Source organism: Sminthopsis crassicaudata, chromosome 1 (assembly GCF_048593235.1).
Source record: "Sminthopsis crassicaudata isolate SCR6 chromosome 1, ASM4859323v1, whole genome shotgun sequence".
NCBI classification, from domain to species: Eukaryota; Metazoa; Chordata; class Mammalia; order Dasyuromorphia; family Dasyuridae; genus Sminthopsis; species Sminthopsis crassicaudata.
The window spans coordinates 491,069,298-491,357,655 of NC_133617.1; the positions used below are offsets into that span (position 1 = coordinate 491,069,298).

Here is a 288,358-nt window from a genome sequence, read left to right on the forward strand (position 1 = left end):
AAGTGTAAGGAGAAAGAGCAGGAGGGGGGATAGTACTGACAAAGCAGCTGAAAGGCATGGAGAGTTGGGCAAGAAAGGAGTTAAGTAAGTACAGCACTGATGAATTTAAGGGGTGTGGTGCTTCTCATTTTCACAGTTCAGTTTCACTTCTGCCTACACCAAAGCAGGCATTGTTAGGGCATTTCCCATCTCCGGACCCTCCTCCCTCAATTTCACCTTCTTGGGCAGAGGGAGGAAGAGAAGTGGGAGGAGCAGTGACACTATCAGCACCACCCATGAAGCAGCTTTGTCCACCCCCTATAACAAGATTACAAAAGGCATTAGTTAAAGCTAAAGAGGAAGGATAGGATACATCTGATTTGAGAATAGAAGCATACCCTGTGATTGAAGAGTTTGACTTTTCGGGTCAAGAAAGAAGAAGATAGAATCCTTTTAATCTGGAAATTATCAAAGATCTGAAAAAGACTTGTATTCTTTATGGAGCTACATCATCTTACATTAAGATTTTATTAGAGAATTTGCCATATGGAATTTTAACTCCTAGCGATTAGAAATCTATAGCAAAGACATGTTTAGAACCTGGACAAAATATATTGTGGCTTTCTGAGTATAGTGAACTCTGTAGAATACAAGCCCAATAAAATAGGCAAGCTGGAGTTTACATACCAGTCACCTTTGATCAACTAGCAGGTTTAGGTCTTTATTCATGCACTTTATCACAGATTAATTACCCTATAGCAGCATATGAGCAAATTGCTTCTGCTGCTGTCAAAGCATGGAACATCCTCCCAGGAAGACAAGATAGAGGGAAAGCCTTCAAGAAAATAGTAAAAGGTCCAAATGAACCCTTTGCTGATTTTGTGGGATGTCTGAAGACAGCTGTCATACAACTATTGATGAAACAGCAAGTGAAATTATGATAAGACAACTTGCTAGAGAAAATGCTAATGAGGTTTGCAGAAGGATTATACTAGGACTACACAAGGATACTTCTTTAGAGGAGATCATAAGACTCTGTGCCACAGTGAGCACAAATACTTTTTATAACCAGGCTATGATACAGACTTTTCAAGATCTGAACATGGAAAGAAAGGGTCCCCTTTTGGCAAGGGACTTCCAGAGAGACTTGTTGATGCTTTCAATGCTGTAAAGTAGGGCATCTGAAAGCTCAATGTAGGCAAAAAAGATAAAGTGAAAAAACAGAGTAGAAGAACAAGACCTAAAATCTCATGTCCAAAATGCAACAAAGGCTTTCATTGGGCATCAGAATATAGATTGACTCAGGAAAATGGGAATTGGGGCTTGGCTCCAGGGCCCCAGGCAAAAACCATTTGGGGCATGATGACAGCCAATGTTACACTCAGAGAGTCTCTAGGAGTTCAATACTCCAACATGATCAATCATCCAAAAAGTAACCTGATGGGAGAAAGGGATTACAATTGGGGAAAATAGAGTTGTATGCAGCTGGGACTACTGAGATCTCCCCCTGGAGAGGTGAAATTTGTCCCTGGTCTGGCCTATAGATCCTTTGCCTCCATACACAGTAGGCTTGACCATTTCACCTCCTAAGAGTACTTACAAAAAAGTGTTTATTCATACACTGACTTGGGAAACTGGGGAATGTGTGGCTAATGTCCCAGTCACTAATACAAGTAGACAATGTGTGACATCATCCAGGAGAAATAGTAGCATCAAGGTTACTGATTCACAGTCCTGATAGGCAATTTGGTGATATTTATCTTACTCAGTTAGGATTACAAATGAGTACTTTGGATTTTTAGGCAGGATTGCTGTTGAAGGCCTGCCTGCACTCTCACCTGTTCCCATTCAAAGGAAAACTGTTATACAAGTGTGAGTAGAACAGAGGCCCTTAGCAGTGATAAAAGAGAAGTCAGGGAGGACTTGACCACCTGTGTTCTAAAACAAAAGCAAGCGGGAGATATAGAAGACCAGTACTCTGGAAAAATATACTTGAAAAATATACTTGTTTACTCAGTGTGATTGATGAGATAATGGTTCTCTAGTTTACATATACTTAGTACTTAGTATGGTGATGTAATGGTTCTACAATTGACACATGCTCAGTGTGCTGTAGTGATGTAATTGTACTAAGGTATATAAAGGCTGAGAGGACTTGAAATAGGGAGACTTGAGTGAGAGAAGGAGTGGGCTCCAGCTGAACTCCAGACTCCAAACTCTATCCCTGATCATGCTCTAGGTGACTCTCCTGCAAAAACCAAGGGCCATCCAGAGACCAGTGAGAAAGCTAGCCTGGATATTACAAGAGTCATCTTTTCCCACTTAACAGAATCAAAGAAAAGGTCAGCATCCTCTAGTGGAGACACAATTTTAAAAACTTCGTAGTTTTTTTTTTTTCCAATTACATGTGAACATAATTTTCAGCATTCATCTTTATAAGATTTTGAGTTCCAAAATTTTTCCCTTTTTTTCTCCTTTCTTCCCTCCTCCTTCCCCAAGATAGCAAGATTATATACACATATTATGAAAGAAGACTTAGAATAGAAAAAAAAAACCATAAAACAAACAAACAAACAAAAATTTCAATGAAAATAGTATGCTTCAATCTGTATTCAGACTCCATAGTTCTTTCTCTGAATATGGATGACATTTTCATTATCAGTCCCTTGGAATTGTCTTGATTATTGTATAGCTGAGAAAAGCTATCATAGTTGATCATTACATAATGGTGCTGTTATTGTGTACAATATTCTTTTGGTTCTACTCATTTTACTCAACATCAATTCATGCAAGTCTTTCCAGGTCTTTCTGAAATTTGTCTGCTCATCATTCCTATATAACAATAGTATTCCATTGCATTTATACACCACAACTTATTCAGTCATTCCCCAGTTGATAGACATACCAATTCTTTGCCACCAAAAAGAGAACAGTTATAAATATTTTTATATATGTGAGTCTTTTTCTTTTTTTATTTTTTTTCATGATCTCTTTGGGATACAGACACAGTAGTGACATTTCTGGATCAAAGGGTATGCAAAGTTTTATAGGCCTTTGGGCATACTTCCAAATTATTCTCCAGAATGACTGGATCAGTTCACAACTCCAACAATATATCACTGTTCCAATTTTCCCACATCTCCTACAACATTTATTATTTTCCTTTTCTGTCATATTAGTCAATCTGATAGGTGTGAAGTAGTACCTCAGAATTGTTTTAATTTGCATTTTTCTAATCAATAGATTTAAACCATTTTTTCATATGACTATAGATAGCTTTGGTTTTTTCATCTGAAAAACTCCCTGTTCATATCTTTGACCATTTATCAATGGAGGGATAAATTGTATTCTTATAAATTTGATTTTAGAAATGAGGCCTTTATTAGAAACACTGGCTGTAAAAATTGTTCCTCATCTTTCTTTTTTCCTTCTAATATAAGTTGGAGGCCCAATTTTTTAAGGAATTAATAATATAGATGCACCAAATTTCAGATAAAGATAGAAACTAATAACTATCACTGTAGTGGAGATAAGAAGTAAGGAGGGATTAGGAAAATGAATTCTGTTCAAGCTGAGAAATTGGATGTCAAACATTCTTCCTGCCAAGCAAGAAATAAAAGGAGCCATAGGAAAGAGGCCACAGGGACAAAAAACTTTAGAAAAAGAAAGTGGGAAGAATGGAACCAGAAAAAAAGAAAGAACAGAGAGAGAGAGAGAGAGGGAGAGAGAGAAAATTTGACAATATATATATATATTTATAGTGAATTAAAATAATTTCCTCCAATCAACAGAAAGAAAAATGTGTATTTCCTGACTACAAAGAAATGTCGCTTTTCCAATTTTTGTCTGTCTAGAGAATGCTGCATTTATCCATCAAGGGTACCACCTTTCTCACAGTCACCCAGGCTTATAACTCCTGTGTGCTCTTCTACTCCTTAATCTAAGTCGTTCCACATATCTAACTTGGTGCCAAGTCCTGTCATTTCTACCTTCCCAGTTTTGCTCAAAAAATGTCCCCAGTGCTTACCTTATAACCCCCTCATCACATCATGTCTGACTCTTGAAAAATCTTATGTTCAATTTCCCTGATACATTTTATCCCCTTCAATTGCTACTCTACTCAGCTGTCAAGATAATTTCCTTTAAACATAGCTCTAGGCATTCCTTCTTCTCCATTCCCACCTCCATACTCAGTAAACCCCAGAGATTCCCTATTATTTCCAAGATTAAATATAAAATATGCTATTTAGCTTTTAAAGTCCTTCACATCCTGGTTGCTTAGTCTTTTCTAGTCTTTCTAGACTTTCTAGATTAGACTCTCTAGTCTTCTGACACTTTCACATATTTTATGATCCAGCACCATTGGCCTTCTGGTTGTTCCTCTCTCATGACACTCTTTCCTGACTTCCTCTTTTCACTTGCTGTCTCTCATGCTTATACTGGTCTCCCTGCCCTTCTAGCCTGGCTTCACTTTTTTTTTTCCCTTTTACTTAGGTCACCCTACTTTCTAAAAGAGTTCTGTCCTCATGTCCCTTCATGCTCCTCTGTTAGGATTACTAGGTGAGAACTGAGGTTGTCTGGATAGTGACAAGGTGAGAATTCAGGTTGGACAATTACAAGGTGAGAACTCAGGTTGACTTGATGGAAGGAGCAGGCTCATTGGCTGAGGTGGTTCTTCCCAGAAGCCCTTGCATTATCCCACGCCCATTCTCTGGGAGAATAAAAGAGAGAACAGTGGGCCTGGAAAGTGAGTCTACATGGAGAAGGATAAGAACTGGAGGAGATTCAAGGAGAAGACTCTGCATTGTATCAGGCTTGACGGGGCTCTCTGCAGGAAGGGAAGTCACTTCTAAGGACAAGAGTTAACAGCAACTGCCTGGAGACAACGGTTCACTACAGGAAGAAGAATCTGTCTGAAAGATTTGAGTAGACACAGCAGATCTCTTCCCAGAGAGCGATCCGGCAGCTTCTGGAGATGACAGCTCGTTACATTTGGCGCCCAACGTGGGGCAAGGACTTTTGCTTATCCTGACAAGAGGAGCTAGACCAGACCTTCGCAATTTGGCGCCCGAACAGGGACAGACACAGTCCTGATTCCAGTGGAAAAGCTTCTGATCTAGATCTCAGTCTCTCTGACCCAGAACCGTGAGTAACGAGGAAACTTTGTTAAAGATTAAGTGAGCGTGCTAATAGATAAATAAGGAACTTAACTTGTTAAAGGATAAACCAGGAATCTCTTATAGCTGAAATGGGGCAGATGTTAGCTATATTCAATCCCTGGACCTCAGCCGACTCAACCCCAGCCCCAGAAGCAACCTCAGCTCCACCCCCATTCAGGAGTGGTACTATAGAGAGTATAATCAAGATAATTGAGGAGCAGAGTTTACTTGTAACCTGGGTACAGATTGCTAAACTCTTGGCTGCATTAAGACGCACATCCCCTTGGTTCTTAGAGGAAGAAAAGATAGATGTAGATAAATGGAAGCTAGTGGGATATGAAATGAAAGAATTTCAAGCAAAAAATGGGCCTTGTTCAATTTCTGCAGAAGTATTTTATATCTACAACATAGTTCAATTAGCCTTAAACTATCAAGCAAGTTGTAGGAGAAGGAAAAGTTCTAAAAATGAACAGAGGAGGAAGTGTGAGGAAAAAAGGAAAGATCAAGATCTTTCCCTAGAGCAAGAGGATTTAAATGAGGAATTATGGTATGATTCTCTTGAAGAAGCTTCAACCCTGCCTAGAGAACAGATTATTGACAGGCCCACATCAACCCCACCTTCAGAGATGGAGGAAGAAAGAGGGGAAGAGGCAGAAACACAAACAGAATTGCCTGTGAAGAAGCCTAAGCCTATGACAAGATTAGAAAAAGCATTGGTTAAAGCTAAGAGAGAAGGACAGGATATAAGTGATTTTATACATGCATATCCTGTGATTGAAGAGATTGACTCTGTAGGTAAAAAAAGGAGAAGATATGCACCTTTAGATTTGAATAAAATTAAGGATTTGAAAAAAGGTTGTACCCTTTATGGGGCTACCTCAGCTTATGTCAAAATGTTACTAGATGGTTTGTCTTATGAAGTCCTAACCCCGAATGATTGGAAATCCATAGCAAGGACATGCCTGGAACTGGAGAAAATTTATTATGGCTTGCGGAATTTCATGAATTATGTAAAATTCAAGTCAGATGCAATTTGGAAATAGGAGTTAACACACAATTCACTTTTGAGCACTTAGCTGGTGAAGATCAGTATGGAGAGAATTCGGAACAGATTAATTATACCATGACAATATATGAACAAATTGCTAAGGCTGCAATAAAAGCTTGGGGTGTCCTTCCTGGACAGAAAGATCGTGGAGAGGCTTTCACTAAAATACAGCAAGGTCCCAATGAACCTTTTGCAGATTTTGTGGGACGTTTGCAAACTGCTGTCAAAAGAACTATTGGAGAAAATTCAGCTACAGAAATAATGACCAGACATCTGGCTAAGGAAAATGCCAACGAGATTTGCAAAAGAATTATATGGGGATTAGACAAAGATGCTCCTTTAGAGGAGATCATAAGACGTTGTGCTACAGTGGGAACAAATGCTTTTTACACCCGGACAATGATGAATGTGGAAAGACAGGGTCCCTCCTGGCAAGGGCCTTCTAGAGAAACTCGGCGATGTTTTCAATGTGGAAAAATTGGACATCTAAGAGCTCAGTGTAGGTATGGAGATACAGTGAGAAGACAGGGTGAAAGAAGACCTAAAACCCCATGTCCAAAATGCAACAGAGGACTCCATTGGGCATCAGAGTGTAGAATAATTCAGGGAAATGGGATGAGGGGCCCAGGTCCAGGGCCCCAGGCAAAAAAGACTTGGGGCATGATGGCAGCTGATGTTACACCCAAAGAGCCTTTAGAAGATCAGGACTCTGATTTGATCAATCAGCAGAAAAGCAATCACATGGCAGAACGGGATTATCTGATAAGTGAGCCAAAAGGCAATCAGATTGCAAAAATGGATTACACTTGGGGAGAATACAGGCCTTTTAAACCAACAGGGCTGTGTCCAGTGCAAACAACTCCAATGTAATCGCCAGATGATGTGGAGAGATCCAGAAAATGGTGAATGGAAGGGACCAGATAGGTTAACTGCCTGGGGGAGAGGGTTTGCTTGTATTTCTTCAGCAGGAGAAGGAATCAGATGGGTGCCAACGAGTCATATTCGCCTTGTCCATCAGAGAGAGACAGAAAAAGAGAAAGACCTCAAAATAAAGGAGAAGATCTAAGAAACATCTGACACTGAAAGAGCATGGATAATAAGAAGACTGTTAAAGAACTTTAAAAACCAGCAGGAATCATTGGACTTCCTCACACAAGATGAGACTAATGGACAATGGACTTATGGACATTTATAAATTTTCAATTTATGATTATGTTATATACTTCTAGCATGTGTTATGTTACTATGTTACTATGTGCTTATGTAATTTATGTAATTATCTGTAATACTTCCCATATTGATGGATTTATGTTTCAAGGTCATTTATGTAATTATCTGTAATACTTCCCATATTGATGGATTTATGTTTCAAGGTCATGACTGTCCTATGTTCTAAATCAAAAGAAAGGGGGAGATGTTAGGATTACTAAGTGAGAACTCGGGTTGTCTGGATAGTGACAAGGTGAGAATTCAGGTTGGACAATTACAAGGTGAGAACTCAGGTTGACTTGATGGAAGGAGCAGGCTCATTGGCTGAGGTGGTTCTTCCCAGAAGCCCTTGCATTATCCCACGCCCATTCTCTGGGAGAATAAAAGAGAGGACTCCCAGAGATAAAAGAAAAGACTCTGCATTGCATCAGGCTTGACGGGGCTCTCTGCAGGAAGGGAAGTCACTTCTAAGGACAAGAGTTAACAGCAACTGCCTGGAGACAACGGTTCACTACAGGAAGAAGAATCTGTCTGAAAGATTTGAGTAGATACAGCAGATCTCTTCCCAGAGAGCAATCCGGCAGCTTCTGGAGACAACAGCACGCTACATTTGGCGCCCATCTCTCTGATGGACATTTATAAATTTTCAATTTATGATTATTTGTTTATGTTATTTGTCATATACTTCTAGCATGTATTATGTTACTATGTTACTATGTGCTTATGTAATTTATGTAATTATGTGTAATACTTCCCATATTGATGGATTTATGTTTCAAGATCATGACTGTCCTATGTTCTAAATCAAAAGAAAGGGGAGATGTTAGGATTACTAGGTGAGAACTGAGGTTGTCTGGATAGTGACAAGGTGAGAATTCAGGTTGGACAATTACAAGGTGAGAACTCAGGTTGACTTGATGGAAGGAGCAGGCTCATTGGCTGAGGTGGTTCTTCCCAGAAGCCCTTGCATTATCCCACGCCCATTCTCTGGGAGAATAAAAGAGAGAACAGTGGGCCTGGAAAGTGAGTCTACATGGAGAAGGATAAGAACTGGAGGAGATTCAAGGAGAAGACTCTGCATTGCATCAGGCTTGATGGGGCTCTCTGCAGGAAGGGAAGTCACTTCTAAGGACAAGAGTTAACAGCAACTGCCTGGAGACAACGGTTCACTACAGGAAGAAGAATCTGTCTGAAAGATTTGAGTAGACACAGCAGATCTCTTCCCAGAGAGCGATCCGGCAGCTTCTGGAGACAACAGCTCGTTACACTACTCTATCCCTTTTCCTACCTGCTGGAGCCATCTCTCTGGAATTACTTCCCATGTATATCCCTATAGTTCTTGCATGTTTAAAGTTGTTTGCATATTGTGTTACATAATCAATTCTTGCTGATAGACTGACTGATTTAAGTGTCACTTGGCCTAAGGCTTTCTGGTTGTACATGTGTTGTCTTTTTTTGGTTGTTTGTTTGTTTTTTTCTGCCTTACAGGACTATCCCTTTCAGGTTAGTGTATTGCTTTAGCATCTATTTGTTTAGAAGAAACATATACTTTGGAAGAAGCATGAGAAATGAGAATCATGACATTCAAGTGGGTACAAACTTCTTTGGAGAATGACCCTAAGTCCTATTAGAACAAGTTCTGAATATTTAACTTATACAATATTCTGATCATTCTTAATGAATGGAAATGTCTCTCGAGTACCTCTCTAAAAACTTCTATTAACCTCTATAAGATAATTGCAGGCTGGCTCACTTTGGGTAAAGCTGGGCACAAAGAAATTTGATCTCTCTCTTTGGCAAAGAGTTAGGAAGTTAGAGGAAAGGGGACATTTTAAATAATATTTTCCTTAGTTTAATTCATTGATATCATGTGTCAGAAAAAAAAATATATATATATGACTATAGGTTTCCTTGCCTGATGTGCATGCTTTGGAGTGATGAAGGTGTGAGTTATAATAATTTGCCTCTGGGTTATTAATAAAGTCTTGGCTTTTTCATCAAGTTTTACTCTCAGAAAAGCACAACTTTCAGTGAAGGGAGAAGAAAAGATATGGTACATATGCCATTATTTGTTGCCTGGGGGATGTTTCAATTTTGTCTTGTCTTACAAAAATAAATGAGATTTCAAAAGTATTCAGCACAAGGATAGTTTAACAATTATGTGAGAAGAGATCAGTTTTCTTTTTTAAACAATGAAACCTGTGACTTTAGAGCTACAACCAGCCATGATGTACCCGGAGTGTGATATAGTGTGGGGGAATGACAAAAAGTTAACCAAGTAACAGCATAACCAAACATCCTATGCATTTTTAATACTCATTTTCAAGTGGCTTAAGAGTCTTATTTATCTTGCCATGAATACGAATGAAGCCAAATGAGATAATCTTATATTTCATCTAATGCTTTAATAAAAGCCCATATATTAATGGTATGAGAAAGGAATACATTTCAAATACAATTTATCAGTAATTGAACACTATAGAAAAAGGGCTAGCAAAAAGCTTACCATATCTATGTGTATACAGGTATCTGAAAGGAAAAGTCTTGAAATAGTTTAATAAAAAACCTAAGAGGAATATATAGATTTATGCTAAGCTAAGGGCCTAAGTTGGAAGGATGCATTTTCTCTAAATTATGTTACAATATATTAATGAGATCTTGGAATCCCATTAGGTATATTGGTTGAGCTAGAAATACTGTGACTACCATAACATGCATTTTCTGACTTTCTTTTTATTTTTAGTTCAGAATTTTTTACCTTAATATCACATTATCATAGGCTTTGGCTTTCAATTTTCTATGTGGTTTAAAAAAAAAAGTCACACATCAGTGCTTTGGTTAAATCTTCATTTAATTAAGTATATCCCTTAAGCTCTTCACTCTCACACAATGATCAAATGATTGGGTAGGTATTCTTGCAGTTAGCAACAATTTCTACTCTGAAGTTTCCGGACGAAATTTGCAAAAAGATTTATAACTTGTATAATTTGAAACCAATGGACCAAATTCTTCCACCATAGATTTCTTTCTACCGTGACTATTTAATTCAACTTATTCACTAGTGGAAGAACAATATTTGAAAGAGGGGTGTAATTCTAATTTCCAAGGTACAGAGCCCATCTATATTGGGAAGTGGCAGAAATTCCATAAATAGTTTTTTTGTCTGAGAAAGAGAAATACAATGGAAGACTTTTATTGATGTATGTTGCTGAAGCATGGAATCTGCTTCCATCTTATGAACTAATTGTGTTTATAATACATGCACTATAATGCATTTATAAATATATATCTATACATATGTATATATAACCATTTTCATGTACATATTGCACAAAATATGTATATAATATGCATGTAGAACTAATAAATTATCCTAATGTGTACATAATGCAATCATATTTTCAATTCAATTCAATAAAAACTTATGAGACATTTACTATGTGTTAGCATTGTGCCAAAGAATGAACATCTGAAGGGATAGGGATGAGACCTGTGATTTTATTACCAAAGAGAGCTCCCAGATAAGGAAATTTGCTTTATCTGTGTAAGGTGGTGAGTTTTGTACATCTTATATTCTTTGAGAGTTGTCTAGATTGCTGAGTAGAGCAACTTGCCTATGGTCACATAGCCAATAGAGATAAAAAACAAGACTTAAGCCTAGCTCTTTTCACTGTTTCTTGGCCATAGAAAAATTAAAGATCAAGTATTTCCTAGCTTCTAAAAATTTATATCGTACTTGAAAATACATCAAGGTAAATCTCTTAATTTTGAAGTGAAGGTAAAAAATTGCAGCTGGAATATATTTAGTTTGAGATGGTAGCCATCTCAAACTAAATATATTCTAGCTGCAGTTTTTTAAAAGAATTAAAAATGTAGAACTAGATGGCAGAAGAGAGATCAGAGATGAAAATATATACACTTCTTTATTCTAGTACCTTCCCTCTTCTAATTACTTCATATTTATCTTGTATTTAGCTTGCTTTCACATATTTCCTCTTACTATCTCCTCCTTTAGACTGTGAACTTCTTGAGGGCAGGAATTATCTTTTGACTCTTTTAGTATCTTTAGCATTTAGCACAGTGTCTAGCACAGAGTGAGTGCTTAATAAATACTTGTTGACTAATTACTATTGACCAAATCACTATTGATTAAAGAAATGCAAATTAAAACAACTCTGAGGAATGCAACACACCTATCAGATTGGGTAAGATGATAGGAAAAGATAATGATGATGTTGGAGGGGATATGGGAAAACAATGACATGAATACATTGTTGGGGGAATTGTAAATTGATTCAGCTTTTCTGAAGAGAAATTTGGTATATACCCAAAAGATTATAAAATTGTGCATACCCTTTGATCCAGGGACATCACTACTGGGTCTGTATCCCAAAAAGATCATAAAAGAGGGGAAAGGTAACACATTTCCCACAGGAAAATTGAGGAGTATTGAAGCATTTACAATTATAAGAATCAGGAAAGTTTTCACAGATGTGACACTTGAATTGACACTTGAAAGAAGAAAAAGTTTTCTCAAAGGCAGAAATCATAGAGTTACAGACTCAGAGTTGAAGGCATCTTAAGAAGCTATCAAGTGTAACTTTTTTCAGTTTATAGATGAAGAAATAGAAAGCAGACAAAATTTAAGTGACTAGCCTAGGGTCACTCAGCTATTGTTTTGAGATAAAGGGTGAACTTAAGTCTTGCGGAATTCACATCCAGCAATCTATTCTTTAGGTATAACTATCTAGCTGATAGAAGAAAAAAGAGTGTACTTCACACAACCATCTTAAAGAGACATGCATGCCAGGCATGAGTAACAATTTCTTTAAATAAATAGATACATAAATAAATAAATAGAGATAGTATGTCAAGCTCAAGGAATAGCTAATAGATTAATTTTTTTGGGGGGGATGTAGAGATTATAAAAGGGAGCAAGTACTTTGCACATATACAAATAGTCTATAAAGGTATATAGGAACCAAATTAATGCTGCTGATAACAATAATAAATAGTCAACATTTATATAGCACTTACTATAAGCCAGGGATTGTGCTAAACCAATTGGGCCTGATCATTTCTATTCTTTCCCAGTATACATTCCTATTTATTATAGATACTGACGTTAAGAAAGAGGTTATTGGTTAATATGGTGGAAAGTACTGGCTTTGGAGTCAAAGGATCTGGGTTCAAATCTGACCTCTGATTACTTATGTGAGCTGGAAAAAGTCATTTAACCTCCCTGGCTTCAGTTTCCTTGTTGTAAAATGGGAAGATTGGACAGGATGGCCTTTATAATCTTTTCTAAAGTTAGAGTTATGGTTCTATGAGATTTTTCATTTTGTTTTGGTTTTTTAAAATTAATTAATTAATTAATTTATTTTAATACATGTTGCTTTATGAATAATGTTGGAAGAGAAATGTTATGGGATAATTAATCTGTGCTGAATTCTCTTCATACTGACCCTCACCTGCTAGTTGGTCAAAAGTGATTTGTATATTAACTCCTGTTTGCTATTGTGTCTGGCTTGAATCCCACATAATTCATGATACTCTGAAAGCCACAACAAGTTTTCTCCAGGTTCTAAACATGTCCTAGCTATGGATTTCCAATCATTAAGGGTTAGGATTTTATAAGACAGATTATCTAGTAACATCTTAACATAAGATGACGTAGCTCCCTAATGAGTACAACCCTTTTTCAAATCCTTAATTTTTTCCAAATCAAAAGGAGTATATTTTCTCCTTTTTTGGCTTGAAGAGTCAAGTTCTTTAATCACAGTGTATGCATTTATTTTTAAATCAGATATCCTCTCCTTCATTTTTTGCCTTAACCAATGCCTTTTCTAATCTTGTTATAGATTGCTTAATAGGTGGTTCTGTTTGTGTCACTGCCTTGACCCCTTCTCCTTCTCCCTCCACCCATGAAGGGTTAATTAAGGGAGGTAGGTCAAGGGATGGGGAATGCTCCTGCTGTGAAGTGTCATACTTAAAATTGTACTTAACTCCATTCTTATATGATTCTTCATCCTTTTCACCTAGTTTAGTTGGCACTTCCCCCTCTTCTCTTTCTTCTTTTTCCTTATTCTATAATTTATATAATTTCCTAAAGCCAGTTGTATTAAATTATATGGATTAAATATGTCTTTGGAAATTGAGTCAGATCCATTATCATTATAGAATTGACATAATTGCTCTCCTACTAATTTTCATTCCTCTAAATCCAATTCTTTTTCAATAGAGAACCAAGGAGATGTGAACTATACAATTTCTAAAAGTTCAGTGATCTTCTCCCAAATTATAATCAAACCTTGGCTTTTCATAACTCTGACAATGCTCTCTACACATTTTCCTTGAAGAGGAAAAGCAGGCTGTTTTCTAAATATTTGTCTCAGATTGTTTCACAACTCCACCAACAATGCATTAGTGTACCAGTTTTCCTACATCCCCTGCAACATTTATCATTATCTTTTCCTGTAATCTTGGCCAATCTGAAAGGTGTGAGTTGGTATCTCAGAGCTGTTTTAATTAGCATTTCTCCAATCAATAGTGATTCAAAGCATTTTTTCATATAACTATAAGTGGCTTTAATTTCATCATCTGAAAATTGTCTGTTTGTATCCTTTGATCATTCATGAATTTGGGAATTCTTGTATTCTTATAAATTGTATTCTTATAAATTTGACACAGTTCTTTATATATTTTTAGAAATAATACTTTTATCAGAAATACTGTGTGTAAAGATTTCCCCCCAGCTTTGTACTTCCCTTTAAATCCTGTTTCTGTGGGTTTTGCTTATGCAAAACCTTTTTATTTAATGTAATGTAGTCAAAGTTGTCTATTTTGCCTTTTATAAAATCTTTCATGCTTTTATCTAGTTCTTCTTTATTCATAAATTCTTCCCTCCTCCAAAGATCTAATAAGTAAATTATATTTAGCCTATTCCCCAATTGATGGGCATCCCTTCAAATCCCACTTTTTTTGCCCTGAGAAAAGAGCTGCTACAAATATTTTTGTATATATAGGACCTTTTCTCACTTTTAAAAAATCTCTTTTGGGATACCTGCCTAGTAATGGTATTGTTAGATTAAAAGCTATTCATTATTTTACAGATCTTTAAGAATATGACATATCTTTTGAACATTTATCTATTGGGGAATGACTCTTTTTTGAAAAATAAATTTGACTTAGCTCCCTATACATTTGAGAAATTAGACATTCATTGGAGATATTTGTTTCAAAAATCCTTACCCAATTACTAATGCTAACTGTACTTCCCCATTTATTTAATTCTCTCCTTTCACTCTGTTCTTCCTCAAAAGTATTTTCTTTCTGGATACCCTTCTCCCAATATGCCTTCTTTTCTTTCACCCTTCCCCTGTTCTCATATCTTGTTTTTTTCCTACTTTCCTGCAGGATGAGATAGATCTCAATATCTACAATTAGTGTGTATGTTATTTCCATTTTGAGCCAATTCTGATGAGTCTAAAGTTCACTCACTCTCCCTCCCTGCCCCTTCCCCTCTACTGCAAAAGCTTTTTCTTCTTTTGCAGCAGACAGTTTATACCATTCCATTTCTCCCTTTCTCTTTCTTTCTCTCTCACCTCTTAATTTTATTTTTTTAGATATTATCCCTTAATATTCAACCCACACCTGTGACCTCTATTTGTATATAGTTCTTCCAACTCCCCTAATAATGAAAAAGTTCTTATGTGTTATAACCATCATCCTTCCACATAGGAATGTAAACAGATTAGCCTACATTAAGTCCCTTATGATTGCCCTTTTCTGATCACCCTTTTAGACTTTGTCTGAGTTCTTCTTGGCTCCCTCACCTGGACAGCAGATCAAACCTCTGAACTGGTTTTGGAGTGACAGAACCCACAAATATTTGGAGTGTAACAAATTTCCAGCAGAAGATATTATGGAAGAACTTCAGAAAATGTCTGTTTCAATCCGATTGTGGGGAAAGGAGAGGGAGGGGCAGAAGCTACCTAGCACAGCCACAAGACAAAGACCTAGGGCAGAATGGCATTCTAGGGAATCTATGGAGGCTTTTAGCCAAAATACAGCAGTACTGGTTACTCTGTCCTGGTTCAGAAGCCAGTGGATCATCAGACTAGCTGCCAATAGTGAACCCCAGAACCCAGAATAAGGTGGGACTTGGTCATGCCTACCCAGCACAGGAAATAACCTAGCAGCATCTGCCCCAGGGCAACACGAAGCTGCTGTTGCCTTCTCATTTGTTTTGAAAATAAAAAGTTTTATTTAAAAAAAAAGAATTAGAAAAAAAAGGAAACTAACTCTTGTTACTATTCATTTGAATTGGCCCCTTACTTATCTATTAGACCTTTATAAGAGGAATGTATCACAAAATTTTCCCATTCATGTTTTTTTTACTAATTTTATTGTATTTATTCCTCTTATAAAATTTAAAAAAATTATGTAGTCAAAATTGTCAATTATTATCTTCTGTAATCCTCTATATCCTTTATTTAGTTATGAAATTTCCTATGTAAAGTTGTGGAAGGTATTTTCTTCTTTCCTCTTCTGATTTGTTTGATATGATCTTTTTCTGCCTAAGTCATGTATCTATTTGGATCTTATCTTGATACATATCATGTATGATAATGGTCCATACAAAATTTTTAGTAAATTGTTTTCCTTAAAAATTATTTAATGACAAGTTTTTACCCCAGTATTTGGAGTCTTTGGGTTTATTGAATACTATGGGGAAAAGCATGTGATTTTTATTATTTTCATCATCAATAAACTTGCTATATTGTTTTTCTAATGTGAACCAATCTTATATTTCTGCAGAAACTTAATCAGATATTAAGTTTCAATTTTCTGTTATCTTGCTATAGGTCTTTTATTAGTGTTACACTTAAAATTTTATCTTAATATTTATTAAAATCTATTGATGTATAGTTTTTTGTTGTTTAGCTATCAAAACTCTATTTGTTTTGTGGAAGAAATGTGACATGATATACTTTTCTTCTATGTTTTTAAATAGTTTATAGACTATGGGAATCAGTTATTCTTTGAACATTTGTTATAATTCATTTCTAAATCAGTCTGGCTATTATGTCTTACCCCTACTTTTTGAGAATTCATTTATGTGAAGCTCTAGCTCTTAATGAGCTTAAAAATCAAAGCTAGAAAGGTCTAGGTTAACATGCTGGCCTTGACATATGCCATTTATGTGAATTTTTTCTCTCATCTTCTTTCTCCTTCCCTCTCTCTCCACCTGCCATTAGTAGAGCTTTATCTCCCACGTGACAGGTGACAATCAGTCACCATGATGAGCCTCTCAATGACAGGCTCTGAGTTGTGAACTTAGTCTGCCCTCACTCAGGTGGATTTGATAGATTTCGCTGAGCAAAGATAAAGCCACCTTTCCTTGAATGACCTCAGTCCTAGATAGAGGTTATCAAGATCCTCTTAGAATCAGTCCAATGAAGTAACATTTTCCCAATTTAAGTCCTGGACAAATAGTCCAAAGGATATTAGATAGCCAAGGTAAAAATTTTATCTAGGTCATCAGCTTTAATAGCTGCCAGATTCCATTTCCTGCTATCTTTGTTTTTAGTTTTTTGCAAATCTTACTGTTGTTGTTATAATTGAGGGTCATACTTCATACTTAAAGAGGATGAATGACATCATGATGGTAATGTCTTGGCTTACATGTGAATTGGCTTTAAGTGAGACAGAGATGTACAAAATTATCAGTCTTATATTCTCCTTCAGAATTATCAAAGTTGAGTGGCAAAACAAAAATCAAGAAGATTGGCAATGGCTTAAGATGCAATGAATAATCTTAACCTTTCTAAATTAAGGATTTTCCCAGGTTTCACTTTGTCTGAAGGAATACCCATTTGAAGATTAGGAATTACTACAAATATTAAATCATTATTTGAATGCTAGCTATTACTTTTCTTATGGAGGAAAATAATTTTAAAAATCCTTTAAGTTTTTTTAATTCCCAAATTCTCTTCCTCCCTCTAGCTCCTCCTCTATTAAAAAAAGCAAGAAATATGATATCAATTATACATGTGAAATTGTGCAAAATATTTCCATGTTAACCAAGTTGTGAAAAAAGGGAAAGAAAAATAAAGAAATTAAAAAAAATATGCTTCAATGTGCACTCAGATTTCACCAGTTCTTTCTTTGGAGACAGATAGCATCTTTCATCATGAGTTCTTTGAGATTATCTGAAATCATTTTATTGCAGAGAATAGCTAAGTCATCTACATGACTACATGGCTACATGACTACATACAATTTTGCTGTTACTTTGTACAAATTTTTTTTCTGAATCTACTCACTTAACTATGTAGTTTTACCAATTATTTCTTTTTTTTAAAATAATTTTTATTATATATTTTTTATAATATTATCCCTTGTATTCATTTTTCCAAATTATCCCCCCTCCCTCTACTCCCTCCCCCTGATGACAGGCAATCCCATACATTTTACTTGTGTTACAATATAACCTAGATACAATACATGTGTGTAAATACCATTTTTTTGTTGCACAATAAGCATTAGATTCCGAAGGTACATGTAACCTGGGTAGATAGACAGTAGTGCTAACAATTTACATTCATTTCCCAGTGTTTCTTCTCTGGGTGTAGCTACCTCTGTCCATCATTGATCAACTGGAAGTGAGTTGGCTCTTCTTTATGTTGAAGATTTCCACTTCCATCAGAATACATCCTCATACAGCATTGTTGTTGAAGTGTACAGTGATCTTCTGGTTCTGCTCATTTCACTCAGCAACAGTTGATGTAAGTCTCTCCAAGCCTCTCTGTATTCCTCCTGCTGGTCATTTCTTACAGAGCAATAATATTCCATAACCTTCATATACCATAATTTACCCAACCATTCTCCAACTGATGGACATCCATTCATCTTCCAGTTTCTAGCTACAACAAAAAGAGCTGCCACAAACATTTTGGCACATATATGTCTCTTTCCGCTCTTTAGTATTTCTTTGGGATATAAGCCCAGTAGTAGCACTGCTGGGTCAAAGGGTATGCACAGTTTGATAACTTTTTGGGCATAGTTCCAAATTGCTCTCCAGAATGGCTGGATTCTTTCACAACTCCACCAGCAATGTATTAGTGTCCCAGTTTTCCCACATCCTCTCCAACATTCATCATTATTTGTTTCTGTCATCTTAGTCAATCTGACAGGTGTGTAGTGGTATCTCAGAGTTGTCTTAATTTGTATTTCTCTAATCAGTAGTGATTTGGAACACTCTTTCATGTGAGTGGATATAGTTTCAATTTCTTCCTCTGAGAATTGTCTGTTCATATCCTTTGACCATTTATCATTTGGAGAATGGTTCGGTTTCTTATAAATTAGGGTCAGTTCTCTATATATTTTGGAAATGAGACCTTTGTCAGAACCTTTGCTTTTAAAAATATTTTCCCAATTTGTTACTTCCCTTCTAATCTTGTTTGCATTAGTATTATTTGTACAGAAACTTTTTAGTTTGATGTAATCCAAATCTTCTATTTTGTGATCAATAATGATCTCTAGTTCTCCTCTGGTCATAAATTCCTTCCTCCTCCACAGGTCTGAGAGGTAGACTATCCTCTGTTCCTCTAATCTATTTATTATCTCCCTCTTTATGCCTAAATCATGGACCCATTTTGATCTTATATTGGTATATGGTGTTAAGTGTGGATCCATATCTAATTTCTGCCATATTAATTTCCAGTTTTCCCAACAGTTTTTTCCAAATAATGAATTTTTATCCAAAAAGTTGGGATCTTTGGGTTTGTCAAAGATTAGATTGCTATAGATGTACCCTTTTTTGTCCTTTGTATCTAATCTGTTCCACTGATCTACCGGTCTATTTCTTAGCCAATACCAAATGGTTTTGGTGACTGCTGCTATATAATATAGCTTTAGATCAGGTACACTTAGACCACCTTCCTCTGAGTTTTTTTTTATTAGATCCCTTGCAATTCTCGACCTTTTATTCTTCCATATGAATTTTGTTGTTATTTTTTTCTAGGTCATTGAAATAGTTTCTTGGGAGTCTGATTGGTATAGCACTAAATAAATAGATTAGTTTGGGGAGTACTGTCATCTTTATTATATTCGCTCGGCCTATCCAAGAGCACTGAATGTCTTTCCAATTATTTAAATCTGACTTTATTTTTGTGGCAAGTGTTTTGTAATTTTTCTCATATAATTCCTGACTTTTCTTTGGTAGATGGATTCCCAAATACTTTATACTCTCAACATTTGTTTGGAATGGAATTTCTCTTTCTATCTCTTGCTGTTGCATTTTGTTAGTGATATATAAAAATGCTGAGGATTTGTGTGGATTTATTTTGTATCCTGCCACTTTGCTGAAATTTTGAATTATTTCTAGTAGCTTTTTAGCAGAGTCTTTGGGGTTCTCTAAGTATACCATCATGTCATCTGCAAAAAGTGATAGTTTGATTTCCTCATTTCCTACTCTAATTCCTTGAATCTCTTTCTCGGCTCTTATTGCCGAGGCTAGCGTTTCTAGTACTATATTGAATAGTAATGGTGATAGTGGGCAACCTTGTTTCACTCCTGATCTTACTGGGAAAGGTTGTAGTTTATTTCTATTGCATATTATGCTTACTGACGGTCTTAAATATATGCTCCTGATTATTCTAAGGAATAGTCCATTTATTCCTATACGCTCAAGAGTTTTTAGTAGGAATGGATGTTGGATTTTGTCAAATGCTTTTTCTGCATCTATTGAGATGATCATATGGTTCTTATTAATTTGATTATTAATATGGTCAATTATATTAATAGTTTTCCTAATATTAAACCAGCCCTGCATTCCTGGAATAAATCCTACTTGATCATAGTGTATTATCCTGGAGATGATTTTCTGAAGTCTTTTTGCTAATACCTTATTTAAGATTTTAGCATCAATATTCATTAAGGAAATTGGTCTATAATTTTCTTTCTCAGTTTTCGCTCTACCTGGTTTAGGTATCAGTACCATGTCTGTGTCATAAAAGGAGTTTGGTAGGACTCCTTCATCCCCTATTTTTTCAAATAATTTATATAACATTGGGGCTAATTGTTCTTTAAATGTTTGGTAGAATTCACATGTGAATCCATCTGGTCCTGGGGATTTTTTCCTGGGGAGATGATTAATAGCTTGTTCTATTTCTTTTTCTGAAATGGGACTATTTAAGCAATTTATTTCCTCCTCTGTTAATCTAGGGAGCCTATATTTTTGGAGGAAGTCATCCATTTCACTTAAGTTATCAAATTTATTGGCATAAAGTTGGGCAAAGTAACTCCTTATTATTTCTCTAATTTCCTCTTCATTGGTGGAAAGATCCCCCTTTTCATTTGTAAGACTAACAATTTGATTTTCCTCTTTCTTTTTTCTGATCAGATTTGCCAAAGGTTTATCTATTTTATTGGCTTTTACATAAAACCAACTCTTGGTTTTATTTATTAATTCAATAGTTTTTTTACTTTCAATATTATTGATTTCTCCTTTTAATTTTTGTATTTCAAGTTTAATATTTGGTTGGGGGTTTTTAATTTGGTCTTTTTCTAGCCTTTTAAGTTGCAAGCCCAATTCGTTAATCTTCTCTTTCTCTATTTTCTTCAAATAAGCCTCTAAAGATATAAAATTTCCCCTTATTACTGCTTTAGCTGCATCCCACAGATTTTGGTATGATGTCTCATCATTGTCATTATCTTGGGTGAAATTATTAATTGTTTCTATAATTTGCTCTTTCACCCAGTCATTTTTTAAGATGAGATTATTCAGTTTCCAATTACTTTTTGGTCTATTTATCCCTAACTTTTTACTGAATGTAGCTTTTATTGCATTGTGATCTGAGAAGAAGGCATTTATTATTTCTGCCTTCCTACATTTAATTTTGAGATCTTTATGTCCTAATATATGGTCAATTTTTGTATAGGATCCATGAACTGCTGAGAAGAAAGTATATTCCTTTCTATTGCCATTCAGTTTTCTCCAAAGGTCTATCATACCTAGTTTTTCTAATGTTCTATTTTCTTTTTTAATTTCTTTCTTGTTTGTTTTGTGGTTTGATTTGTCTAAATCTGAGAGTGCAAGGTTGAGATCTCCCACTATTATAGTTTTACTGTCTATTTCTTCTTGCAACTCTCTTAACTTTTCCTTTAGAAAGTTAGATGCTATACCACTTGGTGCATATATGTTTAGTATTGATATGGCTTCATTATTTATGCTACCTTTCAGCAGTATATAGTTTCCTTCCTTATCTCTTTTAATTAGAGATAAGGATAGCTATCCCTGCTTTTTTGGCTTTATCTGAAGCATAATAGATTCTGCTCCAACCTTTTACCTTTACTCTGTATGTATCTCCCTGCTTTAAGTGTGTTTCCTGTAGACAACATATTGTAGGGTTCTGATTTTTGATCCAATCTGCTATCCGTCTCCGTTTGATGGGATCGTTCATCCCATTCACATTTACAGTTAAAATTACTAATTCTGTATTTCCTGCCATCATATTATCCCCAGATTATGCTTTTTCCCTTAACCCCCCTGATCCCCCTCCCCGATATTTAATTTACAGACCCCCCCTTGTGACGCACAACCCTCCCTTTTTTTTAGTATCCCTCCCCCCCTCCCTCCAAGTCCCTTCACTTATTCTCCTTTTCCTTTTCCCTTTTTCTCTCCCCCCTTTTAATGAGGTGAGAGAAAATTCTCTGAAAAACAAATATGTTAATTATTTACTCTTTGAGCCTCTCCTGATGAGAGTAAGATTCACACAATGATTCTCCCCCTTACTAAATTCCCTCAGATATTGTGTATTTTCTATGCCTCTTCCTGGGATGTAGTTTCCCTCTTTTTATCATTCCTTCCCCTTTTTCTGAAACGACCTCCTTCCCTTTACTACACCCCCCTTTTTTTCTTTTATATCAGTAAAATCAAATTATCCTTGAGTACTTTTTATATACCCACAACAGAGTTACAGTTCTCAAGGGTTCTGTGTACCTTTTTCTGTTTCTCTTCAGTCTTGTGGATGTAGATCAAATTTTTTGTTTAAGTCTGGTTTTTTTCTTAGAAACATATAGAATTCCTCTATTTCATTGAATGACCATCTTCTTCCATGGAAAAAGATGCTAAACTTAGCTGGGTAGTTCATTCTTGGTTGCAGTCCTTGATCTTTTGCCTTACGGAATATCAGGTTCCAGGCCCTTCTATCTTTTAATGTGGAGGCAGCCAGATCTTGGGTGACCCTTATTGTGGCACCTTGGTATTTAAATTGTTTTTTTTCTAGCTGCTTGCAGGATTTTCTCCTTTGTGTGGTAATTCTGCAGCTTAGCCACTATATTCCGTGGTGTTCTTTTTTTAGGGTCTATTTCAGAAGGAGTTCGATGAATTCTTTCCACATCTACTTTCCCTTCTGTTTCTATTATCTCTGGACAGTTCTCTTTGATAATTTCCTGTAAAATAGAATCTAGGCTCTTTTTTTGGTCATAGTTTTCTGGAAGTCCAATGATCCGCAAATTATCTCTCCTAGATCTATTTTCCAGGTCTATAGATTTTCCCAGTAAGTATTTGACATTGTTCTCCAGCTTCTCATTTTTTTTTGTTTTGTTTGACTGATTCTTGGGTTCTCTGTGAATCATTCATTTCTATTTGTTCCATCCTGACTTTTAAGGAGTTATTTTCTTCTTTCACAGTTTTTAGTTCTTTTTGTAAATGCCCAATTTCGTTTTTAAATGAATTATTTTGCTCTATTGAATTTTTTTCCATTTCCCTAATTTTTTTTTGAGAATTATTTTCTTTTTCCAATTCAGAAATTCTATTTTCTTGAGACTTTTTTATCTTTTCCAATTCAGAAATCCTACTTTCCTGTGATTTTTTAACCTTTTCTAATTCATAAATTTTGTTTCCCTGCATCTCCTGTGAATTCTTTATTTTTTCCAATTCCAATTTCAGGACGTTGTTATTCTCTATCATAGCTTCCCTTTCCTTTCCCCATTTTTCTTCAAACTCCCTTAACTTTTTAATAGTCTCTTCTAGGAGAGAGTTATGTGATGGGGGGCAGGAATCATTCCCCTTTAGGTTGTTATCTGCTGAATCTTTGCTGTTAACTTCCTCGGGGTTGGATACCTGCTCTTTCTCTATATAGAAGGAATCTATAGTTTTTCTGGCTTTTTTGTTCATATTTAAAAAATCTTTTGGGGTCTGTCCCTGGGGTAGGAAATTATTTATTTATTTCTTTACCAGCTTCCTCCCAGACCGGATGGATGCAGCGGTTCTTGGGCCTGAGCTAAGATAGAGCTCTGGGAGAGAGTTCCCCACCCCCTCCCTGGAAGTGCCTCAGAGGTGACTAGCACTGCTGTGCCTTGAGGGCGTTGTGTTCTAGCGTCTTCCCTGACGTTTGAGATTGAAGTAAAGAAGGCACAAATCCCAGCCTATGCGTCCCGGTGGGGCGTGGATGTCTGCAGCAGGTGACGTGAAAAGCCCCTGCGCTCAAGCTGGAAGTGTCTGCCAGAAACCGTGGCCCCTAGTTCAAAGGTTCCGCTTCTCTGGGACTTCCTGGAGCTGAGTTCCATACCCTTCAGCTGAGCTAGGCAGTGTGTGTTGCCTTGGGCCATATCTGCCCTTGTCAATCTCTTAACTAGTCTTAGGTGGGAGCTGAGGCCACACCCCCTGGTGCCGAGATCTGCTGAGTCACCTCCAGGATCCGGGGAAAATCTAATCTATCTGAATTTTTAAAGTGTTTAGATTTCCCTTCTGAACTGCTATATTATAAGCAGAGAAGAGCTAGCAGCCTGTGCCAGATTCCTTTATCTCAGTGGCTTCTCTGATCCCAGAGCCCTTCCCAGCTCGATCGGCGCAGTATGCTAGCACCCAGCTGTCTGTGCTGGCCTCTCTTCTTCCTCCCCTGGGGACTGACCTTTTCTGTTGAAACTCCAGATTCTCTTCAGCTGGTAAGTCGTGCTTCCAGTCCTTGTGGTATCTATCAGTCCAGAGCTATTTCTGAGGCTATTTATCTAATTGGTTGTGAGGGAGTAAGGACGTTCACAGAGTCGTGTGTTTCTTCTCCGCCATCTTGGCTCCGCCCCCTCCAAAAGGCACCAATTATTTCTGAAACCATCATCCTTCTTATCTCTTAAAACACTATTTCATTACATTCACATAGTACAACTTGTTTACCTATATACCAATTGATGGGCATTCCCTCAATTTCCAATTCTTTGCTACCATAAAATGAGCTGCTCTAGATATTTTTGCACATATGAATTCTTTTCCTTTTTCTTTGATCTCTTTAATTCACCGACCCAGATGTGACATTTCTCTGTCACAGGCTATGCAGAGATATATAACTCTTTGGCCATAGCTCCAAGTTGTTCTTCAGAATGATTGGATTAGTTCACAATTCTACCAATAGTTCATTGGTGCCCCTATTTATTCACATCCTCTCCAAGATTTGTCATTTTCCTTTTCTGTCATTTAACCAATATGATAGTTGGTACTACAATGTTGCTTTAATTTACATTTCTCTAAGCAATGGTGATTCAGAGCTTTTTTTTTTTTTTTTAATATCATCAATATCTTTGTTTCTTTCTTCTGAAAACTATCTGTTTATATACTTTAACCATTAATCAATTGAGGAATGAACTATATTTTTAAAAATTTGACTCAGTTCTCTCTACATGTAAGAAATGAGATCTTATAAGAGAAATTTAATGTGAAATTCACCCCCTTCCCAAACTCCCATTTCCTGCTTTTCTTCTAATCTTGGTTTTATTGTGGAACCCCTTTTTAATTTCATGCAATAAAAATAACCCATAGTACTTCCTTGGTCCTCTTTATATCTTGTTTGGCCATAAATTATTCCCTTTTCCATACATTTGAGAGGAAAAAATTTACATGGTCTTCGAATTTGCTTATAATATCACCCTTTATTTTAAATCATGTACTCATTTTGACCTTATCTCAGAATATGGTATGAGATATTTGTCTATACCCAGTTTCTGCCAAATTGCTTTCAAATTTTCCCAGTAATTTTTGTCAAATAGTGAGTTCTTGTGTCCAAAGCTTGGATCTTTGGGTTTATCAAACACTAGATTACTATGGTCATTTCCTACTGTGTATGAAGTATTTAATCAATTCCTCTAATCCATCAGTCTATTTCTTGGCCAATACCAGATTGTTTTGATCAGTATTGAGTTTGACATCAGAAAGACTAATTTCCCTAAGTTCAAATCTGGTCTTAGACACTTACTAGCTGTATAATCTTGAGCAAGTTATTGAACTTTGCTATCCTCAGTTTCTGTATGTATGTTTCTCTATGTACAACAATTTTTATAATATGGATTAAGAATTTGTACTGCTAGGTCACCTTTCTTTTGCATTGTTTACTATCTTTCAACATTTGATGGAATTTGGGGATTAAATCTCATAGTAGTTGATTAGTTCCTAACCATATAGAACTGATCAATGGTCTGTCTGGTTGTAAAGATTGATCAAGAAGTCCACCTTCATGATATTTACAAGGAATTTGGTAGATCCCAATTTCATGAAAGAAATTTTAGCCAGAGATCATGCAGCCCAGATCCTTAATTTTTCTAAGTTAGAAAATATGTCCAGGGATTTAAATAACTTAACAATACCTGGCAGAAGAGGGGCAGAGCCAAGATTTGACCCAAATCCTCTACCTCCACACCAAATATTCTACTTTTTTAGCATGGTGCCTAAAATCAGAGCTGGGTCAGAAAACTTTTTATATTTCTGAAGCCCTTCTGTGCTTCTCAGAGAAAATGGCTATGAAATAAATTGAAAATAAATAAACAAAAATATATGCAATTAATAATTAATAAATAAAATCAGGAATTGTCTTTTTGAAATGATTAAGAAAAAAGGATAAATCATTCATTGATTTGAGATATAAGAAAGTCAAATTGACAGAATCAAAAAAATCACAAGATGAAGAGGAAATAAAAGAAACTTGTAGAAATTATTTTGTCACAAAATATGTAAAATAAAATTTTATATATTCCAAATCAACAGAACAAGAAACAGAGCATTGAGGCAACCTAATCTAAGCAGAGAATAATAGTGATTTTTAGAAATTGATGATGAAACAAATTATTCACCTCTTTAGCATAAGGTAATAAGACAGGCATTATCAGATATAGATAATGTATTGATTTCTTTTGCTAGACTATGCTGGCTATCCCAAAAGTCATGGTTCAGTTGTAATCTTTTAAAACTTATATGTGTGGTCGGTAGGAAAGTTAATGGGTAACTGTAAAAAAAAAATCAGTAAAACATTTAAAAGTTTTTGGAAACAAATAAAAAGGTAAAGAAAAATACTGTTGCTATTTTTTGTTCATTTTTTTACATAATTCCTTTTTATTTTTCTTTGAGTATTAAAATGTTTGGTAATGATTATTATATTCAAAACTGTCAGTATCATCCCTATTTTTGTTTTATCAGCACTGTATTTAACTCCTTTCTTATCCAATTCCTCATACTTTTCAGCTATTTTGTTAGTACCATCCCCCTCCTACTCTTTCTCCTTTTTTCTTATTCTAATACTTATGTAATTCCTTAAAGCCAATTGTATTATGTTGTATATATAGAATGTTTCTTCAGGAATTGAATCAGGTCATAAATAGATTAGAGGAACATAGGATAGTTTACCTCTCAGACTCCTCCTTTTGGAGGAGGAAGGAATTTGTGACCAAAGGAGAACTAGAGATCATTATTGATCACAAAATAGAAAATTTTGATTACATCAAATTAAAAAGCTTTTGTACAAACAAAACTAATGCAAACAAGATTAGAAGGGAAGTAACAAATTGGGAAAATATTTTTACAAATAAAGGTTGTGATAAAGGCCTCATTTCCAAAATATAGAGAGAACTGACTCTAATTTATAAGAAATGAAGCCATTTTCCAATTGACAAATGGTCAAAGGATATGAACAGACAATTTTCAGATGATGAAATTGGAACTATTTCCACTCATATGAAAGAGTGTTCCAAATCACTATTGATCAGAGAAATGCAAATTAAGACAACTCTGAGATATCACTACACACCTGTCAGATTGGCTAAGATGACAGGAAAAAATAATGATGAATGTTGGAGGGGCTGTGGGAAAACTGAGACACTGATACATTGTTGGTGGAGTTGTGAAAGAATCCAACCATTCTGGAGAACAATCTGGAATTATGCCCCAAAATTTATCAAACTGTGCATACTCTTTTAATTGGACAAGAAGGAAGTTAAGTACAGTGCTGATGAAATTAAGGAATGTGGTGTTTTACAGCAGGAGCCATTAGGGTTCCCCATTCCCTAATCCACTCCCCTCAATTAGCCCATCATGGGTGGAGGCAATGACATGATCAGCACCACCCAAGAAGCAGCTTTTTCCATCCCCTATTACAAAATTACAAAATGTACTAGCTAAAATTAAAAAAGGACAGGATATGTCTGATTAAAAAATAAAAGCATACCCTGTGATTGAAGAATCTGATTCTTCAGGTCATGCCAGGAGAAGATACATTCCTTTTGATCTGGAAATTATCAAAGATCTGAAGAAGGGTTACATTCTTTATGGGACTACATCATCTTATGTTAAGATGATATTAGAGAATTTGACTTTTGAAATTTTCACCCCTAGTAATCGGAAATCTATAGCAAGGACATGTTTAGAACCTGGACAAAACATGTGGTTTTCAGAGTATAGTGGACTCTGTAGAATACAAGACTAATGAAATAGGCAAACTGGAGTTAATATACCAATCACCTTTGATCAACTAGCAGGTGTAGGTCCTTATGCAGACACTTTAGCACAGATTAATTACCCCTTAATAGCATATGAGCAAATTGCTGCTGCTGCTATCAAAGCATGGGATACCCTCCTGGGAAAACAAGATAGAGAGGAAGCCTTAACAAAAATAGTGCAAGGTCTAAATGAACCCTTTGCTGATTTTGTGGGACATCTGCAAACAGCTGTCACAAGAACAATTGGTGAAAATGTAGCAACAGAAAATATGAGAAGACAGCTTGCTAAGGAAAATGCTAATGAGATTTGTAGAAGAATTATACTAGGACTATACAAAAATGCTCCTTTAGAGGAGATCATAAGATGCTGTACCATAGTGGGCACAAATGCCTTTTATGCCCAGGTTATGGTACAGAATATGGGAAGACAGGGTTCCTTTTGGCAAGGAACTTCCAGAGAGACTCATCAATGCTTTCACTGTGGTAAAGTAGGGTATCTGAAACCTCAATGTTGGCATAAAGATAGAGTAAGAAGACAGGATGAGAGAACAAAACCCAAAACCCTTGTGTCCAAAATGCAACAGAGGCTTCCATTGGGCATCAGAATGTAGATTGACTCAAGGACGCAAGAGGCAGGGCATAGTTTCAGGGCCCCAGGCAAAAACCATTTTGGGCATGATGGCAGCCCTAGGTTATACCCAGAGAGTCTTTAGAAGTTCAGTATTCAGAAATGATCTATCAACCAAGAAGCAATCAGATGGAGGAAAGGCATTACAATTGGGGAGAGTACAGGTTTTACAACCTTACAGAAGGGCAGTGTCCAGTGTAAGCAGCTCCAATATAATCGCCAGGTGATGAGGAGCGATCCAGAAAGTGGTAGAAAGGATCAGATAGGTTAACTGCTTGGGGGAGAGGGTTTTCTTGTACCTCTACAGACAGAGAAGGAATCAGATGGGTGCCAACAAGCCCTATTTGCTTTGTCCATCAGAGAGAGACAGAAAAAAAGAAAAACTTCCAAACAATGGAGAAAACTCAAGAAACATCAGGTGGTTCCATCTCTGACTACATGCACCACTGAAAAAGCATGACTTTAATTCAATGTATATGGCAATTGACTCATGAACATCAAAAAATGTTGATAAGACTGTTACAGAACTTCAGAATCTTCAGGAATCATTGAAATTCCATGACATATGATGAGACTATTGTAGGACTTCAAAATTTGCAGGAATCACTGGATTCCCTGACACATGGAGTAATGGACAATAGATTGATTTTGGATTAACTCTTGGCTGCTGAAGGAGGTGTATGTGTGATTGTTATTTATAAACCTTCCTTCTAGGATTTATGGAAATCTTTTATAATACTATGCTGATTCATATGTTTGTTATAATCACATATCACACAATGTATAATTCATGTTTGTTATACCACATTGAGTGTATGCTGGCTGTGGGAAGAGCCATCACTACTATCCTCTGTTATATTACTATGTGCTTGTGTAATACATCCCATGCTGATGGATTTATGTATACTTGTATCAAGTGAAACCTTTCAGAAACCTGCTAACAAAATCTGGTTTGACTCTCCATTTCCCTTTGGTGTTTTCACCTCCCTCCCTGAGACATCAGGGAGGGCATGATCACCTCCCTTTTTTTGGTGTAAAAGGTCGAAACTCTGAGTTAGTGCACTGGAATCAGACAACCGAGCACTTAAGACTAATTGTGGATTGGACAATACTCTATTAGCATGTGCTTGGAAAATGGCCCTTTTCACTATTCTGTACAGGCTCGATTTTTTGGTGTATACAGATAATTGTAGGCGTGATTAGGGGGTGGAGTAAGATAAGCCAGGGTCACTTTGGCTGTGGACAAGGAGGAAAGAAGAGATTGTGGAGAGCTTGTGGAATTTTCGTTCATTTCCTTTATTTTTCCCCTAAAGACCAAGGACTTTTGCTGATCCTGACTTTGGTTGATCCTGAAGTCAACAGGGAACTAGTTTGGACTTCACATTTTGGTATTTCTCTTTCTGAGAATTCAGGGAGGGCATGATCACCTTCTTTTTTTGGTGTTCTCACCTCTCTTCCTGAGAAGTCAGGGAGGATGTGACAGCCTGTGTTCTAAAACAAAAGAAAGCCGGAGATATAGAAGGCAGAACTTTGGAGAAGTATACTTAAAACAAAGTGTTAACTCAGTGGAATTGATAGACAATGGTTATCTAGTTTAGCATGGTGATTAATAGTTCTCTAGTTCAGTATGATTGATTTAAACAACAAATAATGGTTCCCTAGTGATATAATGATTAGCTTATTCTCAGTATGATGAATTGATTTAATTGTAATAGAGTATATAAACTAGGGACAAACTCAGCCACAGGAGAGAAGACTTGTCCAGCCTCATGGTAGCTCTCCTGTCCCCATCACTTCTCCACTAAGACCAAGAACTCGAGCTGGTCTCAAGATCCTCCAGAGACACTATATTTCAATCTACCCCAGTATGAGGACTCTAGAAAGCAATGGTACATTTTGTCACCCAACTTGGGGGCTCTAAAAACATTATATTTGAATGTACAGACTACTGACTGGCTAGCTGACTGAGACTGCTGATGAAGACTGGGATAATGAAGGAGACAATAAAGACTTTGGACTTTATCCCTGACTATTCTTGTGATTATTCTGCTGAAACCAAGGCCCATTCAGAGGACCTTCAGAAAGCTAGCCAGAACATTACACACAATAAAATGTAATATTCTATGATAAATACATACATACATATGTACACATCAAAATATTACCTGTGATGTCATTGGTCCTCTTCAAAAATGAAGGACAAACAATTTAGTACATATCAGCTAGATGTGTATTCAGGGATACAAGAATGGGAAAGGATCTCTACTGTTTAGGAAGGTGTCCTGCAGTTGGGTTCATGTTGTGACCCTGGATATCTTAGAATCAGCTAGAATCAGGATAAGCAAAAGTCTTTATTCTTGGTCTTTTGGGGTCCCAGTCAGGGGATTAGATCTAGCAATCTCTACACCTCCTTCCTCTCTCTCCACCGCCAAAAGAATGATCCTCCTCCTCTTACTCCACCGGCTTATCTCTCCTCCCTTCTCTCACCACACCCACAGATAGAGTCAGTCTAGAGTTGAGTAGGGTCATCCTCCAAATATGTTAATAGAGAATTGTCCAATTGGTAATTAGCCCTAAGTGCTGATTACCTTGCATCTAGGTCGAGTACATCCACTCAGTTCTAGCCCTTTACAGGTTCACACTTAGAGTAGAGATAATCTGTCAGCTAGCAAACCTGTCCTTGGAGTGCTACATTTCCCTACTTCAGTGCCTCGATAATAATGTGATTCTCAATAAAATGCCTTGAATGTTCCAGATCTGTCTAGGTTAAATGGAGATGAATCTCCAAGCTTTGTTGACCTAAGTTAGACTGGTGAGATATATATATATATATATATATATATATATATATATATATATATACAATGGCCAAAGTAGAGCTGTGGAGATAGTGAATATGGGGTTTGGCGGATATTTGACAGGATAAAATATAAGATGAAGTTTAATGTTGAAGAATACAAACTTTGATACACACACACACACACACACACACACACACACACATACACACACACACACACACACACACATATATATATACATACATATACATACATATATATATATACATACATACATACATACATACATACATACATACATATGGAGAGAGAGAGACAATAGAGAGACAGAGAGTGAAAGAGATAGGAATGGTAGAGAGTTCAATATCACTTTGGCTTTTATTATCTTATGTGCACCCTGGGGCAGAACTAGAAGATTTTTGATAGAGTGAATGACATGACAAATTTAGATCTCATATTATTTTGGAAATACTCTTTCTGAAGTCCTCTATTTTGGAAACTGAGACTTATCTATTGAAGGATGATTTTTTTATATTGTGCATTTCTATTGGTTCCTTATAAATTTTAAAATTGACTTTTTTTTTCTAATTCACAATTTTGGTTCTTAGCTTCATTGATTTTGTTTATGAACAAAAATTAGTTTAGTAGGATAACAATTATCTATTTTTTTCCTTTTATAATCATCTCTATTGTGCTCTATATTGTATATACAATGACATTAGAGTAAGACAACTGTCCCATATTCCAAATTTCACTATTATTGTTGGGATTATCACCATCTTTTCAGTCATTTAGTTCTTCACAAATTCAATGTAATTAAAAAAAAAAAATCAGGTCTGGGAGAAATTAAGCCTCATGAATCTACAGTCTCTGTGACAGTGTATCCTCCCTTCATTCCAATTATTTTTTCCCACTCTGTCATTATTGGGCTGCTTCATCCTTTAATGTTGACCACCAGAGATTGTGCCTTGAAGGAGCAAAGTCCTCTGATTCATGCAATTCTCAGCTTCTGTTCCTGTATATGGAGCATCTGTTTTCCTCTCTTCCTTCTACCTTTTTCTTTGATGACTGTAATTGAATCAGCTGGTGAGTACCATTGCTCACTGAAAGAGAAAGAAAAGAATGCCCTATTGTTCCATTACCATGAATCCCTTTACATTCCACTACTCCCTAATATGTGTTGTGTTCATCATTATAATGTGGGCTCCTTGAGATCAAGAATTGGCTTATTTGTATTTATATCTCAACATTTATCATAGATTAATACGTGTTTTTAATGCATTTCATCTCATCCATCCTCATATTTAACTAATTATACTATCTTGTCAGGTCTCTTTCAGGCAGTTGAAAAGTATTTATTAAGTGCTTAAGGCACTGTAACAAACACTGGGACTAGAAATACAAGCAGAAAGGACAGTCCTTGCATTTAAGAACTCACATTCTAATAAGGAAATAAAACACATAAAAAGGAAATTGAAAAACAAAGAGAGTGGGGAGAAAGACAAGGATACCCAATAGTGAGACATGGCATGGAAGAGAAGTCTAATGTAAGCAACTCTTTTTGTAGTGGCTAGAAACTGGAAACTGAATGGATGCCCATCCATGGGAGAATGGCTGAATAAATTAAGGTATATGAATATTATGTAATATTGTTATTCTATAAGAAACAACCAACAGGATGATTTCAGAGAGGGATGGAGAGACTTACATGAACCGATGCTAAGTGAAATGAGCAGAACCAGGAGATCATTGTACATGGCAACAAGACAATATGATGATCAATTCTGATAGATGTGGCTCTCTTCAACAATGAGATGCTTCAAAACAGTTCCAATTGTTCAGTGATGAAAAGAGCTATATACTCCCAGAAAGGAAACTGTGGGAATTGAGTGTGGACCACAAGATAGCATTTTCATTCTTTCTGTTGATGTTTGCTTTCATTTTATTTTCTTTCTTTGTTTTTCTTTCCTTCTTGATCTGATTTTTCTTGTGCAGCAAGATAACTGTATAAATATGTATATGTGTGTATGTATATGTACATATATATATATATTAGATTTAACATATATTTTAACATATTTAATATGTATTGGACTATGTGCCATCTAGGGGAAGGGGTAAGGGGAAGGAGGGAAAATTTTGGAAAAGAAAGTTTTGCAAGGGTCAATGTTGAAAAATTACCCATGCATATGTTTTATAAATAAAAAGCTTTAATAAAATTAAAAAAAAGAAAAGTCTAGTGTAAGTCATTCTGTAGATGAATGATACAGAACTGGCCTGAATACATGTTCTTAGAGGAGCCATTCAATCAGAGGGAGAGAATCCAGGAGCAGAAGTTATTTCTAATTTATGAATTCCAAGGCTAAAGTGAGATTCCAAGATAAAGAGATTTCAGGGAACATGGTAGAGGAAGATTGGGATTCCAGTTTGGAAGGTAAATCTCTAGTGTCTCTCCCCTTCTCTCTACTCATACAACCACCATAAAAACCCAGGCCTTCATTATTTCTTTCCTGAACTATGATAACTTCGTAACTGTTCTTGTCTCAAATGTCTTCTTACTTCAATCCATATTGCTGCTAAAATGAGTTTCCTAAAGTGCAGATCTGATCACATAATTCCTTTGCTTAATAAACTCTAGTGGCTCACTATTAATTCTAAGACCAAATATTATTTCATTTTTATCTCATTCTTTTTTTTCTACTTTTGGTGTAAGTTTTATCATTTAAATAATTATCAGTATGAAATTCTATTCCTTGCTTATTTTATATTCTTGTTTATCCTTAGCTATTCTCATTCATAGGATAAAAAATCAAAACAGCTGTATCACTCTTTTAATGATAAATCAAAATGGTCACAGAGTCTTCTACTATATTCTGTCATTCTTCTGCTTTGGTCTAGCTCTGACTCATATCTGAAATAAAGTAGCATCCTCCTTTTCAAAGCACATAATCTGTTAAAGAAATTAGCCTTTACACACTAATGCACTACAATGCATGAAAGAAATACACATGGTGTCAAGACATTGCTTTTCTGCTAAATCATCCCATCAGTCACTATCAGAGTTACTCATCAGCTCATCATCTACACTATCAGAGATCTGTTTGGGCAGCTTTGCAAAGTGGACAATGCCAGAAATGACGCTACACTTTCTGGTGATGGATATCAGTCTCTTGACAATTTCTGCCAAGAGACCTCTTCATCATTCAGTGGAAACGCAATCCTGAGTATTCAATAATTCCTCTGAATTACCACACCATCATTTTATAGACTGCTAGGCAGAGATTTCATTTGTCAAGGTTGCATTTGGAAAGTATTTCTCATCCTCACATCTTTTTGTTCCTCTCCTCATCCACCCACCAATAACTCTTTTGATTTTCTTTATATATATATATATGATATTTTCCACAATTTTTTCTTTGCATATCCCTGGGGAAGATTTATGAAATAAAAAAGATATCTGTCTCTGCACTTTCCCTTGGCTATCTTACCCTTTTCCACAGTTTCATTTGTTAACTCTTTACAACTGGCTCCCAAATCTATGGCTCCAATTTCATCCTCTTTCCCAAATTGTATTGTTAAATCTCTTTCTTTCCCTCCTTAAACTTGGATGGTATATATGAATCTCAAACTGAACATGTCCAAAATTGCATATAATTTTCACTGATCTCCCCTCTCTTTAGATTTCTTTATTACTGTTGATGACATTATGATCCTCCCAGAACATAACATTGAACTTTCCCTTCATTCTCCACATCCAATTACAAGTCCTAGAAATTCACACTATCTTTTGTTTCTGTCCTTTTCCTCACTATCACTATGATAACTCTAGCTGAAAACTCATAGATTTTAATACATTAAAAATTAACCTTTAGCTCCCATTCTTACATTTCCAATCCATCTTCCCTACAGCTGAGCAAGAAATCTTCCTAATTTACTACTGTGTTCATATCACTCCACTATGTAAAAACATTTGATCACTTTCCATTTATTTCTGAATAAATATTACTGACCTTCCTATTGTTTAAGAGCATTCTTTAATCTGGCCTTATCTGCAAGGCAGTCGGTGGGTGATGTAGTGGATAAGGGTTGAACCTATAATCAGGATAAATTAAGTACAAATCCAACCTCAGTCCTGTGGAAGTCCTTTAACGTCTGTTTGTCTCATCATTTTCAACTGCAAAATGAGGTTAAAAATAGTACTAGGTTGAAGGTTTATTCTGAGGATCAAATGAGACAATTTCAAAAGGAAAATTAATTGGTACTGTCTAAGAAATAGAAAGGCAGATCAGTGAAATAACATAGACATACAATCTTCAGAAACAAATGATTATAGTAACTGAGTTTGAAAAATGTGAAGATTCAAGTTTTAGGTATAAAAATTATTTGGTAAAAATTCTTGGGAAAGCTGGAAAGAAGTATAGTAGAAATTGGGCATAGACCAATATCTTATGCTATTTACCAAGATAAGGTTAAAATGAATAAATGTTCTATATATGAAGGGAAGTATTACAAGAAAACTTGAAAGTTATTCCTAATCAGATTAACAGATAGGTGAACAGTTTATGAATAAGCAAGAGATAGTAGTGTGAAGTGAAAAATGGATAAATTTTGATCATGTTAAATTAAAAAAGTTTTTTGCATAAAAACCTTCCATGTTGCTAAGATTAGAACAAAAGCAAAAATTTGAGGGCATAATTTTGTAGATAGTTTCTCATATAAATGTATAATATCTCAAATATAAAAAGAATTTTGTCAAATCTGTAGTAATATGTATCATTTCTTAATTGATAAATGATTAAAGAAGAGCTATGGAAAGTCATCTGCCTCACCTTCACCTCCAGAGCCATCTGGGTCCATTGGCCAGATATAGATCAAGGCAGTTGGAGATAGCCCTGAATGAAATGGAAGACCTTGGCCTTCTAGCATCATAATCTTTATTTATTTTGTAAATTATTAAAGCTTTCTATTTTTCAAAACATATGCATGGATAATTCTTTAATATTGACTCTTGTAAAACTTTGTGTTCTAATTCCCCCCTTCCCTCACCCCTTTCCTAGATGACAAGTAGTCCAATATATGTTAAACATAGAAATATATGTTAAATCCAATATATGCATACATATTTATACAATTATCTTGCTGCAAAAGAAAAATGAAATCAAACCAGAAAAAATGAGAAAGAAAATAAAATGCAAGCAAACAACAACAAAAAGAGTGAAAATGCTATGTGATACTCAGTTCCCATAGTCCTCTCTCTGGGTGCAAATGGCTCTCTTCATCACAGGATCATTGGAACTGGTCTGAATCATCTCATTGTTGAAGAGAGCTATGTCCATCAAAATTAATCATCATATAATCCTGTTTCTGTGTACAATGATTTCCTGGTTCTGCTCACTTCACTTAGCATCATTTCATGTAAGTCTCTCTAGGCCTCTCTGAAATCATCCTGCTGACCATTTCTCACAGAACAAGAATATTTCTTAACATTCATATACCATAACTTTTTCAGCCATTCTCTAATGAATGGGCATCCATTCAGTTTCCAGTTTCTTGCCATTATAAAAAGGGCTGCCACAAACATTCTTGATCTCTTTAAGATACAAGCCCAGTAGCAACACTGCTGGATCAAAGGATATACAGAGTTTGGTAACTCTTTGGATATAGTTCCTAATTGCTCTCCAGAATGGTTGGGTCCATTCACAATTCCACCGACAATGTATTAGTTTCCCAATTTTTCCACATCTCCTCCAACATTCATCATTATCTTCACCTGTCATCTTAGCCAATCTGAGAGATGTGTAGTAATATCTCAAGAGTTGTCTTAATTTGCATTTCTGTGATCAATAATGCTTTAGAGCATCTTTTCATTTGACTAGAAATGGCTTCAATCTCTTTATCTGAAAATTGTCTGTTCATATTCTTTGACTTTTTATCAATTGGAGAACATCTTGAGTTTTAACTAACACCTATTTTTAATTGAAGATACAAAATAAAGCTGTATGATTGAACAAATCCTAGTTATGGGAGTTAAGTTGAAACTTTGGCTCTTCTTTTGTTTGCATTATTTTGGGAAAATAAATATGCCTTTGCTATTCCTTGTATATAATAGAATCATAGAACCTTAACTCTAGACTGGGGACACTGCGTGTCACCTTATGAAATATTATTTTTCAGATGAAGAAACTGGATGATTTGCCTAATGCCACACAGGAACTAACTGGAGGGGGTAGGATTTAAATTCAGATCCTGTAACTTTGGAGTTCTCTCACAATCTCCTGTGACATTGTGCCATTACTTTTAAAAGTATAAAACATCAGGGAAATCTTCATGTAACTATCTTTCCTTAGCATTTTATCTAACCTTGTCATGACCATCCTGACTTGCGGTCCATGACTGGTATTGATAATTAAGGTGCCATGGTAATGATTATGGTTGAAATAAGAAGTAATACTTCCTTTTTTTAGTCTTTGTTCTCTATCCTTCTCAAGTCAATTGAATTCAAATATGCACTAAGTGTGGATAAAATGCTGGGTCTGGAGCCAGAAAGAGCTGAATTAAAATCTGAACTTAGACACTAATTGTGTGACCACGAGTAAGCCAGTTGAACTTCAGTTTCCTCAAATGTAAAATAAGCTGGGAAAAGAAATAACATCTTTGCCAAGAAAACTCCATATGGATTTGTGAAGAGTTGGACATGACTGAAAATGACTGAACACATTAGATATTAAGCATAAGAAAAAAAAAATCCCAGCCCTCAAGGATCTTATATTTTACTGAGGTGAAGGACGAGGAGAATAATACACAGATAGATAAATATGAACCATATATAAGGTATCTATAAGGTAATTTGGGGAAGGGGTAGAAAAAAACAGAAATAACTAAAGTGAAGGCTCCAAAAGAAAATTGGCACTTAGGCTGAACCTTTAATGGAGCAAAGTAGTCCAAAAGGGAAAAAAAAAAAAAAAAAAAACGTGGCAGGATAGTATCCTAAGGAATAAGATCATCTAAGATAGCCTGAGGAAAAACACCAAAGAAGAAGGAGGAATGTTGGGTATCATAAAAAGGAAACTGTCCTGTTTGGAATGGCCCCAAATTCCTATCCCTATCTTCCACACACACACACACACACACACACACACACACACACACACACCCAACACACACACACCAGGCTGGAGCACAATTACTACCTACCAGTTAAAGACAGATAGGTTACCACAGGGCCTTCTTCACACCTCAGACAAATCAGACATTTAAAATAAAACTTGCCACAATTGATTTCTTAAAATATTATCTGTAACTCTGATACCAAATGCCATTCAGTTGTACCAGACAAATGAAATTTCTATAGAAAGGGAAATGTTTTAAATCATATTTTTATTTATGAACTAAAATAAACATATCCATAGTACAATAAAAAGATGATTGTACCTGAAATTGCAAATCTACTATTCACAGCTTGCTGTTCCTTTAAAATATGTAACAGAATTTACCATATAAATGTTTTCTCCCTTCCCTTCCTTCTTCCCTGTCCTCCTCCCTCTGTTCCTTACTTCCTTCCTTCCTCCCTCCTTCCTTTCTTCCTCCTTCCTTCCTTTCTACCTTTATTTTGTCCTGTTTCTTTGCATCTTCTTTTGCTTCTTTTTCTTTCTTCCTTTCCTTTCTTTCTTCCTTTCCTTTCTTCCTTTCCTTCTTCCTTCCCTTCTTCCTTTCCTTCCCTTCTTCCTTCCCTTCCCTTCCTTTCTTTTCCCTTCCCTTCCCTTTCTTTATTTTTCTTTCCTCCCCTAAGATTATACATTGTTAGACACAAATACATATATATGTGTATTTGTATGTATGTGTGTGAATATGTGTGTGCATTAAATATGTATATTCATATATGTGAAAATTATTCTATAAATATTTCTATGTCTCAATTCTTTGTCTGGAGGTGGATAGCCTCTTTCTCTATATGTACTTTATAGTTAATTTTGGTATTTATACTAGACAAAATAACTTATTCAATCAAAGCCATTCTTAAAACAATATTGCTATTACTATATACATCATTCTTTTGGTTCTGCTCATTTGATTCTTTGTGTTTGTTTTTTTAATTAAAGTTTTTTATTTACAAAGCATATGCTTGGGTAATTTTTCAACACTGACCCTTGCAAAATTTTCTGTTCCAAATTTTCCCTCCTTCCCCCCACCTCCCCTAGATGTCAGGTAGTCCAATACATGTTAAATATGTTAAAATATATGTTAAATCATATATATGTGTGTGCGTGTGTGTGTGTGTGTGTGTGTGTGTACAATTATCTTGCTGAATAAGAAAAACTGAATCTAGAAAGAAAAAAAAAACATGAGAAGGAAAACAAAACACAAGCAAGCAACAACATAAAGCCTGAAAATGCTATGTTACGGTCCACACTCAGTTCCCACGGGTCTCTCTCTGGGTGTATATGGCTTTCTTCAGTACTGAACAACTGGAACCAGTTTGAATCAGCTAATTATTGAAGACAGCCATGTCCATCAGAATTGATCATCATATAATTTTATTGTTGCCAGGTATAATGATCTCTTGATTCTGCTCATTTCATTTAGCATCTATTCATGTAAGTCTCTCCAGTCCTCACTGAAATCATCTTGTTGGTTGTTTCTTACAGAACAATAATATTCCATAACATTCATATACCATTTATTCAGCCATTCTCCAATTGATGGGCATCGATTCATTTTCTAGTTTCTAGCCACTACCAAAAGGGATGCCACAAACATTTTTGCACATGGAGGTCCCTTTCCCTCCTTTAATATCTCTTTGGGATATAAGCCCAGTAGAAACATTGCTGGGTCAAAGGGAATGCACACTTTGATAATTTATTATGCATAGTTCCAAATTGCTCTCCAGAAGGCTAGGATCCATTCACAGTTCCACCAACAATGTGTCAGTGTCCCAGTCTTCCCACATCCCCTCCAACATTTGTCATTATCTTTTCCTGTCATCTTAGCCAATCTGACAGCAGTGTAGTGGTAGTTATCTTAATTTTCATTTCTCTGATCAATAGTGATTTGGAGCACCTTTTCATATGTATGACTAGAAATAGTTTCAATTTTTTCATCTGAAAATTGTCTGCTCATATCCTTTGACCACTTATCAGTTGGAGAATGGCTTGAATTCTTATAGATTTTATTCTCTCTATATTTTAGAAATGAGGCCTTTATCAGAATCTTTGAATATAAAAATGTTTGTTGAGTCCCTTCTGATCTTTTCTGCATTAGTTTTGTTTATACAAAAACTTTTTAACTTAATACAATTAAAATTATCTATTTTGCAATCAATAGTTCTCTATAGTTCTCAAGAGATCTCAATAGATATCTAATTCTTTGGTCACAAATTCCTTCCTCCTCCACAGATCTAAGAGGTAAACTATTCTATGTTCTTCTAATTTGTTTATAATATCATTTTCATGTCTACATTATGAACCCATTTAGACCTTATCTTGGTATATGGTGTTAGATACCTAGTTTCTGCCATACTAGTTTCCAATTTTCCCAGCAATTTTTGTCAAATAGTGAGTTCTTATCCAAATAGTAAGTATCTTATCTGGGGTCTTTGGGTTTGACAAACACTAGATTACTATAGTCATTGACTATTTTGACCTGTGAACCTAACCTATTCCAGTGATCAACTACTCTGTTTCTTAACCAGTACCAAAAGGTTCTGATGACCACTGCTTTATAATATAATTTTAGTTCTGGTATAGCTAGGCCACCTTCATTTGCTTTTTGTTTCATTAGTTCCCTTAAAATTCTTGACCTTTTGTTCTCCCAGATGAATTTTGTTATTTTTGCTAGGTCAGTAAAATAGTTTCTTGGGAGTTTGATTGGTATAGAACTAAATAAGTTGAGTAGTTTAGGTAGTATTATCATATTTATTATATTTGCTCGAGGGCAGTGTTTCTAATACAATATTGAATAGTAATGGTGGGCAACCTTATTTCTCTGATCTTATTGGGAATGGTTCCAGTATATCACCATTACATATGATGCTTGCTGATGGTTTTAAATAGATACTACTGATAATTTTAAGGAAAAGTCCATTTATTCTTATCTAGTGTTTTTAATAGGAATGGGCATTGGATTTTATCAAATGCTTTTTCTGCATCTATTGAGATAATTATATGTTTTTGTGAATTTGGTTATTGATATAGTTTTCCTAATTGATATAGTTTTTCTAATATTCAACCAGCCCTGCATTCCTGGTATAAATACTACTTGGTCATGATGTATTATCCTGGGAATGATTTTCTGTAATCTCTTTGCTAATATTTTATTTAAGATTTTTGCATCAGTATTCATTAGGGTCTATAATTTTCTTTCTCTGTTTTCAACCTACCTGGTTTAGGTGTTGGTACCATGTCTGTGTCATAAAAGGAATTTGATAGAATTCTTTCATTCCCTATTTTTTCAAATAGTTTATATAGTAATGAAGTTATTTGTTCTTTTAAACATTTAGTAGAATTCACATGTAAATCCATCTGGTCCTGGAAATGTTTAGCTTGTTCTATTTTCTTTTCTAAAATGGGACTATTTAAGTAATTTCTTTCCTCTTCTTTTTTTTTAAATATGGGCAATCTACATTTTTGTAGGTATTCCTCCATTTCACTTATGTTATCAAATTTTTTGGCATAAAGTTGGACAAACTCCTACTTATGGCTCTAATTTCCTTTTCATTGGTGGAAACTTCTCCCTTTTAATTTTTGAGACTAACAATTTGATTTTTCTCTTTCCCTTTTCTAATAAAATTAATTAATGCTTTATCTATTTTGTTAGTTTTTTCATAAAACCAACTTTTAGTTTTATTTATTAATTCAATACTTTTAAAATTTCAATTTCATTAATCTCTCCTTTTATTTTTAGAATATCAAGTTTGGTATTTGATTGTTTTGTTTTGTTTTGTTTTTCTTTTTCTAGTTCTTTTTAGTTCCAAGCCCAATTCATTGATTTTCTTTTTCTCTATTTTATGCAAGTAAGCATCTAGAGATATAAAATTTCCCCTTATAACCACTTTGGTTGCATCCCACAAATTTTGGTAGGTTCTCATTATTGTCATTCTCTTGGATGAAATTGTTAATTGTGTCTATGATTTGTTGTTTCACCCATTCATTCTTTAGGATGAAATTATTCAGTTTCCAATTAGGTTTTGGTCTATTTATTCCTGGCCTCATATTGCATGTGATTTTTATTGCATCATGATCTGAAAAAAATGCATTTATTATTTCTGCTTTTCTTCAGTTAATTTTGATTTTTGCCTTAATATATGATCAATTTTGTATAAGTTCCATGAAAAAGAAGTCAATTCCTTTCTGTCTCCATTCAACTTTCTCCAAAAGTCTCTCATACCTAAATTTTCTAAAATTCTATTTACTTCCTTAAGTTCTTTCTTATTTATTTTTTGGTTCAATTTATCTAGTTCTGATAGAACAAGGCTGAGATCCCCCACTCATATACTTTTATGGTCTATTTCTTCTTGCATCTCTCTTAACTTCTCCTCTAGAAATTTCCATGCGATACCACTTGGTGCATATATGTTTAGTGTTGATATTGCTTCATTATCTATGATACTCTTTAGTAAGCTATAGTTTGCTTATCTTTATCTCTTTAAATTAGATCTATTTTTGCTTTTACTTGATCTGAGATCAGGATCCTACCCTTTCTTTTTTTAAATTTTTTTTTCCTTCACCTGAAGCATAATATATTTTGCTCCAGCCCTTTACCTTCACTGTATATGCATCACTATCCTTTAGATGTATTTCTCATAAAGAACATATTATAGGATTTGGCTTTTAATCTAGTCTACTATCTGCTTCCATTTTATGGGGGAGTTCATCCCATTCACATTCACAGTTAAAATAACTAATTCTGTATTTCTTGCCATTTTATGTACCCTAGGTTATGCTTTTCTCTTTCCTATTCCTCTTCCTTCCTCCCCAACTCCCTCAAACAGTTATCCCTCGTTAGATCTCCCTCCCTTTTTTACACCTTTTCCCCAATTCTTGTTTTTCTTTCTATTAGTCTTTCCCTTTCTTCCCTCCCATTTCCCTCCCACTACTCTATAAAATGAGACAAGTTTCTTTATGATACCAAATATGTCTACTATTCTCTCTTAGAGCCAAATCTGATAAGAGTAAGATTCACATAATGCTCATCTCCCTCCCTTCTTTCTCTCAATTATAATAAGTTTTCTTTGGCTCTTTGTGAAGTATGATTTCCCTTATTTTACCTCCTTTTTCCTTTTCTTCCAGTATGAGCCCCTTTCCACTTTGTTCCTTTTTTCATGTCATCATAGTAAAATCAAATTATATACACATTCTCTAAGTATACCCATAACAGAACTCTTGAGATCTGTGTTTGGAGATCAAATTTTTTGTTCAGTTCTGATCTTTTCATTAGAAATAGGTGAAATTCACCTATATAATTGAATGTCCATCTTCTTCCCTGAAAGATAATGCTCATTTTTGCTGGATAGCTTATTCTTGTCTATAATACCAGTTCCTTTGCTTTTCAGAATATCAGATTCCAGGTCCTTCAATCCTTTAAGGTGAAAACTGCTAGGTCCTGGGTAATCCTAATTCTTGTTCCTCAGTATTTAAATTATTTCTTTCTGGCTGTTTGTGATATCTTTTCCTTGGTACGATTCTGAAATTTAGCCATGATATTCCTTGGGCATTTTTTTTATTATTATAACTTTTTATTGACAGAACATATGCCTGGGTAATTTTTTACAGCATTATACCTTGTATTCACTTCTGTTCCGACTTTTCCCTTCCCTCCCTCCACCCCTTCCCCTAGATGGCAAACAGTCTTATACATGCTAATTATGTTATAGTATATCCTAGATATTATATATGTGTGCAGAACCAAACAGTTCTCTTGTTGCACAGGGAGAATTGGATTTAGAAGGTAAAAATAACTTGGGAAGAAAAGCAAAAGTGCAAACCATTTACCTTCATTTCCCAGTGTTCCTTTTCTGGGTGTGGCTGATTCTGTACATTATTGATCAATTGGAACTGAATTAGATCTTCTCTTTGTTGAAGATATCCACTTCCATCAGAATATATCCTCATACAGTATCATTGTTAAAGTGTATAATGATAACTTAGTTCTGCTCATTTCACTTAGCATCAGTTCATGCAAGTCTCTCCAAGCCTCTCTATATTCATCCTGCTGGTAATTTCTAACAGAGCAATAATATTCCATAACATTCATATACTATAATTTACCCAATCATTCTCCAATCGAGGAGCACTGATTCATTTTCCAGTTTGTACTCACTACAAAAAGGACTGCCACAAACATTTTGGCACATACAGGTCCCTTTCCCCTTCTTTAGTATTTATTTGGGATATAAGCCCAGTAGTAGCACTGCTGGATCACAATTTGATAACTTTTTGGGCATAATTCAGATTGCTCTCCAGAATGGTTGGATTCATTCACAACTCCACCAGCAATGCATCAATATCCCAGTTTTCCTGCTTCCCCTCCAACATTGCACATTATCTTTCCCTGTCATTCTAGCCAATCTGACAGGTATGTAGTGGTATCTCAGAGTTGCCTTAATTTGCATTTCTCTGGTCAATAGTGATTTGGAAAACTCTTTCATATGAGTGGAAATAGTTTCAATTTCATCATCTAAGAATTGTCTGTTCATATCCTTTGACCATTTATCAATTGGAGAATGGCTTGATTGCTTATGAATTAGAGTCAATTCTCTATATATTTTGAAAATGAGCCTTTTATCAGAACCTTTAACTGTAAAAATGTTTTCCTAATTTGTTACTTCCCTTCTAATCTTGTTTGCATTAGTTTTTGTTTGTACAAAGGCTTTTTAATTTGATGTAATTAAAATTTTCTATTTTGTGATCAATAATGATCTCTAGTTCTTCTTTTGTCACAAATTCCTTCCTCCTCCACAGGTCTGAGAGGTAAACTATCCTATGTTCCTCTAATTTATTTATGACCTCCTTCTTTATGTTTGGACATTTAATTTTGGGGTCTCTTTCAGGAGGTGATAGGTGTATTCTTTAAATGGCTATTTTACCTTCTGATTCTAAAATATCAGGGCAGTTTTCTTTTATGATTTCCTGTAAAGTAAAGTCTAGGTTCTTTTTTTTTTTTTCATCATGGCTTCCAAGAAGCCTAATAATTTTTAGATTGTCTCTCCTAGATCTATTTTCCAGGCCAATTGTTTTTCCTAGGAGATATTTCATATTTTCTTCTATTTTCTTTTTCAGTTTTTGTTTGTTTGGTTTTGTTTGACTGATTCTTGTAGTCTTATTTAATCATTCACTTCCATTTGTTCAATTCTAATTTTTAGTGTATTATTTTCTTCAGTTACTTTTAGCTCCTTTTGCAATTGATTAATTATTTTTTTTGTTCATTGCATTCTTTTCCAATTTTTCCATTCCTTCTTGCAATGATCACATTTCATTTCCCCATTTTTCTTCTAACTCTTTTTTAAGATCCTTTATGCAATCTTCAAAAAAAAAAAAAAAAAAAAAAAAGCCTTGTGAAATGGAGACCATTTCATATCTCTCTTTGGAGTTTCTTCTATTGCTTTGCCTTTAGGAACCTCAGGATTTGAGGTCTGTTCTCTCTCTCCATAAAAGCTGTCTATGATGAGAGTTCTTTTTTTGTTTTTTATTCATTTTTTTAAGGCTTGAGATCTGTTCAGTGCAAAGGAGAGAGCCAGCTGCTTTAATTTGCCCTCGGGCAGTTGTGCTGATTGATTTCCAGTGCTGGGTAATAGCAGCTAGATCTGACATTTTTCCAAGGCTCAGTTACTTACAATTTGTCTTTTACAAAAGGCAAATCTACCAAACTCCCTGCTTGCAACCAAGACAGAGTGGCCTAAGAGACTCACAGAAGATTCCCAGGTGCATGGAAGCACAACACTCTAACTCTCTACTCCAGCTTCTTGCCCAGGTCTCCTTATGCTAAAGTCTGGTTTTGGCAGACTGTCCCCCTGCCTGATTAAAATAGATCTGTTCTGAAATTCTTCCAAGGTATCTTCTTCTAGAAATGTGTTGCACTTCAAATATTTGTAGATTTTTTTACTTCAAAACCAGTTTGGAGGCTTAATCTGCTGTTGGCTTGAGAGAAGGTTAGAGTAAGTTACAGAGAGTTATGTCTGCTCTCCACCATCTTGGCTCTTCCTCTAGAAGTCTGCTCATTTATTTCATGAAAGTCTTTCCACATTTTTCCCCCTAAAATCATCCTGCTCATTATTTCTTATAGCACAGCAATATTCCATCACAATCATATATCACAACTTTTTTTAGCTATTCCCAATTGATGGACATTCCTGCAATTCCTAGCTCTTGTCACCACAAAGAATGTTGCTATGAATATTTTAGAAAATATAAGTTCTTTTCTTTTTTTTTAAGAAACATTTTCTAATTTTTAAAAAATATTTTTTCCAATTATATATAATAGCAATTTTTAACATTCATTTAAAAATAATTAAGTTCTGACTTCTCTCCCTTCCTCCCTCCCCCTGCCTTGAGAAGGCAAGCAGTTTGATTCAAATTAGACATGTGCAGTCATGCAAAATGCATTTCCTAATTAGTAATATCACAAAAGAAAATACTGACCTTTTCCTCCTTCCTCTTCAAAAAAAAATATGAAAAAGAAAGATTTTTAAAAGTACAATTCAATCTGCATTCAAATTCCATCAGCTCTTTCTCTGGAGGCAGATGGCATTTTTCATCACAAGTAAAAGAGAATCCTCTATTAAGTTAATGTTGTATAGAGCTCCTTTTCCTGCTCATTTGATTCTTGTTTCCTGACAAGACATCCAAGACTCATGTTCTAAGCCTATTCTGTCAGCTATCTGCCTTCAGTCTATGCTTATCTGCCTTCTGTATTTAGTTATTCTCATAGTTTTCACCAATTTTGGCTAAGGCCCCTCTGACACATCATAGGTGAGGGATCTTCATTTACTCTGTGATCAACTACTGAGTATCAGCCTTTCTGACTATAGACTTCTGATCCCTTCAAAAAAAGTTTCTATAGAACTTTTAAACTATCCCTTTCCATGTTCAATCACACAATCTCCTTAAAATTTTAATAAAGGAACACATTATAAAATTTAATAGCTCTGTGTCATCTAGAGCCTGGATTCAAATTCTGCCTCTTACACTCTTATCTTGGATGAACTATTTGATTTCCCTGGGGCTCATCTGTGAAATAAAGTGATTGGTCTAAGATGTCTTTGAAATTCCTTGCAGGTGTGGAATTTCTCTTGATCCTTTCAGTCAATGATTACCTTTCCCTTCTTGGACTTTACTTAGCATTTCATTTTTATCTCTCATATTATCTTACAGCAATAATTATTTGTATGAGATCATAGAAGAATAGATAGAGAATCTCACACCATGAAGACCTTTCTGACTTCAAGTCATCTCTAATACCCACTGATTATGTTATTCTGGACAAGTCACTTAATCTCTTAGTGCTATAAGGTAACTCATATTAGTACAGAGAATTTTCTCACATGAGTGATCTCTCTACCATTGAAATCACAAGTCCACACATTAACTAATATATTTAAAGTAGTTATTTTTGTTGTGATAAAGAATTTGAAATTGAGGGAATGCCCATCATTTGAATAATGATTGACAGGCTGTGATATATGAGTTGAATGGAATATTATTATGCCATAAAAATGATGAATAGATGGATTTCAGAAAGATTCACATGAACTAATTCCAAGTGAAGTGAGTAGAATCAGGAGAAAATTGTACACATTAACAGCAATATTATATGATGATCAACTATAAATGACTTAGCTATTCTCAGTAATACAATGTTCCAAGACAATTTCAAAAGACTTTGTTGGAAAATGCTGTCCACATCCAGAGAAAGAACTAGGGAGTCTAAATGCAGATTGAAGAATACTATTTTTAATGTTATTCATGTTTTTCCCTTTTCTTCTGTTTTTTCTTTTACATCATGACTAATGTAGAAATATGTTTAACATGATTGCATATGTATAACCTATATCAGATTGAGGATGGAAAAAAATTTGGAACTCAAAAATCTTTCAAAAATTTAAATGTTGAAAATTGTCTCAGAAATAGAAAACTACTAATTACAATATAATCATTTGTGAATTTGCCATATTCTTCCTTTCTCTTTAGATAGTTAGTAATTCCATTGGGTCCTATGGCTTTATGTTCATTTCTATGCATATGACTCCCAGATATGTTCATCTAACTCTAGTCTCTTTCCTGTGATCTAATCTCATGTCTCCAGTTGTTTACTAGCCATTTTGAGCTGAATAACCTGTAAAGAGGGAGAGAGATGATGAACTCCTTGTCAATGGAAGAGTCAGAACACACATAACATTTATCAATCAAGTTCACCATTGTATGTGGGTGTTGTTTGTGGTACTCTGCCCCCAAAACCAATTAAATTAGTAACATCATTAAAATAGTAACATCAAAGATCATTGATCACAGATCACCATAACAGATATAATATTAGTGGAAAAATTTAAAATATTGTGAGAATTACCTAAATGTGACTCAGAGGCAAATTTGAGTATATGCTATTGGGGAAAAAAAGTCATATTGATAGATTTGCTTGATGAAAAGTTGCCACAAACCTTCAATTTGTAAAAAAAAAAATCTACAAAGCACAATAAAATGAGGTACACCTATACATATAGTGTGTCTATTTTTACACATATTATACACATACACATACATACAGAGCTAGCTCTCCATTAGTTGGAACAATGAATACCCTAAAGTGTTCACATTATATTCACTCTAAATATTTTCATGAAGTTAGAACCAATGATCATTATTTTCACTGATTATAGTTTCAAACAGTGTGAATTCAAATGCATATGACCACTTCAAGAGAGTCATTATCCATATTCATGTAGATCTACTTTTATATACATACATACTCTATATATTGAAATTTAAAATTTCAGTAAGATTTCTGGGACACCCAGTATATTTATTGTCTCTCATAATAGCATGTGAACTCCTTGAGGTCAAGTAAAATTTAATTTTTGTCTTGCTATCCTTAAAACTTCACAACACAATGCCTGGAGCAGAGAAGGAATTTAACAAATGTTTTTTGATTGCTTAATTTTTCCCCAATAGACCAATTATAGACCAATAGACGGTAGTATCTAAAGTTTGCATGTTTCTCAGAATCCAGCACAATATTCATAAATAGTAGGTGTTTAATACATATTTATTGAATTGTAGGTGTTTCTTCATTAAAGTGGCTAACATGAACCGACCCTCTTAGGGTTTTAAGGAATAAGAAATGTAAAAACATTCAAGAGGATGATATGTTTTTTCTCTTCTATATGTTTTATTCTTCCTGATCCTAGCTTCCTGTAGTATTTTAAGTCAACTTTTTCAAGGCAGAACTTCAAATTTTCTTCTGTAATTTCTCCCTTCTTTAATTCCATTTGACCTTATGATCTCTAGGCACATTTAACAACTCACTATATACAGTCTCACATCTTCTTTCTGTCTGGCCCAAACAATTTCATATTATATCATATAATAGTTATTACTAGGAGATAAATTGTCATGTGTGGATACTTAGGGCAGTCCTATTACTATGCTAGTATACCTAGGATCAAATTAATGTCTAATTTTCATGGGTGAATGTATATTTTATCTTTCCAATTAGTCTAAGGTGATTTGAGGCAGAATATATATTTTATGTTTTTGCTAATCTTATGGGTCTTAAGTCAGCATCTACAAGTCAAGAAGACCTGAGGTAAAATCCAGCCTGAGACACTTGCTAACTATATGACCCTGAACAAGCCACTTAACCATCGGAGGCAGAAATGGCAAACCAATCTAGTATTTTTGCCAAGGAAACCCCATGGACAATATGATCCATGGAGTCACAAAGAGTCAGACATAACTGAATAATAAAATTTAGACATCTTGGTAGCATGGTGGATAGAGTACCATTCCTGGAGTCAGAAAAACTCATTTTCCTGAGTTAAAATCTGGCTTGAGACATTTATTATCTGTGTGACCCAGACAAGTAATTTAATCCTGTACCTCAATTTCCTCATCTGTAAAATAAGTTGGACAACAAAATGGCACCAAGATCTTTGCCAGGAAAACCCCATATGTGGTCATGATGAGTCATATACAGCTGAAACTATTTAACAACAACAATAAGATCTTTCAAGTAGCTATTTCATTTAAGGAAGGTACTGTGGTAGGGATTAGAGATGCAAAGGTGAAAAATCCATAGTCCCTACTCTCTCTCAAGTTATAATTTTATAAGGAACTATAAGTCATATATGTATGTTTATATATGTATATGTATATGTAAATACATAAATACACAATATATATGCATGTAAATGCATGCATATATGTATGATACAGACTAGAATGTTCTAAGAAGAAAAAATTTAACATTGATATACAAAGTGCTATGAGATAATTTGAGGAAAGAGATCATTTTCAGTAGGAGGAATAGAGAAGCCTTTATGAGTGTTCTGGGAATAGCAGATTGACTGTACAAATACACAGAGAAAAGATAGCACAAATGAGACTAGGAAGCAGATATTTTCTGGTTTGGCTAGAACCAAGAGCAAATGAAGTATATTATATCTGGAAAAGAAACCTGGAGCCAGATTGTAAATGACCTTAAATTATTACATGAAGAGAGTCACTAAAGGTTCTTGAGCCCATAGGATAATAGCATGAACAGGCCAGTGGATGAAAAAAGATAATTTAGGAATTATGTGAAAGATGAATTGGAGAAAAGAGACTAGAGGAAGGGAAATGTGTTAGATGACAATTACATAAGTGAAGGCTGACCATGATGACTGAATGAGAATAGTGTTAAAGTGAGTAAAGAGTGTTACAATGGAAAGAATGCCAATTTTATAGGCAGAAAACATAGCTTCAAGTTCTGGGCCTCAATTTTCTCATCCACAAAATGAGGGGGCTATACTAGATAATCTCTTATGTCCCTTCCTATTCTGGATCTCTGATCTTATGAAGAAAAGAGTATGAACTAGCTATTTAAGGCTAATAGTGATGGAAAGTCCAGAATAAATTAAGTTTGGAGTTAGAGTTATTAGAAAAATTGTGGTACCATGAACAAAAATAGGGAAATTTAGAAGATGGCCAGATTTAGAGAATAGATAATGAGTTTATTTTTGGCTGTGTTGAATCTGGGGTTTACAAAATATTCAGGTGGAAATTCAGGATCATGGATCAAGGGAGAAATTGTGGCTGGATAGAAAGACAGACCTGAGAGCCATCTGTATGATGAAGATGATTGAAACTATGGGAGTTAATGAAATTGTCAGATTTAAATAGAGAAAAATTTAAAAGGCTATAACAGAGCCTTGGAGGACATCCCCACTTAGTGGGAAGGAAGAGAGCAATGAACTATTTAACATATCTGAAAAAGGATGGTGAGATAAAAAGGAGCAGAACCAAGAAAAGAGCAGTGTCATAGATACCAAGAAAGAAAGAAATATCAGAACGGTATATAATCTATGGTTTCAATAGCTGGAGAGAAATCAAGGAAGTTAAAGACTGAGGAGGTCATTGGATTTGTCAATCAATAGATGTCTATTAAGAATTTCATATCTTCATAGACAATGCTAGTTGCTGTGAGGGAGACAAGAAAGTGCCATACCACACAATAAGTACATGATTGGAAACAGTACAATTGCTAAGATTGCAGATTTATGTTAAAACAGGAATGCAGAGACTGAGTCCATTTTGTGGATTTTTTGGTTAAATCTTGTTTAAACATCCCAGGCTTTCTGGAGAGCACGGCAGACCTCCTGGAATGTTTTTTAAATGAATAGTTTCAAAATCCCTTCCAGGATCGAGTCTATGAGCCAAAGTCTCCTCAGTGTCTAAGCTCTCTCTTGTTATCTGAAATTTGTTAGTCCCTTAGAAAGACACATTCACTCACTACTAATGTATTTGCAGCCATGATATATTAAAGCAAAGATGCCAGATTCAGCTTGCCATAAAACATGCCATTCAGCCCAAGGAATATTTTTAACCTGTGACACCATTTGTTCAAAATAGCTTGTGTTCAATAGTGAGGTGTTTAGTGAAATAATATTAGTCTGGCCAGTGGGTATTTTCCTAAGAAGAGAAATCTTGCCTTATGGGGAAATTGAATTTTGATGTTCCCTCACTAAATCATGCTCAAGTGTCCTAGAAAAACTAGAGTGCCTCTGAAGGTAGGACCTCATCAACTCTCAAGGTGCCCAGGGAGGAGGAGGACAATCATTTGAATTCTGCACAAACTAGGCAATTTTTCTTCTTACTTCAAAGGTTGGAATGGCTTACTTAAGCCTTATTCCCTGGGAAGAAAAGTAGTCTTTCTCATGTGAATGACAGCATCAAAAATGGAATATCTATTCCTTTGAAATCAAAAGTTAAGATGCTTTTTAAAAATATGAAAAGAATCTGAGACTACAATCATGCTGATGGTTAGGGCTTACTTGAAAGTAAGGCTAAAACCTAAGATGCCCTATATGTCCAAGTATAGGCTACATCATCTCTAAAATTAAAGCTCTCTAAAAGAAAAAAAAATTAAAATCAACAATTCAATTCAACAACCAATTATTAAACACTATGTATGAGACACTATGGGCAGTTCAGTGGTACAGTAGAGTATCAGAACTAGAATCAGAAAGATTCATTTTCTTGAGTTCAAATCTAGTCTTAGATACCTATTAGCAGTGTGACCCTGGGCAAAATACCCTAATTCTGTTTATCTAAGTTTCCTTGTCTATAAAATGAACTGAAAAAAGGAAATGTCACTCTACTATTCTTGCCAAGAAAATCCAAAATGGGTCACCAAGAGTTGGATGTGACTGAAAATCTCTCAAGAACAATAAGAGCAAAAGAAGGCATTATGAGACATACTGAGAAAATAATCAATAATAAATTATCCCTGACCTCAGGAAGCTTGCACTCTCTTAAGGTTTCAGTATAGGAAAATAGAACCATAGATTTAGAGTTGGATCATCTAGTCCAACCCTCTCATTTTACAAATGAGGAAACTGAGGTCTGGAGTAGATAAATAACTTGCTTGAGGTCAAGTACACAACTAAGTAATAGAGGCAGTATTTGAACTCAGATTCTCAGACTCCAAATCTAAACATCTTATGCTATATCATGCTGCTTCCTTTGTATTGATATAGATATGGATGTGTATGTATTTAGATGTAAATGTAACACACACATATATGTAACATAACATATACATACACATGTAACACAAACCATATGAATAGAAGTATCCAAAAATCCTGGGTTTTTGTATACTGAAAACTATGGTCATATGCAGCTTTCAGGGAAAAGTATAACCTATATTTAAATGAATATGTGACCAAATTTGTACCAATAATGGAGTGGGGCACTTGAATTCCATTCCTTATTCTGCTCCCTTTCTCTCAGCTGTGTGATTATAACCTCTCTCTGTACTTTATACTATCTTGAACATGAAGGTTTGAGCTAGATAATCTTTAAATTGAATTGAATCTTTCAAGTTCTTTCCTGCATATAATAGTGTATGACTCCTATAACATGAAGAATGAGGTCCTACACATGGCAGAAACACTTTTGACAAATAAATTTTTTTGAAAGCTGTTGAATGAATGGATCTCTCAGCTTCATCATTGCTCTTTCCCCACTTTGTGACTTGCTTTTTGCTTGCACAGAGGGCATTTTTATTATTATTTTTGATCCTTTTACCTGTTTCATAATTCTTATCCCTTTCCTTGTAAACAGAAAAGAAAATCCAATCACAACTGAACAAGACACTATGATACCAAACAATAGCTTAGAAGTTAAAGGGGAAAAAAAATCCATCTTGTAGACACATCAGTGAAATTAAATAAAGGTTGCTATATAGAAACAGAAACTCTGAGGACAAGTGAAAGGTTTCATACCAAATCTGGGGAAAACATATATTTCAAGACAGTAGTTCTTGTCAGGAGACTTTTAAAAAATAAAGCTCACTTCTCCTTAGTTGTACTCTTGGCACTCAATATTTCATACAGTGGAAATCATTGATGGACTAACACTAAGCGAATTAAGTTCCTTGTACCCCTAAAACACAATGAATAACTTTTGAGGATGCTCATCCTGGAGATAATTATCTGGAATTGTATTTCTCAGCCATAAGCAGGTATTATGAGTGTTGGTGAGTCATTCACCCAGATTAAGTTTGCAACCATAATTGGGTGATGACTAAACTGACTAATGAAAGGAGAGCAGTTTCTGTGCATTCTTCATGCCGTATTTCTGAAGCACAACTTTAAATTTATTTTAATGTTTTGAGTTCCAAATTTTATTTCTTTCTCCCTGTCTTCCCCCCTGTCTCAAGACAACAAGCAATCAGATATAGTTTATACATGTGTGATTATGTAAAACATTTCTGTAGTAGTCATTTTGTACAATAAACCTTGAATAAAAGAAAACAAAAAGGAAAGAAAGGTGAAAATAGCAAGCTTTAGCCTGCAATCAATCAATATTAGTTCTTTCTCTGGCTGTAGACAGTATGCTTCATCATTAGCCTTTTGAAATTGTCTTGGATCATTGTATTGCTGAGAATAGCTAAGTCATTCACAATTCTTATCAACTAATATTCCTATTATTGTACAATGTTTGCCTGGTTCTGTTCACTCCATTATGCATCAGTTCATGTAAGTCTTTCTGGGTTTTCCTAAAATCACCTTGCTTGTCATTTCTTATAGTACAACAATAATTCATTATAACCACAAACCACAACTTATTTAATCATTTCCCAATGGATAGGCATCCCTTTGATTTCCAGTTTTTAGTGACCACAAAAAGAACTGTGAAAAATATTTTTGTACTAATAAGTCCTTCTCTCCCATCCTTTTTTGCATATCTTTAGGATATAAACCTAGTTGTGTTGCTGGATTAAAGAGGATGCACAGTTTTATAGCCTTGGGGTATGGTTCCAAATTGTTCTCCAGAATGTGTTTGAGTTCCCAACTCCATCATTAGTATTAGTGTCTGAATTTTCCAATATTTCCTCCAATATCTAATATTTTCCTTTTTTAGTAATATTAACCACTCTGATAGATGTGAGGTGGTAAGAAATGCAATTTTTTTTAACCAAGATAATCAAGACATTGATCTAGTGCTTCTTGGGATCCCAGAATTTATTTAGTACAATTTTCAGATTAGGAATCAGAGTATGAGGGAGATTAGTTGATTTCACCAAGGTTTTTACACATATCTCTATTAAATTTCATTTTTAAAGACTTGGCCCATTTTACTATCTAATGACATCTTTTTGGATCCCTATTTTGTTTCCTATTATTAACTTTTGATTCTAGATTTTTATCATATGAAAACTTAACTATTATAAAACCTATATCTTTATTTAATATAGTCTTAATATATTTGATTGTCACAGGGATAAAGGTAGATTCCTGGTAACTCCACTAGATACCTAATTTAAATACATCAATTTCTGATTAATATCAACCCATTAAGGTGGGATGACTTTTCAGATCTATCCATTCAACTAGTTTTTAATTTAGTGAACCGCACTATCATTTTGCCCACATTTTTTCATCTTGTCCACAAGAAGAGTCAGACTTTGTCAAAAAAACAAAAAAACTCATAATCTTATGGACATTGTCATCCAATAAATCAAGTACACAAATAATAAAATATACTTTATCCACAGATAGAACTGGAACACACTTTTTTTATCAATAAATTTAATATCTGTGAAGAAAGATGAGCACATACAGGAACAAGAAAAGCACATGAAAGAGGCCAATTACATTGTGGCCAATGTAATCATAGCTCTGGACTATAAGCTTTGAGGTCATTGCTCTTTTCAGGAAAGCTGCATCACATAAAACTATTTTTCTGTTTATTGCTTATTTCTTTATCTTCATTGCTCTTCAGTGGGGGCAAATCTGCTTCTTTTCCCTAAGGGAATTTACATTCACAAGTTTGTTTCCTGGCCCCCAAAATTTCAATCATCTCAAAGTAGCATTTAGAAAGTGTTATCTTTTAATGTAAACAGCAGTTCCATTTAAGCCAAAGAAATGCAGAGCATTCATCAATCTGGAGTCACACAGATGCTATATTGTCCAGTCAAAACAGAGCTAACAGCAAATAGCTCAATGAAGTAAATGAAACTATCCTGACCAGGTCAATAGAATACAAATAAGATGTAAAGCCTTTCTAGATAACTAGGTGGTGAAGTGAATAATTAATAGCAATTATAATAACTAATATTTTTACAGTGCTTAGTATTTCCAGGTACTATATTAAGTGATTTACAAATATTGTCTAATTTGATCCTCAGAACAACTTATTATCATCCCCATTTTACAGACAGGGAAACTGAAATGAGCAGGGTTAAATGATTTGTCCAGGGTCACACAGCTAGTAAGTGTCTGAGGTTGAATTTGAACTTGAAACTATAATCCCAGTACTCCATCCACTGTATCACCTAGCTGTTCCTAATCTAAAGTGCTGTGTCTGAAATCAGGAAGACCTGAATTCTTGCAGTTTTAAACTTGAATAACATAAATACTCTGTATTCTGTTACATAATATGAATCTGTGAGAGGATGAAAGACATTGAAAGAAATTTTGGTAATGCAAAAACAAAATGTATGAATGAAATTTATTCTAAAAATAACAGTATATACCTCATAGAGTTAGTGTGAAGATTAAATGAAAATAATATTTGCAAAATATACTCCAAACCTTAAAGTAATAATGTAATTTATTACTCCTCCCCCTTCCCCTTCTCCCCCTCTTCCTCCTCTTCTTCCTTCTCCTCCTCCTCCTTCTTTTCCTCCTCCTTCCCCTCCTCCTCCCCCTCTTTCTCCTTTTCCTCCTCCTTCTCCTCCCCCTTCTCCTTCCCCTCCTCCTCCTCTTCTTCCTTCCTTCCTTCCTTCCTTCCTTCCTTCCTTCCTTCCTTCCTTCCTTCCTTCCTTCCTTCCTTCCTTTCTTCCTTTCTTCTTCTTTCTTTCTTTCTTTCTTTCTTTCTTTCTTTCTTTCTTTCTTTCTTTCTTTCTTTCTTTCTTTCTTTCTTTCTTTCTTTCTTTCTTTCTTTCTTTCTTTCTTTCTTTCTTTCTTTCTTTCTTTCTTTCTTTCTTTCTTTCTTTCTTTCTTTCTTTCTTTCTTTCTTTCTTCCTTTCTTCCTTTCTTCCTTCCTTTCTTTCTTTCTTTTTCTTCTTCATCTCAACCAAATGTTCTCTATATTGTTCTTACTTTTGGTTCCTAAATTTCCTCACATTCATATATCTTCTTGATATACTATGCTAACTTACTATCCTTTTTATTTTGAAAAAGGTATCATCCAGGGGCAGCTAGATGGCGCAGTGGATAGAGCACCAGCCTTGAATTCAGGAGGATCTGAGTTCAAATCTGGTCTCAGACACTTAACTCTTCCTAGCTGTGTGACCCTGGGCAAGTCACTTAACCCCAGCCTCAGAAAAAAAAAAAAAAAAGGTATCAATCCAGACTATATTTCAGTGTTGAATTCTAACACATCAAGGCTTAGTAAAATTTGCTGCCTTGCATGAGGATGGATCTCTTTTTTTTTTTTTTTTTTTTTTTTTTTACTACATATACTTTGTAATTTATAGATAAATATCTGAGGCCTTGTATTCTATAACTAATTTTTTCTTGGATATTATCTCCCATAAAATAATGGTCCTGCTATTCTTCTTCCTACTATGCACCTCTTACTCTAAAAGAACCAGAGTTGGCAGGTTTATGGCAGCAATCTTTTGTCTTTCTCTTTTTTTTTTTCAAGTCAATGTTCTATTCATTAGATTCAAGATTCCAGAAAAATATGTTTTTATGGACCCTTGTTAGGTGTGTTACATTATGATCTAGTTTGTAAAACTAAATCCCACATTTATACATCATCTTTCAAAATATGTCTATCTTTTCTGAATGTCTTATCATCGTTTGACAGAAATGCTGAAAATACCATCTATTCCCTAATACTTTCCAGTGGAATTTCCTCCCCTCTTTTGCCCAGGATTACAGAATCCTTAACAAAGCATTCTAGTCTTCTGGTGATCGGAATAATGGGTGATGGGCAATAGGTTTGATAATGAGGAGATATTCAGGAATGAAGAATTCTGTACTTGTGGAGAGTAGATAACCGTGGAGATAGTTTGATAAAAACCAGACTAGAAATCCAGTAATGAGAACAAAGGTCTTCAATGTGTGTAGACATGTGGCCTACTCTTTACCTGCCTATGGAAGAAAAACAGAGAAGGTCCATCCTAACTTTCAAGTTTATTATCTAAGTGATCTTGGCTGTCAATCCCCTGATCCTCAGCATTTTTGTTTTTTGATTTTGTTTGTTTGTTGTTGTTTAAATCTGTAAAATTAGGAGATTTGCTAGAAAAATCACTTCTACTTCTTGATTTTATAATTCTAGGGTGATTATGTATAGATTAGTGCTGACCATCAAAGCAAGTAGCCTTTCTCCTTTCCCATTAAGTGGCCTTAATGGCCTTGGAGTCAGAAAGACCATGTGCATGCATGGCACATAATATGTGTTTAATACGCTATAGCCAATAAAATAATTTACTGAGTTTGAATAATAATTCAGATACTAGTATATATGATGTTGGACAAGACACCTAACCTTTCTCAGCCTCAATTTCTTCTACTTTAAAATGGGTCTAACACCTAACAGAGGTGTTGTGAAAATCCACTCAAATGATAGAATATGTTTAAAGTACTTTGTAAATCTTAAAATAATTGATGGTGATGATAATGAACTTTAATGTCAGGGGAGTGAATATAATACATGAGATGGATTTTCATGGGAAAGCTTATAGTAGAGAAAGGAGCCATAAATATTGGGGGAGAAAAGGAAGACTAATGTCCACAAAGGACAATTGGCAGTACAGTGGCTAGAGCACTGGGTCTGAAGTTAAGAAGACCCTGAGTTCAAATCTTGCCTCAGATACTTACTAGCTATATGATCCTGTTCAAGTCACTTAATTGCTGCCTCAGTTTTCTTATCTGTATAATTGTAACAATAATAGCACCTACCAGGATTGTTGTGAGGATAGAATGAGATACTATTTGTAAAAATCACTTAGCAAAGTATCTGTACAGGATAGGTGATATTAAAAATGCTTCTTTCCTTCCCACCTTTCTTACAGTGGGACAGAATACAGAAAAGAGGGTTATCAGAGGAGAGAATGTGTAGCAGTTTGAGAATAAGATGGAAGAGAGGGGTATATGGGAACAAAAACATGTGCCAAGAGAGATGGGTTTGGGAATGGGAATGAAAGCACTCCTGGAGTAGTAAGGAGAATGGAGGCACATGTTAGAAGCAATGAGAGCCAGTTTCTCCAGCTATAAAATGGAATTATAGTTAATTTTGCACTGACATAGCACTGTGTCATTTGTTCGAAAGCTCAGCAAGAATAATACAGTAATACCCTGGGCCTCTGATCTACTACTAGGGAGTGACAATTCAAAGCTTCTCACATATCCCATTTATCTCAGTGACATCTCTGTGAGGTCAAGAAAGGGACATTATCATCATCTCTGGTTTATAGATGGGGAAACATAGGCCCTGGGAGATGACAGAGAGTATCTAATACCATGTGTCAGCAGTAGAGTTAGTGCTGGTCTCTCTATATCTCAACTTTTAATCCTGTATTTTTGTGGAAGGAGTTTTTTCATATTAATTTGTGTTTACAGGTATTGGCTATGTGTTCAAGGTTCTGATATAGGAGTCCTAGGCAAAATAGCCTAGCCAAGCTAGGCTACTGAATGACAATGGATAACTCGTGATTACTACTGGATGCCTATGAAACAAAAGGCTTTGACTTCATTTCAACAAACACTGAGGATTTATTATGTATTAATGCCCTATCCTAGGCATTAAAGGAAATGGGGAAAAATACAAAGATAGTGATAAGCCCTGCTCTCAAGGACTTAAAAATTGAATAGGGTGACAAAAAAGTCATTTAGGTGGCTCATTGTATAGGGCATTGGGCCTAAAATTTATATGTCTTTCTTAATTTTTTTTTCTGAAACTTTGTAAACTAACTGAAACTGAAACACCAGGGCAAGGGAGAGGTCAGGTTTGAGGAAAGAGAGAATCAATTTAGGATATGCTAGGTTTGAAATCACCAAAAAAGCATCCATCTGACAGCTAGAAATATGAGACTATAGCTCTGGAGAGAAGTTGGGGGTCATATGTAATCTTTTATCCGATAAAGTGATCTATTGATTGGAGTAGAAGTGGGGGAAAGATCAATTTCTTTTTCTAGACCCCTGCTTCTTCATCTATGGAACAGAAAAAATATACTTTCAAGATGCTTTGTGATCTCTCCATTTAAAAGGTGCAAAATTTGATATTAATTCCTAGAGATTAGTTTTCTCTTTCCCTCCCAAATCCTGCTGATATGGGGTTTCTCAAAAGTCTTAGTACAGTTATGAAGCTTTATTAGCCTAAGTAATTTTTAAGAGTTTGAAACTTGAACTAAGCCTTTTGGGACTCCATATATGTTGCCTAATAAGCAGCTTTGCACAAAAGACTAGTCTTGATGTCAAAACAGGGTAGGTAAAATACTGGATTTGGAATTTAAGAGTGCTGCATTCAAAACCTGTCCCTGACACTAGCCACATATTCACAAATACATCACTGAACCTCTCTGCCTTGGTTTCTTTACCTGTAAAATGAGCAGATTCATAAGATCATGAGATCATAGGGTTCCTGCCAAATCTAATATTAAAATCTTGTGACACCATAACTGAGTTACCCTGGACAAGTGGTTTACCTTTCAGTTTTTCTAAGTACCTCTCCAGCAATATACCCTGCAGAGAAAATACTGGCCAGCTGATGTAGAACAAGCTCCTCAATGGATGCTTCCCATATCAAGAAAGTCTTGGAGCTTTTTAAAAAAGAAACAACTGGTAGGGACAGTTATAATGCCATACAGAGAGCCAAGTCTGGAGTTAGGAGGAATCATCTTCCTGAGTTCAAATCTGGCTCCAGATACTTTCTAGCTGTATGATCCTGGGAAAGTTACTTAACCCTATTTGCCTTAGTTTCCTCATCTGTAAAATGAGCTGGAGAAGAAAATTGTAAGCCATTTCAGTATCTTTGACAAGAAAACCCCAAATGGGGTCATGAACAAATGTAACATGGTGTGGAGGAAAATGTACTGAATGGAGTAGAAGATGCAGGGTACAAGGATTCTATTTCTGGCTCTGATCCTTATTGAGATGGTAACCTTGGGCAAGCCACTTCATTTGTTTGGACATCAGTGTCTTCACCTGTGAAATGAGGGATTTTATAAAATGAGTTTTTAGAGTTAATGTACATTCTAGCTCCCATAATCTCTAAACCTTATTTATTTAGGTAGCTATTCTTGAGGTTCAGGAATTTTAAGTCTTGATGAAAGAATCATTAAGCAGGAGGCACATCGACCTTCTTCATAAACTCTCCCTAGATTCTGTAGCTAAAATAAGCTACCTACTACTCAAATGGAAATAGTATTAACTATTCCTATTTTTTTATTCTGAATTCATAAAGAAGTACCCCTCCCTTCCTACATATACACATCTAAAGAGGTCATTTGGTTGCCTTAATAATTCTGTCCTTGGCAGGAGCCCTTCCCCCCAACACACGGAATCTTTCCTGCCATGTAAAGGTTCGTGCCTGCCTAGCAGCCACCTCTGGCCCTGGCGTCTTTCTAACTGAGCTTTCTTCCAAATTTCTGCAATAAGCCTTTTATTTATCAAAAAAGAAAAAAAAATCTGTCCTTTTTCAAAATGTGGCTTTCTACTTCTTGCTTGATGTCCTAGGAGAAAATGAAGAAGCTGTATTTGTTTATAGATTCATTCAATTTATTTATTTATTTTTGCAGTAATATTGTGAAATCAGGCTCTCTGAAAAAGAAAAATATTTCATTTTAAAAATCTCAATGCTCTAATAGGTATATATTTGTAATTTTGATTTTATTTCAAGTCACAAACTGAAATAGGTGTTATAGCATCACAATGTTGTGATTAATATTTATTGCAGGGTTAATAACCTAAGTACCAAAAGATGACAGGGAAAGAAACTCCAACAATTCCTAAACAAGGAATGTTCCTAAACAAAATGTTCTATTAAAAACCCCTGTGAACCAGGGAATCTACTTTTTGAACTTAATCTTTGTTATCATGTAAACAAATAGTTAATTTAAAAAGAGAGAAGGAAATTCCTTTCCTCCCCATTTGATCCCAGTTCTCCATAATAACAGCACCTATCTCTCAGGGTTGATGTGAAGATTAAATGAGATAATATTTTTACTGCACTTAGCACACTGTCTGGCATTTAATTGGTACTTAAATCCATACTTCCTGCCTTTCTCTCTTATTTTTCTTTCCTTTTTTCCTTCCTTCCTTCCACAAAGTTTCTTAATCTTTTCTTAAAGGACAAATGACACAAAAATTTAGGCTGAAGAATTGTTGATTTTTCTCTTTTTTGTTTTCCCCATAAAATGTGTTTAGGAAGGGGAATCTATTGAGATAGATTTAAAGAAACATATGCTTGTAGCTGCCTTTTAAGTCTTTAAATGGAAAAGGGTGGTTTTGTGAGATTGCAACTTATATTTAGCTGATTTATTTATACATTGGAACATCATCAGGATATTGCTGCTTCTATTTCCCAGAAGTGGCAAGAACTGGGTAGCTGAGAGTTTGGCATGCCATCCTTTTTCTAGTCCTGAGTAACTACTAGCCTACATTATAGGATATAACCTCATATTTCTCTGTTAGATTCATTATGAAGGGGAGTAGATGTTGGACTAGGCTTCTTGTTAGATTCATTATGAAGGGGAGTAGATGTTGGACTAGGCTTCTGATTTCATTAGTGCATGGAAACACTATGTGTTTTCCAACAATAGCCTGTTGAAATTAAAGTCTTCAAGAGTCGAGTGGTTAAATGATTTGCTCAGGGACTGACAGTGATTGATTATCCATTAGAAATAGAACTTGAACTCAGGTCTTCTTTATTCTAAAGTTATTTCTCTCTATACTATCCTATTCTGACTCCTCTAGATTAAAGAGGAGAAATTGTCATTTTTCCTCATCTATAAAATGAAGGAATTGAACTTGATGAACTCTAAGAAAGCTACTTTTAACTCTAAATCCATGCTCCCATGAGCAATGATAACACATTTTATAACATATTGCTTTTGTCCACCAAAGTCCTATTGTGATACTTCATTAAAGGTAGATAAGACTCCATATTTTCAAAATATTAACCTCTATGTGATGGGAAGGCCCTGAAATTAGAGGATTTGGGTTCAAATCCCACCTTATATTTGTATGATTTTGGACAAATCATTTAATATCACTTTGTTGCATTTTCTTCATATGTCAAATGAGGAAGTTGATCTAGATGTTCTTTGAGGTTTCTTCCTCTCTGTAATCCTATAATCTAGCAAGTCCTATAAACTGGAAAACCTTTGAAAAGAATTATCTTTTAGTAGACTGTGTTCTATCCTGGATTCAGCCTACATAAGTACAAAGAAGCTTATCACAAGAAGGTTTGTTCACAAGAATCTTTTGTTCATGGAAATCCATGAAATAAATGAAAATATGCAATGGATTTCAATCCTGGACTTTCTTAGTCATGATGCTTAAGTGGTAAATTGTGTTTCAAAAAGTGCTGATAATCATATCATTCTAATAAGCAGTTCTTAATTTGGGGTCCTTGAAGTAAATTTAAAAAAGATTAAATAACTATTTCAATATAATGTAATTCTATATATTTTTAGGCATCAAATATGTTATTCTTTCTTTCTACAATATTTTCCCCAGTTACATTCAAAACAATTTTTTTACATTTGTTTTTAAGATGTTTGAGTTCTAGCTTCTCTCCCTTATTCCTACCTACAATGAAGATACAACATGTGAAGTAATGCAAAACATTTCCATGAAAGTCAAGTTGTGAAAGAAAACCTAGAAATCTCATTCTAAAGAAAATAAAAGCCCTCAAGAAACATTAAATTAAAGAGAAAGAGAGAGATAATGAAAGAGAGAATTCTTCAATCTATATTTTGACACAATCAATTCCTTCCATGGATATGGATAGAATTTTTCATCATAAATCCTTCAGAATAGTTGTAGATGATTGTCCTACTGATAATGGCAAAGTTATTTACAACTGTTTATCCCAGAACATTACCATTACAATATTGTATACTATACATTTATTGTATGCAGTACATTTCACTTTGCTTAAGTTCATGGATGACTTTTCAGGTATTTTCTTTTTTTCTGAGAGCAACCTGCTCATCATTTCCCATTGAACAATAATATTCCATTACAAACACATACCATACTGTATTAAGCTATTCCCCAATTGATGGGCAGCCCCTCAGTTTCTATTTTTTTGTCCTGAGAAAAGAGTTACTATGAATATTTTCTGTACATATAGGGTGATTTTCCTTTTTTTTTAAATTCAAATTTCTTTTGGTACTCATTTTTGATATACTACTTAGCAGAGGTGTTGTTAGGTCAAAGAATATGCATCATTCCAACAATAGCCTGTTGAAATTAAAGTCCTCAAGACTTTGGGCACAGATAATATCTTTTTTCATTTATCAATTGGGGCATGACCCTTAATTTTTATAAATTTGACCCCATTCCTTTTATACTTGAGAAATGAGACCAGAGAAACTTGCTCTGAAATTTTTATTGTATTCCCCCCATTTATTCTCTCTTTCCTTTCATCATTTCCCTCCTCAAAAGTGCTTTGGTATTGACCAATCTCTCCTCCAATATAACTTCTCTTTTATTACTCTCCTCACTTCCCATATCCTATTTCCTTCCTATTTCCCTGAAAGGTAAGATAGATTTCTATACCATTACTGAGTTTGTATCTTATTTCCTATTTGAGCCAATGTTGATGAGAATAAGGTTCACTTATTCCCTTTATCCTCCCCCTCTTCTTATTGTAAAATATTTTTCTTCTCTGTTTTTGTGGCAGATAATTTGTACCATTCCACTTCTCCCTTCCCCTTTCTCCCAGTATTTTCCACTCTTATCCCTTAATTTCATCATTAAAAAAAGATATTATCCTTTTCTATGAAATTTACATTTTGGCCCTTTGTATACATATATATATATATATATATATATATATATATATATATATATATATATATATATATATATATTCCTTCTAACAGCCATAATAATTAGAAAGTTCTAATGGTTACAAGTATCATCCTCCCATATAGGAATGTAAACAGATAAACCTTATTGTATCCCTCATGATATCATTTTTCTGGTTACTTCCTTATGCTTCTCCAGAATCCTATATTTGAAAATTAAATTTTCCATTAAGCTCTGGTCTTTTCATCATGAATGCTAGAAAATCATTTATTTAATTGAATGACCACCTTTTTCTCTGAAGGATTTTTTTCAGTTTTGCTGGGTAGGTGATTCTTTGTTGTAATCTTAGCTCCATTGCTCTCTGTAATATCATATTCCAAGGCCACTGGTCCTTTAATAAAGAAACTGCTAAATCTTATGTTATCCTGACTGTGGTTCCACTATATTTGAATTGTTTCTTTCTGGATGCTTGCAATGTTTTATCCTTAACATGAGAGTTTTGGAATTTGGCTATAATATTCTTGGGTATTTTCATGTTTATATCTCTTTCAGGAGATGATTGGTGGATTTTTTCAATTTCTATTTTACCCTCTGGTTGTAGAATATCAGGACAATTTTCATTAACAATTTCTTGAAAAATTATATTTAGACACTTTTTTTGATATTGACTTTCAGGTAGACCAGTCATTTAAAAAATCCCCTCTCTTGGGTCTGTTTTCCAGGTCAATTGTTTTTCCAGTGAGATAGTTCACATTTTTTCCTATTTTTTTTCCTTCTTTTAAATTTTGCTTTATTATATTTTTAAGGAATTATTTTCCTCAATGAGCTTTTGTACCTCCTTTCCCAATTGGCCAATATTGCTTTTTAAGGCATTGTTCTTTTCATTAACTTTTTGTATGTCCTTTTGCACCACTCTCAATTTTTTCACTACTTTTTCTTCTATCTTTCTTATTTGATTTTCAAAGTCCCTTCCATGTCCTGATCCCATTTCTTATTTTTCTTTGGAATATAGGAGCTTTGACTTTGTTATCATCTTCTGAGTGTATGCTTTGATCTTTCTTATCATCATAGTAACTTTCAATGGTCAGAAACTTTTTTTGTTGGCTGCTCATTTCCCTAGCCTATTACTCAGCTCTTAACTCTCTCTTAAAGTACAGCTCTGTTTCCAGAGTGGAGGGTGCACTGTCCCAAGTCAGAAGTTCTGGGTAGCTGCTTTTAGAGATTCTTTTAGGAATCTGATCACAGCACTCTTTTCTGCCTTGGACCTGTCAGGAGTGTCTCTGCCCCACTTAGCTGTAAGATCTAGTGTGCTAAGGCAAGAATCCTGCTTTGTTGATAGAGGGTTGCTGGGATTGGGGCTGAGGCTATGCTGGCATGTCCTGCACTGGGACTCCAGCCTTTACTACCACCCTAGTGCCATAGACCCACTGTGCTAACCTTCCAGGTCCTCCCTGGTTTCCCCAGATCTAGAGGTTTAAAGCCTCCAATATTGCTGCTGATTGAGAAGTCCTGTTTTGCTAAAGCTGAGGTGAGAGCTATACTGGCACAACCTGTGCTAGGATTCACACCAGACTCCCACCCTATTGCCACAGACTCTTTCTCCTGACCTTCTGAATCCTTCCTCATATCCCAGAGCTGAGGGTTTCAGAAGCCACAAAAACTGATGGTGATTCAGAGGTCCCATCTCACTGATGCTCTAAAATTTGGTTAGTCATTTTTTAAATGAATTTGGAATGGCTTGGGGTAGAGATTGGGCAGCTTCTGCTTTTACTCCATCTTGGCTTTGCCTCCTTCCAAATTTGTTATTCTATAAAGGGGTCCATTGATTTCATTGGATTGTCAAAAATATTCATGACACAAAAAAGGTCAGGAACCTCAGGTTAAGACTCTATGTAAACATGAGCTCAATTCGTAGTCCTATTAATAAATTATTTTTGTCAAATGAATTGATGTACTATTAAAGGAACTGAAACATATCTCATTGTTATTCTCACTACAAATGAAATGAGAAATAATAGAGTTGCAACTAATTAAGATGGCTCAGAGGTACTCCATAGAGAAGTTAATAAAGAAGTTCAAGAAATCAATCAAGCAATCTACAAGCATTTATTAAATATTTACAACTAGGCCCTGATTTATGAATAATGAATCCCTGAAGTGTTCACATGTATTCAAATTCACACTATTCAAAGTTATAAATTTGTAAAATACGGTAATTGAGCCCAGTCCAGTGGAAATTTGCAACATGAATTTGAATAATAACTTGAGGGGTGCTTAATATTTTCACTAATTGGGACCTAGCTATCCTAAGTATTTGTAAGGCACTGTGCTGAATCCTGGTAATTAAAAAAAAAAATAGGAAGGGGGTGTTAGAAAATAACAATCTCTTGACTTCAAAGTGTTAAAATTCTATTAAATAGGCAATATGCATATAAATAATTATATTTAAGACACATGTTATAAAGTGTCCTAGAGGAGAAGGCAGTACTCAGAGGACTGGAATGGGCCCCATATAGAAAGTGACTTTTGAGTTGAAGGAGTTCAGGGATTCTAGAGGGTAGAAATGATCGGGGAGAGAATTTGAGGCATGGAGGGCATCAGTGAAAAGGTCTGATGATGAAAGATCAACTTTGTGAGATGAGGGAAAGAAGGAAGGAAGGAAGGAAGGAAAGAAGGAAGGAGGGAATGGAGGAAGGAAGTGATAAGGGAGAGAGGAAACATTATAGGTACTATAGGTTCCTACTCATCTAGTCCTTGAGAACTGAAGGCTTGCTGAGCTCTTTACAAGGCTGCTTATCTACTTTGGTAACTTCCTGATACTAAACTCTTACCTATGGCCCCAAAAAGTTGTAATATGCACAGTGACTACCTTGATCAGATGGCCTAAATAAGTTGAGGATAATCAACAGTCTTCAAACCAATTGGTAAATTAAGGCACTATATACTTTAAGTACATGGAGATGTCTCCCCCAGCAGAATGGGCATTCCAATGGCCATGTAGGCAGCTGAAGGAGGTGCAATGGAGCACTTAGCTCATAAGACATCAAAGAAGCCAAGATCACTCATTTTGTTCTGGCCCATCACTGTTGTCTTGATTGTTGTTTTACCACTGGACTTGGATGTCTCTGGAAAAGAATGAGACTGATAGCTTTGTGCAACTCTAGCTCACTTTAATCCAATTCAGGAGCAAGTCAAGACATCACCTCATGATGTCATTGGTCCTTTTCAAAAATGAAGGAGGAATAATAGCAGTTATGTGTTAGATGGCATACTAAGCACATTTGACTATTAATTCACTTGATCCTCACAATAATCCTGGATAATAAATGCTATTATTATCCCCATTTTATAGATGAGGAAACTGAGACAAACAGAGGGTAATAACTTATCCAAGGTCACACAGCTACTAATGTCTGAGACCAGATTTGTTTTAGGTTTCTCTGACTTCAGACCCATGGCTCCATCCACTGCATCCCCTATCTATCTCAGCTGACCCATCTTGGCAAAAAAAAGTGATCCAGTATTTTCAAAGACTGATGCAGCAGACTCAAAATGTTTATAAGATGTACCAAATTAAATTAAATTTTTGGGAATAATTTGCCAAGTCTAGGCCCCAAAAGTTTGTTTGGATAATGAATTTGGAAACTCTCCATATTTCTGTCATTCTATCAGTCACTAACCAGCCTATCAAGTTTATCATTCTTTATCACCTGATTGGTTGCAGGATGATGAATTTTCTAGCCAAAGCAACTCCTGAAGCCTGCCTACCAAGTCAGAAAAAGACTATGTTCTATATGGAAGAAAGATCCACCATTGTGTTCTAGAGCAAACTCTAATGTCACATCTATTGTGCTTGATCCTAAGGAAGATGCAAAGTGCAGGTTAACATAGTAGTGGAGAGAACATTGCATTGGGAGTCAGAGAATCATTGATTAAATCCCAGCTCCTGCTCCTTTCTACTTGTGGAATCTAGAATAAATCATTATTTCACCATTGTTGGTCTTAGCTCATCTGTAACATGAAGGAGTTGAACCAAAGTAATCTAAGATCTTGTCCAGCTCTAAATCTGTGATCTGCTGAAACTATGATCTCTGCTCTTTAGAGAGCATTAAAGGAATGTATGGAATCAAGTTATACATACACACATTCACATATATAGATATAGATAGATATAGATATAGATATATAATACCTGTACAAATGTAGTTAGCTTGAATTCCTATTGCCACATAATAATTGTTTTAGAGTTATGCATAGAAAGTGAACATCCACAAAATTTAAAAATTGTTTTACATGTAATTTGAAAATATAAAATTTAGATTCCAGAAAAATAAAATAAAATATCATTCCATTTTTTTAAAAAAAAGGAAGAAAAATATTTTACAGATAGGCTGCCCAAGCCTATTATAAAAAGAATTATTCAGCAAAGCTTTGAAATCCATTAACTTTCTTTTTCCCCCTTTTGTATGACAAAGAAATTCACCATTGGGTAGAATCTTGATAGGGTGGGGTATTGAGGGAGGGGGACAAAATCAAATTTACAGTTGAGTAATTGGGGCCTGTCCAGTACAATCTTTTGCTGGCACTACTGAATGTCAGCTCAATGATTCACATCCATCTTTTATCTCCAGAGAGGAGTCTTCTTGTCAGCAATAGCATTTCAAGCAGATATTGCTCATTTTTATAGAAAAGGATGAGATACATAAGAATTGTCATGAGTGAAAGAGCTCAGATCAACTAGTACTTCACCATAACAGGAGCTAATTCAAAACAGACATTCATCACCTTTATCACTTGGCCCAAGTGTATCTCAATGCCACAAAATCTGCTGGTAACAACAGGAGAGGGGGTGGGGAAACCAAATCACAACACAAGTGCTTCAGTAACCCTTGGATTATTTGTTAATGTTTTATGCCTGCTGCATTCCAAGTATAATTCTATTTCCAATATCCCTTCAACTGAAATATGTCTCATTGGGTGTTAATGTAAGACATGTAATCTATAGACTTTTGGCAAGTCATACTTACCACGAGCTTCATTGTTTTTCTATTCCTTGGAAACATTTGTGCTAACTTTCTTCTTATATATCTGCACGACAGAATAATATTTGTTCTCATCCTATTGCTAAGAATAATTTAATTGGTTTTTTAAGTCTTTCAGAAGGAAAAGTAATAATAATACAGGTAATCAAAGCATGAAACAAGGTTCAATTTCACTCCCATTCCCCAAGATTACTCCCAATGTAATGTATGCCGAGAGGGACTAATTCAATAGATAAACCTAACAACAGTGTTGTATATTAGAAACATTCAAAACAACATTAGTTTGCAAATCACTCCTGAGCCTTAATGAAATCCTTCCTATTAATGGAATATAGAACTAAAGATGACTTCTTCGAAGAGTATGATCTTGTCTATGCAGATTAAGATATTTCCCTAGTTAGTTGTCAGGGAGAATTCATTTACAATGAGTATTGTAAAAAAAAAAATTAAATTAAAAAAAAAAAAAAGGCCACAGCATTCCCTCCTCTGAGAGGACTCTTTATGCATGCAATAGAAGAACTGAGCAGTTCAAAACCTATGCTGCTAGTATATTGGATTAAAAATAAATGACAAACAAGAAAAAGACTTCCTATTCCCTATACTTTTTAGTTCAAATTTGAACCATATTTTCATGCAAACTTCCTTCCATTCTATTAGCCCTTCAATATTTCCTTTATTGAAGATTTAGACATCTTTTTTTTTTTCTCTCTCAGTCTCATCACTGGATCATTGAGTTAGATCTCAGAGGCTATCCAGTCCAACACTCTTACTTTATAGAAAAGATATATGGGATATAAGGGGTGTTCAAGGACTAGCATCTCTGGTGTAAAGATTTATCAAGACCTTTTTAGGACTTCTCATTTACCTTTAATGTTTATCTTGCACTCAGTTCTTACCCCATGGCTCCAAGAAACAGTGAATGGGAAGATGAAAACAATTTGTTACAATGGACATGAAGATAAGATACTGTGGATCTCTTAGAGTTTGGTCATACAATGGACACCAAAGTTATCCACTGCATTAAGGATCATCACCAGTCCTCTTTTTTGTATTTTTTTTTATTATTATAGCTTTTTATATAAAAAGCATATGCATAGATAATTTTTCAACATTGACAGTTGCAAAAACTTGTTTCAACTTTTTCCCTCCTTTCTTCCACCCCCTCCCCTAGATGACAGGTAGTCCCATACATGTTAAATATGTTAAATACTATATATATATATATATATATATATATATATATATATATATACATATATATATGTATATATATATATACACACACATATATGTATATATATATATACAGTTATCTTATTGCATAAGAAAGATCAGATTTAGAAAGATAAAAATAAAAAACAAAAATGCAAACAAACAATAAGAAAGATTGGAAATATTATGTTGTAGTCCATACTTATTTCCCAGTGTTCTTTCTCTGGGTGTTGCTAGTTCTGTTCATTATAGATCAATTGAAACTGATTTAGATCCTCTCATTGTTGAAGAAAGTCATGTCCATCAGAATCGATCATCATATAGTATTGTTATTGAAGTATATAATGATTTCCTGGTTCTGCTCATTTCACTTAGCATCAGTTCATGTAAGTCTCTCCAAGCCTTTCTGAATTCATCCCGCTGATCATTTCTTATACAATAATAATATACCATTCATATTTAACATTTTGTATATATAATATTATATATAACATTCATATACTACAATTTACTCAGTCATTCTTCAACTGATGGGCATCCATTCAATTTCTAGTTTCTAGACACTATGAAAAGGGCTGCCACAAACATTTTTGCACATACCATCACTAGTCCTCTTGACTTTCATCTTGCCACTTTACTTGGATGAATCTGGAGGAGAGAATAAGGCTGACAACTTTATACAGCTCTGCCTTATTTAGATTCAATTCATGAACAAGTTAAAATATCATGATGTCATTGGTTCCTCTTCAAAAACAAAGGACAAACAACAATATAGAGAAAGAAACTGAGGCTCAGGGAGTTTAAGTAAGATTTACCCAGGTAAAATATATCACAGGTGGGATTTTAATGCAGTTTTTCTGACTTTAAGCTCAAAATTCTTTCTCTTGTAGCACATTTTAGTCTTCCTTTTCCCATTTGAGAGTTATCAGAATAAACAAAAATAGCCCAAATCCATTCCCCAAATCAATCCTCTCAGAGCTTTCTAGGACACTATGGATCATTCTTTAGCACTCCTTTGTAAAAAAAAAAAAAAAAGAAAAAAGGTGGCATCTGAATAAGAGTTAAGAAAATATATCTCCTTTCCTTCTTTGCAGAAGTAGGGAATTCTGGGTATGAAATTTTGCATATATTGTCTAATATAGCAGATATATTGGAGGTTATCTTTATTTTTTTTTTGTTTACAAGGGATGTGGAGTAAAAAGGTAAGATATAAAGGGTGTCCAAAAGTTTTAGTGCAGGTTAAGTTTTTAAATTATCAATAAAAATAAAAGGAAAAATAAAAAGGGACTCGGAACATTAAAAAATTTTTTTTCTCTTAATTTGGATGTTTCTAGGTTATAGTACTCATTATACCAGAGGAAAGTTTCCTAGAAAATTTGCAGCTGCTTTTGCTATACCTAAGTAATGGCCAAAAAACCTTTAGTATATTTGGAAATCCATTACAATTTTAAAACCATTGAAAGAGATGGGTGTCCTTACTCCCAATAGCACAATCTATTCAGTTCTTAAATTCACAAGAAGCTTTTAAAACTTTTTTTAACTTTATTTTTAGGTGGTAGAGTAGGACATCTTTTCCCCAAGAGTTAAAATAATTTTTAGAGTCCTTGTAACAAGAGTATATAACATAGGTGCAAATCATCCCCTGAACGATCACATTATTTGAATTTATATCACATATTTCCAATGAGCTGCACCCAATTTCCACATTTTATATAATCACAACTCTGAAGAATGCCAATTCAAATACCTTTAGTCACTTAAGGGGAATCATTATTCTTACTAACTAGGACCTAGCTCTAAAGACAAGTAAAAAACAAAATAAAACTACGGAGGCCTCGTTTGGGTCTGTGGAAAGATGAAAAGATCTTTCTAATGGCCCAAAGTTAAGAAGTCACTCTTACTTAATACCTAAATTTGGCCAGTGACTGTCTTATATTTTCCCTTCCTGATCAGTCATGAGGATCTAGTAAAAAAGATGGAAAGGGCTATTGGGAAAATGCAAGCTCCTTGAGGCTAGGGACCATATAATTTCCTTGTTCAAATAGTTTCATTGGCTCCTTATCTCTTCTGGGATAAAACATAAAGTCCTCTGTTTGGACCATATTTAAAGCCCTTCATAATCTGGCTCCAACTTATTTTTCCAGGATTTTTTGTATTACTCCCTTTTACATACTTTTTTTTTTTTCCCCAATCCAACTTGACTGATGTGAAGTTTCTAGCCCATTTGGAATATGTTAAGAAAATGCTTAAAAACCAGTTTACTGAAAAAATTAAAAAGGAAATCTAACACACTTTTACATTTAAGCTATATTATTCACATTTTCTTAATCACTTTGTTAAATCTAGAAGATCAATAAAACAATTAAATCAGGTTTAGACTTATGGTGGTTCCTGATTTCCAAGGAGTAAAATGCTCATGCTGAAATTTAATAATCAGCTCTTGCAATCTGATTTGAAGTGGCTACAAGATACCCCTTTCTGTGCATGACATTATATCTCCTGCTCCTATAATTGGAATGTTTTTTCCGTATCACTGTTTTTTCTAATAACCACTAATTCTCTTCAAGGCTCAATTCTTCAAGCCAGTGTTAAGGGGTCTGTTCCCCTAACCCCACCCCCAACAAAAAATGATTTTCACTTTGCATATATTGTGTATTAACTTAACTCTCTGTATTTTGTTTGCTCTCAGAGGAACACATTTTAAGGAAATGACATAGTAGACATTTAAATGAAGAGGAATTAAGAAACCTCTAGATGATGGTGAAAGAGGAGAGTCTATCTCTAAAAATTATTTTGAAGCTTAAGATTAAAAACCGCCACAAAAAATAAGTAAGATGTTAGCAATTGGTCTCATTACTTCCTGGCAAATAAAGGGAGAATGGAATGGAAACAGTATTAGATTTTATATTCTTGGGCTCAGAGATCACTGAAGCCATGAAATTAAAAGACTGTCACTCTTTGGAAGGAAAACTATGGCAAATCTAGACAACATAATAAAAAAACAGAGACATCACCTTTTCAACAAAGCTCCATATAATCAAGGTTATGGTTTTTCCAGTAGCAATGTGTATGGCTATGAGAGTTGGATTATAAGGAAAGCTGAGCCCCACAGAATCAATTTTTTTGAACTGTGGTACTTGTGAGAATCTGTTGGACAGTAAGGAGGTCAAAGTACACATCACTTAAAGAAAATAGGGCTGTTCACTGGAGAGTCAAATATTAATGCTGATTCTTAAGTACTTTGTCCATATAATGAGAAAATGGGACTCACTGGAAAAACCTGATACTGGAAAAGTTTAAAGGCAAAAGGAAAAGGGGGGTGTTAAAAGATGAGATAGTATCATAAAAATAATGAATATGAACTTGGACAGATTTTGAGAAACTGTGGAGGATGGAAGGCCTTGGTGTGCTGTTGTCCATGGAATCATAAAGAATCAGTTATAACTGAATAGTAATTCATTTACTATGAACAGCAAAGCATTTAACAATGTGTGAAATTAAATTGGCTATTTTTCATTTTGTCTGTGTATTTAGCAATTAGCACAGCATTTAGCATATAGTAGATGCTTAATAATTGTTGAAATGAATAAAAATACTTTAATTTGTAAAGTGAGGGAATCAGACTCAATTGCTTCTGACCCTTTGAGGTATGAATATGATTCTAAAATCCATTAGCAAAACAGCATAATCATGCTGACATTATGATGCTCTGTTCCCATCACAATGTTCTGTTTCAAAAGATTTGAAATCTTATCTTACTATTTTAAAAGTCAATCCTTTATGGTAGTTCATTTCAATAGTTGCTTTGTTGCTGAGACAGGGGGCATGCTTTGTATATTCCTTTAAAAAGTGCCAAAGAGGTAGATGCTCCTCTTGTTCTTTTGATGGATTTCATGTTCATGAATTTGAACTTGTCAATTGAATGGTCAAATATGAGATTTTCAAAGCTCTCCCAACCAAATGGATATGTGTGCTAAATTGCCATCTTCAGCAATGAGGATTAGTTGGTGAATGAACCATATACAAGGACAAAGTTCAATCAAATGTCTTGCCCATATCAGAGGCAAGGGAGTAATGGTGAGCACATGCTTCAGAATACATGAAGAACAGGGATGATTCTGAATTTTTTGATAGTCTGGAATTAGGAATCATTAAATTAGGAAAGTATATAAAGCACAGAACTGCTAACAGTTAACCTCAGTGAAGTTTCTTCAATTTCCTTTTTCCTTGGCAAAGCCGCAAGAAAAATACTTCCTCTGAAGAAAAAAAATTGATTGCCCTTTTATGATTCATTAGGCTATTTGACCTGCCTGCATCATTCAGTACTGGGAGATGAACATTTTCATGCCTAATTTCAAACTAGATAATGGAATTAATAATCAATTATAGTGAAAATCAAGTTGATGGAGATCATTGTAGCTTAATTTTTTGTGACATCCTAATATTGACCTATGTCAATTAAGGTTACATAACCTAGGATAGTACCATTACTCTGACCATTAGCAATGCCTTATTTTTTATGTTGGAAAATATACTTCATGAGTAGGCAATACTAAGTTCCATGACAACTGAATTGTGGGAAGACTAAGTCACTGCTGACTATCTTGCAGAAGTAAGGACTATTGCTGTATGGAGCATTTTTTGTGTGCCTTGTTAATGAACTAGTTGATGCAGCTATCGTTTATTAATTACCTATTGTGTAGAGAATTCTGTACTAGAAAATTGGATGAAATACAGTTTAGATATGGTATAGTCCTTGCTCTTATGGAACTTAGCAATTAAATAAGAGGTCAAGATTTATATACTAATGTGTTGTTTCCCCTGATAGAATTTCATTTTTGTCTTTATATAACCAGAGTCTAACACCTTTTACTTTCTATAGATTATAAATAAAAGTTTGTTATAGTAAATGTTTCTGGCACATAGTAAGCCCTTTATAAATGTTTGTTGATTAATGGCTGTACGTAGACTGCTGAACTTGGAGTGAGGATGATCTGAGTTTAAGTACTGCCTCAGATTCAAACTAGTTATGTGATTTTGGACAAACCACTTTACTCTCCTGAGTGTTCATTTCCCCAATTGTCAAAAGGGAATGAAAATAGTCCCAATCTCACAGGGTTGTTATAAGATTAAATTAGATGATCATTTTTTGTTACTTACAAAATTTTAAGTACCACACAAATATTAAACAATTGATATTATAAGATACAAATAATACTATGATATACACTATTGTACATATATGATAAATGCATTCAGAAATTAATAATATATTTTATTCTGCTTGTCTTGTAAAGGGTATACTGAAATAACGAGGGAGCACAGACAAGAAATCTTAGAAAGGAGGAGCATCTATACCATGATAATTGTAATGAAAATAAAGAGGAGTGAATTCTTTTACCATCTATACATCATAGACAATAAAATTTTATTTGTCATTGATGAATTTCAGTGTCATTGATCAAAGACACATAATTAAAATGCAGGGATGGAAAAATTTCCAACAAGTGATTTCATCTGAGTGTTTCAATATTATTTGACTTCAAGATTTAGATCTCCCGATAGCATTCTAAATAACTTCTAGATCATTTGAATGAATTTTCCTTTCAGGCTCCACTTAGTGATTTGAATAAATCATAGGACATAGCATTTTGGGTAGAAAGAATATAAGATATGGAGACAGAGGAACTGGGTTCTTTTAATCAGTCAATCAACAAATGCTTATTAAACACCAGTCACTATGCTATATTTTAGGGAATGAAAGAAAGGCAAAGGCAGGAGCCCTACATTCTAATGAAAGAAAGAAGTTACATATATCTTGATACATATATGGTATAAACAGCAATTATCAAAGCTTTTGATACTGGCTAAAAATAGAGGGATAAATCAATGAGCCAGATTAGATATAAAACATAGAGAAACAAATGAATACAGTAGCCTTATGTTTGATAAACTCAAAGACCCCAACCTCTGGAATAAGGATTTATTTACTAAAACTTCTAAGAAAGCTAGAAAATAATCTGACAGAATTCAGCTATAAACCAACATCTCATATCATGTACAAGATAAGCTCCAAATGCATGCACAACCTATATAATAAAGATTGTCTCCTGAGCAAATAGGAAATGCAGAGAAGGTTACAATTTTTATAATGATGAATAGGGAAAGAGCTCATCGCCACACAAGCAAGAGGGAAGATCACAGAAATTAAAATGGACAATTTTGAGTATATAGTACTTAAACATCTTTGGAGCAATTATGTAAGAAAAGCAAAAAATAACAACAATAAAAACCCCAATACAGTAAGAAAAACAAAAACAAAACCCAAAACTATAAGGGAGATAGTAAACTGGGGGGAAAAAAAACACACTTTGTAGTAAATTTCAGTGATAAAGGTCTTATATTCAAGATGCATAGAAGCTGATTCAAATTTAAAAGAACAAGAAACGGTCACACCCTTGATTTAACCATTAACTATTAATGTTCCACTTGATAGAAACTCTGAAATCCCTTATCTGATTACAATAATTAATCCCTTCTTCTGCTTAGCAGCCCCTAGCCCTGTTCTTCATTTTCACCATGACTTCTAATCCCTTGCTCCATCTATTCCTTCTGAAGCCTTATCTCTGCACTAATTACACTTTCTTCCCTTTATTACCTCAAGAACCATTTTAACTCTATACTGTCTTCTCTTGAGTCTTTTGCCCCCTTATATTATCATTAATTTTTCTTTGCCAAGTCTCAGATTTTCATTACTCACAACCTCCACTGTCTTCACTCTTATTCATATGCCATTAAATGAAGCTGGAGAAAATCACGAAACCTGTGCTGACCAGATCTGCTACAAATTTATATTATATAATAGCTCAACTGGACCTTCACTGCAGCAAGAAAATCTTTCTTTCACATTTCTGATGGATTCAGTATTTCCCTCACTATAGCAGCTTTTTCAAACCTTTTCATCCCTCCTCAAATTTTCTATGACTCCCCTTTCCCCCATCTCAGATGAAAACTGTTCTTCATATTTAACTGAAAAAAAATTGCACCTATCCACCAAGAGCTCTCTCTTCTCCCTTCCACCTAATCTCACATCATTCAGATGTTTTCTGCGCTATCTTTTATCCTTGTGTCACCTGAAGAAATAGTCCATCTTCATATCAAAGAAAACCCCTTCTTTACAGGTACATTTTTCTCCAGTACATTGTCCTCTCTATCATTTCCAATCTCTTAACTACTTTTAGTTTCTCCCTGTCTACAGGCTGCTTGTAGTCCAAATGCCTTATTTTCCAAATGAGAAAATGAAAACCCAAAAAAGTTACTGTTACATAGGAAGTAAGAAAAAAATTGTTATGTAATTTGCACACACAAGTGAAAAATGGCAGAACCAGAATTTAAAAAACAGATCTTCTGACTCCTAATTCAGAACTCTTTCTGTGATATCATTTTGCCCCTAATCAGTAAATATCAGATCCTAGGTGTAATAAATACAAGTCCTTGGACTTATGATACAAGTATATAGAGACCTGGATTTGGAACCAAAATACTTAGTTCCAAGTCCTGGTTCTGCTATCTACTTTCCATTTATTTAAACTTTATCAAATCATGTTAGTTCTCTTATCCTTTTAAATGAATGAGTTGCTTTGATCCAGCAGGGCCTCTACTGGATCTGTATCTCAAAGAGGTCATAAAAAAGGGAAAAAGACTCACATAAAGAAAAAGATTTGTAGCAGTTCTTCTTGTAGTGGCAAAGAATTGAAAATTGAGTGATGCCCATCAGTTGGGGAATGGCTGAATAACTTATAATATATGAATGTAATTGAATATTATTGTTATATAAGAAATGACCAGGTTGATTTCAGAAAAGTCTGGAAAGACTTATATGAACTGATGCTAAATGAAATGAACAGAACCAAGAGAACTTTATACAAGGTAACAACAAAATTATGTGATGATCTACTGTGATGGACTTGGGTCTTTTCAACAATGAGATGATTCAAGGCAATTTCAATAGACTTGGGATGGAAAATGCCATGCATCCAGAAAGAGAATTGTAAAGATTGAATGTGGATCAAAACATATTATTTTCATCTTTTTGTTGTTTGTTTGCATTTGTTCTTTCTCATGTTTTTTTTTTTCTTTTTTGATCTGATTTTTCTTGCACAGCATGGTGAATATGGAAATATGTTTAGAAAAAAATGCACATTTGACCTCTATTGGATTGTTTGCTGTCTTGGAGAGGGGAAAGGGGGAGAGAGAAGAAGAAAAATTTAGAACACAAGGTTTTATAAAGATGAATGCTGAAAACTATCTTTGCATGTATTTGGAAAAAATTCTATTTAAAAATACATGAGCGGATTGGATTAAATGTTTTTTAAGGTCCCTTACAGTTAGAAGTATAGTTGTCAACAAGTCAGAACAAAGAAATGTCATGAAGGTACCTTGAACCACAATGAAAACCAAGGCTGGCCTTTGCCTTTTAATAAATGTTGAATGAGGGAGTAATGAGGGAGTGAACTAATTGAAGCAAATAAGTCCAAGAACTGAAAAGAGAAACTTGCAGATGTTGAAAGAGTCTGTTTGTTGGGAGCACCTATTATTACTTAGAATGAGAATATCCAGGGCTGGCCCTTGTCAAGATGGTAAATTAGCTATGTCTGCCTTTGATGCCCTTAGCCAATCATTCAACACTCTCTTTTTCTTTTTCAGGAGTGCTGACTAAAGCCTGTCAACTTCCCCTCCCAGCACCATTTGCTTTAAGTACTCTGTCCTCACATTCTTTTCCCTCACCTCTTTCCTAAACTGGAAAGCACTTTGGAGATCATTTATTCAAACTTCCTCATTTGACTGAGAAAAGAAAGTGATTTCTACAGTAAGATAAACTGAACAACAGTTAGACAACCAGTCAACAAGCATTGGTTAGGTGCTTACCATGTGCCAAGTACTGTGCTGAAATCCAGGTCTTCCTGTCTCTGAGGCAAGCTCACTATCTATTATGACTTCCAATTTGTTAACAACATTCTAACTGGAATTGATATTCTAAACTAAAAGGTTTAAGCTAAAATAGGAAAAAAAAAAAAAACCCTCAAGCACCAGTCAACAAACAGGAATGGATTCTTTTAGCCAGCTAAGCCTTTCTGTTGCTTCTGAAATGATGCCATAGAGTGGCTAGTTACTCTCTAAATTCTCTTTCATTTCTAAACTCTATCATCCCACTCCATCTAGATATATAATTGGTCCTTAAATGGATGTCAATGATCTTGTCGTTAACAGACTGGTAGCTGTGGGTCAGTCAGACTGTAGATCAGAGTTCTTTACCATATGAATTTGTACACATCAGAAACCACATAGTAAAAAACTGTGTCTTCCTGTACATAGGAAGGCAGAAGGACATTATTGATTTCTCTCTGCTTTGGAAAGAAAAACAATGTTACCCATATTTACAGTTTGCAGGCCAAAAATCCATTTGCCATGGATGGACCTTTTCCTTCTCTCTTGGCCCTGGAGTCCCTCCAGTTCAAACTGGATCAATAAATCTTTAGGGGGAGGCACAGAGTAAACACAGAGAGATCAGTAGATCAAGTTGGGCTCCCAAGCACTTTGTACTTTCTCTTAAGGGTATTAAGAATAAATCTTAGTCAGAACCATGACAAAAACCAACTTACCCCCTTCAAACACATACACACACACAAAAACACACACAAAAAACCCAACCTGTAATTCCTCACAGAATAAAACCATATTGTTTCCCTAGAAGATGTGGTTAGTTTAGATGGCTAGTTTCCTTCATTCTTTTAGCTTTGTCACTACAATTAGGCAGTTTGATATTGAGCCATACCAAGGCAAATTCTCTCTCTACTCCCACCCTAGACACATATGGCGAATGCCATTCTCGGAAATGGAGAAAGATACCACCTCAGAGCAAGTTCAATGCCTTGAAATGCATTTTAATGACAGACCTGACATGGTGGCTTTTGAAATCTGAATTTAGTGTCCACTCTTGATCACAGAGCTAACAAGAGTTTTGGCAGGCTGAGGAACTATGTGGTTAATGCCCCAAGGCAAGGAGGAGAGTAACTTCATGTCATTTAATGTAAAAAAAGGGGTTCAATTAAAGGCAGAATTTATAGACTATGAGAGAGATTCCAGGCTGCTATTTCTGAATAGGAAGGAGAGTAAAAAAAAGATAAAGTAAAATCCCTAATGTAACTGGATAGACACCAGAAATTTTAGCACCAGACCAATCAACAAACCAACATTTTACAAATGAAAAAAACTGTATCCAAGACAGGTTAAGAGACTTGGCTAGGATGGTATAGTTAGTAAAAGTTTGAGGCAGAATTTGAATGCAGATCTTATTGACTCTGGGCCCAACACTCTAACTACCCTGCTAATATGGAAGAGTCAACATTGATCCAAGTCTACACTAATAGAATAATCTTTTGCCTTTCTTCCCATTGAAAAATGTGAAATTTTGCAACTTTCAGTTATTTTCACAAAAGCAAAGGAAGATCATAGATCAGTTATAGGAAAAGTATTTTTCTATTTGCATTAAAGCATTGAAAAAAAGAAAGAAAGAAAGAAAAAGAAAAGAAAAACAAATAATAGAATAGTCTATATGGTCATTAAGCTTTCTTCCAACTAGAAAAAATTATTTCAGAGTAAGAGAGAGTTACAAAGAGACAGAGGAAGTTAAGGAAGGAGGAAATCACACACACACACATACACATACATATACACACATACATGCATGCAGATTGGTGGAAACCGGATACAAAAAAACCCATGAGCAGAAACAGAAGAGGAAAGATTATATATGTGTATTGTGTATGAACATATATACATGTATGTGTATCTATATTTAAAGGTATCAACTATTTCTTTAAGAAAGAAACCTCCAATGTTATGTTTTAGTAGATGTCTCATGAGTTGTTTTTTTTGCTTGCAATAACTTAAAAAAATGAAAAATATTAAAACACAATTTCCCAAAACATCCAGATTTTTAGAATGCAGTAAAAAAATGGGGGTGGGGGGGAAGCAAACAAAATAGAAAAATAATACAACGCATAGACAAACACATATTCAAAACACCTAATTATTTTCACAATTTCTTTTCCCAGGCCAAGGATTGCTTGGTTCTTTTATTTACTGTAAAAAGGGCACAATTGTGTATTTACTATAAAAAGATCACAATTGAACTTCTCTGCAACATCTGCAACAACAGAACCCCAGAGATGATTATTGACCTAAACAATGATATTTATTTATTTATATTCATAATTTTAAAGCCCTAATGCCCTTCGTAGCATTTAATATAGGGCCTAACATATGATACATCCTTAAGGTTGACTAATTAATTTTTTTAAAAGTCATATTGGAAACGGTTATAGTGGGATTTATAGAGAACTCTATTCCACTGGACATATCCAGTAGTTTCTATATCTCCTTGATTCAAGCTCAAAATGATAATGTTGCATATGATTCTGGACAATATAACCAGCAATAAAACTATCATACCCAAGGCTTTTTCTCTATTTGATTTGCTTGACATGACACTGCAAAGAATTTAGATAAAGTTCCCTTTCATTTAAACTATATTTGAATTGGAAAATAGATAAGAAATAGAAAGACTTCAGCTGTGGAATAAGTTTTATGGGACAGATTTATTATGGCCAGCAAACACAGTAAATATTGGCCCACTTTTGATCCACTTGTAATTTTTTTCTATTGTTTCACATTTTTAAATTCACCTATAAGGTATTTTTTTTTTTTTTAATGATAGCTTATAAGAATTTCCCCTCAGGTAGGAATTCTTTGTATTGTCATGATCAGGTTTCATGAATGAGGTATCATTCCAACTAGGAAACAAGATGAAACTTGATATGCTTTTTACCTGAGTGATTTGTTCCAACTTTCATGCATATGCATGACTAGAGCAACTTGGAGTGTTAGATGTGCCTTATTGATATGATTTGTAGTACCCAATCAGGAAACCTTAGAAAATGAATACCTGGTAAACCCAGCAATATTTGGAATGACTCACCTCTTGTAAATATATATTTTATAATAGTCAGTCAAAAACATTTATTAAGTTCCTACTTTGTGTCAGACACCGTGCTGAGAGCTAGAAATACAATAAAAGGCCAAAAAAGAAATCTCTGTTCTTGAGGAATTTATAGTCAAATGGAAGTGGAGAGTGAAAATAATTCAAATAATTGTATACAAATGAGCTTTACAGAAAATAATTGAAAATAATGAATACAGAAAGGCATTAGAATTGAGGGTGGGGATCAGGAAAGTTTTTCTATTGAAAGAGGGACTTGAAGGAAGCTAGGAAAGTCAGGAGGCAGAAAAAAGGAGAAAGAACATTTTAAGAAGGAAGGGAAAATATTTGGATTATTAGATATTAATTTAAGGAAAAGCAAGAAGAACAGTGTCATTAGATTAAAGAGTTGAGAAGGAAGGTGGGGGTAGGGATGGGGAGAGAGCAGAGTATAAGCTCAAAGATTGATTAGAGAAATGCAAATTAAAACAATTCTGAAGTACCACCTGATACCTATCAGATTGATTAATATGACAGAGAAGGGAAGTTTCAAATATTGGAGGAGATGTGGAAAATTTGAAACACTAATGTATTGTTGGTGGAGTTCTGAACTGATCCAACCATTTTGTAGAGCAATTTAGAGCTATGTCCAAAGGGTTCTAAAACTGTGCATATCATTTGACCCAGAAATGACACTAGAACCAAAGATTAAAAAAAAAAAAAAAAAAAAGGAAAATGAACTATATGTACAAAAATATGTATAGCAGGTCTTTTCTTATGTAAAAGAATTGAGGAGATACCAATCATTTAGAGAATTGCTGAACAAGTTTTGGTATATGATTATAATGGAATATTGTTGTGCTATAAGGAATGACAAGGAGGAAACTCTCAAAAAAACCTTAAAAGACTTATATGAACTTTTGACAAAGTGATATGAACAAAACCAAGAGTTATCATAACATTTTTTCTCGCAGAAACTGTTAGGAACATCATATATATACCTAGACACATTTTTGTCCCAAATGAATAACATCTTAAAATGAAAAAAAAAAATGAATTGCAAACTTATAAGTAGAGAGAGTTGTTCTCCTGGCCGTTGACCAACTTGATATATTTATAAGTAGCTTTGATTGCATCCTTCAATGAAGGTGAACATTCTCATTGGCACCTTGTTGTGAAAACTAGGTCTGTGACAGCTGGGTAGATCATAGGGAGGGGCAATCATTTTATGTCTTTGTCCCTTTATTTTCTCATCCATAAAATGAGGGCACAAGCCTAGATAATCACTAAAGCCCCTTTCAGGGTCTAAAGTTCTATGAATTTAAAATTTCCAATATAAATTAAAATGATAAAACTTATATACCATAAGAGATTTTTTAAAAAGAGAGTTTAAAGAGATAATTGGTAAAAAAAAAAAAAAAAGGACTTCTTGGTGACTTCAAATATTAGCATAATAGCAAACTTTTATTCTATTTCCCTGTGATGTTAAACCTACCTGTGTCCCCACCAGATCCTTAATAAGCAGTTATTGAACCTGGGACAAGAGGAAGAACAGGGAAGGAAATTGGGAAAGATATGAAGATGTTTTCACATTTTTGAAGGGGGGAGAGTGTATGCCCTGGAGTATACCTTTGACCTCCATCTACTTCCCAGAATATGATCTGGAAGGAGAAAAGGCAAGTTGCCACTCTTAAATTTTCTATTGCAGCACAAAGCTCTAGTGATTTTGCCTTGGTTATATCTTTGTAAATACCAAAGGACTAGTCAATCTTCTGTTCATACTGACTGATCATAACAACTCTAAATCTTAAGGATACTATGTCTGCCCCAGTCATGTGTGACTGGATAGTAATAATGCTATTATTTTATATTCCTATGATGTTCACAAAGAAGTTTTCTCTCAATAAGAACTATGACTCCCATTTTGTAATTGAAGAAACTAGGACTTGCCCACAATTACAGGGCTTGTAAGGGGAGGAGTTAGGATTCAAATCCAGATCCTCAGTCTTCAACTTACTCTTACTCTAACATAGGGATGCTACTAGGCCTTCTCAAAATGGAAACAACTGAAATGCTAACAAGAGCAGGAAGAAAAAATGTGGGTAGTGAAGAAAGTAGAATGAACATTTCCCCCATCCCTAGAAAGCTTGACATGTATTAGTGTCTGTCTTTCCCGAGTTATGCAGAGAACAAAGATCACAATATTGACCACTAGAGCTAATAGGACCCTAGGCTTGAACACATTACTCCTTGGACCAATTATACTTGTGGTACCTCCCTTCCTTCTTATACCTTTTAGATTCTGGATTCTATTTTTCTGAGTATGTATGTTGTAATTAATTACATTTCCATGTAATTAAGTAAAGCTTCAGTCTTAGTACCTTGCTTACCTCTGAGTAGGTAGCTAGATAATGCGATTGATACAGGTGGTAGCCATAAGATCAGTAAAATTATCTAGCCTCATACTTCCTAGCTATGTCATTTTAGAAAGTCATTTTGTCTTTATTTGCCTCAGTTTTCTCAACTATAAAATTATTCTTATGAGGATCATAATAAATAATAATAATAATAATAATAATAATAATAATAATAAATAAGTTAATATTTCTGAAGTACTTAGCACAATCCCTGGCATGTAGTAGGTATTTAATAAATGCTTGTTCCCCTTTCTTTCCTTTACAATGACCATGAAGTCTTCCAGAATCCTCATTTGACATAATTCCTAATTAGGGCCTCTACTACATCTGCCCACATCCCAGTATAATAAAAAGTTGTGAAGGCAGCCAACTGGATGAGTGCTTTGAGTATATTAAGCAGGGTCCTTCTAATATTCTGTATAGTATTATCACTCTTATTGGAATAGTAGCTAGGTCACACAGAAGATAGTATTCATACCTATAGTCAAGAAGACCTAAGTTTAAATCTTGCCTCAGAATTCTAATAGCTGTATGATTCTGGTCAAGTTACCTTGCATCTTTTAACCTTGGTTTTCTCATCAGTAAAATGAAGTTAATAATAGCACCTACTTATATGGCTGTAATGAGAATCAAATGAGTTAAAAATTTATAAAGTGTTTTGAAAATTCTAAAGCATTTTATTGTTGTTGTTCAGTCATATCTGACTCTTTGTGACCCCATTTAGGGTTTTCTTGGCAAGGATACTGGAGTAATTAGCCATTTTATTCTCTAGATCATTTTACAGATAAGGAAACTGAGGCAAATAGGATAAAGTGACTTTCCCAGGATCACACAGTTAGTAAGTATCTGAGGTAGGATTTGAACTCATGAAAAGTACCTAAGCCCAGTACTTAATCAACTGTGCCACCTAGCTGCTTCTAGTACTACTATAGTATGTATACTATAGTATAATTATAGTAATAATATTTATAAATTAAAATTATTTCACAGAACCGACATTAACAGTAAGTAGAATAGGTAGTTTTCCATGTATTGGAATTTGAAAAGTACCCTTTCCCAAAATCATCTTCCTGATATTCCACAGTGCCCAAATTTTATCATTGAAATTCATCTTGGAAATTATAGAATGAGACTTTAGCTCTGTGAGATGCCTTAGTACAAGCCTCTCATTTTAATAGTTGAATTAAGTGATTTTCCCCAAGGTCACATAATCTTAAAGCAAAGCAAAACACCAACAATAACATTACCCACAAACCTCTGGTTGTTCTACAATCTGGGAACTTTTTTTTTTTTCTGTTAGGAATATTTCATATAAAATATTTCATATTTTCCTTTCCTATTGCTTTTGCCATTTTCCATAATATAACGAGGATTTTATTACTTTCCCTGATAGTGAATCAGCCTATAATAATCTATAAAATGCTTACTAGATTCCAGGTACTGAGTAAGTGCTGGAGAGAAAAAGGAAGGCAAAAGCAAACCCTGTCCTCAAGGAGCTTACATTCTAATAGGAGAGCAGCATGCAAGTAATCAGAAATACATAAGACTTATACTGGCACAGAAGATTATCTGAAATGGGAAAGTACTATAAGCTGGCAGGGGAAGTTGACCGGAGCTGTTCCTTTTATCAACCAGCACCTTATCTGGCATTCTAGACCCACAGTAAGAATGTTAGACCCTTTCCATCCTCCACTGGCTATCATTTCAGCTTTTTGCTGACTTTGCGATTCACTGACCTCCTCAAATTGAGGATCCTTTGTTCTTACCCATTTCTTTGTCATTTCCCCCTCAAGTACTCTTCTTTTTTGTTCTTTTCTGTTTTTGACAAAACAGGGAAGTTGTTAGAGACATTTCTGCATAATTAGACATATGTGGTGCACAAGAAGGAGTTCAAAAAAATTCACCTCTTCCATTTATAAACCTCATATCAGAATGTCACAGATAATTAGGAGCCCAGGAGAACCCATCTATTCACTGAGTTAAAAGAGGAAGTACTTTGGCTAATGATCTTCCCTGAGCCTTTGTATCCTTGCAAATGTTTTTTTTTTTCCCCCTTTAACTGAACTACCTTAGTCCATCTTGTCAAATGATTCACTAAGGGGAAGTATAAAGCAGACATTGGGGGTAAGGCATAAAATAACTCCTTTGTCCTTGGGGCCAAATTTATCTGGAATTACCTACCTCATCCAGCTGGTTTGTGGAAAGTAATGATATGACAAGATAATAATGATTCTATAGAGGAAACTTTCTTCTGTTAGAGTTCAAAGACTTCCCTTCCCACTCCCTTCCTAAAAAATAAGGAAAATGGGGTTGGAGGGGAGAGAAAGTCATAACAGAATCCTACTAGGAACAGTGAGGAAGTAGAAAATTATCCCCTCTTACATATTCTTGGACTGAAACACCCATTTATTATATGTAGTTACATTTTAGATATGTCATGCTAATAGTATACCATATCATAGATTTAAAGTTGGAAGAGACTCTTGCTATCATCTAAATCAAGGCTGTCAGTTTTTCTTTAGGTAATAAAGACTTTTGAACTCAAGTCCTCTTTTCACTGTTGTCACCATATTGTTTATTCCTCAACTTCAATGAAATATTGAAGAAGGTTGATTCTGAAAAATGAGCTCTATTTGCTTATGAGTAATAATGAACATGATGAATATGGGGAAGCTTCATAATACCATGAGATATAGTTATCCAATGCCCAATTAAAACTGTCAGAGGAGGGGAAATTAGACCTTTTTTAAAAGTAAATTTTTGTTGCTACATTTTGTTTTTATGTTATCTAGATTTCCCAATGTATTTCTCTACTCCTGGCTCAGTTTGCTTCTGATAGACACGTTAGAATTACTCTTTCCTGAGGTTTGCTCTCCTAATGACAGGATTGACATTTTTTGAGGAATCTGACTCATGTTCACTTTGTTCCCAGCTCAGTTTACATTCTGGGACTTCTCAACCTTCTCAGTATGTTTTGTCTTTATATTTTAGCTTCTCCTATAAAAAGTGAGAGTAGAGACCACTTTGTTTTCTTACATCTGTTATCTACAGCTTACAATACAGTGCCTGACATATATTTAGCAGTAAAAAATGCTCTATCTCTTTTACTCAGTCAAGGCCAACTCTCTATGACCCCATTTTGGAGTTTTCTTGACAAAGATACTAGAATGGTTTACCATTCCCTTTTCCACTTCATTTTACAAATGAAGAAACTGAGGCAAACAGGGTGAAGCAATTTGCCCAGGATTATACAGCTAGCTTGTCAGTATCTGAGTCTGGATTTGAAGTCACAAAGATGTTTCCCTGATTCCAAGTCTGCTCCTCTCTTTCTTTCTCCCCCTCTGTCTACCTCTCTGTCTCTGTCTCTGTCTCTCCATCTCCCTCTGCTTCTTTCTGTGTGTGTGTCTCTCCCTATTTCCATTCTCCCTCTCTCTCTTCCTTCTATAGATCATTGATTTTTCATTGATCTTAATGATACATATGCCTAACAGTGTGATCTTTTGGTCAAAGGAATAGATATTTCAGTCATTTTCCTAGCATAATTTCCAATTGATTTCCAGAATGGCTGGACCAATTCACAACTCTGCCAATAGTACTTTATTGTTATTAGTTTATAGTTGTTATTTATAGTTGTTAGGAAGCTCTTTATATCAAGGCAAAATGCTTTTCTATGTAACTTCTACTTATTAATGTTACTCGTTGGGTCCAGCCTAACAAAACTAATCTCATTTTCATGTGATGAACCTCCAGATGTTTGGAATAATTTTGTGCCTCCAATGTTTTCTTTTTTCCAAAGCATTTCACAATTTATTCAATAGGAAATAAGGAACCATTTAAGATAGTTGAACAGAGATTTGACATGGACAGATCTGTACCTAATAAAAACAAATCTATCAATTAATAGATTGGAAAGGAGAAACAGAAGATGAAAGTTATTTGTTAGAAGATAATTGCAATAATCCAGACAGATGGTCTAATATATTGAAAAGAGCATTGGATTGGGAGTCAAAAGAGCTGGGCCTGGATCCCAACCTGCCAAGCCTTTATTTATGTTTAAATCACTTAACTTTTCTACATCCAAGTTTCTCCATCTGCTTTGGGGACAGTGTCTTCCTTCTTTTATTTCAAAGAATATCCTAGGACCAAGGAGCTGATACAAAGGCTGGCAAAGTAATTTCTGGTGATCTAGAACCTTTCTACTTTATTGTTTACTTTCAGTTTATCCTGTCTATAGCTTGTTTATACATAGTTGTTTGCATGTTATCTATCCCATTAGACCAAACTGTCTGAGAACAGGATCTTTTAATTTTCTTTGTATCTCCAAAACTTAGTACTAGCTAGGTACTTAATAAATATTTATTGGCCAGGTAGGTAGTGTAGTGGAAAGAACACTGATCTGGGTGGGGATCAGGAAAACTCCTTTTTATGAGATCAAATCTGGCCTCAGGCACATATTAGCTATGTGTCCTGCAGCAAATATTTTTTAATCCTGTTTACCTCAATTCCTCATTTGCAAAACAAACTGCAGAAGAAAATGGCAAACCATTCCAATATCTTTGCCAAGAAAAAATTCAAATACAGTCAACAAAACATGAGTGGGCTTCTCTTTTTAGTTCATTAAGTCAGATAAAAAGAATTCCTTCTCTCTTTCTACCTTTTTTTTTTTTTTTTTCACAAGGGAAGGTCTCTTCCCATTTAAATCTGAGGATCTAGGAGAGATGAAGAAGGAGGGCTAAGTGAAGGAAATGATTGCTTTTATCCTCTCCATATACATATGTTTAGTTTAATTTTCATTTCACTTTATTTTATAATAATAATATTATTGTTATAATATATTATGTTATACACTAAGTCTTTGAATCAGCAAATTCATGGGTAAGTTACTGGCAAATATTTCATTAAATTGTCAAATATCTAGATACAGCAAATTTCATATTTCTGGCTCTTGAACAACATTCTATTCAATGCCCTGAATTAAATTTGGAACCAGCTAGCAAGGGGTTGACAGGAGTCATTTTGGAGTTTAGCTATGAAGTTCTAGACCATCATATTGGAGGTGTTGGCAGCCACAGCATTTTCAGGTTGAAATTCCCTAGTGGCCAAAAGGGATACTGCTGCCTCTCACAAAAGGCTGTTATTTAGAAAAGACGTAAGAGAATAACAGGTTGAGACCTAGACTGATAGCTCAGTTATTGTGGAACCTGCTAGGAAATTACAATCAGTTAATGAGCACTCATTTCTGGATGACAGATACACCTTGAGATGGTGAAACATATTATCCTCCTGCAAACTTAAGCAAAGTAGCATTCAAGTCTTGGCCTAAAGATAATGTATGTGAACTTATGTCACATGTAATAGAGTAGGCTTATTTAAATTATCTTTAAAAGTTCTTTGCAATTTTAAAATCCTATGGTCTTATGATATGAAAGCCTAGTGGTGGCAGTAGTAATGAAAAGGAAGAAACTAATATGAGAAACATGGTATAAGCAAGATTAATGGTAGTTCCATTATGATATGAGATCTTGAAGAAAGGACAAAATCAAATATTACATGAATTTTTCAACCTAAATGTAAGAATTTATAGTCACTCAGGATTCAATTTTTCAATATATTTCAAAAAAAGGAAAATTCCAGAGGAATGGAAAATTTCAGGGATAATTTTGTTACCAAAAATTGAGTTGATTAATAAAACTTGCCTATAATTCTACTTTATCTTCTTCATGAAATATTTATGAAAATGGTTTATGCATGTTCTAGAGTGACCTTGAAGAAAACTAGAGAAGGAATTGTAGACATTTGCGAATGAGTTTCTACAGATAATCATCTTTTTATACTGACACAAAAGGAAGGAAGGGAGAGAGGAAGGAAGGAAGGAAGGGAGAGAGGAAGGAAGGGAGAGAGGAAGGAAGGAAGGAAGGAAGGAAGGAAGGAAGGAAGGAAGGAAGGAAGGAAGGAAGGAAGGAAGGAAGGAAGGAAGGAAGGAAGGAAGGAAGGAAGGAAGGAAGGAAGGGAGAGAGGGAGGCAGGAAGGAAGGAAGGAAGGAAGGAAGGAAGGAAGGAAGGAAGGGAGAGAGGAAGGAAGGAAGGAAGGAAGGAAGGAAGGAAGGAAGGAAGGAAGGAAGGAAGGAAGGAAGGAAGGAAGGAAGGAAGGAAGGAAGGAAGGAAGGAAGGAAGGGAGAGAGGGAGGCAGGAAGGAAGGAAGGAAGGAAGGAAGGAAGGAAGGAAGGAAGGAAGGAAGAAGGAAGGAAGGAAGGAAGGAAGGAAGGAAGGAAGGAAGGAAGGAAGGAAGGAAGGAAGGAAGGAAGGAAGGAAGGAAGGAAGGAAGGAAGGAAGGAAAGAAGGAAGGAAGGAAGGAAGGAAGGGAGAGAGGGAGGCAGGGAGGGAGGGAGGCAGGGAGGGAGGCAGGGAGGGAGAGAGGAAAGAGGGAGAGAGGAAAGGAGGAAAGGAGGGAGGCAGGGAAAGAAGAAGAGAAGAAGGGAGGGAAGGAAGGTGAGAAGGAAGGAGGAAAGGTAGGAGGGAAGAAGGGAAGGAGAGAAGGAAAGAGGGAGGGAAAGAGGGTGAGAAGGAGGGAGGGAGGAAGGAAAACAAGTATTCATTAAGCACCTACTATATACTGAAGAGATTAAAAGGAGAGATAGCCCAAGATACAAATGATTAACAGGAAATTCCTGTTTTAGGAGAGGTTAAAGGAGATAACCTGAGACACAAATGATTAATAGAATTTTAGAAATTCTTGTCTTATTTACAAATCTCTCCAGAACCTCTTGGATAACATCTCTATACAAACTTTGTTTTATGACCCTGATTATGTATAAAAAGAATCTCTAAAATTCTATTCCTTGCACTTGGTTTATCCTTGTCTTGTGCCCGCCAACTGGTGTCCCCTTACCAGGCAGTTTGACCTTTTCTAGAAGCCAAATGCCTGTCTATCCCTTTACTATCAATAAAGACTTTGTTTTAACACAGCATTGAGTAGCAAATTCATTCGCTAACTTGACCTGGCCTTTGGTTACTTTGGAAGAGAAGAAAGCATTGAACCATCTTTTCTTTTGAGCCTCAGTTATTGTCCTCATCATATACACTTACTGTGCTAAGTATTTTCCAAATATTATTTCATTTGAATTAGGTGTCATTATAATCCCATGTTAAAATGAGGAAATTGAATCAAATAGAGGCTAAATGACAGTTACTAAGTATTTGAGACTGGATTTAAATTTAGATCTTCTTGACTCTAGGCCCAGCACAGCTCTATCAACCATACCACATACTTTGGTATAAAGAATACAATTTACCATTGTGTTTATCATTTGCTGATAACAAAGGAGTATAGCTTTAAAGTCTCTCTTCCAAAAAAATATTTGCCATACAGATTTTAAAAACATACAAGTTTTTTTTTTGATTGCATGTTAATTGCAATTATTCTTTTATGTCCTTCTGATTATCAATATCATATAATGCATAAAACAATCCACATTTCTTCATTTTAAATATCTCTCATTTATGATGAGAGATATTGTTAAATGCTTTCTGAAATTCAGACAAACTGTACAGATGGCATTTCCTAGATCTCTGAGTCTAGCAACTCTGAACATGTTAATCTGGCTTATTCTCAGTAAACTCTTGATAGTTTGTGACACTGTTTTTCTTTCCAAGTATTCACACAAATCTATTTAATGACCTCTTCTAGGACTTTGAGAGGAATCATTTTCAAGCTCAGTGGGCTCCAGTTTGCCTGCCTCCTTTTCCTTGGAATGGCATATGTCCATCTTGCCACAACATATCTTCTGTTCTCTGAAGTTCCTCAAAAGATCATTGATGAGTAGTTAAGTTGTCACATTCTCCAACTCAGCATCCTGAAGCTTTGGCCAGACAACTTGAACTTATTTAGGGAAGAAATGAGATGTTCTAATATTTTACTTACTTCCCTTTTAAAGTTTTTTACTTTCTTCCTTCTAAAAATAATTTTCCTTGGTAGTTAAATCAGAAAATTTAGTTTTAAAATTTAAGTGAATATTAAATTTAGTTAATAAATAAATCAATAAGAGCTTAGTAGTTCTATTTTGTCTCCTTATCTGCTATCTATTTTCCTATTTAATTCAAGTAGTAGGTTTTGTTCATCCTTGTCCTCTTTTCTCCCAATGTAGATCTTTTTGGAAATAATTTTATCCATGCCAATTTTCATACTAGGAATTAGACTTTCAAACATTATTCTTGGTGGACAACGTCACTCTTTTCCATAGTTATGAGTCTTCCAGCTTTTCTCTACATGTGGTTTTACATATACATATGTATGCATGTATATATGTATTTATACTGGGTTTCTTTATTTTGTCTAGGCTGGAAGTACTTCCTGAACTCATTGAACTCACTCAGTCCTGAACTCACTACTAATTGGCTTGTATGTAATTTAAAATTTTTCCATTATCAATTTGGGCCCCTTCTTAGGCAATATGGTGCCTTTCTATCTCATATCAATTTAATGACTGGCATAGTGTGGATATTACATTGGCATAGTACACTACAGCACAAAACTCCAGAGCTCAAGAAATTCGCCAGTCTTCCCAGTAACTCAAATAATCACCACATCCAGCTCTGTGGTCTGTGAAAACTCTCAGTAGGGAAGCATTGACTTCATTCTATTCCCTCTTTTCTTCACTATCAGTGTCACTTGTCATTTTATCAGCAGAATTTTATCACTTGAGAACCTTCCATTAGTGGAGAAAATTTCATTTTTCAACTCAGGACTTGAACTCATACTTACTTTTCCTCTAATTTTTTTTTTTTTTTGAAATTTGCTTTCACAAAGCCTAAGTTACCTATCAGAATGTCTTATTTCTTAGAGAAAAACATTAACAAAGCAAGTCAGGCAGTTATTAGATTATCTAACTTCAGTAAGCAGAGATGCTAAGCAGGTGTTCAAATAATTAGCATTCCCCATCACTATAATGTCCTGCCTTTGTGCCACTTTTGTAGCCCAAACCAGCTGGTGGTGCAGAAAGAGAATTAGAGTAAGACTTCAGTTGGAATCCTACCCTAGATACCTTACTACGTGTCTGTGACATCCAAATGAGATGGTATATGTAAATCTTAACTGTAGTATTTGTAAGATTTTCAATGCTATATGTAGATATGGTGATAGTAATGATTATGATGATATTGTTGATGATAATCATGATGATCATGATCATACATTTTTCTCATTTAGTAGGGGAAAAGAGCACTGTTTGGGAGATTTTATTTGTACATTATATTAAGAACTCTTTGTTAATTTACCTTTTTCTCCTTCACAATCACCAAACCAGCCAAAATGGACTGCTAATTGTGCCTCAAATTTAAATACCATCTCCTGCCTCTTTGAATTCATATAGTTTGTCAATTATACTTGCAATGCATTTTCCCATTCCACATGACTAAAATGTACCATTTCCTCATCTCTGCTCTTCTAAATTTTAATCTTCCTTAAAGGCTCAAATCAACTAACACCTCCTTGTTATGCTTTTTCCTGATTTTTCTCTAGTTAAAAAAATTATTTTACTATCTTCAGATATCCCTAAAATACTTTCTCTCATAACTCCACATCTTATATGATAATTATTTATATAGATGTCATATCCTTCTTCTTCTTTTCCCTGATGGAATGTAAACTCCTTGAATGTATGGTTTATTTTGTTTGACTTTATGGTCTTAGATCCTAGCACAGAACTTTCCACACAGAAGGAACTTAATATCAATTGAACAGAATATTATCTCATAATAATAATCCTCATAATGGTACATAGCTTCAGAAAATCATGATTATATTTTCCCACTTTTCCCCATTTGTTTTCCACTTTGTAAATTGCTAAAAATTGTCACAACTATTTTTCCTCTTTCAAGTTTTTACTGTTCAAGTTGCCTAATATAGAAATTATATCTGAGCACTTTTCCTCCTCAATTTTCTGTTTTAAGTTTTTTTTTTTTTTTTTTTTGATGAAATCAGTAAGCCTCTAGGCAAATATATTCTTCTTATACCTCCTTAGATACTTCTCATCACTGAATAAAAACTGTTCATTCCTATAAGCTTATCCATGAATCACAAAATTTTCATTCTCTGACAATTTTCTTCTGGTATAATCTTTGTATATTTTCCTACCTTTATTTTTCCTAAATCTTTAGGAACCAGAAATTACACAAATGCCGCCTATGCCTTTGGTTTTTCAGTTTCCTGTTCACGGTTGTCACAGTATCATAGCTTTGGAAGGGACCTCAGAAATCATAACGTTTACCAAAACAGGAATCCCCTTTGCAATATCTGAAGTAAATTGTGATCAAGTCACACATAAAGTTCTCTAATAATAGTGAAACTCTTATGTCTTGAAGCAGTCCACTCCACTATTAGGAAGTTTTAGATTCTTCCATATTCAATGTCGCTCTGAAATTTCCAGTTACTAGCCTTAATCTTGTCTTCTGGTATGAGACAGAACAAGTCTAATCTTTCCCCCACATTCATAGTTTTTTGAAAAGAGCTTTCTTGCTCCCCTGAACTCTCTAGGTTAAAAAGGAGCAGTTCTAAATGGATTATCATTTGAAATAGTCCCTTTAAAATCCTGATCAGTCCTTAGAAGACAACATGATGCTTTGCTTTCTCAACAATCATCTCTTAAAAATGTGGAACTCAGACCCAAAACAAAACATAAAAACCACAAACTACTCTAAGCTACAGTCTGACCAGAACTAAATGAAACTATCACCACCCTAATTTTGGACTCTATGATCTTCTTAATCTAGTTGAAGACTAGATTTCATGGCTGACATGTCTCACTGTTGACTCATACTGAATAATGCTACTAAAGTCCCAGATTTTTTCACATGTGGTGTGTGGGGGTGACAGTCTGGTTAGAGAAAAGGAGTTTTCATTTTTTTGTTTTTGTTTGTTTGTGTGTGTTTTTAGCAAACTATTGGGAAACAAGGTAAATAAAGGGTCAGATTATGCAACCTCTTAACTGCAAAATGGATAGTCAGTTAAGGATGTCTTAAAGCAAACTGATTCACAAGATAGGCATTCAAGAATATTTATTAAGTTTCTACATTGTTCCAGTCACTACATTAGGCACTAGGGGTGCAAAGAAAAACAAAAGGCAGTCTTCGATCTCAGGAATCACAGTCTCATGGAGTAAACAACTATAAATAAATATAGTAAATAACTATACAAACAAACTATACAAGATACATTGGAAATAACAAGCAAAAGGAAGATATTAGAATAAAGGATTTCCTGAAGAATGTGGGATTTTATCTGAGACATGAAGCAGGAGGAGGGAGAAATGAAGATGGAGAAAATCCCAAGCATGGGGAACATGTGAAAATACCTGGGCTCTGGAGATAGATATCTTGTGTGAGGAAGAAGGAGGCCAATGTCATTGAGTTACAAGGTTTTATCATGAATCAAGCAGACCCTGTAATTCTCTGAGAAATTTTCATGAACATTGAAAATAAAGACTAAGTAGACTACTATGGTGCATTTGAATCTTAGCTTGTTCTTGTTTGTCCATAATCTAGCAATGCAACATTTAAAAAAATTACTTCAGTTTCCTGAACTTTATTTTCTCCTTGTGTAAAATGGAATGATAATTACATTTTCACTTTCTACATCACAAGGTTGTTCAGTCAAGTAGAAGTCCAGAGTCAAGTCTAGGAGTGCTGATAAGGGGCTGCACAATTCATCCAATCCAATTCCTTCATTCTATAGATGAGGAAAAATATAGCCTGAAGGGATTGTGAATTATATGAGATTATTCAAGTATCAGAGGTGAGATTTGAACCCAAACCTATTGACTGGAACTGGCCCTCTTTCTACAAAAGCACTGTAGAAATATTGATTCTTATCAATAAATACCCCCCAAATCATTTCATATCCTTTCAAGTCAACTCTACTTGGAATGTAGAGAAGGAAATAGAGCACACTGTCTTCTGAGAATCTCAGCAAGAGAATGTCAGTGTTAAATAGACCAATCTAAGTTGAGTTTATTTTAATCAATGTATAGAAGTACTATATTTAGGGGGCAGCTAGGTGGCACAGTGGATAGAGCACCAGCCCTGAAGTCTGGAGAACCTCAGTTCAAATCTGGCTTCAGACACAACACTTCCTAGCTGTGTAACCCTAGGCAAGTCACTTAACCCCAATTGTCTCAGCAAATAAAAAAAGAGAAAAAGAAAAAGAAAGAAAGACTGTGTTTACTTTTTTCCAAAATGATATCCAACAATAAAAGACAGTTCATGGTGGTACTTAGGGGGGACAAAGGAAGAACTTGAGAGAAGTAAAGAAGAAAGAGAGAGACAGAGAGACAGAGAAAAACAAAGATAGAGAAAGACAGAGACAGATAAATTTATGTTAAGCTTATAGCATTAAAGGATTAAAAACCTCAAGGTATTTATGAGAGATGGAATCTAGAATGGATGGATTCCTTGAACGTTTAATGATAAAAAAAGATGGGAATTGCTGCATACTAAAGGTATTAAATACTTTTGGTTAAGTAAAATAAATTTTTAAAAACTCTGCAATATTGTATTATTGCATATTAGGTGCCTTTGTTGCTTTTGAGTGTGTAGTTCTGGACTGTTTCAATCAAGCCTATAGAGTTTCAAAGTTTAACATAGTCTTACCTTTTGATCTGCCTCTGTTATATAAGAGTAACTGAAAAGGCAAAATCATGTAATGTACAAAATTCAGTGGCATAAATGAATAGTATCTCAAGTCTGCTAAAGATGTTAATATATTCTCTAGATTGTAACCCAAATTTGGAAAAATGTGAAGGAGTTAAACTTCCATTACTTGTTCCAACTTCCTTTTTAATTTTCTCTTCTCCCTTTCAACATCTTTTGTACCAAGCCATTGTTTACAAATATAGATATCATTCAAGCTTATCTCTAGAGCACTAAAATTAAAACAATGGTGATTTTTTTTTTTGGTGATGCAATTGGGGTCAAGTGACTTGCCCAAGCTAGTAAAGATTAAATGTCTGAGACTAAATTTGAACTCAGGTCTTTCTGATTCCAGGGCCAGTACTCTATTCACTGAACCATTTAGTTTTTCCCCAAAATGGTGATTTTAATTCCTCTATTAAAATGGAAATAATGTGGTAGCACATGTCTAAAATCCCCACTAGTGGGGAGGCTGAGGGTGATAGTTCTAAGCAATATATGTATAACTTGAATGTCATCAAGTTATAATTGTTTTAATATTGTAAAATTTTAATTTCACATGATTTTCACATTTCACAAAAGATTCTTCTTTTCTTTTTACCTCAACCATTTAAAAATATAAAAATCATTCTTAGCTGGTGGGCTCCACAAAAATAGATGGCAGGTCACAATTGTCCTGCTGTGGTGGCTTGCCAACCTGTATATAAAGACACATTTCTGTGGGTGATTGGGGAAGAGGGGCTGGCAGTTCAGTAGTATCAGATATTCATTTGAGGCCACCTTCTGAGGTTTCCTTATCCTAAACTCTGAGAAGTACTCAATAAGTAAGTTTAGGTCACTGCTGAAATTACTCAATTCAGTTAGAACAACAAAACTTGTGAATTTTGCATTAGGAACTAGGGATACATGAGAAAAACAAAAACATTTGTGCCCTCAAAGAACTTACATTCATTTGAAGATAACAGTGTGCAAATAAAAAATTAAATACTGAATGCATATAAAGCAATTTAGGGAAAGGGCATTAGCAACTAAGAGAATCGGGATAAACCCTCTGCAGGAAATAAAAACTTGTGCTGGTTCTTTGAAGGGATTTCATAAGGTGGAGATGAGGAGAAAGATCATTACAGAGGTATTGTCTGTGCAAAAATCATGGAGATAGAAGATAGAATATACTCAGTAAATAGCAAGGAGTTTGACTGAAATATAAAGTGCATGAAGAGTAATTTGTAATAAACTTGACAAGTCAGATTAATGAGAAACTGAGGCATTTTAAAAGCCAAATGATGGAGTTTATATTTTATTACAAAGGTAAGAAGGAGCTACTGGAGTTTCTTGAGCAAGAGATTAAGAGGATCAGGATTATGCTTTAAGAATATTAATTTGGCTGCTCTGTAGATGATAGATTAGAGGTAGAGAAATAATTTAAGAAATCCATTAGTATAAGTGAGAAATAATAAGACCATGGCCAAGTTGGCTATGGGTGTGGAGAGAAAAGGATAAATGCCAGCTATGTTGGGGAGGTAACATTTTCACGATAGGAGATCTATTTAGATGTGAAGGATAAGGGAGATGTAAGAGTCAAAATTTGCACATAAGAGTATTTAAGGGTATAATGGTGTCTATCAGAGAAATATGAAAATTAGAGAGACAGGAGATTTTTGTTTATTTTGGAAAGGCAGTGAATTCTGTTTTCAATTAACAAATATATATATATATATATATATATATATATTAAGTGCCTGCTATGTACCAGACACTAAATGCATTAAGTTTGAGATTCTTATGTGATATTCAGATGGTGATGTTCAATAGTAAATTGTGCCATGGAACTAGAATTAAGATAGAGACTAAAACTAACTAGAACTAGAGGTTTTCTTTATAGAGGAGATAAGTGGACCCTAGGGATCTAGGAAAATCACCAAGACAGAATGTATGGAGGAAAAAAATAAAAGAGTGCCCAGGAAAGATCTCTGAGGTACACATAAGGTTATAAATGAGACAAAGTTGATGATGTTAAAAAGGAGAATAAGGAGTAGCCAAACAGTTAGTAAGAGGAGAATATTGTCACTAAAACCTTGCAAAGGATGTCTAGGAGACTAGGTGATCAACAGTGTCAAATGCTGCAGAAAATGGACTAAGAAAAAAATCATTGCTAATATTGGAGAAAACATCTTCAGTTGGGTGATTACTAGGTTTATTCCTGTTTGTAATTATTTAAGGTCAACTGACATGATATCTTGACCAAAATACTTCATTCACTATATTTTCTTCCATTGATTGATAATTTGCAAGAGGATATTAATCCCTATTAGTACCAAGGAAATAGAAGCTTATAAGGAACATCCAATGCCATTTTATTTGAAATCTAGACAAGATTTGAGAGTACCTTCTTTAATTAGATACTGAAACTCTTTTTCTTTCTTTTTCTCCCCTTACAACAAAAAATAAACAATACTTTGTTGTTGCTTTTGTTGAGGCAATTGGGGTTAAGTGACTTGCCCAGGGTCATACAGCTAGAAAATGTTAAGTGTCTGAGATCACATTTGAACTCAGGTCCTCCTGACTTCAGGGCTGGTGCTCTATCCACTGCACCAACTAGAAGCCCCAATAGACAATATTTTAAAGCACTTTATTTCATTGAAAAACTGCAATGAGCAGGTAATGCGGTACTTGAGAAACATCTCTATCTACTTTTTGTATTAAGTAATTTCTTGCTTTCTCATGTTAGATAGAATGTCTTTCCAAAATTTTATCTTGCCCAAGAGCATCAGTATCTGGATATAGATTAAGTTAGCATCCAAATAAGCATCACTCTTTGAGGAGCTTCTGGAATTAAAAACTTTCAATGTGGAATTTCTTGTTCCTGGAAATTTTCTAATATTTTGAGGAGACCCTCCTTTTTCAGACTCTAGATTTTGTATACTATTTCAAGGTTGTACTCATCATTACTTATATTCTCTGTCCTTGCTGATAATATCTGCTGATCTCCAGATCATTCTTCCATTTTTTTTCTATAGTCTTTAGCATCTGTTTCAGGGTTTTTTCCTCCATGTCACTCCCTATCATTATTCTGTAGATAAGATAATATTAAAAAAAATGGTCTATAGGTCAAATCTGACCCAAGATCTGGTTTTTTATGGCCCAAAAGTTAAGAACAGTTTTTACATTTTGTCATATTTTAAAATGTAAAAACCGTTGTTACTTCATCAATCCTATAAAAACAGATAATGAGGCTGCCTCTGAGCCAATGTTTTTTGCTGCTTGATATAAACAACCACTCTGATAACAGAATTCCTTAAATTCTTCAAATTCAACAACTCCCTTCTTTACTCATTCCAGCCACACAGAGATTTGACCACGACAGCAATTAGTGTCTCATGAAATTGTACTAATTCGATAAATTGGAAATTCAAAACTTTGCCCTTCACCTACAACCTCAGACACTGTGCTTTCTGAGTTACATAAAGTCTGCTCTTCTCCCTTATCAAGGCCTTTGGTTCCTTGACCAACACCCATTTTCTCAGCCAACTCATTGGCTTGAGAAGTCAGCCAACTGACTCAGCCAAAAACTCTGAGTTAGAAGCTTGACTTTATTATCTCTACACCTAAACTTAAAGACTTCATTGACTTTAATGTTTCACTATCTAATGTATAACACATTGACTTTTCTAACCTTTTGCCCTTCCTGATGACCAAATCCTTATCTCCATTATCCCACATTAACAAAGCAATCTATCTCATGCCTACAAGCAGAAAAGAAAAATGACTGCTGGTGTTGCTGACTCTGTGGGAGGAGGCGACTCTGCAGGCCAGGCTGTGTGGACTTTGAAAGATCTGTTTTAATCTGAAACAGGAGGGAGGCAGCCCAACACAAACAGCTGACCATAAATGCCAGCATAGAGAGTGCAGAGCCCCAGGGTGTTACTACTCTGCTGGCATTGCAGACTCCACATGGCAAGAAAATCTACAAGGAGGAATCACAGCAGCAATGTATAATGATCAATTCTGACGGACATGGCTCTCTTCAACATTGGATGATTCAAACCAGTTCCACTTTTGTAGTGATGAAGAGAACCATCTACATCCAGAGAGAGAACCATGGGAACAGAGTGTGAAACACAATATAGCATTCTCACTTTCTCTGTTATTTGCTTGCATTTTTTTCTCAGTTTTTCTTTTTCTTCCTTCTTGATCTGATTTTTCTTGTGCAACATGATAACTGTATAAATTTGTATACACATATTGAATCTAACATGTATTTCAATATATTTAATGTGTATTGGACTACCTGCCAGATAGGGGAAGGAGTGTGGGGAAGAAGGGGAAAATTTGCAACAAAAGGTTATGCAAGGATCAATGTTGGAAAAATAACCCACTCATATGCTTTGTAAATAAAATGCTTTAATAAAAAAGAGAAAAAAAGAAATTATATCCTTGATCACCCTTAGCTGTACCAAGGAGGTAACTATAACCTACTCTAGTTTTAGCCAACAGTCTTCCTTTATTTTGTCTTTCAATTTTTCCCATGAGCTCCCTATTGTTTTTCATTATCCTGACTTTCTCACAGAAATACCAGTACAACCTGAAACCACACTGAAGGCAATTTCATTGATAACCTTGCCTCATCTGCCCCTTATTGTAGCTGTGTAGTATCTCTCTATATGCTTATTAACATGTCACATCTACATCAACTTAATAAAAATTTTCTTTGGGCAGTCTAATTTAAGAAATAGCATTCAGTATAGAATATATTCAGGGGTCCTTTAATGCTATTTAAATTTACTTTTGATATCAAAGTCAAAATCAATTATTTTAATTTGATTTTTTATTGAGGTTATAATGTAAAATATAAAGTTTTAGAGGTTTTGTTTTGTTTGGTTTTGGTTGTTTGGTTGTTTATTTTTAATTTGTAAGCCTTGGAAGTAAAAGGAACCTTCCTTCCTACAGATACTTATAAACTTAAACTGTTATGGACCTGTGGTTTTAGTTATAACTCATCTGGAAGTTCCTAGGCTCAGAGAGACTGCATCATCCACCTAGCAAGTGATAGAACAGGATTTCAAATCCAGCTTTTCTGGATTCTATAGCCAGTTCTCTATAGTGCCAAATTGACTTTCTCTAAGTCCAAAATATTAACTATTTGACAAATTCACCCCTCTAAAGTGAAACAAACAAAAATTATAGGTAGAAAAGAAGAAATATGTTGTTTTGTTTTTGAATAAATTTTGCACTAGAGGGCACTTCCCAAAGAATTCATGTTTAATAAATAATCTTTATAGATCCTTGTAGAGTATCTAAAATGAACAATGATAAAGTATATCTTCTTACTGAAGGACATCTCAAAAATGATTTTAAAATAAATAAATCTGTCAGATTCCCCAGGCTTTTATGATGCTTCTCTTCATTTTCAGACTGTTTGAATTTATTCTTAAAAAAGAAAAAGATAATTCTTTACAGCACTCTGGAGATTAGGTTAGATTTCTTCTTACCCTTTTACAGGAAGAAGGAAAATATGGTGTCAAGAGTAGGGCTAGATAGAATTACATTTTGGCTTTTCCAAATGGCTTCTAGAGGACATTGAAGGAATAACATGATATATTCTACTACCTCCATTTACCCCTTTTGTGAACTAGATTTTGAACTGGGAGAAATTATGTGGCTAAACATCTTGGCATTTCACAGGGAACTGTGAGCAGAAGGGATTTTAATTTTATCCTACTTATTGAATAGTCATTAATTGTTCCCAAGAAGCTTCACAAAGCCCTGGTAGAGCTTTTATCTAGAGCAAGGCCAAATCAAAGTCTGGGATTCTTTACTTCCTCATATCCATTTGGATTCCTGGGCTTCCTTCAAATCCCAGTTAAAATTATACTTCCTATGAAAGAGTCTTCCCTAATTCTTCTTAATTCTACTGTCTTCCTTCTATTCCTTATTTCTAATTTATCCTGTATGTATTTTGTTTACAAATTATATATATAATTGTTACATGCTGTCCTCTCATTGGACTTTTTACTTCTTAAAAGTAAAGACTAGTTTTTTTTTCTACCCCCAGCTTTTAATATCTAAGTACCTGGCACATATTAAGTACTTAATAAATTCTTATTGATTTACTGATTGGATTAAGACCAAGGAATGTATGAACTAACAAGCCATTAAAACACACAAATTTCCATATTAGAAATCCAATACAAACTATAAATTGATTTTCTACAAACAAAAGATCATAGTTTGTCCTTTTCATTGCTCATTTAAAATACAAGAAACCCTCATAAGCTACCAAGCCATGTCCATTTAATATCAATTTTCTAGAAGTAGCTAAGTGACACAGTGGCTAGAACACTGTAACTGCAGTCAAGAAGACCTGGTTTAAATCCAGCTTTAGATATTTACTATGTAACTTTGGGCAAGTCACTTAATTTTTGCTTGCTTCACTTTCCTCAACTGTATAATAGAGATAATAATAGCACCTTTGTCAAAGAGTTGTTGTAAAGATCAAATAAGATCATATTTGGTAAACTGCATAGTGCTAGATGATGAAGTAACAGGGAACCAAATAATGAGGCAAATACCTAATAATGAGGTATATACCTCAATAGGATTAATTGAGGTCTAGTGGCAGGATTCAGGGTACAGGGAGTCACATGGAGCTCCCTTGCAACCCCTTTAGGATTCGACACAAGGATACAAAGTTAAATCAGGTCTAGTGGCGGCGAGAGTCCCCTGTAAATGAATTTACAGGCCCGAAAACATAGATTGATAAAAAAATGTTTATTGCAAGGTTTGGAAGCAAGGTTAAAGTCTGGTTAGTAAAAGGTATTAGATAGAGGAAGATATACACGGAAAGTGTGGGACAGAGAGTCTCTGATGCAAGCATCTTTGCTGGCTCTCTGACAAAGGATGATTCTACCTTTGCTGTTTTTATCTGCTTGAAGGGGCATATGGGTGGAGCAGCTTGATTCCTGGAAGGCCAGATTTTTGGCGGGCTTTTCAGATAAGGAAGAAACTGTTTTGGGGAAACCTGAGCAGATAGTTGGGGTTGAGAAAATGCAACCCAGCTCAGACAGCCCAAACTGATTTGACAAGATCTTGTAATCAAAGATCAGTCCCAAAGGAAGTTGGAGATCAGACAAGGTATATCAAAGGGGGCTATGCCTGAATCACTAGATACATAGTATCAATAAAAAGTAAGCATTAATAAATGTTTATTCCATTACCCTCCTATTTACCTTTTTTGGAGAGTTCAATTTAGAAATTTAATCCTCCCCAAAAAAAGAAAAGAAAAGAAAGAGGAAAGAAAAGTCAACACCAATGACTTAATGAAATGATGTGAAGTAAAATAAAAATAAAAAAATAAAATTAAAATTAAAATAAATGAAGTAAAATAAAAAAAGAAAAAAAAAAAGAAAACTAGGTGTATGTATGTGTTACACACAAACATGCATATGTATTGTATGTGTACCTATACACATTCATATATATGTATATATATATATGAATTAATTGCAATAATATAAATGGAAGAAACAATAAAAATTGAATGCTGTGAAAATATCATAAAGAAACCCAAAGGTGAGGCATAAGAGTGAAATTCCTACTCTTCTTTAAAGAAGTAAGGGACTACGAGCATGGAGTTCTACCTACAATATTGAACTTGGCCAATGTTTTGGTTATTTTCCCCCTCTTTTTTCTATATACATATCATCCATCTATTTTTGTTTAAAAAAAATGGATGATTGCTTAGAAGAGGGAAAAAAAAGGTTTTATTAGGAAAGTTAAATGATATAAAAACAACAGATAGCAATAGATATTCCATAGCAACAATAGCAACAATTTACCAAGGTAAAAACCTGCTGGCAGCCATACAATGGAAAGAGATTAGATTTGGAATTAGAAGACATAAATTCACAATCTGAACTTCTCTTATTTACTTTTTATGCAACCTTGATTAAGTCACTTGACTTCCTCAAGTCTCAGTTTACTCATTTGAAAACAGGAAGGTTAAACTTGTGATGTCTAGTTCCCTTAACAAGCACTAAAATTCTATGAATTATTTCCAGGTTCAGATGATTTTTTTGCCCTGAATTTATCTATTCTTCAAAGATTTCTTCCAATGAAAGCTGCAGATAAGAAACAAATACATGAATGAATATGAATACTAGAGGCACAGAATATAGTGAACATGGCTCTATGCAATCCCATTTTCTTTTAGATTCTCAGAAGTGTTACCAATTAAAATGTCAGGAAGAACTGAATGTTTTATGAAGCATTCAGAAGAAGAACTTCTGAATGTATAAAAATGGTAACTGGGGGCCCCCTCATTTTAGAATTGCATTTACTTTGAATTGGTTTTCTTTATTCCCCAGAAGGAAACTCATATTGGTGTCATAGTGTGGAACTCAAAGAAGTAAAGGGATTTTGAGCACCAGAAGTCATTCCTTTATGTACTCAGGATTATGTCAGACTATTTGATACCTGTCTTCTTTGGAAAGCACTATATGTAGAGTCACTACAGTTCATTTGCTATTCCAACATAAAACTTCACAAGATAAATATTCTCACTCATATACGTTCCTGGAATTTAATTTCTAAGATTACTTTGTTATCTGGATCATAGAAATGTTCCTAGGTATTTACAATGTCAAGTTACAGAATGCTTTTGTACTATGATGGTTGACACCTCCTTTTTTAAAGGAGGCTCTAGGTTGAAATTCCTTCAGCAAGATCCTCAAAAATTCACTTTTAATTCATATGCCAATATGGTTGCTTAAAGTAGTATGAAGTGACACTATATCAGGAATCAGAGGACTTGTGTTCTGGGGTGAAATAACTTTGGACAAATCACTTCACTACTCTGTGAATTGGTTTCCCCATTTGTAAAATGAAGAGAGTGTGCTGTGCCACAGTTCCCTTTTATTGTCCTGACTTAGTTTCCCTAATTGTTCTGACTCAGTTTCCCTAATGGTCCTGCCTCAATTTCCCTAAATTGTTCTGCCTCAGTTTCCCTGAATTATTCTGCCTTAATCCCTCTGGTTTACAACCCCTCTCCTGATCATTAGGATTGATATAATTTAGGACTAGTTACTCTAAGGTTATAAATTGTAAATGTGTATACTCAAGATAAGGAAGAATTCAGACATCCTGGCTCCTAACTCCTCCTAAGTCATCAAGAATTTACCTGTCAGAATTGGATTGATGGTCCCTGCCTGGAGATTCCTGCTCACCAGAGTTTGGACTCCACTTCCTCCCTCCCCCACCTTTGTTTAGCTACCTGAGCTTGGAGCTACTGTGCATATATTTGTCATTGAGAACTCACATTCACTGCTGGATGCTTTGGACATCAGCACTGGGTATTCATGCCCCCAGCACAATCTCTCCCTCTCAAAAATCCAAATAAAATATTTAAAACTATCTAATCTCTATCTTGCCTCAGTTTCTTCAGCATTACAAGTGGAAATAGGTGATCTTTAAATTTCTTAATCTGTGATCCTTAGAAGGCCAATATACTAAAGTTTAAAAAAGTAGTTCAGGAATCAAGTTCAATAATCTCTTCTAGATATACACATATAATGTCATACTGACCACTAGACTTGATTGCTTGATCTTCATATTTTATGATAAAACATAGACCATATTAGTGTTAATAGCAGCATCCTGCATAGATAATTCCCTTTTTTGTGTTCCCTTGATCCCCTACTCTCCATTTTTTTTTTTTTTTTTTGTCATGATTTGGAGTAGAAGAGAAAACCTCCCTATTAATCCTGAGGGAAATGGAGAATAGAACTACAGGGAAAACTCCTTTCTGAAGCTTAAAAAAAAAAAAAAGTCAAAAGGACAGGTTTGCCTCTGGTAATGTCAAACACTAGATAAGATCTTTTTCATTGGTACCATCCCAGCATCCCATCCCAGGAAATTAATGATTGGGGAATAAGTAGGCAGACAATGGAAGTCATAAGAATGTCAGAACAAGCAAAATAGAGCTTAATAAATAATAATACCTAGACTGGAAAAGACTTTAGAAACCAGTTGGTCTAACCCCTTCATTTTACAGATGAGAAAACTGACTAATTGAGAAGTTAAATGATTTCCCAAAGTTACATAGGCAATAGACAAGGTGGGATTTGAATTCCTGCTTTTTAAACTCCAAAATCAGGTTCTTTCCAGTATATCATGTTGGGTTCATGATCCCCTACTTTTTTCCAACCTCAAGTGAAATATCAAAAATGATTATAGGAGGGCATCAATATAAATCAACTCAATAATTGTTGCCATAACCATATTTGCATGGAAAGACAAGGGTTTTATTCTAAATGTTGAAATCTGGAGGGTACTGATGGCCTTTATAATCCCTCAATAGCATAGAAATAGTTTAGCATCTGGTTTGTATGAATAAATAATTCAAATAGAAACTGATCAGATGGTGAACTTCAGGAGACTTCTTCTCTGACCTAGTCTCAGTCTACATTCCATTTCATTCTAGGATGCATTTATACTGCTTGCCCCAGATGCAAAAATTGCTACTTTTATCTATTGCTATCATGGACTTTGATTAATCACTTACGGAACCTCCCAAAATTCCAGACTCAATGTGACTGCTTAAACTGAAAACAATGGCAAATAAACATTACTCCATCATCTTAGAAGATCTTAGAATAATTTTTGAATAGGTAAGAACTCATTTTAACTCTCTTCTCTCAGTTTACATTCTTAGGTTCTGATATTCCTTTGATTAATTAGATTATGTTCACCTCCATTTAGTCTGCTATTGATTGGGTATCTCTTCATTTATTCATTCATTCCATTATTTGTTTGTTTACTTATCTACTCACTTGCATATTTGTTTGTTTTTGTAAGTATTTATCTTTACCCTATTGACCAAGAAACAGAAAACCCTCATAATAAATATTCATAGTATGGCAAAACAAATTTCCATATTGGCCATGAAAAAAAATGTATGTCCTTCTTCAAATCAAGATCATTGTCTCTGTAGTATAGCCAAAGTTCAGCAGAATTCTGGGGATTTGTTTTTAAAATCCTTGACAGGGTTTTGGAAATTCCCAATCTTGTGTTTTAGGGGAAGGGGAGAGAAAAGAAAGTTGTTATGGTTCACACCAAATGAAGGCAGCAAGATACAGTAGGAAATGTATTGTATTTACTGACAGAGGATCTACATTCACATCTTAGCTTTTGCAACTTACCATATTTGTGATCTCTAGCAAGTAACATCATAATAATAGCTGACACATATAACTACATATGAGTATACATAATATGCACACACACACACACACATATATATATATGTATATATATATATATATATATATATATATATATATATATATATACATATATAATTTAAAGTTTGAAAAACATTTCAAAAAATATGATCTCATCCTGGGAGGTAGGTGAACCTATTATGGTCCCCATTTTACAAGGTGAAAAACCAAGATTGACAGAGGTTAAGTGACTTTCCTAGCTTCACTCAGCTAGTAAATGTTTAAGACTAACTTGTTTTAAACCAAGAACTACTTGTAAGTGACTAATTTAACTCCCTTCCTTTTCACCTTCATTTCTTCACTTTAAAACGCCTTATCAGAAATAAAACTATCAAGAAATCTTGATGAAGAGACCACAAGATGAAGAGAAAATGTTTAATACAATGTACAAGTGAATTAAACATTTGTTTTTGCTCTAAAGAGAAAAGCAGAACATAGAATACTCAATGAACAAATATAGAACAAAAAAAATTTCCAACATATGAGAGTGATGTTATTATTGTTTCTCTCTTGCAGATGAGGAAACTGAGTCTAAGACACACAAGTCATTTGTCAACCATAACAAAGCTAACAAGGATGTGAGGTGGGGTCTGAACCTCAAGTCTTTCTGACTGCTGGTCTGACACTTTAATTACTTTTACTTCTATAAGCTTAAAAGTCAGGTAGAAGTAGTTTGTAGATGTATTATATTGTAGTATTTTGCCTTTCATTTTCAAAGTGGAATGAACTGGTCGAGGATAAAAAGAATACCCGTATTCTTCCTTATCCATACAATTTTATTTTTTCCCCAAATTACATGTTAGGTTTTTTTTTAGTATTTTTTTAAAAAAAGTTTTGAGTTCTAAATTCTGTCCTTTCCTCCCTTTCCCCTCTTTTTCCCCTTCCCAGAGAAAGTAAACAATCAGATATAGGTTATACACAGGCAGTCTTATAAAAGAAATGTTCTTCCTTTTAAGGTGTTTCAGGTGGAAGATATTATTGGGAAGTGGGTAGAGCATAAGTAGGATCTCACAATAGATTAGATGTCAGCATATAGAGTAAAAGACAAGAATGCTTATTCTACAATGAACCACTTCATTATATACAATATATATTATATTCTGATACAAGCCTCTTGACCTTTGTATAACAAAATGACAAATATTTAATTCTGAATAAAGATAAAAATTTTAAGATGCTCTGCTCTGATTTAAAAATTCTATAATGTATTGTGGATTTTGCACCACAATCATTTATCAATATGACAAACCTTGGCCCCATTAGAACCTTATCTTTGTTTTCTAGGCCTGGTAGCATGTTCTCTGTGCATGATCTTTTATCTCCTGACTCTGTATTTTTGTTCAAGTGTTCTCTCCATTCATCTACCTCCCAGAATCCTAGTCCCCTTATAAGCAAAATTGAGGTGCGATCTCCCACATGAAGTACTAATAATCCCTCCCATTTTTAATGCTTTCCTCACTCCCTCAAAACTACTGTGAATATATTTTAAATGTATTTATCCATGTACAGGATTAAGCTATTAAGGACCAGAACTTTGTACTTGAAACAAGGATTCTCACAAGGTACTAACTCAGTGGAATTGACAAGACAATCATTATCTAGTTTAGCATGGTTCTCTAGTTCAGTACATGTACTTAATACTTAATATAGTTCTACAAGATTCACACCTACAATGATGTAATTAAAATACAGCATATAAAGCTGGGTCAGGGTTAGCCAGAGAAAAAAAAAGGACTGGAGGTGGGAGCTCAAGCTCTCAGAGCCAAGGAGAGACATTCATTCCTTCTTCATCAACCTCATGGTGGCTGGCCTGTCCTCCTGCTCCCCCCACTGAAACCAAGGCCATCTGAAGGGCCTCAAGAAAGCTAACAGGGCCCCAGGAAAGGAGGCAATAAAGAATTTGGTCTTTAATACCTGGGTACTATTGTGGTGATTACTGAAATGAAGGCTGCTCCAAAGACTTCCAGAAAACCTACCGGAACATTACATTAAACCATAAAGTAGTTAGAACATCAGGCTTGGAATCAAGAATACCTGAATTCAAATCATGTTTCATATGTTTGCTAGCTGTGTGACTCTGGGCAAGTCACTTGCCTCTTATCTCAGTTTTCTTATCTGAAAAATGAGCTGGAGAAGAAAAGGGCAAATCACTCCAGTATCTCTACCAAGAAAATTCTATGAAGAGTTGCACATAACTGAAAAAATTGAAAAACAGAAAGTACAGGTATTATCCCCTAATTTATATTTCTTGAGTGTAGGGACAGTTTTGGTTTTGTCTCTAAATCCCCATTATCTCATGGAGTCCACAGTAACATTGAAAAACAGTTGAGCAAAACCACTACCACCACCACCACCACAACAAAAAAATCAGCATCTGACAGCTTGTGTAGCATTCGGCATTCTCTACCTTAATTTGATGGTTGAAAAACAGTAGTGGAAAATGAGAGTACCTTTTGGATTTGTTTAATGCATTATTGGAGGTATGAACAGTATGTCACTCATCGCCATTGTTTTACTCTTTGAAAGTGATCTTTCCATATTTCACTTTGACCCTTAATAGGAAGAGGAAACATGGTACCTGGAACACAAGCATCTTAGGCTTCTGTGTATGTATGTGCTTTGTGGAATGAAATGAAGCTAAAAAAAAAATCCAAAACAAAGTAATGCTTGCTGCATATGAGGCCACAAGGACATTCAATGTAACCATATCACAAATCATTAGGAAAAATACTATGGAAGACCTATGCCTTTAGGACAGCCTGCCTCATTTAGTAGATCTAATGCTGCTATTAAAGCTACTCTTTAGTTTTCCTTTTCCTTTGTTCACTGGTAATTGTCCTTCTGCTGGACCATTTGTCTCTCAAGGAGTTGTCTCCTGATTAGGGGATGTGTACAATGAAGCCCTGAATTATGGATTCTCGAGTGGTTATGTGCCACACTTCAGTTCTAACAGGTAGTTCAGAGAAAAAGAAGCCAAAAGCCAAACAGAAAGAAATATTCCAATGAAGATATCTGAACTCTCTTTATTTTTAATAGATTTGTTTAACATTTCAAGTAACACAATTTTTAAAAACAACCCTTTTCTCCTACTATCTATTCTCTTTATATCGAGCAAATTAAAAAGAAAACAAAAACAAAGCTTCAAATGAATAGTAATACGATGTAGCATAATAAAAAGTCATATCCAAAATATGGAAGTCACTTTCTGCATTTTAAGTTCCTCACAACTCTTTCAGGAGGTGAATAATCTACTCTTGGATTTTTGGTTCATCAACTATATGGTCATAGCTCTAAAATTATTTTCCCAATAATATTTTTATCATCACATAAATTATTTTATTTCTTCTCACTTTGTTCTGCATCAATTCATAAAGATCTTATTTCTTCTCAAATTATTCATTTCATCATTTCTTGACACTTGTATTTTCTGATCTATGCCTGAGGCTACATGAGTCTTAGAGCAATGTGAAATATTTTTTCCTTTATTTTTAAAAAAAGAGTAATTTGTGGCATGGTTCCATAATAATAATAAAAAAACAAGAAAAAAAAAGCAAAAGCTATTAAGGGACATCACAAGCACGTCAGTTTCTGTAGCCCTAGTGTAGCATCATAGAGTTCTTCTATCATCAAAAATGGGGAGCAATAAAAACTTCATAGTGCCCAAGGCAGCCAGTCAATTAAAATGATCATATATTTTTTCAGTACTGTAGAAAAAGTGTTCTAAAAAACAGTATAAAATCCATATTAAATTGCTTAGGATTTTACACATACGTAGGGACTGCTCCTAAGAGCAGTCAGGAATGGAATTGTACTGAAATTTTGAAAGCTTTAGTTCTTCTAGAATTGGGAACTTTTATCATAAGAGATCTCTCTGTCTCTTCTCTGTCTCTCTCTTTCTTGTCTCTTTCTATCTCTTCACTTCTCTCTTATACACAAACATATATATAAATGCATGCAAGTGCATATAGGTATGTACATTAATATTTTAGTCTACTCTTCTAAATTAAAATGCTAAGTGACATGGACCACAACTGGTTTATAAAGGCTTAGTCCCCCCAAGAAGAATTATGTGTGAATAAAAACAGAATTACACTTTTCAAAATATTGATTTTATTACTTTACATCACACAACCTTGTGCACATTTGAGAAATAATATATAAAGAAATGAAAAATTGGCTCACCTCCTATACACAAGCAAAGAAACTAAATCTTGAAAACAGTAGGCTTTGCAAAGGGATTAGATAGTTTGCAAACAACAGGAGATAGTTAGAAATGGTACATGCAATAAATATTCTTGATGATGAAGGTTTTACTCAGTCCTTTATCATGATTTGCAACAACAAAAGCTAGATTAATTTCTTTATTTTCTCTTCACAGCAGTATCAGATTAAAAACAAGATAAAGTTCATTTTTGCTAAAAATATATCATTGAGTTTAACAAAGGTGTTTATTCACTCCTATAAGAATGTTTTCTGAAGTGCAAAGAAAACATTCCAAGTTAAACACAAAACAAAAACTAGCAGGTGTTGACCTAGAAAAAGTGAAATAATTGGGCCAGTTATTCCTTAGGTTTGTAGATAGGTAGATTGCATTCCTTCTCCAGTGAAAAGAAGGAAGGAAGTAGATTTGTGTGATCATTTCCTCACATCTTGTCCAATAATTTTAATTTTTTATATTATCTTTGCCAATATGATGAGTATGATATAGAACCTCAGAACTGCATTCATTTTCAATTTCTCTAATTTTTAATGATTAGGAGCATTTTTATATGTTGTTATTTCAGTTTTCTGCCTTTGAAAACCATCTGTTCAACAAAATAGACAAACCTTAGTAAATCTGACTAAAAAAAGAAAAGAGGAAAAGCAAATTGTTAGTCTTAAAAATGAAAAGGGAGAACTCACCACGAATGAAGAGGAGATTAGAACAATAGTTAGGAGCTACTTTGCTCAACTTTATGCCAATAAATTCGATAATTTAAATGAAATGGAAGAATACCTTCAAAAATATAGCTTGCCCAGATTAACAGAGGAAGAAGTAAATAGTCTAAATAATCCCATTTCAGAAAAAGAAATAAAACAAGATATTAACCAACTCCCTAAGAAAAAAATACCCAGGACCAGATGGATTTATATGTGAATTCTACCAAACATTTAAAGAACAACTAACTCCAATGCTATATAAACTATTTGAAAAAATAAGGATTGAAGGAGTCCTACCAAATTTGTTTTATGACACAGACATGGCATTAGGTTCTTACTAAGTGCTAATGTGACCCTGAGACATTTCTTGACCATTCCTTATGAAAATTTCCAAGTGGCACACTCTTGATCCTCTTTTTATTTTGCAGCTTATTTATTTGTATGTAAATTTATAACCCCTCTCTTTTAGACTAGAAACATTTATATAGCATCTTACACTTTAGAAGGCATTTTACATTTTATTTGATTCTCAAAATAAATTTGTAAGGTAGGTGCTTTAATCCTCATTTTACAAATAAGGAAATTGAGGGAAACAGCTAAATCAGGGCTTTTTGAACTTTTTTTACTTGTGATTTTTTTTTTGCCCAAGAAATTTTTATCTGGTCCTAGCTGAGGAGCTGATAAAGAGCAGAACTAGAGAATTGTTAAGTACCAACTTAGCACTTAGTAAGAACCTAATATCTCATTATCTCATTAGCACTTAGTAAGCACATGGTACTGATATCTAAATCAGGTAGGCTGAAAACAAAGAAAGAAAATTATAGACCAATATCCCCAATGAATATTGATGCTAAAATCTTAAATAAAATATTAGCAAAAAGACTACAGAAAATCATCCCCAGGATAATACACTATGACCAAGTGGGATTTATACCAGGAATGCAGGGCTGATTCAATATTAGGAAAACTATTAGCATAACTGACTATATTAATAACCAAATTAACAAAAAACATACGATCATCTTAATAGATGCAGAAAAAGCATTTGATAAAATCCAACATCCATTCCTACTAAAAATGCTTGAGAGTATAGGAATAAATGGACTATTCCTTAAAATAATAAGGAGTATATATTTAAAACCCTCAGTAAACATCATATGTAATGGCGATAAACTGGAACCTTTCCCAGTAAGATCAGGAGTGAAACAAGGTTGCCCACTATCACCATTACTATTCAATATTGTACTAGAAACACTAGCCTCGGCAATAAGAGCTGAGAAAGAGATTCAAAGAATTAGAGTAGGTAATGAGGAAATAAAACTATCACTATTTGCAGATGATATGATGATATACTTAGAGAACCCCAAAGACTCTGCTAAAAAGCTATTAGAAATAATTCAGAACTTTAGCAAAGTTGCAGGATATAAAATAAATCCACATAAATCCTCAGCATTTTTATACATTACCAACACAATCCAACAGCAAGAGATACAAAGAGAAATTCCATTCAAAATAACTGTTGATAGTATAAAACATTTGGGAATATATCTACCAAAGGAAAGTCAGGAATTATATGAGCAAAATTACAAAACACTTGCCACAAAAATAAAGTCAGATTTAAATAATTGGAAAGACATTAAGTGCTCTTGGATAGGCCAAGCAAATATAATCAAGATAACAATACTCCCTAAACTAATCTATTTATTTAGTGCTATACCAATCAGACTCCCAAGAAATATTTTAATGACCTAGAAAAAATAACAACAAAAATCATATGGAAGAACAAAAGGTCAAGAATTTCAAGGGAATTAATGAAAAAAAAGTCAGATGAAGGTGGTCTAGGTGTACCTGATCTAAAACTATATTATATAGCAGCAGTCACCAAAACCATTTGGTATTGGCTAAGAAATAGACCAGTCGATCAGTAGAACAGATTAGGTATAAAGGACAAAAAAAAGGTACAACTATAGCAATCTAGTGTTTGACAAACCCAAAGATCCCAACTTTTGGGATAAGAATTTATTATTTGACAAAAACTGCTGGGAAAACTGGAAATTAATATGGCAGAAACTAGGCATGGACCCACATTTAACACCACATACTAAGATAAGATCAAAATGGGTCCAAGATTTAGGCATAAAGAACGAAATCATAAATTAGAGGAACAGACAGACTTGTGGAGAAGGAAGGAATTTGTGACCAAAGGAGAACTAGAGATCATTATTGATCACAAAATAGAAAATTTTGATTACATCAAATTAAAAAGCTTTTGTACAAACAAAAGTAATGTAAACAACATTAGAAGGGAAGTAACAAATTGGGAAAACATTTTTACAGTTAAAAGTTCTGATAAAGGCCTCATCTTCAAAATATACAGAGAATTGACTCTAATTTATAAGAAATCAAGCCATTCTCCAATTGATAAATGGTCAAAGGATATGAACAGACAATTCTCAGATGATGAAATTGAAACTATATCCACTCATATGAGTGTTCCAAATCACTATTGATCAAAGAAATGCAAATTAAGACAACTCTGAGATACCACTACACACCTGTCATCTTAGCTAAGATGACAGGAAAAAATAATGATGAATGTTGAAGGGGATGTGGGAAAACTGGGGCAATGATGCATTGTTGGTGGAGTTGTGAAAGAATCCAACCATTCTGGAGAGCCATGTGGAATTAGGCCCAAAAAGTTATCAAACTGTGCATACCCTTTGATCCAGCAGTGCTACTACTGGGCTTATATCCCAAGGAAATACTAAAGAAGGGAAAGGGACCTGTATGTGCCAAAATGTTTGTGGCAGCCCTTTTTGTAGTGGCTAGAAACTGGAAATTGAGTGGCTGCCCATCAATTGGAGAATGGTTGGGTAAATTATGAATGTTATGGAATATTATTGTTCTATCAGAAATGACCACCAGGATGAATACAGAGAGGTTTGGAGAGACTTACATCAACTGATGCTGAGTGAAATGAGCAGAACTAGGAGATCACTGTACACTTCAACAACAATACTACATGAGGATGTATTCTGATGGAAGTGGATATCTTCAACATAGAGAAGAGATAATCCAATTCCAATTGATTAGTGATGGACAGAATCAGCTACACCCAGAGAAGGAACACTGGGAAATGAGTGTAAACTGTTAGCATTTTTTGTATTTCTCCCCAGGTTATTTTTACCTTCTGAATCCAATTCTTCCTTTGCAACAATAGCAACAACAACAACAAAATTCGGTTTTGCACACATATATTTACCTATATTATAACATATTTAATATGTATGGAAATGCCTGCCATCTAGGGGAGAGGGTGGAGGGAAGGAGGGGAAAAATTTGGAACAGAAGGGAGTACAAGGGATAATGTTGTAAAAAATTACATATGCATATGTACTGTCAAAAAATGTTATAATTTTAAAATTAATAAAAAAAAAAGAAAACCATCTGTTCATAATCTTTGACAATTTATTGATTATGGAACAGTTCCTGTTGTTTTCAATTTAAGTTTTTATAAATCTGGGAGATGAGAACTTTATCAGAGAAGCTCACTGCAAAAGATGGATGTTCCCCCCCAATTATTCATTTCATTTTTTATTTTAACTGCATTTCTTCTGTGTGTAAACTTTGCTTGCTTTGCTCTGCTTGGTTCCTATGAATTTTCATATTTCTTTTTATTCTTCATGTAGCAGAGCATGTGTAGAGCTGCAATGCTGACCTCTAACCTAGCATTTGGACCTTTGGTGAGTGATAAAGCTCTATCTACTCTCTGACTGTCTCATGTGATTTCACTGAGAAAGAACTCAATGCTTTGGAAATGGAAAAAAAAAATTATTGACCATTGAGCAGGATACATCCCTCCTCTTTGTAATCAATCAATAATAAAATTAGTCAATGTACTTTATAAAGAAGTTTATTGACACATATCTAGCATATTATCATAAAATAATCCATTTATCACACATAAATATAGTGGAAAATATCAAAATTGTATTTCATTAATGCACTATATGCTTGAGTCTCCTTTTTTTTTCTTCAGTAGGAATTGCCTCGATTGGTATTTCCAAAATGTAGTTTTTGAGAACTTTGTGCCCTTCCTGGGAAGACTTTATCTCTAAAATTTGAAGACATCTGCCATCTTTTTATCCTTACTCTGAACTTGACCTTTAATTGCTTTGGAAAATCAGATGAGGAAATTCTTTCTACTCAAACAAGTAGACCCTTCCTCTGCAAATGACAGTCTTAGAAATTATCCAGGAGCACCAAAAAAACTAATGTTCACTTACTTCACCTAGTCAGTATTGAAGAGTCAAGAGCTGAATATGTTTTCCTGATTTTGAAGGTAACTTTCTATTCACTATCTCACTGCTTTTTACAAGTACATGCTCATGTACATATGCCTATGTTTCTATGAGTACAAATATGTGTGTATACACATATAAAATCTATGTACTTGTTTTATAGTTTCCTTCTTCATGAAAATCACAGCAATAGTTTTCCTTTTTTTTTTTTTATCAAATCCACATTTTCGTCTTTTTAAAAATTTCTTAGCTTATTCGTATCATGTTATTTGTTTCTTTCTCCTATATGGTTTTTGCATTCCTTTCCATACATCTCAAGTGATTTTTTTTCTATTCATCTTCATAGATTATGCCTCCATAGTTTACCTTTTTCTCTATTTCTCTGTCTCTCCCTTTTGTGTATATGTATGTATGTATTTGTATGTGTGTATGTATGAGAGAGAGAGAGACAGAGAGAGAAAATAAAGGAAGTCACAAGGAGAATATTTGTGTATATATGTGTATGTATCATAATATATCTAAATATGTATGTATATACACACATTCATATGTAAACATTATATATGAACAATGATATAGAAAACACATGTATGTGTGTATATCCATGAATGGTATATACCATATATACATATATATGTATGATATAATCTAAATATGTGTGTGCGCACACATATGTGAAACACTATTAATTTCATATATGAATATATACAAATAGATATATATTTCTGGAGGAAAATTAGGATTAAGGAAAAGTAGTGGTTTGGATTCAAACAAGAATTAACATGACATGACATGACATTTGTATCATGAGAATACTTAGCTGCAGCAGTAATAAGCTAGAATGGAGAGAGAGAGAGAGAGAGAGAGAGAGAGTAGAGAAACAAGTCAGTAGGAATTCTGGTAAGAGTTAGAAGTGAAGGCAATGGGAATGTAAAAGAAAGAACATGGAGATATTGGAAAGTTTGATTCCTGATTGGTAAAAGGAACAAAGGAAGAAGGAATATTTTCTTTTTCCATATACATGTAAAGATAGTTTTCTACAATTTACCTTTGCAAAACCTTATGTTCCAATTTTTCCCCCTCCCTTCCAAAACAGTAAGCAATCTGATAAAGGTTAAAATATGGAATTCTTCTAAACATAGAAAAAAAAAGTCTAGAGCAAACTCAATAGCATTTAAAATGAAATGTAATATTATACAGCCTACTTTTTGTTAAACTTTAGTTTATATCTATTTCCTGTGCTTTGTATTCCAGATTCCATCTGTTTCTAAATTTACTCTCCTGAATATTAAAACTGAAAGTGGTCATTAAAATGAACTAGTTCATTGCAATTTGTTTGCAGATAAGGAAACTGAGGCCCCTTCTCAAGATTATAAAAGATAAAATGGTAAAATTAGGAGTCTAAACCATTTGCCTCAATTATTTTTTCACTAAAACAAATTATTGTGGGTAGTAACAAACTGAAGGAATAAATAAATTAAGGAAGAAGTTATATTTATTTATATATTTATTTTGTAAATATATATATATATATATATATATATATATATATATATATATATATATATTCATAAATAGCATTGCCATCAATATAACTTCTTCCTTAATTTATTTATTTGGAAAAGTGTCAAGGTCCAGTCATCTCTAAGTTATCCTTCCAGCCTGCCATCTCAACTCTGTCCCAGACTCAACTACTCTCCAAACCCAATGCTGCCCTCTTTTATCCTTGCAGAGATTGTAGTGAGAACTCAACAGGGCTTGTGAGAAACACTTCAACAAATGAACTTGCTCCCTCAGAATTCCAAAGATGTAAACTCCCTTTAAAGGCTGGAACCAAAGGTGTGAATTCTGAGCTAGAGAATTGTTTAGACAACCTGAGTTCTCACCTTGTAATCCTAACATAAAAGGTGTATATACCTTAGCAGGAAGCCCTTTCATAATTCTTCCACATGCATTTTCATCTATAAGATGATTGCTGCTTTATAATATAAGGCATAGTTTTATCTCCTTGTTGCCTATTCTAATTCCTTTCTTTTCTTTTCTTATTGTTAAAGCCAAAATTTCTAGTACAGTGTTGAATAAAGTGGCATCCTTGTTTAATTTCTGACCTTATTGGAAATATATCTCTTCTCTCCATTGCAATACTTGCTGATGGTTTTAGATAGGTGTTGCTTATTATTTTATGAAAATGCCTTTTATTCCTATGCTTTCTAATGTTTTTAATAGAAATGGGTGCTGTATTTTGTCAAAAGATTTTTCTGCATATATTAAGAAAATCATATGATTTCTGTTAGTTTTGTTATTGATATGATCAATTATGGCAATAGTTTTCCTGATATTGAACCAACCTTTCATTCCTGATATCTCACTTGGTCAGTATATCATCCTGCTGATAACTTGTTGTAATCTTTGCTAATATTCTATTTAAAATATGTACATCAATATTTATTAGTGAGATTGGTCTGTAATTTTCTTTCTTTATTTTGGCTCTTCTTATTTAGATATCAGTACCATATTTGTGTCATAGAAGAAATCTGGCAGAACTCCTTTACAAATTTTTCTAAATAGTTTACATAATATTGGAATCAATTGTTCTTTAAATGTTTGGTAGAGTTCACTTGTAAATCTATCTGGTGCTAGAGATTTTTTCTTAGTGAATTCATTGATGGCTTGTTCAAATTTTTTTTTTTCTGAAATGGAGCTATTTAAGTAATTTATTTATTTTGTTAATCTGGGCCATTTATATTTTTGTAAATAGTCATCCATTTCAATTAGATTGTCAATTTGCTGGCATACAGTTGGGCAAAATAGCTCCTAATTATTGTTTTAATTTCTTTTTCATTGGTGGTAAATTCACTCTTTTCATTTTTGATGCTAGTAATTTGTTTTGTTTCATTCTTTTTTTCTAATCAAATTAATCAAAGATTTATCTTTTTGTTGATTTTTTTTATAAAATCAACTCTTAGTTTTGTTAATTAGTTTAACAGTTTTTTTTTTTTACTTTTAATTTTATTAATCTCTCCTTTGAGTTTCAAAATTTCTAATTTAGTATTTAATTGGTGGTTTTTAATTTGCTCTTTTTCTAGCTTTTTAAGTTGCATATCCAATTCATTGACCTCCTTATTCTCTATTTTATTCATACTATTTAGAGATAAGAAATTTCCTCTAAGAACTGCTTTGAATGCATTCATCAGGTTTTGGTACATTATCTCATTGTTGTCATTCTCTTGGATGAAATTATCAAATGTTTCTATGATTTGTTGTTTGACCCACTCATTCTTTAGAATTAGATAATTTAATTTCCAATTGATTTTAGTCTATCTTTTCTTTGGCTTCATTGAATATAATTTTGATTGTATTGTGGTCTGAAAAGGAAGCATTTACTATTTATGCTTTGATATTTGATGATGAGGTTTTTTATGCCCTGATACATGGTCAATTTTTGTGTAGGTATGGCAGGAGTTTGAGAACTGACCAGCATCCTGGGACCTCTAGTTTATAGAAAAGTCTGAGAGTGACTTTAGATAGAGAAGGAAGTGATTGAGGTGGGCTGTTTCCCCTTTAGGCATTTTGGAAAGGAGAAGTCAGCAGGGATCTAATAATTATAATCACCTCTCTAAGAGGGAAGTTTCAAAAAGTCTACTTTTCTCTCAAAATTCTCTTCCTGTGCCTACTCAGTAATAGATATTGCAACACATTCTCTTTAATCCCTCTACCTGTTTCCTATATTTTAATTTTGACTCAAATGTAAAGAAGCTAGAGGGTAACTAGCATACATAAAATTTAAAATAGGACAAGAACCAAACTTCTGTCTAGTGTATCTGGTTGCTCTGAGCCACTGTGATTTTATCAATAATTTTCATCTGATATAATTTTATAAAATAATGGGAAAAAGAATCCATATTCACATGAGTCATTTTGTTTCCTGATGCTAAAAATAACCTGGGCAGGGGGGGTGTGGTATAGTGAATAAAATTCTGGGAGTAGAGTGAAGAAGACTCATCTTCCTGAGTCAAATCTAGCCTCAGACATTTACTAGCTGTGTGATGCTGAGCAAATCCCTTAACCCTTCTTGCCTCAAATTCTGAATCTGCAAAGTGATCTGGAAAAGGATATGGTATACCATTCCAATATCTCTATCAAGAAAACCCAAAATCAAATCAGGAAGAGTCAGCCATAACTGAAAAAAATGCAGCTGAACAACAACAAAAAGTGAACTGACTCATAATTGGGTGTTTTATTTATTATATCTCCAGATTCAGACATGAAAAAGGAAATGAGGAAGTAGGATAGAGAAGAGAGGAAGAAGCAAAAAGAATGGAATATTTTCCACAATGCAATTCATCTGTGCTGAGGTAGCAGTAGGTTCATAGAAGGGAGCTTTAAGGTTATTTAATCAAACTCTTCATTCTAAAAAAAAAAAAAAGGCAAAACCAAAAACTGGAAATTAAAGAATACTGTGATTTATCCAAGGTTGCATATGTAGTAAGTAAGTAAGTAGCAGAAATGAGATTGAACTATCTTCTGACTTCAGAAGCTCTCTCCATTGTACCAAGGTTTCTCTTCCTGTCCCTTTTCTTCCCTTTTCTTCCATTCCCTTCACTTCCTTTCTTGAATAAAAACTTATGAGACTCATTGTGAAACATATTAATGGTGAGTCCTGAGTTCCAGACCTGTGAAAATTATTTAAGAATTGACATTTTGAGAAAGAAGTGAGAAAACTTCAGTTCCAAGCTATGAGAAACCTCTCAGATTCTGGTCCTTCTATGAATTTTTATTGGTAAGTTATAAAGTGCTTTAAATTGATGTTTGTCCTGAAAATGTGACACACACAAATAGGTTGCTGTTTGATGAATGCAATGGTGAAGTTATCAATTAGTCTTTGATGAAACAATATCAGCACCTGGAAAATGTTCTGTATTCAGTGGCTTTTTTCAGCATGCTTCTAAACATCTGTTGACTATTCCCAAGAGTCTGAATTACCCACACAAGAGAAAGTTTGATTTTTGGAGGAAGAAAGATGGGAAGAAATAAAGGAGAAAAAGGAAGAAAAGGAAAGAAGATAAGGAAAGAAGTTCATATGATTTAGACAAAACATGTTTGAAACCATATAGAAAAGATTATGTGGAAATTTTCAATAAATCTACAGTAATCTTATGTAACAATCTACAAAAAATATGGGCATGAAATAGGAAAAGGCATGAAAAGGAAAAGGGAAAATATTAGAATTTAGAGGTAGAGAGACTGAGACTAACAATGGAGGACTGTGTTGTCATGGAAACCTGATGCAATAGAAGCCCCAGAAAATGCATTGCTTCTCACTATCACATTTTTAAGGCTTGAGATGCTATTCAGGACAATTGAAATTGTTTTGAGAGATGACTCAGAGAAGCCAATAACTAAGTTAGTGGGGGATATGAGAAGATAATGGTAGTGGTAAAGATAGAGAATCAATGAAAAGGGTTGGGGTTATAGAAGAATGAGAGAGGAAAGAAAAAAGTAAAGAAGCCAGAGCTCACAAAAAAAAAAAAAAAAAAATCCCATGGGTTATGTGGAAAGGAATAGGAGATTCAAATAAGAGAAAGGAAAAAAAAACATTATAACACTGTAAATAGGTAAAATATAAGATAAAAGCAGATAAAAATGTGACTCAGGAAAGGGAGGCATAATTGTGATTTAAAAGAAAGAATACTATAAAACAAGTAAATACAATTTTAACTTAAAAACTAATAAAATATCTTCTCTGAAATTAAAAAAAATTATTTGAAGTATTTTATTTTATAATTTAAAAGAAATTTTATGATTGTCTTTTAAATGCCCAAGTCATTTGCCCCAACCCACTCCCAACATTATAAGTTCTGCTGAATTCCTCATATTTATAAATTCTTAAGGTGCCATACACCATTGTATTGATATACTACAATTTTTTTAGACATTCTTGATGGGCAATTGATGGGCACTTATTTTGCTTCCACTATTTTTGGATTCCACAAAATATACTGCTATGAGTATTTCCTAATATATTTTCCTTTTTTCTGTCTTTGATCACGAGTATATATGCACAAAGTTGAGATTACTGGATAAAAGAATATGGATTACTTTTCTTGAATGATTCCAAATTGATTTCCAGAATGGCTAAAACAATTCACAGTGCCACAATAGGTTATTAATATGTCGAGCTTCCTGACATAAATTTGTGAACATGAAATTAAATCTCAGAGTTGTTTTAATTTCATTTTTTTAAATTAGTAACTTAGAACAATCTTTAATATAGACGAATTTGGAAGGCATATGGAAATACATATACACCCAATAAACAATTATAGTCAGAAATGTGAATTGGATGAACCACTATTTATAGCAGTATTTTTTTTTCATGGTAGCATTAAAATCTAGACAGCCATGGAAAGACCTATGAACTGATACAAAGTAAAAATAAATGCACAAGAAAATCACATATACAATGACTACAAATATATAAATGGAAAGAACTTTTTAAAAAATATGAAAAGGCTGAAAGTAATGAAATTATAATGACAAACCAAGATGGCCGATGTTAGGATTACTAGGTGAGAACTCAGGTTGTCTGGACAGTGACAAGGTGAGAACTCAGGTTGACTTGATAGAAGGAGCAAGCTCATTGGCTGAAGTGGTTTTTCCCAGAAGCCCTTGCATTATCCCATGCCCATTCTCTGGGAGGATAAAAGAGAGGACAGCCAGAGATAGAAGAAGACTCTGAATATTTAGAAATAGGAGTTAACACACAATTCACTTTTGAGCACTTAGCTGGTGAAGGTCAGTATGGAGAGAATTCGGAACAGATTAATTATACAATGACAATATATGAACAAATTGCTAAGGCTGCAATAAAAGCTTGGGGTGTCCTTCCTGGACAGAAAGATCATGGAGAGGCTTTCACTAAAATACAGCAAGGTCCCAATGAACCTTTTGCAGATTTTGTGGGATGTTTGCAAACTGCTGTCAAAAGAACTATTGGAGAAAATTCAGCTACAGAAATAATGACCAGACATCTGGCTAAGGAAAATGCCAATGAGATTTGCAAAAGAATTATATGGGGAATAGACAAAGATGCTCCTTTAGAGGAGATCATAAGACGCTGTGCTACAGTGGGAACAAATGCTTTTTACACCCGGACAATGATGAATGTGGAAAGACAGGGTCCCTCCTGGCAAGGGCCTTCTAGAGAAACTCGGCGATGTTTTCAATGTGGAAAAATTGGGCATCTAAGAGCTCAGTGTAGATATGGAGATACAGTGAGAAGACAGGGTGAGAGAAGACCTAAAACTCCATGTCCAAAATGTCACAAGGGCCTCCACTGGGCCTCCGAATGTAGATTGACCCAGGGAAATGACAGGTGGGGCCCAGCTTCAGCCCCCCAAGTGGGGCATGATGGCAGCCGAGGTTACATCCAGAGAATTTTAAGACATGATCAATCAGCCAAAAGGCAATCAGATTGCAAAAATGGATTACACTTGGGGAGAATACAGGCCTTTTAAACCAACAGGGCTGTATCCAGTGCAAACAATTCCAATGTAATTGCCAGGTGATGAGAAGAGATTTAGAAAGTGGTAAATAGAAGGTAATTAGATAGGTTAACTGCCTGGGAGAGAGGGTTTGCTTGTATTTCTTCAGCAGGAGAAGGAATCAAATGGGTGCCAACGAGTCATATTCACCTTGTCCATCAGAGAGAGACAGAAAAAGAGAAAGACCTCAAAATAAAGGAGAAGATTTAAGAAACATCTTACACTGAAAGAGCATGGCTAATAAAAAGACTGTTAAAGAACTTTAAAACCATCAGGAATCATTGGACTTCCTCACACAAAATGAGACTAATGGACAATGGACTTATGGACATTTATAAATTTTCAATTTATGATTATTTGATTATGTTATATACTTCTAGCATGTGTTATGTTACTATGTTACTATGTGCTTATGTAATTTATGTAATTATCTATAATACTTCCCATATTGATGGATTTATGTTTCAAGGTCATGACTGTCCTATGTTCTAAATCAAAAGAAAGGGGGAGACGTTAGGATTACTAGGTGAGAACTCAGGTTGTCTGGACAGTGACAAGGTGAGAACTCAGGTTGACTTGATAGAAGGAGCAAGCTCATTGGCTGAAGTGGTTCTTCCCAGAAGCCCTTGCATTATCCCACGCCCATTCTCTGGGAGGATAAAAGAGAGGACAGCCAGAGATAGAAGAAGACTCTGAATGATGTTAGGATTACTAGGTGAGAACTCAGGTTGTCTGGACAGTGACAAGGTGAGAACTCAGGTTGACTTGATATTAGTGAGTAACGAGGAAACTTTGTTAAAGATTAAGTGAGCGTGCTAATAGATAAATAAGGAACTTAACTTGTTAAGGGCTAAACCAGGAATCTCTTATAGCTGAAATGGGGCAGATGTTAGCTATATTCAATCCCTGGACCTCAGCCGACTCAACCCCAGCCCCAGAAGCAACCTCAGCTCCATCCCCATTCAGGAGTGGTACTATAGAGAGTATAATCAACATAATTGAGGAGCAGAGTTTACTTGTAACCTGGGTACAGATTGCTAAACTCTTGGCTGCGTTAAGACGCACATCCCCTTGGTTCTTAGAGGAAGAAAAGATAGATGTAGATAAATGGAAGCTAGTGGGATATGAAATGAAAAAATTTCATGCAAAAAATGGGCCTCGTTCAATTTCTGCAGAAGTATTTTATATCTACAACATAGTTCAATTAGCCTTAAACTATCAAGCAAGTTGTAGGAGAAGGAAAAGTTCTAAAAATGAACAGAGGAGGAAGTGTGAGGAAAAAAGGAAAGATCAAGATCTTGCCCTAGAGCAAGAAGATTTAAATGAGGAATTATGGTATGATTCTCTTGAAGAAGCTTCAACTCTGCCTAGAGAACAGATTATTGACAGGCCCACATCAACCCCACCTTCAGAGGTGGAGGAAGAAGGAGGGGAAGAGGCAGAAACACAAACAGAATTGCCTGTGAAGCAGCCTAAGCCTATGACAAGATTAGAAAAAGCATTGGTTAAAGCTAAGAGAGAAGGACAGGATATAAGTGATTATATACATGCATATCCTGTGATTGAAAATATTGACTCTGTAGGTAAAAAAAGGAGAAGATATGCACCTTTAGATTTGAATAAAATTAAGGATTTGAAAAAAGGTTGTACCCTTTATGGGGCTACATCAGCTTATGTCAAAATGTTACTAGATGGTTTATCTTATGTCCTAACCCCAAATGATTGGAAATCCATAGCAAGGATATGCCTGGAACCTGGAGAAAATTTATTATGGCTTGCGGAATTTCATGAATTATGTAAAATTCAAGTCAGATGCAATTCAGAGTCTTCTTCTATCTCTGGCTGTCCTCTCTTTTATCCTCCCAGAGAATGGGCGTGGGATAATGCAAGGGCTTCTGGGAAGAACCACTTCAGCCAATGAGCTTGCTCCTTCTATCAAGTCAACCTGAGTTCTCACCTTGTCACTGTCCAGACAACCTGAGTTCTCACCTAGTAATCCTAACAGGCCACAAAAAAAGAAATATGAACTTCCTTATTTGTAAAGTGGGGGAATGTGAATATTAAATAATGAATATAATATTGGACTTGGTTAACATGTTTGTTAGGTTTCTAAATGGTTTTATCATTAGGTATAAAAGATTCTATTTGAGACAGATGAGAGGAAAGTTACACTGAGAAATAAAGGTGACACAAAATAAAATATAGACATTAAAAATATGAAATATTATTCTCCTTCTAGCTACAGTTGTAACAAATGCCTCTTTCCCAATTCTCTATTTTTTCTTCCTTGATGTGGACTTTTGTATTTAGTTCAGACATCCATTTGGATTTTATTGTGGTATAAGATAATGATTTAAACTTTATTTTTACCAAACCACCTAAGAGTTTTCTTAGATTTTTCAGAATAGAGAATTCTTTCCCCTGTATCTTATTTTTTTTTATTGTAATAGTATTTTATTTTCCTTCCTCTCCTCTTCCTTCCCTCTTCACAAAATAGTAAACAATCTGATATAGGACAGACAAACATATGCAATTCTTCTAAATGTATTTCCATATTCATCATGCTGCACAAAAATTCAAATAGAAAGAGAAAAGAAATGAGAAAAAAAAAAAACAACAAGAAAACAACAACCAAAAAAAAGGAGAAAATACTGTGCTTTGATCCACATTCAGTCTTCATGGATCTCTGTATTCAGATGGAATTTTCCATCCCAAGTCTATTGGATTTGCCTTGAATCACCTCATCATTGAAAAGAGTGAAGTCCATCAGAATTCATCATCACATAATCTTGTTGTAACTGTGTATAATATTTTCTTGGTTCTGCTCACTTCACTTAGCATCAATTAATGTAAATCTTTCCAGGATTTTCTGAAATCAGTTTGCTCATGTATTTCTTACAGAATAATAATATTCTATTACATTCATACACCATAATTTATTCAGCCATTGCCTAGCTGATGAGCATCCACTCAGTTACCAGTTCTTTGCCACTATAAAAAGGTCTGCTACAAATATTTTTGCATATGTAGGTTCTTTCCCCTTTTTTATGATCTCTCTGGGATATAAATCCAATAGAGACACTGATGAATCAAAGGGTATACACAGTTCTATAGCCCTTTGGCCATAGTTCCAAATTGCTCTCCATAATGATTGGATCATTTTACAACTCAACCAACAATACATTAGTGTTCCAGTTCCCCACATCCCTTCCAATGTTCATCATTACCATTTCCTGTCATTTTAGCCAATCTGAGAGTTGTAAAGTATATTCCTTGTGTTCTTAATGCTTTTAAACATTAGACTGTCAAGTCTTGCTTAATTAGTCATTTCACTGATCTACATTTATATTATTTGATCAGTATCACATATTTTTGGATTACCAATTACAATTGTCATTGGTTGATGCCCTTTTCATTTCTCTTTTTTGATCCTTGAAAAGGCTTTTGCTAATATTTTGTATAGTTCTACAGAATAACCCATCCCATGATAGTTGAATTGGAATTACAACAAATCTTTAAGTTTTCTAGATGATATACAAATTTCTTCATTACATAGGTATTGCCCAGCCAAGAACAATGATCCTTTCTGCAATTATTTCTTTCTCTTATTTTTATAAAAAATCATAATTATATTGCTTATGAATTTCATGAAATAATTTAAAATAATTTTAAGATTTTAGAGATTTCTTCTATGTTCACATAGTGCTCAATAATAACATCATTTTCCTGACATTTCCCATTGAAGCTGATTCATAGCAAGTAATTCTCAGAGTTATCTTTCTACATTTATTTCCATATGTGCAAGTATCAGTGAATATATAACATTTGGAAGAGTGAAAGTAACATTTTTAAACAGAATCAACATTAGATTTTTAACTGTCCTAAACTGAAATAATTCCCTTTTCTTTTTTCTCCTACTTTGCCATGCTCTTCTAGATGCCTGGTTTGAAAATAATAATCTACATTCTATACATTCTGCATTTTTAGTAGTATATATTATTTAGTATTAGGAAGGGACTGTGGCAACTTTCCTAAGGTTATTAATATAAAATGCTTTGCCTTTCTTCTTCAGACAATTTTAACTATGGAAAAGGGCAAAAACATGGACACTTCTGAGAGGACCTGATAAAAAACAGCAGTAAGACGGGGAAAAATAGTTTTCAAAGGTAAAGACCTGACTTTAACAAGTGATAGTTGTACTCTTGATGAAGTTGAACTATCTAGAAAACTCTGATAACTAGAACCCTTTTGTGACTGTTAGGTAGTTGCATAATGTCTGTCTTGTTTTCTCACCCAAAGATAAGGCCAAATCACTTCATAGAAGAAGATGTTATGAGGAAAAGTAAGAAGATATTGAAGAAATAGAATATACACAAAATGTAATAATAATAATTGGGGAAAAGAAAATAATACTGAAGTCCTTTTATAGCATTGTAGCCAAAGTTGAGAAACAACAACAACAACAAAAAAAATATCCAGCAGGGCTGAGAAACTTTGAAAAAATATTAATGTAGTGTTTTAGATCATACAAGGAAAGGAGTAGGTGGAAGAGGACATGAAAGATAAAAAAAAAAAAAAAAAAAAAAAAAGGATTAAAACTGAAGCTTTCAGAAAAAGAACAAGACCTTGGTGAGATTTTAGAGCATTTTTAAAATAGCATTTAAATTAAAATTTAAGTTATAATTATTTAAATCCAATCTATCTTTTTAGTTTTAGTTGACACTAGTCCTCTTTATTTGTGGAAAGGAGAAGTGTAGAGGGCCACAGACAGGGGGTGGGAAGAACTCTGGGTGAGGTATAAGACATAGAGGGAACCTGCTGACAGTGTCTGGTTTGGCTCTTATCTCCCCTTGAGGGCATCTCAGTCTTCCTGAGAAGTCACAGGGTATGATAATTTGTGTTACATGAAGCAGAGATACTTGCAGCAAAGAGGCATCTACATAATAATAGCAAAATGCTTACAGTTAGCACATGCAATGTGCTATAGTGATGTAATTGTACTAAGGTATTTAAGGCTGAGAGAACTTGAAATAAATGTACTCCATGTTTGACCATCCGTGTGGGTCCTGCCACTTCACTCCTCTCCCAAATTCAAGGACTCAGGCTGGTATCAAAATCCTCCAGAGAGCTAGTCCAGATGATGATACAAAGCAGATCTGGGATTTTAAGGGCATAAACATCTCCCTCTTACAAATGAAGTGGCTACATTTTCACAACTTATAGTTTTATAGAGTTTCCTAGAACTCTGAAAAAAGAAATATCTTGCCCAGGGTCAGAGATATGTCAGTATGTGTCTGAAACAAAAATTAAACTTTATAGCTTACTCTTTACTCTAAATTCTTAAACTACAGTTCCATGTTGAATGGAATAAAGAAGAGGCCAAGAAGATCTGAGTTTAAGGAGTTAGGGACATGATGCCCCTGGATCTGGAGAATCCATATAAATGTTTTTGGCTCTTCCTTTGTTTTTGTTTTTGTTTTTTTATTTTTATTTTTCTCAGATACATGTAAAAACAACATTTTTGATTATGCATGTACATTTGTTTTTACATATTTCCATATGAATCATGTAGGAAGAGAAAAACCAGAACAAAAGGGGAATACTCACAAGAGATAGGGGAAAACAAAAACAGAGAAAAAGGGGAGGGAAAGTAAACATAATATGTGTTGATTTACGTTCATTTTTCATGTTTTTTCTCTGGATTCAGATGGTGTTTCTCTCCAGAGTTCATTGGGAGTGCCTTGAATCACTATGCTGATAAGAAGAACCAAGTCTGTTATAATTGATCATCACACAATTTTGCTGTTGCTGTATACAGTCTTTTCCTGATGCTGCTTGTTTTGCTCAATATCAATTCATGTAAATTTTTCCAGGCTTTTCTAAAATCAGCCTGTTAACAATTTTATAGAACAATAATATTCTATTATTTTCATAAACCATAACTTATTCAACCATTCTCCAATGGATGTTGGCCACCGCCTTTGTACCAGAGGAAAAAATAAATCTGAATTATTGTGGTATTAAAAGATAAAATTTGTTGATATTATATAATATTAAATATATATATATATGCATTCTGAGTTTCTAAATTTATTCTAAATTATGTCATCTGCAGGTCTTTGCATGTCATCTACATCTTTTTTATGTGATGATCAATTTTTTATTAATTTTATAATTATAATTTTTGAGAGTACATGAGTAATTTTTTTTTACAACATTATCCCTTGTATTCATTTTTCCAAATTTTCCCCTCCCTCCCTCTACTCCCTCCCCTAGATGACAGGCAATTCCATACATATTAAATGTGTTACAGTATAACCTAGATACAATATATGTGTGTAAAACCAAATTTCTTGTTGCATGGTAAGAATTGGATTCCGAAGGTATAAGTAACCTGGGTAGATAGACAGTAGTGCTAACAGTTTACATTCAATTCCCAGTGTTCCTTCTCTGGGTGTAGCTGTTTCTGCACATCATTGATCAACTGGAAGTGAATTAGATCTTCTTTATGTTGAAGATATCCACTTCAATCAGAATATATATTCATACAGTATTGTTGATGAAATGTATCATCTACATCTTTCATACAACTCCTCCCAATATTCTCATTTAACTTCTTATACCAAACAACAAAATGTCAAAACTTTGTTGGGGAAAGTCATGATGTAAAAAGAATAACTCTTTTTCCAAATTATATTCCACTTTCTCCTGCCAATTCATTTAGCAAAATGTAGTGTCAGAGTCAGAGTTGAAGTCAAGAAGATGTGTTTGAAAGCTCTCTCAGACATTCTTGCTGTGTGACCTTATGCAAATAACTTAACCTTAAACCATCTTCATCTAGAAAGCAGAGCAAATCGTAGCACCTATTTCTCAAAATTCATGATTGGATTGAATGAGATTTAAAATGATTTGTAAAACTTAAAGTGCAATATAAATGTAAGCAATTATGATTCTGCTATAATCTATGTCTGGAAAAAGCTCACTCATATCTTTGCCTCATGAAATTCTCCTTTTCATTAATTTCTTCTTAAAAGTATTTGCTTCCTCAATTTTCTCAGAACATTATATCTGGACCTTTCTTTTGCACTTAAAATTCTGCTTTTTATTCAGTCTTCCTTTAATTCCACAAACATCTATTTGGTTTTCCTACTAGAGATATAAAGCCAAAATGGAAACCATCTTTGCCCTTCAGAAAGAGTGAGATAGTTTATCTGACATGAACATAGATAAGTTTAATACAACATAGGAAAGATACTAAATAATAAAAAAAAATGCAACATAGGAAGACCAAAAGGCATGTTCAAAGAAAGTTTAAGGAAGAAAAAGAATATGTTCATTTAAGGGAATGAGTGAAATTTTCATTGAGGATCTGACAATTAAATTGAGTCCTGAAGGGAGATAAGAATTCTGAAACAGAGAGAATTCTAAGTATGAAGATATCCCATATAAATTCATGCAGATAGGAGAAAAGCATCTGAGTTCGGGGAACACATGTGGGCATTGTCTAATTTGTGTACACCTATTATTGTTTAAATATCTAAGCTCTTTGATACCACTACAACCTGTCAGATTGTCTAGAATGATAGGGAAAGATAACGTGGAATGTTGAAGGGGATGGGGGAAAATAGGGACACTGATACATTGTGGAATTGTGAATACATCCAGCCATTCTGGAGAATGATTTGGAACTATGCTCAAAAAGTTACACCCAGCAAAAGAACTCTGGGAGATGACTATGAACCACTACATAGAATTCCCAATCCCTCTATTTTTGTCCGCCTACATTTTTGATTTCCTTCACAGGCTAATTATACACTGTTTCAAAGTCCAATTTTTTTTTGAACAGCAAAATAACTGTTTGGACATGTATACATATATTGTATTTAATTTATATTTTAACATATGTAACATGTATTGGTCAACCTGCCCTATGGGGGAGGGGGTAGGAGGAAGGAGGGGAAAAATTGGGACAAAAGGCTTGGCAATTGTTAGAGCTGTAAAATGACTCATGCATATATCTTGTAAATAAAAAGCTATAATTAAAAAAAATCTAAGCTCTTTGATGGTAAGGTATAATTTTTTTTAAGTTTTTTATTCACAACATCTAGCATAGTCCTTTGTACATAGTAAGTATTTAAATGCTTCTTAAATGGAATGGAATTGATCAAGAATTAAGGTATTCTTTATTATAGGACTTGATTCTAAGAAATCATTCTCCATTCAGAAGAATACCTGTTATGGTAACTTCAGAGTATCTCATTATAACTTAAAAACTTCTGCATAAGGAATATTAGAAAGAAAACATTGACCCAATACTGTTCAATGTTAAATTTAGGTAGAAACTTGAAGAAGCTTGCAATGCTATTAACTTTAGAAACTTATGAAGTTATACATGAGGGTTTTGTTTTTTATGTTTTTACTTTTAAAGCTAGCTTGAAATATTTTTTCTGCTGAACTTTCTCATTTCCTCTCATTCATTTAAATATTAAAAAAAATCTTTCTAAATCTGAATATCAGATATCATATATATTTTCTAGGCTGAAGGATATGCAATGATCTAAAATCAGTAAATATAGTCCACTTACTTTTTTTATGAAGGAAAAAATTATTTTCCCTATCAATTTTGGGTTCCAAAAGAATTATCAGAAAGGGATCCTCTTACTTTTTTAGGTGGTGCAGTGGACAATGGACCTGGTCAGGTCTAAGTTCAAATATGGCTTCAAACAGTTAATGATTATATCACTAGGAAAATTACAACCTCTATTTGCCTCAGTTTCCCTATCTACAAAATGGAGATAATTCTAGAACCTATTTCCCAGGATTATCTTGAGGATCAGATGAGATAATAATTATAAAGCACTTAGCAAACATTAAAGCTCTATATAAATACTAGTTATTAACAGATGGTGACTTCCCTCTTTGCCTTGCTTCACACTTCAAGTCCCACACACCACAGGCAGGCACTTCTTGGGTAATGTTTATACAATGAACAGTGAAAAAGAAGCATAAAGGAAGATATCTTCTTTCTCTGGTTCTAATTTGCTTTTTGTTACCTTGGTTACTTTCTTCCTGAAGACTAGAGCTCAGTACTAATTGATCTCCCTTAAGATGAGTAAGCTATATTCTAAAAGAGGATACTTCTTGTGAATATAGAAGATTTTAGCTAAAGTAAGTAATATGTATGTCTATATACATAAACAAACATACACACACCTATAAATACGTAACTCATGCATGTACACATATATAAGTATATACATATATACAATATGTGAATTTATATGTATGTAAGTATACATATAAACATATATAATAGTTGATAGTATATATATTGCTATGTATATTATATGTTAGCATATATACTAGTTGCTTCTTTAAGCCTGTTTGGGCCTTGGATCTTGCTAGACATACTTATCCAATGTTTCTAGAATGTGTTAGAGCCAGGTTGGACTAGTTCAAAACAGTTTACTGTTCAATTTTTGGTGTGGAGCACTTACACATTGAAAATCAACTAATTGCTATAAATCAGAGCTTTAGTTATTGTTTGTTTGAAAATCTAGTCTTTAAAAAAATGATGCAGAAAAATCTTAATAATTCAGTATAAACTTAAAAGTGTTATGCCTTTTCAGAGAGTGGGTTGTTAAACAATTACCAATATTCTCCTGTGCATCTCTCTAGTCAGTCTACTTGTCTCATCATACCCTGGGCTGAAGATTATTTTTGCCTGGTCAGCCACTCTGCAAAGTCATGAAACAATGGAGAGTTTCTACTTATGAGACCTTAGGTTTCATCTGTAAAGAATGTTTAGGATAGTTATCCTTAGTGAAAAATACAAAAATAATAGAGGAGAGGGTTTGTGAAAATAAATGTTGCCTCATCACAGTCTTGACTAAGTTTTGTTTGTGTATCAGATGATTTCCCTAGGAACTCAATAAGACCTTTGTGGATACAACTGATCATGCAAAAAAATATTTTGTGATTTTGGGGCTTCTCAGAGACTCATAATGCTCAAATGAAATCATCTTTGTAAAGTGCTTAGCCTAATGTCTGGTATATAGTAGGCACTATTTAAATGTTCATTCTTTTCTCTTTTCCTTGGCAACAGACTGCCTCCCTTACTCTTTCTGCCTCAAAACTGAAAAAGTCCATTTCCCATTTTTATAGGACCATAGCTTTTCCTTGTCTATATTTTGTATATCCCTGCTTATGACACCAGAAATGAAAAATCAGTCTCACATGAACAAAGAAGTTATTCATTCTATAGAAAAATCTTTTCCTCATCAAGCTATTTACTATTGTGGAATTAAGAAAATCATAAGAAAAGTATAATGGGCAATGAAAAGATTACTGAGTAGATATGGAGTTGAAGGATGTGCCAGGCATTGTGCTGAGTGCTAGGGATATAAATTTTTCTGGGCAAAAGGCAGTCCTTGCCCTCAAGGAGTTTACAAACTCATGAGTAAGAAAACATGCAAAAGTATACTCAGCAAGCTTATATACAGGATAAATATAACATGATTAACAGAGGGAAGGCACTAGAATTGGAGGGGCTAGGTGATATTTTGATTGGGACTCAAAGGAACCTCAATGTCTGTATGGAAGATATCACTCCAGTTACAAACTTTCTGGGTCTCAGTTTCCTCATCAGTATAATGAGGGGATTACACTTGAGGTGTTTAAGGGCTTTTTAGTTCTAAATCAATAATTCTATGACACCAATCATCCCATTCATTAAGTAGGAGTGATAGAGCTAATGAAAAACTGGGTATGCCAAATGGGAAGACAACCCTGCAGATGGACCATGACTGCCCCACCCCTTGCTCCTTCTCCTTTCCTAGCTTAAAGATTGCTGCTTCTCTGCTTCCATTGACCTCCCTGATTATATCTTTCTATTCTTTCCTGATTATTATTCTTCATCACTAACTTCAACTCTATCATTTTTAGTCTTGAATCATTCCCTAGTGTATTTCAAAATATGTCTTCCTAAAAACTTGTTGCTTTTTGCCTTATTGACTTTTCTCATCCTTTTTGGGAAACTTCCACTGTGTCCTTAAACTGCTAGAATATGTATATGTATATGTATATATTGAGCCCAGATACCTCCAGGAAATCCACTTCAAAAATTGGCTACCAGTGTGAGCCTTAGAATAAAAAAGTATATGCACACCTATGTAAGAGAAATAGTTATGATGAATGTTCGTGAGGTAAAACAAAGAGAAAGAATCAGGACTTAATCTTGGGTTTCTTAAATTCAGGCAAAAAATAATTTTCTTTGATGAAAAATCGAAATTCCTTTCTTCTTTTTATATCTCTGATTTATCTATAGCTAATGTTCTTTTACTATCCAATTCCTTGGCATTTTCCTTTTATTTCCATTCCTGTGGAATTCAGTCATTCCTCTGACTTTGGCCATCCTCTTTATCTTCCCTCTTGAAAAATATGTTCTGTGTAAAGCTGACGATTTTGAAGTCATCTTTGACTTTGACTTTTGACTAAAATTTAAATTCTAGGCAATTGGGATCTCTTGTGATTCTAAATGGACATAAAAAGAACCAATTAACTAGAATTCTAATAATAGATACACATATTAAATTACATCATCATCAAGCAGCTAGGTGGAATAATGGATAGAGAACTCAATCTGGAATGCAAAATACTAGTTTTAGATACTTACTAGCTGAGTGACCCTTTTAACTGAAGTCTGCCTTTGCTTCTTTGTCTATAAAATGGGAATAATAACACTCTCTTATGGTTGCTGAGAAGATACAATGAGATATGTGTGGCTATATAAATACCATTGGGTTATTTTTAATCCACTTACTAAATACATATGGAGAACTCATATAGGACTAGATTTTCTGGATCTCTCACATCAGATAAGAATCTGTGGGCCATGCAATTTGCCTAAAAAGTAAAACATATTTAAATTTTCTTGAATCAAAACCAACACCATTAGATTTCCTTTATGGGAAATTTTTGTTCAGTTATGTCAGTCATGTTAAACTCCTCATCCCCAATTTGGAGTTTTCTTGGCAAAGGATACTGAAGTAATTTGCTATTCCCTTTTCCAACTCATTTTACAGATGAAAAAACTGAGACAAATAGGATTAAATGACTTGTCCAGGTCACACAGCTAGTAGATGTCTAAGGCTGGATTTGAACTCAGGAACATGAGTTTTCATGATTTCAATTCTGGAATTCTATTCACTCTGTCACCAAGTGTCCTGATTTCAATGAAATAACAATGTATTTGAAGACAAGAGTATAAAGGTTCAAATCCTACTTATCAAACACTTGGTATACTCTAGCTACTAGGTTAGCTAGGGATACTTACAAAAGAGTAAACCCTGTCCTTGCTGTCAAAGAGCTCACAATCTATTATTAAATATATTTTAATTTAATTAAATATTTCCTAATTATGTGTAAAAAATTTAACAATCTTTTAAATGTTGATTTCCAAGTTATATTTCTCCCTTTTACTACTTCCCTCTTATTTAGAAGGCAAGACATTTGATTTCAATTGTATGAGTGAAGTCACACAAAGCATTTCCAAATTAGCCCTCTTGAAAAACAAGACAGACAAAAAAAAAAAAAAGAAAAGAAAAGAAAAAGAAAAAAATTGTTTCAAAATACATTCAGAGTTCAACATTTCTTTCTGTGAAGGTATATTTCATCAAGAATCCTTTAGACTTGTCTTGGATCTTTTTTTTTTTTTTTTATCAGAGTAGTCTTTTATAATTGATCATTCTTACAGTATTGCTGTCATTACATACAGTGTTCTCTTGATTTTATCACTTAACTTGGCATAAGTTCATATACATCTTTTCAGATTTTTCTGAGATTATCCTGCTCATTATTTCTCATAGTACACTAGTATTCCATTACAATCATATGCCACAATTTGTTTAGCCATTCCCTAATTGATAGACAACTTGTTTAGCCATTCCCTAACTAATCTTTGGGATACAGAACTTAGTGGTAGTATTGCCAAGATAAAAGTAAGCCCAGCTTTAAAACACTTAGGGCATAGAATATTCTGCATACTGGATCAGTTCACAATTCCAAAACAATGTATTTGTGTCCCAATTTTTCCACATTTATTCCAGCATTTATCATTTTTGCCTTTCTGTCATATTAGAGTCAGATAGCTGTGAGGTGGGACCACTGAATTATTTTGATTTTCATTTCTCAAATAAAAAATGATTCAGAGCATTTTTAATGTGACTATTAACAGCTTTGATTTCTTTTTCTGAAAATTATCTGTTCATATCCTTTAGCAATTTATGAACTGGGGAATGGCTTTTATTTTTTTATAAATTTATAAATTTGGTACAATTCTCTATATATTTGAAAAATGGGGTCTTTAATAGAGAAATTTGTAAAACTTTTTATAGTTTCCTATTTTCTTTTTTATTTTGGCTGAATCTGTTTTTAATTTCTTATAATCAAAATTATTTTACTTCTCACAATCCCCTCTGTCTCTTATTTGGACATAAATTCTTCTCTTATTCATAGTTCTGACAGCCACAGTTTTCCATGCTCCACTAATTTATGTATGATATTACTCCTTATGGCTAAATAATATTCATTTTGTACACAAGACACAATAGTATATGACCATAGTAATCTAGCATTCAATAAAACCAAACACTCTATATTGTGGGATAAAAAATTAACTATTTGACAAAATATACTGAGAAATCTAGCAAAAATATGGTAGAAACTAAGTAGAGACCAATATCTTATACCATACCAAGATAAGGTCAAAATGGGTACCTCACTTAGACATAAAGGGTAATACCATAAGCAAATGAGGAAAGCAAGGGATAGTTTGCCTGACATTTATGGGAAAGGAAAGAATTAAAGACTAAACAAGATATAAAATGGATAATTTTGATTATAGTATGTTAAAAAGGTTCAGCACAAACAAAACCAATGCAGCCAAATCTAGGAAGAAAACAAATATGGGAAATATTTTTTATAGCAAGTATGTCTAATAAAGGCCTCATTTCTCAAATATATAAAGTCAAATTCATAAGAATACAAATCATTTCTCAATTGATAGATAGTCAAAAGATAAGAACAGGAGGTTTTCAGATAAAAAAAATCAAAGCTATTTATAGTCATACAAAAAAAATTCTCTATTAAAAATCTATTTTAAAAAATCACTATTAATTAGAGAAATACAAATAAAAACAACTCAGAGGTAGCACTGGTAGCATTTCCACTTCTCAGATTGGTTAATATTAGAGAAAAGAAAAATTATAAATGTTTGGAGAACATGTTGAAATATTGGGACACAAATGCATTGCCAGTGGACTTGTGAACTAATCTCATCATCCTTTTTTTTTTTTTTTTTTTTTTTTCCCCTTGGGGGAGAGGGTGGAGCAGAAAGCAGAAGTTGCACTTAATAGTATTTTTTTTCAAATTACATATAAAGAGGGGCAACTAGGTGGCACAATGGATAGAGTACCAACTCTGAATTCAGGAGGACCTGAGTTTTCAAATCTGGCCTCATGAAAAGAAAATTTTCAACATGCATTTTTTGAGATCTTTACAATTCAATTTTTTTTTCCTTCCCTAACTTCCCTTCCCTCTCCCCAAGACAGCAAGTAATCCAAAATAGACTATACATCATGTTAAACATATTTCCATATTAATCATGTTGTGAAAGAACAATCATAACAAAGCAAAAAGCCATGAGAAATAAAAAGCTTTTTTTTTTTTTTTTTTTTTTTCTGAGACAATTGGGTTTAAGTGACTTGCCCAGGGTTAAGTGTATGAGGCCAGATTTGAACTAGGGTCCTTCTGACTTCAGGGCTGATGCTTTATCTACCGTGCCATCTAGCTACCCCCCCTCCAATTTTTTTAAAAATAAAAGTTGTATGTTTCAATCTAGATCAATTTTCTCCCTGTCTATGGATGATATATATTTTATGTCACAAATCTTTTAGAATCATCTTGGATTACTGTACTGCCAAGAAAAACTAAATATATCATAATTGATCATCACATAATCTTGTTGTTAATTTGTACAATATTCTCTTGGTTCTGCTCACTTCATTTGAAATTAGTTCATGTAAAATTTTTTCCAGGTTTTTTTTTCTGAAATCTAGTTATGGTTTTTTATAGAGTTATTTTCATTAGTGAATTTTGTATTCCTTTTTACATTGGGCCAATTATATTTTAAGGCATTTTCTTAAGTATTTTTATGTCTTTTTACCAAAATGTAATTTTTGTTTTTCATAATTTTCAACCTTTACTCTTTTTTCTTAACCATGGTTGGGGGGGCAGGCCTGCCAGTAGAAGGGAACTGATTTAGTCTTTTGTATGAAGAACCGCATGACTGAAACCAGTATGTAAACCAGTATGTCTGAAACACAAGATATTGTAAAATTAGGAAGAGAACAGGTTGTAAAGAGCCTTAAACGTCAAAAAAGAAAGTTTTGCATTTGATCTTAGAGTCAGTGGGTAGTCATTGGAGTTTATTGAGGATTTGAAGCAAATTTGAGGCAGGAATACTAGAAAAAAAAAGCAGTCTAATCAAAACAAAGGTCTGAACTGGAGTTATAGATGTATGAATAGACATGAGGGGAACACGAGAGAGATATGGAGAATGAAATGATTTGTCAATTCATTAGTTATGTGAGGAGATTGTGAGTTTATAGTCAAAGATAACATCAAAATTTTATGGCTAGAAGATTGAAATGACAGTAGTATCTTTGACAGTAATAAGCAAGTCTAGAAGAGAAAAATCTTAGAAAGATAATGAGTTCAGTTTGTAGTATGTACAGGAAATTAAGTTGAAATGTGATATAAGCAGATGATCATGTGAGTCTAGAGTTCAAAAAAAAGTTTACAGCAACATAGTTGATATGGAAGTCATCTGCACAAAGAGATGCTCATTAAATTTAAGGAAGCTGATGAAATCACCTGAAAGAGATTATAGACAGCACAGGGAAGGAAACTCAACAATCTTGAAAGTGCAACCAAAATTAGTGGGAATGACATAGATGATAAAACAGCAAAGGAGACTAATTAAGAAGTAGATCTGATTTTTACCTAAATTAATTTACCTATTGGGTGCAATACTATTCAAACTACCAAAAATTATTTTATAGAACTAGAAAAAATAACAAAATTTATCTAGAAGAACAAGAAAACAAAAATAGTAAAGGAATCAATGGGAAAAATTGTGAAGGAAGATAGTCTAGTAGTACCAGATTTCAAATTATATTACCAAGTGGTAATCATGAAAAAAAAAATCTGATACTGACTGAAATACAGTGGTAGATTAGTAAATTAGGTTAGGTACAGAAATCACAGTAATAAATGACCATAGTATTTTAGTATTTGATAATCCCAGAGATCCAAGCTTTTGGCACAAAAATTTACTATTTAACAAAAACTATCTGGAAAACTGAAAAGAAGATTGGCAGAAACTAGGCATTGATGGATATCTTATAGATAATACTAAGATGAAGTCTAAACATGTATATGTAAACATAAACAGTTAAATCATAAGCAAATTGGAGAAACATAGAAAACTTTACCTGTCATATGTATTGATAAGGAAAGAATTTATGACTAAATAAGAGAGAGAAAGAAGCATAGGAAGTAAAATAGATAAATTTCAGTGCATTAAATGCAAAAAATTTGGGGCAAACAAAACCAATATAGTCAAAATTAGAGAACAAGAAAGGGAGGAGGGAGGATTTTTCTAGTAAATTTCTCAGATGAAAACCTCGTTTCTCAAACACAGTGGGAATTGAATAATATTTTAAAAATACAAGTCATTCCCCAATTTGATAAATGGTCAAAAGCTATGAACAAGCAATTTTAAGAAGAAATCTAAGCTATCCATAGTCATATAAAAATGTCCTAAATCACGATTAATTAGAGAAATGTAAATTAAAACAATACTGAGATTATACCTTATATATCAAATTGGTTAACATGATGAAATATTGAAGAGGATGTGGGAAAATTAGAACACTAATGGACTTTTTTCTTGCTTTTTGTTTTTGTTTTTTTAATAATCTTTTATTTTCAAAATACATGTAAATATAGTTTTCAACATTCACTGTTGAAAAACCTTGCATTTCAAATTTTTCTCCCTCCCTCCCATCCTCTCCCCTAGGCAGCAAGTGATTCAAAATATGTTAAACTTGTATAATCTCCTGTATGTGTTTCTACATTTATCATGCTGCAAAAGAAAAATCAGATCAAAAAGGAAAAAAAATATGAGAAAGTAAAAAAAAAAACAAGCAAACAACAACAAAAAGGTGAAAATACAATGTTGTGATCCACATTCAGTCCCCATAATCCTCTTTCTGGATACTGAAGGTTTTCTCCATCACAAGTAGATTAGAATTGGCCTGAATTACCTCATTGCTGAAAAGAGCCAAGTCCATTATAGTTGATCATCACATAATCTCATCATTGCTGTACACAATGTTCTCCTGGTTCTACTTTATTTAGCATCATCAGTTCATGTAAGTCTCTTCAGGCCTTTTTGAAATCATCCTATTAATCATTTCTTATACAACAATAATATTCCATAACATTCATATACCATTCTATATGCCCTTGGACCTCTAGAGTATGTCTTCAATAGCATATACCATCAACCATTGTCCAACTGTGAGGGGCCTCCACTCAATTTCTAGTTCCTTGTCACTACAAAAAAGTCTGCTACAAACATTTTTACACATGTGGGTCTTTTTCTCTTTTTTTACGATATCTTTTACGATATCATGTGTACAGATCAAAGAGTATGTAATCTGATAGCCATTTGGGCATAGTTCCAAATTGTTTTCCGGAATGGTTGGATCAGTTCACCACTCCACTAACAATGTATCAATGTCCCAATTTTCCCACATCCCCTCCATCATTATCTTTTCCAACCATCTTAGCCAATATGAGAGATGTGTAATGGTACCTCAGAGTTGTATTAATTTATATTTCTCTAATAAATAGTTATTTAGAGATTAATGTACTCATCCAACCATTATGGAGAACAATTTGGAACCATGTCCAAAAGTCTAATGTATGCCCTTTGACCTCATCATTAACATTACTGGGTCTATAACCCAAAGAGATCAAAGGTAAAGGAAAAGGACCTATTTGTATGAAACATTTATAAAAGCTCTTTTTGTGGTGGCAAAGAATTAGAAATTGAGGGTATGCCCATAATTTGGAGAATGGCTAAACAAACTGTAGTGTATGTGAGATTATGAGAGAGTACTGTGCTGTTACTTCAAATGACAAGAAGAGTGATTTCAGAAAAACCTGGAAAGACTTACATAAACTGATGCAAAGTGAAGTGAACAGAAACAAAAGAAAATGGTACATAGTAAAAACAGTATTGTACAATATTGTACAATAATCAAATATGTTGACTATGAAAAAGAAAAATCTAAGTGCCGATTGAAGCATAATTTTTTCACCATTTTTCTTGATTTTTTTTTTTTACAAAATGGTTAATAAGAAATATAGTTTTACATGATTTTGCATGTGTAATTGATATATTTTTGCCTTTTCAGTAGGTTGGGGAGGGACAAAAAACAGAAAGAAAATGTAAAATATACATAATTTTAATGAATGTTAAAAACAAAGAAATGATAAATTAATTTTTTTAAAAAAGAAAAGTAGACCTATGAAAGAAGATGCGATCAACATATAGAGAAAGAACTGATAAATAGAAGTATGTATAGAATGATTTTACGTATACACATGTTTCTGCCTAATAGTAGCCATCTCTAGGGAGGAGAGGGGAAGAAAGAAAAAGGGGAGGAAAGAAAGTTACATGATAACTATCACATATTTAAAAGGAATAGCAAATTGTATATAATAATTTCATGTGCAATCATCTTTTTATCCCACTATTTTATGGAAATGTTTGTTTTATTTAATAAATTATGAATAAAATAAAGAAGTGGTCAGGAAGTAGCAAGAGAATAATAGTAAAGAACCTTAAAAAGGAAAAAGAAAAGTTATTTGGGAGAGTTTGGTCAATAGTGTCAAATATAGCAAGGAAGATCAAGGAGGATGGGAAGAATCCATTAGATTTGTCAGTCAACTAACTTTGGAGAGGACAATTTCAGTTGATTGATGGGCCTAAAAGATTATAAAAGGATAAAGAAAATGTCAGTTTTGGTATCTAATACAAAAAACATTTTCAAGAAGTTTGGCTAATAAGGTGAAGAGATATATGGGATGGTGAGGAGAAACAGAGTTTAGAGGAGATGGTGAGGATTTCTTAAAGATGGAAGAAACTTATGTTTATAGAAAGCAGGAAAGGAATCACTAGAGAAGGAAAACCAGAAGATTTGAAAGAGATGAAGGAATGATATTAGAGGCAATTTGCTGGGGAAGAATAGAGAGGATGAGATTAAGGGTACACAGAGAGGGATTGGCCATGATGAGGAAAAGAAGCATTTCTTCAATAGAAACTAGACTCGGAAGAAAAATAATAGGATGTGAGAAGAAGGAAAGAAGACAGAATTTCTTGACAGATAGCCTGTATTTTTCCCCATTAAAATATGAACTAAGAGCTAATATAACTTATGTTATAGTGTATATGTGATTCCCTATTTTTGTTGTTATAGTGAATTATTGCTAATTGAGGATGTGAGGCCTTCTAATTAAGAAGGAAGTAGTGGCAGAGAAAATTGATGGTAGGAGAAGGGAGAGGAAGGAGATAATCTAAACATTATACTTACACTATCCATCTCTATTAGAGGGAATGAGTAAGAGTCAGGATGGGTGAGTGGGTAGTAGGAAGTAGTTTTAGGCAGTGAGAAAAACCACTAAGACAACCAAAGGTTGGAATTGGAGGGAGAAAACAAATGAGTAATACGCAAGGTAATTAATCTATTTTCAAAATTAATCTATTCTCAAATGACCAGTGGAAAGAATTAATTCTTCATTTTGCAACATAGTTGCATCCCATTCTGTTGGCAAAGCAGATCCTTTTTTGCAAATGACTTTTCTTACACTATGAGGAATATTCTATGGGAAAATTCAGTAGTAGAACGAGTTGAAAACTTTATCAGGGAGAAGATAACATGTAACCCCTTGAACCTGAAAGCATTCTCATGCTGTAGTTACAACTAGCAACACGAGTTGGCATTTCTATAGCTCTGGGAGATTTTAAAGGACTTTAGATACATTATTTTACGTCATTCTCACAAGTCTTTGAGATGGATGCCATTATTATCTTCATTTTACAGATGAGAAAACTGAAGCTGGGAGAAATTACTTATCTTTGAACAAAGGTAAGATTCAGACCCAGATCTTTTGAATTTAATTTTACTTCACTATATATCCTCTCCTTAACATCTTCCAACTTGAAAATTTGATATTAAAGGCATCACAAAATGGATAGATTCACTACTTCATTCAACATCTAATTATATTTGAAACAACATATTTATTTAGATTGTTTAATTTAATTAGTGATTTTGTGCATATTGTCTTCCACCAGAAGAATGTGAGTTACTTGGGGATAAAATTTGTTTCATTTATGTTTTTATATTCTCAGCAGTAAACACTATGCCTGATAAGAGTATGTAGTCCACAAATATGTATTAATTGATTGAGAATGAGAGGCACTTACTCTATTATAATTTAACCTTTATATTTTACAATCTTTTTTCACAAACATGTTTGTGAAGCATTTATCAAAACTGTGAGACAATATTATGTCCATGAGAATTACAGACAAAAATAAATAGATCTAGCCACTTGAGAATAAACTCATATATAAAACTACTCTTCTAACAGCTTTGCATTATATGTGGTCCAGTGAGGTTTAGGAATGTTAAACAACATAGATAAAGCCTCAAACTAAATTGATTTATCTACAGGGTTTGTTGAAGGCATAGAAATGATCTAATAGACCTACTTCCTCATACAAAAAAGGTACAATATGTATTCCCACCACCTATGACTGCTATCAACAATCTACACTTTGACCTTTCATAGGAAAATGAGGTCACATGGATGGAAAAGTAGCTGAATCCCATGAAATCAAGGCAGTCTAAGATTTAAATTAGGGTACAAATATAAGGAGTAAACAAAGGGAGTTAAATTCTCCATATAGGGTGAGTGAACTCCAGATGCTCTTGGATAGTCCAATCACAAATAGGTCAGGAATAAAGACAGGAACTGGTAGAATTCCTTTGGAGTTAGGGTCTACACTCATGAATATTCAGAGTGAAGAATATGATCTAAATGGCCTTTATGAACAGAAATAGTAGGTACAGATGAAGAGAGAATAGTTTAGGAGGGGAGAAAAAAAATTAAACAAACATTCAGATGAGATCACAACAGATCTGGTATATATAGAAATGATAGATGCCTCTTGCTTTTCACTGTTGCAATTCTTTAATTGTCCAATTTTATTGAATATAACTTGACCACAACTGAAAATAGAAACAAAATGAAGAAGCCTTATGGGAAAATCACTAGCTCCAACATGATCTCACAAAGCTTTAGGAAGCATTGACTCCTACAGGAAGCCATGCCAAATGGTACCAGAGAGCATCTGATTAAATAGACATGTGATCTCACCTTAATTCAGGAAAACTTCCTTTGCCAGAAACCTTCCTCTTTGATGAATAAATTTACCACCCAGAAAAGCAACAGCAAATGTTTATGGGTAATGAAACATAACTTGCCTTTCTTCTCTCAACACAGAAGCGCTTTTTTTTTCTTCCCTTAGGAATTTCAAACACCAGACCACCTTGGAAGAAAATTTGAGTTACATATAGTGCATTCGCATGTGGACTATTTCTTTTGGGAGGAATACGCATTATCCATGTCATTTGGATTAAAGGCAAATGCATGCAATACTGGTTTGAAGGTCATGAACAAAGATGATTGCCATAGATTATTTAGTATAGTGGTTAACATTACTGGGCTTGTTGTCAGGAAGTCCTGGATTTGTATTCTCCTTTTATTGTTTACTAAGCCTGGTCAAATCACTTGACCTCTTTGAGACTTGATTTCTTCATCTAGAAAATGAGGTGACCTTTAACATCCTTTCCAATTTTAGATCTGTTACTCTAAAATATAACCTACATAACTATATTATTTAAAAATGTAAAGAATTTAAGGATACATTGATCTTATTCACTTAGTGGAGAATTATGAAATCTTAAGACATGAGGAACTCTAAGAATAAATATTAAGCAATTAAATCAAATGAGACAAGGTAATTGGTACAATGGGCATCTGGGTGGTATAGTGGTTAGAAGGCCTGGAACCAGGAAGACTCATCTTCCTGCATTTAAATCCTGTGTTTAAATCTCAGACACTTACTAAGTTGTGTGATTCTGGACAAGTCACTTAAGCCTGTTGGCCTCAGTTTACTCATCTATAAAATGAGCTGGAGAAAGAAATGGCAAACCACTCCAGTATCTTTGCCAAAAAACTCCAAATGAGGTCCTGAAAGGATGCGAACATGATTAAAAAATGAATAATAACAAGTTGGTACAATGGAATGAGTACTCTAGAGGCTATGTATTCATGGCTTACTGGGGTCCTATAACTAATTAGTATCTGAATTAAGTTTCAAATCTAGCTCTTCCTGACTTTATCATTTCCTACCAGTGTGAACTGTAATATCTGTTGATATTAGTTTTCTCTTCTGTAAAAGGAGGGGTGTGCATTCAATGATCCTTTCTGATTCTAAATCTTTGATCTTCTGATCCTATTGTCAGCTTTCTTAATGTAGGCAATTGCTACATTTGCCTGTCAGTCACCCTTGCTGTCCCTCCCATGTTTTTCATACTTTAATCTTCCCCTCAACTACTAGAATTCAGATCTACTTTTCACAAAGTTTCTAGACATGAACCCTAATAAAAATTGGCTCACTGATAGATCCTGGTTAAATTACTTATTATTTTGGTCTTCTTTTATTTTTTTCTGAGTTGAGCATAGTCCCAAAATTTAATATTATTGTTATATCTTTCATAGTTTCATTTAATATATCACACTATTCCTTTATGTTTTGCTTTCATATACTTAAAGCCTCTGCAATCAATCAAAATCAGTAAAAATATAAAAAGGTAAATAAGCCACAGAAAATAGATATGGGAAGATATGCAAGGCAAAATTTACAAAGCTGAAGAAGAGATATACATTTATAGAATATAGAATAATGTAATTTGATAACTAGATCTGTATATGTTTTTAATAAGGTAGCAGTGACCACAAAATTAAAAATAAGAAAAAAAATTATGAGAACAAATGGCACATGACTTTTCTTCTTTAGATATCAGAAGATTTTTCAACTCACAATCTTTCCGATATAGTAGTATACCCTTTTGAATACATTAGATTTTTGGAGGTTAATTCTAGATTTACTGCTATTTTGCAGACAAAAAAAAAAAGGAAGAAAAGACCATGAGGAAGAATGGGAATGACAGATGCATATATCAGGCATTTTGACAAAATGAACAAGAGACATAATATCTGGACACAGAGCATGATGAAAGCCATTTAAAATCCTCACCCTGACATACACACACTCTAAGGAACCAAAGGAAAAGCTTCAAACAAGATCTAATGTCAAATTCAATTTTGCTTATTTTAGAAGAAAGCCATGTGATGGAAATATATCACATTACAGTGTGTGTTCTGGGTAGTCTGCCACAAGAGATGTTGTTTTCAAGATTTGGGGATAATATGTATGCAAAGCATTATTATTAGTTGAACTTTGCCATAAGTGTAGAAAATCTCTTAAAGTGGAGCATGAGTGAATGAAAGAGATTTTCTAAAGTCTCTATCCCTCATCTAAGGAAGCCATAAACAAGAAAACAAACATGGTTTTAATAAACTTAATAACTTCATGACAATACTTTCTATTAAAACTAGAAAAAGATGAACATAATAGATATGAAACTGGAATATGAAGCTGGTCTGTCCTGCTGAAAAACCACAGCTAATGGACTTTGCCAAAATTTGTTATCAAGTATTGACCTTCACTGGATCTCTGTATTTCAGAATTCCCTCTAGAGATTTTAGGAATCTAAAGTTAGCAGAATTAGGATTTTTAAACTTAACTTGTAGAAATTGTTTATTATAGCTTTTATCAAATAATACAATTTATTTTGGTTAATCAAGAGACTCCTTAGTGAATAGGAATTTTTAAAAAAAGCTTTTTGTTTTCAAAACATATGAATAGATGCTTTTCAATATTATCCTTTGCAAAACCTTTTGTTCCAATTTTTTCTCCCTCTCTTCCTCCCACCCTCTCCCCTAGATGGCAAGTATTCCAATATATATTAAACATATACAATTCTTCTGTACATATTTCCACAATTACCATGCTGAATATGAAAAATCAGATCAAAAAGGAAAAAAAAATGAGAAAGAAAAGAAAATGCAAGCAAACAATAGCAAAAAAGTAAAAACACTATGTCGTAATCAACACTCAGTTCCCACAGTCCTCTCCCTGGGTACAAATGGCTCTCTCTATTAAAAGTCTATTGGAATTGGCCTAAATTATTTCATTGTTAAAAAAAAACCACATCCATCAGATTTGATCATAATATAATCTTGCTGTTGCTCTGTATAATATTCTCCTTGTTCTACTCACTTCACTTAGCATTAGTTTATGTAAGTCTCTCTTCATTCTGCTGATCATTTCTTATAGAACAATAATATTCCATAGCATTCACATACCATAACTTATTCAGCCATTCTTCAACTGATGGGCATTCACTCTGTTTCTAGTTCCTTACCACTACAAAATTGCTGCTATAAACAGTTTTTCAATTGTGGGTCCTTTTTCCTTTATTATGATCTCTTTGGGATACAGACCTGCTTGAGATACTGAGATATCTAAGGATATGCACAGTTTGAGAGCCCTTTGGGCATAGTTCCATATTGCTCTCCAGAATGGTTATCACAACTCCACCAATAATATATTGTGTCTCAGTTGTCCTACATCACCTCCAACATTCATCATCATTTTTCTTGTCATATTTGCCAATCTGAGAAGTATGTAGGGGTATCTCAGAGTTGTCTTAATTTACATTTCTCTGATCAATAATGATTTAGAACATTTTTCACATGACTAGAAATTGTTTTAATATCTTCATTTGAAAATAGTCTGTTCATATTTTTGACCATTTATCAATTGGATAATGACTTGTATTCTCACAAACTTAAATCAATTCTCTATGTATTTTAGAAATGAGGGTTTTATCAGAACCCTTAAATGGAAAATTTTTTTTTCAGTTTATTGCTTCCCTTCTAATCTTGTCTGCATTGGTTTTGTTTGTACAAAAACTTTTTAACTTAACATAACCAAAATTATGCATTTTACATTATATAATGTACTTGAGTTCTTCTTTGGCCACAAATTCCTTCCTTCTCCACAGATCTGAGAGTCTACCTCTACATAGACTACATATATACATAATATATGCATAATATACCTAGTCTATGTTAAGGTAGACTATGTATACTATATGATACTCTACATATCCTTTGTTCTAATTTGCTTATAATATCACTCTTTATGTCTACATCATGAACTCATTTTGAATTTATGTTGATATAGGGTGTTAGGTGTTGGTCAATGCCAATTTTCCCAGCAATTTTTGTCAAATACTGAGTTCTTATCCCAGAAGCTGGGGTCTTTAGGTTTATCAAACACTAGATTGCTATAGTCATTGTCTATTGTATCTTGTGAATCTAACCTTTTCCACATTCTGAGCCAGTACCACGTGGTTTTGATGACTGCTGCTTTATAATAAAGTTTTAGGTCTACTATGACTAAGCCATCTTCATTTACTTTTTTTTTTCATTAATTCTGTGAATAACAATTTTTAAATTGAACTTAGCAACTTCTAGACTATGCTATAAATTTTGACATAAGTGGCTGTATTGACTGAATTTCTTTGTATCACTGACATTTTACCATTCAAAATTATTTTATTTAATTTTTTAAAAAGTATATTATGCAAACAAAAATTTACATTGCTAAATTAAATTAGTTTTAATATAGAATAATTCTGTCATTATAGCTACTTTAAAAGGCAAATGACTGTACACAGTTAAGTATGAATAAATGTAAATATTTATATTTAGTATCATATTTATCTAGTACATAAAGTATAAGGAGAAGCAGTGTGGATTTAGATGGGAAAGACCTGGGTTCAAATACCTCATCTGAAACCAGGCTGTTTGACCATAGCCAAGTCACTAAAATTTTTGGAGTCATATTTTCTTTTCTGTAAAATGTAAACAATACCTTGTGAGGCAAGATGGTTGTGAGGCTCTAATGATATGTACTGTCAATCCTTTTCACATTGTAATGTGACCCTGAAATAAGGAAAATCAGAGTAAAATATTTTGGTCCTCCTTTCATACCAGAAAATAAGTCTGTTTTTTTTTCTTTTTCTTTTATGAGGTGCTTACAGTATTTTATTGTAAATTTTGATTTAAATATTTGATCATAGGCCCTATTATAAAATGCTATTAATGCATTTTAGGCATTCTTAAGTTTCTAAACTTTTTCTGTACTGTGACTTCCACAAAACTCCCCTAAAATTCCCATTTATTTGTTTTTGCAAATCCATGATCTATTGAAATCATGATGGGGAAAATAGTTTTGCAGAAGAGACAACTCTATAAAGAAAAATTCTATCTTTATGGAACTAGGTAACAATTGAGGCCAAGTCAAAAAAACAAACAAAAACCCCACAATCCTTTACCTTTTGATTTGATTTTTCTCACATAATATGAGAAATATGGAAATGTGTTTAAAAGTATCAAACATATTAAACTTATCAGATTATTTGCTGTCTTGGGGAGGAGGGAAGTAAAGGAAGGAGGGAGAAAAATTTGGAACACAAAGTCTTACAAAAATGAAGGTTGAAAGCTACATTTACATTTGGAAAGTAAAATGCTATTGAAACATTTTTAAAGGAGCCTTTAATTTAATTAATACATTAGAATTGAAGTTGATATTTTAATTCTTTAATGAAACTAATGAAAAATATTTAATGCAGAAAGAAATTTGAAGGTCATTAAATTTCTCCTACTTTCACTGGGTAACTTTTTTTTCTAAGCTTATTACCTTGTCATCATTAATACTATACTTTAAAAATATGCCATCTGCTTGGTCAGTAAACTAAAATAATATTCAGTTCTCCTTTCAATATATTTTACAAACCTATCCTGCAGAAAATCTATCAGAAATAAACAGAAATGCTTGAATGAACTCCCACCTGCCCTATTGAAAATTACTTCTATGCTACTAGATTTCAGGTAATCCTGGAAGATATATACAGCACACAAGAAGAGTCCATCTATCTGCCTCGTTATTATCATAGAATAAAAGGTCAGGGCAAGGATGTCTATTACAAGGGTCATGCAGCAACTGTCATTTGCAGCATTTTGAAAGTGAAGAAAACTTGAATTCTAGGAAACAATTCTTTGACATTCCAGAAATTCTGATCAGATACAAATGATCGCTTAGCTTTTCAGTGAAATTTTTTAGTCATTAATTAGTTTAAATAATTTAGGAGCCTCCACTTTACCCCATTCTTCCCAGGCATAAGCTGATCTAAACAACCATTAACTCTTGCCAGTCTTTCAAGCTACAGGATCCTAGAAAATTTCTTCCAAACAGTTCTCTTCAGAAAGGAAAGAGATATGTTCTCTTTTTGGATTCTAGCAAATGAAAGTAAAATCCTTTTGCAACCTGACCTTAATCTATATTTCCAGCCTTGCTATATTTTATTTTCCTTCCCACATTCTCTGGTCTAGTCAAACTGATGAGACTCTCTTATTCAATACATAATACTCCAATTCTTATTTATGTGCACATGTGACCACTATTTCTCATGCCAAGAATGTACTCAGATACTAACTGTGTGACTCTGGCCAAGTCACTTAATCTCTTGTAATCTCAGTTTTCCCTACTGTGAAGTGGGAAAAAATAATGGTACCTAGCTCCCAGAGATGTTGAGATGATCAGATAATATAATATGTATCTAAACAGTGCTTAGCATGGTTGTTTGTTTGTCACCCTTCATGGCATCACTATGTTGGCTAATCAGACCAATATGAGACCAGGAGGTTGTACCACAGATCAAAAACAAATAGTCCACATAAACATCTGGAGTGGAAATGTCTCTAAGTTTGTGCATCCCACATTTATGCACATAACACATACTTAATAAAGATTTGTTTCCTCTCATTTCTTTCGTACCTCACCCTTATCATCTTAGAATTACTTGTTTCCTTCTAAACTCAGTTTACATGACATGTTTAACATAAAACCTTTCATGGTTCCTATGACTGATAGTGTCTCCCTCTCCCCAATTATTTTATATTTAGATACATGGCTTAGAAATCCTGACAGGAACAGGATGAGGAAGGGAATGAAAACAGGCCTGCTTGGATTCTTTCACTCCATTCCCAGAAAATCTTTGTGTGTGTTAATAGGCTAATTTGGAGGAGAACCAACTTACTGTGAGTAGACAACATGTTTTCCCATCATGATCTTAAGGAATTATATATATTTTTAAAAGTTCCTACTGTTATTTTATGAAAGAGTAGGAGCAATCTTCTCTCCAGGTTGTTTCCTTACACACCAAAGTTGTGAATTCAAAACTGTTTTTAGATACTTACTAGAGACACTTAATTCAGAGAGAAAATAATATCTTTGGGACACAATGTAGTTCAAGGGAAAATACACTTGATTGAGGGTCAGAACAGTTGGAGTGAAGTTCTAGCTCGTTTCTGAACCTTTGTACTATCTGTTTCTTATGGGTTGTCCTTCATACTTCAATATACTTCCAACTTACTTCTGCATCTTAGAATTGTTTCCTTTAAAATTTATTTCAGTGACATGGTCCACATTAAGTTTTTTTCTGATCCCCACAGAAGCTATTGCCACTCTCCTCACCCCCTTTGGGTTAATTTTTAATATATTTTGTTTATACTTATATATTACAATCTTGCCCATGACAAGCTTCTTGAGAAGAGGCTGGGTGATTCTGGGAAAGTCAATTAATCTATTATGGACTTAGAATAAGGATAATAGCACCTATCTCCTATGGCAATTATGAGAATCAAATAAGATTATATTTATAAAGTGTTTTGTGTAGATCCTGGCACAGAGCAGGTATGTTATAGATTCTTGTTTGTTCCTTTCATCCCCACACTATAGCTATGGTGCTAGTACTCTTTTTCTTTTTCAAGTAAGAATAACTCTCTCAGTGTTACCCAGACTGTAAACACACTCACTATTCATAAGCCTGATTACATTATTGATAGACCCATGTTCTGTTTCTGATTTGAGCCAGTTCAATCCTCCTTAGGCCATCTGGTAGCCCCCTGATCTCAGGGTCTCAACACATTGATGCCAGACTTAGGACAGATGCAGACCAGCATTTGTTGTGGTGGTTGTCAATTTAGTTGTCTGATGCTTCATGACCCCTTTTGGGATTTTCTTGGTTTGCTATTTCCTTCTTCAGGTCATTTTACAAAAAAGGAAACTGAGGCAAAAAGGATTACATAGTTAAGGCCAGATTTGAACTTAGGTCTTCTTAATTCCATGGCCAGTGCTCTATTTACTGCACTATCTAGATGCCCTTCAGTTCAGTACAACTCACTTCAGCTCTAGAGATCTGCCAGCTTCAGTCCCTGTGATAGCTGGGAGCATAGGTATATATACCACCAAACCTGATTCTGAAGTTCTTAATAACCCTTCTTTCTGCATAGAACAGAGGCAGCTCCATAATGCTGTTTCAGCTGATCTAAACAGAGAAAAGATATGACTTGAGGGATAAATAAAAGATTCTTTCCCCTACGAGTATGCCTTAGTGTGCAATCAGAGCAAGATCTGTTATTCCCAACAGTGACATTTAAATCCTTGCCTTTTCAAACCCACATGGCAGATTGTAAAACTGCTGATTTAGCACCAAACTTGCTGTGTCCTTCGTGTTCTTGGTGTGCAACCTGCAAATGTCCACCTGAGGTAGCCAGTTTAAAAAAATATAAGAATAATCTGCAAATTCCATATTTGATCTAATCCAGTATAAAAATAGAGAATGCTGGGGGAGGGTGTGCTGTGAGAAACAGAGAAGAGAAAGCAGAGAAAGCCAGAAAGGCACAGAAAGACACACACACACACACACACACACAGAGAAGGGAAGGGAGAGAGAGATAGGAGGGAAGGAGAGAGGCAGAGAGAGAGAGAGAGGCAGAGAGAGAGAGAGAGAGAGAGAGAGAGAGAGAGAGAGAGAGAGAGAGAGAGAGAGAGAGAGAGAGAGAGAGAAAGAGAGAAACAGAGAAACAGAAAGAAAAAGAAACAGAGAGAGTGAGAAGAGAGGAGGAGGAAGAGGAGAAAAGGAAAAAGAAGAAAGAAGAAGAGGAATAAGAAAAATAAAAAGGGGGAAGAGAAAGAGGAAGGAAAATTAAAAGAGGAAGAAAAAGAAAGTATTTGGTATTTTCAGTGTCAAGTCCCAAAGCATTAAAATCTCATCCAACAGCATTTTTCCCATTTATAATCGCTATTGCTCTGGTAGTATTCCATAGTCTGCTAGCAAGCTGGCTATACTCCCATAAATATGGAAGTGTGTTGTTTTAAGGAAGAGGGGTGGCCACCCATATCATTAAAAAACATGTTTTGTCGCTACATCTATTCTCTAAAAACAAGTTGAATACTAGATGAAGAAAGGCTGCTCACCTTTCCTGGCTGATTAGCCCTACCAAAGAGCAGCTGCCCAGACTAAGTAGTCAATGAGGTAGTGTCTCACATATGAGAAATGAAATCCTGCATGCCCAGGGCTTATTAAAAAAGCTTCATGCTTGAAAAATCCATAGAAAATATGAGTCGGGAGGAAGCAGGCAGTTTTGCTGCTCATGTTAACTTTGCACTTTCAAATGGGTCAACAAGTTTGACATTTGTGTAGGCTTTCAAAAGGATACCAGAGCCCAGCCCCCAGTTGGGGTTGGATTGGAAAGACACAGGAGAAAACAAGCTCCCTTGGACTCAGCATTTTACCCATGACTAAGATGAGGCCTCCATGTCTAGTGACGTGCATACCAAATATTCACAGCTTTGGTGGAAAGAATACTAACCACTGCTCCTGCCTGCTTTTCATCATAGTTCTTATAAAATAACAGTGAAAGCTTTTCTACAATTCCTTAAGATCATGATGAGAACATACTTGGACTTAAAATACATTCTCTACCCACAATGAGTTGACTATATGGGCCTCCCCCAAATTAGCCTATTAACATAGAAAATTATTTACTGAGAGTTGGGGGTGGGTGAAGCAGAGAAGGGACTAGAGAATTGTAAAAATTAGTCAAATCATATTTTGAAAGCAACTGATAATTATTTGAATCAATTTATTTATTCAAGAGGCAGCTAGGTGGCACAGTAGATAAAGCCCTTAACATGTCAGGAAGAATTAAGTTCAAATCCAGCCTTAAACTCTTACTACTCATATGACTTGGCATTATTTGATTCACTCTGGGGGCATTGTTATTAGTGGTTAAAACATGGGCACATATCAGTAACTCAGGGTTCTTTTCAGACATGCTTGAACAACTATGGGGACTGCATAGTCTCATGTCATGTACCCCCTGGGGCAAAGCATGTGAAGAGGGAAGATCACCAAGTTCCCTGGAAAACATAATTTAGCTGTGACCAAGGAGGAATTAAAGATTTATCACAATTAGGCAGTACTGAGGACATGGTCTCCTCCCCTGCACCCCAGCCAATGAAGATTCAGAAGACCTGTGGTCAAAGGGAAGTTTGATGGAATAAATCATCTGAGATAAACGTATTCTTTTTTTATATATTTTAATAGTTTTTATTTACCAGATATGTGCATATGTAATTTTACAAAATTGACAATTGCCAAACCTTTTGTTCTAATTTTTCCCCTCCTTCCCCCCACCCAGATGGCAGATTGACCGACATGTTAAATATGTTAGAGTATAAATTAAATACAATATATGTATACATGACCAAACAGTTGTTTTGTTGTACAAAAAGAATTGGACTTTGAAATTGTGTACAATTAGCCTGTGAAGGAAATCCAAAATGCAGGCAGACAAAATTAGAGGGATTGGAAATTCTATGTAGTGGTTCATAATCATCTCCTAGAGTTCTTTTGCTGGATGTAGCTGGTTCAATTCATTACTGCTCCATTGGAAGGGATTTGGTTCATCTCATTGTTGAAAATGGCCTCATCCATCAGAATTGATCATCATATAGCATTGTTGTTGAAGTATATAACAATTTCCTGGTCCTTCTCATTTCACTCAGCATCAGTTCATGTAAGTCTCTCCAGGCCTTTCTGAAATCATCCTGTTGGTCATTTCTTACAGAACAATAATATTCCATAATATTCATATACTACAATTTATTCAGCCATTCTCCAATTGATGGGCATCCATGTAATTTCCAGTTTCTGGCCACCACAAAGAGGGCTGCCACAAACATTCTTGCACATACAGGTCCCTTTCCCTTCTTTAAGATCTCTTTGGGATACAAACCCAGTAGCAACACTGCTGGGTCAAAGGCTATGTACAGTTTGATAACTTTTTGAGCATAGTTCCAAATTGCTCTCCAGAATGGCTGGATTCATTCACAGTTCCACCAACAATGTATCAGTGTCCCTGTTTTCCCACATCCCCTCCAACATTCTGCATTATCTTTCCCTATAATTCTAGCCAATCTGACAGGTGTGTAGTGGTATCTCAGAGTTGTCTTAATTTACATTTCTCTGATTAATAATAATTTGGAGCATCTTTTCATATGATTAGAAATAGTTTCAATTTCTATATCCAAGAATTGTCTATTCATATCCTTTGACCATTTATCAACTGGAGATTGGCTTGATTTCTTATAAATTAGAGTCAATTCTCTATATATTTTGGAAATGAGGCCTTTATCTAAACCTTTGTAAAAATGTTTTCCCAGTTTATTGTTTCCCTTCTAATCTTATCTGCATTAGTTTTGTTTGTACAAAAACTTTTCAATTTGATATAATCAAAGTTTTCTACTTTGTGATCAACAATGATCTCTAGTTCTTCTTTGGACTTAAATTCATTCCTCTTCCACAGGTCTGAGAGGTAACTATCCTATGTTCCTCTAATTTATTTAAAATCTCATTCTTTATGCCTAGGTCATGAACCCATTTTGACCTGACTTTGGTGTACAGTGTTAAGTGTGGGTCAATGCCTAGTTTCTGCCTATTAATTTCCAATTTTCCCAGCAATTTTTGTCAAACATTGAGTTCTTATCCCAAAGGCTGGGGTCCTTGGGTTTGTCACACACTAGGTTATTAGAGTTATTGATTATTTTGTCCTTTGGACCTAACCTATTCCACTGATTAACTAGTCCATTTCTTAGCCAATACCAAATGGTTGTGGTAATTGCTGCTTTATAATATAATTTTAGATCTGGTATAGCTAGGGCACCTTCATTTGATTTTTTTCCCATTAATTCCCTTGAAATTCTTTACCTTTTGTTTTGAAAAATATATTCTAAGAGCCATTTTTCTCTTTTAGGAAAAGGGAAACTCTGTTTTCAGAAAAACTTTTGGTTGCTGTTGGTAGAGAGGGGAAACATTGTAGGGTTCAGCAAGAAATACAGCTACTTCTAACATAAGAGAGTAGGAAAGGATTTTTTTTTTCCTTTTTGATACTTTTTAAAATATTAGAACTAAAAATGACCTTAGCAGTCATCTAGTCAACTCTTATTTTTTAGATGGGGAAAATGAGTTCTAGAAAAGATAACAGCACACAGACATTAAGTGGAATAGTTAGGATGTGCATCCAGGCCATCTCATTCCCAATCTATGAAGCATCGTGCTTCACTGTCCCTTCTCAACAGGCCTAGGATTCTATTGGCAAGGGGGTACTTTTTAAAAATTTTTTTTTATAATTATAACATTTTCTTTGACAATACATATGCATAGGTAATTTTTTTTTTTTTACAACATTATCCCTTGTACTCCCTTCTATTCTGAATTTTTTCCTTCCTTCCCTCCACCCCCTCCCCTAGATTGCAGGCATTCCCATACATATTAAATATATTATAGTATATCCTAGGTACTATATATATGTTCAGAACCGACTTTTGTTGTTGTTGTTGCAAAGGAAGGATTGTATTCGGAAGGTAAAAGTAACCTGGGAAGAAAAACAAAACAAAACAAAACAAAACAAAACAAAACAAAACAAAACAAAACAAAACAAAACAAAACAAAACAAAACAAAAACAAACCAACAAAAAGAAAACAATGCTCACAGTTTACACTCATTTCCCAGTGTTCCTTTTCTGGAGGTAGCTGATTCTGTCCATCATTGATCAATTGGAATTGGATTAGCTCTTCTCTATGTTGAAGATATCCACTTCCATCAGAATACATCCTCATACAGTATCATTGTTGAAGTGTATAATGATCCCTTAGTTCTGCTCGTTTCACTCAGCATCAGTTGATCTAAGTCTCTCCAGCCCTCTCTGTATTCCTTCTGTTGGTCATTTCTTACAGAACAATAAGATTCCATAACATTCATATACCATAATTTACCCAACCATTCTCCAATTGATGGACATCCATTCATTTTCCAGTTTCTAGCCACTATGAAAAGGGCTGCCACAAACATTTTGGCACATACAGGTCCCTTTCGGCAAGGGAATACTTTTTATGGAGGAAAACCCTATTGCCAATTCAGATTCAGCCTCAGTTTTTAGTTTACAATCTAAAATCACCATTTGAGACACTGAGAGAATCTGACTTACCCTGGTCTCAGTTGTTATATTTCAGTAATAAGATTTGTTATATTTATTGACCCTCAAATCAACTTTATTTTCAACATGTACTTTTTCACAACTTGTATTTGAATGTGACTCTAGATTGAGGACTTGGGATAAATTGCCTCAAAGAGTTATTTTTTTAAAGACAACTTAGCAACACTTTATAGGATTTAGCAGAGCCCCTACTACTTATAAATTGCTGCTCTCTAGGGTTGGTGCTGGGGATACTGATAGATTTAACATCTATAGGGATTAAAATTCCTCAATTTGCAAGAAAAAACTGCAAGAAAAACCACTGAGCCAAAGCTCTGGAATAATGATACGTTTTGTAAGGAAGTGAACTTCAGATCTTCTTCATGATTTCTTCTTCCTCAAATGTTTTAGTTTTATTGTGCTAGATACCTGGGCAATGCAGATGAAGCAGACCAAGAATACAGAATCCTGATAGAACTTGACATTGGCCCTTTAGGAAGGTCTACACAAAATATCAAATCCCATTGATTTAGAAACAGGTTAATGAGCAGATCTTGACACATCTATCTGATGAGCACACTCATGCACTGGTAGAAAAGCAAGCTACATACAGGTGGACAACCAGGTCAGTGGTTAGTCAAGTGTGCACAGTCACATCCTTGTGTTGGGTAAGAGGGATGCCAAGGGATGGAGAGGAAATAAGAAACAACTGGGCAATTTTTCATATAATTAAGTCACCTGTGTCACACTGGACTGTGTCACCAAAATAAGGAAAAACAACAGTGGACGTCCTCTAATTAACTTCCAATGATTAAGCAAGTAAATTTACAATCTGTAGTTCACAACTTTATAGCCTAATATAAAACTTATAATCACCACTCTTATAGAATCATATAAAACTGGTTAATGCTGATTGGAATAAAATAGGGATCCAGTAAAACAGGGGTTCAATTAGTTATCTTTCTCACTTCTAAGGAATGTAGAGGTGAGAAGACATGGAGGAAGTTCTGAGCTGTTCTTGTTCCTGATACTACAGAGAACTGCTATTATTAAAGGTATAGCTCCTAGTGATTGCCAAAAACTGCTGGGAGCCAACATCACCAAGAACTATTGTGGTGGAGGGCAACTGGCAAGAGTTTCCAATAACAGAAGCAGCTGTTGAGAAGGAGTCACTGCTGGTAGAAGCCAGCCAGGATTCTCACCTGCCATCACTACTTAACTATGTACAGTTAAAAGAAGTCACCACTAGAAGCAACAAATAGTATCAAGACAGGGAGGTTTATATACTCCCAGTGTTTAGTGCAGTACATAGTATAAAGTTGACACTTAATATTTATCTACTGATTAGCAATTTTTGGCTTTATCCAAAAGTCTAATATGAATCACCCATAGAGGTTTGATATATTTCTCTTGTGTTGTCATTGAAAGGATAAAAATTCACTCTGCCACATAGCCACAATCTCAATATTGAATTAGTATTTTCTTTGGGAACTATATGCCTCCAAAAATAGTGTCTTTTGAAAAACCATGAGGGAAATCTCACAAAAGAAGAGATTCCCAGTTGGAAAAGGCAGGTGGTTAGCCAGAAGAATGATAAGAAAAAAGAAGAGCTATGCTCTCAAGTGTAGGAGCAATCTGGATTATTTTCTCAAGCAAAGCAATATCACTTTCTATTGCACCCCTTATATCTTGTGCCAAAAGAAATAGGAATATTCTCTGTGATGCCCATTCCCATGTTGATATTTTGCTGTGACTTTATATATGCCATTTCTATTTTCTTTAAAAAAAAATTGTTATGTTTATTTGTCTGTTATTTGGTTCACAACTCTGATTTCATTGGTATATTCTCAGGGAAGAAACTTCCTTTACCATTACACTCAGAAATTGTTCTGAAATATATAGTTTGGGAGAATTATCAGCTCTCTGAGAGGTTAACTGACTTTCCCAAAGTCACACAGTAATAGTTGAAGGTGAAACTTGAACTTCTAAATTCTGAAGCTTTCTCTGTGTCCACTAAATCAGTGATATCAAACTCAAATAGAAATGGAAATCACTAAAGGATGCATAAAGACAGCTAGATGGCATCATAGTGCACAGAGCATCGGGCTTAGAATCAGAAAACCACCTTCATGAGTTTAAATCTGGCATCAGATACTAACTGTGAGACTCTGAACAAGTCATTTAACCATGTTTGCCCTTAGTTTTCTCATGTGTAAAATGATCTGAAGAAGGAAATAACAAACTGTTCCAGTATCCTCGCAAGAAAATCCCAAATGAGGTCACAAAGAGTCTAGTATGATTGAACAGCAACAGCAAAGGGTGCATAAGGAGCCCTGTAGGATATATATTGACTTAGCAAAACACATGTCAATATTATCTACTTTCTATTGAATTTTTGTTTGTTTTGTTTTTCATCTACTTCAAGCCCACCGTGGAGTATTAGGTTGCTCATGTCTGACTACTCTGCACTCAGCCATATTACTTTCTTGCTGCAAATACAGATTTGTTAACAATGTGCAAAGACTTTCCTAGGAAACATGGGAGAGGAAAACTATGACTATTTAATTAAATGTGCCTCATTTACCTTGTTATCTAAATTGCATTTGTGCTTTTTAATGATAATGTCAAATGTAAAGCTGGTCTGGTCTGTTTTAAGATAATACATCTGATAGGAATGAAAGATAAAAGTTTGAATACTTATTAGCACCCCAATTCTAGGACTTAACTGAAGGGAAAGATATTGAGTGAGGTCATGATATTTTGTGATATTCCTGATTTTTTAAATATAGGATTTAAATTTTTTTCAATTACACATAAAGAGAATTTTTAGCATTCATATTTACAATATTTTGAATTCCAAAATTTCCTCTCTTTCTTCTTTCCTCTCTTTCTAATAACAAGCAATTTAATATAGATTATATATGATAAAACATATTTCCATATAAGTCACAGTTGTAAATGAAGGAATATATCAAAAGGGGGAAAATAATAAAAAATAAAGTAAGTGAAAATAGTGTACTTCAGTCTGCATTTAGAATTCAATAGTTTTTTATCTGAATGTGAATAGCATTTTTCATTATAAGTCCTTTGCAATCTTTTTGCATCATTATATTGTTGAGAAGAGCTAAGTCTTTCATAATTGGTCATCTCACAAAGTCATTGTTACTGTATACAATGTATTCCTGGTTCTGCTCATTTCACTCTGCATCAGTTCATACAAGTCTTTCAGAGGTTTTTCTGAAATCATTCTACTCATCATTTCTTATTGTACGCATTTTCTTATATTCCTATACCACAACTGGATTTATCAAGTTCTGAGAAGGGAAAATTGAGGATTCCCACTAGAATATATAATTTTATTATTTCTTTCTTAAACCCACTTAACTTCTCTAAGAATTTAAATGTTACACTACTATATGTTTAGTAGTGATACTATGTCATTGTTTATGGTACCTTTTAGCAAAATCCCTATCTCTTTTAATTAGATTTTTTTTTTTTTGCTTTTGCTTTGTCTTAGATCAGAATTGCTATTCTTGACTTTTTTTTTTTAAACATCAGTTGATTCTGCTCCAATCTCTTACCTCTATTCTGTGCCTCTCTCTTTGCTTCAAGTGTATTTATTATAAACAAAATATTATAGAATTGTGGGATTTTGGTTCACTCTTCTAGCCCTTTTATTTTATGGGATATTTCATCCCATACACATGCAGTTGTGATTACTAACTGTATATTGTTAGGATTACTAAGTGAGAACTCAGGTTGTCTGGATGGTGACAAGGTGAGAACTCAGGTTGACTTGATAGAGGGGGCAAGCTCATTGGCTGGGGTGGTTCTTCCCAGAAGCCCTTGCATTATCCCACGCCCATTCTCTGGGAGGATAAAAAGAGACAGCACTGGGTGCAGAGAGCAGATCGGCCTGGAGAAGGATAAGAGCTGGAGGAGATTCAGAGCCAGGATTCAAGAAGAAAGACTCTCTGCATTACATCAGGCCTGACGGGGCTCTCTGCAGGAAGGGAAGTCACTTCTAAGGACAAGAGTTAACAGCAACTGCCTGGAGACAACGGTTCACTACAGGAAGAAGAATCTGTCTTAAAGATTTGAGTAGACACAGCAGATCTCTTCCCAGAGAGCGATCCGGCAGCTTCTAGAGACAACAGCTCGCTACAATTGGCGCCCAACGTGGGGCCAGGACATTTGCTTATCCTGACAAGAAGAGCTAGACCAGACCTTCGCATTTTGGCGCCCGAACAGGGACAGACACGGTCCTGATTCCAGTGGAAAAGCTTCCGATCTAGATCTCAGTCTCTCTGACCCAGAACCGTGAGTAACGAGGAAACTTTGTTAAAGATTAAGTGAGCGTGCTAATAGATAAATAAGGAACTTAACTTGTTAAGGGCTAAACCAGGAATCTCTTATAGCTGAAATGGGGCAGATGTTAGCTATATTCAATCCCTGGACCTCAGCCGACTCAACCTCAGCCCCAGACGCAACCTCAGCTCCATTCAGGAGTAGTACTATAGAGAGTATAATCAAGATAATTGAGGAGCAGAGTTTACTTGTAACCTGGGTACAGATTGCTAAACTCTTGGCTGCATTAAGACGTACATCCCCTTGGTTCTTAGAGGAAGAAAAGATAGATGTAGATAAATGGAAGCTAGTGGGATATGAAATGAAAGAATTTCAAGCAAAAAATGGGCCTCGTTCAATTTCTGCAGAAGTATTTTATATCTACAACATAGTTCAATTAGCCTTAAACTATCAAGCAAGTTGTAGGAGAAGGAAAAGTTCTAAAAATGAACAGAGGAGGAAGTGTGAGGAAAAAAGGAAAGATCAAGATCTTTCCCTAGAGCAAGAGGATTTAAATGAGGAATTATGGTATGATTCTCTTGAAGAAGCTTCAACCCTGCCTAGAGAACAGATTATTGACAGGCCCACATCAACCCCAACTTCAGAGATGGAGGAAGAAAGAGGGGAAGAGGCAGAAACACAAACAGAATTGCCTGTGAAGCAGCCTAAGCCTATGACAAGATTAGAAAAAGCACTGGTTAAAGCTAAGAGAGAAGGACAGGATATAAGTGATTTTATACATGCATATCCTGTGATTGAAAATACTGACTCTGTAGGTAAAAAAAGGAGAAGATATGCACCTTTAGATTTGAATAAAATTAAGGATTTGAAAAAAGGTTGTACCCTTTATGGGGCTACATCAGCTTATGTCAAAATGTTACTAGATGGTTTGTCTTATGAAGTCCTAACCCCGAATGATTGGAAATCCATAGCAAGGACATGTCTGGAGCCTGGAGAAAATTTATTATGGCTTGCGGAATTTCATGAATTATGTAAAATTCAAGTCAGATGCAATTTGGAAATAGGAGTTAACACACAATTCACTTTTGAGCACTTAGCTGGTGAAGGTCAATATGGAGAGAATTCGGAACAGATTAATTATACCATGACAATATATGAACAAATTGCTAAGGCTGCAATAAAAGCTTGGGGTGTCCTTCCTGGACAGAAAGATCGTGGAGAGGCTTTCACTAAAATACAGCAAGGTCCCAATGAACCTTTTGCAGATTTTGTGGGACGTTTGCAAACTGCTGTCAAAAGAACTATTGGAGAAAATGCAGCTACAGAAATAATGACCAGACATCTGGCTAAGGAAAATGCCAATGAGATTTGCAAAAGAATTATATGGGGATTAGACAAAGATGCTCCTTTAGAGGAGATCATAAGACGCTGTGCTACAGTGGGAACAAATGATTTTTATACCCAGACAATGATGAATGTGGAGAGACAGGGTCCCTCCTGGCAAGGGCCTTCTAGAGAAACTCGGAGATGTTTTCAATGTGGAAAAATTGGACATCTAAGAGCTCAGTGTAGATTTGGAGATACAGTGAAAAGACAGGGTGAGAGAAGACCTAAAACCCCATGTCCAAAATGCAACAGAGGATTCCATTGGGCATCAGAGTGTAGAATAATTCAGGGAAATGGGATGAGGGGCCCAGGTCCAGGGCCCCAGGCAAAAAAGACTTGGGGCATGATGGCAGCTGATGTTACACCTAAAGAGCCTTTAGAAGGCCAGGACTCTGATTTAATCAATCAGCAGAGAAGCAATCACATGGCAGAAAGGGATTACCTGATAAGTCAGTCAAAAGGCAATCAGATTGCAAAAATGGATTACACTTGGGGAGAATACAGGCCTTTTAAACCAACAGGGCTGTGCCCAGTGCAAACAACTCCAATGTAATTGTCAGATGATGAGAAGAGATTTAGAAAGCGGTTAACTGCCTGGGAGAGAGGGTTTGCTTGTATTTCTTCAGCAGGAGAAGGAATCAGATGGGTGCCAACGAGTCATATTCGCCTTGTCCATCAGAGAGAGACAGAAAAAGAGAAAGATCTCAAAATAAAGGAGAAGATCTAAGAAACATCTGACACTGAAAGAGCATGGATAATAAGAAGACTGTTAAAGAACTTTAAAAACCAGCAGGAATCATTGGACTTCCTCACACAAGATGAGACTAATGGACAATGGACTTATGGACATTTATAAATTTTCAATTTATGATTATGTTATATACTTCTAGCATGTGTTATGTTACTATGTTACTATGTGCTTATGTAATTCATGTAATTATCTGTAATACTTCCCATATTGATGAATTTATGTTTCAAGGTCATGACTGTCCTATGTTCTAAATCAAAAGAAAGGGGGAGATGTTAGGATTACTAAGTGAGAACTCAGGTTGTCTGGATGGTGACAAGGTGAGAATTCAGGTTTTCTGGACAATTACAAGGTGAGAACTCAGGTTGACTTGATAGAGGGGGCAAGCTCATTGGCTGGGGTGGTTCTTCCCAGAAGCCCTTGCATTATCCCACGCCCATTCTCTGGGAGGATAAAAAGAGACAGCACTGGGTGCAGAGAGCAGATCGGCCTGGAGAAGGATAAGAGCTGGAGGAGATTCAGAGCCAGGATTCAAGAAGAAAGACTCTCTGCATTACATCAGGCCTGACGGGGCTCTCTGCAGGAAGGGAAGTCACTTCTAAGGACAAGAGTTAACAGCAACTGCCTGGAGACAACGGTTCACTACAGGAAGAAGAATCTGTCTTAAAGATTTGAGTAGACACAGCAGATCTCTTCCCAGAGAGCGATCCGGCAGCTTCTAGAGACAACAGCTCGCTACAGTATATATTTTCCTTTAACCTATTTTTTCTCCTATTTGTCCTTTCACTCATTTCATCTTTTCCCTTATCACCAGTGTTTGTTTTCCCTGATCTGCCCTCCCTTCTGTCAGTCTCCTTCTTTCACCTTTACTTAATCACCTCTCCTTTTACTTCCCTGTTGGATAAGATAAATTTCTATATTCAAGTAATTATGTATATTATTCCATCTTTGAACCAATTCTGATGAGAGTTTAAGTGATGTCCATAGCTCATCCTCCCATCTTCCTTTCCACTGAAATAGGTCTTTCATTTCTTTTCATGAAAAATTATCCTATTATACTTCTTCCTTCCATATGCATCCAGTATATTCCTCTTTCTCATTGCTTAATTAAATGTTAAATGTTTTCCCCTCAAATCCACCTTATACTTATATCCTCTACCTATGTGTATTCCTTCTAGTTGTACTATTAATGATACAGTTTTTAAGAATTACAAGTATCTTCCCATGAAGAGATATAAATAGTTTACCCCTTTTGAATTTCCTGTTTTCTTTTTCCCTTTTAAATTCTTTTTATGTTTCTCTTGAGTCTTGATATTGGATATCAATTTTTTTTCAGCTTTAGTCTTCCCCTTGTAAAAGCTTGAAATCCTTATTTTTCAATTGAATTTGTATTGAATGCCCATTTCCCCCCCCTTGAAGTATTATGCTCAATTTTAAAAAGTGGGTAATTCTTAGTTATATTCCTGGCTCCTTTGCCTTCTGAAATATCATGTTCCATGACCTTTTATCCTTTAATATTATAGCTGCTTAGTCTTGAGTGATTCTGATTTTAACTATCCAATATTTAAATTGTATATTTTGATCACTTGCCATATTTTTCCTTAATTTGATAGTTCTGAAATTTGAGTATAATATTCTTTGGGATTTTCATTTTTTGATCTTGTTCTACCAGTAATTGGTTGGTTCTTTCAGTGTCTATGTTGCCCTCTGGTTCCAGAATATCAGGGCATTTTTCTTTGATAATTTCTTGGAGTCTAATTTCTAAGTCCTGCTTTTGATTTTGGCTTTTAGATAAGCTAATGATCTTTCCATTATCCCTCTTGGATCTATTTCCCAGGTCAGTTGTTTTTCCAATGAGATATTTTACATTTTCTCCTATTTTTTCATTCTTTTGATTTTGTTTGAGTGATTTTTGATATAGAGGCATTAGCTTCCACTTGCCCAATTCTAGTTTTTGAGGTTTTTTTTTTTTCATTTAACTTTTGTATCACACTTTCCCATTTTGCCAGTTCTATTTTTTAAGGTGGTGTTTTCTTTTTCTAAGCTATTGGCTCTTTTTCATAATTTTCTTACATCACTCATTTGTTTTTCCAATTTTCCTTATACTTCCCTTATTTGATTTTAAGCTCCTTTTTGAGCTCTTTCATGAATTCTTTCTGGGCTTGATATTAATTATCATTTTTCTTTGGGACTTTGACCATAAGTGTTTTGATATTGTTTTCCTTTTCTGAGTCTGTATCTTGATCTTCCCTGTCACCATAATAACTTTCTATGGTCAGATTCTTTTGTTTTGTTTTTGATTTTTGATCATATTTTCCAGCCTTTTCCCCTTTTAAAAAATTTTATCTCTGCTCCTGAGTTGAAAGGAGCACTATTCCAAGCTTCTTGTGCCAAGGGCTGCATGCCCTAGCAGTTTACTTTGTGCTGCACTGATGCTACCTTGGGGGGCATAGAAGATCCTTCTATCTGGTGCTGTTCTGAATGAGTGGTGTTGTGGGTGGCTGACACTTCTGGAGACTGTAGGTCTGTGGGGGATTTCTAGCATTGGTATCTGTTTATTGATCAGAGACTACATTGAAGCATGTGGAGAGTCCTGAAACTGGGATCTGCCTATTTGCCTGGCTATGCTATGGCATGTACTAGAGTTTTAGTGTTGGTGTTGTTTGTACCACTGCAGCATGACTCAGGACCTCCCTGTGACAAGCTGAGGAGCTTGCTGTTGGTTGCCAGAATATTTTCTGCCCTGGACTGCATTCTCCTTTTACCCATGTGATAAACTTGGGCATTCCTGCTGATATTTTAAGTTTCTTTGTTTAGATTATTTCACCCTATCTTTTTTGTTGGTTCTGCTATTCCAGGATTTGTTTTGAAGCACTATTGATGGTTATTTGCAGGTGAATATGGAAGAATTAAGGCAATTTTCTGTATATTCTGCCATCTTGGCTCCTGGGAATTCTATGATATTCTTGTTTAAAGAAAATAACAAATTCAAACAAGGGAACAGGGTGATTTGCACTATAAACAATAACCCAGATTCTTTAATTCCTTAATGACCAGTAGAAACCAGAGAAAGAAGGTTGTGCATTATTTGATGTAATTCAACTTTAAAAGAAGCATGTTATAGATGTAAATACACCCTATTATACAGTTTAGATAAACACCTAGGTAAGTGTGAGCACAATCATCTTAAGTGTCTTGTTAATTGAAAGGAACAGGAAGTTTGTGGGAGAAAAATACAGAAAGACAAGTTTAACAAAAGATAGCTTTCAATATCTTTTTAGCTATAATTGTGATTGATACAGTATCTGGACATACTTTTATATATAACACTTTCCCTACCAGTCTCAGTCATGTAGTACTTAGTGCCTGAACTCAGCCATTGGAAACTTCTTCATTTGTAGATGTATTTTGTGTAACATCTAAAACCCCAAGGGTCTATCATTAAGCTCCTGAACAACTTCCTACATGACCTAAATCTAAAGTTGCATAATTAAATTATTTCATATAAAAAAAGACCACCCTATTTGGTTTTAGGAAGCCTCTATTTGGACAAAAATTCCAGATATTTCCCCCATTAAGGGACTCCTTCATTGGGACCTTTTTGAGTTTTCCCTTTATACTTGAAACATAAGTTTTTTTTTTTCTTTTCACCCCATTGATAAAATGCTTTATGCTACCATATCAGTCTTTTATCCTGGTGCTTTCACAAATTTAATCTAGATTCTGCATTGTTCATATTTGACATAATGTGTTGTATTGTGGAGTGCCTCTAGATAATAAGTGACCCAATTTTAAATTAAATAAACTTTTTGAGATTTTGGAAAGATTATATGAGGACTGAATGGTGTCATGCTTGGCAGACAGATGACATTGTTGAGTTTCATATTAGAAGTGTTTGTGGGTGGATGGATGACTACAAAAGAATTAAAAGTCAAAGAATTACCTTCTTAAGAGAAGAAGGAATAGGAGAATAAGAAGAATATGGGAGAAATCAGAAGTCTGGAACTAAAGGTACAGGAGCTGAAGAGAGAATATGCTTTCAAATGAAACAGAGGACTCCATAGCTTTCTTACTGGCAGGCTACAGTTTGAAAGAGAAGATTTGCTTTGCTAACTGGCTAAATAAATTATTGGTCAACTAATTTACATTCACATTACTCTTTTTGAGGTTTTCATTAATTATATTGAATGCTGTATACAGAGCTCTATGAGTACATTGATGAGAGAATATAACCTATGTATATGGGGAAACTGTGATGTTTTTAATACTCCTGATTTTTTTCTTCTGTTGAGTAACTATGATATTTGATCATTCCAGGCAAACTCTTCAAGGTTCCTTTGTTTACTATAGCCTGTTCCCTGACTGGCATTGTATTTTATTTCCATGGGGCTGTTGGGAGGAATAGAAAAGACAATATACCAAGCCTATAGCTGCAATTTGAAATAATCTATGTAGGGGATACCTAAGGAGATTTGCTTGTAGTATACTGATTCAAAAATAAATAAAGGCCATTTTGGTTGATGTACAAATGGATACTAATTCTCATCTTATATGGTACTAACCTGGTTGTTTCACCGGAAGCTCAAACGCATCTAAATATTCACGAATTGACCCAGTAGATATAAGAAGGACAAATAGTAAGAGATTGTTGAGTTTTACAACACTAGGCTAATGGGGAAAAAATTACAGAACTTGTCAAAGAGCATGCTGAAATATGAAGAGTAGAGTTAGATATGAACTGATGTGTAGCAAGACTATATATTGTTTATTTAACTTATATGTGAAATGACAGAGTGTACAAATCAAAAATGAAGAATTAAGATTCCTGACAAATATTATTTTCATGCATGCAGAAAGTAAATAAGAATCAAGAAGCCTCTTGATGAGGGAGAAAGGAGAGTGTAAAAACTTTACATAAAAAAACCTAGAAACTTGGCAAGTGGATTCATCAATTCTTGGCAAATAGAGGGAGGAGAAATGGAAATAGCAAATTTTATATTGTTGGGCTCAAAGATCATAGCAGATGGTAATTGTAACCATGAAATTAAAAGATGCTTGCTCTTTTGAGGGAAAGTTATGACAAATATGGACAGAAAACTAATAAACAGAGATAGGTCCATATAGTCAAAATTATGGTTTTTTCAGTAGCAATGTATAAATGTGAGAGTTAAATTATAAGGATACATGAGCAATGCAGAATCAATGCTTTTAGATTGTTGTGCTAGAGAAGACTTTTGAGAGTTTCTTAGACAGACAGTACAGAGATCAAATCAGTCAATACTTAAAAAGTAATTAAGACTTTTCATTGGAAGGTAAAGCTGAAGCCAAAATATTTTGGTCACATAATGAAAAGTCAGGACTCATAGGAAAAGACCTTGATGTTGGAAAAGATGGAAGACAAAAAGAAAAGGAGATAGTAGAGGATGAATTGGAAAGAGAGTGTCAAGGAAACAATAAATATTAATTTGGACAGACTTTGACAGAAAGTGGAGAATAGAAGGGCCTAGAAACCTATGGTTTATGGGAGTTGAACATGCCTGAATGACTGAACCCTTCCTCTCAAATGATTTCTTGACTATTTTTCTGTGCTCCTATTTATACATGATGCTGATCACAAAATTTATATCTGTAATTCCTTGCAAATGAAAATCCTTTGTTCTCATATCAAGGAACTAAAAGCTCCTTAGAGTCATTTGTTCAGGGGGTAGATTTTAGGAGATTTGAGGATTTTCAAAATCTAGTTCCATCTTTTCAGTTATTTCAAAGCATTTTCATTTATATGTTCTTTGTTTCAATCACATAGCTACTCTCAATCCAATCCAATTCAATCCAATAGACATTTATTAAGCACCTATTATGTGCAAAGAATTGTTCTGATTGCTGAAGATATAAAAATAAGGTAAAAAATCACATTAAATTCTACTTGTGTTGGGGTAACTCATATAAATAAATATTGAATAAACTATAAATTGGGGAAATGAGGAAAACTTTCCCTATGATTTGAAGGATGCTAGGAAACTTAAAAAGGTGATACTCAGGAAGAAGTACATATCCCTCTCTGGAGAACAGACTGCAAAATCACAGTGTGGGAGATGAAGTGACACATTTGAAGAACAGCAAATAAGCCTGTTTGGTTGCAACATCATTTAGTTGTGTGAAGGGGAATGATGTGCAAATAAGCACTGAAAAGTAGGCTAGAGCTAGTTTGCTAAGGGCTTTACATGCCAATCTTAGGAGTTTTTCTCTTTATCTAGGTAGCAAAAGGGATCACTAAAGTTTTTTTGAACAGAGAAGTGACATGTTCAGATGTGCCTTATTATGTCACTCCTGTGGAACATTCTTCAGGTAAGAGATGACAGGGGCCTAAACTATGTGGCACCTGTATTAGTGAAAAGAAGAGGAGATAGATGTGAGAGACGATTTGGAGGCTTGGCTAGTAGTTGGGATAGGAGGTAAGGAAGAGAACAGAGCTAAATTGGGAATATGAACAAATAAAAGGATGGTAGTACACTCACAGAAATAGCTAAATTTGGAGGAGGGGAGGGATTAGAGAGAAAGACAATGAGATTTGAGAGGTTGAGTTTTTTTTAAAATATAGAATATAGAATAGTGATGCCAGACTTAGTACAATTATTTGATTGTCTTTAACCTTGACACTCAAAACTCTCCAATTCAAATGATCCACCAGACTCAGCTTTACTAGTAACAGAAATTATACAACCTTACCTGGATCTACTTACATGTTGTATTCTCCCATAGAACTTGGGGACTGAAATTATTTTTCACCTCTATTCCTAATTCCTCAGTGTCTAACATCATGCCTTGTACATAAAAAGCATTAGATAAATATTTGTTATTTTGAATTAAGGTATAAAGTAGGAAGGAATGTTCTAGAACCAATGTAAAGCAAGAATTAACATAAATCTCTATTTGTAGCAACTAGATGTGGTAAACCAGTTAGATTTAACTAGTAATTAATAATCTAGACTCCCTTATTACTTAACTTCTGATGATGTCGTATCATTCAATCCCAAATAATGAGTCTTGGATCTGGGGAAGAGGGCAGGATAGGAGGAACCACAAAATTAAATAAATCTCCAAATTTATTCTCTCTAACCATTTGGATTTCAACTGCTTTTTGGAAATCCAATAAAATGTAAATTTCCTTGCAGCAGGGAGGTTTTTTTCCCCCCCCTTCATCTTTCAGTTTGTACCACTGATAATATCAGTCACTCAATAAACATTTATTAAGTACCTACTATGTGACAGGCACGATGCTAAAGCTGGCTGTGTGAAGAGTAATTTGCCTTATTATACCCAGTAGGTAGTTAGAAAATATTAAATTATTTTGAAACTTGATCATTTGAATTTTATCTTTTTTTATGACTCCCTAGAATATTTCCCACTTTGGTTCCAAACATTCTCTACATTTAATGTTACAATTCTACTTACTCCATATATTCAGCAGATGACCCAGCCCACTCCTTCAATAAGTATCTTTATATTTATGCTCATACTTGCCTCCTACTCCATTGTCCTTACAAGAAGTTCTTTCCCAGTATCCATGCTGTTGTTTCTTTTTCTCTCCACTGATCCACAGAACATTATTGATTCACAATTGCCCGTTGTCTTCTATCTTCAATGTCTGTTAGGATTACTAGGTGAGAACTCAGGTTGTCTGGACAGTGACAAGGTGAGAATTCAGGTTGTCTGGACAATTACAAGGTGAAAACTCAGGTTGACTTGATAGAAGGAGCAAGCTCATTGGCTGAAGTGGTTCTTCCCAGAAGCCCTTGCATTATCCCACGCCCATTCTCTGGGAGGATAAGAGGCAACATTGGGCCTGGAGAGCAGATTGGACTGGAGAAGGATAAGAGCTGGAGGAGATTCAAGAAGAAGACTCTGCACTACATCTGGCATTGACGCAGCTCTCTGCAGGAAGGGAAGTCGGCTCTCTGCAGGAAGGGAAGTCACTTCTCTGGACAAGAGTTAACAGCAACTGCCTAGAGACAACGGTTCACTACAGGAAGAAGAATCTGTCTGAGAGATTTGAGTAGACACAGCAGATCTCTTCCCAGAGAGTGATCCGGCAGCTTCTGGAGACGACAGCTCGCTACAAATGTCTTCACTTTTGCTGAGTCCTTTCTGCTTTCAGAAAATGAAGCAGTATCCACTCTCATGAAAAAGCTTTATTTGTTAAACTACAGTTCTATTTTTTCTCCTTTTCTTTTTGTCAAGCTTCTTGAGCCAATGGCCTCTGTCTGTTGCTTCCATTTCTTCACTATCCATTCTTCATTCTTTAATCTAGCTTTTGTTCACTCCCTTGAAACTACTCTCTCAAAGGTCACCAATGATCATCTCATCATCAAAATCAATGACTTGCCCCTCCAATATTATTCCCTTTGGTGTCTTTACAACATTCAACATTGTTAATCAACTCTTCCTTTCTTAAACTCTCTTCTTTGAATATCCAGGATACCATTTCATCTCATTTTCTTTTTCTCTAACTTCTTTTTTTCCCCTACTGATTCTTCTATATCCTATATCATAAAGTTATTTTCTAAAGTTATTGCCTCTCCCTCCTCAATTTTCTCCCCAGAAATCCCTGATGAATCATTCATACTTAAAGCTTCAACTATCATTTTCATGCAGATGACATTCAAATCTGTACCATTAGCCTTTGCCCCTCTCAAATTCTGGCCTTGTATTTCTGGGTTTCTCTTTGATTTTCACAGTTATGTGTTCTACCATTACTTCAAATATATGTCTATACTAAGTTTTTTACCTTCTTGAACCTTCCAAAACAATTTTACTTTTTTAACTTTTGAAAATGTGATTCTCTATTAGTATATTCTACCTTGGACTAAAAATTTAGTATTATCCTCAATTCTTTCTTGGTCATTGGGTCTAAATATAAACATGGGATTAGAAATCTAAATCTAGAAGGGTTCTTAGATATCATTCAGTCCAATTCTCCCATTTTCAAGAGAGCTAAGTTCTAAGAGCCAATGTATCCCAAAACCACATGGATTTCCATTAAGTGGAAAGATCTGGATTTGAACCCAGTTCCTTCTGCTTCCAAATCCAATGCTATATCAAAATGCCTCCCAAGATATGTTTTGTGACATTTCTATTTTTTTCCTAATTAGGAATTTTGTCCTAATTCCTATTTTTTACTTTGGTCAGAGCCAAGCCTGCATGAAAAATAAGATGTGTTAGCTTCTTGGCTGCTAGAAATAGGAACTAAATAACCTCCCCCATTTCATGAGAGTAACGTTGTTTTTCTTCTCTGCAACAATTATTTTATAAATTTATAGTATCATTACAAATTCAAAATAAAGAAAATATATTAAACTAAGATTTAGTATATGCATATGTGTGCATATAAGTATGCATACATATATATATATATATATATAATAAAAACATACATATTGCATTGTGTATATACATATGTGCACTATACATATATATACACATACATATATATTTGACAAGGAAGATGGGGTTAAGTGACTTGCCTAGGATCACACAGCTAGCAAGTGTCAAGTATTTGACTTTGGATGCATCTACTATACTATCTAGCTGTCCATTAAGAGATTTTAAAAGACATTTAAAGCAAGTAGGTCTATTCTTTAATATACAATTACATCTTAGCTCCATAAACCAAATTTATATCAGCCCTCTCCACTTCCCTTACAATTCCTCAACCCCATCTCATGTCTCCACTTCCTTAAGAATAGGCACATCAAAATCTTGTAAACCTCCAATTTTCATTTTTTTTTCCTGATCATCATTTGTGGCAGAAAAGAAATTCCAACACTCCATAGTCTTTGAATCACTCTTGTGCTGTGAGGTTTCACTCATATGATGCTGGCACCATTATCAGTAACCAGAAGCATACACAGTAGCATACACAGTCCCTAATAGGCTGAATTCCCATGGCTGTGGGTCTTTGAACTGTCTTCTGCTCTTGATCATACTCATTATTTCAATGAGGCACAACACTAAAATTTACTGTTAAGCACATGGAAATTTATACATTTTTTTTCATTCTCCACATGCTTCTTAGGTCCAGACAAGTTTTAAAAAGCAAAAAATTGGCAGGATGTTAGTTGCTAATAATAACAACTAGCATATATAGAGTTTGCTAAGTGTGAGATAATACACTCTTTAAGAACTTCACAATATTATCTCATTTGATTCTTATAACAACCCTATCAGGTAGATGTCATCATTGTCTTAAATTAAGGAAACCGAGGCAGACAGACATTAAGTGATTTGTTTAGTATCTCATGGTTAGTAAGTGTCTAAATGAGGATGTGAATTCAAGCCTGCCTGACCCCAAGTCTAATGTTCATATTATCCATATTATCCAACTAGGAAGAAAAGTGGGAAGGAGACTATTGACAAGTGTTGCTTGATCACTAGTTATTAAGCTGCTAACAAGCCATTGGTAACAGTGGAAAATGAAATTACTAGCTCTGAATCCATTCTCCAAAGTGAAATGCCAAGCACAAATGCTCAGGGTGGTGTCCAGTGTTCAAGTACCTGGCATAAACTTGGAAATCCAGACATACACCACTTTAAAGATCTGTGGATTTTAATGGTTTTTTTATGAAAAAAATCAACAAACTCCTTGGATAATTTGGTTTTAAAGATATCATACTCAAAACATTAGTATTAAAAATGAAAAGGGTGAATTTAACATTATCAAAGGTGAAATCAAAGAAATCATGAGGAATTACTTAGTCCAATTATATGTCAATACATTTAACAATTTAAATGAAATGAAAGAATATTTATAAAAGTATTAACTGACTAGATTAGAAGAGGAAATAGAAATCTAAATAGACTTCTTTTAGAAAAACAAATTGAACAGGACAAATTAGCTTCCTCAGAAAAAAAGTACCAGGATCAGATGGATTTACAAGTGAATTCTAGCAAATATTTAAAGACTATTCCCAATTTCAAATAAATTATTTGGAATAATAAGAAAAGAAGGGTTCTACCAAACTCTTTTTATGAAATACATATGATACTGATACCTAAACCAGGAAAAATATAGAGAAAATATTATAAACCAATTTCATTAATGAACATGAATGCAAAAATCCTAAATAAAATACTAGCTAAAAGATGACAATATTATATTACAGAGATTATACATTCAGATCAAGTAGGATTTTTTTTAACCAGGACTACAATGATCATTTAAAATAAGGAAAATTCTTAATGTAATTGATTATATTAATAATAAAAGTTTTTTAAATGATTATATTAACAGATACAGAAAAAAAGCTTTTAATATAGTATAACATTTGTTTCTATTATAACACTTGAAAGTATAGATATAAATGGATTTTTTCCTTAAACTGATAAAAGGCATTTACCTAAAGCCATTAGCAAGTATTTGTAATGGGGATAAGCTAGAAGCTTTCCCAGTAAGATGAAGTGTGAAATGTTCACTGTCACCAATGTTATTTATTCAATCTTGTATTGGAAATCCTACTAATAGCAATAAGAGCAGAAAAAGAAATAGAAGGAATCATAATAGGAAATAGATAATAAAATTATATCTGTGCAGATGATCTAATGATATGCTTGGAAAAAAGTTAGTTGAAATAATTAACATGTATTGGTCTACCTGCCATATAGGAGAGGGAGTGGGAAGAAGGAGGGGAAAAGTTGGAACAGAAGGTTTTACAAGGTTCAATGCTGAAAAATTACCCATGCATATATCTTGTAAATAAAAAACTATAATAATAATAATAAAGAATTGCTATCCCTGCTTTTTTACTTTAGCTGAAGCATAATAAATTCTATTCCAGCCTTTTACCTTTGCTCTATATGTGTCTCTCTGTGTCATTTGTGTTTCTTGTAAACAACATATTGTAGGATTCTGTTCTTTAATCAACTCTGCTATTTGCTTCCATTTTATGGAAACATTCATTCCATTTACATTCACAGTTATGATGACCAGCTCTGTATTTCCCTCCATCCTATTTCTCCTCCTGAATATACTTTTGTTCTTTCTTTCTATCCTGTAATGCTCTTCCTATTCATCTCTTCCTCCCAACTTCCATGGCTTCCTTCAAGTCTCAGCTATTATTCTGACATTCTGTAAAAAGCTTTTCTTGGTCCCCCCAATCTTTTGAAACTATCTCTAATTTAGTTTGTTTGAGATGATCTCCAGTTTATGTTGTCTTTAGCTAGTTTGTACACAGTTGTTTACATGTTACCTCCCCCATTATTCTAGGAACTCCTTAAGAACAGGGGCTGCTTTTGTCTTTCTTTGTATCCCTAGTACTTAGCACAGTACCTGTCACATAGTAGGTGCTATGACTTGATTTATGGCATAGTAAAGTCACTTTAGCCTGAAAAACACTTTTAAGATCAACAAGCTCAGTTTTATTATTTTTAAGAAAGAAGAAACCGAGGCATAGATGATTTCAATGTCTTGTCCATGGTCATAAAAGTATAGTGAAATTAAAATTTGATCCCTGAATCTTGAGCAATATTTTAGAGGTACAGTAAACTTAACAAACTAAAGATTTTGAGTTCATATATAATGAATTACTGTACTATTTTTATTCTCCCTAGGAAAACTTATTGCAGAGAATCTTTTTACCACTATGACAGTCACCAAATAACGATCTTTTAAAACAACACAATCACTAAAAATTGTGTCTTGAGGTGCAAAAAAACTATGATCTATGTCAATGAAGGGAACTGCCAAGCTACCAAAATTATAGGCTTCTATTTGTTTATTTGCTTGTTCATTCATTATTTTTATTTCAGAGTTTATTTGTTTATTTTTAATGATGAAAATTTAGGAAATTAGTCAGTTAGAAGATATTTGAGATAGTGGCTAAACTTGGAGTCAGGAAACCCAAATTTGAATCCTGCTTCAGATACTTTATAGTTGTGTGAACTTGAGCTAGTCACTTGACCTGTATAAGCCTCAGTTTTCTCATCTGTAAAATAGTGATACTAATAGCAGTGTTTTGAGGATGAAATGAAATAATATATGTAATGAGCTATGAAAAACTTAAAAGCATTATATAAATTTCAACTATCATTATTGCTGTTGTTAAATTTAGAAATGATCACCATATCTACTAGGCCAGTTTTCATTTCATGGTCTCTAAAGTCATACAGATCAATTGTGTTGCATTTTGTCTGTAGTCTCAACTCTCTGATTCAGATTTCCGGTAGTTATACTTAAAAGCATCAAAGATTTGATTTTGTTGCTATAGGTACTTCTTCCTCTGATATAGTTTCCAATAACTCAACACACAAATATTAAACACCTTCTTTGCCCCTTTGTAAATAGGAGCTAGATGATACAAAGACAAAAATACAATATTCCTTGTCTTCAAGGAGCTTATATTCTATTACATTGCTGTGGTCTTATTAGTGCAATAAAAATAAAATCTTAAGAAAGACTTTTTTGGAAAAAGTACTTGGACAGGAAACCGAGAGGCCTTTGATGTACATGAGTCATCAACAGGACACAGTAGAAGCTCATTGAGCAACACACCAGATTCCTTGGCAGGTTAGCTTTATAGAGAAACTTGCCAGTGACATCAATAATCTTGCAAATTCCATATCACAAGTGATTTTTTTCCAAAGCCTCTTCCCTGGCATCAGAGGGGCTCCCTGTGGAGCTTTCCAGTCAGGGAGTATGATTTGCTATTGCTTTCTCCCTTTCAAAACATTTTAATTTTTTCATATCTTGCTTAATATTTCATTGTCTCCCATGGATGAAAGGCAGAATGCTTGTTCTGAAAAATATATAACTCCTACTTACACAGACGGGATCGATCCCAGAGCAGTGTTCACAGCCAGGGCTGCCAACTTCAAAAATAAATGATTTTGATATCTTCAGAAACCAGATTTTCATATTTGCTCGATGAAGAGTGGAAGGTACATTTTTAATAAAGCTCTTTTTGTGATGAATAACTTGTTCAAAAATAGCAGACAAAACCTCAGCCTCTCCCAGGCAGGAGTTGCCCATCAAGTCAAGTGAGTCATTTGTCCTATAAGCTGGAGCACAGCAGAGTTCTATTGTAGGTTTGATCTCAATTGAGTGGGGCCATCCTATTTCTCATTATCAGCTCTGATTGCACCAAATATGTCTGGTCTCCAGTATGTCTCAAGACTAAGATGTTGTACACCCACCTCTGTCCAACTTCAAGTTCCTAATGCATATGCATATAACAGATAGCATATTACAGCAAGCTCTAGTGGAGAATCACCATCACTGGTGCATGTTTATTTATGACAAGGCTTAGGTTAGGGAAAGCTTTCTGGCTTAATTTCTTATACCTAGAAATAGGGTACAGAGAAAGTTTCAAAGATAATATGTACTGAGAATTCTCAGCAATCCCTTTCCTTACAGAATCTGAGTCCTTTGGAGATGATCACAGAAGTGTCAAATATGGCCTGTGGAGGACATATTAACATGAACCAGATAAATATGCAATGGGCAAATATTTTTTAAAATAAAAATATAGTACAATATAGATAACATTAATTTGTGGGTTTTAAATTGGAGGTAGAGCCAAAGATGACTTAGTAAAGACAGGGACTAGCAGAATTCTCCCCCACATCCCTCCAAATACCTTTAGGCAATGATTCTAAACAAATTTTAGAGTGTCAGAACTCACAAAAAGTCAGAGTGAAACAATTTTCCAGGTGAAGACAGCTTAGAAGATTGGCAAGAAACATCCGTGGATCTTTGGCCAAAGTATGGCACAGTCTCAACACAGGACACACTAGCACAGTCCCAGCCCTAGCCTCAGAAAAACAGTGTCAAGTCTTAGGACTTCTGAATCAGTGTGGCAGCATGGCAATCCAGATCTCTCAGCTCAGAGGTGCCTAGGATGAATTGGAAGTTTAGCAGGAAAGATTTGTTCAACTGGGGTGTAAAGAGAGCCCCAGCAAATCAGGCGTGGACTTTGGGAGCCACTGAATCAATAGCCACAGCAGCAGCAACAGCAACAACAGCTTCTAGAAATAAGGGGGTTAAATAGCTGGTTACAAGCAGATTGCTAGTACTGATGCAGGACTCTGTGTCTTTGTTCATATTCAGTTTTAGATTGAAGTATTAGGTTTTAGATTGAAGTATTAGCTTACAGTACAGGTCTCTAGAATATTTTCTTCAAACAGTTGTACAAAACCCCTGAAATTTGAGACATTGCATCCTTTATCCTAGAAACAGAGTCCTACTTTAACAAAGATTTAAAAGCCAAGTAATAGGTTGGGGGAAATGGGCAAACAACAGAAAATGATTCTGACCACAGAAAATTACTGTAGTCATAAGGAAGATCAAAATACACACTCAGATGAAGATAACAAAGTCAAAACTTCTTTATCCAAAGCCTTCAAGAAAATAAGAATTGATCTCAGGTCATGGAAGAGCCCAAAAAATGTTTTTGAACATCAAATAAGAGAAGTAGAAGAAAAATTAGGAAGAGAAATGAGAATGATACAAAAGGAAATACAAGAAATTGATGAGAATACCTTGAAAAGCAAAATTGACTGAGTGGGAAAAGAGGTACAAAAGCTCACTGAGGAATATAAATCCTTAAAAATTTGAATTGAGCCAATGGAAGCTAAGACAATGGAAGACTTTTTGAGCAATTAAGAAACAATTAAACAAAACCAAAAAATGAAAAAAAATAGAAAACAATGTGAAACATCTCATTGTAGTTTTTTAAAATAAATATACAATCAGCCTAGTTTCTATATGATTTTGCTACCCTTTATTTACAAGAAATGGAGAAAGTATATCCCAATAAAATTTTGAATTAAGAATCAGGAAGACTTAGCTTCATATCTCATTATATATATGTCAGCTACATGACTGTGGCAAGTCATTTAGTTATTGTTCAGTCATTTCAGTGTTATTTAGTCCAATTTTTATGATCCCATTTGGGGTTTTCTTGGCAAAGAAACTGGAGTGGTTTGACATTTATTGCTTTGGCTCATTTGCAGATAAGAAATATGAGGCCAAAAGGGTTAAGTGATTTGCCTAGTGTCACCAGCTAGTAAGTTTCTGAAGCCTGAATTGAAATTAGAAAGGTGAGTGAACTTAGAATACCCAACACTCTGTTTATTTCATCACCTAGCAATCACTTAGATATTGGTTCTAATATAATTCTGATATTTGCTACCTGTGTGACCTTAGTTACTTAAATTCTGTAGGTGTCAGTTTCTCATCTATAAAATGAGGAGAACAGACTAGATCAAATATTTAGATTTGGAAGTGGTCCTAGAGGTTGGTCTAAACATCCCATTTTATAAATGGGAAAACTGAGACCCAGGGAAATTAAGTGATGATCTCTGGAGGAAGTCACATAAGTAGGATATGTAAGAATCAGTATCTACACCTAGATCTAGTGACTTCAGATTCAAGAGCCTTTTTGATCTCTAAATCCATCATCCCTTAATCCTAATTTGCTAAGTAGGATAAAGTCATAAATGTTGCTTTTGCCTTCCTATAAATTAAAAAAGTGGCATGTTCCCTTCAATCCATCCCCTGCATATATGGAAACAAGCTGTGGCAAGAATATTTAAGAAACCTTAAGTTAGGTGACTTGAACTAACTGCTGTGCCCTTTCTCACACAACGGTAGCTAGCTAAGTGGTACAGTGGATAAAACTGAGACTGGAGTCAGGAGGACCTGAATTCAAATCTAACCTCAGACATTTATTAACTATGTGATCCTGGGTAAGCCACTTAATCCTGGCTCTATAAAGTGATCTAGAGAAGGAAAACACCAAAATGGGATCATGAAGAGTCAGATATAGACTGAAAAGCAACTCAACAACAACAGTAACTCCCACCACAAGGAATAACAGCTCTCTGCTTACTGTCCCTTGTCAAGAGAATAATACTAATGATTTAATTTAATATGTTATTTTTCCACAATTTAATGTAAAAACAATTTTTTAATGTTTTAAAAAATGTTTGAGTTTTAAATTCTCTCCCTCCTTCCTTCCCCTGTTCATCTCAATGAAAAGATAAGCATTTTTCTATAAGTTACATGTTCCAGTAACATAAAACATGTATTTTTAATATAATATGTTGTTTTTATCCCAATAACATGTAAAAACAATTTTAACCTTTGTTTTTTAAAATGAAATAATAATTATATTAATGAGAGCAACATAGTTCTATACTGCTTGGAACACAGCTCAAACTAGCAAGTCTGACATCTAGGCCAAGTACCAGAGAACACACCTTAGGCAAACAGCATACAAGACATCTTCAGATAAAGTATTATAGAGACCAGGGGACATTCCTCAGATCTTGAGACAAAAGTATCTACAGAAGGACAAGAAGAGAAACATTCAAATATTAGGAAATGGCACTTTTGAGGAGGAAATAAAGATTCTGGGACACTAAACAGTGGCTACTTCAATAGGGGAGGGAAGAGAGGAGGATGGAACTGGATTAGGTTGGGCTGGGCTGGGCTGGGCAGAAGAGAGAAGGACTTCATCATAGATGGGGCTGTTGGGGAAGGAAGCAAGTACTCTAGTAGGCCGTACATCTGTTCTGTATCCTGGGTAACTACTTCTCTCTCAAAATCATTGTGTCACTCAATATGCTTTGCAAGATTTAAAACATTTATATCCATGCTAGTTATTATTGTTTCAGCATCTTCTATATTTTGCCAAAACAAATGTAGCAAATGAAGACATTTTGAATGCTTGTAGATAAGTTACCTTACCTTGGCAGTATACTTTGCAGGAATGTCCACATAGAGGACCCAAACATTGCTAGATCTAGCTCATTGGGAGGAACTGAAGGAAAGCTTAGAAAAGAAGAGGTGTTAGATTTCCTACCAAATTGGAGGTCTATAGAGCCTTTGTGCTGACTTAATTGCTGTACACTTATGAAACTTGGACAATCTACCAATACCATACCAGGAAACCAAATCATTTCAATTTGAATTGTTTAAGAAGTGTGAAGAACACCTGGAAATATAAGGTACCAGACATGGAGGTCCTTCCTAAAGCTTAACTGCTAAGGAAAATTTGCAGAGAGGGAAATGCCAATGGACTGGCCATAATGTTTGAATGGCTAACTTACATTTACATTTACCTAAAAGACAATTTTACAAAGAACTTGCACAAGACTAGGGCTTACACAAAAGTCAGAAGAAGAAATACCAGGATATTCTCAAAGTATCTCTGAAGAATTTTGGTTATCTATTGTAAGACATGGAAGACGTTGGCACAGAACCATGCAGCAGGGCATGCCTACATCAAAGAAGGCACTATAAAGCAAAGCAAAATTGTAGTAGTTCAAAAGAAACAAGAGATATGCAAATATAGACACATCTCCATACCAAATGTTTATGTGGACTATTTCTTCCAATTATGTGGTAGAATCTTCTGAACTTGTATTGATCTGATTAGCCACAATTGGACACATTGTCCCTTGACTTCAACATAGTTATGCCATTTTGGTCCTCAAAAAGGACAACCAACCAATCCACTGTTGTTTCTCCTTGCTGAAGGAAATCAAGCATTATCAGCACCTTCTATATTTTGGCAAAACCCCAGTCCTCAAATTATGCCCTGATTATGGTTTGGCTTTAAAATTTACAAAATGCTTTTCATTAAGTGAGGTAGATAGTTTACATATTATTATATTAACTTCTTTACATAAAAGAAAACATACTCAAAGAAATTATGCTTCTCTAAGGTATTACAGCCAGTGATTCTAGGAGCTCAAACCAGATTCTCCACTACCAGATCCAGTAGATGGGAGAGCAGTTATCACAATTACTCTTATACTATATATATATATCTTGCTATAGCTTTAGATAGATAGATAGATAGATAGATAGATAGATAGATAGATAGATAGATAGATATATCTATATCTATATCTATCTATATATCTTGCTATAGCTGAAAGTTCTGTCACCTAATAACTACTTCTCAGGCAGAGTACAAGAGAAACTTCTGTGTACCTAGTAAAGGGATATGGGGTTGGGGCAGGGGTGGGGTGGGGGAAGGTGGGCAGGAAGTCCTTTGCATCTCTCTAGGTTCCCTTTTTTTAAATTTAAAAAAAAAATTATTATTTTTAGGTTCCCTTTTTTTTAAAGCTTATAATAGCTCCCAATAAATAGAATACTGTGGAAGTGTAACAACCATTTGGAACGCTTTAATTTGGATTGATAATTATGTACTAAGCATGCCTGGTAGGGTGTGTGTGTATACCTACACACACACACACACACAGACACACACACACATACGCACACACATGCATACTATAATAAATTAGAAATAAATCTTTCCTGATTCTTATTTGAAAAAAGAAAAAGAGGTATAGAACTGTGTCTTGAATAGACCTTGGAACTAGCCTGCTCTTATTCATAGGGTAACCTTGAAACTTTGTTATATAATGTACCTTTACTCAGTCAGAGACTTTGAGAGGCTAATTAAGGTAGTAGAGGTCATGGAGAGACTCAAGTGTGTTGAACAGCGTTGATGAAATTTAATCAATCGGATGACTGTTGAAAATACACTTATCAGAATAATCTTTATAAAGATCAGTAAGTCACTGCTGGCCTCTTTGTGAGGTTGGGTGCACCTGAAACTAAACTCTTATGGGAAAGTCTAGGTAAGTATGTAACAGACAGGGCTGGTCAACAGACCAGTTCATTTTAGTATACAGCTAGGAGATGGAAGAGTCCGGGGATGATAGAACGACACAGAAATAGGAGAGGAAAAATTTCTTCCCGGAAGAACTGTAAAGCAGCTCTAAGACTCAAAGAATGGATATTTTACACAATGCATTGGATAAGCCCATTTCTGATGTAAATATCCAGAATCTGGGTGTAGATTTTTCTTCTATAAACTCACACATAAAGGATATAGTTAGGATAGTTGAGAAAAGGACTGAGGACCCAGAAGTAACAGAGATGTCTAGTACCATCAATAACTACTGTTCTTGAAATGATGTTGTATGGAAAGTGAGGACATGTGGTCAATGAGCACACCAGCAACCTGAATGTCCAGGCAGCAATATTAGTGGTGGCCACAAAATAAGTTTTGAGGGAAGCAGAAGATGAATTAAAGTTTTAGTGCCAATGTTTGGATCATCAGTGGCATGATAATATAGTAGAAGCAGTGGTCATTGTAGTAATAGCAGCAGCATTTAGAATTTATATAGTACTTTAAGGTTTATGATGTATTTTACATATATTATCTCATTTGATTCTCCCCAATGCTATTATTGTCCCATTTTTTAACAGATGAAGAAATTGAAGTAAACAGAGTTAAGTGACTTGCACAGGGTCATACAGTTAGAAAGTATCTGAGTTTGGTCTCAAACTCAGGTTCTCATGCTTCTAAGTGTGGCATTCTGTTCACAGCACTATATAGTGTATATCAGAGCTCTGCACAGGGGGTTAACTCTGAAAATGGGGTGAATTGGAGCTGAATTATGGCATCTTTATCCCTCAGCATAGAGGGTGTGGATGGATAAAGGATAAAGAATGGATAAAGAAAGAGGATACTTGGTAAGACTTATTACCTTCTGGATAGCCACTTACTTGGATAACCATATAGACGCTTGGATCCAAGAAAAAGGACTGGTATATCTTTGTGGAACTTTCTGGGAATGAAGCTGGGAAGGATCAGCAGAGCCAACAAAACTTTAATTGATGATTGCTACCTGCCGGTATTTTGGTAGCTGAAGAAGTCCTGATGGCATGCCTGTTCAGCCAGAAGAGACCAGACACTAAATTTATCTTGCAACCTGTCCTATCTATCCTCTCTCATTATTTTTGACCTCATTATATATTGACCTGGACTCCATCTTGACACAAAAGAAATCTACATGTGGCCAATAATTTTCACATGGAGAAGAGCCAGGCCTCTCCATATTATCCAAATGCGTCCAAGTTCCCTAATATTACACCTTCTGTGAACTTTGCACTCTTTTTTTTATCTCTAGGTCTCCAAGAAGACAAAAATAAATAAAAACATACATATTGAAGATTCTATTTAGCATAATACCTTCCCATGCTCCCCCCATCCCAAATATATATGCATTTTCCTCTATCCCACTGTGATAGTATCACTGTTAACCAGGATTTCCCCTCTCCTACTTCTTTGTATGTTAGGTGTTAGGCTATATTTTTCCCCCCTGAAAGTTAAGGAATTTAACCCCAAAAGCTAATTGCCTGAGAGGGCTAAGACTCAAGCTTCCTCTCTGTTTATGAGCTTTCTGATGGTCACAAACAGCTTCCTGATCATCTGAAGATGCGGCATGACCCATTAAAGTGGAGTAGACAGCTTTGACAGATTTCCCCAGACTACTTGACTCACCACCACCCTACAGACCAGATACATTTTTTTATGCATTCAAAGACAGTTATATCTACCCAAGCTAAGTCCTGCAGGATCCTTGCTAACTGTTCTCTCCATGCTATGCCTAAGTTAAAAAGAACTCTTAAATGTTGGACAAAGGAGACAGTGAATTGGTGGTGAATAGAGAGCTTCTTTTGAAGTCAGAACAACCTTAGTTCAAGCTCTGCCTCTGACAGAGCTGTGTGACTACCCTAAGCAAACCACTTAACCTATTGATGTCTCAGGCAATATTCCAAGATTCTAAGTTACAGAGTATCTGCCAGTGGATATTTGCAGAGGAACTTGACACATTAGTAGTTCCCCACAAGGTATCAAAGGTCTGGGCCAAGAAAATCTTTGGATATCATTTCAAAAGTATATTAATGTTCATAGTCATAAATATGCAAAACAGATTCAATTTTATATTCCTAGAAGCCCTAAAATGGATCATTAAAGTTAGGTGAATCCAGCTCTCCTCAATCCTCAGGAATGTGTTCATTAGGAAGGAATTGGCTCTCTTCAGGATGGGGTGGAAAGTATCACTATTTCAAGAGCCTACATTTGACTTTTGGAGTTATTGGGCATATGTCTATTTTGGCAGTCTTGGATCTATACTTGGAACATTGCCAATTAACTGGCTATTGCAGTTGAGTGGATCACCAAGTGTCACATGTGACAGAGGACAGAGCCTACTGGGAATACTGACCATTGATTAGATATCGGTCATTATGAGAACAAGTGAATAGCTTTCATCTGTTGCTAATGACAAGCCTCCCCTTCTTTCTCCTCCCCTCTTCCCTCTTTTTCCTTTTCTTTTTCCCTTCTCTCCTTCCTCTCAGGTCTCCCTTCTCCCTTCTTTCCTCACCTTTTTTTCTCTCCCCTTCCCTCCCCTCTTTTCTCTCATTTTCTCACTTCTCCTCCCCCTTTGCTTCCTCTCTACTCTGCTCCCCTCTCCTTTCCTCCTTTCTCTTCTCCCCTCCTCTTCCCCCTCTTTTCTTCCCTCTCCTTGTCTTCTCTACTCCCCTACCCTTTCTTCTCTCCTCCTTTATCATCCCCCTTCCTTTTCCTTTCCTCACTTCTTTCTTCTCTTCTTCCCTTTCATTTCTCCCCTCTCTTCTTTTCCTCTCCTATCTCCTTCCCTTTCCCCTTTTCCCCTCTCCCATCTCACCCCTCTTCTCTCCTCCTTGCCTCATTTTCTTCCCCTACACTCTTCTCCTTATCCTCTTTTCCTGACCCTCTCAGATCCTCTCCTCTCCTCTTCTCTTCTCCCTGTGCTAGTACTGTTTGAATTTTATTAAGAAACTTTTAGTCAAATATTTTCCTTGACACATAATAACTGTGTGATCCTGAGATCACTTAATTTTGTGGTATTATAGGGGAAGTGGTGTCAAATTAAAATATAAACAGGGTCCACAAAATAAATACATAATATAGTAAAAATGCACACACATATAATGTTAAAGTTATACAGTGTTAATTTATATAATAATTATACAAAATTATTAAATATATTAGTTAATTGATATTAATAATGTATGATACATAATCTCCCTGACAACTGCACTATGACTTAAAAACACATATTAAGGTTTTCTATTGTAATTTTGTTAATTTTATTAAATTTATAAAATTTTATTAAATTTATTTAAGTTATTAAAGCCCAGTAAATAGTGTCTAAGGCAGAGTTTGAACTTGGGTTTTCCTGAATTCACATCTGACTCAATCAATCAATGAGTGATCATTTATTGCACACTTATTATATACTATTCACTGTACTAAGCTTTGAAGAATCAAAGGGAAAAATTGAGAAGCCATTTACCACGGGACCTCTATTAAATCACCTAAACTCTTTAAGTTTTTGTCAATTTATATTTAAAATGTACATAACTATCCCAGCCTATATCACTAGGCTGTTTGTGAGAGACTTCAAAAATGCTGTGTAAATGAGCCATTTTATTAATAATAAAGGAAGTCATAAATGAAAAATAATCAGCTGCATTATCTTTAGAACTAGCTGTGTATAAAAGAAAAGAAATTTCCTTAATGACATCTTTTGATCATATTCTTTCCCTCTACTTTCATTATTTCATTCCTTTCAAAGAAGGCTTAACTGCCGTTATTATTAATGCATTGGAAGCACTTTGAGCCTTTTGGAGGAGTTACATAGAATGTGTATGAAAAAGTATGTAATTAGTCCTTTAAAATAATCTTGAAGATAAGCTATACAATTCTATATATCTTTAAGACTTTGAACCTGTTTTTACATTTTCAGATGTCTGTACTCCACCTTAACCTGTAACATCCACTATACCTTGACTTGATATCAAAAAGCATGGAGGTGTTTTTAAATTAATTCACTTATGTTAAGAGAAATAAACCCAAAGTGATATAATTGGGAAGCAAATCTTATCGCATTTTTTGGCTTGTTGCCTGATTTCTTTTGGATACACTATTTGATTCCTTAAAACTCTTCTGTGAAGATATGTCTGCACAGCATAAATAGCCACATTTGAGGGCATCTTCACAACTGAATTGGAATGTTGCCCAGTCAATCTGGCCAGTTGGTACATAGTTTCCTCTCTTGTCTCTCTCACCACCCCCATTTCCCTCCCTACTCATCCCACCCTTTTTTAAAGGAATTCCTTTCTTTCCAGCTCAATATGTTCAGTAACCTTAGTCAATTAGATTTTCTTGCCTCTGCAACTACAGTTCATTTGTTCATTAAATGAAGCAATGTAGCAAAAATGGAAGACTAACTCTTGAGAGTTAGAGAAAAAATAGTTTGTTTCTATCTTCAGCAGTGAAAAGAGGAGAGGATAACTGTGTGACACTCTGGGATTCTTCCAGGCTACCCATTGAGTCCATTAGCTTTGAAAATATTGGAATACGCCATTTGGACTAGCTGGATCTCTCGGATTCTGGCTAAAATTTGATCTTTCCATCACAGGAAAAGTAGTTGAATAAGATCTTCTTGGACTCACTCTTTAAGGCCAAGAGCCCAAATGGTTCACAGCTGGATCAGCAATAATCAAATTGCTCTTGCTGCCTCAGGTCTCTGCCCCTTCCAAACTATTATCCACATGGCTGCCAAAGCAATTTTCCTAAAATATAGGTCTTACCGAGCCATTCTTCCTTAATAAATAAGTTACTCTCTAAACCCTGTAGGATAAAATATAAAGTCTTCCATTTGGCATTTAAAGCTCTACTCAACATGTCCCATTCTTATCTTTCCATCTTTGCTGCATGTTACTTCCCTTTCTACAATCTATAGCATAACCAAAATGGCCCACTTTTTATTCCTCAGACCTAACATTCCATCACCCGTCTCCATGTCTATGCCCTAGATATCCCTCATGCCTGGAATGGTGTCCTCCAAATTTCCTCCTGTTAGAATCTTTGACTTCCTTCAAGATTCAACTTAACTACTACCTTTATAACTTGTCTTTCCTCATCCAACTTATACCCTTCCACTCCCTATCTCTTGGAACTTCTAGTGGCTTCCCCTCTAAAATACTTTGTATTTACTTTGTGCCTTGTATATACCTAAATATATATAGAGATATCTATATATCTATATTAGAATGTAAATTCATTGGGGATGAGAAATTATTTTTGTTCTTTTGTTATATACCCAAGCCTTCATTTCCTCATCCATAGTAAGTACTAAATATATGTTTTTATATTGCTTAATATTATCACTAGTTGGCTATAAATTCTTCAAAAGCAGAGATATTAGCAGTTTTGCATCTTCATATGCTTGGAAACTAGCAATGCTTTCCACATGGTAGGCATTTAATAAGAGAAAATTAATGAATTATTGATGGCAAAGTCTCAAATGATAAAAAATCTGGGATCCCATCTGCCTTACCTAAATTTTTGCCTCAGCAGATCCCAGGAGGGACATACAGTTTTCAGATGAAGCCAAAATATGAGCATAGATATTGGACATGTGATTTCATAGAGATTGTATTTGTCCATAATCAAAGACCAATGACATCACAAATGAATGATGTCTTGACCTTCTAGTGAATAGGATTTAAGTAAGGCAGAGTAGTTCAAATAGTCAACTTCACTCTCTCTTCTAATCATCAAAATCCAGTGGCAAAATAAAAGTCAGTATGAATGTCGATGTCCTGGCATACAGTGAATGTCTGACCACCCTCTAAGCACTTCACAGAGCCTACTTCAGCTGTCTTCATGGCCAAATTATTCTCCTCTGACCATTCCATCAAGGGAAGTCTTCATATGTTTTAGGTAGACACTCTACTAACTCACTGACTGATTTGAAGCTTGTTGTTTCATTGGTACAGAGAACTGTTCGGTAGAGAAACTTTCTCAATTAGGTCAGCATGTTCTATTAATCTTCTGCTCTTAAAAAGTTCCCTAGAGCAGGGCTTTTTAAAATGTTTCACCTTAAGATCCCTTTTCACTCAAGAAATATTTATGTGACCTTGGGTATTTAAGCATATAAAATAAATATACAAATTAAACATTTACTAATAATGTCACAATTCTGTGACCTCCACATTTAGATATGAAATCCCACACATGATCAAGATTCACAGTTCCAGAAACTTGACCCTGTGCATATCACTAGTCCTCAAAACCAAAATATAATTAGGATATATTTAACAAAATAAATAAAAATATAAATGGAACACAGATAATGTTAAAATGTATCTTTCCTTGTATTATATAGCTATAAGGATCCTTTTGTACAGTTCAGTGTTCTTGTTTCTATTTGAATTTGATATCACTGGCCTAGAGAAAGGAAAAATTAATTACCTTCCCAGGGTTCCACAGCCAATATGTGTCAGAGCAGATCTTAAACTTAAATATTCCAGGTTTTGAGGCTTGCTCTCACTAACAACAACTTCACTACCATCAAGAGAGCTGGGCTTTCTCTGACCATCAGGGACCTTGACACTCTAAAGTTTTCTATTCCAGGTTTTAGATTAATGATGGAGTGGAAAGAGTTTTGGCTTTGGAATGAGATAACTTGTCTGTCACTTAATACTTGGTTGACTTTCAGGATGTTTAACCTCTCCAGGCCTCAGTTTCCTTATCTTAATATGAGGGATTTGGACAAGATAATTTTTAAAGTTCCTTCCAGCTCTAAATTTACGATTTTTTATTCCTAATTAATCTCACGTTCCCAACAAAAAGGGCTTCTCTTCCCAAAACAAAAAGCCATCAGAAGTGCCAGAATATTGGACTCCAGGAGCTCTCCTTGGTGCTCAGCACATCTCTGCTTCAGTCTTTCTCTGACTTGTCTGAAAGTGTATGCTGCTTTACTCTATTCTCCCATAACTAGTGCTGACCTGCTGCTTGTATCTAGGACAGCAATGAGCCTCCCTTAGTTCATATCTGACCATTCTGATTACTCAGGTAGTAGCAAGGTGATACAACAGATAGAACCCTCAGCCCAAAATTGGGAAGACATAAGTTTAAATTCAGCCTTAGAATCCAGCTAGTTGTGTTACCTTGAGGCAAGTCATTAACCATTTTCCTTGGTTTCTTCATCTGTAAAAGAGGGATAATGGTGACATTTACCTCCCAAGGTTGTTGTGAGAACAGAATGAGATAATACTTTCCAAAAGTGCCTGATTACTATTGTTATTGTTATTATTATTATTATTATTCCTAGTCTACTATTGTGATCCATGGTGATGGTGCAGTTCCTGCTCTGTGCTACTGTGCTGGGCTTCTGTACCCAATTGAATCTCCTGTAAAGAGTATGACAAGGTCTTTCGATTGGGTGCCCAACTGAGCCTACTGTAAAGAGCACAATAAGTAATTTTTAATTTTACCCTATGGATTCCCCTGACTATTTTTTTCAAACCCTGTGAACTAAGAAAATTTTTTTTTAACATTTTAAAGTAAAATTTAAAATTAAAACTATTTTAAAATATTAAAATATAAAAAGAACTATTTTTTCAAACTATAATAAAAACAGATGATAGTTAGGATTTGGTTTTGGGGACAAAGTTTGTTGACTCATAGCACTGGAAAGAAGGAAGCCTGGGCTCCTCACCAATAGATGGCTCATGGATCTCATTATTCCATTGTTACCCTCAAATCTAGAGAAATTGAGAATCCCCCATATCTCCACCCCCCCAACTTCAGCATATTGAGTAAACTCTGTGTAGAGACGTAGATGAACATCACATAAGTTGGGATCTAGTACTAGCTAATTGTCTAATCTCAGGAAAGTCTCTTAGGTACAGTGTTTCTCAGTTTCCTTAACTGTCAGATTTAGAACTGGAATCAACCTTGTTCAGTCCTTTCCATCCATCACCAACTCTTTGTGCTCTCATTTGGATTTTTCTTGGCAAAGATATTAAAATGGTTTGCCATTCCTTTTCCAGCTCAATTTATAGATAAGAAACTGAGGCAACTAGGGTTGTCACTTGCCCAAAATCACACAGCTAGTAAGTATCTGAGGCCATATTTGAATTTAGATTCTCTTAACTGCAGGGCTGACATTTTACCCACTGTACCATTTGCTACATCTGAAATCATCTTTTAGAGGTCAGCTAGCCAAAATCATTTTATAGATGATGAAATTGGAATCCAGAGATTACTTGACTTCACATAGATAATAAGTAGTTGGCAGGAGAGGTGAACTTAAGTCCTTTTGACTACAAATCTTTCCACTGTCTTCTTTAAAATGATGGGATTGGGATAAATGATTTCTTTGATTTTTCCCAGATGTTGCTGATTCCAGCTTGATAAATTTCAGTTTTGATCTAGGTTCCATATCAAGACAATATCAAATAAGCACTTCCATTGCTACTCCCAATCATTACCACACCTCATGGGCTTGCTTGAGTAAAAGGCATCAAGAAAACAGAGGGATATTTCTCAGTTTTCTTTCTATTTAAAAAAATTAATTTATGGGATAAAACAAACACTTCCATGATATAATATTAGTTAAAAGTTGATTGAACATGAAACTGAAAATTTATTATGTATAACTTGATATTTTTAAAATAAATTCTGTTTTCTTACATTACTCCCTTTTTCAAATGAAAGTTTTCACAATCTTTCTTCCCTTTCAATTCCACCTTACCATATCACATAGGATGATCTAGCATTGACTAATTTTCTTTTTCTTTATAAAACTTTTTATTTTCAAAATATATTCATAGATAATTTTTAACATCCATGTTTGTAAGACCTTGTGTTCCAAATTTTTTCTTCCTTCTTTACCCCTCTACCTCCCCTAGTTGGCAAATAGTCCAATATATGTTAAACATGTACAATTCTTCTATATATATTTTCACAATTATCATGCTGCACAAGAAAAATCAGATCAAAAAGAAAAAAAATTAGAAAGAAAACAAAAAACAAGCAAACTGTAACAAAAAAGTGAAAATACTATGTGATGACCCACACTCAGTCACCACAGTCCTCTCTTTTTCCCCAGTTTACTGCTTACTTTTTAATCTTATCTGCATTGCTTTTATTTGTGCAAAAAGTTTTTAAATTTAATATAATCAAAATTATCCATTTTGCATCCCATAATGTACTCTAGTTCTTCTTTGGCCACAAATACCTTCCTTCTCCACAGATCTGAGTGATAAACTATCTTTTGTTCTTCTAATTTGCTTATAGTATCATTCTTTATTTCTAAATCATGAACCCATTTCAACCTTATCTGGATGGTAGATGTGGGTCAATGTCTAGTTTCTGCCATACTAATTTCTAATTTTCTCAGCAATTTTTGTCAAATAGTGAGGCTTTTCTAATCTCATGAAAGTTACTTAGATACAGTGGGTCTCAGTTTCCTTAACCATCAGATTTAGAACTGGAATAAACATAAATACATTTGACAGAAACTGTAGGAGTGGGGCTCATTTGTTCATAAAGAACTCTAAGATCCTATGAAAATAGATATGCCAGAGATGCTTCTATCCCTTTTTTTTTTTTTTTTTTTTTGTCTCCCATGTGCTTGGGCAAAATTAATCCCAATCTTCCTTTTTGTAAAGAGCTGTGCTTGTGTGCACTTGGCAAACTGACTAAGACATGTGGACCTGGACTGTGCCATTTGCTGATAGGCATTTTTCTCTTTGCTACAACTTTGTGGTCCTTGCTCAAATTGGCTAGGTAATCTGCTTCTGAGATCTATCAATCAGTCATTATTTAAGTGAAAAATGGTGATCCAGGCTCAGAGACTTTGTTACTCTTCAGAATTCCTGGGGTATTTTACATTTGTGAAGTGTTTTACAATAGCTTATTAGCTAGCCAGTGTCTATATGGGAAAACATGGCTATCAATCTCCATTTCAGAGCCAAGAGACAAAGCGAAGGGCAAAGTTACTTAGCAAGTCAGTGACATATAGCCCAGATAAGAGCCTCAAGTTTTTTTAAATAGGGTCGAGGGCTCTGCCCTTTTTGTCCTGTGTGAGATGAATCACTGTGTCCTCAAAAGTGATTTTGTGAATAGATCATGGGATCAACTCTCTAGAGCAGGAAGGGCCCTTACAGGTCATCTCATTCAACTCCCTTATTTTTACAAATAAGGTAACAGAAGCCTAGAGACTAATTGACTCATGTTAGGTTTCAGTTAGTAAGAATCAGACCCAGGCTACAAATCCAATTCCTCTGACTTTAAATTCAATAATCCTTTCCACTGGATCATATCATCTTTTCTTAATGTTTTGATACTATATGTATATTTTCTTTTAGCTCACACTTCAGACCTAAAAATCAACATAAGCAAACCCCCTGGAAACCCAAGGGGAAGAAAATATTCAGAAATTGATCACTTGCTCTAAACTGGTCATTCCAGGATTAATCCAATTTGAGAAACTGTTATTATTCTGTTGTTTTCAGTTACAGCTGATTCTTCATGACCCTGCTGGGGGTCTTCTTGGCAAACATTGAAGTGATTCACGATTTCATTCTCCAGCTCATTTTCCAGATGAGGAACTCAAGAGGGTTGAGTGACTAGTCCAAAGTCACACAGCTAATAGGTGTCTGAGGACTCTTATCTATTGTACCATCTAGCTTCCCAATTTGAGAAATAATTTGTTTACTGTTATAATTATTAACAAAAATAAAAATAACTAACATTTACATTGCACTTTAAAGTTTGTCAAGCATTTTAAAGTGTATGTATCTGTTTATATATGTATATGTATATAAAGATGTATATATATATATACACATATACACACATACACACACATAAAATCTCATTTGATCTTCATAATAACTTTGTAAGGTAGAAGCTATTGTCTGTGAACTCTAGTTCACAGATGAGAAAATTGTGACTCAGAGAGATTAAATGATTTGTCTAGCATCACACAGCTAGTAAATGTTTGAAGCAGGGCTTGACCCACCCACTATGAGGTGATATAGTATATTTCTCTAGAGACAGTATCTCTCATCAATGTTGTCACCAAGCACTCCACTGGAGCTGTGATCATATTCATGTTGGTAATTTAATATAATTGTTAATTATATTAATCTGAAATTATCCCATGTGATACTTGTGCTCCCATTAAGTTCTCTCTCTCTCTTTTTTTTCCCCCCCTGAGGCTGGGGTTAAGTGACTTGCCCAGGGTCACACAGCTAGGAAGTGTTAAGTGTCTGAGACTAGATTTGAACTCGGGTCCTCCTGAATTCAAGGCTGGTGCTCTATCCACTGTGCCACCTAGCTGCCCCTCCCATTAGCTCTCCACACTGGATCCACTCAACATTCAAGAGGCACATGAGAGGCTCTTCTTCACTTTCTCTTAATATGAGAATAACAATGAGATAATGGGATTTATGGGTCATCTATTGTTTATCCCTTGATAACACCATGTGACCAATCCACATTGCTGTTTAATTCTGGGGCTAATTCATAGTCTTCTTGAAGTAGTTGTCCAAAATTATACATATACATATGTGTATATGAATAATATAGCTAAAATTCATACAGTGTTTTGAGTTTTGCAAAGCACTTACAACTATTATTTCAATCAAAAACATTTATTAAGTGCCTATTATGGGTGAAGCATTGTGTAATCTTTATCCTCACAATCCAAAAGTAGATACTATTAATACCCCCAATTTAAAGATAAGGAAACTGAGGCAGACAGAGGTTAAGTGACTTGCCCAGGATCACAAAGCTAATAAGTGTTAGAGGCCTTCCTGACTTCAGGCCCAGAACTATGTAACTGATTTACCTACTTGCTCCTAAATCAACAAATATTTAAATATTCTCTCTGTTCTAGGCTTATGTGATAAGTAGTATGCTTAAGTCTTTCTTTTTTTTTGGCAAGGTAATTGGGGTTAAGCGATTCGCCTAGGATCACACAGCTGGCAAGTATTGAGTGTCTAAGGCCACATTTGAACTCAGATCCTCCTGGTTCAGGTCCTCTGTGGCCAGCCTCAGGATTGGTGCTCCATCCACTCACTACACCACCTAGCTGTCCCTGTGTTAAGTATTTTAAAGTATTTTTAAAATATTATCTCATTTGATCCTTACAACAACCTTGAGAGGTTATTATCCCCATTTTTACAGATGAATAAATTAATGCAAATAGGGATTAAGTGACTAGTCCTGGGTCATATAACTAGTTAATTCAACTAATTATCTTTGATAACACTTGAACTATACATACAACTAGTTATCTTTGGTTACATTTGAACTAAGATATTTCTGACTCCAGGTTGGGTAGTGAGCTACATCGCCACCTCATATGAGAATTCTAATTTGTGGTTCCAGTCAGGAGTCATCTCCTCTCCTTAGGAAAGAGAGACAGAGGCTCATCAACTGGGATACAGTGCTTTGCATATTGTAAATGTTATTACATTCAGTCATTACACCAGAAGAATCTATTCATAAGTCAGTAAGTGGAAAATGAAAAAGGCCTAAACTAAAAATTATTAGGGTATAAAGTTGTAGGTCATTAAGAGGAAGATGTAGAGAATTGAATCAAAGTGCCAATTCAGAAGGCTTTATTATTATCTCTTTCTCAAGAACTAAACGCCCAAGCAAATTTTTGGTTTCAGCTTTAGTCACTCATGGTCTCCTTTGTCCTTCCCAAATCTCAGCCCCACCCAACCTGCAAACACAATTTCATGAATGACAGAAGCTAATGCAGGTGAAAAGAGGACAAAGAATGCAAAGGCTGTAGTAAAAGAAAATGGGTTCAAATACAGGATCTGTAAATTACTAGCTATTTAACTTTGGGCAAGTCACTTGACCTCAATGCTTATATTAAACGATAAAATTGGGGAGTTACAGATTGGATTAAATGACCTTTGAGGTTCTTTCCTGCTCTAAAGCTAGAATTCTTTAGTCTGTTCCCTGTGAGGAATTTTTTTCCCCTAGATTAGTGAAAAAAAATTGTGAGTTTTGGGCTATTTGCTTTCTTGTTCTTACATAAAATTTTATTTTATTATACATATGTATTCTGACACATTCATTTTTTATGTATTTCTATATGAATCACATTGGGAGAGAAAAATCAGAACAAAAGGGAAAAATCGTGAGAAAGAAAAGAAAAAACAAAGGGGGGGAGATGAAAACAGTATGCTTCAATTCACTTTTAGTCTCCATAGTCTCTGGTTGCAGATCACATTTTTCATACAAAGTTTATTGGAATTGCCTTGGATGACCAAATTGTTAAAAAAAAAAAAAAAAAAAGCTAAGTCTATCAAAGTTGATCCTCACACAATCTTGCTGTTTTGGGGTACAATGAATTTATGGTTCTGCTCAACATTCAGCATCAGCATCAGTTCATGTACGTCTTTCTAGACTTTTCAGAAATCATCCTGTTCATCATTTCCTATAGAACAATAATATTCCATTTCTTTCATATACCATAATTTATTCAGTCATTCCCTAATTGATGGGTATCTATTCATTTTCCAATTCTTTGCCACCACAAAAAGAGTTACCACAAACATTTTTGCATATGTGGATCCTTTCCCTTCTTTTATGATCCCTTTGGGATACAGATCTAGTAAATGCAATTCTGGATCAAAGGGTATGCCCAATTTTATAACCCTTTGGACATAGTTTCATATTGCTCTCCAGAATGGTTGGATCAGTTCAACTCCATCAACAATGCATTAGTGTCCCATTTTTCTCATATACCTCTCAAAGGTTATTTGCATTCTAATGAAGAACAATGAATTCCTTAGGAATTAGTTGGAGGAAGGTATTTATGTTAGAGCTTTTGGCCAAATGTCATTATCTATTATATGAAGCTAAACAATAGTTATCATCTAATAAATCTGATAGAATAATTGTTTTCAATTTAGTGGCCATTGATCATTTAAACTCTGATGCATCATTTTCTCCTTTAAAAATAGAAATTTGATAGATATCAACAAATTTATGTATCATATACAAGTAATAGGAGAATAGGTATATATCATACCATAAATCTCAATTACGTACAGCTTTGCATTTAAAAAAACACATATGTTATATTTAACAAGATAACAACAAGATAATGCCAAACAAAGTGGTTAAGTAGTACAGCTAACAGAGGGCTGGCCCTGGAGTAAAAAAGATTAATCTTCCTGAGTTCAATCTGAACTCAGACACTTCTTATCTGTGTGACCCTGGTGGAGTCACTTACTCCTGTTTGCCTTAGTTCCCTCAACTGTAAATGAACTCAGGAAAAAAATGACAAGAAAACTCCAAAGTAGTCTTAGAAAGTGGACATTCCTGAAAGATGACTGAAACACCAATTTTGCCCTATTTCTATGTATTTCCTTCTGAATCTTCCTTCTACTCTCTTCTGTCTATTTTTAAAACATTTCATTGACACTTTTTAAAGTTTCTATTTTTCTATATCAGTAGCAGTCTTTTCATACTCTTAACAACTCTTTCCTTAAATAATAAAAACCCTCCTTAATAACAAATAAGTGGAGTCAAACTACAAATTCATACATTGGTTAAATCTTAAAATATTAATTTTATTCTGCACTCTATAGTCCTTAAACTTTTTTGGTTTGAGGAAGAAACATAATTCACCATGGGTTCTTCTAAAGCTATTATTGGTCTTTGTGTTAATTTGAGTTCTTAAATCTTTTAAACTTATTTTCCTTCCATCCTGAAAGGATCTGTATTCAGACCCAGAATATAATATGTACTGCCTGTGTGACTGTGAGGAAGTCACTTCAGCTAAACACTCTTTAGATTAAATTTTATATCTCTAAATATTTTCATCAACAAAAGACAGAAAAAAAGAGATAGATTGGATCTGTAACTAAATGAAAAATCTAGAAATCAACAAATCAAAATGTTCAAATAAATACAAAAATAGAAATTCTGAAAAATCACAGAAATGAACAAAAGTGAAAAAAAAATCTACCTAGAGGATAAATATAACTATATGCTCATTTACAGAAAGGGTAACCCTTTGCACAATAACCCTTTGGTATAGTTCCTCATTGATAAAGAAAAAATAAAGAAGAATAAGAAATTGTTATATTCAGTTATATACCAACAAAACTAAAAACTTAAGTGAAATGAATGTAGATTTTTAAATATATAAAATATTCAGATAAATAGGAAAAGAAATGAAGAGCACAAATAGCTCAGTCTTAGTAAAAGCAAGTGGACAAAGTGAATGAACTCTCAAAAGAGAGGGGGAAACCCAGGCCAATGTTGTAAAATTTATCAAACATTCAAAGAGTTTCATTCTATTTTAATTGTAGGAATTTCAAAAATAAGGATAGAAGTCACCTAATGAGAAAAACATTGGGCTGAAACAGAAACAGGAAAAAAGAGTTTAAAAAGAAGAAAAGTGTAGATCATTATCACTAATGAGATTATATTGAACCTGATAATTAGCAAAGGCAATTATATATCAAAAGTTTGCTAAATATATTCTTTTCAATTGTTTCATTTTTCTGGTTTTGCTTGACAAAACTTGACAAGTTTGCTAAATATAAACAGACTGGATTTATTTTAACAAAAATAAGACAACTCAACATTATGAAAACTATAAATATGAAAGATAAGAACAAAAGAGTAAACCATAGCAAAAAAAAAAAAGTGTAAATCTATGCTAGATAGTGTAGTGGACAGAGTTCTGGGACAGGAGTCAAGAAAACTGAGTTTAAATCTAGTTTTAATAATACTAACTGGGTATCTTGGGTAAATCTCTTAACTTTCATTGCTTCAATTTCTTCATCTGTAATTTAGAGTTCATAATAGCACCTATTCAGAGGGTTTTTAGGAGGATTAATTGAGATAATGTGTAAAGTTCTGTTGTCTCCAGAAACTGTGCTCTCTGGGAGGAGATCTGCTGTCTCAACCGCCACCAACTCTGACCTAGAGTAGAGACTTCTCTCCCTTACTCAATGTTCCTTCTTTTATCCTCCCAGAGAATGGGCGTGGGATAACTCAGGGGCTTCTGGGAAAAATTACTTCAACCAATGAACTTGCTCCTCTTAAACATGCAAGCTCCTCCCCAGAAGTTCAAAGGGGTAAAACTCCCCTTAAAGGCCGGAACTAGAGAATTGTTAAGTACTGACTTAGCACTTAGTAAGAACCTAATATCTCATTATCTCATTAGCACTTAGTAAGAACCTAATAATAATGTTTATAAAACTCAGCATAGTATAGTTCCTGACACACAGTAGCTGTTATAAAAATATTAACTATTCTTGTAATAATTGTGTCATTTCAATATAATAAAAATTGTAATACTTTCTAAATTTGTTAGGATCCTTATAAGGTGCTAAGTTGGTACTTAACAATTCTCTAATTCAGAGGTCTTTAAAGGAGTTCGCTCATTAGTTGTGTAAGGAGTTCCCACAAGCCCATGGAGAACCAAAAGCCCATTCTCTGAGAGGATATAAGAAGCCAACATTGAGTAGGGGAGTTAGAGTCTGGAAGGAGTCTGGAGTGAGTCAAGGGGAGAACTTCAGGGAAGTTGAAGAGATTCAGAGCTAGGATTCAGTGGATTCGCAAATCCAGCAGATTCACAAGTCTAAAGGAAAAGCCTGCTCATGGACTTCTGGGAGATTCACATCTAGGATTGAATTCTGGGAAACCCACAATCCCACACTCTTGGAGGAGGAGTCTGATTCATTCCCACGATTACCTTCATGTTGGCTGGAGGCTTTGGATTTAGAGGGAGCTAGAGACTTTTAGTCTCTGCTAACGGGCCCCAGGAAAAGAGTCAAGACTTTGAAGGACACAATATAGGATCTGGACTTTAACTCCTGGTTGCATTTTGGGATTATTGAACAGAACAGAAAGAAAGGCTGCCTCAAGAAGCTCCCCAAGAAATCTGCCCCCAAGAGAATGATTCACGATTAGAGACAACAGAACATTACATTTTGGTGCCCACATGGGGCAAGGAATTTTGCTCTGGCTGATTCTGAGCCCTTCAGGGAGCTAGCCCGGACTTTACAAATTAATTTACAAATTTCTCATTGTACCAATCAAAATAAGGTAGCAAGAAATTGTGGGAATGGAAAAAATGATAAAAGTTCATGTAGATAATAAAAAAAAAAAGATTTTCAAGGGAAATTATAATAATGAAGAAGGCATAGCTTTAATAGATCTACAACTATATTATACAATCATAATCATCATAACTGTTGCTTGTAAAAAAACAAAAAATAAAAATGGTTGAACACTGGCTTAGACTTAACAAGATTATAAAGCATTTGAATTTAATAGCCTAGTGTTCAACAAACTATCACACAAATCATTGCAATAAGGATTTTCTTTTTAAGTTCTTTTCTCTTAATAAGTTCTTTTCTCAGAACTGCTGAGAAAAGTAAAAGGTAAATTGGCAAAATTAGGTTTATAGCAATATCTCATGTCGTTTACTATAATAACTCCAAACTCATCTGTAACCCTAATTATAAAGAATCAGATCATTAAAAAATTAGAGTTGAATAGGATTATTCTAAGTAATTTTAATTAAGGGAGAATAATTAAATAAAAAATTGATGTGATCATAAACAACAAACAATCATGACAACAGAAAATTAAAAAGATTTGCAAAACAAAATATGTGTAGCTAGAATGAGAACTTTGAAAATAATCAACCAATCAGTATTCTGAAGGCCTTCAAATATTGTTTTCTTCTTTTCTGATTTTAGAGTAATAGTGGCAAAGTATGCCTCCCAGCTCTTGGCAGTGAAGTGATTTGCTACAGGTGCAGAATGTATTATACATTGTCCAACATGGTCAATGTCTTAATTTGTTTTGTTTAACTATAACAAAGGAGGATTCTATGAAGTTGAACAGAAAGATAAGTGATTGGAAAGTAAATTTGATTTTTTTAAATTATTATTAGCCAAAAAGAAAAACAAATTCAAGTAAAAAGAGTCAACTAAAGGACAAGACAGAAGATTTTGGCCTAATTGTGCTTCAGTCAATAACTTGATTTTGGGATTCTGCTGTCATTTCACCTCACATCACTTTTCTTAATCAATAATGAGGCTATTGTACAAGATGATCTCTAAGATATGTCCCACTTCTAAAACTCTATATTATGGATGACTAGGTCAAGGTACATCAGCTCAACAAGTTAAGTTGTCCATTAACCCCATTTAGAAGTTTAAGAAATTAAGGATGAGGGAGTTTAAATGTGAAATGGCCAATATCCTACTGACAGTAATGTAAAGGGTAAAAGTTATTCCAAATCATTATACTGACTGTAAAGGTCAATCAGCTCTCTCCCAACTTGAAACCCTCATTGATAAAGTATGAAAACAGGCATTGGCTACTTCTCATTAATGAGGTATAAAGAAATTCTATTTCATAGTTCTTGTGTGGATAGTATATAATACTGTGGATGGGGCAGGGTGGGTGTGAATCTCAGCTTTTGGTCATTTTATTGGTTCTTTTTGCTTGGAAAAGCTTCCTGGCCAACTCATCAGGGCATACAAGTGGATACCTAAGCTTTTTCTTCAATAATCTAACTTTGCACCAAAAGAAAATAATAACCTTCGTGGTTAACTCAAGGTGCCTTCTCCTCTCTCCCAAAATCTCTTTCTTTCTTTGTAGATAGAGTTTTAAACAATTTTAATAAGAAAATTAATCCTATGCTAAAGCTCTAAGGAGTAACTTTTGATGAAGTCAAATTTCAAAATTTTAGGAAGATAGAAATCAGTGGCTATGTTGAAACCTTATGGAACATTGTTAATTATCATGAGAAGAAAGGAGTGGAAAAAAAGATTGACTTTTTTCTATTCAAGAGCATTTGTGGATTATGACTTCATCAAAAACAATTGATTAAATTACAGTTTACTTTTCCATCTGGGACCATGTATTATTCAAAATATTATTTGTTAATCTTAGACAAAGAGAACTCATCCTTTGGAGCAGTTCCCTGTTGTCTAAGATTATGCTATTGATGGCTAACTGCTGCCAATTATCTCTGAAGAACTACAACCAAGCAGATATAACCTGGGAATAGCTTTGTGTGGGAAGGAGAAAGGCCCAGAGGATTCAGATTCCTAAGACCATCTCAAGAGTGAAATAAATGAACCAAACTCACACAAACACACTGCTGATAGAATTGTGAATTGGTAAAATCAGACTGGAAAATAAAATTATCCAAAAAATTCTCTAAGCTATTTGTTTACTTTATGACTACCTGGCCAAAGGAAGTTAAAGATAGAAAGAAAAGCCCCACATAGGAGGCCAAAATCTTTGTGTATATCATTTTATTGTGGCTTTAACAAAAAAACAGAAACAAAAAAAGGAAATGAATCCAAATGATATCCATCAATTGTTAAATGGTTGAACAAATTGTAATGTGTAAATGTGGTGAGATATTATGTTATAAGAAATAATCATTATGAGGGATTCAGAAGAAAACAAAGAATAGCTAGAATTAACATAGCATCTTCAAGTTTGCAAAGTGCTTTACAAATATTGTCTTATTTTATTCTCACAATAATCTAGAGAGGTAGTTACTATTATTATCTCCATTTTACAAATGAAAGAACTTAGGCAGTCAGAGGTTCAAGGACATGCCCAGAATCACACAGCTAGCAAATGTTTGAGGCCTAATTCCAATTCCAATGTTCACTTTGTTGCATGATCTAACAGTCTTATGAAAAAATATAAAAATATAAAGCGGATGTAAAGTGAAGATCAAAAGAATAACATAGAAATAGACACAATAACATACATGAAGATAATACTAAAAGGCAGCTAAATTCTTTTTGATCAAAATGACCATTCTCAGTCTTGAAGAAATTATGATAGTTTTTCCTCTTCACACCAAAGAAGTGAAGATTACAAATGTGCCTGTAGGATACAGAGTTAGGTACTGAGATGGAAGTGCCTATTTCTTTGTTAGGTATACTTGCTGTTTTCATTAAATTTTCTGTTGTTTAATCATTTTCAGTCATGTCTGATTCTTTGTGATTCCATATAGGATTGTCTTGGAAAAGACACTGAAGTTGTGTAATGTTTGGGCTAGTTTTCTGAAGGACCTTGGGAGCAGCCTTGATCTTAGTGCAGGAGGGCAGGAAGCAGGAGAGCCATCAGGAGGATGGTCAAAAATGGAATGTCTCATTTCCGGTCCTCTCAGCCCTTAAATACTCCATTGTAATTACATCATTACAGCATACTGAATATGTGTGAACAATGAAACCATTACATCACCATACTAAGTACTAAGTATATAAGTGAACTAGAGAACCATCACTGAGTTAACACCTTGTTGTAAGTTTCGTTTGTTTCAAATATACTTCTTGAAGTTCCAGCCCTCTACAAAGTTGTTTTGCCATTTTCTTCTCTAGGTCATTTGACATAGGAGAAAAGTGAAGCAAACAGGGTTAAGTGCCTCACACAAGACCACACAGCTAGTAAGTGTCTGAGAACAGATTTGAACTCAGGAAGATAAGTCTTCCTAACTCCAGGTACAGCACTCTTGCTTCTGTGCCACTTATCTGCCCTAGTTTTATTTAGCTGTTTTTGATTCAATTCTTGTGTGGAGTGGAGACATATAAGTAAAAAACCACAATTTAAATCAACATACGTTAATAGAATTTTAAAATTAAGTTAAGAACTTCTCAACAAATAGAACAGAAAGAACTGAGCTCAAATCACCCCAAAACCTGAAGAAGTGATGACAATTTTTCCTCTTCATAATAAAGAGGTGAAAACATCTTGCTAAAAGGTATCATAGACAATGAGACAATATAAAATACAATATATGTGTATGTATGTGTGTGTGTGTGTGTATATATATATATATATATATATATATACATATATATACATATGTTTAAAAATATATGTATTCTAAACAGTATAGCATATAGCATATTTTGAAAGGAAAAAATCAAATGAGTTACAGAATGAAATAAGCAGTAAATATATATATATATATATATATATATATATATATATATATATATATTTTAAGGACTTCAACTTTCCTCTCCCTATGCTAGATAAATCTAATCATAAAACAATTAAGAAAGAAGTTAAGGAGATGAATAGAATTTTAGAAAAGTTAGATGTGATAAATAATTTAATAAAACTGAATGAAAATAGAAAGAATATATTTTCTCAGCTGTATATGGCAACTTCACCAAAACTGAGCATATATTAAAACATAAAAACTTCACAAACAAATGTAGAAAGGCAGAAAATGTTAAAATATTTTTCAGATCATAATATAATAAAATTATACTTAATAAAAAGCCATAAAAGTGTATATTAAAATTAATTAGAATAAGTAGGTCAAAAACCAAAACATAGAAACAATAAATACATTCAATATAATGATAGCAATGAAAAAACATGCTAAAATTATGGGAATGTAGCCAAAGCATTAAATGTGCACATCCACAAAAGAACCAAACAATAAATTGGGCATTCAATTAAAAAATAATATTAGAAAAGGAACAAATTAAATGTTCCCAATTAAACACCAAAATAAACATTTTAAAAATCAAAGAAGATACTAATAAAAGTGAAAGTTTAAAAATTGAACTTATAAATAAAACTAAGATTTAGTTTTGTGAAAAATTAATAAAATAAATCAATGATTAATTTGATCTAATAAATAAAAGAAAAAAGAAAGCTAAATTGCCATTATTAAAAATTAAAAGGGTAAATGCAAAAGGTACAAACCAAAGAAGAAGAAACTAAAGCAATTATTTGGGCTAATCATATGCCAACAAAATTGTCAATTAGAAGTGAAGTGAATCAAGTTACAAATATACAAATTGCAAATTATCAGAATAGGGAAAAGAATATTTAAATAACCCCATCTTAGCAAAAGAAATTCAAGCATTCATAAAGGAGCTCCCAAAAATGTTTTTTATTTTTTTCTTAGTAGTATTTTATTTTTTTTCCAATTACATGTAAAGATTGTTTTCAACATTTACTTTTACAAGATTTTTATTCCTATTTCTTTTCTCCTTCTCTTCCTCCCAAGATGGCAAGCAATCTGATATGTTGTTCATGTATAATCATATTAAATATATTTCTACATTAGTTATGTTGTGAAATAAGAATCAAAGCAAAAGAGGAAAATCACAAGCAAGAAAAAACAACAAACAACAACAACAACAATAACAAAAGTGAAAATAGTATGATTCAACCTGCATTCAGACCTCATAGTTCTTTCTCTGGATATGGATAGCATTTTCTAATATGAATCTTTTGTAATTGTCTCAAATCATTGTATTGCTCAGAAGAGATAATAATGAATACTTTCTTAAAATGATAAGTAGTATCTAATCTAAAACCAAGAACAAGCATTATCTGAAATGAGAATAAGTTAGAAACATTCTCAATAAAATAAGGAGTAAAGCAAAGAGGTCCATAATTACCATTCAATTTTGTATTAGAAATGCTAACTATAGCGATAAGACAAGAAAAAAAAGTTGAAAAATAAAAATAGGAAATGGAAAAACAAAACTGTCACTCTTTGAAGATTACATGAAAGTATACTTAGAGAATTCTTGAAAATCAGCTTTAAAAACTAGTTAAAACAACTAAAAACTTCAGCAAAGTAGTAGGATATCAAATAAACTTACAGAATCAATAGCATTTTTATATTTTATCAACAAAATCCAGTAGGAAGAGTTAGAAAGAAAAATCACATTTGAAATATCTACAGATATCATAAAATATTTGGAAGTTTACATGCCAAAAGAAACCCTGGGACAACAAGAAAACAATTAGTAAATAATCTTCACAGAAATAAAGACATATCTAAACAATTGGAGAAATATTCATTGCTCATGTGTAGACCAAGTCAATATAATAAAAATCATAATTTTATTTCAGTGCCAAACAATTAAACTACAAAATAATTGTTTTATAGAACTAGAAAAAAATAATGATATTCACATGGAAAAGCAAAAGGTCAAGAATACCAAGGCACTTATTGGGAGGTGGAGGGGGATTGAGGGAGAGAAATGTGAAGGAAGATTATCTAGTAGTACGAGATTTCAAACTATATTACAAAGTGGTAATCATGAAAGCAGTCTGTTACTGGCTAAGGAAAAGTGATACATAGTGAAATAGAATAGGTGCACAATATACAGTATTAAATGACTATCACCATCTTGTATTTGATATGCCTCAAAATCCAAGCTTTTAGGATTTTGTCATCATCTGACAAAAAATTGCTGGGAAAACAGGAAAACACTTTGGAAGAAACTAACTACAAGACGAATATTTCACACCATATACCATTATAAAGTCAAAATGGATACATAATTTAGATATAAAGTGATATCATAAGCAAATTAAAAATACATGGAAAATTTTACCTGTCACTTCTATGAATAAGGGAAAAGTTTGTGACCAAATAAGATATAGGATAATGAGAAATAAAATGAATCATTTTGATTACAAAAAATTAAAAAGGTTTTACACAAGCAAAAGAAATGGAACCAAAATTAAAAGGAAAGCAGGAAATTAGGAGATAGGGTTACATCAAATTTCTCTGATAAAGGCCTCTTCTCAAAAATATAGAGAACTGAGTCAAGTTTTTGAAAAATAAGAACTATTCTCCAATGATATACAATCAAAGAGTGTGATTAGGTAGTTTTCAGAAGAAAAAAAAATCAAAGCTGTCAATAGTCACATGAAAAAAGCTCAAGATTGCTGCTGATTAGAGAAATATAAATTAAAATAATGTGAAACAACACCCATCAGACTGGTTAACATGACAGAAAAAGTAAATGACAAATGCTGGAGCATATGTAGGGAAAAAAAAAGATACTAACACACTGTTACTGGAGTTATAAACTGATCCAACAATTTGGAACTGTACCTAAAGGGCAACACAACTGTGCATACTTTTGACCCAGCTGAACCACTATTTATTCTGTATCTCAAAAAGATTAAAGAAAATGAGAACTGACTTATTTGTAGGAAAAATATGTATGACATTTATTGGTGTCAAAAAATTGGAAATTAATAACTATTAATTGGGGCAGCTAGGTGGTATAGTAGATAGAATGCTAAGCCTGTAGATAGGAAGATGTCTTCCTTAGTTCATATCTGCTATAACACACTTAAGAGGCATATGAGTCTGGGCAAGTCATTTAACTTTGCCTCAATGTACTCATCTGTAAAATGAGCTGGAGAAGAAAATGACAGTATCTCTGTATGAAAACCCCAATGGAACCGCAAAGGGTCAGACATGACTGAAAAATTATGGAACAGGAATATCATTTGGGAAAGTGATAATGTAGTGTTTACATTTATGATGGTACACTATTGTGCTATAAGAAATGACAAGCAGAATGTTAAAAAAAAAAAAAAACCTTGGAAAATGTGCATGAATTTATATAGAGTGAGCAGAATCGGGGATATGTTGTACACAGTAATGGCAATATTATAATGATGATCAAATATGAAGACTTAACTACTCTGATCAATACAATAATCCGAGACAAATACCAAAGGATTCATAATAAAAAATACCATACACCTTGAGAGAGAAAACTAATGAACTCTGAATGTAGAGTTAAGCATCCTTTTTAAAAAAAAAACAACTTTATTTTTCAACTTTTCTTGCTTTATTTGCAGCATGGCTAATATAGAACTGTATTTCTCCCTTAGTAACTCAGAGGGTATAAATGTAACTTTGATAAAGTATGAAGAAGGCAATAGATGGATAAAGGCCTCATTAATATAAAGAGAATTGACCCATATTTATAAGAATTCAAGTCACTCTCCAATTGATAACTGGTCAAAGGATATGAACAGACAATTTTCAGATGAAGAAATTGAAACCATTTCTAGCCATATGAAAAGAAGCTCCAAGTCATTATTAATCAGAGAAATGCAAATTAAGACAACTCTGAGATACCACTACACACATGTCAGATTGGCTAAGATGACAGGAAAAGATAATGATGAATGTTGGCATGTGGAAAAACTGGGACACTGATACATTGTTGGTGAAATTGTGAACGGATCCAACCATTCTGGAGAACAATTTAGAATTGTGTCCAAAGAGTTATCAAACTCTGTATACCCTTTGACCCAGCAATGTTTCTACTAGTCTTATATCCCAAAGAGATCTTAAAGGAGGGAAAGAGATCCATATGTGCAAAAATATTTGTGGCAGCACTTTTTGTAGTGGCAAGAAACTGGACACTGAGTGGATGCCCATCAGTAGTAGAATGGCTGAATAAATTATGGATGTTATGGAATATTATTGTTCTATAAGAAACAATCAGCAGGATGATTTCAGAGAGACCTGGAGAGACTAGCACGAATTAATGCTGAGTGAAATGAGCAGAACCAGGATATCATACAGCAATATTATATGATGATCAATTCTGATGTAAGAAGTTTTCTTCAACAATGAGATGATTCAGACCAGATCCAATGGTCTTGTGATCAAAAGAGCCATCTATACCTAGAGAGAGGACTGTAGAAACTGAGTGTGGTTCACAACATAGCATTTTCACTCTTTTTGTTGTTGTTTGCTTGCATTTTATTTTCTTCATCATTTTCTCTTCTGGTTTGATTTGATTTTTCTTGTACAGCAAGATAATTATATAAATATGTATGCATATATTGAATTTAGCATATATTTCTACCATGTTTTAACATATATTGGGGTACTTGCCATTTAGGGGAGAAGGGGGAGACAAGGGAGGAACTGGAACACAAGGTTTTGCAAGGGCTAATTTTGCAGAATTATCTATGCATATGTTTTGAAAACTAAAAAGATTAAAAAAAAAAAAAAAAAAAAAAAAAGAGGCAATAGATGCCAGAAATGCTCTCACAGCTTCCCAGGAAGTTGACTTGCAGTTTTATTCTATGTGATTAAGAGAGGAAGTAGCCTTATTAGTCATTTTTACATTAGTACAAATGACTTTATCAGAGTTTTTTTTGAATATCATGTTGGATAGCAGAATGAATGGACAAATAGAGCATGTGGTCATTGAGTTTCTTGCTGAAGAAAAGAGGAAAGAGCTGGGATCATAGATAAGGAACATAAAAGAATTAAGGCTCTCTAATTAACCTAAGTAGGTGCCTATTCATTCCATTCTAAGGAAGATGTAATGGACTTAAGACACAGGAAGGAGAAAGAACTACAATAGATTAGTATGCAGCCTCATTCATTTGCATTGTGAGCACTAAACTCTTCTTTCTTCATATGTTTTGCTATTATTAGAACCTAGTCAGTGCCTCTTTAGGAAATCATGCTAAAATACAAAATGAACCAAAAGTTATTACTACACTAATCAATATAAGAGTTAATATTGTGTTTTTCCCCGTTTCTTCTTTTTCCATGATATCTTTAGGCAAGTATTCCTTTAAAAAAATTACACAACAAAACTGCCCCAGTTGACTCTATAATCTGGGACAGTGGAAGTCCATACTTTAGCCAGCAAATTCCCTGTATTTGGTAAATGCATTCATTTCCATCCAAAGTCCCCAAATGGAACAAATTCCAGGCCAGCCATTCTGCTACAAGGATAATTAATTCTACATAGGGCCATCTGTAGGACAGGTTCAGAACTTTAAAGCTCTCTCATGCCTTGGAGGGGTGGAGGAAACAAAAACAAAACACAAAACAAAAACCAAACAAAAACAACTTGACCTGTGCTATTTCTGTTGGGTGCTGCCTTATTTATTACATCTTGAGATGATTTGCTGGTTAAAGCAACCTAACTCTACTTCATCAAAGTCAGAAGAGCTATCATTCTCAAATACTCAATAATGACTTTAAAAAGTGATTATGAACTAGCTCATTTCTCCATGCAGAGAGCACTACAGTAATAATCCAAATTGCCTGTGACTTATGAGTATATTTGGCAACAACCACTAGCTCCCACTGTAGTGTGAAATTAACACCACAGACTGAGCCGTGGCATTAATGGAGCACAGGGGAGCTGATTATAGCCTTATAAATTCAAAAGCAACCTCTGCTATTACTTAATTAGAATCAGGATATGTGCATAAATTATGGTAACATTCACTAGGCCTGTTATGGTTTAAAAAATTGTCAGTTTCCTTATTATATCAAAAATCTTTTCTTTTTACTTCCTTTTTTTTTTTTTTCATACAAACCAGCAATTTATGGGGGAGGTAATAAAACTCAAGTAAAAGTAAAAACTTACTCAGGAAAAAAACTTGGCAGATTCTTTCTTGAAGACTAGTAGTATTTTACCTTTAACAGAAGTTCTTAAAAATAAAAAAAATAAAAATAAACCTTACTCAACTGCTGTTTTAATTTATTTTTAATTTTTAGGCTATAAAATTCATCTCAGTTCTCTGATACACTACTGAAATTTACTTCTTGGTAGTATGACTTTGGAACTATTTTTTAACATAACCATAGAACAAAATATTTTTTTTACTTTAAAATAAATGTAGTTTTGACTCTTTTTTCTTTAGATTATTTTCTTTAGATTAATTCATTAATTTTTTTAATATTTCAATAACTACATTTCAATATAATTGAAAATTATATATATTTAAAAGAAAATAATAAAGAAAATAACCTGCTGAGTGAAACGAGCAGAACCAGGAGATCACGATACACTTCAACAATGATACTGTATGAAGATATATTCTGATTGAAGTGGATATCTTCAACATAAAGAAGATCCAACTCACTTCCAGTTGATTAATGATGGACAGAAACAGCTACACCCAGAGAAGGAACACTGGGAATCGAATGTAAAATATTAGCACTACTGTCTATCTACCCAAGTTACTTATACCTTCGGAATCCAATTCTTACCGTGCAACAAGAAATTTGGTTTTACACACATATATTTATTTAGGTTATACTGTAACGCATTTAATATGTATGGAATTGTCTGTCATCTAGGGGAGGGGGTAGAGGGAGGGAGGGGAAAATTTGGACAAATGAATACAAGGGATAATGTAAAAAAAATTACTCATGCATATGTACTGTCAAAAAATTATAATTATAAAATTAATTTTAAAAATAAATTAAAAAAAAAGAAAAGAACCAAAATAATTGGTTACTTTTTCAATTCCCTATCTTCAGCCTTATTAATTTAAATCATTATTCTGAGAAGAGGTACATAAGCTTCATCTGACTGCCAGAAGGTTTCATAAAGGAATATACCAAAGTCAGCTTATAAGAGCCAATTATATAATTTTCACTGTGAGCACTTACACAGCAAAATTTGTAAACACTATAAATTAAGTGTTTACTGTTTTGATGATTCCCTAGACTTACAAAAATTGATAGAGAAAATGTTGGTAGTTCAAATAAACTTGAGTGTGTTATAAATCTACCCTTGCTTCCTCCCCCTCTACCCTCTTATAGAGTTGGTTGTTAAATATTTACCAACATGACATTGATTCCAAAGCATACAAAAATTTAAGATCCCCTATTTTAGAATTTAACACAGAGGTAATAAAGAGAGAAAGAAGCTGTAGGAATGTGAGATACCTTAGAAATACAATAGTATCCAAAGTAAGATTCCCCTCGGGCAACTGAGATATACTTAGTGGAAGAAACTATCAAATCAGTCAAAAAATAATTGATGGAAAATTGAATTCAGATGTTTAAAAAATAATTGGGGGAATTAAATGATTAAATTTTAAATTAAAAAAAATTTTAAAAAGAGATTGATTTTTTTTAATGTCTCAATTGGCTTTTCACTGCTACTACAGAAAAGGCTCCCTACCTCATTTCCCAGATAGTTACAGATTTACCAAAGAGATTGCACATGTGCCCATAAAGAGACAACATTAACTAAATCCCTTCCTGCTTTCAATTACATTCAACAAGCCATTTTATTCTCAGATGGGTATGGTCCATACTTTAGCAGTTCAATATTTTAAAAATTATATCTCTAAATTGGTCACTGTGGAACTGGGTTTAAAACACAACAGACTGAACTTGTAAATACAGAAATGTGCCAAATAAAATTACCATTCCTCATAAATGCTTTGCCTCCTTGCCTTCCTCCATAGAGGCATCACTGTTAATAAAATGAAGGAAGCCAAGTATTTTTTTGATGGAGTGAACAGACCCTAGCAAACGGCCATATTTTTGGTAGCAACCCAATGTCTAGGTGAGCCCCAGAGAGTAATACTGACAGAATTATTTTTTCCTAAGTGGGCTTTTGTGGAATTTCTTACATTGACAGTATTATCTTGTAGAAATAAAGCTGTCTTGAACTGAGGTCCACAGTTACTAGATACAATCAGGAAGCCAAGCTATAGATGTCAATCTTGGATAAATATTATTTAATCACAAGTTGACTTTCTGAGACAATCAATTAATATAGTGAACACAACATGCTCTGAGTCTTTTCCCTGTAAAAGATTCCCCTTTTCCCTTTGTTTAAGTTCCACTAGGAAACTTAGCCTACCTTATGGCATCATAATAAAACTTTTGCCCTTTGACTGGAAGATGGCCTGAGCCTGTGAACTGCTTCTTGATGACTCCTCACTTTCATGACTTGGACTCTATCGTTTTGGTTCCCAGTGTGAGGAACAGTCTGTTGCCTCAAGGCTCCCAGTCAAAGTAAGCTTCCCTTTGCCCTGAAGTTGGGTTGTCCCTTGAAGCACTTAGAAAGACTTTTGGGTTTTGAGTCAGGCCTGTCAAGTTGTGGGTTCTTATAGAATCTTGATAGGGAATGCGTTGTCTTGGGAATAGTCCTCAAACTTTTAAAATAGGGAGCCAGTTCATTGTCCCTCACACTCTGTCTCCATCCCTCAGCTTATTTGCCATAACCCCACAGGCCGCATAAACGTCCTCACTGGCCATATCTGGCCCACGGGCTGTAGTTTGAGAACCCCTGATATAGTTTGCTCCAGGATGCTGGCAGAGGCTAATGATTACAGAAATTTTTGGTTTTCCCTCCCTTCTCCTTTTACAGCTTACTGGAAAAATAGACTAGTTTTCTTCTGTACCCCAGGATTCACCTTTAAGCTGCCTTTTGCAGAACTGGAATAAGGTCAGTCTTCCAAGATCTTAAAAAGGAACATCTTGAATTTTCTTATGTAACACTGCCTGGCCTCAGTCTACCCTGAAGGATCAGGAAAAAAATGGTCTATCAACAGGTTTCTCTTGTTTTCTTTTAAAATTAGCATATATGCTTTGTTATTCTATGTCTGTGTCTCTCTGTTTGCAGAATGTCTATATCTTATTTGTGTTGTGAGGTAGATTCTGTTACCTTGAAAGATTTAAAATGCAGCCAAAGGGTGGGAAATCTTCTACCGGCTGGGGTTAAAGAGCAAAATTATATATATATATATATATATATATATATATATATATATATATATATATATATATATATTTTTTTTTTTTTTTTCTTTTAAGACATTATGATCAGAGCTTTTATATCATAGCCTTAAGTGTAATCATTTTAGGATTTCAATAATTTATCCAAAATGTATATTACCATCATAAAAGCTGTTTTTCCTTAATAAGTAATGTGGTGAAAATTGTGAGAGAAATAGAGTATTAACTGTTTCTAGGATCTAAAAGCTAATGAAAATCAGGACAAAAAAAAAGATGAATATAATTTTTAATTTGGAAAATTTTGGGGGGAATGTATTAAGAAGGAAGTCAAGCCTTTTGTAATCTGTTAATGGATTTTGAAGTAGCTAGAACCCACTTTTGTGTTTCAACAGGAACACAAAACACTTCATTCTGTAAGGGGATAATAATTGAACCCATCTCCTGGGGTTGTTGTGAGGATCACATGACTATAAAAATACTTGGCATAGGGCAAATGCTATATGAATGTTAACTTTTTTATTGGATATTACTGCTTGGATAGCTCTATAGAGGTCTTTAGATGTGACCAACACATATTGCCAATGTTGAGATAAATTATTTTCTGTGTAAGCTAATTTGTAAGCACATTCAAATAAATTAAGGTCACCCTGATTAATAATTAATAGGATACCCAAACCTAGTCTCCTGAGGAATAAGAAAATGATGCATTAAAAAAAAAAAAAAAGAGTCTCTTTTTGTCACTCTTTTTCCCTCCTTAAATGCCACAGGGATGGGTAAACAGAAAAGAAAATGAAGAGGCAGATTTAGAAATTCCAGGGTGAAGGTCTTCATTTTGAAATAAGAACTGACGTCCCTTTCTTGGCTCACAAAAAGAAAAGAGGTTTGTGTGAATTGTGAAACAACTAAAAGATAATTACAATTGACTGGAACATTTAGCTAGAACTTAGGAGAATTACAAACCAAAGTTTAAGTGCTGGTCAATTGTACTGTAACATTTTAAATTGGTGGGTGTGTTAAAATTGGAAATTTGGTTGTAAATTAGATGATTCCTACCCAGTTTTTTGTGGTAAGATTATATTTTATCTGAATTTTAAGAATTGTCTTGTTTTCTCCCTAAAATTTAATTAAAGGAACAGAAGGGGAAAACCCAGGCCTTTTCCACAACTCTCAGAACAGCAATAGCTTGAAAAAAGTAAAAATTCCTACTTGTTGGGTCCACTTCTGCATGATATGACTTAATAAATACTAATTGATAAAAAATGGGTTAATTCTGAGATTGTAGAACACAAATTTGGTTCATCATCCAGTAATTTGAATGTTATAAGCTGAACAACTAAAAGAAGGAAAAACATTTATTTAAAGTCTATTGTTATTTTTTCAGCTCAGCTAAACCAGTTTTTATAGTGTTTTATAACTACAATTTAAGGAATTGCTTGCAAGTTTAGAGGAAGTTACACCTAAATTGGCTATCACTTATGAAAATTGTAAGATTGCTAATTAAGTTATTTGGAGTTACCGTCATAATGACAAAATCTAAAATTGGTGATTGTTGTTTATTCAAAACACTTAGCCTTAGGGTATGAGAGTATACTGCAGAATTAGTTTATGATCCCCACTCTTTCACAGACTGGGGGAGGTGTCAAAGAGCACAGCCCACAGCAGCCCTAAGGATAGATGGAGTGGACAGTTAGGAGCAGCAAGCTCAGCCCTTCTGTTATTCCCCTTAATTTATAAAATTGCCAGATTTCTTTAAACTATCTTGTGAGCAAGGTCATCAATTCTAAGATAATTAGGGTATAAAGTTCCTAAACAATAAACTTGGCTTGCTAAGGATTTCCAATCTATTTATTCTATAGAAACAATTTCTGATTGTTTCTATCAACAATTGTTGATCTTTTTACCAGAATAAATTCAAACTCAAGGAGGAGAAAAAACAAAACAAGTAAAAGATATTGTGAAATCTATGTGTGTTAGTCATGGTAAACTTTGTTATTGTAATAAAACCAATTTAATTGGTTGTATTGTGTCACTTTAAAGTTGTTCCTATTATTTAAAGGGATTCTTAAAGCAGTTGTCAATGTTTATTTACTTTTGAACATAGTTATAGTCAATATTTTATATGTGATATGTGATTCTTTAGAGCTGAATCTACCTGAAATTAGTAAAACTTGCTGTTCAAGATAAAATCTCTTGGAACTATAATTTAGATATCATTAAGTCACTGACCCACCATGTAAGAGAGATTCCATAAACTACTGAGAAGGCTGTGATCCCAAACCCTTTACAGGTGGAGATCTATTTCTGGGCAAAAACTGAGGGAACAACCTTTACTTTCACTTAAGATGGGATCCTTCTGGTTGTTTCCCATAATGTTCTTTTGATCAGGAATGCTTACACCTGATTATTTCTGACTGACTGAGATTACTGCATGATTAGTTGACCACTCTTCCTGGAACTCATACAAGCTAAAGATGCTCTATAATCATATCCTTGCTTTTCTTTGTAGTAAATTTCTATAATAAGAGCAAGTAGACAGTAGAAGACATGAGCAAAATGAAATATGTAATATCTCACTCTTTTCAATATGAAAATATGTTGCCATTATATCCTGAAAGATAATGTAAATGAGTATTTGACTTTGTCATCTGACTATTGATACATACATATCTATATGAAATAAGGTCCTTAAATATTTCAAAATGAGGTAAGTCTAGTTAGGAATTGATACAACTGTTTGTGGGACCTAGTTGTTATTGATTATTGAAACTAAATCAGAAACTTCTTCAGTGTGGTTTGGAGAAGAGAATTTTAAGGATTTAAGTGTAATTGGAGTAAAGTCAGTGTTTTCTAAGTAAATTCATTTCTGCAATGATTCAGCCTAGGGTAGAAAGACTTGATCTGCAAAAATGTCTTTACACATGTTTCTATGCCAGTTGAAAATCCACTCAGTCTGGCATCCTCACTACCCAGCGTCTAAATCCCTTTTAAACATTTTGGTACATGTATCCTGTTTACAATACTACCTTCCCTATCTCACTTCAGCTGATTCACCTTCAATGATGGTAAATACTGGATACCATTCTGCTTTTGACCCTAAAATTCAGCACTCATGTATACTGCTTATACCAGCTTCTGTGCCCTTGAGCACATCATCTCTTTGAGAGGGACCTATAAGGCAGAAATAGCCTTATGCTTACTCCTATCAAAAAGCAGCTTCATAAGGCAGAGACCATCACCCTGTACTCCAAAAGATTTTGGTTCTCATTTAGTTTAAGAGGGCATAATGGGGTAGACCACAGCAAAAGGCTATGTCCCTAGTAGCAATCCATTGTCTAGATAGGCCCCAAGGAGGGATACTGACAGGATTTTCTTTTTTTTTTTTGTGACTTATTTTCCCCCTTTTTTAAATTAATTTTATAATTATAATTTTTTGACAGTACATATGCATGGGTAATTTTTTTTTTTTACAACATTGTCCCTTGTATTCACTTTTCCAAATTTTCCCCTCTCTCCCTCTATTCCTTCCCCTAAATGACAGGCAATCTCATATATGTTAAATGTGTTACTGTATATCCTAGATACAATGTATGTGTATAAAATCAAATTTCTTGTTGCATGGTAAGAATTGGATTCCGAAGGTATAAGTAACCTGGGTAAAAAGACAATAGTGCAAACAGTTACAGTCAGTTCCCTTCTCTGGGTGTAGCTGTTTCTGTCCATCATTGATCAACTGGAACTGAATTAGATCTTCTCTATGTTGAAGATATCCACTTCCATCAGAATATATCTTCATACAGTATATTGTTGAAGTGTATAATGATCTCCTGGTTCTGCTCATTTCACTCAGCATTAGTTGATGTAAGTCTCTCCAAGCCTCTCTGTATTCATCCTCCTGGTCATTTCTTACAGAGCAATAATATTCCATAACATTCATATACCATAATTTACCCAACCATTCTCCAATTGATGGGCATCCACTCAATTTCCAGTTTCTAGCCACTATGAAAAGGGCTGCCACAAACATTTTGGCACATACAGGTCCCTTTCTCAACTTTAATATTTCTTTGGGATATAAGCCCAGTAGTAGCACAGCTGGATCAAAGGACATGCACAGTTTGATAACTTTTTGTACATAGTTCCAAATTGCCCTCCAGAATGGCCGGATTCTTTCACAACTCCACCAACAATGTATCAGTGTCCCAGTTTTCTCACATCCCCTCCAACATTCATTATTATTTGTTCCTGTCATCTTAGCCAATCTGACAGGTGTGTAGTGGTATCTCACAGTTGTCTTAATTTGCATTTCTCTGATCAGTAGTGATTTGGATCACTCTTTCATATGAGTAGAAATAGTTTCAATTTCATCATCTGAAAATTGTCTGTTCATATCCTTTGACCATTTATCAATTGGAGAATAGTTTGATTTCTTATAAATTAGAGTCAGTTCTCTATATATTTTGGAAATGAGGCCTTTATCAGAACCTTTAACTGTAAAAATATTTTCCCAATTTGTTACTCCCCTTCTAATCTTGTTTGCATTAGTTTTGTTCGTACAAAAGCTTTTTAATTTGATGTAATCAAAATCTTCTATTTTGTGATCAATAATGATCTCCAGTTCCTTCCTCCTCCACAAGTTTGAGAGGTAAACTATCCTATGTTCCTCTAATCTATTTATGATTTCATTCTTTATGCCTAAATCATGGAACCATCTTAATCTTATCTTGGTATATGTTGTTAAGTGTGGATCCATATCTAATTTCTGCCATACTAATTTCCAGTTTTCCCAACAGTTTTTTTTTTTTTTTCAAATAATGAATTCTTATCCCAAAAGTTGGTATCTTTGGGTTTCTGACAGGATTTTCTAATCCTTAAGTGGATCTCTGTGGAATTTCTTGCATTTACAGTATTATCTTGAACAAATAGAGCTATCTTGAACTGAGGTCCACAATTACTATATACAATCAAGAGGCCAAGCTAAAAATGTCAACCCTGGAAGTTGTTTCATACAAACATTCCTTAATCACCAGTTGACTTTCTGAGGCAAGAAACTAGCATAGTTAGCATAGTTTGTTTCAAGTCTTTTCCCTATAAAAGGTTTCCCCCTTTTCCCTTGCAAATTGCATATTCCACTAGGGAATTTAGTTCACCTTATGGCATCATAGCATTACCCTTTGACTAGAAGATGGACTAAGCCTGTGAATTCTTTTTTGATACTCCTCCACTTTAAGACTTGTATCTCATCATTTTCCTCTTACCCAGAATTAATTCTGTTTACCTGGAGTAAATGAGGTCTTTTGAGTTAGTCAATACTTCTCACTGTGTTAAGCGATAGATAGGCTGTTAAACACTGAAAATATAACAGACCAAAAAAAGTCACCCCACTTCAAGAAAATTACATTCTTTGGGGGGAGGAGAAGACAACATGCAAATAACAATATACATACTATATTTCTGTATCTATGTTTGTGTATATGTGTATGTTTGTATGTATGTATATCAGCACAAATGAAGAATGTTGTTTGTCCCTCATTCTGGAAAGAAGACAATGACATTAAAGAGGTAATGCCATGTTGCACAAATGAATTGGATTTAAGTGAGGGAGGGCTATGCAACATTATCTGCCTTGCTTTCTCTTCAGAGCCATTTGAGCCATCTGTGCAAGATATAGTTCAGGATAACTAGAGATGGCCCTGGGTGTAGTGGATATGTTGGCTAAGACTAAAAGTTAAGGTCTTTAACAGTTCTGAGTTTAGTTAACTGAGGCAATGCTCATTCAATGATCAAGGCTAGGTAAGTTTTGAAACAAAGACTAGCATCTTTTACCTGATCATGAAATAACCCAAAAATCCAATCTGGGAGGAGAAGACCTGAAGACATCTGCTGAATTTCAAAGCCTCATTTGCAGAAGGGGGGACTGGGGTTTTTATGCCCCTAGGTGATTAGGAAGCAAAGTTAATAGGGCCAGAAGCTATGTCAAAAGAGGTGAAACTTAAGATTCAATCAAATCACAGGAATATCCCAGACACTTTTTTAGGAAGAAAATGTGCTAACCTATATTGCAAAGGAAGAGGGGAAATCTGGAAAGTACCAGATCACATATCAGGCAAAATCTTAACAATCTTTTGGAGAACCTTCCACAATTTAAGTACTTTTGGGACTTTGGCTGAAGAAATCTCACAATATAGGCTAACCACTAATCAGGGAACAAAAAAAAAAAATAGACACAAAAGATTAATCACAGAAAAAAAGTGATGATGAACACAGGAGCAGCAGCAGTAACATCAAAATATGGCACCTTCAGCACAATCAATCCTCTTCATGTAATTCATGTCACTAAAGTGACCAAGAGAACACAAATCTCTTACAGGCAATTTGTTCTGGGAAAGCACTGATACCAAGGTTCTCCCAACACTGCTATTCAGTTTTCCTGGACTCAGTCACCAAAACTTCTTCCTTTCTAAGAGTCATATCAGGGCATGACAGAAAAACAAATAAGGACTCTCTTTTCATCTTTTCCCCAGGAAATCATAATTTGTATTGTCAACTTCTGAATAAATACACATTTACCATGGTGACATTGTGATGGTTTCACCTCTTATATGTTGTGGGAAAACAAAGCACATCTGAACAATTTATCTTCTTGGTCCCCTAAGTTCTTTCTTGAAAAGAGTTGTTTAAATCACCCTAGAGAAAAGGAATCCTGTCAATTGAGAAAGATCAGAACAATACCAGCCCTCTGAGGGAGCAAGGCTTTCAACCCTAGATAATTCTACTTAAGTAATAAGAAAAAGCCACAAAGAGTCCGCTGAAATTATATCCTAAAATAATTGATTCTTTGCAATTAAGTCTTCCTGCAGATGGAATCCAGAGAATCCTTTCCATTCTTGGACATGGTCATGGCTACTGGGAGACTGGGCACCAGACCTGAACAGTCAGGTTTATGATGATATAACTACTGATTAGCATGAGCAAACCTTTTGCCCTAAATGGGGTAAGAATAATTTGCCAATCAAAGGCAAGTTGATGAACATGTGTTAGGTAGATTGTCTGACTGGAGTAAGGAGCCATTTGGATAAGAACAGATTCATTGTCAGTAGGGTCATAATATGGTCCCAATGGCCAAAACAATCTGACATTATAACCCCAATGTCAAGATTGGCAATAGACTCTCTCTCCAATCTCGGATCTTCTAGTAATGGCCCCAGTTTGATTGTATAATTCAGCTGAGAGTATATAATGTTACTTGGATCCAGCCATTCTGGAGAACAATTTGGAATTATGTTCAAAAAGTTATCAAACTGTGTATATCCTTTGACCCAGCAGTGTTTCTATTGGGACTATATCCCAAAGACATCTTAAGGGAGGGAAAGGGACACACATGTGCAAAAATGTTTGTGGCAGCCTTTTTGTAGTGGTAAGAAACTGGAAACTGAATGGATTCCCATCAGTTGGAGAATGGCTGAATAACTTATGATATATGGATGTTATATAATATTATTGTTCTATAAGAAATGATCAGGAGGATGATTATAGAGAGGCCTGGAGAGACTTACAAGAACTGAAGCTAAGTGAAATAAGCAGAACCAGGAGATCATTGTACATGGCAACATCAATATTATATGATGATCAATCCTGATGAACATGACTCTTTCCAATAATGAGATGATTGATGCCAGTTCCAACGATCTTGCATTGAAGAGAGCCATAGACACTTAGAGAGAGGACTATGGGAACTGAATGTGAATCACAACATAAAATTTTCACTCTTTTTGTTATTTTTTGCTTGCATTTTGTCTTCTTACTCATTTACTTTCTTTTTTTGATCTTTCTTGTGCATCAAGAGAATTGCATAAATATGTTTATACATATTGGATTTAACATATATTTTAACATATTTAACATATACTGGATTGTTTGCTATCTAGAGGAAGGGTTGGGGGGAAGGAGGAGAAAAATCTGAAATACAAGGCTATGCAAGGGTCAGTGTTGTCAAATTATCCATGCATATGTTTTGAAAATAAAAAGCTTTATTAAAAAAAAAAAAACAAACAGAAATTCCTCATAGGTGTTGACATGTCCCACAAACAATTGCATGTAGTAAGGCATCAACAAAATTCCTACATTGTCTTGACCCTTTGATTGTCCAGTCTCATTCTTTGTAAGTTCTTGTTCATTTAGTCAGCCTGATGGCTACCACCCAGGATAAAGATTTTTTTCTGTCCCATTCTTTAAAGGCTGTCTCACATGACAGCCAGTGTATATAGTAATTATTTCTGTTTTGGCCCAAATCCTGAGGGTATTTCCCTTTTAAATAAAATAAGCCTGGGGGAGGGGGGAAAATTCATTTATCATCTAGCCTGAATCATTGGTATTGCCTTGACAAATTGAGACCTGAGAAGGAGCTTAGTTTTAACAAGGCCAAGATCTCCCACTGTATCTGAAGCCATCTCCAGTCATCCTCATTTATTTCTTGCTACTTTTCCTAGATGGTTCTGGAGGAGAAAGTGAAGATGGTGACTTTACACAGATCTCTCTCACTTAAATCCAGTTCATTTGTAAGTCAAGACATTACCTTCCTGATATCATAGTCTTTTTCAAGAAACAAAGACAAACAATAATCTGCAGGTAGTAGTAATTACCCACAGGTGATCCAAATGAACAGTTCCAGTGGAGCAATGTTGTTCTTTCTTTTTTTTCCTTCCTTCCTTCCTTCCTTCCTTCCTTCCTTCCTTCCTTCCTTCCTTCCTTCCTTCCTTCCTTCCTTCCTTCCTTCCTTCCTTCCTTCCTTCCTTCCTTCCTTCCTTCCTTCCTTCCTTCCTTCCTTCATTTCTGCCTTCTTTCCTTCCTTCTTAGTTGCCTGTCTGCCTTCTGGCCTGTCTTTCTACTTTCCTTCCTTCCCACTTCTCCTCTGCCTCTATCCACATAGGGATTCAGTCTTATCTAAGAGTACTCTACCCCAAAAATGTAAATTTTATTCATTGAATATATATCTTTTATGGATACAGAGAAGAACAGACCTCAAACCCTGAGGACACTATAGATAAATCATCTCCAGATGAAGCCCGAAAAAGTGATATGATCTGGTCTCCATCTCACAAGGCCCTCCTGGAAGAATTCAAAAAGGATCTTAAAAGAGAATTAGAAGAAAAATGGGAAAAGGAAATGAGAACTTTCCACGAGAGTTGGAAAAGGAAACACAGAAATTATCTGAAGAAAACTCCTCAAAACTAAATATAGCAAAATGGAAAAAGTGATTCACTCTTTACAGAACAGATTTGATGAAATGGAAAAAAAGCATATAACTCCTTATTAAATAGATCTGGCAAAATCTAAAAAGAAAACAACTGGTTGAAAAATAGAATTTGTAAAATGAAAAGGAAAAAATCAATGAACAAAACAATTCATTTGAAAGTTCAATCAGCCAAATGCAAAGGGAGATTAGCTAGCTGAAGAAAATAATACTGTAAAAATTAGAATTGAACAAATTGAAGTGAATGATTCAATGAGATATCAAGAATCAAACAAACAAAGCCAAAAAATGAAAAAATAGAAGAAAATATAAAATTCCTCATTGGAAAAACAACTTACCTGGAAAATAGATCCAGGAGAGATAATCTAAGAATTATAGGATTATCTGAAAACCATGATTAAAAAAAAAAAAAAAAAAAAGCCTAGACAATATCTAACAAGGAAAACTGGCCTTATGTCCTAGAACCAAAGGGTAAAATAGTCATTGAAAGAATTCACCAGTAACCTCCAGAAAGAGATCCCCAAATGAAAACCCCAAGGAGTATTGTAGCAAAATTTTAGAATTTTCAGATCAAGGAGAAAATATTGCAAGCATCCAGAAAAAAAAATTTTCAAATAGTGAGGAGTCACAGTCAGGATTACCCCAGGATCTAACAGGTTCCACTCTAAAGAATCAAAAGGCCTGGAATATTTTATTCTGAAGGGCAAATGGGCTTGCGCTGCAGCTAAGAATCAACTATCCAACAAAATTAAACATTATGTTTCAGGGGAAAAGATGGATATTCAATGAAATAGGTGTATTTAATTTATTTACCATGAAAGGATCAAAGCTGAACTGAAAATTTGATCTTCAAATACAGAACTCAAAAAAGCATGAAAAGGTTGAAAAGGAAAGAAAAATTAATTTTCTTTTAAAAATTAAAAAGTTTATATCCCTATATGGGAACATCTTAAACATATGTTTAACTTTTAAGAATGGTATCTCTGTTTGGGTATGCTTAGAAGTATAGGTATAATTTGATTTAATTGTGAGAATATAAAAAAGAAACTAGAGGAAGAAGAGGAAAATGGAGGCAAAATGGAGTAAATTACATCTCATGAGGAGGCAAAAAGGACCTATTACAATTGAGGGAAAGAAGGAAAGGGGATGTGCATTGTATGAACCTTATTCTCATCAGATTTGGTTCAAAGAGAAAATATCAGACACCTTTAGCTTCACAGAGAAACATGTCTCACCCTATAGGGAAGAAGAAAAGGGAAAGGCTAATAGAAGGGAAAACAAAAGTACAAGGGGAAAGGGATTAGAAAGGAAGAGGGGCTGTAAAAGTGGAGGGCTGTTTGAGAAATGTGGTGGTCAGAAGCAAAATACTGCAGAGGAGGGAAAAAAGGGAAAGAGAAGAGAAAAATATATCTTGGGGAAAATAAGATTATGGGAAATACAAAGTTAGTAAAAATAAAAGGCTAGAGCAGAATCTACTATGTTTCAGCTGAAGTAAAAAAAGCAGATCTCAGATCAAACAAAAGCAAAAATAAATCTAATTAAAAGAGATAAGGAAGGAAACTAGATTTTGCTAAAGGATACTTAACATAATGAAGTAATAGCAATACTAACCAAATATGTACCAAGTAGTGTAATATCCAAATTCCTAGAGAAGTTAAGACAGCTGCAAGAAGAATTAGACAAAACAAACAAACAAACAAACAACAACAAAAAAAAAAAAAAACAACTATACTAGCAATGGATCTCAATCTTTCTCTTTCAGAATTAGATAAATTGAACTACCAAAATAAATAAGAAACAATTTAAGGAGGTAAATATAATTTTGGAAAAGTTATAAATGAAAGATCTTTGAAGAAAACTGAATGGAAACAGAAAAGAATATACTTTTTTCTTCATGGTACATAAAACCCACAGAAAAAATGAAGATCTATTAGGCCATAAAATCCTCAAAATCAAATGCAAGAAGGCAGAAAGACATCAAATAATGATGTAATAAAAATTACATGTGCTAAAAGACCAAGGAAAAATAGATCCAAAATTAATTGGAAACGAAATAATCTAATCCTAAAGAATGAGTGAGTAAAACAACAAATCACAGATACAACTGATAATTTCATCCAAGAGAATGTCAATAATGAGACAACATATCAAAGTTTATGGGATGTAGCCAAAGCAGTTTTTAGGGGAAGTTTTATTTCTCTAGATGCTTACTTATATAAAATAGGGGGGGGGGGGAGATCAATGAATTGGACGTGCAACAAAAAAAAATGCTAGAAAAAAACAAATTTAAAACCTCCAATTAAATACTGAATTTGAAATTCTGAAAATAAAAGGGGAAATTAATAAAAATGAAAGCAAGAAAACTATTGAACTAATAAACAAAAACTAAGATTTGATTTTATGAAAAAAAAACCCAACAAAATGGATAAAGCTTTAGTTGGTTTAATTAGAAAAATGAAAGAAGAAAATCAAATTGTTGGAATCAAAAATAAAAAAAGGTGAGTTTTCCACCAATGAAGAGGAAATTAGAGTAAAATTATCCAACTGTATTGCTAATTTTGTATGTTTGTATATTTGGAAGTCCTTCTGCCAAGGTAAGATTAGGTACTATATGAACACAAATACAAAACCCTTTCTACATACAGATCTAATCCATTGGAAAAATATCAAAAACTAATGGATAAGCCAAACTAATATAATAAAAATGACAATACTACCTAAATTAATCTATTTTATTTAGTGCCATATCAATCAAACTCCCAAGAAATTATTTAATAAAAAAGTTCATATGGAAGAACAAAAGGTCAAGAATTTCCAGGGACTTAATGAAAAAAATGCAGATGAAGGTGGCCTAGTTGTAGCAGACCTAAAACTATATTATGAACAATGGTCATCAAAACCATTTGGTGCTGGTTAAGAAATAAAGTATTTGATCATTGGAATAAATTAAGTTCATGAAGCACAATAGTCAATGACTATAGTAATCTAGTGTTTCATAAACTCAAAGATGCCAGCTACTGGGATAAGAACTCACTATTTGACACAAATTGCAAGGAAAATTAGAAATTAGCATGTCCAAAACTAGGCATTGACCCATATCTAACACCTGATGCCTAGATATGGTAGTAATGAGTTTATGATTTAGACATAAAGAGTAATAATATAAGCAAATTAGGATAATAAAGGATAGTCTACCTCTCAGATCTAAGGAGAAGGAAGGAATCTGTAACCAAAGAAGAATCAGAATACATTATGGAATGCCATATGGATAATTTTTATTATATTAAATTAAAAAGGTTTTGTATGAACCAAATCAATGCAGGCAAGATTAGAAGGAAAGCAATAAACAGGGGGGGGGAGGGGGAGAGGACGATTTTACATCTAAGGATTCTGATAAAGATCTCATTTCTAAAGATATAGAGATTAACTCAAATTTATATGAATTTAAGCCATTCTTTAAATGACAAATGATCAAAGGATATGAACATACAATTTTCAGATGAAAAAATTAAAAGCATTTCTAATCATATAAAAAGAAACACTCTAAATCACTATTGATCAGAGAAATGCTAATTAAGGTAACTCTGAGCTACCACTACACATCTCTCAGATGGTCTAAGATGACAGGAAAAAAAATAATAATGAATGTTGGAGGGGATATGGGAAAACTGGGCTACTAATGCATTGTTGATGTTGTGAACTGATCCAGCCATTCTGGAGAACAATTTGGAACTATGCCCAAAGGGCCATCAAAATGTACCTACACTTTGATCCAGCAATGTTTCTACTGGGCTTATATCCCAAAGATAACATAAAGGAGGAGGCTGTGGACTACTTCACAAAGTTAATGTGTGAGCATCAGGCAGATCCTCAGCTGTTGAAGTTGGACTTACTGAACAGATCCATATGAACTGGATTTTGTAGCTTCATCCTCTAGCTAAATCAAATATTGAAAATAGCTTTGGAAATACAATGTAACCTGGTTCTGAAGAGAAATACAATCTTCAAACAGACTGGTGCCTGAAAAACGCCGGGTCCTTTATGAGGAAGCTTCTTCCTCTAGTGCTGACAACAACTCTGACCAACTGGGACCATCGCCAGAACAGATACTTGGACTACTTCAAGACTTAGGAAGAGGCCTCCTCTGCCCTGTCCCGAGCTGTCCCAGACATCCCACAGGGTTCCTGCGACAGCTAAAGGGACTCTCTGGCAAAAGTCTGAGGCATGGAAACATGTGTGTATTGTAACTGACTTCCTGATGAGAGGGACAGTGATGTGTTTGTTGTGTTACAGTGTGACAAATGCCTGGCATGGGCCCAAAACGAATGTGTGAGGAAGCAGCATGGACAAATGGACCTGAAAATCAGCTTCTAGTGCAAAACCTGGCTCCTAGAAGAAGTTGGAGAAAATTCAGGGCCAGAAACCTTCTCTGGAGCTCTAGAAACATGGGAGAGTGGGGAAAGCACTACTGTGGGGATCTCAGGAGGGCTCTGCAGGAATGATGCTCATTCATCATCTTCCTACCTTCCAACTAGCTGACAGGACTTGAGGCTGCATGTCTGCCAGGGAAAGACTGATGTGCCCAGATCCTGCTGTGACTGGTGAAGTCACTCGAATCTCCAATGTCTGTTCAGTGTATTCTTTAATATTTGATGTTTTATTTTTCCCAGTTACATGTGGAACAATTTTTGACATGTGTTTTTGAAATAATTCCAGATTTTCTGCTTTCCTCCCACCGCCCCCCCCCTCCCCACTGGGGAGACAAGTATGAAGTTGTGAAAAATATCAAGACCTCTGGGGCCTGTGTAGTCAAAACTCTTAGACTGCCTAGAAAATCCATTCATTTTCATTCTTGTTCCACTTCCTCCTTCAAAGAGCCAGGATGATCAGAAAATAATCAAAACCTATCTCTTAGATGCCTCCCAGAAAAGGTGTAGCCACTGTGCCCAGTATACATATCTGGTTCAGGACCCCTAGCTCACCACCTCTCTAGAAACACACAGGGTATTCTTTTATTAAAAGTTGGTATATTGGAGGATTAGTCAAAGTTTTGCTTTGACAAAATTTAGTATCAAAATAATTTTAAAGTTTTTATTTACTTATTTATTTATAATCCCCCAAACAAAAATAAATAAACAAATTCATTTAAGATATACAAACAGGAAGGAAGGAAGGAAGGAAGGAAGGAAGGAAGGAAGGAAGGAAGGAAGGAAGGAAGGAAGGAAGGAAGGAAGGAAGGAAGTGATGAGGTCTAGAATGAAATTGGGGTCAATTGAGATCTAGTGGCTGGTTCAGGGTACAGGGAGTCAAATAGAGCTCCCCTGCAACCCCTTTGGATTCGGCGCAAGGATACAAAGTTAAATGAGGTCTAGTAGTGGCACAGAGTCCCCTGTAAAGGAATTTACAGGCCCGAAAACCTAGATTGATAAAAGAAGTTTATTGTAGGGTTTGGAAGTAAAGTTTAGTTAGTAAAGTTGAGGGTAGAGATAAGAGGGCACTGGAGTTACAGGTCCAGTGGGCAGAAACCCTTGGCATTGTAAAGATACCATATTTAGACTTCTGCAAAGAGTGGACTCCAGGGTTCCTTTTTTATAAAGGGGCTCGTGGATGGAGTCCCAGGTTGGCCTCTGGCTTGAGCTTCAGCCAGAGTTAGAATTTGAATAGAATTCAATGGATTTTTAGATAAGGAGGAAGCTGTTTGTGGGGGTTGGGGAAACCTAAAAAGAATTAGAATGGGGGCTGGGAATTAGAAAGAAATCTTAACCCACATCAGAAGGAAAGAAGGAAGGAAGGAAGGTAGGAAGGAAGGAAGGAAGGAAGGAAGGAAGGAAGGAAGGAAGGAAGGAAGGAAGGAAGGAAGAAAGAAAGAAAGAAAGAAAGAAAGAAAGAAAGAAAGAAAGAAAGAAAGAAAGAAAGAAAGAAAGAAAGAAAGAAAGAAAGAAAGAAAGAAAGAAAGAAAGGAAGGAAGGAAGGAAGGAAGGAAGGAAGGAAGGAAGGAAGAAAGAAAGAAAGAAAGAAAGAAAGAAAGAAAGAAAGAAAGAAAGAAAGAAAGAAAGAAAGAAAGAAAGAAAGAAAGAAAGGAAGGAAGGAAGGAAGGAAGGAAGGAAGGAAGGAAGGAAGGAAGAAGAAGAAAGAAAGAAAGAAAGAAAGAAAGAAAGAAAGAAAGAAAGAAAGAAAGAAAGAAAGAAAGAAAGAAAGAAAGAAAGAAAGAAAGAAAGAAAGAAAGAAAGAAAGAAAGAAAGGTGAATTCACCACTAAGGAAGAGGAAATTAAAACAATTGTAACCTGGTTCTGAAATACAATCTTCAAACAGACTGGTACCTAATGAATGTTGATGCAAAAAAATTAAATAAAATACTAGCAGAGATTACAGCAATATATCAAAAGGATTATGTACTATGACGAGGTGGGAGTTATTCCAGGAATACAGAGTTGGTTCAATATTGGAATGTGACCATGTCAATAACAAAAACAACAGAATTTGCCTGGTTATTTCATTAGATGTAGAAAAAGCCTTTGACAAAATTCAGCACCCATATTAAAACACTCAAGAGCATAGCAATAAATGGAACTTACCTTAAAATGATAAGTAATATTTATCTAAAAACCATCAGCAAGGAATATTTATAATGAATATAAACTAGAACCCTTTCCAGTATAATCAGAGGTGAAACAAAGATGCAATTATTACCTCTATTATTTACTATTGTACTAGAAATGTTAGCTAAAACAATGAGAGAAAAAAAAATAAATTAAAGGAATTAAATTAAGCAGTGAGGAAATAAAACTAACCCTCTTTACAAATGATATGATGTTATGCTTAGAAATTCCTAGAGAACTAACTAAAAAACTACTTGAAATTAACAACTTTAGCAAAGTTGCAAAATATTAAATAAACACATAAAGTCATCAGCATTTCTATATATGACTAACAAAGTTCAGCAACAAGAAATAGAGAAATTCTATTATATAAACAACATAAAATACTTGGGAATCTACTTGCCAAGACAAACCTAGGAACTATATGAACACAACTATAAAACATTGTTCACACAAATAAAATATATCTAAACAATTGGGGAAAAAAACAGTTGCTCATCGGTAGGCCAAATCATCATAACAAAAAGACAATTTTACCTAAATTAATTTATTTAGTATCATACCAATTAAACTATTAAAAATTTTTCTATAGCATTAGAAAAAATAACAAAATTCATCTGAAAGAAAAAAAAATTCAAGGATATTAAAAAATCAATTTAAAAAATGCAAGAGAAGATGGTTTAGCCATTCCACATTTCAAACTGTATTAAGAAGCTATAATCATCAAAACAATCTGATACTGGCTAAGAAACAGAGGTGTTGATCAATGGAATAGATTAGAACTAAATTACATTATAGGAAATGATCATAATAATCTTGTATATGCTAACCTCAAAGATCTAAGGTTTTGAAACAAAAACTCATTATTTCACAGAAAGTGATGAGAAAACTAGAAAATAGCATGGCAAAAACTACATATATACCAACAGCGAATACTAAGATAAGGTCAAAATGGGCATATGATTTACACATAAAAGATGATATTATGAGCAAATTAAGAGAGCATAAAATAGTTTATCTGTCAGATTTTTGGATAAAAGAAGAATTTGGGACCAAAGAAGATACAGAAAGAATTACAAAATGTAAAATGAATAATACAGTGAAACACTTGTGGACCAATATAATTCAATTAAAAAGAGTTTACTTAACAATATAAAGACTTCAAAAGAATATGATCACTGATCTAGAGAGATACAACTCTTTTCCTTCTTCATTTGCCATGATAACAATATCCAGTCAGAAAAATATGTCAATTTACTTGGCAGTGAGAGTCCATCAAACCTGTGTAAATCAAGTTTTTTATGCCTCAGATATATAGGCCAAATTGTCCCCTTAAAAAGAAGTCAATCCAGTTTAAATTAGATAAAGATCATTTCTATCATACCCAGGAAATCAAAGACAAAAAGAGAGAGAAAAAAAGTTGAATCTATAGTAAGATATTCATAGCAGCCCTTTGTGTGTAAAGAACTGGAATAAAATAGATGCCTAATTAGAAAATTCAAGGGGCAGGGAGGGGAATATAGGGTGGAGAGAGAGAAACTAGGGTATATAAATGTAATGGAACATTGTTGTGCAACAATGGATAATTAATACAAAGAAATCAAATAGTAAGAAGATTTGCATGAACTGATACAAAGTACAATATGCAGAAGTAGAAAATAATTAAATTACTTTTTTTTAAAAAAGTAAATGAAAGAAACATTTTGAGTTATTAAAAAAACCAATGAAGGTTACAGAGAACAGATAATGAAACCTACATCACACTTTCCCTTTCCCCCACCCTTAGGTTAGACAGGTAGGTGACATAGTAGGAGATAATAAGGGATATATTTTTAGATGAAATCACTGTATAGGATATTTTTGTTTAAGTATTTTTCTTATCACACATGAGCATTCATTCAGGGTCCATATGTGTATTTGTGAAATTAATTATGATGTAAAGAAAAAAAATCACTAAAACATTAAAAAATAATAATAATAAATTCAGCACCTTCTAAATTTGACATCTAGAGGAAAACACTAGTAACTGTTCTGTTCCCAATTCTGCTCTTGGCAAAGAGTTTATATTCTAGATCTGTTATCATAGTTATTCAATATATCAATAATCAACACTCTATACCATTTTCTAAACATATACACATAGAACACTACTTACTATTGTGTAGAAAGGTGAAGAATTTACAGATTAAAGCACATATTGATCAGAGACTGTTAGCTAAATTGATTGAAGCCTTAAGGCCTCAGATTCGGCTTCTCTAGAAGTATATGATTTTAAGATACATTCCATTTTCCAAAGAAGGGATTAAAAGTAAGAAGCTATACATCATCTTATCTATTCCATTCCACTGACCAAATAGGGGAATACAGACTTATGTGGCTAATCACAACATATAGAGGGTGGGATTTTGGGGATTCTTTGTCTGAAATGTATAAACACCATGAACATTTCCAAGGGAGTGGCTCTCTGTCCTGCTGTGGGCTTCAGCTCGCAGACCAGGATGGGGGTCCGCTTCTCGAGATTCTAATAAATAATTCTGCTTTCTATGAGTGATCACTGTAGTAATCAATTTGGGTAGGTCTTTTTGTCCCAAACACTACAAACTAGTGAAATCATAGGTCAAAATGCAGGTCAGTGGAACATAAGGGTTAGAAGGAAGAGGTTGAAAAGGAATGAAGAAGGGCTATGGAACATCTATTAAAAGCAGCAGTATGTTAATATGAAAGGATTTGAGTGCTATACAATTTGAAAGAATAAAAATCCATTTCTTCAAAAATGGCCTTAATATAGTCTATCACAAAAGACTGTAAAAATTCCAAATGGCTTGCTATTATATATAAAGTAGAGGATAAATAATGCACTTTTGAAAATTTGCCTAAGCACACACATTTGCATTTATTGAATTTCTAAGCCCACAATATATTAGCATCATTAGTTGTCATGTCACTTTCATATCCTCTTCTAAGTGATTTTATTTTATTTTTCCATCTTTTTTAAAAAGACTATTACATAATGAAGTTACAAAAATATTGCTGCTGAAAATAAAGATGCAGAGTATAATTTTGCATATTTTCTAATGCAAAAAGAGTAATAATAACCATTCACAACCAAGCAAAGTCTGTATCACCTTATCATTCTAAATGTATTATACTGAAGCTGAGAATTGAGACATCCTGCCTTTGGCTGCTCTGAGTCTAAAATTACATTCACTTCCACATATTTATTAAATGACTACATGAAACACAGAGCTGGACTTAATGGAAAGAGAGTGTGAAATGATAGAAAGAGTACTGGATTTGGGGTCAGGATTTCCTCTGGTTATTACTGCCTATGTGACCTATAAATCACTTAATGTCCTGGAGCTCCATTTCTTTATTCATAAAAGAAATGTGTTGAATTAGATGGTTCCTAAGGCCTCTTCTAATTCCAAATGCATGTAGGTATCATTGAGGTGAGGAAGATGTTTCCAAGATCATTTGTTTGGTGATGACTCTTTGTATAAGAATGTGTCATTTTAGGTAAAGGGAAGGATCCAGGATTCCTAGCCTCCTCCTATCTTTTCAGTCTTTTTCCATGTAACAACCTGACATATACATTTGGATTTATCTCATCTCATATTTTACAGGAAGTCTCCTCTAATTTCTATTAATTCCAGCACTTTCCTTTGGTTAATTATTTACTATTCATTCTTTGTATTCCTATTCATACTATATACATATACATATATATATATATATATGTGTGTATATATATATGTGTGTGTGTGTGTATATATACATATATATATATATATATATATATATATATATATATATCTCTTTGCATGTTGTTTCTCCCATGGGAGAACTACATTGTAAGCTACTTGAGGACAAAAAACTATCTTTTGCCTCTTTTTGTATCTTTAGAGATTGTCACTGTGCTTAGCACAAAGCAGGAGCTTAAGCATTTATATATTGATTGAGATTCAAAATAAATGATAATGGTGAGCTGATGAGCATTAACTAGCAAATAATATCATTTTCTAGCCATGGGAGAGGGCAGCTAGGTGGAGCAATGGAAAGAATGCCCCGCCTAGAATCAGGAAAACTAAGTTCAAATTTGGCCTCAAATACTTGCTAACTATGTGACTGTCAGCAGATCACTTAACCTTGTTTTTCTCAGTTTCCTCATCTATAAAATGAGCTGGAGAATAAAATGGCAAAGCACTCTAGTATCGTTGACCAAAAAAAAAAAAAAAAAAAAAATGGGGTCATTATAGACTTTAAGCAACTGAACAACAAAAAATTAACTCCAAGAATCTACAGACTATGTGACAAAGAGCAGCCTGAGTCTCAGAGCTGCAACAAAGGACATCAGGGCATTTGAAATGGAAACAAATCCCTGGCAAAACAAGCAATCAGCAACCACTCCTCTCTTGGTTGGTGATTTCAAGATTGGCAGCTAGAAGTGAAGAAACTGTAATAAAGCTTGAAAGACCAGTCAGGAACCAGATTAAGGTACAGTTAGGTTAAAAGAGTCAATAATGCAAAATCAAAACAGAGTCACAACCTTAAGGTTCAAACAAAGAGAAAGTCAAAATCACGTGTACAGTAGGAGAGGGGGAAAAAAAGCTAGAATCAGAGTCAGATAGAGATATAATATAAGGTCAGATACCAGAAAAATGACTAGAAACCAGTAGCTAAAGTATGGTGCCAGACTTAGGAGAGTTTGATAGCTTGTTCAGCTTTTTAGAAAAAACCCAGAACCTTTTATAGTCCATAAGTCTAAGCAAAAGTCAGATAATTATCAGGAGACAGGCAAGAAGAGGCGCGAATTTAGGAATGAGAAAGTGTCAGTTCTTGCTAGTCTCCAGCTAGAACACAAAAAAGACATTCTTAGTTTCTTGAATTTATAGGGAAGGTTGGAAAGCAAAAGAAAAAGCATTTGACTTCTCAGTCACATAATGTTGATCCTAATCAAAGACCATGAATATCTACCAGTTTGAGGATCTTCACAGCAGTGTGAGTGGACTTCAGATGTTCATTTTTCAAATTTCCTGGCATTAATTTAAGCCACAGATATTAGTATATCATTCTTTAATGCCATTGAATATCTATATGGTATAGTGGATACAGTGATGAGGTCCTGGGTCACTAGATGGGGTTGGCAGAGAGACTACTCACAAAAACACTCCCTAAAGCAAGCAGGAAAGGGGACTAGTTTAACCTTATAGTCCCACCTTCATTGAAGATCATAGGAAGTCCCACTTAGATGTGTTCTGTCAGAAATCCAAGTTATGTCCAACCCCCAAGGTTAAATTTCCCTTATAAATCTGTCCATTGTCCAAACCATCTTTGCAGAATCTCTTTGGGGTTATAACCCACCACGACTTCTGTCTCATGGTGTCTTTCTTCCTTCTTATAGTAAGTAGCTCTTTTAGGGTGCTAAACTCCTCTACATATTTAGCTGGTCTGTTAAGGGCATATTCTCACTTCGAAGTGTGTGTGTGTGTGTGTGTGTGTGTGTGTGTGTGTGTGTGTGTGTGTGTGTGTGTATACCCTTTCTCCTGGTTAATTGTGAATACTACTAGGGAACTTGTATTTTTCTTTGTAAATTGTTAAAAATCACTTTCCTGTCTAACTATATGGTCTCCCAATTCTATTAAATATTTACCATTGCTAGTGTCTTTGTTTCTCTTCATTCCTCTTCTAAATAAACCTACCTTTTACCTTTTACCAAAGAGAATGACAATTCTTCAGATAAATTCTTCTTAGGGAAGAAATATCTTCCCTAAACCTTCTCTCATTATCCAACTGTAAATTAATTTTAACTTTCTACTTTATGCTTCCTCTTTTAACAAATTATCCTTGCTAACTAGAAGCTGAGGTCTGCTATTTATATGCTATTAAGAGATTCAAGGTCCTTTAGAATCCCCCCAATCACTATTCTTTGTATTCTACCCAATTTACCAAAGTTCTTAAAAAGTAGCACCTAGAAATGAACACAATAGTTCAAATTTGGTCTAAGGCAGAGTATTAAGAGATAATCTTCTTCTTGATACTGGACTTTTTAATATCTTAATTAAATCTAATAGTAGCTTTTTGGGGTGCCACATCATATTGTTGACTCATTTTGAGGTGTTGGTAAACTAAAACTCCCACATACTTTTACAGATAAATTGTAGGTCATGTAGTCATACCTTTCCCATCTTGCATTTATGAAATTGAGTTTTTGAACCAAATATAAAACTTTACATTTGCCCATATTAAATATTATCCCAATAGATGCAGTTCAACATTTTAGCTGTTTGGCATCTTTCTCAATTCTAACTTAGCCATCTGATAAATTAATTATCTCACTCAGCTTTGTGTTTTTATTAACTTTGATAATAGCATCTTTGTCTTTATTTAAATCACTGTTAAGAATATTAAATAGAATGTGACCAGAATAGGTCCAAGAAGTATTATTAGATACCTCCCTTCATGTTAATATTGACCCATTAATGACTACCCAATCAATTCTAAATCTACCTAACTGTCATTTAATCTTCATCTTTTCTATCATATCCCAAAATATAAATATCATGTCTGGGAGAGATTTTGTCAAATGGTTTTCAAGAACTTAAATATACTATATCTAAAGAATTATCCTAGCTCAGAGGAGTCAAATATGTAGATTACATGTCACTTGTAGCCCAGAATACTCCAGAATATGGCTTGAACCAAATTAAAACATAATCCTATCTGATTTTGATTTGTTGATGTATTAATAACAAAAATAAATTACACAAATATGTGTGATTTTTTAAGTTGCTATGTTTTACAGTGATCCTTATGTATAGTTTAGTGGACCCCATCTATTCAAGTAATAATCTGGGAGAAAGGAAGAAAGGAGGGAAGAAAGGAGGAAATAAAAGAAGGAGAAAAAAAAAGAAATAATAGGGGAAGGAGGGAAAAAGAAAAAGAAAGAAGAAAAGTCTGACATCTATCCTTGATAAATCCATGCCAACTTTTTATATTCATTGTTTCCTTTTATAATTATTCACTAACCAACATTTTAATAATAATATATTCTAGATTTACTAAATATTAAAATCAATTTCACAGGTCTATTATTTAAAAATTAATTCTTCTTTCTTTTGAAAACTATGGCAACAGTCTCTACTTCTTTGATATTTCTACCTGTCTTCTAGATCTTTCAGAAATGATCTACAGCAGCTAAGTTTTCACATCTTTCAGTCACCTGAGATGTAGATTTTATGGGCCTGATAATTTGAATTATTTACGGCAATCTGGAAAAATATAGAAGCTTATTCTAGCTAGCTCTTCAGATTTTAGTACATAATCTTTATAATAGAAATCACATACTATTTTCTTTCATTTCTGTGGGACTTCATATGATTTTTGTCTTATCTACCAGTTCCCACTGAAGTAATTTAGATAAGACCATCCTGAAAAATAGCTGTGAAGGCACTATCAATATTCTCATATCTGGCCCTTCTTTGGGGCATAAAAACCTCCTCTCACTTCAGAAGAAATTGTTGTTGTTCAGTCATGTCTGACTCTTTGTGACACCACAAACCACACAGCACACCAACATATGTCAAATACAATGTGGTTTGTCATTTCCTTTTGCAGTATATGAAGGCAAACAATTAAGTGACTTGCCCAGGTTCATACAGCTACCAAGTATGTGAAGCTAGTTTTGAACTCAGATGTTCCTAGCTCCAAGCCCAACACTATCCACTGAATCATTTTTGTGAAGTCATCCTTCACAAAAAGAGGCTGTAGATCATCTAAACACTGAGGCAAATGTTTATTTGTCACCTTATATTTTTATATAGGATATATATGTGTATACATACATATATATATACATATATACATATATACATGTACATATATACATATATACATATATATATATATATATATATATATATATATATATATATATATATATATATATATATATATATATATATATATATAATAGAGTAAAGGAAGCACTGTTTAAGAGACAATGTAGTTTAGTGGATAGGTCACAGGACTTTGAGTCAGGAAGGCTTGAGTTCCATTCCTGTCTCAGATATTTATTTGCTATTTGACCATAGGCAAGTAATTTTATTTCTCTTGCTCAGGTTTCTTTCACTGTAAATTGTTGTTGTCATTAAGTCTTTTTAATTGTGTCCAATTCTTGTGACACAATTGTGACCCCCCATTTGGAATTTTCTTGCAGATATTAGAATGGTTTGCAATTTCCTTCTGGAGCTTATTTTACTGAAAAGGAAACTGAGGTAAGTAAAGTTAAGTAAGTTGCCCAGGGTCACACTAATAAAAGCCAATTAGTGTCTGAGATCAAATTTGAATTCAAGAAAATGACTCTAGGCCCAGAATTCTATCCACTGAATCACCTAGTTGTCTAAAAATTATAAAAATGATAAATTTTAAATGATATATGGTATATGATATGATATGATATATGATATAGCACCAAATGATAGACTGATAAAATTATAAAATTTATGACCTCCAAGATCCCTTTCCTTCCAGCTTGAAATGTATGATTCTATGAAATTAAAGATTGGAGCCTTCTGTACTAAATAGGGGCTGCTATCTCAGATACAGCAGGAATGGACTTTGAAGCTGCTAATTTCTTCTTTCTTCTGTATGGTTCCAATAAATATCTCTAGTCTCTCAAGTGAGTCATTTCCAGTATTTCATAATCTGAACCTGATTAGTAAATAGTTGGTCCATGAGTTTTAAATAGGCAGTTAGATGTTCTCTTATTATTTCCTTATTTATTTTGGGTTTTATAGTATTTATTAGCTATATTTGTCCAGTCTTTTCCCATGGAAAGATTATTCTTCTTGACAGAGAAAAACAAAATAAAAATAAGACATTTTGGGAGGAACTGGCTTTTTCCTCTCATCCATTATCATTGTCCCACCCATCCTGAGCAATTCAGTTCTATCCCTTCCTTGGCCTGTCTCATATGATTATTATAGCTTACAAAGTACTCTTTTTGACGTCAGTGATAAATAAAAAGGTCCTGCATAACTAAAATATTTATAACAGTTCTTTCTTTAACAAAGTAATGGAATAAAAATAGGTCTTCAATTAAGGAGTGGCTAAATAAAATATGGTCATAAATTCACTAGAATTTTACTGTGTGATAAGAAATGATGACTAGTATAGAGAGAAGCATGGGAAGTCTTTATATGAACTGATCCACTATATATACAAGGATTATAATAATGCACATAGAAAAAACAACAAAATAATTGAAAATAGATGCTGAGATATTAAAATGGCCAAATTTGGTACCTAAGAAGAAATATGAGAAGACAGCTCCTTTCAATTCTTTACAAAAATATGAGGCCATGGGGAGAGGGTGGATGTGAAGCCCTTTACTCAACATGACATTTGTTTGACATAGTGTTAGGCTTAGGGCATTTCTGTTATTGTTGATTTGCTTCATTAAAAAAAAAATCTTTTCTGGTAAAAGATGAGTCTCTGGGAGAAGTTAAAGAGACAGGTAAAATGGAAAATGTAGTTGATATGAAAATTAAAAATATAAATAAAATTTAATTTGAAAAAAACAACAACAAAACTATTGCCACAGCCCAAGTGACAAATGGTAGTCATGTGAATGGAGAATAGAAAATGGATGTAAAAGATATGGAGCTAGAATTGACAATTTGTCAACTATTTGTGATGAAGTCCTGAGGAAATAGGGGGGATTAGCATAGGAAGTCTGAAGTATTGATGGAATTACTCCCTGAAGCAAACAGGGAAGGATCTTGATGGGGATCATTTTAACCTCTGTGGAGATCATAGATAGCCCCATCTTGCTATGTTCAGTTAGAAATCCAAATTATGTCAAATCCCTGAGGTTAAATTTCCCTTATAAATCTGTCCATAGCTCATGCCATCTTTGCTGAACCCTTTTTGGGTTATAACCCATCATGACACTCTGCCTCAGGGTTTCTTTCCCCTCATCCCATGCCATGTGGTGTTTCTCCTCTCATTCCCCACCCCATACATCTATTCTTTTTCCTTCTTATAGCTAACTTTTTAAAGAAAATAAATCCCTTTTAGGATTCAGCCTGCCAACTAAGGTTATTCTTCAACTTCATGGGGTATTCCCTTTCTCCTGATTAATTGTAAGTTCCACCATGGAACTTGTCTTTTTCTATAATTATTTGTTAAAAACCCCTTTCCTGGCTAATTGTATGTTTTATCAACTCTATTTCATATTTAACATTCTTGGTATCTATTGTTATCTCTTCATTCTGTCTGTAACCTCTTCTAAATAAACCTACCTTATGCCAAGGAGAATGGCCATTGTGAATTGTTCACATGACCAATTCTCAAGATTCGGTGCTTACATCAATCTCACCATTTAGAATTAGGAATTGCTCTCCTGAATCACATCATTTGCATTACAATATAATCATAGCTAGGAATTATTGAATCAAAGGCAAGAAAAATAAACTGCTTGGGAAAAGTAACATGACATCTTTCATTTGAAAGAATGGGGATAAGCAAGTTCTGGAAAAGAGATTCACTCCAGTGAATTTGTTGGTAACTTGACATTTTAATTAATTGTTCTTGCTAATGAAGTGCTAATTTCTGTTGTTTTAATGCTTCTAGAGGACTACACTTGCTATCAATATCTTCTAACTTCATATCCTGGATCTGAACACTGATTAACCTGACCTAGTTATGGTTTTGTTTATGAGAGTCAGAGAAAAAAGAATCAAGAATAGCTATGAGGTTGTCCTCATGCCTGACCAGAAGGACAATAGCATCCTCAATAGAAATAAAGATTAGAACTGGGAAATTTTAATGTCTCTTTTGGACATATTAGTTTGAGATATCTACCAGGAGAAGACCTTCAGTACACAATTGGAACTATAAGATTGAAGTTCAGAATGGAGATTAGGACTAGTTATACATATTGATCATGATCTTGATGAAAATGATAATTGAAAGGAAGGGATCTAGGAAGATAACCAAGAGACAATGTACCCAGAAGTGGACCCAGAACAGATTTGGGGAAATTTGGGGAAACAACCATAGTCCAATTCTATCTAACAAATTGTTTATAGACCCATGTTTGATGATGAAAGATCAAATAAATAAATAAACAGTCCCTGATTTCAAGAGCTTTACATTCTAATGGAGGGAGAGATTCTGTATAAAAAGAAATAAATTTAGTTTAAAATAATTTGGGCAGGTTGCTCAGTCTTTTCAGTCATGTCTGTTTCTTTGTGACCCCATTTAGAATTTCCTTGAAAAAAAGAAACTAGAGTGATTTGCCATTTTATTTTCTGACTTGTTTTTTACAAATAATAGGCAAACAGGATTCTGTGACTTGCCCATAGTAACACAGCCAGTAAGTGTCTGTCTGGGTTTGAACCCAGAAAGATGAGTCTTCCAGATTCCAAGCCCAGTGCTCTATCAACTGTACCACCCAGCTGCCATCTGAGGCAGGATATAAGACTAAAAATTCATGAGAAAAGCTATTCAGAAGGGAGTGCCTATAATTAAGTCTGAAGCATGAGATAGATTCAACAAATATTTGTTGGAGAAACTAGAGTTTACCAAATAGTAACAATATGCTATATCTATTCTTTAGAAAAATCTCCTTGGTAGCTGGTTGAAGGATGAATTGAAGTAGACAGAGATTTGAAGCCAGGGGACTGATTAGGAGACCATTATAACACTCTAGGCAAGACATGCTCAGGTTTTGGACTAAGGCTGTGGCTCTGTGAATGGAGAAAGAAGGATATATATGAAAAATGTTATGAAGGCAGAAATTATAAAGCTTAGCAAAAAAAATATACATAGGAGTGAAGAAATGGAGATTATACTGAGGCTGCAAATTTAGGTGACTGGGAGGATGATAATATCTTTCATAGAAATGGGGAAGAGAGATTTGGGGAAAGGAAAGAGAAAAATTACTTCCTTTTGGGTGTGTTGCATTTGTGATGCCTATGGGACATGTGGAGATGTCTAAAAGGCAATTAGTTGTGTGTATCTGTAGTTCAGGAGGGAGTTTCATTCTGAGCTAACTGGAAATCACATAGCAATGGAAATGGAACTTATGGGAGCTAGTAAGATCACTATGAGATAGTGAGATAATATAAAACAAAAAGAGAAGAGCTCCCAGGAAAGAGGCACAATTAAGAGTGATATGAAGAAACAGCCAAGAAGACTGAGAAGTAGAGAGAAGAATGAAGAGAGATTAATGCCACAAAAACCCATTGAAGAGAAAGTACACTGGAGGAGAAGCATTAAATGCTATAGATAAATCAAAAGGATGAGGTCTGAGACAGAATCATTTGATTTGGCAATTAAGAAATCATTAGCAACTTTGGAGAGAGCAATTTCCATTGTATGAAGGCCAGATCTAAGAGAATTTGTTGTTTGTTTGTTGTTTGTTTTCAAAGAGATCTATGATATCAGGGAAGTGATGGATTGGCAGGCCTTCAGTTTTATTTGGGTTTGTCCTGGCCCTGAGCTGGGGCTAATCTTCAACTCAATAGGGAAGTTGACCATGCTCTAGGCTGAAATTTCCAATTGAATGTGATTACTTATCTGGGAGTTACCCTTAGGAGGGTGAGCACCAACCAGAGACCAGGAGGGTTTGAGACTCTGGATCACCCTTCCCCCAAAGATTCTTTTCCAATCCCCACCAAAGATTAAAGGGAATACAATTTGTATCAGGGTCCCCCCAAGATTAAAGGGGACACAGTTTACATCAGGTTTGCCAAGCACTTTATGTTATGTCATTAGATCTTCACAATCATTCACGATCACATCATAGTAGGTGCTATTATTTTCACTTCACAGATGTGAAAACTGAGGTTATAGAAACTTGCCTAGAGTCAAACAGCTAGTAAATATCTGAGGCAGGATTTCAAATCAAGTTTTTCTGATTCTAAATCCAGTGCTTTATCTACTGAATCACTAATCTATCTCAATTAAAATCCCCTGTTAGATCAATTGAGTTTCAAATTTTATCTCTTTTCCAATTAAATCTCACTAACACTATTGAATATCAGAATCTCAACTCACTTTTTTCCATGGTCTTTTCCCATGGGGACAAACCAGAGGTGGGAGGTCTTCAGGGTTGTGTCCCTAGGTTCTTGAAGTGTTTAGGTATCTGCCTTCTTCCATATGCAGATAACTCTTTGAATAACAAAGTTATAAACAAACCATTAAGACACTGAAACTCTTTAAGTAGTGAAGCAGCTAGACCCTGTGTGTCAAGGACAAGACCACCATATTTAATAGCTATCTTTCAAAACAAGGTTCCATAAGCACAGATAATTTGGGGTTATAGTTACTACCTTTAGTACAATATTATCTTTTCATTCCACTTTTCATGATGTTAATGACACTATTCTCTTTCCTAACTTGACTTTCCTAACTTAGCTCTATACTATCTTCTATTCTTGAATCATCTGCCTCCTTTTCCTGTATTCGTGTGCATGAAACTAAAGGAAAACACACACACACACATACACACACACACACACACACACACACACACACACACACACACACACACACTGACTGGGTCCACACTACCAGGAAATTCTTCTACTTCCCTGGTGGATTGTGAAGATCTAATCACATAAACAAAGTGCTTGGCAAACCTGATGTAAATTGTGTCCCTTTAATCTTGGGGGAACCCTGACGTAAATGGTATCCCCTTTAAATTTTTTGGCAGGGGAAGGGTTAGAAAAGACTCTTTGGGGGAAGGGTGATCCAGAGTCTCAAATCCTCATACAAATACACCAACCTAGGATAAGCAAACTTCAGGTGCCTTTGATTGCATCAATCATGATTAGGTCTGATAATGCTGAACACAGCTGCTAGTAGAATTCATTAAGAGTCAAAGAGACAGTATTCATGGTTATACATCATTACTTTATACATCATACTTGGGGATGTTAAGAACTATATAGTTCCTAATTGTATAGTTTTTTATTTAGGTATTCATGGGTTATACATCATTGACTGTAGTTGTCTCTGGACTCTCCTTCTCTGGAAGGGTGGGAAGATCTTGTCTAAACAGTCTGTGTCAGAGACACTTTACTACATGTCTAATAGATTTTAAGGGGAACAATTCTTACAACTTTGTCCCTTAAATTTTCTTTTTTTCCCCCTGACAGTTCTGAGAATTATGAAATTTAGACAAGTTATAAGAAACATTTATAAATGCCTCCCAGTTAGTTGCTGTGGATTTTCTAAGTCACAGAATATTTTAGGACAATAAATTGTGTTTACCTTTCAACTTGATAATTTCCTTTTTTTATGTGTTTTTTTCTGATAGCCTTATCTCCTAGAACTTTCTTTGCAATTTGTCCCTTTCTTTTAATAACTAGGAAATGAACTTCTTACAGTTTTTCCTTATGTTAATAGATAGACTGGAAATTCAATTTGTTTCCTTTCTTGAGGAAATAGTCCTAATCTACAGAGATCCCATGCAGGCTCTTATGTCTTGCTCATTTGCTATTTGCTTAGTTAACCTTCTTCAAAGGGATTCCACAGTAATGTGTGTGTGTGTGTGTGTGTGTGTGTGTGTGTGTGTGTGTGTGTGTGTATGTGTGTGTCTGTATGGGTATTATATATATATAGGATATGTATAGAAATATACATATATATGAAATTATGTTTTTTAATTTTAAATTTTCATTTACATTAAAGAAGGGTGAAAATGAGGACAGTTTTGAGTAATGTGATTGGTTTAATATATAAACAATCTGACCTACTGGGAAGGTCATTTGAGTAAGGAAGATGTAACTACCAATAAATTTATTATTAATATAATAAAAACAATAATAAATGGTATTTTTATAGCATCTTAAAGTTTGTAAATATTTTTCAATTGTCTCTGATTTTTTATGACCCTATTGGAGGTTTCCTTCGAAAAGACACTGAAGTCACTTGCCCTATCCTTCTCCAGCTCATTTTACAGATGAAGAAACTGAGGCAAACAGGGTAAAGTGATTTGCCCAGAGTCACAGAGTTAGTAAGTGTCTGAAGCCAGATTTGAACTCAGAAAGATGAGTTTTCTTACTCAGACCTGGAGTTGTATTCCCTGTGTAACCTTAAAAATATTACTTATTATCTTAGTTCTTTCCACAACAATTCTGGGTGCTATTATTAATTATTTTTTGTAGTGAAAAAATAGAAGCAAATAGAGATAAATTAACTTTTTTCTGTTCACTCAACTAGTGTCTAAGGCTATATTTGAACTCAACTCTTTCTAAGACCATTTTTAATATATTATCCATTGCACCATCTAATTGCCTATTTTTTTGCTACTAAATCATACTACTTGCTCTTTCCTTGATATTTACTTTGATATTTAGAATTTATCATGGTAAATGTTATCTCTAATGATATGAATTATCAACACATCTTGCCTCATCATTATAAATGATTCTTGTTCCTCATTAACTATCTCTTATTTAATCTCCTTCCATTTAGTATATATTTTATGTGTGTATATATATTCATACATATATATATATATATATATATATATATATATATATATATAAATACATTGGTATCTATAAGGTAAATGTATTACATAAATGAATAATTCATATTTACAAGTGTCTCCCCAACAGAATGCAAGTCTCTTATGAACACAGAGTGTTCAATTTTCTGTATTTGAATTTCCAGTGTTCCATATTGTTTGACACGTAGTAGGGCTTAACATTTCTCAGTTGATTGATCCATTTGTTCTACTTAGAAAATTATTGCAAGCCACTGGAGATCACTCTCTGAATCTTTTAGTGTCTTTTGAGTCCCAGTATTATTCACTGCTTTTATTTCAATTGAATTTTTATTTTATTAAAATATTTTCATAAAAGAGACGGGTTTGTACCTTGCCCTGGAAATAATAATACCTAAATCTGAATGCTAATTCCTATATATAGCTTTTTTCATTATTATTCTCTCCTTTCTCAATTTTTCTTATATTTATTTATCTGTATATATGATCTGTATATGTGATCTATGATACAATCCAAGATCCATGAAGGTGGGAACTGTTTGTCATTTTTGTTTTGGTGTACTTGTGATCTAGCACAGTTCCTTCCCCCCAAAATGAATGAATGGGCAAATAAAAAATGTTGATTAATAGCTTCTCATGTGCAAAACACAGTGCTAAGGCTGGCTATGTAAATAGTAAAGCAATACAGTCCCTGATCTCAAGGACCTCATATTCTTCTAGGAGGAAATAACATATATAGATTTTAGCAGCAAAACAAATAACTTAAAAGCAAATCATCTTTGGCCCAGTGGTGCATTGACAAAACAGGCAGTAATATTTCTTTCTTAGAGTCATTTTCATTAATAAAACCATATCCCTTTTGGATGTTGAATCTTTTGATAGTACCAAGAGCTTTGGTGGTGAGAACTTTCAACTCTAGGTCTTTACCAGCTGAGGATGCTGAGAATGCAGAGACTTTGCAACAACTATAGTGAAAATTAGCACTCAAGTTTCCATCAAGATTTCTTTTTTTATTGGCTATTGTATATGTTAGATTGGGAAAAGGGATGGTAGTTTGGATCCTGCTACTGGTGTATTAGGGCACTTGGGCTTCCCTGCCTTTGAGAATCACTGTAATGGATCAGTAGTATGGTAATGTGTGGCAGGGGTATAAGCTTTTCAACAAGAGTGAATGAGGATTATGAAGCAGGGATTGGGTCCTAAATAAGGCTTTGAAGCATCAAGGATTCTGTAAATCAAGGGACAGCCTGTACAAAGGCATGGAGGAAGGAAATGAAATATTATTTGGGGATCAGTGAACAGACCAATTTATCTAGAATGTAGAGTGAATATAGGAGAGAAATAAGATATGTCTGAAACATCAGACAGAAACCAAAATTTGAAGAGTCAAATGTTAAATTGAGGATTTTAATTTTATTACAGGTGTAATAAAGAATTACTGATGATTTTTGAGAAAAATGGTGACATGTTTAGATCTGTTTCAGAAAATTTATTTTAGCAGTTTTGTAGAGGATTAGAGAGGAAAGGAACTAGAAGAATGAGAGCTTACTTCAATAGTTCAAATGAAAGCAGAGAGGACTAAAGAGTATGGATTTAAGAATTACAGTGTGAGGAATAATTTGAAAAAAAGTCCAATATGGATATACAGTAGAGTTTGGAAGGGGTGGGAGGAAGATGAGGCAGTAATGTGTGTGTAAAGAGTAAAAAGGTATTTTGGGGCCAAATTACAAAGAGTTTTAAAGGCCAAGCAAAGGAATTACTATTTGATTCTGAAGGTGATTGGGAACCACAGGAGTTTACTGAGTAGGGGATGGTGAGATTAGACATAAGATGTAAGAAAATTACTTTCAAGGATCTGGTGAGAATGCATTGGAAGAGAGACTCAAGAGAAGGAAATCAATTAGGCCATTGCAATAATCCAGATAAGATATGAATCATGGTGGTATCCATGTGAACGATGAAATGGGATGAGAGATGGATATGAGGGATGGCAAGATTTGACAACTAGTTAGATATCTCATGTGAGAATGAGAAGTTAAAGATGACTCCAAAGTTGAAAAACTGGGTATGGCATCCTTTATAGTATAGGGAAGTCCTAAAGAGGGATTAATTTTTGGGGAAAGCTAATGAGTTCTGATTTTGAAAGATTGAATTTTAAATGCACATGGGACATTCAGTAGGCAATATCTAATTAGCAGTTGATAATGAAGACCTGGATCTAGGGAGATTTTAGGAGAGTAAGGTCTGGGAATAATATATAGAAAGATGTTAATTTTGTTAAATGTTTATTGAAGCTCTTGGTTTTATTTTGGTTATTTGTGTATTGTGTATTTTTATTTTGTTTTAATATTTACCTTTTTTCCTTTTTTACATTTTGAGGATGTTATTGATATTTTGATTTCATATTTTCCAATTATTCTATTACTTCCTATATTGTAAATATTTTCAGAAACATGCTTTTTCTGATACTGCTTTAGCTACACATCCAAAATTTTGACATGTTATCTCACTGTTGAAGTTAACATTTAAGTAATCATTAATAGTTCCTATGACTTGTTAATACATTCATCATTCAAGATACCATTACTTAGTTTTCATGTAGGCTTGTATTTAATTTTTTGTGTTACTTATTATATTATGGTCTCTAAATGATATAGTTGATATGTCTGCCTTTCTTTTTCTTTTCCTTAGTATACTATCAATTTTGTAATGGTTCAATGGTATACTTAAATGGACCTTTGATTACATCAGTTTGGGAGTCTCTGATAGTAATACATAATCCACTCATGAACATATTTATATGCTCTTAGAGGGTATATACTCAAGGGTATACTTTTATATACGCTTGGAGGTTTTCAAAACAATTTAAATAGATTATTGATTCTTGGGATAAGTTCTATTATTATCCTTATTTTATAAAATAGGAAATGGGGTAAAAGGTAAATGATACCCAGAGTTACAGTTAGAAATTATTTAGGCAAATTTTGAATACAAGTATTCCTGATTTTACTTAGTGTTCTATAAATTTTATCACCTAAATGACTATAAAAATGCTAAGAAGTATATGTATTCTTTAATGCCTCTATGCAGAACATGCCATGAGTCTTTCAGATCAATTTATCTAATGTGAAGCTCATACAATGTAGAAAAAAGCTTTGCTTTTTCCTTTTTTCTGTTCATCTGCTAGCATAATCAAAGATCTTCCCCATTGGAGAACATGGGGACCCCAGACTTCATTCTTATGAATTACAGAACTTTGGATGATGAACCCTTGACTTTCTAGGCAAGGGTGTGAAAGTCCAAAATAGGTTTCATTCAAGGAAGAGACGTTCCCTAATGGGGAACTACACTTTCTTTCTCATTTTTGTTTATTTTTCTTAAAGGCATTTTTAGACATTTTTTTTATTAGTATAAAAAAATCTTTGAATTTGTTTATATAAAAGATAGGCAACGAAGAGAACATCAATGACTGCCAACCTATATGCCTAATCTCCCATTTATATAGAGTCTTTATGAGGATTATTTATACATCAATCAAGTCCATCTACAATGAGGGTTTTCACTATATGTGTGTATGTATATCAATATATAGTGATATAGATATCTATTTATCCACATATATATGTATTGTGTATTTATGTATAGATAGATTGTTATAAAGTTGTATGAAATATAAAATCCCATTGTGCTGTGCTTCTTGAGTATGAAAAAAATAAATTCAGAAGGACAAAATGCCATCTTGAATGCTTCTTTACAGCAGTGTCTCCCATTCATAGGTCAATAATAACCCTATTCAAAAACAATGTCAAGTGAGACATAAAACAAAGAAATAAATACTTGTGGCAATTATTCATCACTGTGACAGAAGAGATGCAATATAAAATCTAGGTCAAAGAGGTTACCAGTAGATGTTGAAGTCCTCCATATGTTACTATATATGAAGAAGATTCTATTATTCTCTAGAAAGAGCAAATGGTTGAACAATGTCTATTCTCACCCAGATTTCAAAGCACATTAATGAACATCTGATAGATACTTGTTAATAATATATAACCATTAATTTGGAAAGGACTGTAATCCCAGACCCAACAGATATGGTGAAGTAGTATCCTCATGGAAGAATGTTAATTCTCAGGTTGTTTGTGAACTGCTCCATATATTTGCCACAAAACAAAATAGAAAAGCAAATTTAAAAAATGCCTTCATTGATTTGCTGGTGGCAGCAAATATTTAAGTGGGGAGAAAGTTAAGGGAAAGGGCATGTAATTGTCTCTCTCCCACTTGGTCCCAAGATTTAGTTGCAGCTAATAAAGTTTTAATGTGGTGGTAAAAGCAATGAAAAATTGAGGCCATGCTCTTATTAGGTATGAACAAGTCATCTGATTGAATCAGAAAGGATAACATGGTTGACTGAGTAGAAAACTGGTCATTCTTCTGAGTTTAGAAGTTTCTAGTTTGAATTCCAGGTTTGGGAGTGTTTTGTGGAAGAGACTCATGCAAAAGGACATAGAGGATTCTCTTCGCTATTTCCCATCAGTTGTGGCATCTATAAGTAGAGAGGAAGACCCCACCAGAAGTTTGAGAAGTCATTGGTCTAAGAAAGTTCAAGGTTTATTTGAAGAAGCAGATACCCAGTGCAGAGACATGGATACAGAAAGCCAATCACCATACCAAAGAAGAAGCAAATTTGAGGAAAGTGGCCACCGTCAGCAGAGAAGATTGGTTGGCTATGTTTTGCAGCAAGAGATGGCCCTAGCAAGCTTGGAACTGAATAAGCTGGAAGAGCAGTACTCATGAGGAGTTGCATGAGGACCCTAAGACTTCTGAAACCCCCAGAACCAGAATTTCCTTGGCCTCACGTGTATCCTATTCATTTATCACACTGTCATGTACTCTATGTATGAGTCTATTCTTTCAACAAATGCCATGTATATTTGTGGGAGATTGTGCTCCAGGTTTTTTTAAAGTGTTTTATAGCTACTATTTTTACTGTGTGGTCTTAGCAAATGCCTTTGCTAAAAACTAATTTTATCTACTGCCTGATTATTAATGGGAAGCCCATAGGTAGACACTCAGTAGATTGGATTCAGTGAGAGTAATAAGCTCTCTGAAGACCCAATTCTCAAGTAAGTGTAAACATAAATTGAGGGATATATCCCAGACAAGATAATACAATATATTCAAAAATTTAAAGCTGGAAGGGAATTTAGAACTCATCTAGTCCAACCTCCCACATTTTACTGCTGAGGAAGATGAGATGCAGAAAGGTGGATTCTCCAACTTTGCACTTTTCATATTTCTTCTAAGCTAATTTAATTGTGCATTGCTCAAAGAACACCTTCTCTGATGAGGGGACACCATGCAATTCCATTTTCTGGCATGGTGCTAGTATATTGTCCAAGTGTTATAAGCATAGAGCAATGAGGTCAGAACAATGGCTCTGTAGACCTTCTGTTTGTTTGGTAGTCAGTCTAATACCTTTCCTTTCCTTCAGAGACTTCCAAATACTGAGCTAGCTCTGGCAATGTGTATGATGACTATATTGAAGAATATAGTTTAGAAAGGAGACATAGAATGAAACTGCCTTCAGGAGAAAAGTCATTACTCAAGACAAGTTGATATATCACCATCAAATAAAGAGATTGTGATAACTCAACACAGTAGGTTTTCTTTTGTCTTTCTTTATATCCCAAGTACTTAGCACCATATCTGACACATAGAAGGTGCTTAATAAATGCTTGTTGACTGCCTCACTGGACTAATATGTCTCATGTTTCATGATACAGTTTAAGAAGGGGTAATATTTGAAGAATGGATTTAAGTGGAGAAAGAATGTGGACAACATTATAAATTTTAGTGGCAGGCACACTGGATTTGTAGTGAGAAGAACTGAGTTTAAATCCTAGTTCCATTTCTTACTGTCTTTGTGATTTGGGTAAAAGTCATTTATCATTTTTAGATTTTCGTTTTAAATTTGGCTTTAAAATGAGAAAATTGTGATCTGTAAAACCCCAACCCCTCCTCTTTTCCTTTTTTTTAAGGTATATGTCTTATCATTTTATGGGCTTTTAGAAGGCTGTTTTGATGGTCTAGGCAGGGAATGGAGACCTGCATGAGGGTCATAGGAGTGGGAATAAAGAGAGGAGAAAGGAAGGCAATGTGACCAATCAATCAAGAGAGCTTAATTATATTGGGAAAGATAACATATATAATTATGTACAAAAATAAAACCAAGATTATTTGGAAAGGGCACTAGTAATTGAGGGCATCAGGAAAACATCAATGTAGATGATGGAATTTGAGTTAGGTTTGGAAAGAAGTAAAGGCTTATAAGAAGAAGTGAGAACGGCTCCTGAAAAAAAGGATCTGTTTCATTTTTTATCTTGCAAAATCCCTAGAATCTAGTAGGTATTTAATAAATGCTTGTTCATTGACAATCCTACTTCCAATACATATTGGCTTTGGGACTTTGAGTAAGTCACTGAATTCCTCCTGCCTAAGACAATTCTCTAAAACTATAAATTACAGAGTGAATCTGCATTGGTGAAGGAATTTTCCTCACCAGGAATGCCTATACTAATGAAATCACTGGTCTGAATGAAAAGAGGTTATCAAAAGACTTGATTGTTGTGGTGGAAATAGAATCTTTCTGTGGGAATTGGATATGAGAGAAGCTCTACGGTCAAAGGTAGGACTCAGTACAGAAAGGAACTTTAAAATGTTTAAAACTAGAAAGGGAATGTAGCCAAGTAGCTAGAAGAATGACCTTAAAGCCCTGATCCTAACATATACTGTCTATGATCTTAGGCAAGTCTTTTAACCTGTCAGCATCCCAGGCAATTCTTTGTAATGAAGATGCCAATCTACATTGGGAGATGTATGTTTCTTATACTAATGAAATCATAGCTCCAGGTTCTAAACTTCGGAGACTTTGCTTTATATTTTTCTATCTCAATGATCCAAGAAACTTCCAAAAGACTAATGAAGGAAAATGCTACCAACATCAAGAAAAAGAAGTGATAGAATGTGAACGCAGATTGAAGCATAATATTTTCACTTTCTTTGCTTTTGTTTTTGTGGGTATATGTTTTACCCTTTTGTTCTGTTTTTTTCTTTTACAACATAAATAATGTGAAAACATTTTATATGATTGCACATGTATAACCTATATCAGATCGCTTGTTATCTTGGGGTGGAGGGAAGGAAGCAAGGGAGGAAAAAATTTCAAACTCCAAATCTTTCAAAAAAATAAATGTTGAAAGTTGTCTTAAATGTAATTGGAAAAATAAAATAAAATGCTATTGTATTTCTCTGTCTCTCTCATAACTTAGCATAGTGCATTGGACCTTGGAGATGCTAAATAATATTTATTTGAATTTGAAAAACATGGTCTTGCTTAATAAAAATCTTAGCACTTTGGCATTTGATGTCATTTTCTCTCATTCTTTTGGCTAAGGTATTTGAAAGAATAAAATCTAGGCAGAATTGATTTGGTTGGTCAAAGACTACAAAATCCTATCACTTAGGCAAATTATATATATGACATACCACCAAATCTTTTTTAATCTCATTAGCAAAAGATTCTGATCTGGGTTACAGAAAACTATCCAAACCTTAGGCTTCTTTCATTTATCTGGGCAAACACTAATTCTATGTTTAAAAATAAAATTTTACTCCCCTCAGAGAAGTGGGATATGAGAAAGTAAGCAGGAAAATTGCTCTGGAAGTTACATTCAGAATCTTTTCTCAGGAAGATTCTTGCTCAAATATCCTTCCTTTGCTGCCTGACATCTCAGTTAACACATTTTGATGTCCTTTACTTCCTCTCTGGCATTTATAGCAGAATGATATGGAGATCATTTTAGCATTTCCTCTGATTCCAGTTTCTGCAGGTTATCCTCTTGTCTGAGGTCACTCACCTCATTTTTGATTTCTATAAAGCCTGTTCTGCTTGCATAGATTAGAATTTTGCTGGGTCCTTGAAATCCACTTTCTTTACCAGTAAGTGTTTGTCTTTCAAGCCTTTTTGGCCTCATTTGATTTCCCTCTAAGCTTGAGATAGGCCAGTGAGCTCTTTAGGAAGTATTTGAAGTCTCCGTAAATTTTTTTATACCCTATATCAAATGGGGTCACTAAGGCTTTGTATTTTCATTTTTAGAAATTAATATGTTCCTTAATATAGTTTAGAAAAATTAGGTGTAAAAGTTTTCCTATAAGAAGGGATTCAATGATGTGAGAAGACTGATGTGAACTGGCATGAGAAGTTATACAGGAGACCAAGGGGAATAATATACATAAAGACTGAAATAATGTAAAGGAAAACAACACTAAAATGTAGCTCACTCAAATCAATTACATGAGAAAGCATGATTATGCATATACTTCCTCTCCGTAAAAGGGTAGAAGAATATGACTTCGAAATGTTGCATATTCTATTAGACAGTTTTGTTAGTGAACTTTGCTTAATTATTTCTGTGTGTTGGAGAGAGAGTTCACTGGAAAAGAGGGGTAATATCCAAGGATATCAGTTATGGTATTAATAAAAATGTATCTTTAAAATTTTAAACCTCCCCCAAAATACATTTACTAATGAGGCAGTGTTTTTGTTCTAGTTCAGTCATTTTTCAGTTGTGTCCCACTCTTCATGACCCCATTTGGGGCTTTCTTAACAATAATAATGATAATAGAGAGGTTTCCATTTCCTTCTCCAGATCATCTTACAGATGAGGAAACTGAGGCAAAAAGGGTTAAGTGACTTGGCCAGAGTCATATAGTTAGTAAGTGTCTGAAGTCAAATTTGAACTCAAGACTCCAGGACTGATACTCTATCCACTGTGTCACTTTGCTATATAAAGAGTCAATAGATTTCCTCAAATAAAAAGATATAAAGTACATTTATCTTTTCCACATTGTGACTGTGGCTTGACATGTGATATTAAATGGGAATGGGGAGAAGGAGAGAGTTTTGCAGAAGCGACAGCAGAAGGTCAGCAGAAGGTCAGCAGGTGACACAGAAAAAATTCAGAAACTCCAAAATGCACAAAAAATCTCTATAGTACTGAATACTGTCAACCAAAATCTTACAATAAGGTACTGTAAACATCTTGTAAAAGAAAAAAATTCAGACTTCTCTGGTATGAAGGGGAGACCAAAAAATTTTATGAGCATTTTTCAGATCATGAGAGTGCCATGTCCCTTACTTCTGTGATGTAGAAGGGAGTAGTGATATCAAGAAAACAGAAACACCCAAACTATAAATTGGAGGGGAATGATGTTTTTAAGCTATGGCTAAGAAGCATTTAAAGATCTTTATTTCTTACAAAGGACAATAAACCTAAGAGAAACTGGGTATTCCATTAACCAGAAATGGACTGGTAATAGACAAAATACACTTATAGGCAAAATCGAATCAAAATCATAGTTCATGAGCACCCATTGCTATATTTCTTTTATTAGCTGAATCAGAATTATAGTATTAATTCAAATCAAAATATAGTTAAATAATATAGGAAAGTAACAAGAAATATTCCTTCCCTATATAGAGAATTGTATAATCTCTACCACATATTGCTGCACCATCAGTAAGAAAAGGGACAAACATAGAGAATATATGTAGCCAGGGCAACTTATACTTCTGACACTTGCAGAGTCACTGATAAATTATGATTTAATCAAGTGATGCTGTCTCTCAGTAAGATTCATCTTACTGAGTTCAAATCTGCCCTCAGACACTTACTACTTGTATGACACTGGGCAATTCTGTTTGCCTCAGTTTTCCTGATCTATAAAATGAACTGGAGAAGGAAATTGCAAACTACTTCAGTCAATATCTTTACCAAGAAGACTCCAAAAGGAATCACATAGAGACAGAACTGAAAAATGACTGAACAATAATGATGTCCCTTTGTCAATGCAATAAGTGAGCCACTTTCTCTTACTGATCTAAAGTGCTTTTAGGATCGTCTGCCCTATTCTCTCTGATCCTATGATCTCTAAAAAGTTTCTCCACAAAGCTAAACTCTGCTACCAAATTATAGGATTGTATTATTTTCTATGTAACCTTTCCCCCAGATGAGGACCAAACTCTTTTAGTCTTAGCTCAGGGTTATAAAATTATACCCATCCAGGTAGATAGTAAAATTCCAGAGAAGACCTCAAGCTCAAAACTAAATCTCTCTTTCTAAATCTTTTTCTCCTGCTACCACTTAGAATCCGTCATTTTAGATCTTATCTGCTTTATATTCCAAAATTTCTTTTTAACTATTACCATATAACTTGGTATCTGATCTAGGTCCCTTTAAGATAATCCTGGAGACTCAATTTAATAAAAATGCAAAAGACTTAAATGAAACTACAGTACGATTTCTTTCAACTCCTGCCTCATAATGCTACTGACTACCAAGCAAATCAAGCCCAAACGACTAGGTAGAATTGTTAGTAACCAAAATCAAGGAATTCCTTAATGTTTTTGTGTGCCCAGGATCTACCACAGTGCTTGAATATAGGTGCTTAATGAATGTCTGTTGTATTTGCTTTTAATTAAAAAATGGGGACAATAGTATATTTCCATATACATACATATGTGTGTGTGTATAAAACTGTGTCTGAAATATATATGCTTCTTTTTAAATTTCTAAGGGCTGCCCCTAATGATTCCATATATTCCTCTTTCCCCATCACCTCAATCCTAGCTTCTTAAATTGGGGTCTAGTAATTGAATGTGGGAGTTGTGAAATTATGATTTATTATTTATAAATTTTATGTGTCCAGGGTCATGTAAAAATTTCTCTAGCAAAAAGGGGTCATGAGTGGAAAAAGTTTAAGATACTGTGGCCTACATATTCTCTCTCTCTCTCTCTCTCTCTCTCTCTCTCTCTCTCTCTCTCTCTCTCTCTCTCTCTCTCTCTCTCTCTGTGTGTGTGTGTGTGTGTGTGTGTGTGTGTGTGTCTGTTTCTCTCTTTCTCTGTCTCTTTTTCTCCTTTTCTTTCATCTCCGTTTTGCTCTCTCTTCCCCCTTTCTGTCTTTCCCTATCCCTTTCTCTCTTTCTCTTTCCCTTTTCCTCTCTCTCTCTTTACTTCTGTGTCCTTCTCCCTCTTTCTCTCCTTCTCTCTCCCTTTCCCTTTCTCTCCTCTCTGTCTCTCTCTGTCTCTCTCTGTCTCTCTGTCTCTCTCTCTCTCTCTCTGTCTCTCTCTCTGTCTCTCTCTCTCTCTCCTCTCTCTCTCTCTCTCTCTCTCTCTCTCTCTCTCTCTCTCTCTCTCTGTCTGTTTCTCTCTTTCTCTGTCTCTTTTTCTCCTTTTCTTTCATCTCCGTTTTGCTCTCTCTTCCCCCTTTCTGTCTTTCCCTATCCCTTTCTCTCTTTCTCTTTCCCTTTTCCTCTCTCTCTCTTTACTTCTGTGTCCTTCTCCCTCTTTCTCTCCTTCTCTCTCCCTTTCCCTTTCTCTCCTCTCCTCTCTCTCTCTCTCTCTCTCTCTCTCTCTCTCTCTCTCTCTCTCTCTCTCTCTCTGTTTCTCTCTCTCTGTGTCTCTCTGTCAGTCTCTCTCTCTCTTTCTCTCTCTCTCTCTCTCTCTCTCTCTCTCTCTCTCTCTCTCTCTCTCTCTCTCTCTCTCTCTCTCTCTCCCCCTCTCTCTCTCTGGGTCTCTGTCTCTCTCTGTCTTTTTCTATCCCTCTCTGTCTTTTTTTTTTACTTTCAGCCTAGTTACAATAATTATTTTTCCTTCTGCTAGTCAGCAAGACTGTTCTTGTACTTAAGTAGAATAGCTATGAGCTGATTTGCAAAGGAAGCCAAAAAAGAAATTCTCCATCCCTTCCCCAATTTCAATGTCTATAATTTTGCCATTGAGAATTCACTCATTAAATTAAGATTTTTTTCTCATTGATTATATTTTGTTAACCTTATAGTGAATGGGCTTTATTGATTTTTATCCTGGGAGCAGGTTTTGGTCAAGATGAATTTGGAAACAGGCCAAAAATCACCAGATGCTGGAAGACAAGGAAGAGGCATGATTCAGATTGCAGAAATCCATTCATTCATGAAACAAAAATTAAACACCCGCTCTGTGCAAGGCACTCAAGACAGGTGACTGAAATGCTAACTTCTCTGCAAAATTGGAACACGGGAGGGGCAAACATGATCCATAAATTATGGTTTGAAAGCTTAACAGTGGCACACGAATTACTAGAAAAACACTTCACCAGTTTCCACGGATGCAATCTCAACTCATCTTTCTTATTAGAAAACATATTTATTATCAAAAGAATGACAACCCTAGTAATTCCTCCAAAGATAGATAAAAAATGTTTATTTTGTACAAAATATTCATAACTTGATTCACTGAAAATTTTACAAGCTCTTAAAAGAAAATAATAAATTATCTGAGGAGTAAAAAGAATGTATAGAAAAAGACTCAAGGAAATAGAAATCAGTTCATTATCAATTCAATGATTATTGAATAGGCTTTCTGAAAACACATATGTGTATATGCATACACATATGTTCAATATATGATATTTTTGCATATACACTGATTATTGCAAAGCTTCTCACTTTTTTGCACTCATGGCTTATTCTGTCTTGCAAATATATAAAATAAATACAAGCAGAGAGAGGATATCTCTAAAATATGCCACTTAATTACATCAAGAACAATATATATATAAACTATACTATCTTCTATATACTTCTATAGTTCTACATTCTCTTAAATTCTTAACTTCACTTCAGAATAAAACATCTTATGCCTTTTAGGTCAAAGAGGGAGTTGTACCAAAAAATTATATAATATTAATCATTTGGTATACTATACATTGGTGACATTTAGTAATGTGATGTGATCATATTACTAGAATTATATACCAAAAGACTTACTGTCCTTCAAAAATTAACAAATGACAATCTCCATTCTACAAATACAAACATCAAAATATTCTTAAGACTTCAGGAAAAAAACCATACTGGGTAATCATTGTAGACAGAACTGTTGTCTATAATTGCCTGAATATAACATTGATCCATAAAAATTTAAGAACAACATTTTAAGTAGATTTTCCCCATAGCTACTATTCATAATTTCCAAACTTCATGAAACAACATCCTTTCCAAATATAGCAATAAAGTGGAAGAAATTAAAACCATATGGGAGCAGGATGAGATATATGTCATCTCTGTCATTCTGTTTGCTCCTAGAGTTGTCCCAAAGATACTTTCAGACAGTTGACAGAAGATGAGGGTACATCCAAATACTTGTTAAAAAACAAAAATTATTTTATATACCTGCATAATAGTTCATAGAACAAGAAATATATAAGAATATAGCAATATAGTTAGATAGTAACTTGACCTCCAATAGTTTTTATCTGAACCCCATAAAAAGATAAGATTGAAACAAAAATAATAAGAATAAGGTTTAGAGCTTGAATCTGGAGGTCAAATTTAGCTAACATAGAAAGGTATTATCCACAAGCAAGATACATTAAGCCTTTAAAAAGCTGTTTAAGAGAAAATTTTAGGTAACTATATCTAGCAAGAAATGACTTGGTGTCCAGAATTCTGTGTCAAAAGCTGACAATCTCTCATGGACTGTCAGAGGGAAAATCCCTGCATTATACATACAGCTTTCAAAATAGACTTGAAAACTCAGACAATAAACTATATTGGAATTAAATCATTACCACAGATCTATATGTAATACTGACTTTAAGAGCTATATTTTTAAATGATTGTCACTCTACCATAATTTCCAAGTTGTGTGTAACAAAAAGCTTTCAAAATATAGAGACATTCTAGAGGAGGTCAAAATCATATGATATCAGAATGAGGTTACATATAACATCCCCACTGGACTATTTGCTATTAGTATTGTGATGATTGTGTTTTCAAAGAAGCTATAGAAAATGAGTTCACATTTTAATAATTTTTCCTAACTACAAAAAGGAGTTACTTTATCTATCTTAGCAATAATAGCTAGTGTTTTACAGTATTTTAAAGTTTGTAAAGTACTTTACATTTGTTATCTTGTTTGCTCTTCAAAGCAGTCCTGGAAGATAGATAACTATCATTCTGCCCATCATACAGGGAAATTCTAAGGCTGAGGGAGAATACTTACTTAGAGGTATACTGTTAATAAGTGTCTGGGCTGTATTTGACCTAAGCAATCCTGAATTCAAGTCCAATACTCAATTCATCGAACCTGGCTCCCTAGCCTGGGGTAGCCAAGCCAAGCCAAGCTGATGGACAGCTGAGAGGTAAGGAGTTTGGTAGTGAACACGTGGGTCTTCAGACCAGGTGTTCATTAGGGAACTAACAAGTCAGGGCATTAAGTCAGGGCATTATGTGAGTAGGTATAATAAAGGCTTTTAAGATTACACTTGGCTGTTCTTGAGTGCGCTACCGGTTATTAAACTATAGATTCAAGAGATCATGGCCAGAGACCTTTGAAGGCCTCAGAAGAGGCGAGCAAAGTCAGTGGTCAAAGGTACTCTGTTGGGCCTAGGGCAGACTAGTAATTGTAACTGCCAGGAAGGCAGATTACAAATGGCTGTGTACAATGTTCTCTTGGTTCTATTCACTTAGCAACAAATGATATATTCAATGAAGCAGATCTGGTTTATTGCAGATCTAGCACTTTAGTGCTAGAGAAATTACCTGTTGGGCATGGAGATGCTAAGTAACTTAGTCATGGTTATATGAATTAGTACATATTACTTGCTAAATAGAAAAGGATGATAGCAGGTTAGTGACTACACCAACACTATTGCTAATTGGAGCTATATTTAATCAATTGAGAAAGATGCTTTTTCTAAAATAACAACTCACATTTATGTAGCACTCTAAAGTTCACAAAATGTGTTCCAAGAGGGAATTAGAAAAAGCATCATCACTAAGTTGCCCCTTTAAGGAAGGAATTTCAACAAATAGATATTGGCAAGATACAGGGAATAAAACCCATTCAAAGCATGAAAGAATGTAAAGAGATAGTAGAGAACAAGATGAGAATGGGGGCATGAGGGTAGAGGAATATGTTGCTGTAAGGAGAGGTGGCTGAATATGAATTTTACCTGCTTCACAATTTATGTGTAAAATTGGTACATGTGTAAAAAGCTGAAGAAGATAGTGCTCAAGTTAGTACATCTTATTTCTACATTTAGATTTCCTGCTCAAGACAATTTGTGAGGATCATGAAATCATAGAAGTCACCTAACCTAACCAGTTTTACAGATGTTGAAACTAAGGGACAGGAAGGTTAATTAATTTGTTCAGGGTCACACAAATAGCAAATGTCAGAGGCAGGATTTGAACCTAGCTTCTCTTAATCTGAAATTGGCACTCTTTTTACTGTATCATACCCTGAAATGTTAGAGGGAAAGAAGAGACTTGCCAAAGAAATTCCCCTGCTAGAGAAATATGACTGCTTTTGGTCCTTGTTTCCCCTCCCAGTCAGCTGTTTTCAATTATCATCACCTATAGGTCTCAAGTCCAGGTTCATTTGGGATTGTTCTTACTAGAAAAAACAGGGGAATAAAAATAATTGAGTTTGGATGTTTTCCTCGTTCCTGATTTTGTAATAGCTTTTTTTTTTTTTTTTTTCATTTACTTGAGTCCTATGAATCAAATAAAAACATATGTGAAAGCACTTTGTAAAATGTAAAATATATATGAATATATAATAATAATAATAATAGCTCCTGATTGTTGACAATGCAACCATGCAATTTAACCTATATATATACTGAGTATTTGCATAGATTTTAGCTTTCTTGCCTTCCTCTGCTCTCTAATACTTGGGTTCTATTGGTTTCTTTTGGCATATATAACTTCTGAACTTTGACTCTCTGAATGTTTTCCCAAGCCATGTTTCCTGTTCATTCCCTTATACATGCCTTTACTTATCCTATGATTATGATAAGGCCTTTAAACTGGAAGCACAAAATGCACCTAGCAATAAAACAAAGTTCCTGTCTCTAATCTTGTTTCCCCTTTTTATAAACTCTTATAATTGGAAATGATGTCATAAATCACTGAGTCCAAACTCTCACCTAGTACATGAATTTTGTTTCTATTTTTGTATCTTTGACAGATGAATATCCAGTTTCTATTTTAATTCCTCTACTGATGTGAAGTTCATTACCTTCCAAGGTCTCATCAAATCACATGATTTGAGCTTGGAGAGACCTAAGGGAGAAAGAAAAGGAGGGAATGAGCTCTTTCCATGTGGCAGACACAATGCTAAGTGCTTTATAAATATTACTTCATTGCTGTTCATTTTCACTCATATCTAACTCTTCATGACGAGATTTGGGAGTTCTTAGCAAAGATACTAGAGTAGTTTGCCATTTCTTTCTCCAGCTCATTTTTTAGCTGAGGAAACTGAGGCAAACAGGATTGTGTGATTTACTCAGAACCATACAGATAGTAAATGTCTAAAGCAGGATTTGAACTCAGAGAGATGAGTCTTCCTGACTCCAGGCTAGGCACTTATCTACTGTGCTTCCTAGCTGCCTGTAACAACTTTTGTGGGAGATATTATTATCTCCATTTTATTATTGAAGAAACTGAAGTAATTGGAGGTAAAGTGACTAATCCAGAGACACAGCTAAGAAATATCTGAAGCTGGATTTGAATTTAGATCTCTTAGCAAGAACTTTCACATTCAATCAAAATATACAAGAATACTCAATCACTTCAATGCAAAGATAAGAATAGGTAAGATAATTTTTTAAATTATTGGAAAATTATGGGTTATGAAAAGGGAATGAAAGAAAATAAAGACATATAGCCATGTTTTTGTACCTATGCACACACATAGTTAACATGTATGTATGGGTTTATACATATACATACATTTATGTGTATGTGCACATGCACATATACATATATTCATATACATATATAACACATATAATATGTTTTATGTATAAATGGGTGTATATAAATAAATAAGTACATTATGTATGTATGTATGTATGCATGTGCTGTAGTGGATAAAACACTGGACCTGGAATCAGGAAAACCTGAATTACAATTTGACCTCAGATACTTAACAGCTGTGTGACCCTAGGCAAGTCATTTAACCCCATATGCCTCAGTTTCCCCATTTGTAAAAATGAGCAGGAGAAGGAATTGACAAATCACTCCAGAATCTTTGCCAAAAAATCCCAAATGTGGTCATGAAAAGCTGGAGACAACAAAAATGACTAAATAATAACTTCTTGATTCAGTGTCCAATGCTTTATGCATTGGGCCACTTACCCCATTCTTTTTAGAGAAGGGTAAAGGAATTTCAGAGAAGAAAAATAATTTGTTCAAGATTAGATAGCTAATAAGTAGCAGAGTTGGAACTCATACCTACTCCTCTGAACCAAAACACAGTGTTTTTCTTCCATGTTCTTTAGAATATTCCATTTTTGAATAAATTTTATTATTATCATTAAAATCTAACTTCTTATAATTTATACCAATTGATCTTACATAGTTTTGCCCTCTGGGAAAAGACAGAACACATTGACAACTTTTAAAAAGTCAAAAAGAACATTACCCCTTTTTCTCCTCTCCAAACTAAGTGCCCCCTTCAATTTTTCCTTCTATCAGGTGGTTTTTAGGAACACAAATCATCATGATCCTGGTGAGCTTTCTGTAAACAGGCATTCATTAGAACATAAAGACAAAATGGGAAAAAAATGTCATCAGCCCCTGAGTTTTATGGATTGAAGTCAGACCTATAATACTATTCAAGAGAGTAGGATTTTATTTTCTTTATTTCTGATAGACTGTATAAAGGAGCAGCCCATTGAACTACCAAACTACATTATTTTCAAAGAAGATTGCAGTTCTATGGCAATGAATCTGAAGGACACATGGGACTTATTAGAAGGTCTTTTATTGGAGCTGTTTGTCGACAAATACTCTAGAAAGAGTACAGGGTGATCACTAATAATAAAATCTTACGGACATCATTTCCCAAATGTTGCTCAGGAGGGATGCTAAGCCAGATTCATTAGCTATAGGTTGGTTTTCTGTGCTCCTGGATTAGTGCTTTTAAGATACAGTCTTTGGAGAAAGTTCAAAGGTTTCTTAAAGCAAGCCCATTGTGAAAGCTAGAGTTTTATGAGAGGCAGGGAAGATTTTCTGTGTGTCTGAATTCACTATCCCTTGCCAGGATTTGAAAGAAATCTGGTCCTAAATACTCCCTCCAATGTCAAACTGACACAATTTCTGCTTGTAGGAAGAGAGAGGACACCATCATATTAACTATCTCTTGTGCAGTTATTGATAAAATGGTCCTTTTGATAATGGTCCTTAGGGCAACTAAGCATGGATACTCAGATGATCCTCAAGAACTCATCTCTCAGGAAACTGGCCACTTTCACAAGGTCTGAAAAAGCCAGAAGCAATGGAATATTATAACTGGATGGTCCAGAGGCCAAGGATTTTCAAGTACTCTGGCATTCAGTCATTTATCAAATGTTTATGAAATATCTACTATGTACAGAGCCCCATGGTAGCCTTGGAAGGAAGGGAGAAAGGTAGGTTAAACCCAGTTTCTGTCATCTGTAAGTTTATATAGAGTAGTAGAAATTACATAGTATAGTGATTATAAGAATAGACTATAGAATATGATAGACTAGGACAAACTTTAAGTTCAATCCAATTTTGAAAACAGATATTGCATACCTATTGTGTATAAGATCATTTACCACGTTGGCTGTGGCTGCCTTGGAAGGTTAAGAAAAACCCAAGTTTTGTTAAAGAAAGATTGAATTAAATTAAATTTAATTTAAACTGAGTTCCTTGAAACAGAGAAGTGTATGAATTTTGAATATTTGTTCTCATAGATGGCAGCATAATAATATAATGTATTGGGGGGAGGAAAGGGAAAGGGAGAGGAGGGAATAGAAGAAAGGCAGAAGAGAGAGAAAGGAAGGGGAGGAAAAAGAAGGGAAAGTAAAGGGAAGATGAGGGAAAAGGAAGAGGAAGAGGAAGAAAAGGAGGAAGGGAAGAAGGAGGGAGGGAGAGAGGGGGAGAGAGAGAAAAAAAGAAAAAAGATACAGTCAGAGATAGAGAAAGAAGAGTACACAGAGATAAGTTCATGGGAGTTATTAATAATTATAATATTTACATTATTATAATATTAATAATTATAACATTTACAACTGTCACTATAGTGTTTTAAGGACTATAAAATATTGTATGCATATGTCTCATTTCAGCCTTACAGCAGCCCTGTAAGGCAAGTATTCCAGGCACTGTTATGCTCATTTTACAGGTAAACAAAGTGAAACTCAGAAAAGTGAAATGAATAGCTTAGACCATGCACACAACAAATACAAAAGGAGAAATTTGAACCCTGTATTTCCCCTATTTTCCTCTCTCCTATACTCCCCTTCCCTCCCTTCTTCTCTTGGAAAAGTTGCTGTTGGATCTACCTGAAACAGGCCCAACTTGGGTAAGAAGCAGTGACTACAACTTTTCCTTCTCAATTCTCTTTCAAAACTTTCCAGTATCATAAAGTCATGTTCACCCAGTACATAACATTCTGGGATGTGACAGTCAGGACTATCTCTTTATAAGCATAGCTCTCTATCCCACGTTTTATCGAATAGTCTGGAGAACTTGTGCCTATGCAATCACAAGTCCTTTATGCCCATAGGTAACCAGATAAATTTACTAAGACAAATTAATTTTTTTTGCTTTTATGGACTACTTACAAAGATATTTTGCTACATGGTCTTCAGGATACAGAAATGAACCCATCCCCTACTACCACTACCTTCAGAAAGACAAAGAAAACAGTCTCAAATTCCATTTAAAGATATTTTAAAATGTCTTTCTTTGACACCTCCACCCATTTTTAGAAATAGTGGCTACTCAAAAAAAATCTAATTTATCATTTGACATAGTTATTCATTTGAAAGTGTGGGAAGAACATTGAAGGTGTCAGGAGCTCTGCGTTCTAATTCTGAATCTACCAGTAACTAGTAGTATTAGGAAATGCATAGTTTCTCTTGGCTTCAGTTGCTTTGTTGAATGACAGGAATGGAGGTAAACTCTAGAGTTGCATCCAGATGCAATAAAATTCTATGATCTTCTGACTCTTGTTAAGCAATATAGAACAGGAGCATCTAGGTGCTACAGAGCTGTGGACTTAGAATAAGGAAGATACGTTTTTCCCAGTTCAGATCTGACCTCTGACTCTTACTATGACCTTGAACAAGTCATTTAATCCTGTTTGCCTCAGTTCCTCATCTATAAAATGGGCTAAAGAAGGAAATGGCAAAACATTAAAGGATCTTTGCCAAGAAAACACTAAGTGTGGGCCTTAGTTTCCCCATTTGTAAAATGGAGGTTTTGGATTACATCTCTAATAAAGTACCTTCCAGCTCTAGCTTCTTGTTGCTACATCTTTTCCTTTTGGCCTTTGCTTTCTGAATTTGGGATGGTTTTGAAGAGTAGGAAGAAGGGAAGTACAATTGTACTTTATGTTTCTTTCTTAGTACAACAATAAAAACTTAAAAACAGGAAGAGTTATAAGGAAAGATTTATTTGAAATAAAAGAAGCAGAAACATAAAGTCTATCCTTACTCTGGTATATTAAGAAGAGTAAGAATGCCTGACTGCAAAAATCCCCCTAAAGGGAAGGTAAAATTTTTATCATCAGCTACTAGCCACAGTTGAAAAGAATTATATACACAATAGTCATCCAGATGCCAGTATCATTATCAATCCCTATAATGAGATAGTAAATTGAAAAAGAAAGAGGGAAAATAATGTTCAGGCCAATAACTGACTACAATGTCCCTGCATGTGTATGAAAGGAAGTAAAGAGCTTGGTTTTCTTTGGGTTTTCTTTTCTTATACCTGGGAGTGAGATCAGCGGTGGGGAGAATAATGAATGCTATAGCGGAAAGAATACACAAAATGTGAGATCCCATTTATACTCAAAACCTTACCACCTCAAAGAAGTCTATTGCTTAAAAATGCAAAAGAAAAGACATTATAGATGGTACAAATCAAAACTCAATTTTTAAAATTCAGCTTTCTTTTCCCTTTAAGTCCCTGATCAAACATGCTGACTCCTAGTAACTACTTCAGGATGGAGTTTTTGAATTTCAAAACAGCTTAATACCTACTGTTTCATCATCAATTTGGAACTGAATTTAGAAAGTCAGTGTGTCACAAAATCTGAAAGATATTTCTGATTGTCATCATTTATAGTATTCTTATTTTTAATTTTAATACTCATTCACTTTCAATACCATCACAAAGAGTGAAGTATGGTGATTTTGATTTCTCCCACAACTGTCTTGAGTTGGAGCTTTTCCTGCCTTCTTTCTATTGATCAGTCAAAACAACACTAAGCTATGTTGATTAGTTAGTGAACAAGTGGGAACCCACCTGATCCTTTATATCTAGCTGGCACTCAGCACAATATCTAACACAAGGTAAATATTTAATAAATATTTGTTAAGGCTAACTTCCCCCAGACTTGAAGATGAATTAGATTGATTAGGAGCTCTAGTGTTTTCTAAAGCCATACAAACCTCTCATCCACTTTTCTTCCCTTTGACAATACCGTTGTTCCCTTAAAGGTAAATGGAAAAGCAGAGTCTTAAATGGGAATGCTTCTTTTGATAAAACTTAATCACTTTTGTCTATTTCAAACCAAATTAAATAAATAGTAATAGATATTAATAGTAATAGTGTTATCAAATCTAAGGAAATAGTTTGGATGGTTACCTTAAAAACAAACAAGCACCTGTGGGAGAAATCAAAGGGGGAGAACAGGCAAAGACCTCTATTCACTAATTAATTCTCAAGTCCACAGATTTTGTGCCATGGAGAGCAGAACTCAGAAAGACACAGTAGGTTAAGTCTTATTTACATAGATTTCTTTTTTCACTTGATTTTGACAAAACTCTGAATTATAGGCAGTAAACATTATGAATCTTTTGTAAGTAAATTTCAATGAAACAACAACAACAAAATTCTCCCAAATCTCAAGCCATAGTGCATGTGAAAAACAATATTTTAGACAGTTTTGGGAACAGAGCATCCATTTGGGCTGCTGGAATGATATGTCCCAACTTTAGTTCAAAGTCTCCTGAGGAATCACAGAATTCCTAAGAAGGAAAAAAAATCATCTTGAATCTCTTTATAGTATCATAAAGTCTGAAAGGAAGAAAGGAGCTTTCCGTAGTTATACCAGACTGTAGGCTTCATTTAAGTCATTTAAAAAACTGATGAAAGTCTATCTAGCCTTTTATTGAATAGAATGCTAGACCTGAAGTTGGAAAGAGCTGGTTCCAATCCTGACATTAACACTTAACTGACTGGGTAACCACAGGCAACTCACTTAACCTCTCTGAAGCTCAGTTTCCTCATCTATAAAATGACTGGACTGGACTAGATGCCTTTTAAAGGTCTTCCAGCTTTAAATCTATGATTCTATGATATTAGAGAGAGAAGGAATCCCAACAACAAAAATTAATGTGTTCATTTGCTGCTTTCAGAGAGGATTATCATTCAGAAACAAAAAGATGATTGTTCTGGGTCAGATTGTGTTCTGTTTGGGGTGCTATCTTAGGAAGACTATTGATAAATTGGAGGGCATTGAGAGAGGGACTGTCAGGCTGGCAGGACTTGGATCCTTGTCACAAGAAAATGGTAGAAAGAGTTAGGGGATTGTATCCTATAAAAGGAAAGGAATATGCATTTATATAGCTCCTATCATATGCTAGCCAGTGCATTAAGAGCTTTACAAATACCATCTCATTTGATCCTTATAATAACTCTATGAGATACCTGTTGTTATTTTTCTTATTATACAATTGAGGGTGTATCCAAGGTCAAACAGGTTGTAAATGACTGAGGTTGGATTTGAACTCTTAATTTCCTGATTCCAATCCCAAAGCTCTATCCACTGTACAGTCACTTAGATTTTCTGGTTATGCTGGCACATACCCCTAATCTCTGCTGCTAGGATGGCTACAACTAGTGGATAGCTTGAGTTCAGGAGTTCTGAGATGTAATGAGCTAAACCAGTGATGTCTGCATTGAATCTAACACCAGTATGGTGAGCCCCTAGTAGCAGAATCATCTAAATATCTAAGTAAAGTTGGAAGAATTGGCCCAGATTAGAAAGAGAGCAGGCTACAACTACTGTTGTGATAATAACCTCAAGCCAACAAGAATTCACTGAACTTACTATGTGTTTTGTCCAGGGTCATACAGCTAATAAGTGGACAAGATTTTTTTTAAAGTGAAACCTTCCTGACTCTCAACTCAGTGTTCTAACCATTGTGCTACCTTCTCCATCAACTACATTGAGCTTTCTTTCAACTCTGAAATTCTGTGATTCTTTTCCTCCTTGATTCATAAGATAGTTGATAATTTTTCTGTAATTACACTTTACTCATGTTGTTTGTAACTGTATATTGCACTAAAAAGTAATGTTAAAATCCTTCTGCAGATGAAAGAAACCAAGGTTCTTTGACTTTTCTTCCATTAGTGATACTTTAAAAAGACAATGTGTTCTGGTGGACAGAGTACAGGTCTTAAAGTCAAGGAGACCTGATTTCAAATGGCACCTCTAAAACTTATTATGTCTGTGCCTCAGAAAAAGACATTCAACTTTTCTGAACCTCTATTTCCTCATTATGAATGATGATAATACTAGCACTTTCCTAACAGGATTTTTGTGAGATTCAATTGAGATGTGTGAAAAGTACTTTGTAAGCTTTAAGGCACCATCTAATGTGAACTATTATTCTAAGGGGATAGAGTTATATGCAGCCAGGAATTCTTTAATTTGAACCTTTGTGAATTCTAAGATATGTGCTTCTTAAATACTTACTTGCTCCAAGATTTTCCTCCCTGCAAATCTCCCTTCCCAAATTTATTCAATAAAAATGATCCAATTTTCAGTCAGCTAGCAACACTTATTGAATACCTAATACTCAATTAGATTTGATGGAAACCCATAAAAGAAATTGGAGACAAGACCCCTCTCTAAAAGAATAGTGATGACAACTTAAATGAAGCCAATATCTGGACTGGGTCTCCAAAGGTGGCTTTGGGTTCCTTCCAGTGTCAGATCTGGTGCTGTTGAGTCTGCAATCAGCCTAATGAATAAGTTGAGTAGATAGATTCTCATTTGATCAGATTTCATTGGCATTGAATTACCCAATCTCAAGGTTGAAAGTGACCTAAGAAGCCATCTAGTCCAACCCATACCTAAAAAAAAAATTTCTTTTATAGTATACCTACAAAAACTTTCATCTGAACTTTACTTAAAGACCTCCAATGAAGGGAAAACCCTAGTAATCCATTCTATTTCTAGAGAATTCTAATTTTTAGGGAGAGAATTTTTTCCCTAACATTAAGCCTGACTTCGCCTTTTTGAACTCCTGCCCATTATTTCTACATCTGCCTTCTATCACCAAGCACAAGAAGACTAATCTCTCAAATAGCTTAAGACAGTTTGTCATGTTTTCCTCATGTCTCCTATTTTTATTGAACTATGTATTCTCTGCCAATTCTCATATGACATGATTTCTAGTCATTTTACCAATCTAGCAGACTCTCCCTAAAAATCTGTAGTTTATCCATGTCCATTCTTCAATGTAGGGCTTAGATCAGAACTTAATTTTCAGATGTGATCTGACCAAAGCAGAGGACAACAACACTATCACCTTTTTTGAATTTATAATCCAATAAAATTCTCACAGACTGTTTTTTTTTTTTTCAGATAAACTGCTTTCTCATCCTATTTCTCCTATCTTGTACTTATAACATAGATCTTTTTTTGGACCCAAGTGCAAAACTTTACATTTTTTTGTACTAAAATTTTAAGTGAGTTGTTTATTTTCAAGAAATTTCATAAAATCTGAGTCAGACAGAATCATTAAAATAAATACATACTTTAATTGTAAATGCAATGTAGAAAAGAAGTTATGAAATAAAAAGGGAGGAGGGTTTCTGCTAAATCTCTCCTTCTGTGCAATGATGCCTAGAATTATTTTAAAAGGAGAGAAAACATTTCATCCTATAATTAGATATGGGTGAAGGAAGAAATAAATTGCAACTACTGGGAAAGGTAACACATGAATTCATATCCACATTGAAGTGAAAAGAACTTATATCATTCCTGACTATAGGCTTTACTGGGAAAAGATAGGACTGCTTTGGACACCCAGGTTGTGAGCAGAGGAAGTCACAAAAAAAGAAAAAGTCCAGAGAAGGGAAATCTAGGGAAACAATTTCTCTAAATCCACAATTACATCCAGGTTCACCCAGTTTCTAATTTTATTCTGATTATATCTAGTCATGAAGATACTGATTTCATTGCCTTTAGGACCCAGAAGCCTCCACAGAAGCAGGAGAATATCAGTGTTCTCAAACAATACATTAATACCCAGCCACAGAACAGATAATGTAATATTGCTTTAAGGAGGAAAAAAAGTGGCCCAGAAACAATGGGATCCAATAAATCTTGAAAACTTGGAAGGAGAATAGGCCTGCTTTAGAATAAGAAGAGGTAGGTTAATCTCTAGCAATTTCATACTTTGGGTTTCTCTGGCATTTTTAAGTGAAGTGATCTTATTTTCAAAGACCTTAATAAGATTTGAGGCAGAGAAAAGCATTTAAAAAAATCCATATTTCATCCCAGGTCAATGTTCTGCTCAGAGTCTATTCTAATTTTAATGCAATGTGAAAAGAGGTTAAAAACAAAAAAAGAGTCTTTTTTGAGAAGCCTTTTTGAGAAGGCTATAAATTGACATGCACTGTGGCATATATTTGGAACCAAGATATTTTGATATGAATATGATTTTCGCAACTTTCCTTCATTTGGGAAAGTCACAATAAAAATTATTGAAGACATTCTTGAGAATATTCTTTATTTAAGAAGTAGAAAATGACATCAAAACCTTTTTTTTAAATCAACTGATATTCAGTATATGTTTTCTTTTCTAGTTTAATACTTTACTGTTACAGAAAATAATGCCATTTGTAGTACTTGAGAGAGAAAGCAAGTAAAGAAAGCTATAGTACATAATAGACTGCTAAATAAATCAGATTCAATCTGTCTTTTGCATATATTTGCTGTGGTCTAGTCTCCTCAGGTTTCTGCTATTCATCTACTGATGAAGAAATCTCCCTCTGGTACAATACACAATGTCCACAGGTATTATAAATAGCCCTCTATGGAGCACCACTGAGGAATAAAGTGTGAGGTCAATCCAAAGTCAAGCTTAAAATTTTAAGGCAAGTAAGTATATCATTTGTATACAGAGTAGTAGTCTGTCCCTTTTGGGGGAAAAGATTTACAGGTGCCTTAAACCCAGACCTAATCTGTAAAGCCAACAGGCAAAAATAAAGAAAGAAAAGAATAATTCCACAATCCATTTTATTTGTCAGAGAGGACTATTTGTCAGAACAGAGAAATATATCTGTAGGTAGCTTTTGGTTACAATTCTGAAGACCAAAATCTAAAAGCAAATTTGTGATGGAATCATAGTAATAGTACCATATTACCTAAAGGCTGTGCTCATCTAGCCTTGTGTGGCTTACCCTCATGGTGGTACCCCATAATGTGGGCATTCGATACTGATGATAATTAAAATAATAATTTCCTTTCAAGTATCTCTTTTCTTATTATGGTATAACATGACAATATGCTCTGGAAAAGGAATTTATCCATAAATAGTTTTCCTAAAAGCTATTCATTTTCTTCTGTCTCTATGGTGAAGGCAGGAGGGGGGCGAGAAATAATACCCTTCTTGAAGATTCTGGCCACAAATCTAGAGCATTATAGAAAAGACTCATTTTTTTTTCACAGACAATAATCATAGTTGGTATAAGATAGCTGTAGCACATTACAAAATTAGAATTACAAAAAATTTGTTATAGAGTATCATCAGAGAAAACTATGTCTGAAGGGGGAAAATGATAGTGTGATTATATAGCAAAAGTGTGTTACAATGTATGTACTGAAAGTTCCATAGATTTCTATGGAATGTTTGGGAGAAAGTGAAGTAGACCCCCAGATTTTTGGAAGTACTCCCTTCAGTGAATTTTTGGAAGACCATAGATGGGATTTTCTTAGGATAAGGAGATAGGGATGAGTTGCAGTCTATGTCTTTGGAGAAAAAATAATTGATTTGTTATCCATAAGATCACAATTACCTTGAGAATTGGAATATAATCACAGAAGCTGATATTTCTGTACCACTAGGATGAAAGACTGGTCCAAGAGGGAAAATTAAAATCCAAACAGATGAGTTACCACACAAAAGAGAATCATATGTCCCACTAGAAGAGTATTGAAAAGAAAAGGCAAGAAAGCAGAAGACTTGGTCAGAGGTAATTGTGAAAAGGGCAAAATCAATGGCTTTCACTGTAGTAGCAGCCCATCCTCAGTGGAGGGGAAAATTTTTGAGAAAAGATTTTAAAGCTTGCATAGAGATACTAATGGCTTATAATAACTTAAAGCATTTATTTTCTCCTAAGAATACTTATATTTTAACAGGGATTTAAACTAAAGAATCACCTAAGAGACTGGAAAGAAGATATGGAAATTGAGAAGTCAAAGATGTAGGAAGATCATAGGCACATAGTTTTTGAGCTGGAAGGGACCTTAGACTCTATAAAGTTAAAACTTCATTTTTCAGGTAAGGAAATTCAGGCCAAGGGATGTTAAAAGGTCAAATAGGCAGTAACAAAGAGTAATTGGAAACTATGTCCTCTCCTTACATACCCAATATTCCTTCATCTTTATCAAGAATAGCATTTAAACCCTTTTAGAACCAAGACATTTTCTGTGCTCTAAAAACCTTTTAGGATGTAGATAAGATTTGTGTTGAGATTCCTCCACAACAGAATGTGTAGAAATCACACAGGTTCTTGAGAACAAGAATTGTGTTGGTCTTTCTTTGTGTTCTCAGCATTTAGCACAGGATTTGGAAAATAGAAATCACTTTAAAAAGTTTGTTGACTGACTACTTACTGCTTAATATCAATCACTGTTTACACAAAAGAGAAATGAGATTTGATTATTTTTGGCTTTCCTGTTGGTGACATCAAACTTGTCAAATTACCATACTGTTTCCCTGGGGCAATTATTTGGGATATGATGAAAAGAATCTTCTAAGGAACCATAGAAGAGACCTCCTCCATGATAGGCATGAGAAATTAGCAAAGTTTAAGAAGGAACTTTATGTAACCTGGTATGGAGGATTGTGAGAGCAATTTAATGAATGTTAAATCAATGAATGTTACCCAATTTAATGATTCATATAATGACAGAAAGAATCTAGAAAATATCTATTAATGCTCATCAACTGGGGAATGGCTGAATAAGTTATGGTATGTGAATGTAATGGAATATTATTGTTCTCTAAAAATAATGATAAACAAGCTGATTTTAGAAAGGCCTGGAAAGATTTACATGAACTGATGCTGAAAGAAGCAAGCAGAACCAGGAAAACATTTACCCCAGCAACAGCAGGATTGGGCTATCAACTATGATAGATTTGGTTCTTCTCAGTGATTTAGTAATCCAAGGCAATTCCAATAAATTTTGGATAGAAAACTCCATCTGCACCCAGAGAGAGAATAATGGAGATTGAATGTAGATCAACATGTACTATTTTCATTCTTTCTTCTGGTTTTTCCCTTTCAATATCTTCCAATATGATTAATGTGGAAATATGTAAAAAACTGATGTACATGTATAACCTAAAAAACATTTTACATGTAATTAGGGAACATAAAAATAAGAAAAATAAAATAAAATATCTGCTAGTGCCCCATCACTGAAATTACCCTGTATTTTTAAAAATATACTTTGCATTATTTCTATGTGCTTATAGGCTACTAAGTGGCTCAAGGAATAAAATACCAGATCTGGAAACAGAATTGAGTTCAAATCGTGCTCTACACACTTAATAATCATAACCTGGATTAAGTCACTCTGACTGACTCAGTGTCCTCATCTGCATGATGATAAGAGAAGCACCCACCTCCCATGGTTTTTCTGAAGGTATAATAAGAAACAATTTGTAAAACATTTTGCACAACACTATGTAAATGCTAGATATCATTAATACTATTACATTATCTCCTTGTGGGGTAGCTAAGTGACATAATGGATAGCGAGCTGGGCTGGAGTCAAGAAGATTCATCTTCCTGAGTGTAAATTTGCACTTAGAAAAGGACCCATATGTACAAGAATTAGTAGAGCCCTTTTTGTAGCAGCAAAAAAATTGGAAATTGAGGGGATGTCTATCAGTTGAGGAATGGCTGAATAAATTATGGTATATTAATGTAATAGAATATTATTGTTTTACAAGAAATGATGAGCAGGATGATTTCAGAAAAGCCTGAAAGATTTACATGAACTAATGCTAAGTGAAGTAAACAGAACCAAGAGACCATTATTATTATGTAATGATCAACTGTGATGGCTTTGGTTCTTTTCCTCAGTGAGGTGATTCAAGGCAATTCTAATAAACTTGTGATGAAAGGTGCCATTAGCATCCAGAGAGAACTATGGAGATTAAATGTGGATCAAAGAGTATTTTCACTTTTCTTTTTCACTTTTTTTTTTCCTTTCCCATGTTTTTTTTTCCCTTTTGATCTGATTTTTCTTGTGTAGGATGACGAATATGTTTAGAATAATTTCACGTATTTTACCTATATCAGATTGCTTGCTATCTTGAGGAGAAGAAAGAAGAGGAGATGCAAAAATTTGGAAAACAATGTTTTGTAAAGCTGATTGTTGCAAACTATTTTTGTATGTATTTGGAAAAATAAAATGCTATTAAATAAATAAATGAATCTGTCCTCAGATACTTAATAGCTGTGTTATCCTAAGCAAGTTGCTTAACCTTGTTTGCTTCAGTTTCCTTATCTAAAATAGGCTGGAGAAAGAAATAACAAACCACTTCACTATTTTTGCCAAGAAAACCCCAAATGAGGTCACGAAGAGTTTGACACAATTGAAAATGACTGAACAACAATGGCAAAAAGTTGGTTTGAATGATACTACTGAGGCAGGATAGGATGTGATTTATGAATTTACAATGGAAATGAAATAGTATTTCTTTAAAAGGAATGTGTGTCTAATGTAATGAAACAGTAGGTTAGCATTATTTATTTTGAAAAATATTTGCTTTCATGAAGAAATCTGAGGAACATTTAGTGAGTGTTGATGGAGGGAAAAGCAAGCAGCATTGTAGTGGGAGTATGGCATAGACTTCCTGGACAGAAGGAGTAAATAGAGGATAAGTTCTGAAAATATATTCTAAATTGGGTATGGAGTATAATTGAATATAAGACTTTAATGTCTTGATAATTTTATTCCTCAAAAGATGGGAAAATCACATTTAAAACTGCGATTCTGACCCTGGCAGGTAGGTGGCACAGTGGATAAAGTACCAAGCCTAGAGTCAAGAAGACCTGATTTCACCAGAACTCTGTGTGATCATGCGCAAAGCACTTAATTCAATTTGTTTTAGTTTTGTCATTTGTAAAATGAGTTGAGAAGGAAATGGCAAAAAAGATACTCCTGTATCTTTATCAAGAAAACCCCAAATAGGATCATAAATAATTGGACATAACTGAAAATAAGCGAAGAATAATATTCTGTTTAATCATTAATGAAGAACTGACTGCTAATTTAATAAATCCTCGAAAGTGCTCATTTTGTACTATACAAAGTATTGAACCAGGAACACAATACAATGAAATAATCCTTTCCCTCAAGGAACTTATATTTTATTGCCAAGATAGAAGTAATATGGACTTTAGCAGGGGGGGGGGGAGGGAATAAGCATTATATTCTGAAGTTCAAAAGATAAGGATAGAAAAGTTAAGTTAAAATTAATCTACACTCTAGGATTTGGGAGAGTTTAGAGAATGAATGAGCCTAAAGATCAAATTGGCTTGAAAGGAATGTGAAGCTCTTAAAAATAAAATTTGAACAACATAAAAGTAAATTATTCCAATGAGGATGTAAAAGGGGCAATTATCCAAAGAGGCCAATGTGGTTGCACAGAAACTCATAAAGCAATTGCATTTTTTAAAGATATGGACAAGAGATAAAAAGAAAATAAGGCAATAGACAATAAAGACAAGAGTTCTATGGGAAGATCAAAAATGCTAAACCTAAAATGAATTGTGATGAGATAAATGTTAAAACAACAAAAAGATCCATTTAAAGCTATATTAGGAGACACAGTAAGATCAAAGGCCAGTGCTTTAGGGTGTAGAACAGTAGTAACAAATGACAGTTTGCCTATCAAGGAAAATGACCTTCAGACTAAAAAGTATTGAATAAAGAATGGTAACCATGGAATTGAAATGCAATTTAGAATGTAAGGAAATATCTTGCTATCTCCATTGAATTCAAATCACCAAATCCAGTCAACTTTTAAAGTTTCTGAGAAACCTTGCATACATGAATGTGCCACAGGAAGCAAACATTGTTAGGATTTTTTTTTTTTTTAAAGAAGAAGTGAATTTTTCATTTCTAGGAAGTTAATGGCCCATTTTCATATACCTGTCAAAATTATTGAAAACATTATCAAATAGATGTAAACACAAAAGGAAGGTTAGATAATAGTACATTTAGATAGATTCAGAACTTATTGAATGACCAACCCATAGGTAATGGTTACTTGAAAGGAAGTTTCTGGTAGCACCTCTATTCATCCTTTCATGGCCCTAATATGTTCAATATTTTTATCAATATTTTGGTGGAAGACTAAGTAAATTTTTTTATAATTTGAATTAAGACAAAACTGAACTCAATTAACATGCATTTATTAAACACTTATATGCCAGGCATTATGTTTGGCATTGGGGATACAAATACAAAAGGGAGATATATCCTAATCTCCCAGAGTTGACATTCTATTGTGGGATACAAGATGTTCACAGATGAATAAAATACAGAGTAGGAGCAAAATAAATGAATAATAGTAAATAGGCTAGATTGATTGTAAATGGGAATAATATAATCTGAAACTAGAAACATGCTTTAAAATCCAAATTTTTAAGGATTTTTAATATTCCATAGAATAGTTTGCATTCTATCCTAAAGTCAGTAGGTAGCCACTGAAAATTCTTGAGCAGAGGAGCAGAAAATTTTTAAGGTTTTATTGGACACAAATCCAAATAAATTAAGAGAGTAGTGTGGTAGATTAAAACACTCACTCTCTCTCTCTCTCTCTCTCTCTCTCTCTCTCTCTCTCTCTCTCTCTCTCTCTCTCTGTCACACGCCCCCACCCACCCACACACTATTTTACACTGCATAAAATGACTCATAATAGGCAGAATTAGAGAAGTGGTGATCTGCCTTTGGCAGATCAGATCTATAGACAACAATGAATTCAGTTCTGAGCATCATATTTTAAGACAAATTGGAACATATACAAAGTTACTGAATAGATGTCAATCTGGAGGGAGGTTTGGATTTCTTTATCTATATAATGACAGCATGGGCCTAGATCATCTCTAAGGTCTATAAATATCTTTAAAAGAGAACTGGATCTAAAGCTAGAGGGCATAAGGCCATAACTTTTCTTTTATACTTATTGCCTATATGATCTTAAGCAAATGATTTACCTTACCAGCACCTTACCTCTGCACATATAAAATAAATAGACTAAATAATCTCTGAATTCCACCTTGGCTTTACATCTATAATTATAGAACAGAAGACTTCCAACCTTGTTTTAAAAGATGAAAAACATTTTTGATAGCATCTACATGATTTTTTCCAAGTTTGTGAAAAAAAATTTTTCTCTAGGTAACAAACATTTATTTTCTTTTCAATCTTCCCACCACTCACAATTTTCCATAGGAAAAAAAAATATTTTTGTGACAAATATGCATAGTCAGACAAAACAAATCCTCAAATTGGATATCTCCAAAAATGTATGTATGTCTCTATTTATACGTTATGTCCATCATGCCTCTGACAAGAAATGGTTAGCTTGTTTCATCTTCATTTCTCTAGAATTCTGGTAGTTTAGGTGATTTCAACTAACAATGGTTTTTCCTTCATTTTTATTTTTTTATTAATAGTATTTCATTTTTCCAATTGATGTAAAGGTAATTTTCAGTATTCATTTTACATGACTTTTCTCCTTCCCTTTCTTATTTCCCCACTCCTCAAGATAGCAAGCCAGTCTGATAAAAGTTAAATAAAAAAAGTTAAAACTTTTTAAAACATATTTCCATTATGATCAACTATGAAAGACTTAGTTCTTCTCAGTGGTTCAGTGATCCAAAGAAATCTCAATAGACTTTGAACAGAAAATGCCATCTACACCCAGAAAACAAACAAACAAACAAACAAAAAAACCTATGGTGATTGAATGTAAATCAATACATGCTATGTTCACTTCTTTTTTCTTGTGTTTTTTTTAATCCTATGGTTTTTCCATTGATTTTTCTCTCCCAATATGATTCATAAGCCAAGGTTATTAAAAAGAAATTTTAAAAAATTGCCATTTTGTGCAAGAAAAATTAGACTAGAAAGGAAAAAAACCATGAGTTTAAAAAAAAAAAAAAAAGGTGAAAGTACTATGCTTTGATCTGCATTCAGTCTCCATAGTTATCTTTCTGTATGGTGGATGGCGCATGCCATCCCCAGTGTAATGGAATTGCCTTGAATCACTACATTGTTGAGAAGAGCCAAGTCCTTCAGAGTTGATCATCACATAATCTTCTTGTTATTGTGTACAATGTTCTCTTGATTCTGCTAACTTCACTAAGCATTAGTTCATATAAGTTTTTCTAGGCTTTTCTGAAATCAGTCTGCTCATTATTTCTTACAGAACAATAATATTCCATTACATCCATATCCCATAACTTATAGACCCATTCTCCAACTGATGAGCACCCACTCAATTTCCAATTCCTTGTCACCACAAAAAGGATTGATATAAATATTTTTTCACATGTGGGTCCTTTTCCCTCTTTTATGATATCTTTCGGATACAGACCCAGTAGAGACACTGCTGGATCAAAGGATATACAATTTAATAGCTCTTTCAGCATAATTTCAAATTGTTCTCTAGAATGGCTACCATGTTGGTCAATGACTAGTTTCTGCCATAATATTTTCCAGTTTTCCCAGAAATTTTTGTCAAATAGTGCATTCTTATTCCAGAAGTTGGAATCTGTGGATTTATCAAACATTGGATTAGTATCATCATTGACCATTGTGTCTTGTGTCCCTAATCTCTTCCACTGATCAACTGCTCTATTTCTTAGATATAAAGATATCATCTGATAGGATAAGATAGCAGACACTGAGATCCTTTCTCAAACTAAATTGTCAAGCATTCCACCTCTATTGTAGAGAGCACAGCTCCATTGGGCTGGCCACATTGTTCAAATGCCAAACGTATGTTTGATATATATATATATATATATATATATATATATATTTAAATTAATTAATTTATTTATTTTGTGGAGAACTCACACAGGGCAAACACTCACAAAGTGGTCAGATAAAGTGATACAAAAACATTCTCAAGGTATCTCTTAGAAATTTTAGAATTGACTATATGACATGGGTGACACTGGCACAGGACTGCCCAGCAAAGTATGCCCTCATCAGAGAAGGTGCTGTGTTGTATGAATAAAGCAGAATTGAATTATCCCAAAGGAAATGTAAAATGAGCAAAATCAGAGAAGCTACCCCAAATGTTCATGTGAACTATTTGTGTCTAATCTGTGGCAGAACATTTCAAGCTCATATTGGTCTGATCAGCCTCAGTCAGAAACATTGTAACTCATGTCTAATATAGTGATGCCATTTTTGTCCTCTTCAAAAACGAAGGACAACAACTTAGCCAGTACCAAAATGTTTTGATGACTGCCATTTTATAATGTAGTTTTAGTATGGTACAAATAAGCCACAAAAAGGTGTTATTTAATAAACTGTGAAGTCCTACATGTAGGTTTTAAAAAATAATTGTACAATACATACCTAGATAGCAATTTATATTTAAAAGAGAGAGAGAGAGAGGGAGAGGAAGGAGTTTTAGAGTACTTACACAGGTAATGTAGCAGGCAAAACATTAATGCAATTTTTGGCTGCCTCAATATGAACACAGTGTCCAGAAGGAACTCATAAGTTCACTCCTCTTTTGTCTTGGTTACCGAAGGTCTGTTCATCACAGATTGATGTGTGTGTGTGTGTGTGTGTGTGTGTGTGTGTGTGTGTGTGTGTGTGTGTATGAAGGCAAACTTGGCCATGTTTTGCATCAATTCTTACCTAGCCTTTATCACTGAATAGGTGTTCCCTCAGACAAACTAAGACTTGGGAAAGACCTTAGCTTTAAAAAAGCCAAAATTTTCCACTGTGACCAGGGCCATCACCAATTGTCCTGATCTACATCTTGTCACTGGATCCAGATGACTACAGAGAGAAAATGAGGCTGATGACTTTGCACAGCCATCCCTCACTTTAAGCCAATTTGCCTGCAAGTCATGGCATCATCTTCTTGATTTCCTTTTCAAGAACAAAGCAAGAACAAGCAATACTCTAGAGTATTGTGTTGGGTTCTGAAGATACCCCGCATTTTAGGATGGATATTCAAAACCAGTTGGAGAGGGAGAGCTAGGTGATGACCTAGAGTCAAGAAAAACTGAATTCAAATCTAACCTCAGCTACTTACAAGACCTGAGACAAGTCACCTAACCCAGTTGGTCTCCTAAAAAAAAAAAAAAAAAAAAAAAAAAAAAAATGGAGTGCATACAGAAGATGACAAAGGACACTAAAACCTACATAACAAAGTTGAGCTAGTTACATAAGTACTCTCAGGAGGTCAAAGGCAAAAATATCACATATGCACACAAAAAAAATGGTATACCAGCACTTTTATGGAAGCACCTAAGCAAATGATGGTATATAATTTCATTGAATATTTCTGGGCTGTAAGAAATGATGAACATGAAGAAAGAATTGGTACAGTGTGAAGTCAGCAAAAACAGGACAAAATAGATACAATGTAAATATAAAGAATAATAAAACAAAACACCAACATGTGATTATAATGACTAAGCCTCCTAGAAAAGAGTTGAGAAAATGTACCTCCTATCTTTCATGGTTGAGATGGAAGAGTATGAGAATGGGATATTGACTATATATATATATAGGTATTGTCAGACAAAGTCGGTTCTTTTTAGTTGTATCTGCCTTCTTGTGACCCCATTTAGGCTTTTGTTATTTTCAAAAAGATTCTGAAGGTGTTTGGCATTTCTTTCTTCAACTTCTTTTGCAGATGAGAAATCTGAGACAAAATAGGGTTAAATGACTTGCCCAGGCTCACACAGTTAGTCAGTGTCTGAGTCAAGATTTGAACATACAAGGATAAATCTTTCTTTCTTTCTTTCTTTTTTTTTTTTTTGGAGGCTGGGGTTAAGTGACTTGCCCAGGGTCACACAGCTAGGAAGTGTTACATGTCTGAGACCACATTTGAACTCTGGTCCTCCTGAATTCAAGGCTGGTGCTCTATCCACTCGCCACCTAGCTGCCTGGATAAATCTTTCTTACTCCAGGCATTCTATACACTGGGCCAGCCCTGAACTGATTTGTTTTTGGTTTTGTTTTTGTTTTTGTTTTCCTTTTTAATATTTGTTACAAAGAATAGCAGGAGCAAGGGAAGGATGCAATTTGGAAGACTATGAGATAAATACTATTGTTATTACCATTTTATAATTGAAGAAAATGAGGCAGACAGAAGTTAAGTAACTTGCATAGGATCAAATATCTAGGAAGTGACCTAGAGATTGAATTCAAACTTGGATCTTATACCTTATTCACTCTCACTTTATAATCCAGTAAGTAATAATGACTTCTGTGCTGTTCCTCATAGAGGACACTCTGTCTCTCTCTACTCCAAGCTTTTTCTCTGACTGTCCGTCACGTTTGGAATGACCTCCCTCTTCATTTCTATATGACAACTTCTCAGACTTCTTCAAGTGTCAGCTAATATCCTACCTTCTACAAGAAGTCTTCCCTATCTATTTGAATGTTACTGCCTTTTCCCTTATTTATTATATCTACTTTGGCTTGCCTTTATTTTTCTGTGTATTGTTTTAACATATGTCTCAATTTCACTAGCAAGTGGTTTTCTTGAGAGTAAGAATTTTTTTTTTGCCTTTATATTTCCAGTGCCTGGCACTTGGTAGTCTCTTAATGATGGATGTTGTCCTACCTTCTGGAAGAGCACCAAAATGACATCACAATGTTATAATTGAGTTATAGTGTGTCCTGATGCATTGTTGGTGGAGTTGTGAAAGAATCCAACCATTCTGGAGAGCAATCTGGAATTATACCCCAAAAGTTATCAAACTGTACATACTCTTTGATCCAGCAGTGCTATTACTGGACTTATATCCCAAAGAAATACTAAAGAAGGGAAAGGGACCTGTATGTGCCAAAATGTTTGTGGCAGCCCTTTTTGTGGTGGCTAGAAACTGGAAAATAAATGAATGTCCATCAACTAGAGAATGGTTGGGTAAATTATGGTATATGAATGTTATGGAATATTATTGTTCTGTAAGAAATGACCAACAGGATGAATACAAACAGGCTTGGAGAGACTTACATCAACTGATGCTGAGTGAAGCAAGCAGAACCAAGAGATCACTATACACTTCAACAGCAATACTGTATGAAGATGTATTCTGATGGAAGTGGATATCTTCGACAAAGAGAAGATTTAAATCAGATCCAATTGATCAATGATGGATAGAATCAGCTACACACAGAGAAGGAACACTGGGAGATGAGTGTAAACTGTTTGCATCTTTGTTTTTCTTCCCAGGTTATTTTTACCTTCTGAATCCAATTCTTCCTTTGCAACAACAATAAAAAATTCAGTTCTGCACATACATATTGTACCTAGGATATACTATAAGATATTTAATATGTATGGGAATGCCTGCCATCTAGGGGAGGGGGTGGAAGGAAGGAGGGAAAAATTTGGAATAGAAGGGAGTGCAAGGGATAATGTTGTAAAAAAAAAAAAAAATTACCTATGCATATGTACTGTCAAAAAAAAAAGTTATAATTATAAAATTAATTAAAAAAAAAAAAGTTACATTGTGTCTTGATTGTGACTGATCAGACCAATACAAGCATGCAATATTTTATGACAGGTTGGCCATAAATGGTACATATGAACATTTGGGGTGGATTCTCTAACTTTGTACATCTCACATGTCTTTGGAGCTATGTCAATTCTGCTTTACTCACAGAGCACAGCACCTTCTCTAATGAGGAGATGCCATGCTGGGAGGTACTATTCTATTGACTATCATGCCATGTAATGTTCTCTTTGGTTTTCTGGAGGTCTTAGAGCAGCCTTTGTTTCAGTAGATTAATTACCACAAGAAAAGCCAGGTGTTAAAGTCCAAATTCTTTATTGCCTCTTTGCTTGGGGCCCGGCTAGCTTTCTTGAAGCCCTTCAGATGGGCCTTGGTCTCAATTAGGGGGAGCAG

General features: G+C 34.4%; 1 long non-coding RNA gene across 1 annotated transcript; it reads right to left on the bottom strand.

Annotated features, from left to right (window-relative positions):
• Positions 1–32,287: 32,287 nt before the first annotated feature.
• On the bottom strand, positions 32,288–193,725 carry LOC141555057 (uncharacterized). The gene is made up of 3 exons (XR_012486060.1): positions 193,673–193,725; positions 189,006–189,168; positions 32,288–32,690 (listed from the first exon to the last, which is right to left on the bottom strand). It is a non-coding gene; the product is annotated as an uncharacterized LOC141555057 (long non-coding RNA).
• Between the last annotated feature and the right edge of the window lie 94,633 nt (positions 193,726–288,358).